Source organism: Dermacentor andersoni, chromosome 10, assembly GCF_023375885.2.
Source record: "Dermacentor andersoni chromosome 10, qqDerAnde1_hic_scaffold, whole genome shotgun sequence".
Lineage (NCBI taxonomy): Eukaryota > Metazoa > Arthropoda > Arachnida > Ixodida > Ixodidae > Dermacentor > Dermacentor andersoni.
Genome location: NC_092823.1, coordinates 123,877,886 through 124,166,243, shown reverse-complemented (window position 1 = coordinate 124,166,243; position 288,358 = coordinate 123,877,886). Strand labels below are relative to the sequence as shown.

The 288,358-nt window shown below is 45.1% G+C and overlaps 7 protein-coding genes, 2 long non-coding RNA genes and 3 pseudogenes across 14 annotated transcripts; 6 read left to right on the top strand and 6 right to left on the bottom strand.

The window, feature by feature from the left end:
• Window positions 1–7: 7 nt before the first annotated feature.
• On the bottom strand, window positions 8–19,547 carry LOC126544930 (ADP-dependent glucokinase). The gene is made up of 5 exons (XM_050192479.2): window positions 19,076–19,547; window positions 14,574–14,861; window positions 12,873–13,009; window positions 9,752–10,022; window positions 8–5,604 (listed from the first exon to the last, which is right to left on the bottom strand). The coding sequence occupies exons 1-5, from the start codon at window positions 19,420–19,422 to the stop codon at window positions 5,184–5,186; spliced, it is 1,464 nt and encodes a 487-aa protein (XP_050048436.1). The 5' UTR covers window positions 19,423–19,547; the 3' UTR covers window positions 8–5,183.
• A 7,210-nt stretch (window positions 19,548–26,757) lies between these two features.
• LOC126544935 (uncharacterized) lies at window positions 26,758–39,410 on the top strand. Its single transcript, XM_050192489.3, has 6 exons — window positions 26,758–26,942; window positions 30,214–30,367; window positions 31,504–31,658; window positions 31,731–31,813; window positions 36,677–36,766; window positions 38,978–39,410. Coding segments are annotated over exons 1-6 (633 nt in total). The 5' UTR covers window positions 26,758–26,940; the 3' UTR covers window positions 39,127–39,410.
• A 1,225-nt stretch (window positions 39,411–40,635) lies between these two features.
• LOC126543679 (uncharacterized) lies at window positions 40,636–57,199 on the bottom strand. The gene is made up of 7 exons (XM_050190787.2): window positions 56,752–57,199; window positions 49,628–49,732; window positions 47,537–47,613; window positions 43,632–43,817; window positions 43,126–43,369; window positions 42,383–42,548; window positions 40,636–41,155 (listed from the first exon to the last, which is right to left on the bottom strand). Exons 1-7 carry the CDS (start codon window positions 57,122–57,124, stop codon window positions 40,636–40,638), a joined length of 1,671 nt encoding a protein of 556 aa, XP_050046744.1. The 5' UTR covers window positions 57,125–57,199.
• Window positions 57,200–60,732: 3,533 nt separating this feature from the next.
• On the bottom strand, window positions 60,733–81,992 carry LOC126544928 (histone-lysine N-methyltransferase PRDM7-like). Its single transcript, XM_050192477.3, has 11 exons — window positions 81,722–81,992; window positions 81,540–81,614; window positions 80,960–81,009; window positions 77,519–77,666; window positions 75,447–75,554; window positions 74,259–74,363; window positions 69,996–70,072; window positions 67,167–67,352; window positions 66,660–66,903; window positions 63,116–63,281; window positions 60,733–61,441 (listed from the first exon to the last, which is right to left on the bottom strand). Exons 1-11 carry the CDS (start codon window positions 81,849–81,851, stop codon window positions 60,877–60,879), a joined length of 1,854 nt encoding a protein of 617 aa, XP_050048434.1. The 5' UTR covers window positions 81,852–81,992; the 3' UTR covers window positions 60,733–60,876.
• A 94-nt stretch (window positions 81,993–82,086) lies between these two features.
• Window positions 82,087–131,342, top strand: LOC129388015 (uncharacterized). The gene is made up of 4 exons (XR_008615121.2): window positions 82,087–82,192; window positions 83,761–83,885; window positions 123,758–125,452; window positions 130,649–131,342. It is a non-coding gene; the product is annotated as an uncharacterized lncRNA (long non-coding RNA).
• Window positions 83,879–88,850, bottom strand: LOC140213742 (piggyBac transposable element-derived protein 3-like; annotated as a pseudogene).
• Window positions 97,308–123,751, bottom strand: LOC126543678 (serine/threonine-protein phosphatase PP1-alpha catalytic subunit-like; annotated as a pseudogene).
• Window positions 131,343–143,635: 12,293 nt separating the features above from the next.
• On the top strand, window positions 143,636–143,814 carry LOC126546379 (U2 spliceosomal RNA; annotated as a pseudogene).
• A 4,035-nt stretch (window positions 143,815–147,849) lies between these two features.
• Window positions 147,850–191,801, top strand: LOC126544927 (serine/threonine-protein phosphatase 4 regulatory subunit 4-like). The gene is made up of 19 exons (XM_050192475.3): window positions 147,850–148,416; window positions 149,088–149,136; window positions 150,084–150,192; window positions 152,260–152,333; window positions 154,254–154,360; window positions 154,774–154,881; window positions 156,215–156,336; window positions 156,558–156,668; window positions 158,806–158,954; window positions 167,224–167,343; window positions 169,438–169,617; window positions 170,160–170,336; window positions 174,453–174,552; window positions 175,514–175,633; window positions 177,975–178,102; window positions 180,673–180,760; window positions 182,767–182,818; window positions 185,637–185,714; window positions 187,270–191,801. The coding sequence occupies exons 1-19, from the start codon at window positions 148,337–148,339 to the stop codon at window positions 187,316–187,318; spliced, it is 2,001 nt and encodes a 666-aa protein (XP_050048432.1). The 5' UTR covers window positions 147,850–148,336; the 3' UTR covers window positions 187,319–191,801.
• Window positions 191,802–197,008: 5,207 nt separating this feature from the next.
• On the bottom strand, window positions 197,009–211,680 carry LOC126544929 (uncharacterized). The gene is made up of 10 exons (XM_050192478.2): window positions 211,567–211,680; window positions 210,663–210,857; window positions 208,992–209,244; window positions 208,335–208,403; window positions 207,417–207,625; window positions 205,248–205,431; window positions 202,813–203,189; window positions 202,335–202,470; window positions 200,980–201,184; window positions 197,009–197,272 (listed from the first exon to the last, which is right to left on the bottom strand). The coding sequence occupies exons 2-10, from the start codon at window positions 210,831–210,833 to the stop codon at window positions 197,155–197,157; spliced, it is 1,722 nt and encodes a 573-aa protein (XP_050048435.1). The 5' UTR covers window positions 210,834–210,857; window positions 211,567–211,680; the 3' UTR covers window positions 197,009–197,154.
• Window positions 211,681–212,174: 494 nt separating this feature from the next.
• Window positions 212,175–287,969, top strand: Ehbp1 (Eps15 homology domain containing protein-binding protein 1). 6 transcript variants are annotated; one of them, XM_055077968.2, is made up of 19 exons: window positions 212,175–212,402; window positions 221,069–221,197; window positions 222,108–222,165; window positions 222,916–223,065; window positions 223,898–224,079; window positions 226,743–226,948; window positions 232,719–232,852; window positions 238,525–238,713; window positions 239,568–239,827; window positions 245,947–246,548; window positions 251,848–251,990; window positions 254,985–255,327; window positions 259,339–259,392; window positions 263,816–263,862; window positions 264,522–264,651; window positions 266,261–266,357; window positions 285,017–285,090; window positions 285,443–285,557; window positions 287,712–287,969. In XM_055077968.2, the coding sequence occupies exons 2-19, from the start codon at window positions 221,094–221,096 to the stop codon at window positions 287,791–287,793; spliced, it is 2,970 nt and encodes a 989-aa protein (XP_054933943.1). In that variant the 5' UTR covers window positions 212,175–212,402; window positions 221,069–221,093; the 3' UTR covers window positions 287,794–287,969. The 6 variants fall into 6 exon arrangements, with proteins under 6 accessions (XP_054933943.1, XP_054933946.1, XP_050048447.1 ...); XM_050192490.3 differs by lacking the exon at window positions 212,175–212,402 and adding an exon at window positions 213,057–213,152 and having other exon boundaries at window positions 251,848–251,978; XM_055077967.2 differs by lacking the exon at window positions 212,175–212,402 and adding an exon at window positions 213,128–213,152.
• LOC129388014 (uncharacterized) lies at window positions 278,494–281,398 on the top strand. Its single transcript, XR_008615120.2, has 2 exons — window positions 278,494–280,494; window positions 281,297–281,398. It is a non-coding gene; the product is annotated as an uncharacterized lncRNA (long non-coding RNA).
• Window positions 287,970–288,358: the final 389 nt, after the last annotated feature.

The following is a 288,358-nucleotide window of genomic DNA, read 5'->3' as shown; positions in this document are numbered from 1 at the left end:
CAATGAATAATTTCAAAGGCGTGTTTATTTCAACCTTCACTCTCATCGTACAAAAAAGAATGTCAAACCAAAACTCAGTTCAAAGCTCTGAAATTGTGCCTTACTTTGGTCACAGCTTTCGGTCCACAAGATGTGGTTTCCCATATAGTACAGCCTCGCGAAATGCCTTTACCATCCCAATAAAGGAGAAAAAGAGAACTGGAGTTGGGACATCTATCACATTTCAAAAGTTTCACAATACAAAATATTTGGGCCCTAAGAGCAAAATGACAGGTAATACAAAGACTCCCATGGTCCCTACACCTCAATTCTAAACACACCTGCCACAACTGAGCCACGTATAAACATAACTACGGTAGCGCATTGGTTTTTCCCAATGCAATCGTTTCTCGTCGCAAGTGCCTACACTAACCATGGCAAAACCTTTGTTTAAAATATGCTGAAGCGGCTTGTCACTTCAGCATAATACACATATTCTAAAATATACCTGTCTGAAAAAAAGAAACGCGCAACATGCAGTGTTCCCATGCGATACATAGTAATTCATGTCGCCTGGATTAACTGTCAACTAAAAACAAGTTTCGATACTCATAACTATAAGTCCTCAAAAAGCAGTACTCACACATTGCAAGATTCAATTGAAAAGTTCTTACTCATATCATAAAAATTACGAAAGCACAATGCTACACACATTGCACTAAGCTATGTGGTAAAAGCCTGCACTTTACAATGCCACATTCAGAATGAAAGTGCTAGAACACTAATAGTCTTTGCCAAGTTAAGCACAATTCATTTAGAAGCTTTTTCTAAGTTTAATGAACACATACTATCTCTTTACCTGATGAACTCGGAGAATTGCTCAGCTCTTATAAAATATTCTGGGAACAGTAAGGGGCCTCCCAATAAATAGCCCAAAGAAACACTTAGCAATGATATGACACTTGGGAATGAATGCCAATGTAAAATGCCCTAAGGTAGTAGAAAAGAAGCCCATTAAGCAGGATCTTCGTAAGTAAGTGCCATAAAAACGTTCCAAGCTGATCCAAAAGACGGAACTGAGCTGAAACATTCGGTATTGGTGCCCTGGTACAGTAGAACCTCATTATAGCAACGGTCAACACAAAAAAAAAATCTGCTATATCCAATATTCATTATAAGCATATGATCATTATACAAACGTCTTGGCGAAAAACATTTGAGATTTGCTTTGGCATATCTGATAATTTGTTATATCAGTGCTATATTGAGATTTGACTGTATTGCTTTCTATTTGACAATTAATGCCAATATTTTCTGTTTGGCTGCATTGCAATCAGAAAAAGTATAATAGACTGTACAGCACTGCAGCATACATATCTGCATACCTTCAAGCACTTAGTACCACTTGAAAAGAAAACTTATAGATTGCAACATGCAAGCAAATACAACAAAGTTAACTTCCAATGCATATTCAGCAATAAAATTAAAAATAAAATGTACACTGATTGACACATTCAAACAAACAGCTCAATCATGTTCCATGTTAACAATCACCTGCAAGAACTAAAATGGTGCAAGTGAAACAAGGTTGCCCAAGATAGCCTAGCAAACTAGTACTTTCGTCTATTGGCATAGCCACAGCATAGCTAATCTTTCGTGTTGGTAACTTAGCTTTCACCTTGAACTACTGCCGATTCTAAAAATTCTGTTCCATGAACTACCTGAAGAACCACGCAAGTATACAAGCCAAGTGCACGGGCACAGTTGGCTTCCATTAATTTGATGTTAGGTTAGCTTTATGTTCTTTTCAATTCAACCCTGTTTCAATGCATCAAAAGGTGCTCATGCTTTTTAAAACACTTCATTTAATTCAAATATTGTTGAACACAAATTTGTGTGTCCCGCTGAGGTAATATTGTTGAAGTTGTCAGTACTACACTCTGAAATTATATCTCCGTGCAGGAAGTGAGCTATTTTGAGCCTAGTCAATAATGAAAGTCGGGCCAGTTATAACATCTCAGATTCCTTAGCAAGTTAAAACTCAGAACTGCTGTTTAGCTGTTTGCTGAAACATGTGGTTCACTATACATACAGAACAGTGAGTGGAGGCTCTGTAGATTTCATAGATGTGCACCTGACCACAAAAAAGTTTTGGAGCGGGCAGTTTATGAAAAATGTTCAATTCTGTTGCTGCTTTAACAGGCGAGGAACTGAAGCTTGGAATTTGACAGCACTATGTGGAATTGCTGGGTTTACAAAAGCAACAGAAAATTTTTAATTAAATTAAATTTGGAAGGTATAAACCATAAGATGATGTGAATTTACAGGAATAAAGAAATGAAGAAAATGTAGAATATTTGTTTTTTCAGTAATAAGAAATCATATAGCCAGAGTTGTTACATTTGCCTGCAAAAGGCGGCGCTGTCGTGGCACAACTGAAGTTGCAACACAAATGAAGCACCACCCGTCAAATGTAACCAACTTTTTTTTGTTACTAAATGTATCGTTTTTGGTACATTCCTGCAAAAAGCACATCTTGCTACAGTCTGTACTATGCAAACTTAGTTAACCTTTTACACTTTCCATCTTTTACTTTTTCTGTTACTTTAGGATCTCCTGCATACAGCACACCTCTCCCTTTCAGGTGTGAACATATTGGCTACGGCCAAATTTTATTCTTTCCCGGATGCCACGCTCCAAGAAGCTTTTATGGTGAGGAGTACATACACATTTGTAAACATTTCCAACAACCGACACTCAGTGATGCACACAAACTCGTCATTACAAAATTCAATGCCCAACTGCTTGGCTACATCCTATCTCTCGCACATAAAGTACACACAATCAATGGAAAAAGAACACATTTTCCCATTTTTCCCCATGAAAGAATCTCACATACTCAACCTCTATCTCAAAAAAGCAATTAGAAAACAATATATTGGAAAAATAAATCGAGTAGAAAGGCTGGCGGCATTTCACAAGAAAGCCCGATCCTGTTCATCACAAAACATGGCATTCAAGCACACCTTCCGACATAAGCACCATTTATGCCATATCTGATGCGCAAAAGAAAACATATGTATTGTTGCTAGAGAAAATTGTTGCTGCCTCCTACCAAGAAAGTAAAGAGCTCTTCGCTTTTAGCTGACTGCCTTGCCATTTGCGTTTTCGACAGTATGTCTGACAACCTTGCAACAACACAAAAACGACACCCCGAGGAAGCAGGTCTAGCATAAACAGCAAATTGCAGCAGAAAATTGTTGATACACTCCTCACTCACTCATTTTCCCAGTTCATGTTTGCAGCAGAGAACAAGGAAAATAACCCATTTGGATCGTAGGTCTGTAGATTGTATCGTAGAAAACATGTGAGGATATCAGAGTGGCATTATACATGCTTGTCAGCGAACGAATTTGCATTCTTGGGAAGGGACTATGGTTCTCTACCTCATCAGATGTACAGTACCTGCTATGTGTAGAAATTATCACTGTATTTCAATATAATGTTTTTTTTTGACACTCAAAAGAAAAAGCGGATCAGTTTAGATTATTAAAATATTTTTTAAGAACTCTAGTTTCGTTGATGTTGAAATAATAGGTTGATTATTAAGAGAAAATGAAGGTGAAAGATTCATTTTCAAATCTTGTGCTGGAAACCACAGGTCGGCACCCCAGAGTGACGTCACAGATGACAAAGTTCTTTTCTATGCATTTATGCCATTGTGGTTCAGTAAATGTTTATGAAACTTCCTAAGGTTCAGTCTTTGGCTCTTTCGGAATACGTCATTCATTTTTACGACTAAAAGCTTAACTAGGTTTTAGGAGGCGGTGTTGACATTCATGACGTCATGGCTAGCTAGCATGGAAATTTTCAGGAGGCTTCGCACCAGTTTTGTGTTTTTGCATTGTTTTGGTAAAAAGAACCATATTCACACAGTAAGAGCAGCTTTTTTGATATTGTTGAAGGGCAATTTACTAACCCATCACAAATATATTTTCCATTTAGTGTCCCTCGTAGACACATCTGCAAAAAATAAGCCTGGCTTAAATGCATCTGGAACATTTTATTATGTTGCATTGTTAGTGCATTCATTTATCGAAGTCTAACAATATGCACTATATTAAAGAAAGCAGGGTTTTACTGACTGATAACACATATATTTTGCTGATAGTATACCGGTTGCAAAAAAAAAATATACATATATTCAGTCGGAATTCATCCTAGACTATACAGTGGCTGCTAACTAAATAAATAATAAAAAAAACTACAGTCTCAAATGTGCCGCTGTGAACTACATAGTCCAGAAAATATGGTAAATGGCAAAGTCTAGCAATATGTTGCTTCTGTTCCTGTGCTTTTGCGTGGCTGTCTAACCTAACCTAACTGCTGCCAACACGTAAATAATGGTAAAAACGTTGATTTGATTTGATGGATCCAGCTTGCAAGAAAAATCTACGGACACTTAAAAATAAATAAGAAAGAACTGGTTATATGTTGGGAGCACTATGCATTCTATAATGAACTGCAATACATGTCACTCAAGCTGAAACCCAACAAGAAAGCAAGAATGATAGAGAAAACCGAATTTAGCCTAAGAAAATGCGACTTACACTGCAGAGGAATGTAGACTTTAACACCCCAATGGTGAAAACGGAATTGGCGCGCAATAGGGCAATATGTAGAGGAAACCAATCAAAACCGTGAACCCAGACAGGATCTAGGTGCGACCGATACAAGAACCAAGTTTTTCTGGAAGTATCTATTAGAACAAATACAATAAGCCTCAATGTACAACTGCCTCTACAATGACCAACTAACAACTGCAGCAATCAGTGCTGCCATTTCACTGTCTCAGATGCCCTCAACACAGCAAGTGGCCAATGCCTGGTACTATTAACGTAACTAGCTCAACTAAAACAATCTTTATCAGCTTTCTTGTGATAGGGATAAAGTTTATAAGCTATATTGGAGTAGTGATATGATAGGCTCCCAATGCTGCCCATCAAGAAACATCTTAAACCTCAGCCGTCACTTCCTCCCAGTTAAGAAACAACCAAAACACGGAGTTGATGAAGCCAATTATTCCACACTGGTGGCAGGGTCCAAAACGCCCTGTGACTTCCAAAAGTTTGCTATTATACAACCACTTGAGAAATGGCTTGCAATTTGGCTGTCGTTGGCTCACGGTCAGCCCGGAGCTGCTGCTAGACTTGGAGTACTATACCAGCAGCTGACACGTTGTCCCCGCCTCCACCAGTATGGAGGACCTTGGTGCACACAAGTACCGGTGCGACGCAGATCTCGAAGTCCCGCTCCTGCCAGCAGGCGACGGGCCGTTCGTTGTTGAATGGTATGCGGCGACCACCATTGCCACGGCTCGTTGTGAACGAGTCATCCATGATTACCCGCGCATGTGTTGTATCAATGTCGTGCGAGCCACAAGTGTAACGGTGGGCAGTGAGCGCTGCCTTCGCGGCTGCGGCGAGCGAGTTCTTCCACGGCGAGTCGTTGGCGACGAGGATAGCCTGGAAGGCAAGCGTGTGGATGTGTAGGCGGGTGAGCGGCCTCCGACCTTCGTCACCTGGATTGGTGCTGCCTTTCTTCGGAGAATTTGCCTTCAGTAACCTGCACATTAACAAAGAGTGCAACTTCGTTAGCATATAATGAGCTTGAACCGAGTCGAAATCAGGAGAGAATGCAAAGCCAGTGCTATAACAACCGTACAGTCAACGACCAATGTTTTGGGCATGCCTGACAATCTGGATGCCTTCCCGGCACCACCACATATCCCCTTCGAGCCAATGTATAAGGACATCTAAAATTTCAGACACTAAAACCTTTTGCCATCCAATTTTTCACTTTTTGCCGTGACTGGAGGTCTCAAATGGCATTGAGACCACCACCGCCACCTTTTTGATTATCTCAATCTTGAACCAGCGCTCTCGTGCACTGATCTGCTATCTGCCATATTACTGTATTTATTTGATTGTAACATGATCTTTTTCCAGATTTTCATGGCTTGAAGTTGACCCTCACACTGCAAATACTGTACCAAAATTCAAGTGGACTAAGATATGCTGCAATGCATGCAATTCGAATAGTTGATGCTAGTTTTGGCTACATCACGATCTATGTTGGCAACTTGTGCCTATAATGAATCCAAATCCAAGTGTAGCACAAGTTGAAATGTTTCTTTGTTTTTATGTGTACTGGCACGACACACTGATTCTTGTCACAATCTTTTGCTGTGTTCTCTATATCTCATCTAGGATGGCATCATGTCGCACTCGGTGTGATGCTTGATTCAAAAGGAAAGCCATTTTGATGTCCGAAGAGATCGGTAACTCAGCTGCTCCTTGTCGCCTCGATCTCAATAACTTGGCCATCTGCAGATTGCATCTCCAGCAGGAGGTGCTCTTCCAGTGCGAGCCTGACCGGAAAGGTTCTTGTGGGCCCTGCCACTGCTGGCACTCCGAGATAGAGCGGAGTGTTGTGGAGTTTGTTAATGAACAGCGCAGCTGCCTGATGGGAGTCAATATTGAGCTGATACACAGGAAGGCAAGCAACTTTGCTCGAGATATGGGAATACCCCGGGAGAAGTTCAAAGCGTCTTGTGGCCAACATCTATATGACAGAAGCCGCTGGAAGGTTTCGAATCAATGAAATTCCATAGTCACATGATTTAACTGTGCTGTTTGCCAAGCATGCAACTGGAGCATATTGGCAATGCAGATCAAAACGGCTGTATACCTCGCCATGCTCATGGCCGGGAATGTGCACAGCATTGGTGCCCCGTAAGTCTGTATTAGGACTACTAGGAATGAAAAGGCAAAGTTGACTGTTATGCTGGTGTGCCTGGAAGATTCCAAAAGAAAACTTCCCCAGGAATGTGGTTGTTTGCTGTCGGAAGGAGGAGTGGATGGACGCATCACTAGTTCTTGATGGGGTTAAGATGGTGTGGTGCCAGCGACCAGGTGCTCTGCTTCACCCTACGTCTATCTTGGTATTGAACTTGTTTCACGGGTACGTGACCACCGAGATGAAGAAGCTGGCAGAGACAAAGGCGCACCTTACCGTCACTCCTTGGGGATGACACCCATTCTCCAACCACTGGATGTGTGCCTAAACAAGCCATTTAAGGACAGGATGAGGAAGACGTATGCTGACTGGATCCGCGAAGGTCAGGCCCTGACACATTTGGGAAAAGTCAAGCACCCGAGCGCATTGCAGATTGCCGAGTGGGTGTCTGCCGCGTGGTACGACTTCCCTCATGATGAGGTTGCTCATGCTTTAAGAAATGCTTCATGTTCGGAGTGTGCGAATATTCAAAATTTTTGAATATTATATTTTTAAATTTGTATTCGATAACTAGGTACTAAACATATTCAAGTAGTCGAAACGAATCGAATATAATGCTGCCTGCGTGAGAGCAAACACGGTTCTTTGCATTTGTTTCCCTGTAATGTAAGAATATGTGTCAGATTTTGGTGCTGAATTTAGTGACAATTTCATGCAGCAAGTGAAATTTCACCTGCAAAACAGGTTTGGCCACTAGACGTCTAAGCTTTGCCGGAAAGCCAGCCTCTCAATAGCAAGGGGCACGGGATTCCGGACAGCAAGGGTGCACTCTTTCGCATGTGCCACCTACAATCCATGCTTATTGCTTGACAGCAAATGCGATGAGTGACAGCTGGCACAGGATCAAGTGCTTCTGAGTTCACGGGCAACTGATGCGGTATAACAAGGCACAAGTTGGCGAGAACAGAAAGCTAGTGGGAATCGCTCAACTTTTCAAGCTAACCCTGATCCAAACACGTACAGTCTTTTAGTATAACAGCTTACTCGTGTATAACTTTTTACCAGTGACAATGTAATTACGATGTTCAAACATGCTAAAATAACTCAACCTACTAATTAAATGCATGTGAATATAGTTATTCAATATGCAATTTGGTTTCAAATTTTTTTTAACTTACCGTCTGAAGACGATGGTGACTAGAAAAGGCACTACTACTTGCTGAAAGTGATAATCACTAGTCACAGTGTTTATTAAATGAATGTTCCTTTGCATTGGCTGGCTTTGCATTATATTGCAGTTTTTTTCACGCTGTGCACATAATAAAAGGTCACCCCTAGCGTAACACACAGTCGCATTACAATCGAGTAAATACGGAAGTAGTTTACAGCTGGTCGTACGGCCTAGCTGCTTCGACATTCCCTATCGAGCTTCCTGCTGTTTGGTGCTGTGTTTTTCCCTTAAAGTGTTCGCTGCTGTCAGCAATGGCGCTGACTCTGCCTTCGCCATCTATGGTGATAGCGTCGAAGCATGGAAAGCATTGCACAGTGCCGGTTCCCGAAAGTCAGCTTGGCCGCAGTACGGCGGTGTTACGCGATCAAACATACGCAATGTATTGCGGTGAAGCATACCAAGACTGCAAAGGGGCCACTGTCAAGGGACATAAAACGTTATAACTTATAAAACTTATACATGTGCGCACCCGTCTCCTTTCACACGAGCACCAAGACACTTGAATGATACTGGCAGGCCTCTAACGCTGTTCCAGACGTGGCTATGACGATTTGAGTCATTGAGGGCAGTTAAAGGCCTGCATTCGTTTCTTTCGAACCGGACTGCCCAATTCATTGAATGTTGCCTGTACAGTTTTTTTTAGGTGCACCAAATTTTAAAAGATTGCCTGTGGCAGACAGCACAAGTCTAACTCTTGATCTTAATTACTCGATGAGGCAGCCATCATTTTTGTGAGAAATCTAATGTTGGTTGAATAATTAGCATAATTATGCTAATTAACATTCTAATTAATTTATGACACATTTTCATCCACAAGTTGTAGCTGGTAAATTTGCAAGGTATATTTAATTGGAACGAATTCTCAGGACTGCACCAGTTTCCAGATACAAATCTTCAAAGTGTCTGATGAATGCACTGGTGTTCCAGTTACTTCTGCGCTTCAATGCATAAAACAGCATTATTCTTAAAAAGGCCACTGCAATGGTTTTCGCAATCCCCGAACCCATTTTCGCTTTTGAACCCAACTGTAATGTGCACATGAATTTGGGGGCCATATTTAAAGGAAAAAAGTGTGCTTCAGAATCGTGCAAATATGGTACCTTTGTTATGTCTGATATTTGTTTTGAGCATATTATACTTGTTATATTATACATATTATACTTTTTAGACTTCGTTATATGCAATAATTCTTTATAGTTATGCTCCTTACATGCTAGTATTGGCGAGAGACATTTTAGACTTACTTTGTTATATCCGATAATTCGCCTTACGTGCATTAGTTAAATATAAAGGTTTGGTTTATTGTACTTGAACAGAATAACAAAGAAAAATACGTAGTCAAGCTAGATCAACAGGTTATCGCATATCTCAGTGTGCCAGTAAATTACTTTGCTGCGTTAGCAACTACCACTGAAAGTTGAGCTGCCACTCCTGAATATGAACCACTCATGCAAAAATGGATGAGTCGACATAACCTCCCTCTATGCTGCTCTCTCTGAATCAGCCAGTGCTGACATCACATAAGAGCTACTACAGTCCACAGCAGGTGGCACCACTATGATCTCCCATTTTCGTCATTTTCTCCCGTATAAAAGATCCTTTATAGCTACGAATCATTAATTATTATGGAAGCCTAATCTCTAGATATAGCTCCATTTAATATTTCCTTTATTAAGTAGCACCAACCGTGAACAAAACTAAGCGCATAGGAACCAGCTTGAACTGAGGTTCTCTGAAACTCACTCGTAGACGTCGCGCATGGCGTCGAGGACGGTGGCGACCCGGGGGTACGAGTCGGAGACGTACGAGACGTTGCCGTACTTGAGGATGCTCAGCAGGTTGGGCAGCTCCTGCTCGTTCATGCCCAGTGAGTCGGCGTACGGCAGCACGTGCTCGACCAGCTCGTGCAGCAGTGACGTGTCCGTGTACGAGGCCATCTCGAAGTGCAGTGGCACGGACTGGTCAGTGCGCTTCATCAGGTTTTGGACTTCACGGACGTGCTTCTCTCTCTGGCCTTTAACAAAATAAAATAAAAAACAAATTGACCATCCAAAACATGCATTGCTGCAAACGTGAAACATAAATTGTCCACCTCCTACATTAAAATAGAATAACGATGATAAATAAAATGTTCGCCAGTATGTTGCGGGTAAAGTATACAGAAACAGCTCAGATCCAACATCTTCAACACCAAACAAAAAAGGTTCATCCTGTCCAGCGCATACTCATTGTAGAAGGCTCATAGAATATGGCATGAGGCAATGTTAATCAATAGGTTAATCAATATAACTTGCCATTTACACAAATAAATGGAATTGTGTGGGCCGTGTAGGACAGATAACGAGTTGTCTATTAGAGCTACAAAATGGGTGCCAATGGCAGGGAAGTGGAAACAAGGATGGCGACAGCAGGAAAATAGGTCAGCCGATTGGAAAATGGCAGGAAATGGAGTCGGCCAATGCAAGGCAGGGGGGAAATTGGAGACCGCAGGGAGAGGCCTTTGTTTTGCAAGTGTTTATGACAATGATAAAAATGATAACAGCCACAATAAATCGCTTGAGGAAGTCTCAGCTTGTTTGAAAAAGCTGGAAAGTGAAATTTATGAAGTGAATATGCAGCTTAATTAGGACTAGAATTATCAGATATAAACACAATTCTGGGCACTAAAATGTTCACGAGAAAAAAGATATATATAGCATAGCAAAATCGTAGCATGAGACTGACAGACACGAGAAGGAGTAACAAGTATAAAGGTAACTGAGCAGCACATAAGAGAATTTAAATTTATATCACTGAATGAATCAGTAATGCTATTTTATTCCACTTCTACAAAAGCACTAAAATGGCCTGAATCTGACAGCCATCAAACATGTGGTAAAAAAACAAAACAAGCTCAAATCAGCCATGATATAACAAACAGCCATAAAGCAGCCCAATATAAGTAAATGGACCCTGATAACCCGACAAAAAATGCCCGTTTTATCCGAAACGCCTTACTTCCAAAAATTTTATCGCGACGTCTAACAACTTTATTGCAAAGAGCGAGTGACGAATGCCCAAAGTTTAAAAAGCAAAAACAAAAAAAGTCGCAGTTTCGCCTGAAAGGTGAAGCATCGATTGCGACAGCAGCAGTGAGCGAATTGACCTCCATGCTGTCTGTCGCTTCAACAGAAACTAAATGTCGAAAGCACAGCGCATACGAAGCTACTGGCACTAAGCGCACTTTGTCCACATCGCAAATCGCTTTTAAGATGGGGCGGCTGCGCCGGAACCAGCAGCCATCAGAGTAGAACCACCCTCTCTTGCCTCCCCCCATCCCCTGTGTCTTGCTCGCGAAAGAAGGCATCGTGTTTCCGCCCCGCCTTCCTCTCAAGTGCAATATTGAGCCACGATCATCGACTGGCCCTTGCAAGTCAGTTGTCAGCCAGTGTCGACAAGGCAAAAGTATGTTTTGCCACTAATTCCAGGAAAAATTGCCGCTAATGTCGTCTGCTGTAGCGCAGTCCACTAAAAGCGAACTTCATTGCGTTAACTAAATGGGTAGAACAAACTAAGGGTGAAATATGATCCGTTATATTCGAAAGTCTGTTGTACGCGTGACTGTTATAACGAGCGTAGACTGTACAGTAACTGAAAAAGTTCAAGGCACACTAAATTGCATGTATTTACACACCAATTATCTTCGACAGCTATGCAAAACCAACTAGCCCAACAGTTAGCACTCCTTAATTGTACATCAAAGACAGATTGCTTCCCAGTGGACCTGCTAAGATATGCTGCTGGGACCACTTGTTGGCTATAGAGTCTCCAAGTGTTATAGTACAGCACCTGGAGGAGATGCAGTGGTGCACAATGGCTATAAAAGCCATTGGTGGGACCCAAATTGATTACTTTATCAGCAAAATATGTACCATTATAATATTGTGAACAGTGAATGAAGGGATGCAAAATGAAATAATATGGATGTGCTCAATCATTCAGACAGCTTTGTGGCACCACCACTGATGCCATAGGCTCCGACTTAATCTCTAAGAACGAAGAAAAGTTTGGACGCCTCACAGCGCGCCTTTTCATAATTCAGACTCTGCCTGCACATCCGTGTGGTAATTTAGCTACCGAGTCGAGCAAAAAGAGCTATATTTTTGTCCTGGTACTTGAAGCTGCTAGCTTGGTGAGAGAATAGATCACGGTAGCTGGATTGTTGTCGGCACCTTCTCGAATCCAAAATTAGAGAAACCTAGTCGATCCAGTAGTCACTGGCTGCACCCAAAACACAGGGCAAATCGAGCCAGGCCGCTAAGTTCTAAAAGCTGCATCTGCAGTTTGCCGTGCAAGTTCCATGCGTCCAGATCGATCACGGGCAACTTTGATTGACATTGTAAATTTTTGTCTGTCAGTATTACCAAGCACCTACAAGTGGCACCAACTTCAGCCTTGATGTTCGCGCCGAGGGCAGCGCCGGACAATAACTGTTGCGAAGAAACAAGCAATCATGCAGCTATCACAGTGTGCTTGACTTCTGTTATGCACCAGGGGTTGGAGATTGCATTGATCGTACTTTCATCTATCTGTAGCAACAGCATGACAACAGTGGAACTACTACAGACTGACCGGGTAGTGGGCAAGTGTAATACACATAGCAACACATTGACACACTTTGTTTTGGCCCCTTACAAAATAAAGTTACTTATTTTTCTGATATTTTCAACTCCGAAGGTTCGGACTTTCTGGTGGTGCCCGTCGAGTTCGAATTATCGATTGGCTACTTTAAGCGAACAAACAATTTTGCAGTAATATACCAACACTGTCAGCTCCATAATGCTGCCCATGGAGAAAACCATAAAGATACCTACACCATGCCTACCTTTTTCAAATGGGAAGTTGTCCATCATCTGAAGTGCAGACACAACCAACAGCTTCGGCTTGAATTTTTCCAGCTCCGGCACAAAGCTTTCGATGGAGGCCAACTTGGGATTGGTGTGGTCATTGTGGATTATGAACCTGGGGCAGAGTTAGCAGCAAACAAGTCAATGCCAAAGGGAAAAGCAAAAAATGCACGTCATGTGATTTGGACCATTTCTTTATTATTTTTTTTATTAAGATAGTCCCACAGCACAATTACTGCTGGAGTCCCAAAGCTGAAAAATGAATCCTGTGCAGGACACGCGAATACCAAGGGGCTCAATTTTTTAAAATGCGGTAAGCATTCTTAGCATACCCAAACCAGTTTTCTTTCCGGCTCTGCAGCTATCCACCTATCTCACCATAAATATGGGCTGATCCAAAAGATAGCGCTGTCTAAAAATGTGGACCATTTGTATATTGGCAATGGGCATGTGCTACTCTTCAATGAACCTCTTTGATGCAAACATGGGCCACTGGGTATTTGCCATGGGATGTGTGCAACCCTTCAAAGACAAAAAAATAAAAATCATACAATTTTCCGGCACTGTGCGCAATCGAACCTGCATCATATATATTCAAACAATCTTGTCCAAACATATATTCACACACATGCCAAGCGCAGACTTCGTTTGTGGTGATGCCAGTAGATGGCGCAGCCTGTCCAGAGGGAAGTGCAAGGGCAGAATCCGGCCACAATACAATCCTAGTACATGACATGTTTTGGCGGTGGAAATACATTTCTCGCTACATTGTGTCTCGCTACATTGCTTCAATCCTAATCACCTTAAAGTCGGCAGTCATCTTGAGATGGTTTGTGCCGGAATAGTTTTTAGACTTTCAGTTCCCTTTTCTGCATTACTTCCACAGTTCGACTGAAAACAGAGTTGATTTCCTCAATTCACTTTTTGTCTTTGTTGCCTGTTCGCCTTATGTAGTAGTAACTAAAGATGGTACCTGTCACAAGTTATCTTTTCATTCACTATCATTTCCCTTTTGCTAATAATTTATACTGTTCGAATTTTCCCTACGCCTTCGTGGGCTTCACCGTTTCTTGGCTACATACAAATTACAAGGCAGGAAAGACATAAGCGCTGCATGCATGTCCCTTTAGCTCTTTACTTATCGTCATCATAAAGCTTAATCAACAGTAGGATGAGGACGTCTCCCACTAATCTCCAATTACCCCTGTCTTCCATCCATCCTATGCCAGCGAATTTCCTAATTTCATCACACTCTGTAGTCCTCGACTGTGCTTCCCTTCCCTTGGCGCCCATTGGTTATCTGCCCTTTGCATTGCACAATTTGTAGAAATCCACACCTTAATATTATTTTCAACCAGAATATCAGCTACCTCTGTATGCTCCCTGTTATACCCTGCTCTCTCCCCGTGTTCTAAAGTCATGCTTACAGTTCTTAGTTCTATTGCTTGTTGTGCAGTCTCTAGCTTTTTTCAAACTTTTTTTTTAACCACCTATATTTTGCCCCACATGTTAGCACTAGTTGAATGCAATGATTGTACACTTTTTAAAGACAGTGATAAGCTGTCGGACATGCCTTAGATGCATCGGCTGTATACATCAACATGAAATTTGACAACCTTTTTCCTCGGATATATTAAATTGCCCAGTAAGAAACTGAGATTCAGGCATCTGTTGCTCACCTGTTGGCACGTGGAGAGTGAAGATGACCCCACCGTTCGCCAGCCGGGTACTCGATGAGCAGGTGAACCTCGTCGTCGCTCACTTCCGGTCCCGCCACAGTGATGCCCTCCGGCAGCTCAGCGCGCAGCTTGGGTGACATGTGAGCCCCAAGGAGCACTTCGCAGCCCTCGTAGGCAAAGCGCCGCGCCATCAAGGGCGCATTGCCCCCAATGTGGAACTCGGCACTGTCGGCGCTCTTTGCCGCCTTCACGAGCTCGGCAAATAGCGTCGTGTTGGAAACAAATCGCCTGCAAGGAAGAAACAAAAAGCAGCATGTTCTTTCATGCGAAAGCCCCATTGTACACACATATACAAAAGCAACAGACTCCCCAGAAGTTTCCAAACTGATGTTGGACGTCACTTGATGCCACAGGCACTGCTAGTTTTTTTTTTCTTCTTAACCCTTCAACGCCCAAAATCTGTGTTCACTGTTGTAAAAAAGATGTGTCAAACATACTCTATTACATGAACTTAATGGAAACATTAAATGCCAAATCGCACTTTGAGAAAGACAGTTGTTCTCACAATAAAAGGCTTCAACAATATTCTTTCACCACATGGCAACAAAACAAATGGAAAAAAAGGAAGTTGCAGTGATTTTTGGTGCCTTGTAGCAATTTTTCAATTTTCACTTCTGTTCTCATTATTGCTGTTCATTTTTGTATCTTGCATTGTGCTCTGTATTTCCCCTCCTGATTAGGCCCTGTGGCCTGCAGTATTTTTGGCACTATAAAGGGACAATAAGTACAGTTGATCAGTTTAGAGTGACAAAGTATTGCTTCATAACCCTACCATTATCAGTTTTGCAGTGAGAGTTTGACATTCTTTTTCTATTGCAGTGATTGAAGTTTTTTGAACATCACACCATAGCCCCAGCACATCAGTGTGACATATTTGTTTTCAAAGTATGTTTTCCTATTTGAACCGCTGCAGCTCATGAAAGCTCCTGAAGCTTGCTAAGTTCACTCTTTGGTTTCTTTAGAGTACAGTGTAGTCAATTCTTAGGAATCAAATATTAACTAGCTATGAGGGCTGAATGCAAAAACGCCTGTGCACATTGCATTGAATGCAAGTTAAGTAACCCAGGCAGTTAAATGTAATCCGGAGTTTCTCTCTAGGGCGTGCTTCATAATTGTATCATAGTTTTGGCACGTAAATTCCCAAAATTTATTCACCTTAAAATTAACTTGGCTCAAGTAAACATCGTCAAAATCGACAAGATAACAGCGAGCCGGTGCGGAAACTTCAAGGTGGCGTCATTGCATGTCTTTCGTTTTTGCATTTATTCTGGCCATTTAAGCTTCCCCTTACAGCAAGTGGCATTTTCAGTATTGTAGAAGCACAATTCACTAATACAATTCACATTACTATATTTAAAAGGAAGGCCTAAGGGCAACACAAAACAATTTTAGGCTAGTAATGGATTCTCCCGAGACTTTTACAGTCAAACCTTGTTATAAAGAAACGGGATATAACAAAATGATGGATTTAATGAAGTGAAATTCCCAGTGAAATCCCCCAGAGATTCACAGTGCAGTAAGTGCAATAGTGGATATAACAAATTAATGGATATAACAAAGTACCTAATTCTGGCTCCCCCTTCAACTTTGACTTAATGAGGTTTTGCTCTATTCATTTGCTTTAAGAAAGGTTGATGGGACAGCGATGGCTACCTTTCGTGAATTTCACGTAAAACTTCAGCACCGGTGCACCACTGCAACCTCAGATTTCAAAGCTTTTCTTCCTTTTTTTCTTCTTTTATTTGGACGATTTTGTCATTGGAAAAGCTCTCAAAACATGCAAAGTTGAGTTTGCAGTTCCTTTTAGAGTGCAATGTAGTGCTTCTCTACCGATGAACAGTAGACACGTGTAGACATTGTCAAAATCCATATAACTTCAGGCACCTGGTAGCATAAACGTGTGATTGTCAACACTACCTCCAGATTACGTTCATATGCATCGCCCAATATTTTATATTTCCATCGAGTCATACTATGTTACACCAGTTTTGCAATCTACTACTGTATGATTTACTGTCAGCAGCAGCCCATTTTTATGTCCACTGCAGTATGAAGACCTCTACTAGCAATCTCCAATTGCCCCAGTCTTGTACTAGCCAATTCCAGCTTGTGCCTGAAAATTTCCCAATTTCCTCACCCCACCTAATTTTCACCGTCCCCTACTGTGCCTCCCCTTCCCGTGGCAATCATTTGTTTGCAATTCATTCTGTAACTCTAGTGGTCAACTGGTTACCTACAATACGCGTTACATGGCCTGCCCAGCTTCCCTTTCTTTATAGATGTCATCTAGAATATTGGATATCCCCGTTAGCTCTCCGATTCACACCGATCTCTTCCTGTCTCTCAACGTTACGCCAAACATTTTTTGTTCCATCACTCTTTGAGCGGTCCTTCAGTTGTTCTGTAGCTTCTTTGACAATCTCCAAGTTTCTGCCCTATATGTTAGTACCGGCAAAATGCGTTGATTGTACACCTTTCTTTTCAATGATGGTGGTAAGCTTCCAGTCAGGACCTGACAGTGTCTGCCGTATGCATTCCAATCCATTTTTATTCTGTAAATTTCCTTCTCATGATTAGGGTCCCCTGCAAGTAATTGACCTAGATAGACATACTCCTGTACCAACTCTAGAGGTTGCCTGGCAATCATGAATTCTTGTTCCCTGGCCAGGCTATTGAACATTACCTTTGTCTTCTGCATATTAATCTTCAACCCTACTCTTGCACTTTCTTAATTAAGGTCCTCAATCATTTGTTTGCAATTTATCCCCAGTGTTGCTGAACAGGACAATGTCATCTGCAAACTGAAAGTTAAGATGCTCGCTGTTGATCCTCACTCCTAAGCCTTCCCAGTAATAGCTTTAATACTTCTAAGCATGCAGTGAATAGCATTGCAGATTGTGTGTTCTTGATAGGCAACTTTCTACTTTTATTGCAGAGGAACAAGGCAGTTGTGGAATCTATGTATATATTTCCTAAGATATTACATTGGCAGGAAATAACAAGCGGCATTTACTGCATTTTCTATATGTGTAATTATTTACAAAGCATGCAAAAAATAAAGATTTGTGATCCATATAGTTAAAAGATGCACATGCGCCCTTTGAGGAGCTCACACTCATTGTACTCATTCTATAATTGACCGTTATTTATTCTTGGACTTACAGGTGCACATATACCGTGACGTTTTTAAACAAAAGTGGTGACCACTTTTCAAAAGTGCAAAGGATTTGTCATGCAATGCACAGACACACAAAAGTGCCGAAGCTTTTCAACACATAAGGATTCACGTAAACGATAGGTGTCAGCTTATATTTTAGTCAATGACAATGTTATGTCGGCGACAAAGAGTGTCAGTGCCGCCCGTTATCTTGCAGCCTTGGACAGCGAAGTGAAGGCAAATATTTCTACCATTTAGGATCGGTGTTATAGTGATGGGTTAACGCAGCAGCAAAAAAATAGGGTCTTGTACAACTTAGACAGTGACACGGTAACTGAAGGTTTTCAAAGAACTTCGTCAACGTTGCTTGACTGTCAGTGAGAGAGAAAAGAAGACACCGCTCACAGCCAGAACAGGTCAGCTGCACACGTGTACACCTTGGACCTTTATCACCAGGCGGATAACCTCAACGGCCACACGAATGATAGGCGACATGACACACCGAGCGCCGACAACGTGCCAACCCCCCCCGATAACGCTCAGTTGAAGTGCGTCAAAACCAAACCCAAAGCAAAACCACTATCAACCTTTGGGCTGCATAGATAACGGAAAAAGACAAAAGACCTGTAAGTCACCTTGTCGGCAGTGGGTGTTTCGACACGCCTCTCTTTCATTTGGGCTTGAACAGTTGGCTTCGTCGAACAAGTTCATCGAACAAGTAGAACAAGTTAGCAAAAGTTGCACACGTAGAGTATGCAACAATCGCGGCAAACTGGCGTCTGAGCAGACGGCTAGAAAAATGCAGGAGACTATCCTGACAAATATCACAGTGGCATTTCAACTTAAACGTACGCGCACGTCGCTGCTAAGTCGGTCATGGCCGCAAGCGCTGATCAGAGCAATAAAACAACTACTGATGCCATCGAAGCTCACTTGAACCTGCTAGGAAAGCACGATCGTGCAGAAAAAATAAGGGGCTAAACGAAACGGCAGCAAGCTAACGCACAGTCGGCACTAATCCGCGGGCGCTTCGCCAAGCGGAAATGTCGGTAGATAGCGTCAGCTGCGCGCGTGCTTGCAGAAAAAAAAAAACAAAAAAACAAGGCAGTAAAAACGATTTGTTTTGAATAAACGCCACGCAGGCAAAAAGGCGTAGTCATGACGCAGTGGGACGCTTCCAAACGATTTAACCAATTCAACCCAAAGGCATAGAAACACCAGGAAACAAAACGCAAAGAACGGTGTTTTCCTGTAACGGAATGTTTATCCTGCATAAACAACTTACTCGGCCGCTGCCCCGTGACGGAAGTAGTAGGCGAAGACGCGCTGAAGATCGCGCTCGCTGTCGATGACATCGATGTGTTCCGGATCGTCGGGCGGCTCGATGTGCGCGAACAGTTCGGAACTCTGCACTATCAGGTCCTGACAGGAGCCGAAGCCGATGGCTATGCGGGTCTTGGGCGCCACGGAGACCTGACTCTCGGCTTTGAGCAGCCCGTCGAGTATTAGCTGCAGCCTCTCACGTAGAACGTCGTCGGCCTGTCTCTTGTAGTATATGGCGTAGAAAATGACTAGCACGGATATGAGGGTGGTCGCGGTCACGGTCCACTTGGACGTCGTGGTGCCTGCCATGGTGACGGCGGAGAATGCGGGCGATGACGGGGAATTTTCTTTAGAAGCGAAGGCTGAGAATTTTCGAACGACCGACGGAGGCTAGCAGCCTCAGGCCGCCATGACGAATCACGTGATGCCTACAAGCCGGTGAACTCCGTGACGTTTGTATAAACGCATGCTGAGTTCCTTCCGCGAGCAAAAAATAGTGCGGCGGATGCTTCTAGTGTAGTTTTGGTTTCGTTTTCCTGGCGCGGCTAGTCGCGAATTTGCGCCGCTGCCTTTGTGACCACGTAAAAGCGTTCGCACGAGCCCAATTTTATACAACATGCTTGCCATTGACGCGTGACTTTGTTATACCACTGTACTAAAATCTCCTTTGATGACTGCAGTATTTAAATAAATAAATAAATATTAGTGCAACCACTGGGTAGGCGCTTTAGTTGTAGTTTCAGCGGACTTCATTATGAATGTGTGCAACAGCTCAGACAAAACGCAAGAGGGGAAAGCTTACAGCAGCATATAAAAATGCGTTTATTTCAAAACGTACTGTGAACATATTTGAGCGCATATTTGAAGGGGGAGTGTGCCATTGAGGCTATCCTCTTTTCCATGCACAGAACATTGCGGCCCTGCTTATGGCGCGCCTCTACCTCAGTCCGGATCGTGTTAACCATAACTGATGATGAGGGGATCAGTTCATAAAAAAAGTCGCAGTTCCGCCCGAAAGGCGAAGCACCGACTGTGATAGCAAATTAGTAGGTAGCTGTACGAAGTAACGATAGTTTTATCGGCCGTATAAACTTGTAAATATTCGCTTACTAACTAAATTAACAATGACAGAATGTGTAAGCGGGACTCAACGAGGACGTAGAAACAGACAAACAGAGGCAGCGCTGTCTTTGTGTGCTTGCTTCTTTCTACGTCCTTGTCCAGTCGCGCTTACACATTCTATCATGGATTCAAACCGACTAGCCCGTCAACGTGTTTTAACTAAATTAACCAGCACAGTTTCACGCGCGCACAAGTAAACATGAACACATCTCGCTCGATGAGACCTTTGAGACTCGAATAATCTTTTTCTTCAGTTGTGAGGCTTTTCTTTCGAGGAACCCGTATGGGTTTCCTTTGTAGCAATCGCTACGAACGGGTGGATGTCTGATTTTCCCTTTATTAATTACTCCTCTCCACCTTGCGGGTGTCAAACTCGTGACGTTGCTTCGTGCTGTCGACAAATTCGACTTCGCCCTGCCGTCTGCTCGCCGCCTGGTTACCTCAGATGGTAGAGCGGCTACCCCGGAAAGGCGGTGGTCCCGGGTTCGAGTCCCGGGCCAGGACGAACTTTTCTTCAGCTGTGAGGCTTTTCTTTCGAGGAACCCGTATGGGTTTCCTTTGTAGCAATCGCTACGAACGGGTGGATGTCTGATTTTCCCTTTATTAATTACTCCTCTCCACCTTGCGGGTGTCAAACTCGTGACGTTGCTTCGTGCTGTCGACAAATTCGACTTCGCCCTGCCGTCTGCTCGCCGCCTGGTTAGCTCAGATGGTAGAGCGGCTACCCCGGAAAGGCGGTGGTCCCGGGTTCGAGTCCCGGGCCAGGACGAACTTCAGCTGTGAGGCTTTTCTTTCGAGGAACCCGTATGGGTTTCCTTTGTAGCAATCGCTACGAACGGGTGGATGTCTGATTTTCCCTTTATTAATTACTCTTCTCCACCTTGCGGGTTTCCGCAGAACTATTACGCCAAAGCCAGGCTACTTGTAGCACAACCTCCACCTGGAGGTCGTAGCAGCAATGAAAACACTTTCTACAGCACGTGCCTCCCAGCCCTTGCCTTCAAGGCCTTGCTGAGGCACTAGTGCTAGAGACGCTACATATTTTACTTATCATCCCTTATCTCGAAAAGCATCTATTGTCATCGCAGAAACGATCAATCACAGTAATTTTTTTATACTTGTATTTTACGCACTTCAGAGCGAATAAATTTTAGGCCCTTTTGCAGCCACATTGCACCATATGTATATTTTGCACTTTTTAGCGAATATTTTTAGGCCACTATGCAGCCGTGTATCATATACTCCCCGCAATTAACACTCACATATCACAGAGAAGCACGGATCATCGACTTGGCGCTCTTTGGCCACATCTGGCCCTTGCGCCAATAAACTCTACAAATCGATCAATCAGTAATCGGACATAGTGCCAAATCTCCGGAGTCTCCGCCATTTTCTCACGAAGTATTGAAGCAATTAGGTGAGCTCATTGAGCGAGCTCCCTGCGCACGCACTGAATAACACTAAATCCTTACGAGAGTGCAAGCTAAAATACGTTTTTCAGGTTCGTGCGTGTCTTTCGGCTTAGCAAGTCTTAGGTGACGCTAAGGCTTAGGTCACGGTAAGCGTTGCTTTAGACGTACTCACGATATACACGGTTCATGTCGACGACGCATGCGGGACCGAGCTTAGAGGGTTTGGAGCACGACCTCCTCTATAAGGCTCCTCTATGGACCTCCTTTATAAGGCTACTGACCTCCTCTATAAGGCTCCTTTATAGACCTCCTTTATAAGGCTCTTCTATAGACCAATCTATGAGGCTCCTCTATAGACATCCTCTATAAGGCTCCTCTATAGACCTCCTTTATAAGGCTACTGACCTCCTCTATAAGGCTCCTCTATAGACCTCCTGTATAAAAGTTTATAGAGGATGCAATGTTTGTATAAAAGTTTATAGAGGAGGTCGTGGTTTGGAGGTCTCCGCAGACGCGCACGGTACAGCCAAGGGGGCAAAGTTCTGGCTTCCCCTGCTGGCATAAGCGTTTTCCGAGCACACGCGACCTTTCCTGCTGAACAGCTGTTCGTATACGTCCCGCCGTTGTGATAATGCTGGTTTTCTCTTTTAAGATAGCATCTAAGATACATTGACTCGCGCACTTGTTTTTCTTTCTCCGGTGGCCGCTTTTCACGGGCTAATAAACGTTAAGCGTTATCGCTTGGCGCAGGACACACGCCTGCGTGTATCAGAAGATTCTCGACTCTTGTAGCCGACTCCATTTGTTGTGTGCGTTGTCGCCGAGCCTTGCCTGTAATCAGATCGCGTGCTCGACGATAATAGTGGCGTACCTTCTAGAACTTGCGCGAGCACCAGCCATTACGCTGGAAGGTTCAACGGCCGAGTCACAGGTAAATTTCCGAAGCGTCTGAACCGCAGATCAGATTGTCGATGATCGCCGACTGTGCTCGACCGATATCGTTGTGCTTTGAATGTCTCTTGCAAATTCGGGGCTCAAGTTCACCCGGTAAAGAGGTATAGCCTTTCGATACAGACTTCTTGCTACTGTGTTCTTCGCCGTCACTACAACGTGACAATGTGAATCGTCGAATGCTGCCCAGTCCTGGGCCATGGTCCGTCTCCAAACCAAAAAAATTTTCCTGAACTCCACGCGAGCTGTTTCTTTCGTCTGTATCTCAGCGCTACGTGGACGACCATATTCAATTTGAACACGTGTGCTTGCATTTGGATTGCGGCCTTGCTACAGCCTTGCTTCATTTGGATCCACACACACACACAAACTCACACACACACACACACACACACACACACACACACACACACACACACACACACACACACACACACACACACACACACACACACACACACACACTCACACGTGGGTGCGTGCATGCACAAACCTATGATTAAAAAAATTAAATTATGGGGTTTAACGTGCCAAAACCACTTTCTGATTATGAGGCACGCCGTAGTGGGGGACTCCGGAAATTTCAACCACCTGGGGTTCTTTAACGTGCACCTAAATCTAAGTTCACGGGTGTTTTCGCATTTCGCCCCCATCGAAATGCGGCCGCCGTGGCCGGGATTCAATCCCGCGACCTCGTGCTCAGCAGCCTAACACCATAGCCACTGAGCAACCACGGCGGGTTCAGACCTATGAAGGTACAGGTAAAAAAAAACGCTCTATTCGAGAACATGGTGCGGGTGCACTGCTCCTCTTTGTTGAGCTATCGTTTGAATTTCTCGAACCTGGAGGCTTTCCGTTTTTATACGTATTTTATACGTTTATTACACGTATTGTCGTGTGTTCTGTAGTAATGTGCGTTCGCTAATTCTGCCTGGTTTCAGCGGATGTGGGTGTAGCAAAGCTGCTGCTTCGCATCTTCTTTTCGGACCGTTCCTACGACTCCTGTGCTTAACGATACTCGCGTGATGAATAAATGCTCTAACGGCAACCTTTCTTTTTTTTGTGTGGGGGGGGGGGGGGGGAGGAGCTGACCTTCTCCAAGGGACTCGCATAATTCGTACAACCCTGTGCTGCAGCCAGGAGACGCTGGTTTTCGGCCGCAATTATGAGGGATAGACGCGGGCAGGTTTTGGTAGGCCGCGTTGATCTACCCCGCCACGTGGTTGTATGTCCCGTACTGTTTCTCCAACGCTCTTTCACTGAAATGTGACATGCCACAGCTCAGCCGCATGCTGCTAAGCAAGCAGTGCTTCTATACTTGTACAATTCCTGTAGTAGTAAGACATGCATAAGTGCCAAAAAATCAATATGGAGTTCAGTGCACCGACGTAGGCTTTTCTGCATCCAAAGTTAGAATCCACAGACTTCCGGGCGTATAAAAAAAAGCGAAAAGAAAGACGTCCAGGAAAATTAATAAATAAAGGCAAGGAGTACAAAATAAGATGAGCAGGCCTATGGTTTAAATACGCAGAGAAGCGCTATTTCTTAAACGGCCTATTGTTACCTACCCTTTTGCGGGGAAGCTGCGCCCGTCTGCGGAGCCATATTATGCTGCCAAAACGCTGAGTGCGTGCCTGAACAACGCAGCAGGCTCAATAACACCTGTAGCAGAGTGCGCGTCGCTCACAAACTTGCGCGGGTCCCGAGCTCAAGGACGCGCTTTCACGATTGTGGTAGTAACTCATTGTGCGCACAAGGTTGTCGACATTATGCAAGAAGGTCTATACAAGTGTGAAAAATACGTTGTTTTCGCGGAGCTCTATTTCCTTAGTCTATGCGCATCTGTTCGGACCGCGGAGGGTACACTCTCTGTATGGCCATTGTTATTGCAGATAACGTTGTTTTTTTTAGGCAACGCATCATTATATGTCAGTGGAGGACATTTACAATTGAGCGAAACTCGCAGATTAACTAATTATTTTTTCAATATTTCTGAAAATTGATATTATGATGAAATGTCGGTCAAATGAAAGTGAGTCATTGCGAATATATGATAAACGGGGTACTTTATTTAAACGTAGGCTCCACGAGCACTTAGACATTTGTCTCCCTGAATAACGAGTCGCGTGATTCCCGTCTCATAAAACTCCTTGGGTTGCTGCTTCAAAAAGTCTGTAACTGACTCTTTCACGTCATCGTCCGACACGAATCTGGTTCCCGTGAGCTGTTTTTCCAAATGCCCCAAGATGTGGAAGTCGCAAGGCGACAGGTCTGGGCTGTATGGCGGATGCTGCAGAGTTTCCCACTTGAATTTTGCCAGTTTTGTGTTAACCACATCAGCGACGTGGCGACGTGCATTGTCGTGGAGCGAGATGACCTCATTCGTCAATTTTTCACGTCGTTTGTTCTTCATTGCGACACGCAGCCGATCCGGCGTTTCACAACATCGGAAATGATTTATAGCCTCTCCAGGTTTAGCAAATTCTATCAGTAATGGCCCCTGACGATTGAAAAAAAAAGTCAACAGTACCTTTCCGGCAGAAATGACGGCCTTTGCTTTCTTTGGGGGTGGTGAATTCGAATGTTTCCACTGTAAGCTTGGAACAGAGATCAGAGATCCGATGGTTTCCTGCGCATACGGGGAAAGTGGACGAGACTCGGGTAAACCTCAATGAGGTTGCTCATGACTTGGCACGAGGACTTGCTAACCGTGACAGTCACAACCGAGCCGTTCACCATCAAGCCAGGGACTACTATTTAGGACGCAGGCAATTCCCATTGCCACAATCAAAACTGAACAGGGCTCAGGCAGCCTCACTGCGCCTATTGGAAACAGGCACGTATCCCACACCGCACACCATTATTAAGATATATCCAGAGAGGGAGATCAAGATGGACTGCAACGATTGTAATGGCATCATTGGAATCAGACATATGCTGGCGGGGTGTCCCGCGACTCTCCCCAACCTCGTTGAAAAATGGACACAGTGGGAGAAAAGGATTCAAAGCCCATTGTTTTAGGACCAACTAAGGGCTGTCCAGAGGGCCCATGATGTCGCTGAAAGGCTTGGCCTGACAGTGCCAACGTGGGAGCGGCCCGCCTTGGCTTAAGAAGTCGAGCCTCCGGACCTCATTACAATAAAAGTTTTCACACACACACACACGCACGCACGCACGCACACACACACACACACACACACACACACACACACACACACACACACACACACACACACACACACACACACACACACACACACACACACACACGCACACGCACACACACACACACACTGTAAGCTTTACATGCGTGTTTCAAGCTCGTAGTGTCGTGGCACCATGATTACTCCGCGGTCACAATTGCAGACAAGAAGTCGTCACCCTCATTGTGATACCGAATCAGATGAGTCAAGGCAGCGCCGAACTTCAATGGTCAATGTATCTTTTGCATCAAAAGTTTATTACAACTTTATACCCATAAAGTTTAGAAATCGAAATCCATGTACTCTGTAGATTCCGCGGCCTCCGCGATATGCCGCGACGAGCCCGTTCGCCATCAAAACGCCCTTGAAACTTTGTGCTCGGATGGGGCTGCTTGCGTTATGTGACTCCGGGTGCATGGGTGTTGCCGCGAAATCCCGTCCGAGTTCGCAATGTTCGTGCCGAAATGTATTTCGAGCGTGAAAAAAATGTTCTAGACAAAATTCAGAATGATTTCCAGCCCCGGTGATTGTTTTGGTCGGTGGTGCATGACAGCATAAATTAATTTTGGGAAGGGGGGGGGGCTGAAGCCCTATAAGCACCCCCCCACCCTGGCTACGCCCCTGGAGGTAAATAAAAGTGTTTTTCCAAGCATGAGAGAAGCTCGCGAATAGACGCAAAGTGCCTCGAGCGGCCAGTCGCACGGCAGTTTGCACTTTTCCTCTAAGTATAACATTTGGGACGTTGATTAACGAATTCAGACTAATTATGTAATTAGGCGGAATACAGAAAATACTCTGAGTATCTTCAAGCGACGGCAAATAACATTTCGTTGTTTCTATACAGCCACGTGGCAATTCCGCATTTGTAAAATTTGCTTCAAGTTGCCTGGGACACCAGGCATACGCTGTGAGATATTAAATATCATAAGTTCATTGTTCATTATGCTAACCGACAAAGTTGTATGGAAGTTGGCGCTGCGATGTATTTCTAAATTTGGGAGCATCATTGTGTGATGATCTCCCTAGAACGACAATGGTCATTGTAGTGTGTGCAACTCGTTAAATGGGAGGCCGTCCTGTAAAGTATTTTTTTGCATGTGTGACCCGGAGCAAGGTTTGCCGCCTGCGTTTCTGTCCCAATGTGAGTGCATCTTCAACTTTTGGTCGCACAGTTTCAGAATTTTGTGTGTATATACCAAACAGTTTTCAAATGTACGTGTTCAGACTCTAGCAGTTGCATGTGCAATGGTATAATCTAAAATATACGAAAGGGTGAAATAACATTTGAAGAATTTACGAAGCAGTTACTACAATAGAATGCATGAAGTTAGCAAGTAGACTTGGCTTTCGCAGGGACAATGCGCACATATGCAAAGTAACAAAGAACAAACGAAAACAGAAATTTTGATGCCGTAACAAAGAGAGCAGATGAATTCCATGGTGAACTGTAGATAACTCGCAACAGCCACATAAACACGATTAAGCGGGATAGCAAAGAAGAAATATAAGTTCACCTTGTGATCAGGGAGGAGGGTAGAACGGCTTTGCAAGGTATTCCCTGGAGAGAAGATGCAACAACTGCAGCTGACGTGGCAAGGGATGACGGAAGTGCCCTACTCTGAACGCTTGCTATACTTTGTAAGCAATGCCTCGTGACTTAAACTCTACCAGAGATTTGCCATGACGGCAACTAAATATGAATTCATTAAAAAAAAAAGTCATTAAAAAATTGTAGGCCCATGAGCTTGTTTTTCGTGCTATACAAAATGTACGCTAAGGTAGTTTCGAATAGTAACAGGTTGACACTTAACGTTCCATATCAACCCAGAAAACAAGGTGATTTTAGAGAAGGATATTCAGTAAAAGATTACATGTCGGTATGTCAACATTAGGAAAAAGGTTTGTTTTGCGTGAGTACATTGGGAAAGAAAGAAAGAGTACACAAGACGGAGCACTGACTTCCAACATCTCTTTATTCCTGAAAACAGCGATTTATGAAATTTGGCGACAACATGTGACATGTATGCTTGCATCGCCTTCTGAGAAATTCAACCGCTTCATCGCTCAGATTTATAGAAGGGGTGTTTACACAAACTGACCCAAGTCTTAAAATTATTTCGGCTTCAACAAAGTCGCGCGTCAGCTTGTCGTGACCCTTGCAATGGTACATGCGTTAAAGGAATAAGGGTTTTTTTTGCAAGCAATAAAATGTGTTTCCAGGCCTAAGGAAAAAAACATTCTGTCGTGTATTCCGTCTTATTTTCCGTGTACTTGCACTAAACAAACTGTTTCTTAGTATAACCAATAATTGAAGACTTCAGTGGGCCAGGAATTCGTTTAAGAAATAATGTGCATCATGTAGACAGAGGCAATTTTGGATAGCGCGGATAATTCGGTGTTTGCAGTCAACCCTTTAAAGATGTGCTAAAGTACATTTATCTAGGCGATGTAGCCATAGGGAGACCCAGGTCACAAGGGAAAAAATATGCTCAGACGATAAAAATTACGTTGGAGCCCGTATGGCAGCCTTTCCCGAGCGGTGATCTTCACCTTAAAGATATCCGTGAAAATAATAGTTTATAATCGGCGCATCGTACGAGTGCCAACATAGTGGGCCGAAACTTGGAGGACAATTAACGCTTGAGCAGACACTGTCACTCTAAAAAAAATTTTACACCCTTGCGGGTGATCGCTCGTCCCAAGGATAACAACCCTACCATTAGGACATTATTATTTTTATAGCGAACGACAACAGGTTGAAACTAGACGTTCGATGAGAAAAGGCGTGGCTCAAGATAGTGTCATAATTCTGACAGCCTTGGACGAGCAGAGATATCTGACAGGAAAATTTGACAGCGATAGCTTTGAAAATTTATTTAATGCACTTTTCGTTTCTTACGTTGCATGTGTCATTACTTTCCAGAAAAAGCAGGCGGACAAGGTACCTTCATTGGTCTCCACCAACTATTCGATCTTACCTTGTAAACGCGAGGGTGTTCGCCATATCGGACAATCGAACATCCTTTATACACCTGCAAAAGTGTAAAACTCCACGAGTGATGCAAGGAAATCTGTGATAGGCTTAGCGTTAAGAGGCATGGGAAAAGACAGTCAGGATTAGAGATCTAACGGTGGTAGCCGATGTTCTAGCTGAGGTTTAGGAGGAACGAAGCGTATAGTTTGGTACAGCCATGTAATGCGCAGAGTATAGGAAACCGGCAGTGTGTTACCTTAATAGCCAAAATTCTTCCGATTCTGATACCTTAAATCCCCAAACTGACTTTAATACCCTCGTGAGATGGTGTAAAATGTGGAATATGGGATTGAGCGTAGCCAGAAGTAAATTAATGAGAATTTGTCGCAGTCGATCCCCTTCCTACGTGTTCTCTTAACGGTATTTCAATAAAATTTGTAGCTGGTTATTATTACTACATCGACGTTCTGCCACGTTCACATCGCCGATAATACATTTACAAATCTGTTCACTCAGTCATACCTTAAGTCAATCGTATGCTTGGTTTTCTAAAAGGATTTTTTATCTTGCTCCTGCAGCGCTTAAAGCACACTTATACATCACTTATGTTTGCCCTAACCTACACGGATCACCAGGCCCCGGTCACGTTACAATAATCAATAAGATGTGCAGAATAGCTCCGCTCATTTAATTATGTCACTGTCATCGCACAGTCGGCGTAACCAGCTCGAAATCCAGTCATAACCTTCCTTTACCTGACGAAGACAATGTATCACAATCATTGCCTCATTAAATGCGCATTGCATCAAACCAGCTTCCGTAATTTCCCCACGTCTAGAACGCGGGCTCAAAGTTAGCCGCTCCGCGTCACAACACTGTCCTTTATTCCCAGTGCTTCGCTCCTGAAGCATACCCCGACGGGAACCCCCCTCCTGGTCGTTAGCCGGCATTACAGACACTGATCGTCTCCGCCGATGACTTGCTAGCATAATCTGAACAACCACTATTCTTGTTTTTTGTGTGTGCGCTTATCTGCTCAGTTTACGCATTTTTGCTTTATTTTGCCTTGTTTGCATATGTAATACCTGATTTTATTGGCGCGAGGAATTCATTTGATGACATTATTGCTTGCTGGTTGCGTTCTATGTTATTCGGTATTCTTTCGGTTCTTTCTTTTTGCTTGTATGTTTGATTGTAACCCCTCTCCTCTTTAATGTTTATACGACTTCAGGGCACAATAGGTAAATAAATAAAGAACTAATTAAATATATAAATTCTGAAGTACGTCGTCAAATTCTGTGTTAGATGTAAAAATCATCTCGTAATATGCGTTGTGCAGTGTCTGTTAATTGCTAAAAAATTTCAATGAAAAAACCTGATATACAGTAAATATGTACGTTCAATGCGTATTAAATGTTTACAACAAATGGTTCTGCAGGGTAATGCATCCCCAAAGATGCCTTCAATTGAAGGAAATGTTCTGGACAATATTCGTGGTTGCACAATGTCTCGGTGCGGTGGCTGACGACAAGGTTTTGAAAGTTCCCTACGAAGAGGACCCTGCGCACTACGATGAACAGCATATTCGCGACGTAAGTAAAGCATATATTCTTATTTTGTCCAGTTTAACTGCTTTCTTCTGACAAACGTACACCCGTGAGCAAATGTATACGGACCAGGGACTCCGCGATAAAACTGATTTTCTCTTCGGCCTGCGGGTGTAACATGAAATTAAGACTGCAGTCCAAACTTGGCGTTGCGAATATTTTAGTGCACTTGTCAGTTTCCGTTTATGCCTCTTAATTACTAAGTCATTCTGTATTTTTTCGGCGACCCTGTGGTCCGTATACTTCTGCTTACGGGTGCACACTCAGATAGTCATAAGCTTACGCGTTTTATATGTAAAATAGTCCAGAACTACATCTCACTAACTTGTTCCTCTGACTAGGAACACTACACAACATCCAAACACTGCGAAATCGGCTGGTTACTCCGTTCATGGCGTGGAAAGTACGGCTAACGCAACACACAAATTGCTCGCTACCTTTTGCAGTTTACTCCCAATCTATGCTCGCCAGTTTTCAGAACAAAAAGACTGCAACAGTTCTTACCAGTGATGCTATTATGTGTATCTATTTAACAAGGCACGTGAGAACTTATACAGGGTGTCCCAGCTATCATGCACCAAGATTTAAATAATATGCAAATACCATGTATAGTCGGACAGAACCAAGGTAATGCTGTTTGCCGTCGCTTGGAGATGCTCAGATTATATTTTTTGCATTGCGCCTAATGACATAATGACTGTTACTTATAATTAATCAACTTCTCAGATATTATAGTTAGAAAGTGTCTATGAGAAAATTGCGGAGCAACGTAAAAAACTTCTTCCTGTCGCTCAATACGCGCTACATAGAAGTGTTTTGGCGAGCGTCAAAGAAGCCCGCGAACACACACAATATTGCCGTGCGACTGGCCGCTCGAGGCACTTTCCATGTATTCGCGGGCTTCTTTCACGCTTAAAAAAACACTTTCATGTAGCACGCTGTCCTAGGGCTACCTAATAAAGTCAAGCCTGTTCCGTAGCATACGCCAGGCTACGGCTCTTTCCATAATTGAATGACTTCTCAGTCATTCCAAGGATGTTTGTGAGTTTCCTCAGGCTTCAAGCAATAAAACTTCAGGGCTGCTTAAACACATACTTTACACGCCGTATTTTTAATTTCAGGTGGTCAACATCAACGGCAGAATTTGGGTTAAGAGCCGTAGTTACAACATAATGACCAAAAGACGGTGCTACTCAATAGAGAGACAATACGACTATGGCTATCGAGAGTGGGTGTACACATTTCGTTATAGGGATCCGTACCGACCAGACGTACTGTGAGTAATATCTTAGTATCTGTGGAATACTGCAGGAACGGTTGCTCTTATCTCACCTTTCGATTTGTACAGCACGGCGTTCAATGCGACCTTACGTATACGAAGAACGGGGAACCACTCCGTGGAAAATGCAGCACTCTACACGTTTAATAAAGGTGAGCTAGTGTTCATCACCCCCAATACCAAGACCGGTTATTCTGTCCCTACAGAACTATGCATGCAGAGTCAAATATGAAACGATAATTAAATTATGAACATACGTGTATCTTGTCTACCTAACTAAAGAACCATGGCTGCAGGTCTGTAGGACGACGGTAAGTGGTTGTTGACCGTCGACACCACGATTTTGCTGGAGCTGTGCGCTTTCCTTTACCTTCGAAGTGAGTTATAGCGTAAATGATGATCATGACCTTGGTGCCAGTCGCGCGTATCCACTAAGGGTGATTGGCCAAGAATAGTGTGGCGGTCGTAAATGCGTCGGAGGTAATAACTTTAGATGTAAATAAAAGCAGGATTCGTAAAGCTATCGTGTGGTTCAGCACTCAGGTGGGCATCGCGTAAGTTTGTTCGAATGTACACGCACACACAGGAAAAAACGAATAAACAAAACACTAAGTTGAAGTCTGTGAGATTCACAAATCAAATTCGGCATGACGATGCATGTATTCCCGCGGGTGTGACTGTGCACGTCGTGCGACCCTCTACAATAAAAACAAAGTCCTGGTCGACCCGTGTGATGGAGCGGCTATAGGAAGAGAAGACGCGACACTGATGTTCAAGCTGCGATCAAAGACCAACGAAAAGTGAATCGCCGCTACTGTCGCGCAAAGGTAACAATCAGCTCTGAGGAAACGTCCGCGAGAAAGACGACTTTGACGCCTTCGCACAGTTTGCTATAGCAGAGGTGGAAGAAAAAGAAGCACCTTAGTGAATTATGGTGGGCAAGGGATCGTCAGAGCATTCTGGTCCTTTATTTGTCTGATTCATAGCAGCAAGAACAGCACGACATCCGCGTGACGAAGGCATGGGCAATGGTGACAACCCGTTCATCCTGCTCAATAGACCGCTCGCGACAGCTGCGTGCGAAGTTTGTGCTCAACAACCTCGAGAAGACAACACTCGAGCAAATGAACAAATGCAGGACCTTCGATCAGTACTTGTCTAGTTCCACTCCGGTCCTTTCGAGGCTCTTGCGTAGAAGTTCTCAAAGTAGATGTTCAACAAGCTAGCCCGCTGTCGAACTTCCTTAAATTCTGGGGCTTTACGTGCCAAGAGCACGGCGTGATTAGGAGACACCCCGTAGTTGGAGGGCTCCGGAATAATTTGGACCACCTGGGGTTCTCTAACGTGCACCGCATGCACGGTATACCACGGGCGTTTTTGCATTTCGCCCCCATCGAAAATTCGGCCGCCGCGGCCGAGATCTTATTCTGCGCTTTTGGGCGTAGTAGCGCAACGCCAATGCCACTACGCCATCATGGCGGGCCGAACTTTCCTGAGTAGTGCGCGAAGGTAGATGGCAGAGGCAGACATGGGGCTTACGTTACCGGACAACATGGTGCGAAGAAAACATTTACAAGCCTCGACAGCACAAAATGGAAAGCGTCGCGAGAAGCACATAAACAAAGTAATGGTAAAAAAACATAAATATAATATTCTCGGTGCCTACTGCAGTTGAGAACCTTCGAATCCATCATCATAAATCTTTGCTAATTCCTTTTTTTTAGTCCATCAGAAGTTTCAATCAAACATGCCCTTGTGACAGCTGCACAAACAATGACATTCAATGCGAACATAATCTACGCGAACATTGACTACGCAAATTTGACGTTCGTAAACTCGGTGAACCCTAAAGTGACTCTGAAAAAGAGTGATATACAAGGTCGACAACGTCGGCTGGTTATTACTTATTTTGATGCGAAAGCGTCAAATGGCCCATTGAGCGAAAAAGTCGGCGTCTGTCATATGTAGCAGCGAAACGGCAGGTAAATTCCCCCTATAGGCTATGATGCCACCTCACGAGCGCTGCTCGACGGAGCAAAAGCGGGCGAAAGGGAACACCTGTTGTTTCGCTAGCGCGCCAAGTGTTGCTTGAGGGGAGAGGACATCGCTTCGACGGCTGGTCACCCTCGCTCTCACTCTCGGAAGCCTGTGTTATGCGCGAGTTCCTTGTCCATGCAGGCTCTCGGCTACATTCTAACCATGCCTCGGAAAGGCCTAATCACAACGCGCCAACAGTCTCAATACGCTCAATTGACCGCGAGGAGTCGAAAACTCGAAGGACCGCAAAGCGGCATTCAAGTGGACATAAACGCTTTCGCATCCACAACTCATAAGCAGTGGAACTTTTTGTTGGGCTAGTTGGTGCATGTTACTGAAGTACTAAAGCGCCAAACAGACGACACAGCGCTCGTCCGTGCCCCTTCTTGTGTCGTCTGTTTGGCGCGTTAGTACTTCACTATCATAAGCAGGGCTTAGGTGCCCTGGGATTTTTTTAACGCGAAGCTTTCTTTGAGAACCATTCCGGACTTTTCTGACCGTGGCTGCTCCATGCTGTTGCTGTCCTGTCGAAGAGCTGATACACAAAAAAGTAAAATAAAATTACGTGCCCGATGATTGAAATTCCCTCCCCCTACACAGCAGTCCGATGCTCTACCAATTCGGCAACTATAGCAATTTCTTTGTTTTCTTTATTTACTGCATGGAAATAAGGCCAGAAATGCACGGCGCGCATTATTTAAATTACGTTTTAAACACTCGCGAACGTATGCTTCTATCGTACCAACGCTTAAGCTCTTTGAGGTGGTCACCGCGTGTCACATCACGTAACACGGGTGCTCGAGAGCACATGCGCACGCGCCAGTCCCTTTTACGTCCCCCCCCTAAAAAAATATAACACGTGGGATCACGGCCTCCGAGATTTGTGCGCGTCGGTCGTGCGCAAATCTCGAAGGCCGTTGTTGAATCCGCATAAACTTTTCTTAGGCGGCAAACGGCATAGAGTTTTGGCGACAGCCGTAAGCTTGCTGCGGGGCACACTGTAAATTAATTTACGCCTCTAAAAGTGAATACGGGTGCAAATCTTTCCATAACTCACACCCTTGCAGTGAAAGAAGGGTGTAAGAATGCCAGTTAATTGTAGACCGATTTGCACCCTTATTTAGTTTTAAGGGTGTTAATTATTGTACGGTGAAGGGACACGATCGAGACGGAAGACTGGCACAGATATACCAGGCCAGCGGCTTCAAGACATTACGATTTCGCCGAAAACGGAACTATACAGAGGGCGATCCCCATGCAACCGCTAAAAGGGCCGTGGCTTTGACGACTGTGTCAACTTGGTGCCCGCGCGACGAAATGGTGGTACTGACGTCAGAAGCACTCTTTTTACGTGTCAGTTTCGCTTCGACGAGCCTTCGAATGCGACATCTTTGCCCGGAAGCGCTTACGATAGCTTGTTTAGAGAAGAGCTATTTGCTCATTAAGATAATGTCGAGAACTACCTCATCAAAAATATTCGTTTGCATGACACGCTTATGATCATTAGACTAAAGAATTGACGTTACCTTGGTAATGACCCACAAAACTAACAAATAAATTCTTTTATTAAGGCTGCTAATCTGTGCAGTCGAACGGTGCACGTAATTTCAGCGGGATTCATACTGCTCTAATTTTAAAAACTCCTAGTAGATAAAAAACACGTGGTTTATAATATTAAGCAGGGTGCTATTCTTTTTTTAGCTGCACCAAACTTTAAAAAATCGCCTATGGCAGATATCGCAGGTCTAACTTTTAAACTAAATTACTCTTTGAGGCGGGCATTACTTCTACGTGAAATCAAAGTGCTTTTTAATAATTAACCTAATAACACTATTTAACTCCTTTATTAATTACTTTACGCCCCATATTACCATTTACGAAATGTAGTCGTTGAGTTAGCAAGGTATACTATACTCACTTAGCACGAATTCTCAGGATGACGCCAGTTTGCAGATATACGAGATACATTGGTATGCCAGTTACTTTTGTGCTGGCTTCAATGCATAAAACATTTTCTTAAAAAAGTAAGTGGGACAACAGTACATTGAAAGTTTGATGACCCATATCTCGAAACCGGTGTCATTCTCCGAATTCATTGCAAGCCGATAGGCCTTGCAAGTTCCTGGTTAAAGTTTGTAAATTGCAATATGTGGGGTAAATTAATTAGTAAAAAGCGTATTTAGTTATATGTCATTCATTAGTCAATTACACATTTGATTGCTCGTGAAAGTAATGTGCACCTCATCGAGTAATTTTGTTCGAGGCTTATAATTGTGCTTTCTGCCATAGGTGATATTTAAAAATTTGGTGCAGCTAAAAAGAAAACACCCTTTATATGTGGACGAGTGCCGGCTCCCGACATTATTCAAGAAAGCCAGCCAAGCATAACTAAGTACTAAACCCATCGCTACAGAGCGTTTTCATAATTCGCGGCTGTAAATTAAACTCAGAAACGAACCAAACAAAACGATAACTAGGCACAACGCCAGGACACAAGTTCTGAAGTTCTGGTTTGTCGCTTTGCAGACTGGTCAGCTACCAAAAATAATGCATGGTGGTTTCAGACAATGTAGTAGAAAATGTCACTTTTGTATGTGCAATAAAGTGACCTATTCTAATAATATTTTAAAGATTTTAAGTTTTCATTCACCAGCTCATGCTTCAGTGAACATAGACCAATAAAGAGCAAGAACACGTAACCAAATTATCAGTGAATTTAGGCATCATGATTTATCCTTTCCACAAATCATGCGCCCCGAAACCTTATTTGTTACCGACCAATAACAAAGCTCGGAAAAGACCCAACTGATTTGCGTTAATGGAAGAACCATGTAAGATCAGTGTGTTGCATAAACTAACAATTGACTAGTTGTGATGATAAACAGCCGTTACTTACTTCCAATATGCAGAAGTTGCTTAACAATCTATGCTACTAACTGTCATTAATGTTGCGCGAAATATCTGTTTTACCTTGGCAGGATATCCCGGATTTACCCACAAGCTTATGAGTTATGCGTTTTACTACGGCTGTATGATCCTAGTCATGCCTCTTAAGGATGGCAGGAGAGGTATGTACCTTCTGATGTATTCACCACTGATATATCCTAAAATAGGCGTTTAATCGCAACCTTGGGATCAAACAAACATTTAGCCATAGATTAACAATGACGTGAATTTACTTTAACATTATGCGCAGGCTTAGAGACAAACCAAGTTTTATATAACCTCCTTTGATGAACCATATTGCGGTGGAGGTAGTTTAAACGGAACTCTAAGAAACAGAAAACAGAGTCTTGTTCATCCGAAGTTTAATTCATGCGAGGGACACAACGATTACGAAAATTTGTTTTATTTCGAAAGCATGAAGTGCTTTAATTTCACTGCGGCGACAAAAAAAAAATTTCATTCGTGTTACTCTGCCTGGAGTATTCTTTCGCACAATGTATTTGTTCAGAAACACTCGGTTTTTTTACTGTCGTCCATCACGATACACAGAGAAACGTGAAAACTAGGCAACATGAACGCTTCATAGCAGCCGCTGATGCCACGAAAGCGCAAATGACTGATACGCTGGATCTTCTTAGCTATTGACAACACCATTTGAATTCCTCGTCAACCTCATCCTATTTCGTATCAAGTATTGCAATTGATGAGGTAGGCACAGCTTCGGTGCCAGTTTTGTCTAACCGGTGTTCACAAAAAAGAAGCGTTCCGTTTAAACGATGTTTGTCAACATTGTTCATACGGATGGCCAACCAAGGGCACTATGACGTAAAGCTATTCTAATTTGTAGTTGTTACAATGCCCTGACATCAAATTTAAGTAACCGCTAGCGCAAGCTTCGGGCGGCGCCCCGGGCCCGCACAATTGTTTGAATAGCCAAATCTAATACTTTGCTCGTTTATAGGAGATCATTTTTGTTTGCCTTCAAAGCGACTAGTACTGCCTGCTTTGATGTTTTTTTCTTATTTAATTTGTTGGCAAGAGCGAGGAGCACACACAAGTGGAGATGGTTTCGGTGGGGCAGAGCTAGCACATTGAAAGTAGATGGGCTTCCCCTTGCCCAGCTTGCGATGGCTGGTCGAAAACTGCGCCGACGTGCAAGGGAAGGTGAAAAATGTCGCTGAAACGAATCCTCAGCGAAGAAGAGTGGGCAGACCAATGCGTATACGTGCCGAAAAGGCTCAGCAACATTATACTGCGACACAAAAACACGTGTCAATATAGGCCAATACATTCTACCGGGCAGGTCCGAGTAGCCAGTGCCATAGCAATCGGCTGGCAACCATTCTCTGTTCCCTTGGGAACGGGGCTAGCCTCCGACTATCCCACAAAGAGTTCAGTGCTGTTCGGCATAGTAATGCATCTTTATTGTGTACACGTCACTTTCTTGGACGCTTTGCGTTCTCGCGTTTTTTTTTTTTTACGCTGAAGAAAGACAGATTATCCTTTCTTTAAATTTTGCGCCGGAACAAAACTGAAAAAGAAATGACTGGTAGTACGTTGATGCAATATTATGCATGTGTATGTTTGCAAGTTATATCGAGACCTTTCTATATTTATAGAGTGTACTTAGGGAGTCTCACTCTGTACGATTGTGAAATCTTTTGATTATTTCTTCTGATTTTTCTGTTTATGCTGTTCTTTGGTGGTGTTTTTAATATATGTGTGTATTAGCTACAATATTGGTGCAGCGGGCTCGTCGGTAGCCAAACTTTGATTAACTAACAACAACACCAGCAGAAGTACATAGAAGTGAACGCCGAGAATTTCACAGAATCACACGGTATTTAATTGGGCCTTTCAGCACACTAGAAGTACGCAGGACTGGCCACATTTACACTTTTGTTTCTTTAGAATGCAGTGTATTCCTTGCCGGTCCATAATAAAGAAAAAGGGGGCTGACAGATGGAGTAACACAAGGGGTATAAAGATCACAGGTTAGGTTTGGTTAGGTTAGGTTAGGGTGCCTTTCTGAGGCATGTTATACCTTCTTTTAAGCTTTATACCCCGTTTGCTGGTCCATAGGTAATTGCTAGATTCAAAAATGCCAAAGGTTGAGGAACTTCCGAACGGGGCCGGCCTCTGTATTTTGTTTTTTGTACCCTTTCTGACTTGTCCAGCATTCTCGTACCTTAATAACGCCTCTTTTATCATTGCAGACGCACTATTTGTCAATATAACGTAACCAAATTAATGCGCCCTTCAGTTCGTGTACAATTCATTTTCAAGAGTTCAGGATGACTTTTCTCTCTATATAATTTTTTTTTCACTTGCAGCTTGCGAACTGTTGCAAACGGATGAAACTGTGGGCACAGGTGTCCCAACGGTCTGCAAGAGTCTTTACGACCGTGAATGCTGGGGTGATAAGACACGACTTTATATGGCACACTGTAAAAGACTGCCAGATTATATCATACCACGATAATTACTTTTTTACGCGAACATTCTAATGCGAACCATTCAGGAAAAAAGAACAGTTGCAGATAGAATGTGATATTGTATTTTGTAAGGACGGTATTCCTCCTGTCTTATTAATTTCACGTTGTCCGAGCGGCTCACCATTTCCAGTAATAACGGAGCCAAGTCTACGGGCGATGTAACAAAAAATGACCGAAAGAATGAAAAAGCAAACGGAAAATGTAGTGATTTCGAAACATACCACTGTTCACATAATACGAACTAGCAAATAAAAACGTCATTCAATGAGTACATATGTAAACTTCTACACGTAGCGCGTGGCACAAACTCAACTCTTTTGCTGCAGTTAGCAAATAAAAACAGGAAATAATGATAATGATGTGGCCCTACTTAGTGAAAGCAAGTATTAAATGTGCAGCCATACTAAGGATGGAAACAGTGCTGAACGACTATACAAGAGGTGTTGTGAATAACTGACATTTTAAATCCACGTTTTAGGTACTCTCAATTTGGATTGAAGTATTTGACTTGCGAACCTGATGTTCAATCTCTTTGAACATTTGGTAAAGATTGCACAATGTTCACGCTAAATACTGAAGTGGGACTGCTTAAGAAAAAGAAGTATGCATGCTGTCGCCATCTACTGGCTTTGTCTAGTGCATAAAGTCGAGGCAGAAATATTTCTTTTTCTTTTAGTAAACTCTCATCAAATACTATACCATTAGGGAGTGGCATGAAGTGGCATTGAGGCGAAAGCCCTCGAAGCTACAGCCACCTTCTCGCCAAATGACTCGCCACCTTGTTAGGCATGCTGATACGAAATAACAGGCGGCACATTTTTTATTTCGTGCCATCCCTTTCTCTCTCTCTCACACACACACAAAAACCAGTGGAGTTGCAAAGACTTAATACTTTATTGCAGCTGTGTGCATGATTTTCGAAACTTTTAAAGTTGGCGAAGAGTCCTTGGGGCAAGAACATTTTAGAGACATGGCTGAATTGAATTTAGATCTTTTTGGTATATTTTATTGTTTTAGGAGTTTCTTTGCAACATAAACAGTAATTTCCGACAACACAATCAGTACAGATACTCTGTAATGATTTCTTATTTTCAAGCTTGTTTTCATTCAAACACATTTCACGATTCCCTTATGCAGTCACATTTCGATCACAATCCTCGCGAAGCCGCTTGAATGATATGTGCGTCCGTAACATATATAGTATATGCCACTTCGCGCGTCAGTGCACTTACCCGATCCACGCTGGTTGGTATTCTCATACGTTTTTAAGTAACAGAGCCCGAAGTCCAAAGTATCGTCGCCCAGCTTTTCTTCCCTGTATGATTTTCCCTTCACTGCTCGTCGTCGGTCTATTTTGTCATCGTCGGTCTGTTTGACGTCATCGTTTCATTTTTTTTATCGTTGGTTCATTTGTCGTCGTCGGTTCGTTTGTCGTAGTCGGTCTATTTCTCGTTGTCGGTCTAATTGTCGTCGTCGTTTTATTTCTCGTTGTCGGTTCATTTGGTCGTCGTTTTATTTCTCGTCGTCGCTCCATTGTCGTCCTCATCGTCTCGGTGACGAGCGCGCACGTGGCCTCTAAGGGCGTTCATGTTCACACACCCCTTGCCGCAGTGCGGGCAGTGCAACGGGTACTGACGGCCGTGGACGACCAACTCGTGTCGTCTGACAAGGCCGCGCTGCGCGAACCTCACTCCGCACTCGGTGCAGGCGTGCGGCTTCTCGCCCGTGTGGGTGAGCAGGTGAGCGGCGAGGGCAGCCTTCTGCGCGAATCGCTTCGCGCACTCCGGACACACGTGACAGCGCGCGCTCTCTCCCGAGTGCAGCTTCCGGTGCCGCGCCATGTTTGACGCCTGGCCGAAGCGCTGGCCACAGTCCGGGCACTCGTGGCGTCGCTCCTCCGTGTGGACCAGCAGGTGCCTGTCGACATGTGCCCGCCGGCTGAAGCCCCGGCGGCAGATGTGGCACGCGAACGGCCTCTCGCCCGTGTGGATCCTCTCGTGATTGGTTACGTTGTGACTGCGAAGGTGTGCGACAGAAGGCAAACGGAACGGGATACGTTTTCGATGCTGGAATTGCGCTTATTCCGCCGTATTTGCACGAAATTATACAAAAGGTTTAACAGGACATGAACGAGACATAAACTAAATTATTTCCTGACCATCTCGCAAGCCTTCGAGGCATTCCAAGATTATGAGGGGCGATTTAGCTTTAAATGCGAGATAAATGCATTACGTCGCACCTCTTTGAGGTCCCGGATACGCGATTAAAACCTGTTATGCAAAAAAGAGGTGAGGCGTGCAGACAAGACACAAGAGTGGAGAAGTGGACAACACGAACGCCGACTATCAACTGATGGGAGCACTGAGGCGAAAAAAGAAGAAAGACTCAAAACTCACCTGCGCTCACTTGCGCTCACCCATCTGCGCTCACACGACTGACACGTAATGATACCATTCCAGAGCTTGCGCAGATGAGTTTAGTGTCTTTCTTTTTTCACCTCAGTGCTCCCTTCAGTTGATAGTCGGCGTTCGTGTTGTCCACTTCTCTACTCTTGTGTCCTGTCTGCACGCCTCACCTCTCTTTGCATAATGAATCCTTACCAACTAGCTCAGTTTTCTGTTGTTCTAAAACCTGTTCAGGAGCTCACTCAACACATAACTTGCCTTTTCAAGGAGCAAAGGGTAACTGACGGTAGTCCCGGGCAGACCACTGCCAGTTGCATTATGTATGTTTGTGTGTTGTAGAAGCGTTATGGTCTTGACCAACACATTCCTACAGGACAACAGCAAAGTTAGGATGAGCGCCGTAAATACACCTATTATTAGAAGGAAGTACTCTCTAGGCCTTGCTAATTGAAACTTGTTTAAGCTAGGTCAATCTTGCGAAATATGCCGCTCATTTAGTGACGCTGGTGTGCTGCAGTGAAGTTGAACGCTGTTTTCAAAGGGGCTATGGTCAACATTTCTGCACATGAATGTGCAGGTTACCTACACTTCCGCGGTAATTACACCCGTATGCGTGCATATATATATATATATATATATATATATATATATATTTCTTTTCGCGTTCATATGCCACAATACTTGGTGAGGTGTACCTACAATCCCAACCTGTGTCATTAGCGCATATTAAACATGCTAGAGTGAAAACGAAGGCATACTTATTTCACATCAGCCAGCAGATAACCGCGTTTACTACCACATATTTCAAGATGTGAGCAAACGCTACATTTTCGCTCACCTTTTGTTGCTGGAGTAGGGGCAGCGGGGACATTTGTGTTTTCCTTGGGGCTTCTGCCTGTGCTCGCGTCGCCGGTGGTTGTCCAATGATTCTTTCACGGAGAACAGGTCACCGCATTCCTCGCACGAAAAGACCTCACGTGGCGGAGCAACATCCTCCTCGGCCGCTTAAGACAGACGCACAACGATAACAAACGCGGTAAGTCATCACAACTGAGTTACATTTCAAAAGTCATGTATTTTTTCCCTATAGTTCTTTCGAACAAGTCTAAGTAAGTCTTAAAATTTTAACCTTGCAGCACATCATCAGGTGGCTTGTCAGCTAAAGGTGATTCCGCCGCTCACCTGACTTGGCCCTTCGAGCCACCACATAGGCAACACAACAGTGTCGGTTTCTGGACAGCATATTGTTTACTACCAAGTACAGATGTAGCAGAGCAAAAAAAATATATGCAATGCACTGTGCTGAAACCATCGATGATAACTAAATGATGACTGGGGCGCGAGGGCGTGTTGCGGCGTGCTATTTATTTTTTTAAAATCTTTTGGCCTTTTATTTCTTGTCCAAAGACCACGCAAGACCTAGGCTAGTTGCTTTCAACGCTGCTTCAGCCCTTTCTCGACGTACTCTACAACATTTGTAGCGGCAACTTGTCGATTAGTAAAGTTAATCAGAAGAAGATTACCCTTAAAATGTTATTAGGTTTTGTGAAACAACCGGTACACAAAGGAACGAATACGCACCTTTGTTCTGTGTCCCCGAGTTGCCGATGAGGCCCAGCTGCTTGGCGAAGTCGTCCCCGTACCACACGAACAGCTCCTCTGCGGCGTTCACAACCTTGCAGGTGCGGTAGTAGACGGCACCCTGGCGCACGAACGCCACCAGGTTCTGCTGGCTCTGCTCGGGAGCGCAGTTGACGTAGCGCATCCAGTTGGAACGGTCCAACGGGCGGCCGTCCACCAGGAATACTCGGCCGCTGTGGCGGATCTGCAACGGGCAGCAACGCACGAATGGTCTAAACCTGGGCCACTTGTTAACTACAGTTCTCTTCAGCTGTCAACTGACTCGCTGAAGAAGAGACAGCACAAAGGGACCAGACACTCCACTGTATGATCTAGTCCATTCGTGCTGTCTTGCTGAGTGATACGAAAGAGCCAACCGTTAATCGTTACACTCGCTGCACTAGCATCAATCGGGTGCCTGCGATTGGCTGTGTACGCTGACACGTGAGATCACACATAACACGCACCTGCCAGGTGTACCCGTTTGCGGCGCTGCTGTCCACTTGGACGCCCTCGTACGGTCCAAAGCACAGCCTCTTGGGCAGCCGCTTCATGGTAAACACGCCGTACTGGGCCCCTTTGATCGTCGAACGGCGCACACACAACCCCTCGGGCACTGTCTTGTTTGCGCGCTGGGGGTCACCCAAGGGAACCTGCAATGAATGTATATAGACACTATATTTCCTTAAACAGTGGCTGCACTTTACAATGAGTATTTCTTCCGGGCACAGCTGTTTTCTGGCAGCGATTTGTTCGTTCTGCTTCACAGCGCCAATAGAGTCGGCAGATCAAAGTCATATCCTTGGCAGGCACCTTTCAGGTGCTTATTAACCTTTCAGGTTAATAAGCAAGTTCGCCAAAACTCAATTTGACGAGATACAGCGGTGTAGCTCGACAACTTAGGGGCCTACAGAGGCCATTACAATAAACGTCGCCCCGTCGAGTCACGATAGCCACTCGTCGTGCACGGGATGATTTGCAAAGACCTGCAACGGTGAGAACAAAATGTACCTCTTCCAGAAACCGGACTTTCGCAGTTGGCTGCCCGAATAGTAAGAGAAATTGAAGGCAAAATGAAATAAAGGCAACACGAAGCTCTCACGATATCCTTGTAGTTCGTCGTTAAGACAGCAGTTTACTAAATGTTTACACGTCTCTCTCAGTGAACACATGTGAACAGCAGTGTCAACAGTTACAGCGAAATGTGCACAGGTGCGTAAGAGGTATTTCCATAATCACTGCGAAAAACGACCACGTTGCCTCAAATTAGTCACACGGTATATTCGGTGGAAATAAAAAAAAAGAAATTCCTGTAATTTGCGCGGCGTGTTATCAAGGAGTGTTTGCTTTACGACACAGTCCCAATCCTGTTATGTATAGAACAGTTACGCACTAGACGAAGGTGTTTCTTTTTTTTTTAATAATGGTGTTTTACGTGCCAAAACCACTTTCTGATTATGAGGCACGCCGTAGTGGAGGACTCCGGAAATTTCGACCTCCTGGGGTTCTTTAACGTGCACCTAAATCTAAGTACACGGGTGTTTTCGCATTTCGCCCCCATCGAAATGCGGCCGCCGTGGCCGGGATTCGATCCCGCGACCTCGTGCTCAGCAGCCCAACACCATAGCCACTGAGCAACCACGGCGGGTACGCGAAGGTGTTTCTGTGTCTAAAAGGAATCTGTCGCTGAAGCTATAAGCTCGACTTGAGTTTTAAAGGATGATGTGCGCAAAACAATAAGGATGAAGAAATTATACCGCTCTCTTCATAGCATCACGGCAACGAAAGACTTCCGACATCAACAAGTGTGAGTGACGTCAGTGGTTGTGTCAGCAGCAGTCAACCGCGGAAGAACCGTGTCGCAGAATATTGAATTATCGCATCGTACGCTGCTTGCACCAACTTCCATGACAAGGGGAGCGGTCGTTGAAGGGAAGCTTTACGTGACAAGGGCAAGGTATTAAGTTTTACTATAAGCTTTCTCTTTTAGAGGCAACATGAGTGTCTGAAGTGTAAGAACTCGAGCACACGTGATTGCCGAAACAGTTGCAGTGCCACTAATCATCAGCGCGAGCTGTAACTTGTGTGCTTGGAGCCTTTACAGGACTTCAGCACTAGCAAAAAGCTATAACGCGCTTTCTTGCAGTCCTGGTGATTGCTATAATAATCTGGAAAAGAAAAGATAAGTCAACAATACCTTCAACGCAGCAGCATCCAGCGTGTAACAAAGATGCGTCAGCTTGTCAGGTTGAGTGAAGTATCAAAATAAATGTAAGTATCCTCTCTCAAACATTGCCTGCCTTTACAACAGCAGTGGCTTCGCATTTGAAAGCCCGCCTCCTCTTCTACACGAGGGGTCGTGAGTTGTAAACTATATAGCCGCATGTCAGCGGTTATCCACAGGTATAAATTTGGGTACGAACGCATACCCATCACGGGACTCGCCTTGAAACTCCAGACGAAACTCGTCAGCCACAAGGGCTCACGCATCGAGGAAAATGGTACCGCGAGTATGGACACACAGGCGCCCAACTCTAGTGTTAAGCAACAAGCCAAGATAAAAAAAGTTGGCAGAGATACTTAAAGCTGCTTAAGTCCTTAAATGGACTATAATGCGAAAGCATTACAGACCATTTGGTGAAATGCTTTTATTTTATACACTCATTTCATACGCTCGTGACATGGCGCCGCCACCTCGTTCCCATTGATTGCACAGTCACGTGATCGATGACGCACGCACTATGTCACACCTCTAGTCAACCAAATCGCTGCGACGTGACTTGTGCCCTGACGCACGCACTAGGTACACGTTTAGTCTGCCAGAACCGTGGATCCGCCGTGGCGACGGGGAAGCGTGCTCGTCTCGATCCACGGAGGCCCGGATTCGATTCCCTCCCAGACCAAAATGTACCAAATTTTCATTTCAAAGTCATTACTTTCCTTTCTTTACAGGAACCTCCGTGAGAAATTCGACGTCAATGCGAGCATATTTTGACGTCTTTTTACTGTTTGCGCCGTCGGCCATATTTGGTACCATCGCTCAGTCACACCGCCGACGACGACTACGCCGGATTTTCGCATAATGGGGCATGCAATGCTTTTGCATTAAGAAGCGGCAGAACCCATCTCATGATGACTGCAGATGAATCAATACAGCCTCACAACGTATTGCCACCGTCGAAATGAATCATGCATGAGGCGCATATACTGCAGCGGGACTCCTATTTCGCGCTTCCCTAAGAACACTCGGCGCCATCTAGCGCCGCCGCCACGAAGCCTAGGGTGGCATCCGAAATGCATGGCACGCCGGGGCGGGCGAATGCTGAGAAACGCGTCATGCGGTTTTCGGGCTCCCCTCTCGGGCTCTTTTCTGGACATTGTGGCACGGCCGTAAATTCGGAGCGTGGCCTCCAGAGGCTTTGCGCGCCGGCACGTGCGAACGCTGAACATTGTTCCCTAGCTTGTTTCCTCGCCAAGTGGCCCAACTTGGCGAAAGATTAATTGAACAGCGGCATATACCCAGTGCATTCATGGCGCAGCTCGCTAAAGCGTTGGCATGAAAGATGTTAATTGAAAAGTGCCACATACCCAATTCATTTTTGGAGACGCCTGCTAAAGCATCGGGTTGCTGTCCTTGAGGAATCCTTGTGACGCCGGTTCTATTCCACCAATCCTTCGGAAAAATCCAAGGGATCTCTTTTGTCATTGCAGAGCTGCCCATTCCCCGGTCGCAGTTATCTAGTTAGCCAAGTTGGCGTCAAATGCGTTCATTGAAGAGCGGAACACACCTACGGGCCAGTGACACAAGTTTGCGTAAAGGAGATTGACTGAAGACCAACAAACACCGAGTGTCACATACCCAGTGCTGCAAGTCGGCGTCAAAGATTTTCTTCGAACAGTGGTGCCTAGCCAGCACCGCATCTACAGTGACCCATGTCGGTGTGAAAGAGTTTTGTTAAAGAGGCACGTATGTACACGGTGACACATACTCAGTGACCCAAGTCGGTCCGATTGTTGGCTTCAAAACCTGTACTTCAGCATAGCTGCCCGATGTGCTTCCCATCCGACTACGAACTACCCAGTAACACCGGTAGGCGGGAAAACGGTTAGATGCAAAGTTTAGATAGATAGATAGATAGATAGATAGATAGATAGATAGATAGATAGATAGATAGATAGATAGATAGATAGATAGATAGATAGATAGATAGATAGATAGATAGATAGATAGATAGATAGATAGATAGATAGATAGATAGATAGATAGATAGATAGATAGATAGATAGATAGATAGATAGATAGATAGATAGATAGATAGATAGATAGAAATACGGGACGTATCCAAAGTTAATATAAGTGCGCTTCACTTACCGCAGTGTCCTTGACTGGCGTTAAAGGTCCATGGACGGGACAGTCTCCGGGGTAGTCCATCTTGCAGTCATCGCAAACTGGGAGCGGAATAATTCAGAAACATGTTGAGATACCGCTGAGGCTAAGAAATTATGACATTTGTGTTAGCTAAATTGTTTTGTATTTGTAATGATGCTTCCACAGTTTATAAGCAATAATTACCGCCCAGTAGCAGGCGACGGTCAAGTAATGTAATACAAGTCTCTCGTGTGAGAGCGTGAGCCGATCGAAGAACGTTGCTTGTCTACTTGCCTGCGATGGCACCTTATGCAAAAATTCATTCACTCTGTGAAGGTAGATGACCAGCGAAGCTGTTCAGCGCACAACACAGTGGTGACACAGAATTTTGAACAAAAGATACGAACATATATATTGTCCTGATCGGGGGTCATCATGACGATATAGGCACGCACACACACACGCATATTGCCTCTGTTATTAAATCTGCCTGCCACGTAGACAATGAATGGTTCATATCCCCGTGAACGTGGCCTCCCCATTACGACAACAGAAGTCAAATTCTACGTTGCGGACAGCGAGCAACGCTGCGACACATGCTCTGGGAATATGCCGGCAACCACGGTAATGGGACCACATCCGTTCGCGACGCGTCCGTAATCGCGGCCGCTACCACAGTACGGGAAGCCTCGAGCTCGCTTCTTCCCGACGCCGCCCCGGGTCCTCCTCCTCCCCGGATCTGAGCCATATACAGCTTTGCGGTAAAAGAATGAACGTTAGGTAGAGGCATATGTTCTCATGTCTCTTCCTTAACCCATCACTGTCAGTATAGTTCTAAAGAGATAGGATTAAAGTAACCTAATGCTTGTTTGCTAAAAACTAAAACCACATTGGCAGAGAAAATTACCTTCATAGCCGAAGGAATGAAAGCCAAGCTTTGCCTTTCCTAATTTCGTTTCCAGCCCGGGCACCGATGAAGCCATGCTGACTCCATGATGCATTCTCCTTCGCGCCTTTACGCGCCTTGTCCGCGCCTTGTCCTGTCTTTTGTTCCTTCTTTGTGTGCCGTTACCGTTGGCGCTTCATTTTTTGAAAGTTCTTCAAGGATAACAGCCCGATGATTTAGCAAGCCGCTCCACAAATGCACTGGGCATGGGCCGCTTTTCAGTGAACCGCTTATCAAGTTTAGTCACTGTGTATGTGCCACCGAATGTGCGGCCTGAGAGCGAACAATTTGTTAGCGTTCGCTCGCAGTGACGCGCTATGCCTCTAATCTCGGAGGCCACGCGCGGACTTCGCGGCAGCACCACTAGAAGGCGCGGCATGTCCAGAAAAATGCGCGATAGAGGAGACCGGCAGCCGCACGGTGCGTGCGCTTCTCAGCGCACGCACCGCAGCACCACGCATTTCGGAGCTCATGCTCACGCTTCGCGAAGTAGACACTAGTGGGTGCAGCGTGTCCATAGGGAAGCGCGAGACAGGAGTCCTGCTGCAGCACACGCCTCATACATAAGGCGTTTCGACGGTAGCAATACGGTGTGCCCCTGTGTCGTTGCAATGCTAAAAGCATTACCGTCGACAGTCATCGGGAAATGGCTTCTCTCTAATTGTTGCTTATCGTTCGTACGCAACTACCACCGAGCAGACGCTGTGAAAAACCTGTGACGTAATGATGAGATGGTGCGCTGCATGCAGGGCGGTGTCACCACCTCTTCCTTATTTTTGCGTTCTACTTCCATTGCGACCATGAACGGAAGAAAACTTCCATACATATTGAAACTTGTAAAACTTATATATGTTTAACGTTAGCCTGAAGTTAAACCTAGGCGTTGCAGCGATTAGTTTCTAAGCCTGTAAGAGCAACTCTCAGCTTCAATACAGCCTTCATTTCTGTCGTGTCTTTCATTTCAAATAATTAACGGCTAGCTGCAGAGAATTGCATGCTGAGAAATCACGTGCGTTTCCGTCATTATGCAACCTGGCTACGTACAAAAAGCACATTCCCGCATGCGTGAAATGCAGACAGAATATATGTGTGTGAGTGTGTGTTTGTGTATAGGCGTGTGCCCAAAAAACTCGAAATTATTTGCTTACACAGGTACTCTTGGTCCGGTCCCTCTTCGCATTCTACGAAGTTAACCTCTTTCCGTTGCCGTCTAGGGTAGCGAAACTCTCTGGAAGTCTCGTTGCTTGTAGAGGCTGAAATGCATCGAATATTAGGCGAGTGCAAGAAGGCTTTTTGTTTTCGGTGTGACACCCGCCAAAATTTTTGGTGCCTTCAGAAATCCAAAGAGGTTACGAGATCCCTATCCGCCTCGTGCGCTAGTACTACTAAAACCCCTTAAACTTCGTAAAGTAGTGCCACGCTTTGAAGAATACCGCCTCCTCCTCACGCGCTCTGGCCAAGGCCGACGCCGCGTCGCTATTGGCCAATAGCATCACGTGGGCCCTCGCGCCATGCATCAGCGCCATTTTTGCTCGAGAAGCGTCTACGGAATGGCGAGGAGCGCATGTTGACGCCATTGCTACGCTCGAGCAGTGTAGGCGGCGCCACAGTCGAGGAGTGAGCGTGAAATAGAGGAGAAACGAGGAGGAGTGAAGGCGGAGCAGGAGAGTGTCGCTACTTTACGAAGTTTAAGGGGTTTTAAGTACTACTAGCGCCTTCACGAGGCCTAGCAGAGTAGCAGGCGTTACCAATGCGTTAACATAGGGGAGACACCATTTCAGTCACTCCGACGCTTTCTCGGCAACGAAAACTAGCGCCGTCGCTTAACTATGCGCGACAATAACTTCCCTTTCTGACAACGCACATGACGGTCTCGCAGCCTTCTTAGACACGCTCTCTCTACGCTTTTGAATTTTTTAGGGTACAGCGAAGAGCAATAACGACACAACCGGCGGCAGCCTCTGCGTCGTGCGTGGCTTCTTTCGATTGCATCAGAAGCTCGGACGTTCTGGCGATAATTTGGTGCGTATACGCACACCAGCTAATTTGCTATCGCAACCGACTCTTCGCCTTCCGTGCGAAACTGCAACTTTATAGAAAGGCTGCGTTCCCGCCAAGAAACAGTTCGGTGTTTCCGCCAACCATTACGCGAAACCAGAAAGTTTCATGCAATCATTAATAGAGAGAATTTCGGCGCTAGTGTGTACGGGAGCTTCGAGGAAGTTATCCCGAGTGAAAGATCTGTTTGGCTTGGTTTTGCAAAGACTGTGCACACAGTGTTTCATTGGAGTTAGGCCATAGTCTTCCACAAACGTTACACACGCTGCCGAACGGTTTGTCCGTGAAGTCGCGATGAAACCTAGCCGTCGCAATCGAGCTTGGCGCCAGCCGAAGGGTGTGGTTCGTCAAGTGTTCGCTGCGGGTGCCGTTGCTTGTATCGAAGGCTTGGTCTCCTTGTTATTCGTGTTGCTGAACGACGGCGCGGTTGCTGTAGCTTCGATCTTGGCGCGCTTCCGCGCTTCGTAAGCTTCTCTGTAACGTGCTAGTCTGGCCTGCCTTCGCTCCAGTGTTTCAGCAGGCAACCTTGCCCTTGCTTGAGATTTCGCAGCCTACCATCTAGCTACATCTACTGGATGATTGTATTCAGTCTGCCGCTTGCGCTGAAGCGCACGCACAGACGACCCATCCGGCACGCCATCCATGGCGAGACTGAGAGACCAAGCGCCGGCGAAGCAGCCGTTAAAAGGCATCGACGTTATCGGCGCGCGGTTGAGCGTCGCTCGACGCCGGGCGCGTCGGAGCGCGTTGGTCGCGTCCGGTTACATTGGCTGCGCCAGTGGGTTGAACCATCGGTCGAACTATGGATACTGTCGTTCTTGCCAACGTGATGTAACGTGTACGCGCGCTCACGCTACGTCGGGCTATATTAAGGCGGAAGCCATTAATGGCTCATACTCGCGGCGTCCGACCGTCCGTCCGTCCGTGCCCTAGAACGGTGCCAGCTGTGGCCTCTGCACCTCACATTCTTTCAGCAAGCAAGTAATGGCACAGCGGCGCATAGCAACAGTTGCGTCGCCACAGATGTCGCCTCTCTTCCTTACGCTCTCTCAGCAATCACGTGATGGCACAGCGGCGCGCGCGCCAACGCTTCTTCAGACGTCTCGTTGCAGCGGTCGAGTTAGTCGGATGGCGCCCAAGCGGCCCAGTGATGATTCCACGGCAAGCGGTTCGGAGAAGTGTCCCAAGAATGTGGATTCCCCCGATGCCAAACGCCAGAAGAAGAATGAGCGAATGCGCATACGGCGGGCTAACATGTCATAGGGCACCGAGGTCAGGGAAGCGGAAACAAAGCTTATAGTTGGTCACACCGACGACAACAGCCACCACGCAGCGTGGCAGTTGTCTTGATCTCGTGTTCCAGACATATCCACCCACCAAAGATCTCGAGTACATATTACATTTCAGTGTTCACAAGGCAGCTATTGTAGACGTCGACCCAGCCAAGCATAAGGAATTCATGGGGCATAAAAGCAAAGACACAATTCATGAATAAACAGTCCATCGTTTACTTCAAAGCGCACTTCGTCAATCTTTGTCAAAGAAAATGGAAGGACACTTTATAAATTCTAAAGTGTGACATGGCATAGTCAGTCGAATGAGCACAGGCTTTCGCCGAACACACTTTGGAATTTGCAAAGTGTCCTTAGCTCTTGAATGCTCTCCTAGTCACCTGGTACCGCAGCGGCGAGGCTCCAAAGGAGCGCAGCTGCGACACCTCTCCGCAGCGGATCACGCGGCCTGACGTCACACCTACCACACTTGCGCTCCGGCGGCTCGAAATGACCTTGGGAGACGCGGCGTAGTAGAGCTTTCGCTCTAACAACGCCTCCTTTACTAGATGCCTGCCGCGTGAGCCGAGAAGCTGGTTCCTGCCACTCTCCTCTTTACTCTTCCCGACCCGGGTTAACCCGGGTCGGCTGCGAGCGCTAGCTGCGGTGGCCGCCGCAAACCTAAATCACGTAGCCCTGCCTCCAAGATTTTAACAGCGTCTGTTTTTAATCTCGGAGGCAGGACCCGCGGTCTCTCGTCAAGCCATTGGTCAAGCGCGCGCCAGCGTAGTAATCGTCACTTCCTCCGCAACAGGAAGTGGGTCGGCTGCGAGCGCCGTCTCTCCGGGACTACCCTGAACTACGGGAACCTCCGCTCCAATGGGAAGACTAGCGACGCGGCAGGCATCTAGTAAAGGAGGCATTGGCTCTAATATAGGAGGTAGCATTACGTCATGCAGCCAGCTTTGGCAGGCGAACGCTCCGTGAAGCCACAGTGGTCAACGTTAGTTCCATTAAGGTTGACAGTGGTGGCCCAACGCGTGACCTCTTGCGTCGAGATGACGGAGCAAGAACCGAGACTTAGGAGGCCAGCTCCACCACTGGGAAAGCTGGCGCCGCCTTCGCGTGACGTGATTTGAGGCATCACGTGGACACAGGGTCGGCGTCGGCTGCTACGAAAACGCCAAAGCATGCTGAAAACGAAATAGAGTCCCTCCTTCGCTGCGGTGCTGATTAAGTGGGGAGCTTTTCCCGCGTCGGGTGTCCGCTTGACGACACTTGAAAGCACTATAATAGGTAGCGGCTGCCTTTGAAGGCATCCAAGATGGTAAGCTATACGGCTCGGTGCCGCAGTACCGGACGTACGCAACGGAGCCCGGTGTCAGCCTTCACACGTACTCATAGGACCAGAAGGAGCGTGCATATCGAAACTTAGAATGGGCAAGCAGCCATCGGCTACAACTCGGGTGTGCAGCAAGCACTTCCTCAAGGAAGATTTCTGCTACGGCGTCTGGCCGGCGATGGTCGGTGAATAGCACAAAGCGCGCAGTGAGACGCTCGCCCACGCGCTGCCTGTCAAATGTTATGAAGATTTAATTTATGACGTTGTCGATGCTGTTTTTCATTTCAGTGAACTCGCACGTTCACTGGAATGGAAAGGTAACGGTAAGTAGCACATTAAGAATCGGTGCCGCAGTACCACTAAAGGCGCAAGCTGGGTCTTTAGGGTAAATAAATGAAAAAAAAGAAAAAGGTGTGTGTGTGTGTCTGTGTTGGGGGGGGGGGGGGGGTAAGGCATACACTCTAAGAAAAGTTTACAGCCTTTGGAGTGCCCCTTCTGCCACACAACGATAATCGTCATCTGCCTTGATGCGTTTCCTTTCTTGAAAACGCCGCGCCCGCTACTTTCCGGTCGGGAACGCTATCATGCTGATAACGCGCGGGCCGCTCGTTATTGGAAGTACCGGGCTCCCATTCAAAACAGCAACGGAGACAATCTACGTAGACAGTTATGGCATATGGGGTGCTGGGTAAAAAAAGATGGCTGTGGCTTAGCTAAGGTTAAGCCCCGGATGCGAAGCATACTAGCCTTTATTTTAGTTGTTGAACCACTGTTTAGCCTGGTGAACTGCTGTAGCTTGGCTATATTTGGTTCGGCGAGACGAAGAAACAACTCATGCAGGCGAGCGCACGACCTGAGACCCGGCTATGTAGCCAAGGCCGATTCAAATAGGTCGCGAACCTTCGGGCGGAAAGCGGTTCAGTACAGATTGTCACCGACATCAGCATGGGGGATTATGGGAGCAGCGATTGAAGCGCGACTAGGTTTGGAGGGAACAAACATTGGGAAAGAAAAACGCGTTTTTTAATTCAAACGAGACACAGTTAGATTCATTCAACGAAAATAAAATTCCTAGTCAATTTTATATATTCGTGACGAGTTAAGAAAATACAAGTTTAATTTTATTATTACTAATAAATGCATTTCTTTTCAGCCCCCATCGCTACAGGGGGCGTTGACGCCACTATCACTCGCAATGCAATGCAGGTCTTGAAATGGGCAGAAAGGCGCACTCGTACCACCTGTTGAAATACGCCCCCCTCACAGTTTGTGCTTTCTTGCTTGTCGAAGTTTTCTGAATTTGGTGACACGGGTAGCTTCATTGCTTCTTAATCTGTTCAGTCAAAAGTAGTGAGTTACAACCGCCAGATAATTGTGTAGTTCTCGTGCGACTGCGCTGGCCGAGGGGCTTGGCATCCAACAATAGGATCAGCACTATACACCTAAAGCTTTCGTCGGCCTCGAAAGAAAGTATGTTCTGTGCAGGGATGCGATTTCGACAACCGTACGGCTGGCCTTTTCCTGCATCGCTTTCCACGCTGAAAGCTCAAAACGCCCATCAAGTCGAATGGCGGGGCATTTGAATATATAGCTCCAAAGGAATAACAACAAAACAAATTTCGCGCCTTCGAAAACAAAATGACGTCACTTCTGCTTTTAACGGACATGGCGTCACATTATTTTTTCTGCCGCCGGAAGTGTTCCCACCACATACAGATGGCGCTAAGCCCCATGGACCGCCATGTTTTGAACGTATGGGCTCCTATGGAAGCTTCGCTACCAGGTATATTTACCTTGATGTAGCTACGCGGCCGCAAGCGAGCGCACGAGTTGAGCCTCCGCTTTTGCAGCTGTTATGACGTCATATGGTAGCTACGCGGCCGCGCGCGGCGCAGCAAGGAAGAGCGTGGTTGTGCGGCTAGTATGCTTCGCATAAAAAATTGTTGATCCAGCGGCCGTGGCTACGGAGACAGCCGAGACAGCTTCGAGCCCAAGTAAGGGGAACGCGTCTCAAACCGTCTGGAAGACGCATGAAAGACTCCTCGGCGACGTCGAGAAAAATCTAAGGAAAGCACGCACTATATATCTCTAAATTTTAACTCCGCGTCTGTGAACCGACGAAATACGTCGTGACCCACATTAAGCGCACAGGAACGCGTGTCAACGTTTTTTTGCGCGCAGTCGACCTTCTTGTCGGGATCGAGTTTTCAAGCGTCCTGCTGAGCCGCCACTTCGGTTGGAGAGAAAAATATATAACCTGCATCTTTTTTGACTTCGGTGCTGTCTTCGCGGAGCTGTCTTCTTTGCCATCTTCTTGTGAATTGGAAATTAAGATGGTCGCTGTCTGCTTAGCCGTCTACTCTGCCGCCTACGGGCTATATTAAACAAATTCTGAGACTGAAACTGAACTAAGAGACGGCAGAGACCAGAAAGGGATTGCGCCTTCGAATCAGAAACCCTCGGTCGGACGCTCGACCCCTGTTCTGCGGAGACGAAACAGACTTGTTGTCACGTGATTTGAGGGAGCACATCCTTGTCTCACCTATACCAAGAAATATGAGTGCCAGGTACCACGCAGGCCGCAGATAGGCCAGGACGAGGACTCTGCAGAAGCGATTCGGCAAGGATCCGGCTGTATACTACACGGACGCGAGTAAAACCACTCGCAGGGACTTCTACGCCATCGCCGCAACCAATAGAGTCACCACGATAACCGCTACGGTTAAGACTACCTCGTATGCACAGCAGAGGCAGCGGCAATAGCGCTGGCGATACGAGACGCCGACTTTAAGGGTCAGTCGGCCCATGTGCTTACAGACTCGCAGGCAGCTTGTCTCTTCATGCGGGGAATGCTACCGCGCGGCGCCAAAAGAATACTCGGCTCACGACTGGACCTGGACAAGGACCACGGCATTACGTGGTGCCCCGCGCACAACGGACTCGACGGGAACGAAAGGGCAGACCGCATAGCTCGAGGAAGCAACGACCGAGCAGCGGCCAGAACCCTAGAGGAACCACTGTCCGCAGTGCGCGACATATTAGAGAATCAGAGGAGGGAGAGACGGACCCACGGCCCTCCACACTGCAAACAGAAGACAAGCCCAAGACTGGCGTCGCATACAAACTAATTCATACCCACACCTAAACCTCTTACACAAGAAGCACCCGACATATTACACCGACACCTGCCCGTGGTGCGGCGCAAAAACCACGTTGGCCCACATAACGTGGGAATGTACGGCTCGGCCAAGCAACGTCAATTCAACTTTTATAAGCGTCACAGACTTCGTACGGCAGTGGGAGGCACTACTCGCAAGCGAGGATCAGGGGAGCCAATTGGCCCTCCTGGACCAAGCTCAGCGAGCCGCAAGAGCCAGTGGAGCCCTGGACTGAGGGCCCCACCCAGACCTGCCATAACTCCGATTATCTGAGCAATAAAGTTTTTTCTCTCTCTCTCTCCTCGGTCGGACCTGCGGAGTCGCTGTGTTGACGTCGTTGCCATCATAATTTCTCGCTATGTTATAGTGAAAAACACCATGATTACTATGACTCGAACTCAAGGCGGCGTGCAATTTCTTTTGGTATGGGTCCAGGGGCTTACCGTTGCTCCTCATCCCTGCCGTCTTTCCTCTGCAGGGTCTCTGCCAACCAGGAGACGACGGCAAGCAACTCCAGGAGAAGGCCACATCACCGTCGGTAGTGGCATCGCCGACTAGGTAGAGGTCTCGCAGTCTCTGGGCCATGTGTCCCGTCTTTGACCCGCAACTCTTGAGCTCCGGCCAGCTGCCTTGACTACTGCGAGCCACGATCCACTTGTCACCCACCACCTGTTTTACCATTCTCCTCCCCTTCTTTCGTCCTCGAATGTCAGCGTGCTTTCCTATCATTGGTCGATGGGTGTTGTTTTGATTGTGTTTTTTCTTGCGAAGTCGCGCGTGTTCGGCCCGAGAAATACAGCTCGTCTTTGTCGTCATCTAACACAACGGCTGCCGGCTGCACCACAACATAGGCGCACTTTAGAGATTGCAGTACCATCCCTAAACCTGAACTCCAACAGCCCCCCCCCCCTTCTCAAATAAAAGAAACGGGAAGCGGGGCCCGCTTGGTTCCTTGGAACAACACCATCCAGATGACGCTTGCCTCCGCGCATTCACAAGAAAGCTACGGTTGCCTGGAAGCTCTACAATCAGTCAGGAATCTTTGAATGCTGTTGCGCTCCAGTCTTAAAGGGCCCCTCAGCAGGTCATATAGGGCAAATTTCGGTTATACGCTGGAATATTGTTACGTGTCCTCTAGGGGGCGTTCTGCCGCAGAAGTTTTTGAAATCGCTTCATTAATAGCCGAGATAGAAATATTTGAGTGCCGTGAACCCATAATTTCAGGACGGGAGCGCCACTGCCAAGGGAGACACTCTCTCCACTCGTCCCGTCTAGCCTCCGCAAGCGAAACTCTTTCCCTGCGTTCTCCCATATCGGAGCTAGAGGATCGCGTGACGCATATACGTCACGGGCTCCGCTTTCATTTTTTTTTCTCCTCGCTTTCTTGCGGCGTGACGCACTTCCGCTGACGGCGTCGCGCGCGAACTGTTGCGATTGCCTCGCGCAGCGCACGATTTTGCGCGCTGTGCACGAGGACTCCTGACTTGCGCTATAAGAAGGGTTGAAATCTGGGCCAGTTGGTACATACTTGAACGAGAAAACCTATAATCGAGCGCTATAATCCTGTGTTACGTGAATACTAAGGCAGGCACAAACGGATTACAGAGCATGATTGCGCGCTGGAACACGGTAGAAAATGACATAGTTTCGGTGTCTGCGCGCGCGACTGCACGATGTGGGAACAAGCAGACGAAGCGGAAGTACATCTCTCTTGCTACGGTGCGAAGTAATACAAAAACGCGCAAACATTCTGTTTGTGTGTTTTATTGTTTCTCTACACTTTAATTCTTCTATTGAACCAACAGATTACAAAAATGAAAGACATTGCCTTGAATAATTCCCCAAGTCACGTGTCACTATGAGCGACGTGACAGCACAAACACATCAAGGGTGTGTTCCAATTCTGGCCAGCATCGAAGACAGGCTACGCAGACAGCTAATGAGACAGTCGAGACAGCTTCGAGGCTAAGTACAGGAACACATTTCGAGCCGTCTAAAAAAACGTATGGAAGACGCTTCTGGAACGTGAGGTCACTTCGCGGCGACAAGAAAAAGTTGAGAAAAGCACACATTGTTTCTGCATTTTAAGTATTTGCGCCTGCGAACCTATGAAAAACAAGATGGGACTTACATTAAGGCCATGGGAAACCTTACTACGTTTTCTTGTGGTCAGACTACCTTCCTGTCGAGTTTCCAAGCGCCCTGCTCAGCCGCCATCTTGTTTGGACAGGAAATTAGCCTGCATCGTTCTTCACTTCGAGGCTGTTTTCGCTCTACATTAACGTCTTCATGAGAATTGGAACTAGTCTTAAGGTGGCTGCTGCACGCGTAGCCATCTACAGCGAGTGTTGGAACACAGCCCAATTGGCGTTCGGTTTTAAATATGGCGGAAGGAAAATCTGAGGAGGGGCCCTGACGTCACTCTTTGCGAAGCTAAAGTGACGCCGGAAGTCGGCGTTACACCGCCATCGTGTCGGGCTAGATTCTCCTCTCTTGTTTACATTTCTCGCCTTCGGCGCAGTACCATAGGCACAACCACGCCTGGCTGCGCTCCGTAGATCGGACCAACGGTCCAATCGCGGTGCATTCCATCGCGATATAACCTATGGCAAGTCCATGTGTAGTTTATAAGAAGCACGCATCCTGCTCGTGACATCATTGAAATCGTTTTGCTTTACTGAACACGTTTCGGGCGGCCACTCAGAGCTGTGGTGTGAATACACCACCGCTGTGGTTTAAGTACACCGAGGTATATTGCTCTCACGATAAGTGGAGCTTCACGGAAACAAAGTTCTGCGGTTCGGAACAGTAAGCGCGTATAAGTTCTGCTAGCGCCTTCACCAGGCCTACGTACGTGCAGGCGTACGTTCTTCTGTCGAGCCTTGTTCAATCTTGCACCGAATCCGCCAACCTTCGCTTCCCTGCGCGTCTGGAACACACAGGTAAGATCACTGCAGTAAAGGGGGTTTGTCCCTGTGTTACTCACAGCAGCCGCTTCAGTCCCATACTTCCACACGGCTGCCTTACGTGCCACGATTTCATCGTCCGCTGCCAAAAGCAAGAACGCTGCACGGCTGTCACTGACGTGCAGGGCATTTATCGCACGTAATATGAAGCACAGCGGTTTCACCATGTGACGACACGTTAGCCTGAATCCACCGATGACGGGAAAACATATCTCCCCGTCGTCCTTCGTCCGTGGAGTGGTATACGGCGTTACTTTTTACTTCTTCCAGTCCCACCTGGCCACAACAACGGATGGGAGAGCACAATCCAGATAACGCAGCGGTACAAAACACGATTACTAACGCAGTCCTGCCACGGTACTATATATTACGGTATATACTATATATTACGGTATATTGCCACGGTACTAGACCCACGGAGCCACGCGTGTGAGCGCTCGCAACCATTACACAGCCGCCATTGTGACCCGAGAACATGGCCGTTACAGCAAAAAGAAATAAAAGGAGAAACTAGAACGACTCTTCCTCCGGACTTTTCTCCTAGCGCGCGAAGGGGGTAGGGCCCCTCCCTGAGCTTTGTTTCCTTTCATCTTTTCAAATTTCATGGCGTAGCGATGTAATACTTTGCAGACATGATCGTTATCGCGCAATGTATGCTCTGCGCTTGTCAGCTCAAAATGGCCAGACTTGGTGAGGGGCCCTCTAAGGGCGAAGGTTAAGCGTCCTCCAATACTATTCGTTTTCAATCCAGTTGTTCCAAGCACTGCGCCATGGTAGCTCTAAGTCGGGGATATTACAGCTCATCCTAAAATAAAGAATTGTACGCTGCGAGGTTGGACATTTTGCTGATTTGTTCAACAACGTCGCTGAATCTCTGCCTTTTCTGTCGACAGTAAGGTTAAGATGTCTCATTGTACATGCTTTTAACGCGTATACAGGAAAACATTTTATCCTCTGTCCATTATACAAACTTAATTCGCGCTTTCTTTAACTTTGACTTCTTCGCGCAGTCAGGTTTCGAGTTATTCGCGAAGTTGTGCATACCTACATCTATATATGCCTCTTCGCGTGTCAGCGCATGCACCCCATACGCCATATTACATCTCATTCACGCAGGATTTGGTTGTTCCTGCGTTTGCGACATCGGGGGGTGCTACAGGGTAAACATACGCGTCGATATATTATATCGCTTTTCTCCCTCAAAGAAACTCAGGCCGAGGCAGCGGGAGGATTCTATTTCAATAGTAGAACGGAACTCGTTCCGGGAACGAGAGTTCTTGGTGGCTGTAGAGCTTGGTAGGCCAGCGAACTTGCAGAGCTGCCGATTCGGAAGACAGAAGTTGTCCTCTACACAAGAGTGTAGCGCGGAGCTACAAGAAAATCCTCCGTCGATTTTCTAGGAAGTGAAGGCTGTTAAAGAAAAAGAAACATCGCCAAGGTGCACTGGTGCGATTTCTTTGATAGACGCAAGGCTTGGATTTATTCAATTATTTTCATCGCGAAATTTGGAGGCGTATTCGCACAGTTCTTATATTAGAGTAACACTGCCGAAAAAATGGTCGACCGGGTTTTATTGTTCATTTCCCTGTGGCTAGGCGTTACTTAAATATCTCGTCCGAAGGGTCCAGCTTCTTTCTCTCCGGGTGCTTTTTCCTTCGCATGGTCCTCGTCGTTTTCCTTGTCGTCCTCTTCGTCTCGGTGACGAGCGCGCACGTGTCTTCTCAGGTCGTATATGTTCACACACCCCTTGCCGCAGTGCGGGCAGTGCAGCGGGTACTGACGGCCGTGGACGATCAGCTCGTGCATCCTGGCTACGCTGCGCCGTGCGAACCTCACTCCGCACTCCGAGCAGGCGTGCGGCTTCTCGCCCGTGTGGGTGAGCAGGTGTCTATCTAGGCTACTCCGCCGCGTGAACCCTTTTCCGCACTCGGAGCACACGTGATGACGGCGAGCGCTTTCGGAAGAGTGCCGAATCCTCCGGTGAGTCGCCATGGTTGACGCTTGGCGAAAGCGCTGGCCGCAGTCTGCGCACTCGTACGGCTTCTCCTTCGTGTGGATCAGCAGGTGGCTGCTGAGATGGCTTCGCTCGTTGAAGCCCCGGTGGCAGATGTCGCACACGAACGGCCGCTCGCCCGTGTGGATCCTTTCGTGCCTGGTGACATCGCACCTGCGAAGGTGGGTATGAAAAAAATAGTGATCAGAGCAGCGTTTCTATTCTTTCAGTAGAGTTATCGTGCCACCTTCGCACCCAATGTGATACTGTTGTTTAAGATGACACGTATTAAACAAATTGCAACCGTTGCTCCGGGTTTCCTACATTCAGAAGAAAGCGAGGAAACAAGAAGCTAGAGGAGTTATTGCGGATGGTATCTAGACAACGAATTTATATTAAACCCAACAGTTTTCTTTCGTATACATGAAGTTGTGTTACCCGCCGCGGTGGCTTAGCGGCTGTGGTGTTGCGATGCTAAGCACGACGTCGCGCGGATCAATTCCAGACTGCGGCGGCCACATTCCGATGGGGGCTAAATGCAAAAGCGTCCAGGTCCCGTGCATTGGGGGCACGTTATACATCCCCTGGTGGTCAAAATTACTCCTGAGTCCACCACTACGGCGTGCCCCATAATGAAGACGTGGTTTTTGGCACGTAAAACTCCAGAACTCTGTTCTTCTATTGTATGAAGTTGTCTCAATTCGCGTAGATGGAAAATAGCAACACGCATAAATTCTATTTCAAGTGCACTCGAGATGTATTGCATACCGTTTAGGAAAATTCAAACTTTCACATTTACATAAATTAGTATTCCAAGTTAAGACGTAAAGCGTGCATCCCTTGGAGCAAAATTTACAGAGCCAACAACAAGTCTGTGGTGCTTTGTGTCACCGTAAATCGTGCACGTGCCTATAGTGCTCAATTTGTGTGTTTGCTTCTGAAGTTTTAATAGCACTGATGGCACCTGTAGAGCTTAGGAAAAAAATAATCAGAACCTCCAAGCGTGCGAGTTTCTTGCCATTTATTTCGGCGATCAGAGCCGCTTAGCGATAAATAAATTTAACAAATAACAATAAAAAAGCTTTTTTAATAGTTAACGTACGCTTCGATTTGTCTATTTAAGTTCGAACTCGCAAACTCGGAAATATCTCCTCTATACAATCGCACTAGTCGACTCCCACAAAACTTGCTGCAACTGAATGCACAAATAACGATGTGTCTGATAATGTGGAACAGAAATTTTATGCCTGTTTCGTGCGTGAAATCCACAGAATGTTGCAGCATGCCGTGTGAACTTGTAAACTGCCCTGTTTACTTTTTTTTCCTTTGTTTAGAGGGAACAAAACGTGTTTTCTTAAGTTCTAGTAGAAGTGTAACGACAGCTAAACTAATATACAAAGCAACCGGCTTTCATACTAAAGATATGACCCCGCGGTGTTAAATTTGGCAGTACAGATGGAAATTCTTGATTTGTGGAACGCTCTGAAAGTTAGTGCATGCTGGACTATCGCAGGTAGCTTTCTGTGTTCATGTTCAAGCCATAAGGTCACCACTGCTCAATATCTGTGCGCGTTGTTTCCAAGCTCGCTCGTGTGTAGGCTGCAACGACCGCGCGCGTTGACCAAACTTCAGGACTGATTTCACCCGGAAGCGTTTTTCTATGGTTTTAATTGCGAGAATACTTCGTCAAGTTTGCCTACAACCCAAGCATATATGTGAATCCTAAACATTAGAGTGAAAACAAATGAATACTTATTTTTCATCATCCCGCGAACAACCGCACCGACGCCGAACACAAGAAGCACCACATCATATATCTTCAGCTACAAGTGCCACATCTTCGCTCACTTGTAATTGCTGGAGTAAGGGCAGTGGGCGCATCGGTGCTTTCCTTGGGGCCTTTGCATGTGTTTGCGTCGCCGGTGGTTCTCCAGCAGCTGCTTAACGGTGAATTGATCGCCGCATTCGTCGCAGGAGAATATCTCACGTGGTACAGCGACGTCAGCCTCGGCCGCTTAACAGAGACAAACGAAGAAACAAACATGTTAAATCACCATAACCGACGTTCATTTTCGAAAGTAATGTATTTCATTTTTTTTTCATTGCTTTCTTAGAACAGCTCTCTGAAGAAAGTAAAAAAACTCAACCGCACAGTACGCAATCAGGTGGCTCCGGGGATAAAGGTGACGCTATAGTGGTCACGTGTCTGGGCCCCTCGGAGCCACCACATAGGCAACCTGACTACAACGTCAGTTTCTGGGCAGCGTGCTGTTTACTAATAAATAAAAACGTTGCAGATAAATAATTACTGCAGAACTGCAGAACTCATGTCACGATGACTGTCAACGGTAATTCGATTAGCATTCGAGCGAGGTAGTGACGCACCGTATTTCTGCAGTCATGTTTATTTAACCTCTCTAGTTGTCCTTCTGGGACTTCCTTTGTTTCGGCTGTGTGCGAAATTCACCGGTATCGGCCCACTTTGCTGTGGCACTCGCTTGCCAAGGTCGTACATGAGCGGAATGGTACGAGGACGCCTGTATGGCGACACCGCAGTGACCACAATGGAACGACGTAGAATGAATGACGTTGATGAAACGACAAAGGACGGTTCGACGGGAATCGGATTATTGCCTATTGACACCGATGTTATAACGATGTCAGCTTAACGACGATGTCATTAGGAGAATGGGATGACAACGAGTGTATGACCAAGACGGCTTACCTATGGCGGTACGAAGACAACGGAATGATGAAGCTGGAATTATAAAGACGGCCTGACCATGATGGCACGGCGACGACGGTGTGTCAATGGATGCATTACAGCTGCTGTCTGGCGACTATGGCGTGGCAACAGCGGCCTGATCCCGACTGAATGATGACAGCATGGCTACGATATAATGAAGAAGAAGGAAGGACGTCGATGTACTACGGAGGCGTTGTGATGACGACGGCTTGAAAGCAATGGCCTAACGATGACTGTGTGATGCCGTGGCGACGACGGTATGACGAGAGTCGGATGACAAAGCTGGAATGACGACGATGCAACAACCACTACCACTTCACAACCACGAAACTAGTGGCCCCAGCTGGTAGGCAAATGGCGCCACCGGATCGGCGTTACTGAGGTCGATGCTGCGACGCCGGCGACGTGCTTTCTGTTGAACGAGTTGTCAGCTCGAAACCATTGAGGTGTGAATTGCTGACACCTTCACGCTGAACGCGCAGGAAAAACGTGTTGCGTTTGCAGTATTTCACTGCGGCAAAACACGTACTTGCGGGTGCCGCGTCTCAAGGAACAACCATCGAGTGAGGAAGCGACCGGCGCAGAAGGCGGCTACTACCCTCCTCTCCCGCCGGGGCCCTCTCCCGAAGCCTCCACGAGAGAGGACGGCGCGGGAAATAGGGCCTGCCCTTCCCAGGCTCTCAACCACAGCAGCTAAACCAGGCTTCAGACGCCACAACGCCTTCGCACAACTCCTCGTGTGTCTCAAAGAGATGTATAATTGCTCTTGGCGACGAGCACGTCTTGCTGCTAGTTTGTGCGACAGCACGCTCCCTTTGCATCGGTTTCTTTGTATTGGCGGTGAAAGGCCAACCACGAAAAGTGACGAGAGGATCAAGGAAAGCTATTTGCTCTAAAAATGTATGCGGCAATTTGTTTACATTGCAAAGTCAAGGACCCAAAAAGCAGTGCATACCGTAACACCGGCTGTCCTAACTTTGTTCCCAAGAATTAAAAGATAACGGATGAATATTGTACGAACGGCACTCACGTTTTGTTAAAGGGCGTGGTTCGTGCTATACACAGGGGTATTCCTCGTGTTTTTTCCAAAAATATTCATTTATCAGCTTTACATCGAAAGTTTACTTGCATAATTGATAAGGCGTAAATTCAAACTTTGAAGAAAATTTCGAGAAACAGTACAAATCACAAATGCACTAAAGCCAAACGAGGTCTCGTATCGTCTTTTTTTTTTCCTACGAGAAGTTTCCTACGAAAGTTACCAGACGAAATAGCTCTGGTGCTTCGATTGTTCCGCTGTCATGGGATTACGTATAGTTATCGCATGTGTCTAATGTTCGGGCTGATGCAAACGTTCTTGTGAAGTTATTTGTAACGCTTTTTATTTCTATATTTCGAAACACCCGTAGGTAAATATAAGTACAGCAAGGCAATTAGTCTCTTTGGGCTTATGAGTAATAGTTGGGAATTGTGGCATTTCTGCTGTGGCATTTCTGTTGTTGCAGTGATCAATTTGCGAAGTTACAACAAAGTCGTTTGAAGCCAGGAAAACATCATTCGCATGATGTCTGAGGTGTAGCATCACAATGAATCATTGGTAGCATGCTTCAGGGCACTAATGTCGCCATGGGGAAATGACTGTTCACGTGGTAGCTTTTCAAATCTCGCACACTATCTTTGCAGCCCGAAAAAATAAAACCGCAGCAGCTATCACTGCAGAAAAAATTATTCGGATATTTCTTAATAAGCTCTTGAAATTGTACATGGGAGACTTTGCGTTTAAAGCAACACTTGAAAAGTTAGTTAAATAATTATCGATTATTCACCTACGGTTGCCGTACAAATACAAGTACTCTAAGTTGATCACCAGTCATTGAACAATATTAAGTGGGTTGCATTCTCGTAAGGCACACGTAGATCTTGTAAGTTTTGGCATGAATCAACGGAAACACCATGCGTATAGCTGATGTTTAGCGTAACTTAAACCAAGCATGTTAAAAAGTGTTACGTATATGCTTTTTTGGTAAATGAGATCGATAACATTCTGTTTGTAGTCGTCCAGCATCACTACGCCTGGTTTTTAAATGCGATTAGCAATCTTTTCGGCATTCGATTTGAGGCATAAGTCTGGGTGGAAAAGCGTTACAACATGCTCACAAATACGCACTGAATCTAATTTCTCGGGTTTATGTCTTACGTGGCATGTTTATTTCTTGGCTCGATTTTACTTACTTCTTGTCATTTACCGTTCACGCCTAGCCAATCAGTGCATTAACATTGAGCATAGTGCTGCTCGGATACCTTACGAATCGCCTAAAGAAATAGCAAGTCGTTGCGTTATCCCGGCTGAGGTCTTAGAAAAAACTTTGTTGTATGCTATGTTAGCTTCACTCAAACGTTAACAATTAAGCCTTGTGTCCGAAAATGTATCTTTGTGAACTTCCTTTTTTCAAGTAACCTAATTAGCTAAAGGAAGGCATCTTTGAAAAGCCTGAGTAGCCCTCCTCCAAAAAAAAAAGTAATAATCTCAGAACGACCAAGAACACAATTCCGTTGGTCTCATTTGCTTAAAAACAAATCAAGTTTCTGTGAAGGCTTAGTTCAAGTTATGTGAAACAACCGGTACACAAAGGAACGAATACGCACCTTTGCTCTGTGTCCCTGAATTGCCGATGAGACCCAGCTGCTTGGCGAAGTCGTCCCCGTACCACACGAACAGCTCCTCTGCGGCGTTCACCACCTTGCAGGTGCGGTAGTAGACGGCACCCTGGCGCACGAACGCCACCAGGTTCTGCTGGCTCTGCTCGGGAGCGCAGTTCACGTAGCGCATCCAGTTGGAACGGTCCAACGGGCGGCCGTCCACCAGGAATTCTCGGCCGCTGTGGCGGATCTGCAACGGGAAACAACGCACGAATGGTCTAAACCTGAGCCACTTGTTAACTATAGTTCTCTTCAGCATTCAACTGACTCGCTGAAGAAGAGACAGCACAAAGGGACAAGACACTCCACTGAATGAGCTTAGTCCCTTCGTGCTGTCTTGCGGAGTGATACGAAAGAGCCAACCGTTAATCGTTACACTCGCTGCACTAGCATCTATCGGGTGCCTGTCATTGGCCGGGTGCGCTGACACGTGAGATCACACATAACACGCACCTGCCAGGTGTACCCGTTAGCGGCGCTGCTGTCCACTTTGACGCCCTCGTAGGGTCCAAAGCACAGCCTCTTGGGCAGCCGCTTCATGGTAAACACGCCGTACTGGGCCCCTTTGATCGTCGAACGGCGCACACACAACCCGTCGGGCACTGTCTTGTTTGCGCGCTGGGGGTCACCCAAAGGAACCTGCAATGGATATGCACAGACAATATCTCCTAGGTCGTGGCTATAGTATATACAATAAGTATCTCGTCTGGGCACAGCTGTCTTCTCACAGTGCTTTGTTGGTTCTTCTTCACAGTGCCGATGGAGCCGCATATTCCAGCCATATAGTCTTGACAAACGTCATTCAGGTAGCGTTTCCAACTACTTCCTCCGAGCGAGCCGTGTTGATTACAAGCAATCTCTCCCGTTTTGCAAAAATGTTCAGCAAGGAGACTTTGCCTCATTACGTCTACATCTACGGTGGTGCATTCTTTACAGGGGTATAGTACGATGGAGTTATTTTCGACTGTATTGGCGCTAATTACACCAGCATCATTAATTTACCTACTTGGCGACTAATTCACGCTTCATGTGGGTACCACAGAAGCTCCCTCCCTGACACCATTCCATTGCGCGAGCCCTGTTTATTTCAAGAAATTCATTTTCCAAAAATGTGCCGCAAAGCGACTTTGCCACGTCATGTCTTTATCTACGGTGGTGCATTCTTTACAGGGGTATAGTACGATGGGGTTGTTTTCGAATATATGGGATGCTAATTACGCCCGTACCATTATTCTTACCTATGCTACGACTACTTCTCGCTTCTAGGCTCGCTAAATCCTACACTTCTGATATCCATTTTAACTGGCTCCCACGCTATAAAGTCACAGAACGGCCATTTTTCCTGGAAGGGGTTACAAGATAACCAGATGCCAGATATGTCAACAACTTGTGAAGTCAACTAAGACAACATTATTTTCAATAAGGTGCACAGTACATCGGCAAGTGGTTCCACAGTGACTGCAAAACATGGCGACGTTGCCTTCAATAAAATTATAGTTATAAGAGGCAGTGAAAGCAAAAAAAAAATAACAATTTTATCCCTTGACCTTTATTCCATGTCCCGTCGCGGGGGGAGATCTTAGCCTGGGTCGCCAAAAACCTGCCGGACAATTCAATAAAGTTATTGCCAACCAATCCCATGACTTGCGCAGAGTGATGTCCAGGAGTGTTCGCGACATGCTCGTAAGCAAGTTACTAACATGCATGGAATGCCAAGGTCTTGTCGCGGGTGAATTCGTGTCTAAAACCAAATTTCCGGCGAAGCTAAAGTTCGCGCCTGACCTTATTTGTTTGATGACTTGTATAAAATAATTTGTACGAAATAGCTAAACCACGCTCCCCACCGTGTCCCGTCAGAGCAAAGTAAAACGCAGTAAATCTACACACTTCAGGTAGGTGGTTGTTTGAATGGCTGCAACACAGCAGCCAGCAGTGAGTAACAATGATGCGTCAGGTTGTCGGGTTGAGGGAAGCAGCAAAATATATCGAGCAACATCCCTAAAACATTGCGTGCCTTTACAGCAGCAGTGGTTCCGTGTTTGAAAGCCCGTCTCTTCTATGGGGAAAGTCGTGAGTTAAAATATATAGCTGCAGGCCGCCGGTTATACACCGGCAAAAAAACTGGGTATGAGCGCATACACAGCACGGTACTCGCCTTGAAACTCCCGACGAAACTGGTGACGTGTCGAAGAAAATGATATCGCGATGATATGATACCCTCAATGTCAGTAAGCGTTCTCACGTGTGCTTTCATCGACGTCGTAATTATGTAGTACGTTCCTACTCCCTTAACAACGGCACTTTAACATAATGTGAGACCTTTAAATGCCTAAGAGTGCATACATAGAGTGACTTATGTTGGACCCATCATATCAATCAGTTAACTAATTCTTGCAACCGATTACTAGGTTATCTACGCCGTAACTTGTCTTCAGAATCTCCCTCAAACTACTTGCATATAAATTCTTAATCCGGTCAAAACTAGAATGAACTTATGCTATTTATGGCAACCATCAAGTTAATATTATAACGGTATCATCGAGCGATGCTCAAGAGACGAGCCGCCGCGAGAACAACGATAAAGTTGGTCGGTGCCCTTGGCGCGAGCGAGTGTCAGCCTGGCTGCCTGGCTCCAGTGTAAATAGCCTGTAAATAGCCTCTTTCGTCTGTGTCTTTCCACACGTAACATTCTGGTGGAGGTGCGGCGTATCGATCCACGTACCTCTCGGGGATCAACACCACTGAATCGGTTCAGAACTGAGCTGCCAGATTCATTCTTTTTGACTACTGCTATAACACAAATGTTTCATCCTTAAAATCCCAGTTGTCTTCTATCGCTCACCTCTCGACGCAAAAGTGCTCGTCTTTCTTTAATTTTTTTAAGTTCTTTCATTCACAATTGACAGCTAACCAAATCATCAGTCCAGCCCGTCGTTTCTCCCTCCCCACGCATCCTAATGCTGTGTATCTACCACGCACCCATTCCACTACGCATCAACATTTTTTTATACACACAGTCCGATCATGGAATATCCTCCCCTCTGACATCGCCCTCATCACTGACATTTCTCATTTCAAAGCTGCCATCGAAGACCGTCTTTCAAGTCACACCGCCTAACCTGACACGTCATTTTTCAATATGTGCCCAACCTTCATGTAATGTCCCCTTTTGGGACCTTTGAGGTATAATAAATAAGTAAATAAATAAATAAATAACCATACAGGTGCCCAACTCTTGCGTCAAGTAACAAGATTACAATGACAGAAAGTCGTTTCACTTACCGGAGTGTCCTTCACGTGCGTTAGTGGTCCATGGACCGGACAGTCTCCCGGGTAGTCCATCTTGCAGTCATCACAAACTGGGAACGGAAGAGTTCGCAGCTTTGTTCGGTTACAGCTATGGCTAAGAAATCATGATATCCTTGCTGGCTATAAATTGTTCTATATTAGCAAAAAATGCTTCCAGTTTATAAACATTAATTGCGGCCCAATAGGAAGCGTTGTTCAAATTATGTGACACAGCTGAAACTCGATTTAACGAAGTGATGACCTCGCTCGAATTTTTGCGTTAAATCTGGAACTTCGTAAAATTGAGAAAAGAATTTTTCCTTCAAAATCTTCGAGTGTTTGGTCCTTCGAAATCTAACATTGTAACGTGGCGACACGCAAAAGCTACCACGGCATTCTATTTGCCGCTAATCCAGCCATCTGTCTCATAAACCATGAAATAACGAAAGCAACCACCAGCCGGCTAAAGCGTCGTGCTGCTGACTTCGGGGAACCCGCATAACATGGTTTGAATTTCGCCCAGAAACCAGTGGGGCCAGCTTGGACCGCAGATCTTTTTTTTTTTGTCATTGTAGAGCGGGACACAACCTATCGGCACATATCCCGTGATCCAAGATGGCGTCAAAGGGTTTCATTAAAGAACGGTACATACCCAGTTCCGCATCCACAGTAACCCATGTCGGCGAGAAAGAGGTTCACTGAAGACCGCCTCCTATCTAGACATTGCCACGTACTCAGTGACTCAAGTTGGTTTGACTGTTGGCTTCGGACCATGTTCCCTCAGCACAGCAGTCCGATTCTCTAAGCATTCGACCATGCATTGCACATGGAGCCAGGTTGGAGATTAGATAGATAGATAGATAGATAGATAGATAGATAGATAGATAGATAGATAGATAGATAGATAGATAGATAGATAGATAGATAGATAGATAGATAGATAGATAGATAGATAGATAGATAGATAGATAGATCATCATCATCATCAGCCTGATTACGCCCACTGCAGGGCAAAGGCCTCTCCCATACTTCTCCAACTACCCCGGTCATGTACTAATTGTGGCCATGTTGACCCTCCAAACTTCCTAATCTCATCTGCCCACCTAACTTTCTGTCGCCCCCTGCTACGCTTTCCTTCCCTCGGAATCCAGTCCGTAACCCTTAATGACCATCGGTTATCTTCCCTCCTCATTACATGTCCTGCCCATGCCCATTTCTTTTTCTTGATTTCAACTAAGATGTCATTAACGCGCGTTTGTTCCCTCACCCAATCTGCTCTTTTCTTATCCCTTAACGTTACACCTATCATTTTTCTTTCCATAGCTCGTTGCGTCGTCCTCAATTTAAGTAGAACCCTTTTCGTAAGCCTCCAGGTTTCTGCCCCGTACGTGAGCACTGGTAAGACACAGCTGTTATACACTTTTCTCTTGAGGGATAATGGCAACCTGCTGTTCATGATCTGCGAATGCCTGCCAAACGCACCCCAGCCCATTCTTATTCTTCTGATTATTTCACTCTCATGATCTGGATCAGCAGTCACTACCTGTCCTAAGTAGATGTATTCTCTTACCACTTCCAGTGCCTCGCTACCTATCGTAAACTGCTGTTCCCTTCCGAGACTGTTAAACATTACTTTAGTTTTCTGCAGATTCATTTTTAGTCCCACCCTTCTGCTCTGCCTCTCCAGATCAGTGAGCATGCATTGCAGTTGGTCCCCTGAGTTACTAAGCAAGGCAATATCATCAGCGAAGCGCAAGTTACTAAGGTATTCTCCATTTACTCTTATCCCCAATTCTTCCCAATCCAGGTCTCTGAATACCTCCTGTAAACACGCTGTGAATAGCATTGGAGAGATCGTATCTCCCTGCCTGACGCCTTTCTTTATTGGGATTTTGTTGCTTTCTTTATGGAGGAGTACAGTGGCTGTGGAGCCGCTATAGATATCTTTCAGTATTTTTACATACGGCTCGTCTACACCCTGATTCCGCAATGCCTCCATGACTGCTGAGGTTTCGACTGAATCAAATGCTTTCTCATAATCAATGAAAGCTACATATAATGGTTGGTTATATTCCGCACATTTCTCTATCACCTGATTGATAGTGTGAATATGATCTATTGTTGAGTAGCCTTTACGGAATCCTGCCTGGTCCTTTGGTTGACGGAAGTCTAAGGTGTTCCGGATTCTATTTGCAATTACCTTAGTAAATACTTTGTAGGCAACGGACAGTAAGCTGATCGGTCTATAATTTTTCAAGTCTTTGGCGTCGCCTTTCTTATGGATTAGGATTATGTTAGCGTTCTTCCAAGATTCCGGTACGCTCGAGGTCTTGAGGCATTGCGTATAGAGGCTGGCCAGTTTTTCTAGAACAATCTGCCCACCATCCTTCAGCAAATCTGCTGTTACCTGATCCTCCCCAGCTGCCTTCCCCCTTTGTATAGCTCCCAAGGCGTTCTTTACTTCTTCCGGCGTTACTTCTGGGATATCGAATTCCTCTAGATTATTCTCTCTTCCATTATCATCGTGGGTGCCACTCGTACTGTATAAATCTCTATAGAACTCCTCAGCCACTTGAACTATCTCATCCATATTAGTAATGATATTGCCGGCTTTGTCTCTTAAGGCATACATCTGATTCTTGCCAATTCCTAGTTTCTTCTTCACTGCTTTTAGGCTTCCTCCGTTCCTGAGAGCTTGTTCAATTCTATCCATGTTATGCTTCCTTATGTCAGCTGTCTTACGCTTGTTGATTAACTTCGAAAGTTCTGCCAGTTCTATTCTAGCTGTAGGGTTAGAGGCTTTCATACATTGGCGTTTCTTGATCAGATCTTTCGTCTCCTGCGATAGCTTACTGGTATCCTGTCTAACGGAGTTACCACCGACTTCTATTGCACACTCCTTAATGATGCCCACAAGATTGTCGTTCATTGCTTCAACACTAAGATCCTCTTCGTGACTTAAAGCCGAATACCTGTTCTGTAGCTTGATCTGGAATTCTTCTATTTTCCCTCTTAGCGCTAACTCATTGATCGGCTTCTTATGTACCAGTTTCCTCCGTTCCCTCCTCAGGTCTAGGCTAATTCGAGTTCTTACCATCCTGTGGTCACTGCAGCGCACCTTACCGAGCACGTCCACATCTTGTATGATGCCAGGGTTAGCGCAGAGTATGAAATCTATTTCATTTCTAGTCTCGCCGTTCGGGCTCCTCCATGTCCACTTTCGGTTTTTCCGCTTGCGGAAGAAGGTATTCATTATCCTCATATTATTCTGTTCTGCAAACTCTACTAATACCTCCCCCCTGCTATTCCTAGTGCCTATGCCATATTCCCCCACTGCCTTGTCTCCAGCATGCTTCTTGCCTACCTTGGCATTGAAATCGCCCATCAGTATAGTGTATTTTGTTTTCACTCTACCCATCGCCGATTCCACGTCTTCGTAGAAGCTTTCGACTTCCTGGTCATCATGACTGGATGTAGGGGCGTAGACCTGTACAACCTTCATTTTGTACCTCTTATTAAGTTTCACAACAAGACATGCCACCCTCTCGTTAATGCTATAGAATTCCTGTATGTTACCAGCTATATTCTTATTAATCAGGAATCCGACTCCTAGTTCTCGTCTCTCCGCTAAGCCCCGGTAGCACAGGACGTGCCCGCTCCTTAACACTGTATATGCTTCTTTTGGCCTCCTAACTTCACTGAGCCCTATTATATCCCATTTACTGCCCTCTAATTCTTCCAATAGCACTGCTAGACTCGCCTCACTAGATAATGTTCTTGCGTTAAACGTTGCCAGGTTCATATTCCAATGGCGGCCTGTCCGGAGCCAGGGATTCTTAGCACCCTCTGCAGCGTCGCAGGTCTGACCGCCGCCGTGGTCAGTTGCTTCGCAGCTGCTGGGGACTGAGGGCCGGGGTTTGATTGTTGTGTTCATATAGGAGGTTGTGGCCAAGTACTGCACCAGGGTGGCCAATCCTGCTCTGGTGAGGGAGTGTGTTACCGGTTCTGGTCACCGGCATCAGGCCACACTCCAGGCCTGTTTATGCAATTTTATCAACACGCGGATTTTTTTTTTTTTTAATCCGGTGGAAAATTGCGCGGCACCGGGATTCGAACCACGGACCTCTTGCACGCGAGGCGGGTGTTCTACCTCTACGCCACCGCTGCACTATAGATAGATAGATAGATATCCAAAAAGAAATCCGTGGAGTACCTGAAGAACGCCAACGCATTAGAAAATGCGATAGGCTTGCTTACACAGGTAGTCTTCGTCCGGTCCCTCTTCGCATTCCATATAGTTAACCTCCTTCCGCTGCCGTCTAGGGTAGCGGAAATCTCCGGAAGAGTCGTTGTCTGCAGAGGCTGCAAGTGATCGAATATTAGAAGGGTGCAAAAAGACTCCTTATTTTTTGGTGTCGTGACATCCATAAAATACAAACAAGTTGCGAACTCCTTATGAAGCATTATATGGCGCATGCGTGAATGATCCTATCTGGAAGCATACATACAATTCAAAGATAAGCTCTTTGTTTTTGTCGTACGTTGCCTGCATGACAAACAACCAGGTTTAGTTCCATAATTATTATAAGTTAACGAAATGCTGCAACTTTATTGCCTTAGGGCGTGTGTTGTACTCGCGCAGTTCAAACCAGTAAGTCTCGAGGCCGGTTAATATTAGTATATAGTCGCCAATAGTGCACGATTCGATGCTTCCGTCACCGCGATACATCATAGATTATATTGGTGCTCCGCGTACTTTTGTCTCTCAATGAGCAAAAAAGGGCATTCCGGAAAGTAATGCATAAAATGACAATGTGTTTTGAAAAAATATCACATGTAAGGCTTTTCTCCGGTTTTAATGACATTGAATAGGCCTTAGAGCTGACTGAGTTCAGCCGCGAACTTGTAGTGTCTATCCTAAAGTAAATATTTGAAGGTGACTTATAGCGAATTTCTTGTTGCATAACTGCTCGTTTTTTTTATATTTGTTAGGCACCTGGTATTTGGTTCATGTTGTTCTTCCGGATTGACTAAATTCCCGCAGTGCCACGTACGAAACGTGGATAACATGTACAACTTAAGATATCAAAATCAGGCAGCTGGTATAACAGCTATAGCTGTGTGGTGCACTCTTCTGCGCTTTTCTTTTTCTTTTTTTTATCCAGCACAGAATACATCAATAGGAGTTTGCGATCTCGGATCCCGGCTGAAGCCGCTTCATTCCGATTTGTCCAGGTGAGCCACTGCGCCATAAATAACTTTAGGCGCTCTCTAAAAAAGAATGCAGGTGGTCAAAATTAAATTGCCCGACTTCACAATGGCGTCCCACAGGCGTAGATCGATTCGAAGCTCTGTGATACGTAAAGCCCAATCAATGAGTCACCCGATCAAATGAACAATTTTATGGCGTCGAAGTGGCGCCGTGACTTAACGGCACACACTCACGGAATGGCCTGTCAGTCGGTTCTCCGTCGCTGTCATCGCACTCGGCGTAGTTTACCTTCTTCTGAGCACGGCTGGGACGCTTGGAGCCCGCGTGGCTTGCGTCGACGCCTGCAACGAAGCACACGCACACATAGCATTATTACCGCGCATGTAAACTCAAAGTGTTTTATCACGACGATATACCATTACTACGATACAGCCACCGTCTACACCACGGCCGCGCGCCAGTTTTGAGCGTGTCAACTTAGTTGTGCCGTGACAGTATACCTGTCGCAGTTCTCGCTGTGCACAAACCTGATATGTGACAGAGGCTGTGTCGGTATGCTAAAACACATTTAGATGACGTTAGTTCAGCGTGAAGTATCGCACACTATGACGTACGATGATGCAGCCGCAGATTTGATAATTTGAGGAACCTGGAGATTTGAAGCAAACGAAAACGGTCGAGCAAGCGTTGGCTCAAGCTGGATCCAACGCCTCGACAAAAGGACTCGTATTGGTTGCGAAACAAAGGGACTTAATATTCGACAAAGGGATTTGTATTCGTCAAGGCAGTCGTACGTGAGTGTCGGGAAAGGATTAACTTGAAATTTGAAAGCGATAAAAGCTTTCGTTAATTGGCTTTTTCCGCCATTATCGTGGTCGGCCAAAATTTCTCCGCCGATATAACGAGGAGACCCTAGCCTTGCAGGGAATTATGTGGTACTGGCACGGAGGTGCGGACAGCGGACCGGTAGTTGGTCAACGGGTCATAGGAACAGGCGTCCCTGTCTCTGCACCTGTCTGGGTGGTCTGGCGTTCCGCGCCGAACTACAGCCTACTATGATTCAATAAGACGCATACAGCTTCTGTCGCTGGAGAGCTTCGATGTCTCCGAAGGTCTACATCGTCTATACGCTGTGGTTGATGGTTGCGCCTTGTCCCGTTTCCTCGCGGTCTGTAGTGACGGTGGCAGAGATCGTCTTTTGCAGAAGGTCTCGGCGCATCGTTTGTCAAGGGGTGCCGTTTCGTCTTGCTGGTTCATCTCAGCTTTGGTTGGGCGTTTTCATGCCATCGCCGCCACGGTATACCATGCCATGTACCCCAAAAAAACATGTCGGGAATAATTGATCCCGACATCATAGAACACCGCCATCACCATCAGCAATATGGTCAATCATTGCCAATGTGTCCAGAAAATTTTTCGTTTACGTTTGTTCTCCCGCTACGAACACTGCACGAAGGAAACTCGCTAGGCATCTGCTCATATCTCTGCCATAGACAAAATGCAGCTGCATTCACGTGAACCCGGCAGGCTTGCGGGTAGATTGAGAGGTCGAATATATTTGCCGCGAGATCGCATCATAATAAAACATTTTAATCAACTATGTTTCACACTGCAGCTTCACGTCATACCTTCAGCTCACTGAGGACGTATTCTGCGACGATAGCTTCGGCAATACGATCACCTTCACGTGACGTAGTCCTGAACCAGCCAATCAGCGCGCGCCTGACGGCGATACTGTCGCCCGAAGTGATCGCCGCTCGCGGTGATGTTGATTCCTTTTCAACCCACAGTTTCATTTCGTGCTGTTCGTCTTCCTCTCTTGCCACCTCTGCGAACATCCTTCAGTAAATCTAGCCTAACATAACGGATCCATCGCGATAACAATATGAGTTGTGTGGAAATCGTGTTTAAAGCATGAAATGTCGACCCTGTTGGCATGCGGGTTGACCGAACCAGACCGAACTGGTCAGTCTACATATTAACCATTGAAGGTGCTTCGCGCATAGGGTTTGTGAAACGGCTTGTGAAAGGGCTTGCGAAACAAATTCCCGTCTCTCAGAAACGCGGTGTTGCTGGCATACGTGGTCTTCCTCGTCAATCGCCTGGTTGTTCTGTAGTTTGTGATCACCTTGTACATTACATAGGCTCACAGACGCGCGCAGACGCACTATATATTTGCAAAGTTTTGTTGAGGCCTGTAGACCTTATAAAAAAGAAACAGAAGCCTTTTCACAACAAGCAATGCGCCACAAAAAGCCGTTCAGAAGTGCCGATCTGTAAGCGCGTTGCTAAGGGGAATACTTACTCGTGTTGTCGGTTGCCGCGCCAGCCGCGAGCTGTTGCTTGTCCGCTAGGACGGTGCGGTCTTTGACGGGAGCCGTCCACCTCTCCTTGCGTGGAGCGAGCTTCACTCCGCCTCTGTTTTCTTTGCCCTTGGCGACAGTTTTGGGAGCCTATTGTCGAGCACAAAGAATAACTATTGTTAATAACTGGAAGGATAAACACCTGCGTTAACGCAAGTATTGCATATCAACAGAAGAAGACGCGCGATGTCTTCCGGGAAATTAACGTTAAGAATACAGGCCAGTAGGAGCGTAGTGCGGCGATATCCGAAGGGGCAGATCAGAGTTGCAACGTGTTCTACTGTAGCTGCGATAAAGAAAAAAAATTGGAGGACGCTTAAGCTTCGCCCTTAAGAGTTGAACGCAGTAGCATTCAAAGACCCCTGACTGCTTTTCATGCTTACCGGTAACTGCAGCTTACGTAACCTTAGCGTTTCCCGTGAAACGCTGGCGGCGAGCGCTATGCACGAAGGCAGGCCTTCAGGTAGAAACGCGGCCTCTTGCGTGGGTCGAGCTCCTGTTATTGTTTCGCACGTTTAATATTTTAGTCTAAGAAGAGCTAACGTAAAGGGTATGCACTGTCGCTGTTATTCTTTATTTTATTACATTTGTTTGTGGGCTGCCGTTCATAAACTTCCGAGGAATAACTTTATAAGGAATGAAAGACAAGGTATGAGCAACGTTGTGGTAGAAGAGCGGTTGGGTATGAGTGGTTCGGAATTTGGCAATTTTTTTTTTTTTTTTTGCCGAAGCGAGGTCTAACGCCGACGCAGGACGCCGACGCCGCTTTTCTGCGACATGGGCTCCTTTACGCTGTCGCGTTAACACGGCAGTTTGAAATCCATATTCGCGGAATAAAGCTCGAGGTGGCACTGCGCGCCGCAAATAACAGTGTTCTCGACATGTCCGGACGAGGGCGTGACACCTCGACAGCTGCTTCTGTATACGCACTGCTTTTCGCACTGTTTCGATCGGACGTGGGAGGAAGATCTTGTGCGACGTACAGTCGCGGACAGAATAAAATGGACCACGGGATCTCCGAAAACGTTCAATTCCCGAGCAGCCTGTAGCAGTAACCAGTAAAACTGCCCACGACAACGTTGTTAGCATATTCTAGTCGAGGTCCAAAATGCAAATACCAGATTGCGTTGTGAGGTTGCGGAGATATTCAGCTTTTTCTTAGATTTCATGGTCCGTAATATTCTGTCCGCGACTGTACATCACGCGCTGACCGGCGTGGTTTACGGCGACGTCCAAGTACGGAAGCTCTGGTTATAAAGACGGTTGCCAGGCGCGCATGCGCACGTTGGTAAAGCGCAGGACGTGTGTGAGCGTCATACGTGGTGGGTATAGACTCACTGGGCTGCAGCCTGTATTACATTGTCTGACGAGCATTGAACCCACAGAACGTATTCATTCTTCGTGAGTTCATTGAATTGTATTTGTCAGATGATCTAGTCTGCTTTCCCTGTGTTGTGTGTGCTCAAACCGTTGCGCATTGCACGCATTTTTCGTTCTCCCTCTTGCCTGGGTGACTGACACCTGCAGTATTGAATGAATGAGTGAATGAATGAATGAATGAATGAATGAATGAATGAAGGAAGGAAGGAAGGAATGAATTAGCGAGTTCAGCGGTGCTTCGAGTTAGGAACTCCTGGCGGACAAGCGAGCGCGTTCAGACGCTTTGCGCGTTTTAATTTGGCCTTATACCGAGGTGCAGTTACAACGCAAGCGAGAGCTCGCGCGCACGAGGAACGCGGGGACGACAGCCCTCCGAGAGCGAGGGTGACGTGGCGTCGCGGCGATGCCCTCTCCCGTGACGGCACACCTGGCGCACTAGCGCGGCAACAGAACGTTCCCACTCAACCCGTCTGCTCCGTCTAGGCGCGCTCGTGACGTGGCGCCGCAGCCAATGGGAATTTAGGTGCCGCATCGCTGCTACAGACACCGGCTTCTTTTTTTTTCGGCGAATGAGCCATTTAATGCTTTCGCATCGGTAAATCGCAGTTTCGCCCAAAAGGCGAAGCACGGATGGTGATAGCAAAGCGTTCTATAACTACACAAGATATGGTTCGCAGCTCTGTCGGCCGTACAAATTGCAGTAAACCTTCGCTCACTAATTAAATTAAACAAGCACGACGCCAAGCGCACTCAGGGAAACATGAACAGATCTCACTTGACGACCGCTAACAATGGCTGTGACAACGCTGACACAATGAAGTAAACCAGCAGCGAACGATTCGGGTTGTCTACTGCTCTCCCTTCGACGCGTCTTCAAAATATGAGATTACGCGGCCTCCAACCATGGGCTCGCTGGAAGGGAGCTGGCGCACGTGAAACCACCAGCCATCTCTGCAGCCACCTCTGCACCTGCCACTGCGATTTCTCCAACATATGCGGGCCACGACGAGCTCAGCCACGCGGACAGCCATGCACAGCCACGTCAGCGCTAAAGGAGTAGACGCACGCTCGCTGCCTCCCCCCCCCCTCGCCTTCGCGAGCTTCACCACGTTGCCGCGTGTGCAACTCCTCCCCCCCCCCCCCGCCGCCCTCCTATTCAACGCGTGTTTAATGATGCGACATCCAACATTGCACAGGCGGATGGACGTCGCGCATCGAGGCGCTGTACTTCTCATGCTCACCCTCTCCCGCTTTCTCTCGCAGACTATGCGCACACGGCGTGGGACGCCGTCTTACCGCACTTCGAGTTTATGCGGAACCTCACGGCGACGCCAACGGCGAGAATTCACCTCGAGTGTTCATAAATTGCTATCGCAATAATAATTTTTAAAAGAAACATATATCAGTTTTCTTCTTAATTGCCCACATAACGGTATATCTAGCGCACCCCCAGAACCAAAGCTCCTGTTCTTCGAACCTCTCCGTGCCTTTCTTTCAATACGGTTTGCAGTTTGGTGAGTTTCGGTTGTTGACGTTATTCGAATAAATTTGAAAAAGAATTCTGAAACTGCAGGAAATTTTATGCAGACAATTGCCATTCACTTAATAGCAGTACTTTTTTGTCTTTAATATTAAGTGATCTTGAAGTGATGGGGAAAAAAACGGAGTTTGCGCCCACGTCTGCACATCGAGCCTGAGACCACCGCCTTTCCGGGGCCGGCGCGCTGTAATCTGAGTTACCCAGGGATTCTCGTAAATAGCACGTTGACCGAAAAGAAATACGCATTTCATTATCCCTCGAGCAAGTTTCTTTTTTTTTCGAGGAAATCGACTAACTCGTTGCTTCAAGCTTGCAGTGGATTCGCTTGTCACAAATTTGAAACATCATCACTTTGCAAAAGAGACGTGGTTAACCGCGTGGCTGACCTTCCAAATTTTTTGCTAACAGTTCTTCTCCAAATCGCCGAGGGGGAAAAAAATGCGCTTAAGAACCGTGTCCCTACCTGTGCGGTGTTGGTTGCCTTCTTGAGCCGTTGCTCTTCACTGTGCGATTCTGGAACAAAACAACCGTTTCACGATACGACAAAAGCACATGCGGTATTTGCGTTGCGTTTAGCACTGCAAATTGTTCCTTTTGTTAATTATATTGGTATTCACGCGCGGGAACCTGTGCATATGCCTGATTATGACAGGTGTAGACGCAGTGTAAAGGAAACAAGGTTAACTCTACAATGAATGTCCAAGTGAATGTCCAAATGTCAAGTGAATGTCCAAAGGATATCCAGTGGATGTCATTTCGGTCAGTTAGAAATAGATTTAATCAGGAGAGGAAAGACTGCCACCGTCGTGACTACACGAAGCGCGTACAGGTTAAGCCAAAATAAATAAGTCTATAAAATCGCCGCAGTAGAAGAAAAAATTTGCAGCCCTAATATGAGTGTGGACAAATTTCCTAAGAACCCGCAGACATTTTTGGGGCGTCACGCTGGAAACGCATCAGTTGCAAGCGGTCATCATTCATGCGAAAGTTAACGTTGCACATTCTCATTTTAGAAGTACAGGAACATGTGAGAGAATACTCACTAGCGCTGTTCTTGGCCACGGGTTTTGGAGCCACCGGCTTGGCCTTCATAAATTCCGGCATGGCCGGTTTAAGATCTGAAATGTTCAACGTTACGAGTAAAAAAAAAGAAAAGACAAATGGAAAAGAACAGATATATAAACATGGCATTCCGTGGGGAGGAAGCTCGTTACAGTTGGCTTACCCAACGCGACCATGGCATCGTAGTTTCGTTTGATGTTCCCGTATCGCTCCTTCGTCAAATCGGGCATCTCTTCCCACTCTTGGTCAGTGAAGTAGCAGCGAACTTTGGCCAAATATTCATTTTCGGACATCTTAATTGGCAGATCTGTATCAACGCACGGAACAAGAAATCCGACCACCGACGGGAAGCTTCTTGAAGGTGTCGTCTGCTCGCATGTTTGTCCACTCGCGCTAAAAACACAACCGCGTAATCACATTTGCACTAAAAAAAATTTTGTTGTTATATTAATCACAGCTACCTTTTAATAATTAAATGTTTTAATGCTATAGGATTGTTAGCGCGAAGTGCTTCTCGTTGCAGCCGCTAGGGCAGGTAGCAGCGTTCGGAAGATTCGGAAGCTGAAGATACAAAACGCGGCGGTTCCACGTTCCATGCTACCGCGTTCGCCTGAACGTTGCAGGGTTGCACATGGTAAGAGCATTGGGAAACGAGCTGTACTGTAAAGTGTTTAAACGTTATTCACTGAAAATATTTCCAGGATCTAGACAATCGCGATGTGCTAGACTAAGTGCTGGCCCAGCGCTGCATCTCATGGCAACATTTAGGAACGCGCTCGCGTAGAATGCGTCGGTCCGGGGTTCTCATTTTGAAGTGCACTGTGATCGCTGTGTATTTCGCGTTTTGCTTCGTGGAATAATGTTCTTTAGTATTTGCCGCAAACAAGAATAGACGTACTGAGTCGTGGCCTAGCTACTGCGAAAGTAAAGGTGCCGATGCACCATTTCGCCTTCGCGGTTCCTCGGTCATTTATATGAATAGTCATTTATTACAGTGCCTCGTAATTAAATTATGGCTTTGGCACGTAAAGCGCGAGAATTCGATTCAGCCGCTTATTGCGAAAATCTGCGAACCGCTGAACATATACATAATGTCACAAAGTTGGGATAGCGCGTTGTTTGGACACTGCCTCGCGAAATGTGGCCGTCGAGTTCCGTTGGGGGTAGGTTTCTGCGTTCCCAGCTTGTTTCTGAACTGTGCAGGCGCCATGCGACAGCAATGCAAGAGCCATCTTGCAGAGGTGTTGCAGTGTCTTCTGGCAAGCTTTATTGTTGCAGAAAGCAGCGCTTTTTTGTGATGTCAACATTTCTTACCTTAAGGGCACAGGTGAACAACACATCACATTGGATACAAACTCTGAGGGCGACAGGCGGAGTTAGTTGCCATGGTGACACATATGCAATATCCAAGATGCTATCGTGTTATCGCAAATGCTGATAAGCAAGCTCATGCTCTTGTATGGTATTAGGTGCCCATAGCAAAGTGTTTCAGTAAAGAAATTGGCAAGTAGCAAGCATATAAAAAACAGAACTAACTAGAGTAAGCTAATAAGGTTATGTCATTACCTTCTGCTGTTTAAATTAACTTGGAGCTGCGCCTTTGACTGCTAACAACATAGTGTGGAATAGCATTGCGATACAAGTTAATTATGCCACATCTTGCTCCCCAGCCCTGCAGACTGACATCCTCTTTAGCACTTGGGGCATGGTGACTGTACATGGAATTCCAAGAGTGCACATGTGTATTAAAATTGAGTACACATTAAGAACCATGAGCAGTCAAAATCAAAATGGAATCCATTATAATGGCATTGGACATGTACACTTTCGTCTACTTTGCAACTTTCATAATGGAACCTGTTGAGCACACATGAAAGAATGTAGACTAGACATAATGGTGTGTTCTGTTGCATCTGTCTTTGGACTCAATGTGTCCAAATATTCATCATTGCCAACTGTACACTTTACATGGTCACATGGCAGTAAGCAGATATGATTCAGAACGCAGAAGCACACACATGCACTGTTCTCATGTGCACACCTGGTGTTAAGGTGGAAGCTGGTTCTGAATCTTGTGTTCTTCGTCACATTCTGTCACTGGCGTGGCCAGAAATTTACTTTCAGGGCGAGGGGAGCACCTGCTTGATTTGGAACAAGGAGGGTGAGGATGGGGCAAATTACATTTCTTGTCGATTGTTGCAGGGGCGTAGCCAGGAGGATGGAGGGCACACTGGAAACGAGGCCTGTTCCCAAATTTCTGTGTACTGGGGACACCTGGCACGAAACGATGCACGACTACACCCGCCTGCCTCGTGCCCCACCTCCGGGCAAGTTTAGAAAATAATTTTGGCTGAGCCACTGTATTGTTGCATGGTTGCTGTGTTGCACTCGCTCATATTTCAGACATAAAACTTGTCATCGTGGCGGCCTTGTATCTGCTCCATCACAAGTTAGGATTTTTTACTCGATCCGGAATTTTTGTTGCCCGCTAAGATATATGCAATGTGTTTTAAACATCACAATTCTCACTGGTCTTTTGCGATTATCACGTCTTATCTCAATTGACATGTGAGGCGAAGTGGCACTACATGGCCAAGCATTGCCTTTGCCTGCTATCATGATTTTCTTTTAAACATAACCTCCTGAGTTCCGAGGTGTATTAAAGTTCACAGATTATTGTGAGCTTTTCAGAAATTTAGGTTTACATTACAGAGATGAAAAGTGAATTTTAGTATTTCACAATTATCGGCTGTTTTAGCACAGCATGATGTCCAATATATTGGACACTGGAACTCTACCCGGTCATTTTTGGGGTAGCGGGTACGCTGTAGCAAAGAGCAAATTTAATATTAAAAATGGCTTTAGAAGTGCGAAATCTGTTTATTAATCAAAATTTCATCACAGAAAAAGAAAGGTAAGGTTTCACTCCGTTCTGAAACAATATTGTCCACTCTTGTGGTCACTTGTGAGCCATTTCAAAGCATTGCCTGTCCTTTGTTACACAGAACATGTTGCATCTTGTGCAAAAGAACTTAGTCTTCGTGCTGCACCCTTGTAACCTGCAGCGGGCGGCATTCACAGCATCAGTAATTTTGGGGAAGGAACGACTGGTGTTACCTTTGGTAGCACCTGTTGAATGATTGGGACGCTTAGCTGGCGGAGCCCACTCATCATCACTGTCGCTGTCAGTGCCGTCATGTTTCCGGCCTTCATTGACAAAACATTCAGCTACTGAAAGCCGAAACTCCAAGAATTTCATGATTTCCTTTTGCTGTTTTTTCTGTGTGCGCGTGTCCTCACTGTACTGGACCCATGAGTTGCTCAGTGCAATGTAAAACAAATGAAATATGCTTCAAATGGTCCATTTGTTGACCCGGGCCTTCATTCTGTAATAGCTAATCATCCAATCGGCTATGTCAACCCCACCCATTTTGAGATTATACATTTTGACGACGTGTCTGGGGCACATCAAGGTACTTCTTGTACTTTCTTGACCATCTGCGGCAGCTGTCTTCCGGGTCTTGGCCATGAACTGATGAGAGCAGAGTTATAGGCTTATTATCATACCACCGTACAACAATCTGGCGATGGTCTTTCCTTATCTGTACTTCTGAAGTTCCTCGTCCTAAGTTCTTAAGTTCTTTTTCACTGGATAGCTTTACTCCTTTTGGCAGTCCGTTGTTCATCACTGGTCCAGTTGCAGCAATGCCCTTTTGTAGAAGTTTGTCTAGGAGTGGACCTGATGTGAAATACCTATCAAAATACAACTTCGTCCCCGGGATGAGTGTCTCTGTCAGACGCAGCACCGCAGATTCTGCTATTCCTGAGCTTTCTGGAGACAACTTTGATTTTTCACCTTGGTAAATCTCAAAGTCAAGAATGAGTCTATTTGGTGTTGCAAGGACAAAATTCTTCAATCCCTCAGGGTTCGGCTTGCGCAATACAAACTGCTTGAGCTGCGTTCGCTCGGTAAATGGTATCATCTGCTCATCAATGCAAACATGCTCGGGGCGAGGGAGTTTGCGACAGCCTTGTAGAAGGAAAGAAACAAGGGGCACTGTTCTCCAGAGCAGATCCTCTTTCTTCTCTTCATCTGTGACATCAAGCTCACTAACAATCTGAAGATGGTGTCGTAGTTTAAAATATCTGTTCCGAGTCATGTTATCGGCTACCAGAGGAACTTTTGTCTTCCTGCTCCAATACATCTGAATCTGCGGGTAGCCCAAAAGTCCCAAAATGAAGTCCCAAAAAATGTCTTCTGTTCCTCAGCTGATACATTTAAAGAACGTCTAGTATTTTCCACATGGCTCCTGTTCATTGCGTATGCCATTTTTTGATAGAGCTCTTTAGGTACATACTGACCGAAATAGTCGTAGGCAGTACAAGAGATCCGCCGTCCACTGTCATCTGCATTGCTGGGGAGGAAAGCTGGAAACCACGTTGAAATGGGCCTGCATACAAACGAAAAACCAATGTGAAAAAAAAAACATATTTGCCTCCTCGCAGGTTTATCACAACAATCGCAGCGAAGCCATACGTGCCACGTTGCTTACCCTTGGTGGCGTTTCCAGCGTGCCCCAGGCATTTTGCTGTCAGAAGTGGACGGGCCATCGCCATCACTGCTGTCCTCTTCAGAGCTGATACCTCCCAGAGGTGCAGAAAAGCTCGGATCAACTGTGGTGGGCTCATCACTATCGGCGAGGTTGATGTCCGATGAGTTTCCTGCAGCTATTTGTTGTAGAATCTTGTCCGCCGTATCATCTGAAATACGAGGCCTGTCCCCAGGGCGAAAAAGAATTCAAGGCTGCTGGTTATATTCGTGACCCAATCTTCCTTTTCTCCTCTCTCCTTTTTTCAAACAATGCTCGACTTCCAGTAATTTCGCACACCGGCTTATCTCTTCTCCCTCTCTCACTAGGTGTGGGAGAGAGTGAGCTATGCATGCATAAAAACACTGCTAAGGAAAGTGGTTTCTGCCCCAATAAAGGCAGGCCGACTTGTCAAAATGTTGACTGCAGCAGCATTCCTTGTTCAACCAGCTGTTCACCACTGCAAGGCTCCATCCTCCTGTGAACTGGTCTCTTTCTCAGGGCCAACCGTTGCTTGAAGCTGGCTACAGTGGGAGGTGTGTGTTTGGCACAACGTGACAAAATGTAGACAGTAGCCTACTTTCTTAAAATCCAATGCCTAAAGAATCTTGGAAGTAGTAAGTGTAATCTTGAGCCAACTAAAAATTTGAGGTTTTTACGTGCAAAAACCACAATCTGTTTAGCTGCCACAGGAAACTGACAACAGACCCGCTTCTAAGTAGGCACACAAAGGAAGGGGGCACTCACACTCGTCGTAGAACCCATATTTTTGGTTTATCCTTGTGCACTCATGGTTGCCCCGAAGTAAGTAGACATGCTTGGGATATTTAATCTTTAGTGCCAGCAGCAAGCAAAATGTTTCTGTCGAGCGATGGCCGTGGTCTACGTAGTCTCCGAGAAAAAGGTATCTGGTAGATGGAGGCATCCCAAATTTCCTTAAAATTCTGATCAAGTCTTCTTGCTGGCCATGTAAGTCTCCCACCACATTGACTGGTGGGGACACGTTCAGTAGGCTGTTTTCGTTGAGGAAAATCTTTTTTGCGGAGCGACATAAGCTCCTTATTTCCTCTTTCTCCACACATCTTGGTGGTGGCGTTTTCATTCCTGCACATAGACAAAAAGAAAGCTTTGAAGCAGGGAGGGATCACTTGTGTCACTGCTGCCTGTGACAGGCAGCTGCAGAGGTCTTATGCAGTGACACTTTCAATTCAAAGTTGAGCTGATATTCGTGTGTCACTCACTGCACCTTTTGCATTGGTTCTTCATGTACTGCTCCACAGTACTGAAAACTCGTATGCAAAAGTGCGTCCCTTACCACAATCAGTGTTTGATAAGAATGATGACCTAGGCAAGCTAGATGGTGTCCGTAAGAGACAGAAAGAGAGAAAAAACATTTATTCGGACCATCGAGGTGGTTGCTCTTGAGGTCGAGTGGGTGGTGTCCTCATTCCAGGACTCCACTGGCCATGGCTGCTTGACGTACTTGCTGTAAAAGTCGCGCTGCACGAAAGAGACAGCACAGAGAAGGCACAAGATATGTTGGGTGGTGGCTCGCACTAATTATAGACTGTATGCAGTAACACACATACCCCCTTTAGGCAGCACAGAAACCAAGGACCCAAGCCAGCATCTCTTGTCTTTTCTGCCTTCTGCATCGTTCGTTCCCCGTTCCATTGTGTTGGTGCCACTGAGCAACATGCAGTTATAGACATCTAGTAATAATGGAGCACCTGCTTTGACGGTGCCATTCTTATACAACTGTGCATATTAGAGCAAAACTGCCTCTGCCTCGAGAAACTGTACACATTTAACACAAAAAAATTTTTATCCTTCCGCTTTCAAAGGGCTAGCTCGATCAGTACATAATCCAGCTGCACTGACACGGTCTCCTGCTGCAACACTGTGACATTCCGTTTAACCAGAGTGACGACCAGTGTATTGTCCCCTCATCCCGCATACAATGTATAGCTAGAAGCTTCGCGTTTGTTCCACTCACCTGTAACGCTATGACTTCCAGCTTATCCCTGTTAGTCAGGAACGACTGAAGAATGGCTCGTTTGTGCGAGAAACCCCTGCAGTTCCACTGCCAGATTGCATTATTGTGCTGGGCCATCTTTAAACTTCTGAATTTCCTGGCACAGCCATTGCCATTGTGTGTCTCTGTTCACGGCCTCGGCCCCCATTTGCTCATCCATCTGCTGAATCATAGTCATTTGTTAAAGGCATGCGGCACAAAAAGAAAGAAAGAGGACGATGTGTGCAGATCGATTCGAACGGCATAAGCCCTCGAGGCGTGTGACCTGAGCTGTGATGGGGAGAGAAGCGGCACTGAGCTGGCATTATCGATCTGGCTCTGGGCCAAGAAGGTTGGTGCATCAGAATCGTACTGGCGACGGGAGCTATGTACAAGCCCGTCAAGCCCGTGACGCTAGCGATTCAGGGTGTGGCCGTTGACCTCGGCGTCATTCAAGCGAGGCTCCTTGGACCTGCTGCAGCCTCTCACGGTGCTGCCGGGCACTCCAGGAAGGATCCTTCTTCAGAGGCAGACCAGCAACAGCCGATAGTCCCTGGGACGTCTCGTCGGCACTCGAAGAAGTAGCGGCAGAACCCGGCGTTAGGCCTAGCCAGGGAGGCCGGAGTGCCACGTCACCGACAGAGTTCGAGACACCGACATCCGAGACGAATGAGCTGGCCGGCTGATACCAAGGCTTGCGGAGTCGGCGGGAGTACAGACTATGACGAAGAGCTGACACGCATGGGAGATACGTGCGACGACAGAACTTTGTAAGAGCATTTCTTTTTGTCAGCATCGCAGCCATAATCTAGGGTTGCCGGACCTTCGCCTAGAAGGCACTAGGGACTGACACGGCCGGCAATTAGGACATATTTAGTCACCGTTAAGTAGGCGACAAAGGTGCCAATGTCACTTTATGGTGTTTCATTTCTTAGGAATGTTATTTGGAGTTAACTGAGTTTTGAATGTGTTTTGGGTTTGTTCTGAGTAAAATCTGTTTGCTGTGCTCACCTGCGTCTCCCGACTCCATCTCTTCCGTCTGCACGCCCCCAAGATCAGTGACACGCTATACCAAAAGTGTTTGCGACAATCATGCCATGAAGCAGCTTCGTTTCGTGTTCAATTTTGTCAAAACGTTGCTCATAAGTTGAGCCCGCTTATAACAAACCCGAGCGTCGCGCAGAATTCGTTCATTGTATCAAGAAGTTCGTGATTTGTGGGCCACGCACGAAAATTGACATCAATCAAAACAAAAATTTATTGAGAAAAAAAATTGGGGATCGTTGTCTGCCTCTTGAGAGCACATTCAATGACGGCAGTTTCAAGCTTGTTGAAAGCTGCAATGTGTTCGTCACCCGAGGCCTTAAAATACACAAGATTTCTAAGTGCCTCAATATGGCTCACTGCTGTGGTCGCGCTTATGGGTGCTGGCTCCGATGGATCGCTGTCGTCGTCCGATGCTTCGGCGTCGCTTGATGCCCGTCGCAAAACGACTCCGCAACTTCAGCAGCGTCGTCTGCATCAACAAAATCTTGCCAATCAAGATCGCAGCCGGCCAGGTTAGCATCAACAAAGCGTCGCCACAAGTCGTCGTCAGGCTCACTTTGTTGAGTGTCTTCAATGTTTGCTTCAGGTGCGTCAGTGAAGCCGGCTTTGCGAAAACAATTCCAGATGCATTTGGATGTCACTTCCATCCATGCCGCTTTATTTCAACCGCTGAGTACAGCGAGACCTGCAGAGGTACATTAGCAGCAGGACGGTCAACTGCAATCAGTATCCGCTGCACAGCACGGTGCCTGTAGGCCGCTTTAAACGACCATATTACGCCCATGTCCAGCGCTAGCACTTTTGAGGTTACATTTGGCGGCAGAAAAAGCAGCTGAACTACCGTTAAGACAGCTTGGACATAGTGGGCGGTGCAGTTGTTGAGAATCAGAAGAACTTTGCACCCTTTCTTCGCCATGCTGCTGTCAAAATCAACTAGCCATTCCGCAAACAACTCGTGTGTCATCCACGACTTATGCCTGTACCGCACTGATACATATGTGCGGAAGCAACGTGGCCTCCTTTATTTGCCGATAACATATTGCAAGCATTGATCGCTTCCATGCATGTTGGTGCACAAAAGCACAGTTATGTGAACTTTGCTGTGCTTGCCGCCAGCACATGTGCCATGCTTCATAGCGTGCGTTTTGCCAGTCAGCATTTGATAGAATAGGGCTGTTTCGTCGGCGTTATATACATCCCTTTCAGCATAACTTGATACACAGGCCAAGTTTTTAGACATCCACGTGTTGATGTCTTCATCGCTTAGTGATGCCGATTTGCTATTGATGGACTTGAAAATAATTCCGTGGTGGAGCTTGAAGCGATGGAGCCAGCCATTGCCAGGGGAAAAATCTGAGAAGTCCAAGAGGAACGCCAAGTCCTTTGCTTTAGACAACATCAGCGGCCCGCTGATAGGAACATTGCGTGCTCGAGCATCAAGGAACCACTTTAGAAGTGCATCTTCAGCATCTGCATATGTGGCTTTCCGTAAGCGCTTCCTCATCGCGGAGTCCGTGGCGGCACTCTTGTAGATTTTGTCCTCATTCAGTATTGTGGATATTGTCCATTTTGACAAACCATACTTTTTCACCAGTTCGTGGTTTTTCGCACCTTGGGAAAGGTCTTTCAAAATCAAGTTTCGTGTCCAAATCCAAAGCTTTTCGCTTCACTGTCGAAGTAGACGCTGGCAAATCCACCATCTCGGGTAGCCACGGGAGCACACCAGTAGGAAACAACGCCGAGAACGCTAGCACAACCACAAGCCAACTTCCAAAAGCACAACCACAAGCACAACTTCGCCACTGCCTTGACGTCTATGATGGCGAGTGGGGTCCCGTGGCGAATAAGCTGTCACTTTAGGGCTTCCCTTCGACTTGCGTGTCCACGTGGCTCATGTGTGCTGGGCCAGCATTTTTTTTTTTTTTCCGTTGCAATCCCCTTGCCGCATCACCGCTCCTCCGTGCCTCCGGTGAGACGCTGCGGGAAAGCCGATTCTCGGAGCATGCACAGCACAGGGTCGGCGGCTTTCACCACATGGAAAGCTGTCCGCGACACCAAGGCGTTCGCTGTAGCCGATCGGCTAGGCTCACGGGCGTTCGTTGTAGCTGAGACCGAGCGCCATAGCCCTAATATACATTTTGACGGTCACGCCGGACTTGTTAGCGATAAGCGAGCGTTCGTCTTAAGTGGGGCCGCTATAAGTGGGCTTGACTGTAGTTGTTTCCCGCTTCCAAATCCTTCACCCGCTTCTTTTTCAGAGAAGGATCTGCATGTGATGTTTCCAACACCGATTGGAATACCTCTTTATCACCCTTCTGTTCTCCTTAATCTTTGCGTTTGTTTAGCAATGTTATCTGCTCTCAGAGCTCTGTTTTGCTCCTGGTATGTTGTTGTATTGCGCCTGCATGGTTCTTATCTGTTCCTGCCTGAGCCTGTTCTGTTCTTTAAGAGGCTTTACCACTTCGGAATCCTGAGAGCTCATGTCCACCCAACCCACCTTTGAGTTCAGCGGTGCACTCTTTTGCGAGTTCTTGGTCTTGCTTGGGACGAGAAGCTTCTTCTCACGTCAGCGGTGTAAGATTGGGGAATGGCGCCAAGTGGTCCCTTAGGGGGGGGTAGTGCTCTTGGATCTCTTGCGAGCACCGTCGTGACGGCTCAATCTTTTTCCTTTTTCCTTCCTCCATGGCTGCTGAGCTGCTCTGCCTGCAGCTCTGCGCACATTTTTCTCTTAATGCTTGTTCCACTGCGATCATTTCCTGCAAAGGATATGTTCTGCACTTTGGGTGAGTTGTGAGAAGTTCACAATCCAATGTTAGCACACTTAGGCTACAGGTATACTTTGGCCAAAGTAAACAGACCATTGTGAGCTATATGTATTCATCACATTTTGTACCAAGGCCTTGCCTGTATGTACTTTTCCCTGTTATGCAAGCATTATTGATTTGCACTGTCACTGGATCATTGGCGTCTTTCACACGAGGGTTTCAATTGCATTGCGGGAGTGGAGTCATCTTTACAGGCCGAACGTGGTGGGGCCTATTGCCTCAGGTGACGCTGACTCCCGCAAGAAGCACTGGGATGCTGCGCAGAGCAACACTACTAGACTAGGTTTGGTTTTCAACGACTCTGCCTGCTTCATTGTCACTGGTGTCTCCAGTTCTGAGGTTGCCGCCAGGTGGCACCACCACTCTATCTTGCTCCTTGCTGCGACTTTGCCCCCTTTGCTTCCTACGCTGCTTGCATGACTTGAACGTGCGCTCAAATCATGCTATGTCTGCCCTGCCTTTTATTTGCCAACAAAGTTTTGTAACAAGCATGATTGGGACTCGCCTGCATACTGTCAAGCGACAGTTGCAACAAAACAATACGCAACTGTAGGCTCAGGCCTTTGCTGACCAGCCTCCGCTGAAGCTCACGTTCTGTGCTGTACCTGAGATTGTGGCGCACCCGAGTTTTGTCGACCGAGTTGTGTGCTTTCTTTATATATATATTGCATTCCAGCGTGCTGAATACAACAATGTTATTGGCATCAAGTAGTGCCAACAGCAACACTGTTCTCAGATTAGTTGGTATAAGTTAGAACCTTGCATTGCTTCCTATGTCAAGAAAAGGTAGTACAATTGTGATATATATATGGCCACTCCCTCACACGATAGTAGGTAGCCAATATATTGGGTTGACACTAAAAGTACACTAAACTGTTAGGAAGTTTATTTATTACGTTACGTCTATTATATATTAATATTAGTGCAATCTGATTGTACCTGTACTCACAGGGGAGCGCACAAGTGCGAACTTGATTCAGACGGCTGCAGGTTGGGAGAGGAAGCAACTCCATGTTGCGCAGAACATTGTATGACTTCGGGCTGGCAATGCAGAGACGCAGGCAATTCATAACCCACATTCTGGCGTACCTGATGCCTTGAGGGCCTTTCGCTTTCACTTGCTGCAAGTACGTTTCAAATGCCAGCTGTTGAACTTGTGGAAGTGCACTTGGTGCTTGTTTAATGCGAGGGTTCGCTCTTTTGTGAGTTGCTATTTTAGGCTCTCAATGTTTGCCATAAAGGAAACCCTTGCAGCTGCAGCTGATTACCTTATTTTGCAAAGCTTTGAGTTTCTTTACATTGATTTGCATCATGTTATACCTGTGAGTGGTTTGTGCCAGCTGCTTTTTCTTTTGAGTGTGTTACAGCAGACATGTTAGCTCTCTACATAGCAGTTTACACTTGTCGGGGAAATTTGGTTCGTTTTCCTCCATAATTTCTAATCCTTGACAAACGTGAAGCATGTCTACAGCATTTATCAGCCATGCTAGGCAGCCATACCCGCCACTTGTTCGTGTGGCGTGGATATTACAATGTTCGATCCTGGGTGGACCCGCAGTAAAAAGCTGTCGCCTCTATCACTGCCACAGAAAGCTCTGATCCGAGCACATTCTTGACTATAAGGCCTTTGTGTGGTCTCAGAATAGCCTTTATATCCTCCTTTGTGAGGGGTGGCGGACCGCGGCGTTTTCTACAGTGGAAACCCCGCTTAATTTGGTTCTCTCCTCCTGCGGCAGCAGAAGAGTTGCCTGGTGTTCTTTCGTTTTTCTTTTTGGTCCCCTTCTCGGGTTCTTTTTCGCTTGTTTGATTTTTCTTTTTTTGTCTGCGTGAAAGAACGGTGTGCCAGGCATCGTCCGTCCACGCACAAGGGAGACTCACGTCAGCATTCTCGTTGTCGAGACTTGCGGCAGCATTCCTCTTGTTGTCGAGATGCGTCGCCCAACGTTCGCGTTTCCTTATTTAATTCCACTCATTGCGCGATGCTACTCGCTTGATTTGCGTGGTTCTCTGACGCCCGAGAGGGGCCGCGAAGCTCCTCGTCGACTTCCATATAGTTGAAAAGTCGTTAGGCCACTTTAGGCATGCTGTCGACCGCCGCTTTCTGCTGCGCAATGTCTACAGTTACGCTCACTCGTTTCTTGCCAAGTACGTGGGTTTTCGCACTCAAAAGTCCAAATGTGAGGTAAATATCACTCACCTTTGGCTTCTTTACTCGGTGAGAGAATGTCCAAAAAAGCCCGTTTTTATGGTTAAAAAGTCCACGCGCACACACTCGTCGCGCACCCCGCACATGCGAGTGTCCGCGCGCTGCGCCGCTGACTGAAGCCGTTCTTAGGGTTAGCTCCGTCTGTGCAACTCGTTTCTTCTTATCTTGATAGGTCCTTGTGAAGCGGGTCCTGGTGCCAGATTTTGGTGTCCATCAAATCCTCTCAACTTCCCGAAAAAGAATATATACTTCTTAGGTGGGTTTCGGTGAAATTTCCGCATGATATCGTTTCAAGAAGCGGAGCACAATGTGATCCAATCGTCACTGCTCTGTGCCACCTGGTACTTCCCAATATTGGGAAAAAACTTTATTAAAGTGTCCTGTATGTTTTTTTGCATAGTTCCAGTAAGTGTATGTACTGTTTGGATAGATATCGGGACTTTACGGTCTATGGCGGGCTAAATAAGCTACAGCACGATGCTTTTTGTGAAAATTTTATACGCAAGGAAGTGCCTCCAAAGATTACTAAATTACGCAGTTGTGTAGAACGTAACTAAGGGTAGAACGTAACTAAGGAAATATAGCAGCTATACAAAAACTAATGATATATTTGAAACCTGCATAAAACTCCGCTTTGATGGCCATAGTGGAAGAACCCTTACTCTAGCCAGTGCATCAGAATGGGGATGCACCAGCAGAGTTGCTTCAGCAGCAGCTTGCTTAGCAGGCAAAAAGGCAGCCTGATCCCGAGGTGACCATGGTATTGTTGAAGACGGGCTTCGTGGTCTTTCAATAGGTTGGTGATAGGCTGCAGTAAAGCTGTACAGTGTGGAATAAAACGGCGTGAAAAATCGACACGGCCCAAGAACTCGCAAAGCTAGTGAAGAGTTCTTCTTGTGCAAGTTGGTGCTTAGATTTCCTAGGTATATGTATTTGTGCCACAAGAAATGTATTTTGCGCCTCAAGGTATACCTAGGAAATCTAGTGAAGAGTGTTGGGCGCCAGCAAACTCTTGACTAGCCTCGATGTGGGATGCAGAGTGCCGAAACACGATCGTTGATGAAATCTAGCTTGGAGCTTCCAAAAACACATTTCTGTGGGTTCACGACGAGGCCATACTGTTGCAGACGTAAAAGCTTACTGAAGTGACGCTTGTGGTCTTCCGGAGTGGCGCTAGTAGTATGTCATCGATGTACGCAAAGACTGCAAGCAAACCTCGTGTCAGCTCAGTGATAAAGTGCTGGAAAGTTTGTCCAGCATTGCGCAGTCCAAAAGGCATACACACGTTCGAATAAATCGAAGGGCGTCGTGATGGCAGTTTTGGGAATGTCGTTGGGTTCAACTGGTATCTGGCGTTACGCCTTAACCAGATTCACTTTGCTGAAGATGTTGCACTCATTCAGATTAGATGTGAAATCTTGAATATGGGGAAGTGGGTATCTGCCATGTACGGTTTGAGCATTGAGAGCATGGTAGTTTCCACATGGACACCAATAATTCGGATCCTTCTTTGGTACCAAATGCAGTGACGAAGCCCAAGCACTGGGTGTAGGACAATGCCGAGTTCCAGCATATGCTCAAAGTCACATTTAGCGACGGCGAGCCGCTTGCCGAACAAGCAGCGAGGACAGAAAGAAACTGGGGGACCACATGTGATGGTGCAGTGAGTAACCGTGTGGTTAGGAGGTTTGTTCAAATTGCAATGTTCACTGCACAAGTGTGTGAATGCCACTGGGGCAATCAACTCTTGATAGAAGTCCAACTATCAACAGACGAGTAGTGCAATCGATCAGCCATTGGTGCCGCATGCTTACGTCAGGGTTGTAGAAAGACAGGAAATCTGAACCGATGGTGGAATGAACAACGTCAGCAATTATGAAAATCCAGAGAAACGTGTTGTAATACGAGGTCAGTGTTAAGTGAACGAAGCCCATATGTCGCTATGGTACAGGTGTTAGCGCCGCTAAGAGGGTGTCCATGAGGCTTTGAATGATGATCATTCCTGGATGGGGACACCACACTGACTTAGGTGCCTGTGTTGATAAGGAAACACATGCCTACAACCCTTTCCGTAAATGTGAGCAGATGGCCAGCTTGGTGGGAAGGGTCACGTGCAGCCGTCAGTGATCCCTCCTGTTTCCCGACCAGATACACGGTGGCATCCACTTGCTAGCACGATGTGTAAAATGCAGGTGATACCAGCAAGTTCTGTAGAACTGAGGTGTTCTTGCCCACGTCACAAGAAGACTGCGAAGCACGCGCAGCACGCAGAGTTGAAGAGCGCTGGCGTTGTCTGGGCTCATGAAGTGAAGCTACTGCCGCTTCGCGGTAATCGACCACTGAGAGCTCAGGCATAGTCGCGGCAACAGAAACCGAAGGAGCAGCACCCTCGTAAATCTTATCGGCGAGCTCAGCTGGGTGGTTTAGCATCGTGTCACCACCAGCAGTGAGGCTGAGGCTAACAAGTTGGGGAAGGCACTGCAGGAAAATTTTCTTGAGCAGAGCGCTGTGGTTCTTGACATTACCTTTGGCCAAGAGCCGCCACATGCTGTACAGCATTTGGAAGGGGGGTCTATCGCCAAGTTCTTCGCTGGTCAAGATTTTTTTGCAGGTGAGTGTGTTTCGAAGACACTGTAAGCGTCAGGTTCCTTGCCTTGAGGCGCTCATATAGGTTTTCACCCAAAGGCTGGGAGAGGACATTGGCGAAGTCGTTGAGTACTTTAGGTGAAAGGCACAAGATCACTTTGTGTACTGCGTCATTTGCGAAGTGATCCATTGCAGGTGGAATTGTGCCTTGGCCTGTAGAAACCACACCTGGGGATTCTGTGTCCCAAAGGGTGGCAACTGAAATCGCTACTTTTTGATATTGGGGAGGCGAGGGCTTGACACAGCGAGGGCTTGATGTGCAGCATTGTTGCTAGGTTCAGTCATGTTTTAGTCCTAGGTCATCACTGTAGAGCACAAGAGGAAAAACAACCGACACATAAGCTGCAGAGCTGGTACTGGAGCCTATGCCCCTCTACCATCTTTATTTTCTGCATTCTTCTTGCTGTGAGCACCCTCTGACATTGTAGCCAATGCAGGCGCTACAATGGCGATGCCTGAATGGGCCAGTGCTTTCCACGGGCAGTGCTGCCAGCCGCGATCCATTAGTCATGCCACTGTTTGCCGTGATATGGCAATTTATGGGCCAGCTTTGCCGCGCTGCCTGGGTGGTGCTTCCGAAGTTTCTGGCCAGTTTTGCTGATGTTGCGCCATGGTTCATCTGGGTAGTGTCTGCACGGCAGCTGCAAGCAGGGTAGTTCAGCCAAGATGAGAACAACAAATGTGGGTTTGACTGAACTTTGTTGTTGCTTTGCAAATTGACAATTTTCATCAAATTATTGCATTATGATGGCAACAATATGCATGAGCAGTGATGTTTGCAGAGACTTTATTGCCTTCATGCATTTAGTAAAATATGATTTACTGAGATTTCAGAAGAACACAATGTAATAGATAACGCAACAAGGACGTTTCAAACAGACGTTTTAGTGCTGGGCACAAGTGCTCGTTCACATATACTGGAACATGAGAATCAAACATGACATCAGCTGAAGGAACCATTTGTTTTCTTGCTTTCTGGAGGAAACTTGAATTTTTCATGAGACGTAAACTGTATGATTATATTCGATGCTTGATTTCCACCCTACGATCGAACATGCTGACACACTTCAATGTCACTTTTCACAAGGGGTGCTGCAATGGCTATTGCAAGTTTATTATTTGTTTCTAGCACATTGTCATTCGGTGAGTGCGGAACGCCCTTTACATCAGGTCACTTTCAACGAGTCTGCTCTTGTGTTTGTTAACACCAGCGCAAAGAACATCACTTTCACCACTGCTTTAAATTGAGTTCTAATATCTTCATAACATTTATTTAGGAGGGAAAGACTAGATTTGATATCTCTGATACCCTTCCTGAGGTCTCGTTCCAAACTTTGATGCATTTCTCAGGTCTTCTGTTTTATGTTGTTTGAATTCCTCTAGGAGTTTATTTACTCAAATCCTTATACATAGCTAAAGTAACAGTCATACAAGATACGATTAACTGTCAACATTTCAGTGGTTGACAGTTCCAAACTGGCAATACACTTGCAGCTCAACAAATTTCGTGGCCCAGTGGCACTCTTGACAGCAACAACAGCAGCTATTAAAATAATGGCACTTCCTGTGCTTAAGATAATGTGAAAAGATCAACCCACCTGCGAAAATTCCACATATGCTTGATTAGAAGTTGTGCTTATGCTGCTGCTGCCTGAGTCAACGGCAGTTGCTTGTGGAACAGTAATCTTTACCAGGAAACATGCGGGGGAGCGCCACGTGCTTCGCATTGCATGGGGGTGCAGGAGTGCTTTATCATCAACCATGTGGTTTGGATGCTTGTCTTGAGCTTCTTCTTTATTGAACCGGATGTTCTGTATGTTGTCTGTGTGATTCTAGAGATTGTATTCACTGTTTGCTTCACTTTGCCGAGTGCTTGTAGCCTCTGTCTTACGGGGGTATGAGCCATTGCATTTGGGGGTATGAGCCATAGGTGGTGATAGCTTTCTGTAGACATTACACCATAAAGAAACACCAGGATCCTAGATATAGACAGCTTCGCTGTAATAAGGGCAAGAAGATTTCTCTCACCTGAAATGAACAGCACAGGTCTTTGTCGACCGACATTATTCCCCCATTATTCTCATATTCCCCACAGTAATTTGGCGCTGAAAAGATGGTCGCCAGCCTCTTCTCGAAAGAAAATTCATAACCTTCCACAACCTAGGCAGTAAAAAACACAAGAAAAATAACTCCATCTTAGTTTCGCTTAGAAACTCCAACTATGATGGGCTGTGCCTCATGCATGGAAACATTTAGTTATGGCTGGTGAATGTGTTCACCAGTGTAACAGTGTTACTATTCTAACATAAAAAGCACACCCTAATAGGATTGAATGCATATTGCAAGCTATCAAGCACGTTCCTGAGTGGAAGTCCCAGAAACTGTTCTGGACTTAATTATAATGTGTTATATAGGTAGCGCCTTGGCTGAAGTAATGGCATTTGTTTTAGCTATTGCCAACTGCTCGCCACTATTGTCCCCGCTGTTCCTTTGCACATTGGCACTGTGTTCATGCGGAGCAATGTATGATAATGATTCTCAGATCCCCAGTGGTGGCATTCGAAGCACCCAGCAGCTGTTGCTCACTTCCCGGAGAAGAGATCACATACATGGTCTTGAAATGTTTCACAGGAGATTACGCAAAAGTGGTCCTGCACGATCATGACGTCACACAAGACACGCCAAAATGGCACTTGCTATTCATGGAATGGGCGTGGGGGCAGCGAGATCAATTTGAAAGTGAGCTAAAATGTATGCTGATAGCCGTTTTACTGCATGTTTAACCATACTGGCAACTCTCAGTTGCAATGATAAACTGAGAAGTTGGACAACCATGCCATGGCCTATTTAATCAGGAAGTTTCCGCATGGTGCACTTAGCAGTTGGCCATGTCAACTCTCGATGCCCGAACCCCATTATGCCTAGTAGACCGATGAACCATCCAAACATTAAAGTTTTATCATCATCATTTGCTTCACATGTCATCAACATAAACATATTTTTGCAATGTACTGCTTCCAAAAGTAGGCAATTATACTAGAAAAGCTGGCAAATCCCATGCCCTGTGGCAATCGATGTTATGCGAAGGGAGCCTACCGACTTAACAAAACGACCATGAGAGCACCAAGATGTAAGCGACTGTGTCATGACCTACTTGATACACAAGTCATGAGATTCATGTCATGACTTATCATTTATGTTTGCCCTACACTCTTGTCATACTACGTCAATTTTGGTACATACCAAGTTAACGAAATGACCATAAGAGCACCAGACATAGGCGGCTAGATAGATAGATACTGTCGAAGTGCCAAATGTTCGTGAAGAAATGCTTCGCATTTAAAACAGCACATGAAATGGAACAAGGAAGGTAAACAAATGCAACCTTTGAGCTGTTTTTAATCTTAGCATTATGAATCAAGTAGCCCAACAGCAAACTCTTGTAGGCAGCAATACTTTTTTTAGCAGCAATTTGTCAGTTTTTACGGTAATGGTAATTTGACAAAAAATTGGCAGCCTTAAAATTCTTTATTTACACATTTTAGGCACCTGTACAATTTGTACCTGTTTATTATGTCTTATGCCAGCCTACAAATGCTACATTAGGCCGTGCAACTTCCTTATCACATCAGCCATTTCGAGTGGGCATTCTAGGCTACTTCTTTCCACTAGGGCTTGTGCAAATAAGCGATATCTAAAACAATCACTTCTGGCGCACATAATTTGTAAAAGCATAACCTTCGAAATTGGTTTCTGTCGCTGGGAGGAAACCGTTGTTGGGATAGCAGTGCCGAAAACATGCGTAGCGTAAGACTGCAACTCCAGCTTAAAACAGAAAGTGGCCAGGGCTTTGTCTGGAGTGGTTCGTACTGTGCCGGGAGCCACGTAGTTACCACCTTTCATTAGTGGCTAGCAAATTTAATGAGAAACACTGGCATTACTATGGCTGATACTTAAAAAACATCACAGTGCTGACAAAAGTCTTCTTGCAACGTCGGCCTTCCTCACTTGCTGGTTGTGGCAATGCATGCCTGAATTCTTATACTCATTTAAGGCGCGGTAACACTGGGTCGAAATGATATCATAAGACACCAACTAACACTGACACCAAGGACAACATAGGGGAAATATTACTACTTGTGCGTAATAAATGATAAATTAACAGAAATGAAAGGGGATGAAAAACAACTTGCCGCAGGTGGGGAACGATCCCACAACCTTCGCTTTTCGCGTGCGATGCTCTACCAATTGAGCTACCGTGGTGCCGTTTCCCCATCCACTTTCTTGGGTATTTATGTTTCCTAGGAGAGCCCTGGGAGTGTTAGCCAGCGCCACCACTCACAAACCTTGGCGGCGGATGTGGAACATCCTTTCTGCCGCAGGCGTCACGTGTATGTGATCTTTTGGGTGAAGGCAACCGGTCAATAAACCCACACATGCTACCTGAAGGAATCAATGTTGCCGGATTCGAGACCTTCATTATGTAATACACGAGAAGAAAGGGGGTTAACTGAGGGGCCCGATTTTTATTAATCATATCATAAGAAGCCAACAAACACTGACACCAAGGACAGCATAGGGGAAATTACCTGTGCTTATTAAATAAAATAAATAAACAATAAATTAATGAAAAAATGAAAATGGATGAAAAAACTTGTCACATGTGGCCCCACATTTGTGTTTTCATCCTCTTTCATTTTTTCATTAATTTATCGTTTCTTTATTTTATTTATTAAGCACAGGTTGCCCTTGTGTTTTCCTTGGTGTCAGTGTTTGTTGGCTTCTTATGATATGATCAATAAAAATCGGGCCCCTCGGTTAACCGCCTTTCTTCTATGTCAATACGAGACCGACAAGACGCTCACACCGAGTGGTCGACTATTCAGCACAGTGTGTCACTGAGACCATTTGGTCATGCCAGGCTGACATAAACAAACGACGAGTGCGAATTGTCGTACGGCAACAAGTTTTCTTGTTGACGGCACTGATAAAATCAGCGTTCCGACCATCGTTCTACCGAACCCCGTGCAACCGGCCATTTAACGAACAACGCGATAGCCGTGGCGTCTTCCCTTGTATATATAATTAATCATGCTCAAAATGACCCAACACGTGCCTACGAAATTCAAATGCATAAGCTCCACAAGCCGTGCACATGAAGTTCGGTCCCAACATTAATGCTGTTTAGCGAAAGTTAGGCATGGCGCAGTCGCGTTTGTGCGCCCGCTATCGGCAGACCTGAACAGCAAAAGGAAGCGATTAGAACAAGGGAAACAGCTTTTATACTTCAGTTCTGGCCTTATGTGAAATGAACTGCTCTTCACTTTGCACGGTGCGGACACAATAAGCGGCAAGCGGCAACACAGCGCATTGCCAACATCTGTACGTCACCATTCCTGCATAAGCTGCCGGTCACATTCGCTACGTAGCTATGTGGGTCTGTACTCATGCTGAAACATTTCTCAATTACAGAGATGCATTGCTTACCTCTGCGTCAAATCTGAAGCAAGAGACGGCGCATTTGGTAGAGCAGCAAAAAAGATTGCCTCGCTCAGTTATAAACAAACGGTGTTAGCGATGGCATCCGCGTTTTCGCGAAACTACAACACGACCTATCAGTGAGCACTTCTGCAAGCACAGTTTTCTCTAATGATGATTTATCATATGTGCAAACTAAGTATGGCGAAGTAAAGCGAGAATCAGTAATAAATTAACAGCCGGTATTATATGTATCTGGATCACAGATTCCGTTGAGTGGCTCAGCCGCTAATATTGATTCGTCTCAGGGTGGAACAACACGATTCAGGTGCACAGATATGAATCTTTTGCTACTACGTTTTGACATTATTTCATATGAGCAATGCAGATTTTCTCCAATTTTGACTCTAACAACGATCTGCAGCTGTAGTCGATGCAAGCAAGTGTACCGATTTGATAAATTCGACAATGAAGGGTGCGCTTGAAAAAGTCTTGAATATGCAAAATGTCTAAATACTTTGCAATGAATACAAAAAAGTGAGGTGAAAGCGCCGAAATAAGTGACAATAGACTTCAAAACAGCCGCGTAGGCACACGGAGCTCTGCGTACCTTTATCCGCCACACTGTTAGCACAACAATGCACTCAGGTCTGCTCACAGAGTAGTCGATGAATGTTACAAGGCTTCCAGGTATGGTATACTGCCCTGGAGAAGCCACTAATAATTATTCGTGATAGACGAAACGCACAACGGATGCGCACTCAACGTGGGCACAGGTACACAAAGCAACCCCCCCCCCCCCCCCGGAAGCGGCCAGCACCCCTCCAATACATTTCCAGCGGTGTGCAGCAGAGGGGAGCACAGCAAAATGGAAAAGGCAGATTATTCAGTCCTATTGCCAGAGTTCTTCAACACTTACTTTCATTTTGGTCATGAAACTCCTACATAACGCTATGAAAGCGCTTCATATATTGACTGCAGTGGACGGTCCACTGCGCTGGCAAAAATACTAGAAGGGCACTGGAGCAGACGCTGAACGGACGACACGGGTGTTCTGCGCACACATCCGCTTTTGCGCAACAGTTGACTGCCTACGAGCAATACAAACAGCGCTAAACGAAAGGACGAGTGAAGGGACACAGACAACAGCGCTGACTAACAACCAAAGTGTCTTTATTCTTTCAGTCAGCTGCTCCGCCGCTATCTGAAACCACAGAATCAACAGAATTGGGCATGCGCAGGGGGATTGCAATTAATGCGATAGGAAGGCAATCTCCTTCGGAAGGAGAGAAATTGAGGGAAGGCTTACACATGCTTCGCCACTAACGTGAATGTGGAAAGCTTCGAAAAAAAGGCGTGCGCGGTCATCGCGGTATTTTGACAGGTAGGTCACACACCGCCGAAAGGTGGCTTGCAGCCGCATTCATTGCAATGCAGTGACAATTGAGTGCTCGCGCATGCGGTCATTGATGCACCGCCCCGTTTGGCCGATATAACAACGCTTGCATGAAAGGGGGATCTTATACACCACACAGTCACGACAGTCACCAACAAACCTCTGTCTGTGCTGTTTTTTACAACTTTTTTGTTGTTGTTAACTAACGTAAGTGTGCTAATTGAATGCCCAAACTTATTAACTCCATAACTGATGATGAACTAACCTAAGGTAGCTAATGAACTAATTAAGCTTACTAATAACGAACTCAACCAACTTATTTGAATATTAACTAAGTTATCTAACTAAACCAACTAACAAAAACAACTGAACGAATAATTGATTACCCAAGTAATACCTAAGCTAAGCAGTTATCTACTTAATAACTTTAATAACCAAACTTGCTATTTAAAGTAATAACTAAACCAACTCGGTATTTTATTTTGCATCATGTTGTACGCAAACCTGCATAGACCTCGGACTGCAGTATATCTGAGAAAGATCAACTACAGCAATTAACTTACAAAATATAACAAACTAACCAATCGACTAATTGATTACGCTAACTTGGCTAAAGCTAAAATTGACTAAGCTAACAAATATAAATATAAACATAAACTAACTAAACACATCAATTGAATAAATTGTTTTCGAAGCTTATAACTGAGCTGAGTGAAACAGCTAGTTACCTAACTAAACTTAACTATAACTAACGAAACTAGTCCAACGAGATTCACTGAGCCTACACACTACGTAACCAAAACCTAAAGAACTGAAGCTGAGTTAATGAACTTATTAAAGCAACTAATAATTAAGCTGATCAATTAACTAATCCATTTAGCAAACGTAACGAAATAAACGATTCGGTAACTGAACTCACTAGTCACTAACTTAACTAGCCTAAGTAAACAAAATAGCCTGACTAATCATAACTATAGATAACAAACCAATGAAACTATATATTAACTAACAAATTATATAGCAGGAACCATTACACCTAAACCAACAAGACGAATTAACTAATCTAACTAGCTAACAAAGCAATTCAATTTATTGATGCTAACTATTGATGCAAATAATAACTATTTAAACTAACTAAATCATTCACTAACCAAACTAATACATAATATAACTAAGCGCATGGCTGATTTACTAAAATACGCGTAGCTAATACCAACTCACTCACGGCAGAAACAAAATAAAGCGCACTTATCTAACTAACTAGAGTATCGTATAAATAGAGACAGCTGACCGAAACTTTTGTTTTAGGAATGCCACTAAGAGTGGGGGTGGGGGGTACGCGAATCACACCATGTTGCCATGTATCATGACAAGCCAAAAACAAAGACACCAAGGACAGCATAGGGTAAATTACTTGTACTTATTAATTGAATTAAAGATATAATAATTATAATAGAATTGAAAGTGATGCGAAGACGTGGGATCATTCCCCACCTGCGGCAAGTTGTTTCTTCATCCGCTTTCACTGCCATTCATTTATCATTTCTTTAAGTCAATTAGCAAGTACAAGTAATTTCCTCTATATTGTCCTTGGTGTTCGATTGTTCGCTTCTCATGATGCCATTAATAAAAAACGGGCCCCTCGGTGAACCCCCTTTCTTCTAATGGTGCTATGTATAACTTAAGCACAAACATATTGCACGTTTGAATACTTCGATGCAGAAGTAAATGTGGGAGAGGCGCCTTTCCTGGTGAAAAATTTGCGTGATTGTGAAGCCTGGCAATCTGGTCCAGAAGATTGATACCCTCTATACTTAGGCCCGTGCCTCTTGTGTCCCCTTCTGTCCCTATATGAAACTTTTGGGGCGTGACCAGAAGAAAAGTACAGAAGGTCCCTGCTGTTAATACTCACTGTGAACGAGAAAATAGATTTTCGCATCCAACCTACTTTTCACATAATGCACGTTACTGCCCACAACATAGTTTCCTAATGCCCTTAAGCAAAATGTAGATAAGGAATAAATATAATCACCTGGTGAGCCCGGCAGACAAGCTGCAATTTGTTTTTCCTGAGAAATTTCTCCACCACGTCGCTGCCAAAACAGAAACCTTTCTTTCTTCATTGCTCTCCCATCCTTCAAGGCCCTCTTTGGAGTCTGACCAAAGAAGGTCACAAAGGAGGCCCCCCTTCGGCACATCGCATGGTCTTTCAATATTTTTAATGTCTTTTACTGACCGAAGGTCCGGGCTTAGACCTGCACAAGTAGACAATGCAAACAACTGCTCTTAGTAAACTACAACTCCTGCTCATATAAGCTAGTACGGCGTGGTTAAAGGTGCAGCCTGTTTGATCGCGTCGAGCACATCTCACAATACAGGGCCAGGAAAAAATGACGGATACAGCTAGAGCAGATAGTCTAAACAATGATACCCTCTCGTATTCTTCTGTGCATCTTTTTTTTTTCGTCCAGATATTTCGCAGCATGTCACAGGCGAAGAAGTAGCAAACAATGGTTTTTGCAGCAGCACAGTTACATAATAAAACTTGTTTGCTTCGATTCATTGAACATTGGCTCATTTCACCTTAATCTAATCTGATTCAACCATGGGCAGAACACCTGAAAGGTACCTCGATGTTCTAAATACTTTGGTTAAACAAAACTCCAAAAACTATGAAACCAATGTTGCACAATTCAAAAAGTCTAATTTTTTAAAGTTAAAGCACAGTTCCTTAAGCCTCGCAGTCATTGCTGCACCTCAACAGTTGTACAAATCATTGCAGGGAAGCATTGATGGGAAATTTTAATGCTTCAAAATGTCAATTTGCGACTGTTCTGCCGCTGGGAAAAATTTAATATTTAAGACAATGAAATCAAATCATACTTTAAGTTTATTCGCTTTAACAACCACGAATGTCATAGTTGTTTAACAATAAACATACCACGAACATCCACAACTAATGAATATTAAAGAGCGCAAAGAAAAACTAGTTTTCGTTCTTCTTGAGTAGGGCCGATCGACAAGTGTCTTGGTAACTACTTTTGCCATTCAGTGTTGTCGTCAACTACACGATAAGGGGTGACATTTCTACTGGTCCTTTGAATGTGACCTGCTACTGTACGCTGTTTCACACCACAGGTTCCCACCACAGACATGATTAGTACATTAGTACATCTGTCCATCCACAAGTGGACGTGCTTGCAAGCAAGAATGGTGAGAGGCAGCGCGCATTCAAGCTGCAGGCCATGATATCAGATAGCATAAGAAATAAATCACCACTCGGACCTAGTATCTTCCCATGACAGAGAGAGGTTACAGTAAAATTCCGCTATAATCAAATTGAAGATGGAGACGAGATAACTTCGTTAAGCCAGCGTCGGCAGCTGCTTCGACTGGGTCATTCTGGCGGGAAGTCTTTATGTGCCCACTCAGCGAGAATCATTGCGGCACGAGATGCTGATGGCGTCAAGCTGGTGGGGCCCAAGTGACCCAATACACGCTTTGCTTGTTTGTGTAATGGTTTAAGATCGTGGCAATAGACAGTTTTAGTTACACGTACGCTGGGATTTCACGCACACAAACGTGAAAGCTCTACGTACCATACGCGCACTGCACCTGAAACGCTTTTAGCTACACTTACGCGACGCATGCTAAAAGCGACCATGTATCGCCATCGATTGCCAGGTGCAACCCCTGCTGTAGCCATTGACATCCAAGACAAATCAAAGCCAAGCCAGTCTAGTTGGATTGGCGCGCAAAACACGTAAAAGTATGCTCTTGTGCTGATCGGAGCTTCGCAATGCCTAGAAGTGCTATACCATATGTTGTCCTCGAAAGTCGCTTTTAGAAAAACGAAGGCGCGGAGCTACCATCTCGGTGTGTTTGGCTGCCATCTTGCAATGATGCTCTCGCTTGTTCGAGATCTCGCGAGACCGCCGCGCGGAGCTCTCTACGTGCGCAAGGAAAGCACGCAAACTTTTGAGTCTCATGTACGTCCGTGAGACTCACGCAAACCCTTTGCGTTCTGCGCAGGCGCACTGCTCACACGTAAGAGCTCTACGTACGCAAAACCTTTACATACGTGAAACTAAAACTGTCTAATGAGAAACAGAAATGAAATCAAGCTGGTGGGCGACACCAGAAGACAATGCCGCCACATCGAAACGTGACATTAATATGGGTGAAGCAGCGCACTTGCAACAGACACGCACATATAAGAAAAGGTGAGCAACTGCGAGTGAAAAAAGACGAGCGGGGTCGTTTGCAGTAGCAAGGACTGTCAGAACAAGGTGGTCATATCCTATGCACAAACAATTTCCCACTATCTCTCAAACACACGGCAGCCGCATTTCAATGGAGGTGAAATGCGGAAACACCCGTGTATTTAGATTTAGGTGCTTGTTAAAGAACCCCAGGTGGTCGAAATTTCCAGTCCTCTAATACGGCGTGCCTTATAATCAGAAAGTGGCTTTGGCACGTAGAACCCCACAATTTAATTTTTTTTATCTCTCAAACATAGGCCAAAAGGGCATTGAGGTGGTGCTTTCGGCACCTGTGCGATTATTGGGCCTGTGAAAGAAGGTGAATGGCTCAGAAATGGAAACGTGTCCCTGCGCAATCAAGCACTAAAATCCTTCGTCGCTTGTACAGAACGAGGATGAGCAAAACAAGAACAAGGGGAAAGCCACAACCGTTTCCACAAAAGGACTTGTCTTTTTCAAGATGACATATGCTTTCCACAGTGCAGTATGTATAGGTGCAGTTCTTCTAAAGGGGAGAGGGGGTAAGGTGGATGGGCGAGGCAACGACCGAGGGTATTTTTAAAGAAAGGTGGGGCTATTCAACGTCGGTGGAGGAATGTGAGAAAGCGCCATGTGTCAGATGGCTGTGTGCTTTTCGTGGAAGGGGCCTGTTCACGTTTGCTCATCGTCTTGAATTTTCATCTCCCGCCTTCCCCGTGCACAGCTTGAGTTGTTTATAAGGTCCCCCTATACTGTAACAACGTATACATTGGGCAGACGGGCAGGTGCCTGAATACGGGGCTAACTGAACTATCACTGCACCACCAAAGATTCGGGTCACTTAGCTTTCACTGCAGGGATTGTGACGGCGCGCCTGTGCTGATAGGAACGGAAATTGTGCACAGCATATACAAAAACAAGGGAAGTTCTTAAAGCATTGAAAATTTACAAATTTCAGGTGTATTGACCGGTGTATCATTTGCCCCGCGGTATCATTTTCTTGAAAAGTGCGCCGCTATGTTTCACTTTGATTATATCCAGAGTGGGAATCTAAAAATAACAGTAATAAATGATTTCATATTTGCTTATTTGTTTTTCTGGGTCTTGTTCACGCTTCACTGCAGCCAGATCGCGCGCGCTGCTCAAGCAACACAACAGAAAGGCGGGTCTTTCAGCATTAAAACAGCAGTCGCAGTGCAGTGCCTGTGTATGTCCTCTTTATGTGGGAGTGAACTTGTCTGTTGGAAGCAGGCTGCTTCATCAATATCATGGCTCACCAACTAGCTCATCAGTACCTATCAACGAAACATGATGCAAGTTTGCGCCGCCTGCAGCAGGGAACATTGGCGCATTTGGGTTGTTGCATGTTAAGTACTTGTCAGCGAAACTTACAACAGCTTACGTGGAGGAATGTGAAAGCATTACGGTCCCGTGGCTGAAATGGTTTCGAGTAAAGTTTTTACATGTATTAAAGTTGATTCTGCCGGTATTGTATTCGGTGTGTGTGTTTGCGTATTCGTTGGCCACTAGACCGCAAACATTGGGACGCCCGCTGCCAATGCCGAGGCCGCATATGTAGTTGCGGTAACCTCACAGTTCATAGCACGAAGCATACAAGCAGCACAAATGAAATCCTCCGCACGACGGAGGCGCCGAGCCAGTGCACCTAAAGCCTGTTAAACTTCGTAAAGGAGCGCCATGCTTTGAAGAATGCCGTCTCCTCCTCGCGCGCTCTGGCCGAGCCCGACGGCGCGGCGCTATTGGCTTAATAGCATCACGTGGGCCCTCGCGCCGTGCTTCAGCCTCATTTTCGCTTGAGAAGCGTCTACGGAGTGGCGAGGAGCACGTGTTGGCGCCGTTCCAACGCTCAAGCGGTGTAGGCGTCACCACGGTCGAGGAGGGAGCGTGAAAGAAAGGAGAAGCAACGGGGAATGAAGACGGATGAGGAGAGTGTCGCTACTTTATGAAGTTTAAGGGGCTTTAAGAGCCCCACGTATGAGTCCGGTGCCAGGATGAACTCTCTCACACGCCTTCCACTTTCCCTCAATCACGCGCTCACACGGGAGGGCGTATTTTTATAGCACAGCTCCTTGACGCCGCTTCCCGCGTTTCGCATCGCCGTCGGTCTCGCCTCATCATCTGCGCGTTGCCCTAGCTGCGCGCGCTCCTGCTGGCTCCTGCTGCCATCCCTCGCGCACGGCGCGATTCTCACTCTCCCCCTTGTCCTCCAAAGCCGAATCACGTGTTCTCCCCCGCTTCGCACAGCGCCGTTGCGGTGATTCGCCGCTACCGTCCACTCCACCTTCGGCGTCCCTTCTCCCGCTGTCGCGGCACTGCCGCGGTGCCGGCGGCGCGCGTTCCTAGCCGCCTCGCGCATGATCCATGGCTCTCCACTCCAACGTCTCCGCGTCGCGTGGCTCTACGGCTCTCAGCCGCGTCTCTCGCTTGCCTGTTTGCGGGGCGCATTCCTACGTGGCATTTGTCGATTCTGGCAATGCTTGCACCTGGCTGTCCTTGTCCCGCCTCCACTCTTGCCATTTACTTCCCTTACCCGGTGCAGTGCCGTTGCGGTGACTCAGAAGACAGTTATAGCGTTTCGTTCTCTTACTTCTACTTCCCACCCCAACTTTGTGCGACCACATTGAGGCCTGTCTGTGAGCGAATGAGTGTGTGACCTCTATTCAATACCCCTGTTCTCCACCCGCTTCCTCATTCTTCCTCAGAAGAAACATTAAATAAGAATTGCTAATACCCTCCCCCCCACGTCTCCGCGGCGGTGGCCCACTATAATGGCGCGTCGCCGGAGCGCCGGCTCGATACCGGCGGATCGCGGTAGGCGGCTCAATCTGAAACGCAGAACCGCCTCGGTACGGCATTGCGTGTTTTGTATGCGCTTGCCTGTTGTTGCAATAAGGCAGCAATAAGGCAGCAGCTGTGCTCAAAGTTCGCATGACCATGAAACGTAATCGTCGGCCGCTTTTAGTTTGTTGTAGGCTTGTTGTGGTTTCCACAGCAGCACATACACAGCTGGTTGAAAAGATCCTTCGAAAAGTTTGGAAGACGCTTAAGCTTCGTCTTGAAGTGTACAACACTATAGCATTCAAATATCCTTGACTGACTCTCAAGCTTTCCGGCAACTGCAGCTTTTGTAACCGTAATCTTTACCAGGAAACGGTAGCGACGAACGTTATGCACGAAGGCGAGCTTTCAGGAAGAAACACTGTCTCTGGCGTGGGCAGCGATGGATCGATGGATGAGCGGATGCTATGAGCGTCTCCTTTGGAACGAGGGGGGGTTCCACCGCCAAGCTTTTGTTATTATATTGCCTAATGCCCTACGTATTAAATAAAGAGAAAAAAGAAAAAACAACGAATTCCTTTCACTAAACTTTCTTAACTCCTATTGGGAACTTTGTTTTTGCAAGCATTTGTTGTTTGTCGTTTCCCTACTTCCATCAATCTTCCAGTCGCCTCTTACAAACCTCTATTGCCGACATGCTTACTTTACCACTGCTATCGCTGAACCCAAGGGCTTCAAGGAGGCCTGTAGTGCTTAAATCAACTGCTGGGCAGATATCTTCATATTATAATAAAACATGCTCCATCGTTTCCCTAGCTTTATTGCAGCAAGCACATGCCTCTTCTTTCTTCTTATATCTCGCTTTATAGGTGCGTGTTCTAAGGCTTCCCGATCTCGCTTCGAAAAGTAATGAACTTCCCTTTGAGTTATCATAAACTGTTTCTTTCCTGATTTCGTTTCTTTTTCTTAAGTAGTTATTCATGGCAGGTTTCTTTTCCATTGCCCCCAGCTATGAGATTATCTCAGCCTCTCTGACTTTGCGCTTGACATTCTTTGTTTCCACGTTACTTAGTATATCGATCGTGTACTTCCTAGTAAGCTTCCTAGTTCTTTTCCTCCACGGTGAATCAATGTTTTACCGGCACAAATACCTGAACACTCTCTCAGCCCATTTCTTCCGTATTCATCAGTCGTTCATCATAATTAATGTTACTGTGAGCTTCCCTCACTTCAAAACTTGTTCAGCCCATATCACTTTGCACAGCTCCATTTCTAGTGTTCTTGTGAGCACCCAATGTGAGGCGTCCCACTGAACTTTGGTTGCCATTGAGTCCTGATTGTACCCCCTGATTTCATGCAAGCAACCGCATTTCCAGATGTAAGTCCTGGAACCATTACGCCCTTCCACATACCCAAGAGCACCTCGTACCTATTATATCCCCATAGCGCTCTCTGTTTCATTACGACCACATTTCTCTTCCCCTTTACTGTTATTGCTTTTTCCTGTGTTTCCATATATCTATCACCTTCGTTTATCCATATACCAAGGTATTTATATTCTGTTACGCGAGGTATTTCCTGGCCCTGTATAGACAATGTGTGATCACTATTTTCATTGAATATCATAACACCTGATTTCTTAACGCTAAATTTCACACCTAACTTATCGCCCTTCTGTCCGCAGACATTACCCGGACGTTGCATATCACTTTGCTTCTTAGCTAGCAACACAATGTCGTCCGCACAAAACAAACCTCGAAGCTGCTGCTCTAGTACTGTACCCCCGCCTGTTAGTATGAGAGATTGAACCCGATATTACTTCCCCCTAGCACCCTTTCCATCCTCACCATGTACAATATAAACAGCAGTGGGGATATGGGGCACCTCTGCCTCAGTCCCTTGTAGATATCAACTTTCTCCTCGCTCCTTATCCCTTCCCATTCAACGGAGATGGTATCGTCTAGGTATATCTCTCTCCAAAGCTGTATACAATCGTCGCCTAAGCCTTCCCCTTCCAGAATAACCCAGGACACGTTGCCGTCTACGTTGTCATACGCTTCTGTAATGCCTGAAATGGCCACAAGTAAGTCGCCTTTCTACTGTGCATATTTCAATGCACTGAGTAAGAATAAATAAGTTATCATCCAGACACCTACCTATTCTGAAGCCATTCTGAAGTTCTCCCAAAATGCCATTATTCTCTGCCCATGCTTGCAGCTTTTAATTGCCTACATCGTTAACTTGTATATTACCGATATAATGGTCAATGGTTCACATGAGTAGAATCCATTTTGCTCTCCCTTACCTTTATAAATAAAATTCATGTTACTTTGTCGTCAACTCTGTATTCGTCTATCTCTTAACCTTTTTTCCTACTGCTTTCAACAGAGTTTCCTTACTTTTCGGATCTAATTAATTATTCAGCCTAACGGGTGTCTCGTCTAGCCCTGTGGCTGTGCACTTAGGAATTTTCTCTTCGGCTTTCTCCCAGTTGAACTTTCTCAGCACAAGCTGCTCTTCCATCTGGCTCTCTTTCATGCTTTTTCTCCCATCAAATACAGCCTCGTCATTGTCTTGAAAAGATTCGGCTGCTATTTCTTGGACGTAAATCAATGCCACGTCCCCTTTTAGTTTGTTTCCATCTTCGTCTAGGATATGTTGTTGTATTGCGTCAGACTTCCTAGCTAATAAGTTTACGCGGTTCCAAAATATTCTAGGTGCAGTGGAGGGGAGCGCCATCCGGAGCTATTGCAAGGAGCCGGGCACGCCGCTTTATGGCCTTTGATATTTGCGAAAGGGGTTTGTGCTTTGAGTTTCCGTATAACGGAATTATGTTTTCGCGCATGTTCAAATTACAATTTGACGCTATCATATCTGTAGGTTATGTGTCAGTCGTACTATACGATTTTTCTGACATATTTTACCTCGAGGAATTCAGTAAATTCCTTGCGCTACAAGGAGGGCCCGTGTGGTTGGTTATACGTAGTTCAAGATTATTTTTACCGAAATGACAGTAGACGCTGGATGCCGACGCTGGAAATCAAACGAAACGGTATCGCTTAAGCAAGGTTATACTATGCTTTTTCTGATGCAGGTGTCAACGTTACTCCAACTTCAGAGGTACAATGCATGCAGAAGGATTGGCACGGCTATATTTATCTGAATTTCGTGAGTGGGGTGGCAGAGTGCTTTAGTCCTCTGATACTGCAAGATGTTTGTTATTGAACATGACCAAAAGCTTGTATGATGAAGTTAACTTTCCTGTGTAGCGTGGATGCCAGGATTTGAACGAACATGTTTGCAGGAGGAAACAATGCATGCTTCGAAAGCGTCTAAGCACGAGCTAGCCAGTGTTGCTTAAGCAAACTAGAGGATGCCATGGCAGCAGAGGCAAAGGAAGAGCAAAAAAAAAAAGAAAGCAACATTGATGATGTGTTGGCGTGGTCGAGCATCTAAGTTTGCGAGCGAGTCTGACCAGCACCAACGCAGTACTATGCATTATAAGAACACAAAGGAAGCATAGACATCGAGAAAAGATAGAGTACATACCACCGTGGACGCAAAAAATTTTTTTTCCAACAACGGCGGCCACTGGCAGCCAATCAAAGACATTGGTTACACGAATCCATGTCTTTATGTCGTATTTCTTGACACCTGCAGCAAGAAATATGTGTGCAGATGCAGATTTTGTAACCAGCTGGGAAATAAAAGAGCCCTGAGCAATCAAACACAAATTAATACAGCCTGTATTAGCAATCAACAACCAAGTTTGCCAATTACCACTCATTTTAGCACACTTCAACCAAGACTTCATACGTTGGCACTAGTTTTATGTCTTTTTTAGATGCTTTAATGTTCTCTGGACACTGTTTTGTTCAGCAGTCTCATTATCCGATTTTCACGCAGCCCTTACAATATTTTTTTTTTTTTGCTTCAGTAAAGTCCAAATCCTTCTATAAATCTTTGGCCACGTTGGCCTCGCTAGTGAAGAAGCTAGTATTTTCTCTGTGTGTCGCTAGGCGTTTTCCTTAGCCCGATGCAAGTGCTAGTGCTCAACCTCCATTTCACCTCCATTAGCTGTCCTCACCAAGGCTAAGAGCCTCCGTGATGAAACAGAAAACACCATAGTACAACATTCGCAGTCAACTATTCCTGTAAGGTGCAGCCTCTTAGGTAGCGGTGTGTGAATATTGGAAACTTTCAAATAAAGAACCACAGCTGGATTTGGTCTTGAATCACTCATTGACTGTCCAACTAGAGTAACCTCTCGTGGGAGCAGTACGCTCATTGATCACGCGTTATCTGAGATATCATCATCGCCTTGCTCCGGGGTTATTGATAGTGATATAACCAATCGTTTTCCTGTTTTTCTTACATTTAACAATGAAATACATGAGAGCGATAATAGCTACTTTACTTCCGTATTTAGTGCAGATACCTTTACTGAAGCCATCAGTGAAACTGATTGTTCGCCAATTAATTTTATGTCTGATCCCGAGGCAGCACTAAACAAATTCTGCGCTTTATTTTTATTGGCCGTTTCTACTAACACACGCACTGTAATGTGGGAAAAGTATAAATATCCGCGCAACCCATGGATGACGGATGGTCTTCTAGAAAGTTTAAGAAAGAAGGACATGTACAAGAAAACTAAACGTCAGCCCTTTAATAGTGGACTAGCTAGACGCTATAGTAGGTACTGTAAATTACTGAACGTTTTACTTATACAGGCGAAAAAAAGGTACTACGAAAATAAATTTGATCAGAATAAAAATAACCCCAAAAAACAATGGCAGTTATTGAGCTCTTTTCTTAACAAGTCATCTGTTGATGCCTCTATAACAAAAATAAATTACAATGGTCTCACTCTTTCTAAGCCCAAAGAAATTGCTAATGTTTTTTCGGACTACTTTTCTTCCGTTTACACTATAACAACCTACATGCGCAGTTGCCTAATACTTTGAGCCGTACGACACAATCATTCTTCTTGTTACCAGCTACACCAAATGAAGTGTGCTCGACGATTGCTAACCTTAAAAATACAGGGCCTGGCTTAGACATAAATTTGTGTCAGGCATTTAAAACTGGCTGCGCATTTAGTTTGCGACAAGCTCTGTAATATTATCAAACTCATGCTTAAAGAAGGTGCATTCCCTTCATTTCAAAAAATGCCAAGATTATTCCTGTTTTTAAAAAAAAAGGCGACACACACACATTTAATAATTACCGACCAATTGCAATTCTTTCCTGCCTTAGTAAACTCATTGTTAAGTAGTTATTATGACGTTTAACAAATAATTTCTCAAAGTTTAAACTGCTAAAGAACAATCAATTTGGTTTCCGCCCTGGAAGTTCCACGAATCTAGCCGTTCTATTTCTGACTACTTAAAAAAATGTATTGATTCGGGAAACTTAGTCGGATCTGTACTTTTAGACTTCAGTGAAGCTTATGACACGGTTAACCACCAAGTCCTGTTTAATAAACTTGACTCTTATGATATGACCAGTCCTGCGCTAACATTCTAAAAAATTACTTACTTTACCGGCCATACACAGTATATGCAGCAAATACTTTCTCAATAACAAAATGTATTAACCAAAGCGTACCACAGGCATCAGTTCCGGGCCGTTTACTTTTCCTTCTATATATTAATGATCTTCCGGATTCTCTTAATTCCACCAACTACGTTCATTGCATTTTATACGCAGATGACACAACCATATCTTCATCTGACAAATCTGTTGCTACTCTTACTTCTAAGTTAAATATTGCGTTAAGTAACATTATAAAATGGTGTATAGCAACAATCACTTAGTTCTTAATGCTCTAAAAACTAAATTTATGTTATTCATAAGTGGCTCAAGGGGCCTTAACTTCTATTCCTGAAGTAAAGCTTGGAATTCATTCAATTCCCGTTAGCACCTATGTCACTTTTCTTGGCATACATCTTGACCCTAACCTCACATTTCGCTCTCATTTCCAACATCTCAAGCACAAGACTGCGTTTGGTATGCGTACATTAATCAAAGCTCGCCCTTTTATTCTCGTGAGCCTCTGCTAGCGTTGTATTAGGTGTTCATTCATAGCCACATTAATTACGGCATTGTTTCATGGGGCAACACCTACGCTTGTCACTTATCATCACTTCAACATATCCAAAATCAGTCAATACGCATTATCACTTCTAGCTCCATGCAATCCAATGTCTCTTTGTTACTTCGCGCATATAATATCTTGCCTATTAATAATTTGTTCCAGTTTAACATACTCGTCTTACTCCACAAGTTGCTTCCCAATAACCTTATGTTTCCGTTCATTGCAGTTGACTTTTTGTAGAATTAAAATATAACCAGACTTGCGGCTAACAACAATTTCTTGTTAACCATGGTTCACACCAATTACGGCAAAAAATATCTTCCTTCGCTGCAATTTCTCTTTGGAATGAATTACCATCAACTATAAAATCCTGTACTTCTCTTGAAATCTTTAAAAAACAGCTTAAGCATCATTTCCTGCGATAACTTAACTACGATCTGGCGGTGTACCTTTGACTTTTCTCTCACATGTCATTTCTTGTATTTCAACCACGCTTTTTTCCGACTTTCTTTTATAACGTGCTTTTTCGTGTTTGATTTTAAATGACATGTCTAATGATGTATTTGATCTTTAAATGTTGTTTATAATAACGATAATTTGTTGACTATTGGTATCACTATCAATGTTGTTATTATTAACCGAGGGTCCCACTACAGTTCTTTCACTTTGGGACCCTCGTCTGTATATTTGTCATGTTATAATTACTTCTTTTGGAACCAATAAATCTTAATCGGAATCTGAATACTGTCTCCTTCAATTTGGTCTTGAAATCGAAGAGTAACTATTCATAAATGTCAATATTTTTTCCAGTACCTTTGCGAATGTTTCAAAACGTCAACTACGTCCAAATAAAATTGAAATTGGAGCAAAAGTACGGTATCTTTTCACCCTCGCAGGCATAGTACTGACATAAAGCATGAAAACTTGTATGTGGAGCAGGATACGTTACATAGATAGCCATGTTTTACAAGTTTTAGAGCGACCATTCGCATTTTCTGAAGTGCCCTCTGCATGCGACGAAACCACTTGTTTGCTCCGAATGCTTCGTTTGTGCTTTTATAACCCTTCATAACGTGCTACGTGATGACATCCACTTGCTAAATTTAAGAATACTGGGACGTAAGCACCGTTTTATATGAATTGTCATAACAGCTGTTTGTTATAAAAAACTATTCGAAAAGTATTCAATCTGTTTCTGGCACTATTCTATTCGTATTTTGTTCAATCTCAAAAAAACCCAATTCACACACCCCTTCTGGTAGAAGAAACCTGGTCTTGCAGAACTCGAAATACAGACTTTTGCAAAGTAAAAGCCAGCCTGTCATGCTAGCAACAATCAACTGGCCTAAATTTGCTTTATTTTATAGACTGTACGTTCACATCAGGAGCTACAGCTTTCATGGCATTACCATATGCTCCTCGCAATTAGTTTTATTAGGAGGAAGAGCATTCAGTCTTAAGAGGAAGCTTTAACTCGGGGCCAATTCCAATGTCGTCTATTCAGTGGTGTAAGCATGCAGAAATGCTTTTGCAAGACAACCTCTGGACCGATTTGAACGAAATTTATTTTTCTTTCAAAAAAAATGTATAGTGTCACTAGGAACCAGTATCTTAATTTAGGGCTTGGAATATGTTTCCTCACATTATCGAAAATTTATTTAAAAGAAACAGAAGCATGAAGTTTGCAAATCCATTCACTGCACCTAAAGCGTATCACAGTTCTATATAATTTATGAACTATGTGTTTGCGACGTCGGTTCCAGGAGGGACACATTGTCAAGGCCGACGAGCACTTCCTCAATGAGCAGCGGGGAAAATTTATACCGTTGATATTCTGGCAGCATGCAGTAAAGTGTGCTGCAGTAGAGAATATGGAAGCCCGAAGCGCTTATATGTTATGGTAGCTTGTTAAGTACACGTGAGATGGCCCAATGTTAAAATTTTTCGACAGTGCCAACGCGAAACAAAGTGACAACACACTTGCGCTGTAATTTAAAATAGTATTTAAAATATCTACACTTTGAAGTACAGTGCACGGCGCCGTGGTAGCTCAAATGGTACAGCATCGCCCGCGTAACTCGAATGCTGTGGGATCGTTCCCCACCTTCGGCAAGTTGTTTTAAAGCGAAAGCTTTACTGGCCGCGAACTTGCGATTTCGCCATGGCGGTGCTCCGAGGAGGCACATTACGTCACAACGCGCGCCTCACCGCGGATATTTCTCTCTCTCCCACTCCCTAGTCACTACTGCGCATGCACCACTAGTAGCACCGAGTCACAGGTGTTCCGCCGCTGCGCAGCGCCATGCCTTTCTGCTGCCGCCATTTGATATGACGTAACACCGCGTTTCTCGTCGTTGCGCTCGCCTCCGCTCGCTTCGCCAGCTGCGTCGCATGCCTGGTAACATGTCGGAGGATTGAAAAGGAGAGCTCGCGTGCGCCGCAACCACAGTTGAGGCGGCAGTATGGACGCCGACAATTCTGATATGCAGGAAGAGGCCTGGAATCGACATGTGAACGAGATGAAGAGGAAACGAATTGCCCAGGAAAGAGACGAACAGCGCGCCGAACGACTGGCTAAACGCCGCAACATAGCTAGACAAACAGACTAACCTGGACTTGCAATCAAGATTAACCAAGGCTAACCATACTATGCCTTAGCTTTCGCTACGTATATCCTGGCATAGCCGAGCTAAACCACTGCCAATTATTTTCATCCATTTTCATTCCCATTAATTTATCGTTTCTTAATTTTAGTTATTAAGCACGAGTAATTTCCCGTGTTTTCCTTTGTGTCTGTTTCTTGGCTTCTCATGAAACGATTAATAAAAAGCGGGTCCCTCGGTTAACACCCTTTCTTCTCGTTACCACCAAAACTGATCAGTCGAGAAGAAAGGTGTTTTTTGCACCAACAACAAAAAAGTCCATGCCAGAATGACATGATAATGTTGGATAACGTCACCAAAGCAGCAGCTTTGGTCAACAGAACGCGTACCTAACAATAAATTGATTTTGTAATGTTCTAAAGCTGTGCCTCAACTACAGGAACGATAGTAGCATAGTTCATTGGTTTACCCTAGGTTCCTGGAGCTCTCAAACTTGTGCTAATATTCATGTATACATGGATACTTTGTCAAACGAACAATGCTGCCCCTGCCGGGAATTGAACTCATGAAATTCTCTACAGCAAAATGCTACCAAAATACTGAGGCATCCAGCACACAAGACAATTACCCAGGAGAATTTTTTAGGGCCAAGAAGTTAACAGTGGTAGAAGAAGGAACGTCGCTGAGACCAAATTTCAGCAGGGGACTTGCTCTTTTCAGGGCGGCAACTGCTCTCTTTAGCTGCGATTTCATGTACATATAGCTCAGTTGTCCTCACCATCAATATTAGAGGGATGGGGTATAAGAGTAAGCCGTTGCATCGAGTGAGATGAAGCTAAAGAAATTGGAAAGTGTGTCACATACAGGCAACAGGTATGGCGACTGCTGCTGGTTAAGAAGCAGGGCTGACAACAGGATAAACGAATCCAGCAGGTGCTGACAATTCGTCTGCACATCTTACCCTAAACAGGAAACAAGAAAATCTGCTGCTCGAACATGCCAAGATAAAGAAAAATAAGAAAATGAAAACCGATCGATGAGCCAGCTTTATTAAGACGTGTTCAGTTGGGAGTAAAAGTACGAATAAGAGCTTTTCGAGAGCCGAGTGAGAGAAACAAGATTGGCCAATTAATAAATGAATCATTAAACTTATAGTGCATAACATAACAAATTAGCAAAGCTCGGTTTGCAATACATATGAAAAACAAATCTAATCCTGTAATAAATTGACACGGGATATGATTGGCTGTGGTGCAACCGGGTATAACACAACAAGGAAATTCAAAGCTGCTGGTTATATTCGTGTCCCAAATCTTCTTTTTCTTCTCTCTCCTTTTTTCAAACAATGCTTGACTTCCAGTAATTTTGCACACCGGCTTATCTCTTCCCGCTCTCTCATTAGGTGTGGGAGAGAGCGAGCTACGCATGCATAAGAACACTGCTAAGAAAAGCAGTTTCTGCCCCGTTAAACATGGGCCCACTTGTCGAAACGTTGGCTGCAGTGGCATTCCTTGTTCAACCACTGTTCACCGCTGCAAGCCTCTATCCTCCTGTGAACTGGTCTCTTTCTCAGGGCCAACCGTTGCTGGAAGCTTGCTACAGCGGCAGTTGTGTGTTTGGCAGAAAGTGACAAGATGAAAACAGCAGCCTACTTTCTTAAAATCCAATGCCTAAAGAATTTTGGAAGAAGCAGCAGTAAGTGTAATCTCGAGGCAACTAAGAGTTAAATTCGAGGTTTTTACATGCCAAAACCACAATCTGTTTAGGTGCCACTGGGAAACTGACAACAGACCCGCTTCTAAGTAGGCACACAAAGGAAGGGGGCACTCACACTCATCGTAGAACCCATATTTTTGGTTTATCCTTGCGCACTCATGGTTGCCCCGAAGTAAGTAGACATGCTTGGGATATTTAATCTTGAGTGCCAGCAGCAAGCAAAATGTTTCTGTCGAGCGATGGCCGCGGTCTACGTAGTCGCCGAGAAAAAGGTATCTGGTAGATGAAGGCATCCCAAATTTCCTTAAAATTCTGATCAAGTCTTCTTGCTGGCCATGTAAGTCTTGCACCACATTGACTGGTGGGGACACGTTCAGTAGGCTGTTTTCGTTGAGGAAAATCTTTTTTGCGGAGCGACATAAGCTCCTTATTTCCTCTTTCTCCGCACATCTTGGTGGTGGCGTTTTCGTTCCTGCACATAGACAAAAAGAAAACATTGAAGCAGGGAGGGATCACTTGTGTCACTGCTGCCTGTGACAGGCAGCTGCAGAGATCTTATGCAGTGACACTTTCAATTCAAAGTTGAGTTGATATTCGTGTGTCACTCACTGCACCTTTTGCATTGGTTCTTCATGTACTGCTCCACAGTGCCTAAAACTTTATGCAAAAGTGCGTCCCTTACCACTATCTGTATTTGATAAGAATGATCACCTAGGCAAGCTAGATTGTGTTCGTAAAACTCGCGTTGCACGAAAGACACAGCACAGAGAACGCACAAGACATGTTGGATGGTGGCTTGTACTAATTATAGGCTGTATGCAGTAACACACATATCCCCCTTTAGACAGGACAGAAACCAAGGACCGAAGCCAGCATCTCTTGTCTTTTCTGCCTTCTGCATCGTTCATTCCCCGTTCCATTGTGTTGGTGCCAGTGAGCAACATGCAGTTATAGATTTCTAGTAATAATGGAGCACCTGCTTTGAAGGTGCCATTCTTATACAACTGTGCATATTAGAGCAAAATCCGAAATCAGTTTTGTTCACCTTAAGTGGAAGATTTAGCTCAAATGAACTGCAATTTTTCTTGTCAACACTATATGTAAAACACAGAAATGCTTTTATGAGACAGCTGCTTGAAAGATTTAAATGAAATATATATTGCATTTGAGAAAGCACATGTCTAGCAAACGTAGCAAGCACAATTTTTATTATTGCCATAGCAGTTATATGGACGCTCCAGGCGCATTTTAGCCGTCGGCGTCGCCACGATGTTCGTTAGAAAGTCTAAGGACGATAAAATTGCCACTGCGCGCAGTATGTTGTATGTGCGAGTGAAACCATGCGAAGGGGAGCTGATGGTGGCTCAATCTCATGCCCGCAAAGGCGGAAATTTGCCGCGTTTCATCAAGAGGGAAATGGACGAGAGGGAGACGTTCTATTCCCACGGCTCTTGCATATGGCGTGGTCACATGGCTCTTATCTTGAAAGCAATCTGCTATGAGGACAAAGTTCAGGTGTGCCAACAGCCGCATTTACACGAATCAATAACTGGCGCATCGCATCACATCAACTTTTTAGCACATGGCACCCATGTAAACAGGGCTAATGCCCTAGGAAAGTGTGTCACATTACGAGACAGAGGTGGATTGAGATGAGTAGTCAACTTTCGGAGTGCATGTGAAGGCAATTGCATCACATTAGGAATTATGGGAAGGGAATTTGCTGCGGATCTGCTGCACTTGGCGAGCTCTGAAAAAGCAAGATCGGCGAGAAAGAGGCGACCTTGAAGGCGACGGCGGAAGCGCCCCTTTGGCTACAATGTGCAACATCATGTGCTGCTACCGTCGCACCAGGGGTAATGCACTACATGTAAACGCTGGCGCATCGCATTAGTCGTGATGCGCTAGGAAATGTGGTGCGCTGCTGTCGCATTCTGTCGCATTCATGCGAGGACTTATGGAGTCACCATCTGTCGGAAGCGCCTTGCTTGTGTATAGTATGAGGAATAACGTGGCACGCTCCTGATAAGAGTGCCCTTCTGGCCATTTCTGTAAGTCTTTTTTACTGTCAAAATAATAAGTAATCTTGTGTAAACAGAAAGCACATAATGGTTTAGAGACGCTATCTCTTTACCGAACATGTGCAGTGAATGGCCACTGTACGACAGCGTTTTCGCACTGTGCCGCAAGCTTTAGCCCGTAGCATATAAGCATTTGACAGTACACAAGCACCCTTTGTCACGTGGACGCTATCAGAATTGTTCACAAATTTCATTATAACTAGGGGCTTCGATGCATGCGGCAGCTTGTTTTGTGCCTTTGCGACGATTCAATTTTTTTTTTCCTTCCAGATTCTTGGACGTTTTAATATCATTATCTCTTAAGCTGCATTGCACTGTATGTTTGTCGGTCTTCTGAGCGAGCAATTTCCCTCTGCTTCTTTTTCTTAATCCTGTACATGCATTGTTTGGTGCTAACAAAAACATGAGCATATACCATGCCTTTTTTTAATGTGCTTCGTATTGTTCCCTTTCCATTCCAGTGTACTTGCCAGTATGTCGCATCAACAAGTTCGTAGATAGAAGCTTCAGGACTTTAGCCAGGCAGCACACACAGGCGAGTTTCTCAGTGTGTGCTTTATGTTACTCCCTCAATATTGCATCCCCGATACCGTAGCAGAAATCTTCCTCATGGAAGTGCTTGCTACATACACAAGTTGTAGCCAATGGCTGTTTGCCACTTCTAAGTTTTGTGATCCAAGCTTCGGGCAGCTTCTTCTGCTGCGGGTGCTGTGAAGGCTGACACCTTGCTCTGTTGCGTACGTCCGGCACTGTGGCACAGAGCAGCAGCCTACCATGCTGAACGCCTTCAAACACAGCCACTACCTATTATAGTCCTTTCAATTTTTGTCAAGCAATGCCTGAAGCAGGAAAACCTCCTCACTTAACCAGAACCGCAGCACAGGTGGGACTTTAATGTTTCGTTTTCAGCTTGCTTTGGTTCTTCCAAAGCAGCCAACGCGGCTGCTGTGTTCACGTGATCCCTCATACTGCGTCATGCCAATGGTGGCGCCAGCTTTTCCAGTGATGGAGCTCGCCCCCAGTACTGTACTATTGGCAGGGTTCTGCCGTACTAGTGTGGGTTAATTTTTCACATCTTTATTTGCAAGTCTGTACAACAAGACCATGCATAGGTTTCACTGTTGATCGGCTAATGAGAAGATGGCGAAAAGGAGCGAGAAAACATTCAGGCACCTCAATAATGTTTGCAGTCGCGCCGCAATGTAAAGGCTGGTAGCTGAAAATGCAATTCCAGCTGAGATGCGATTCTTCGGAAGCCACACCAACTTTCCAGAGTGAAGATTACTGTCATACTGCCGACTTCATACTGTCACCGACAGTATGATGTTGGTGACAGTAGCGGCGACACTGCTGATGCTATAACAGATTGCATCACACCGATTTTTGAGCCGAGCATAATGTGATCCCGCGCTCCCTATCCAGAATGTGATGGTGCCGTGACTGGCGAAAGTTGCAGAGAGTCCCTACGGTGCTGAGTGGTAGACAGTTGTTTTAATAGGAGGCCACTCACTGAACAGTTAGAATTGTTAGAACAGCATGAGGGCTTCTAGGGTCTTTCGCATGATGTGAATTAGGGAGCGGCCTCCTTACAGCTTTCGCCAAAACCTGCAGCAACAAGTTTCCAAGTGTTGTCATGAGTACAAACTAGCACATTCATACATGCTGAGGCACCTAGAAAACCACCTGTCATCCTTCTCACATTGAATGTGGATGGGATTCCACTGGCCAAAAGCTCTAAAAAGACAACTCTGTTCAATTCATTGTGCCATTCATTACTAGTGAGCTTGCACCATTTGTAGTAGGGACATACGCACATCTCACGCAGCCAACTTTTGTGAATGAATTCCTGCTCCTAGGCACATTCAACAACATAGTGAAAAATACTTTTGGGGAGATGCTGTTTTATGCCAATGAGTGAAAACTGATAATTAACTGTGTATTGCATTTGAACCTGTTATATTAATAATTGTTGACCGTGTTCACATGCCTCCATCTGCCGGGTACTGCAACCTAAAGTACTGTATTGTTTTACACTCTGCCCAATTCCAGCTGCAGTGAGTTGGCTGCCGAATGGAACGACTGCTACTGTTGAGGCATGTCATGGTTGTGGCATGCACCCAAGTGTCTCACAGCAAGACTTGAAAAAGCCTCATAAGGTCTGTACAGAACATTTTGAAATCTAGAATGCCTTTAGAGCTTTGTATTAATCTTTTACATCTTACACAAGTAAAAAAAAAATTACTACACATAGCTCTAAAGACATATCAGAGAAAAAAATTACTGTACAGACTTTATGAGGAACTCAAGGAGGTGTCGCTAGTTGAGTGCCAAGTGATTCTCTTTTTTCTTTTTCTGCGTCAACATTAAAGTGGTACTGACATATATATCAGCTATCCTTCTTTTGTGTTAAGGGAAGGACCTAGACCTCTAAACTAGAGAATATTGAGAAGCCTCAGAGTGCTCTTAATATTTTAGTATAATAATTTTTCTTTAGCCAGTTTCGGTGCCTTTCCTGGAGGATACTGTGTTTGACATCATGACACGGTATGGGGTCACGTCAGCGCAGGACATTGTGACATTTTGACACTCGCTCTGGCTTGCTTGGTCGCTTCGCATGCTGTTGCTCATTCTGAGAACTGGTGCAGCAGCATAGTGGATGGCAGAGTGAGCCAAAGCAAGTGTTGACACATCACAATGTCCTCCTTTGGTGTGACCACATACTATGTAATGGTGTCACAACACAGAAGAAATGAAAGCGAGACTAGCATAGAAAAGCTATTATAATAAATTATTTAAGGTGCTATGAGGTATTGCAGTATTTCTTCATGTGGGTTAGAGGTACCGCATCTTAATTTAAAGAAAGACGACTTGACATTATTGGGTCATTGCCTTCTCAATTGTTCTGATACATGGACCCTATGCTGCTTGATATCTTCTTGTCTCTCATATTTTAGTTCGACAACGAGCTAATGAGAATCTACTGCTCCCTTTTTATACCCAATGAGATATATGCCATGTTAAAGCACGACAGTTACATTTACTTTGTAACAGTAACAGCACCCAGTTGACAACTTCTTATATTTCTCATTTTGCCAACACATATTAGTGTCTTTAGCCAAAGTGTCTGCAATACATTATACCTCTCAAATTTTTTCTGTGACTTGTGGCTTCCTTCGCAGCCTAGTGATTCTCTTCACGTTAGCTTATATGCCAAGTCATAAACCATCCGTGCTAGCATCATGCTGTTTTTATTTCACTTATGCTAAATATAATACGCAACAACTGCAAAATGGAGCTAGTTGTGTTCACAAGGGCCCTCTCATAATTTTCCAATTGGGCTCGATCCAAGTTGCAAGATCTGTGTGACTCGTGTAGTTCACCAGTTGCACTGGTCAGTCACTGAGGCAAACTTGACGTTGATGCTAAAATTTCTCGATGTACCTGTCCTAACAATGTCATGTAACAAATGTGACTTATGTGTTTTATCAATTTATGTGTACCACCATGCATGCCTTAGAAGCTGTTGCCAGAGATAAATTATTTTAGTTTAAGTTGCATAGCTGCAGCAAGATATTTGTGCGTAATGCGCACTTAAGTGCTTAGCTGCGAGGTCAGTCACTGAGTAGCAGGATAATTTTTATACTTTTTGCTCAGGCATATGGCATACATGAAAATATTTGTGATTGTTCTTTACCCCAAGGAAATTAACAGTTCCGGTTTTCTGAATTTATGCTGCATGGTATCTTGTATATCTTGCATTTTGCCAGCAGTTAGCTGTATGTCAAACTATGTCATCTGTAATGACATTTAAGCTTACTTTATATTTTTCGGTTGACAATATTTTGTGATAACCTGCTTTGGTGGTGTGTAGTGTGGTGTGTAGTGGTGGTAGTGTGTTGTGTTGCTAAGCCCGAGGGTGGGGGAATCGCATCCCAGCCACGGCAGCCACATTCCTGATAGGGGTGAAATGCAAAAACGCGTACCTTGCATTGGGTGCATGTTAAAGAACCTCAGGTGGCCAAAAATTATTCTGGAGTCCCCCCACTACTGTGTGCATCATAATCATATCGTGGTTCTGGCTCATGAAAACCTCAGAATATTTGTCATTTTCATATATTCGTGTTGTTTAGTCAAGGTGTCTAAAATATAATGTCACTTGTGTTTATTATCTGATTTATGGTGTCTTTGCTGTCCAGTGATCCTCCTCGAGTAAGATATTATGCCATGTCATACCAGTCATGTTGGTATCATATTTTGTTCTCTTAATTCACTACTTGCTATGAGTTCATTTATACATGTTTATTTCTGTGATTTGTGCGTGATGCGTACTTCAGTGCTTAGCTGTGAGGAAAGTCACGGAATAGCAGGATGATTTTTATACTTTTTGCTCAAGCATATGGTGTACATGCAACGTTTGTGGAGTATTGTTTTTTGCTCCGAGGAAACAAGTTTTTCAACATTTGCATTTTTTTTTCTGAAACTGTGCCATGTGTTCAGTAACCCGTTCGTAGTTTCTGTGTAGTTAAAAGTTGAACTACTGCCCATCTAGTCGCAATACACCATGTATTGAATATTTTTTGTGTTTATGAAGTTAGGCTTTATTCGGTCATTCCAGCGACTATAGGCGGCGCCACGGTAGGTCAAGGTGGCTGCCGAGAAGGTGATAAGTTGATCTCGCAAGCATGTGCATCTCGAGCAGCAAAGCATGTCAGGCCCTCTAGTTTCACAGCAAACATACTTTCTCTCTCGCTAAAGAAACGCAAAGGTGTGTAAATGAAGGCGAAGCTACGTTCAACGCCTGCGGCATCAAGTCCATTAGAGAGAATTTTTGGAAAGGGGAGATCAGAAGTGTTGCGGAAAAAGGAGACGTGGACAGGAAAGAACGCTCACTTGCAACTAAACATATTTTCCGAGACAAACCACCAGGAACATTATTGCGCATGTGCCGTCATCAAAAATTGTAAAAAAATGGTTATATATCTTATATACTTAAAATTCGCCTAACAACTGGGCATGTGTCACTACATCAATAATGACAACCATATTCTAGGTGATAACAACAATGGCACGTGCAAGTGACCTGACAAAATCCATCCCAAAAAAAAACTTCGAAGGGAGGGGGCATGGAACGTATATTCCTTATCCATCAGATTCACTGACGAGGCACTAATACAAAGGTTAGCATGAGCGTGAATGTGACCAGCCTCGAGGATTTCCCTTTCGAGTCTGCCTTTGGATCTGCTTATAATTTCGGTTTTATCGAAAAGGGGTTTACAGCCACAATCCCTGCAGGGCGCAGGAAAGTGCGCGGAGTTGCTCAGGGCCTTTTAAGGTCAAGAATGTTCTCTTAGCCTGTCATTTAGACAGCGCCTCGTTTGCCCAATGTAAACTTTTCCACAGTCGAGTGGTATATTATATACCACTTTGGTGGCACAGGAGGCGAGGGGTTTTATGTGTTTCTTTTCACACGTCTTGTTCTTCTTGTGGCCGTTTTGCAAGGGCACACAACCGAGAAAGCTTGAGAGGAGCTGTGAATACAATGTCAGTGCCGTCTTTTCCCAATCCTTTTTAGGTAGTGTGAAATCAAAATTTTTGTCTCTGAAGATATACTTAGTTGCAAGTGAGCGTCTTTCCTCTCCACGGCTCCTTTTCTGCAGCGCTTCTGTGCTCCCCTTTGCAAAAGTAATGTCAAACCAACTAGCCCAACAGCTTACTATTCCATTAGAGACACCGAGGTCAGCATTGAATCGCTCTGCCTGCAGACAAGTGCAATCAAGGGCCTGCCGCACTGCGTTAACGCTGCAGCACGTGAAGGTACAGGCTCTGTAAAGGTCAGTATGTCATTACTAGCCTTCAATATGCTCACGGGCATGAAGCCATATATTTGTGTTTTCACAAACACTTAGTAAACGCATGCTCATACTGCTAACAGACATTAGTTGTTTTTCAAGCACTCTTGTTCCCAACAAATTCATCCTGTGCGAAAGAAACAAGCTTTCGCGTTTCGAAATATAAACTAAAAGAAAACGGCTGTAAAATACAACAATTTACGAAACTCGTAATGCACAGGGATGATAACGCTTGTCTAGAGCCTCGACCAGCGTACAGCGGAGCAAATGAACTAAAAGTTAGCGTAGCTGTTTGACTAAGGACAAAGTACTTGTGCCTGACCGGGTTTCACGTTTTTCCACTTGCATTTCGAGTTGTTTCTTCGTAACTTGGTACCTCCCTTAAAATTTGTTTCTTCCTTTCACAGAGCTCGGCTCGATCGCTGTAGACAAGTGGGATCACCTCTGTACGTGATTCAGTGTGTCATGCAAATGTAGTACGAGCTTCGTAACTGGATCCAGTGCCTCAGATCATTACGCCTGTCTTGAAGTACATTTCAAAGATATGTTAGCAGTGAACACTGCTATGGCAAGGTTTGAGCACTTCGGCACGCTGCACATGCAATTACTATTCCCTTTTTCCTCATCGGCGTGTCCATGACCACTGCGAGACCGAACCGCCGAAGTGCATCGCAGATTTCCATCACCGGGCGACTGCTTCGGAGGAGGGCCGTGTGGCGCTGCCCGAGTCGCTCGAATGACCAAACTGTGTGACAATTCACCATTTGCTGTTGTTGCTTTTACTAATAAGAAGATGTGTACCTGTTTTAGCGTGCTAATGCCTTAATTCACTATCTAAATGGTTGTTGACATGTGCACGTACTCTTAATGGCACATGCGGAACTAAAGTTTGCACAAGCCAACGGTGCCCACATATATACCTGAAATGGGACAAGAGCTCTAGTGATAGGGTAAACTGCACTACATGTAGTAAGTGCTCAGTAAATATTGAAGATAACTGCTGCCAAATGGGAAATTATTTTTGTTGTCGAAATGCAAATGTATGCCCTAGAAGAATACCAGTATACAGAACAGTACGTGTATCACTCTTTTCATGTGAATTCTTGCCCTGGTGCACTGTCTTTTTCTGTTTATGTGTATGTAGTAATGAGCCAGTGCCTGTTCCGTACTTCATTTGCACTTTGTGTGGAGGCATCTAATTTGCAAGAGTGCATCAAAACACTACAACGATGTCAAGTAAATGTTACACAATCTATTCATGAATGCAAATTCCAGCAACACTGAAATTTTGCCTGTCACATAGTTACTTGTTCAAATGTTCACGATAAAAAAATCTGCTTTTCTAGTGGACAAATTTGCATAAAAATTCAAGAAGATAGTGACCACTATTTACATTACTGCCACTGTTTTGGTGTATATTTGTACTTAGGAAAATCAATTTCCCAGTTGGCATCTTTCCTGTCAATTTGTTGCTGACCATACAGGATGCCATTTCTTTAACAGCGGAGCTGTTTATTACCAGAAAACTCAGCCCAGCTGTGCACCACCTCGTGTTGCCTAGCAACCACCTGCGAGAGCACCGAGCCACGTAAGCTTCTCGCAGCCCACGCGCGTAGGGCGGAGTCGTGCGTCACAGGCGAGTAAAAGCTGGGAACAGCCCGCGCCTCTTCTACTCCGTGCGTACGTGCTGCTGCTATGGGAAGACCGAGGAAAGTCCGGACGCCCGAAGAAGCGGCTTACCAGGAAGAGCGCCGAGCTGATCCGGAACACCGCGCCGTAGCTGCGGCTAGGAAGAGGCGACGCCGAGTCGAGGATCCCGAGTTTCAGTCCAGGGAACGCGAGAGTCGGTGCCTGAACGCACGACGTCGCCGAGAAAGCGATCCCGGCCTGCAACTGCTCGAAAACTTCCAGCGTCAAGCCCAGACACGGGGGATATGCAAACGGCCGCTTCCAGCGCGAATTCCTGAGGCGTCGAGTTCGGGCACAGCTGCAGCGTCTCTGACCGGCTCTGGTTCGACGTGAGTCTCTACACGGTGAGCTCAGTGCGTAACTTTGAACAGAATAGCTCTGCCATGCAAGTGCTTCGCGAAGCCTTCCCCGACCATGACGACGGTCGGACGTCGAGGACGAGGACCGGATCGACGATGACGACGACTGGTACTGAAGCACTGTACATAATAAATTGTGATGCACGTACTGTGTCTTTTATGCGTGTGACTTGCTGGAGCTTGTGTGGCTTACCGGCCTGGCCGTGTATGACCCCGCAAAATCTTGCCGAAACTTATGAGCATAGCTAAGCCATGCGCATAACCTCGTAAGACTTGGCAAAACCTAGCAACGCTTGGTATGAGCCTAACCAAGCCATGCATATCCTTGAAAAACTTAGCAACACTTAGTATGAAAAACATACCCGAGCCATGTATAACCTCGCAAAACCTAGCAGTGCTTAGCAAAAGCCGGAAAGCTCCCAGCTTTGCACCACTAGTGCAAACCGCCCCCATTTTAGCGCACAGATTTTTTTTTTTTAATAAAAAGCTCTGAGTGGCGAACTTGGCATATCTGTAGAGTTTCCTAGGCGAGGCAGACGTACTCTGCCGCTAATAGCACGTGTTTCAGAACAATTAACAAATTCGTTCTAACTTAATATTTTATTAGAGCTTTGGGGGTAGTTTAAATGCCACACTTAAGGAGCCAGTCAAATTTGAATGCACCCGATTTCCAGTCAATGTCGAAAATAGCCCACGGGGAGCCACAGCAAAGGGAGCCCCGCTCTCATATCAGATAGAAACGCTCCGTAACGAAAATTGCGACGAAGTTTGAAATTGAACGTAACGGCAAATACTGATACAGCACGTTTTGCTTGGCAAACCTATGCCGCAACGTGCTGCATCATTTGCCTCGATGCCACCATTCAAACTTAGTTACAGGACGTTTCCGTGTGGCATAGCGGCGAGGCGTCCCCGGTTTCGATTTTACTTGGATTGAGCGTAACATTCGATGACATTCTTGACACAAGTTTCAAGATTTAAAAAAAAAAATGGGAGGGAATTAAAATTGGACTGCCTCCAAGTTTTCTATTTAGAGAACTGTCCCCGCAGGCACTAACAAAATAATTATTACTAATTTCGGTTTATTGTTCTGATATTTACATTATTGGCGGCGAAGTACGTCCCTCTAGCGTAGAACACCTCTACAAGTGTCCGCTGAAGATCTGCTGCTCTGACGTCCCGGCCGTGACGTGCACTGGACATTCGGACAAAGCAGCCGCACTGTCTAGGCACCCTTTCAGGGAAGAACCCGGCCGAACTGTCATACCGTGCGTAGCATTCTTTGTAATCATTACTTATGTAGCCTTCCCTTGAAACTAAGACTATTTTAGGGGATGAACAACTCCAAAGAATACCACACACACGATGACGATCTCCCAATAAGTTCTTTTCTTTAACGCCAACCTTGTGTTTGAGAAATTGGAAGAAATGTTTTTCTCGCCTACTTTGCCTGCCGATGCGCTCACCTGCGTTCGATAGCGTCCTCTTCAGAAGCTTCTCCCGGTTGCAGACGCAATCATCTATACTCCGTACCATACATAGCAGTCAATGCTGTGGAAGCTACACAAGAAGTTCAGTCAAGAAAAGTTATCGCTCCGCGCGTTCCGTCCGCAGCGCGCCAACATATGTCGTTCGCTCGCGCGAGCATGCCTGCGAGGCTCCTCGCGACGGGTTGCAAATAAAAATTCAGTGGCATTCCACTCTGTGAAGGTGGATGACCGGCGAAGCTGTGTATGTGGGCCCCTTAATGGCGAATTGTCCATTGCCGTGCGTCAAACGCCATATCCACATAAGTGGAAGGCCGAGACGCAGTGGCGTAGCTAGGTCGTCTGGCGCCTTGGATACCGCGCACGTCCCCCTGGTCCCCATCTCCTTAATCGCTTTAAGAGAAATCCTCGAATTACAATGGCTAAGTAGGCGAACCAAAGCCCTTCCTCACCCAGACCTAGACAGGAGGCAAGCACGGGACTGGCGCCGCCTGCAAACAAACACTTTCCCACATTTATACAGGCTACACAAAATGTACCCAGACAAATACAGCAACAAATGCCCGCGGTGCGAAGGAACACCGACATTGGAACACACAACATTCCAGTGCGCGTTACGTCCGGCGGCTGCCACCTCGCCGCTGCTAGACAACACTCTCCATAACTGGTCGTGGGAGGCGCGACTCGCGGAAGTGGAATTGGGAAGCCAACTGGCGACCCTTGACCAGGCCCGGTGAGCCGCTGTAACCAGCGGGGCCCTGGAGAAGGGGCTCCACCCACCATAACCAAACAACCTATACCTACAATAAACGTTTACTCTATATACCTGGAATCAGTGCGAAAAAGAAAATGCCTCAAGCAGCAACTTATCAGATAGCTTTAGAATATATGCACAAAGAATACACAGCCGCAACGCACATTTTCACAGATGGCTCTACAACTCCACATCGTTCATCATGCGGACTTTTTGTTCCCTCTACAGGACAACGATTCTCGTTTCGTCTTGAGCGAGCGACATCATCTACTTCAGCGGAGCTATATGGCATTAAGGAGGCCCTTGTGCATGTACTTCGACAGCAACCGCCAAAGACATGGGTGATTTTCACAGACTCAAAAGCAGCCCTACAAAGTATGTGGAACAGGCACAAGCGTTGCAATAATCAACCATCAGCATTTGACATTGCTTATCTTCACCACAGGGCTAAGATTGCTGGGCATTGCATAAAGTTCCAGTGGATACCTGGCCATGCCGGCATTTCGGGAAATGAAAGAGCGGACGAAGCTGCCAGAAATGGACTCCAATACCGCAAGTTCAAAAGAACATATTTTACAAAAGCCGACGCTTCAAACATGGCAAAAAAATATGCCTATCAAGAAAAAGACCGCATCTTGAATCTGCCGCTTCACCAAGATAACTTCCTACGTTACACTGACCCAGATATGAGACCAAAAATTCCACGACCACTTCCTCGACACTTAGTGACATTGTACCATCGTCTTCGACTGAACGTGGCATACACGAACAATTATCTGTACCGCATAGGATTAACCACTAACCCATACTGTGATAACTGTCGCAACTTAGAGACAATTGAGCACATATTACTAGAATGCCCCGCGTACCGCGACGAGAGACAATTTTTTGAGCACCAAATGGACATGATTTGCCACGAACCGTTAACGTTACCGAGCATCTTAGGTCCAATGCCCGGCCCTTCAAAACAGCGACGGGTTTTGGATTTATTGTTCAAATACCTGACAGAAATTGGTCAAATTGCATCCTTCCTATACAAAAGCCTAAATTTACCCGCCATGTCACCTGTATATATTAGTATCAGGTCCACTCGGACATTTCATATTTACTTTTATCCTTTTTTTCTCCCACTCTTTTCTGGAATCTTTTCATCCCATTCCCCATCCCTATACAGAGTAGCATGCCAGCGGTTATATACGCGCCGGCAAAATTCTCTGTTTTTCCAATAAAGAGCCCTCTCTCTCTCTCTCTACTCTCTGTCTTCTTTCGCAGAGATTGCGAATGCAGCAGGTATACACGCTGTTTTTTCTGCGCCAAATAACGCAGGGTGCTGCACTGATAACTTGTGACAAGCGCATGTGCACATCTTCTGTCAGACTGTAAGGCTTGGCAGCCAATACAAATGCTGCATCGTAGAAAATATGGCTCATACCACAAGTAACAAAAAATATCTCTATATAGTTTTAATTACCAACTTTAGCGGCAATATTGCATTTGCGAAATTGAAGCCCGACATTCATATCTTGCACAACAACTTCACAAGAATCGTCGTAGGTACTATGGCGCGCAGTATTTTGGCTGTGGGCAGCCCGAAGAAAAACGAAAATTTTGTGTCAGTGACGCTGATCCCCCCAGCCTATTAGAAAAACGGAAAACGCCACCTGCCTCCCTGCTGCGCGGGCGCCAAAATGTTATGACAATTACAAGTTCTCTTCATTCTGATCAATAAAGCCTTGTTTTTATTTGCTGCTATACGGACAAACGTGATTATCCGAGCTGCGGTACCACCACAAGATTGGGAACAGAATAGAGCACGCTTCGCGTCGATTCTTGGCGTCACCATAAAAAAAGGCCGCGATGAAGCCCATGCCAGCGAAAGCTTGCACGGGCTTCGCTCTGCACTGCGAGCACTCTGCAAGCAGTGCAGAGTGTTTGGTCTGCACTCTGCACTGCTGTCTTTGAAGTTTGTTCGTCTTCGCTGCGCGTTCTGAACGGAAGAGGGACCGAAGAGCCTCCACGCCTTACAACGCCTGACTGTATGGTTAGTTATCGACGCCTGCTCCCGGCATGAACGCACGGCACGAGCGCTAGCTCCCCCACATGAAACGTTCCGCTAAGGCGAGTAGTTTAGCGACCACTCTGCGAATTAAATTTTTTAGCCCACACATTCGTGCAATTATTTCGTGAGGTGTTGATAGAGCTGCAGCCGACAATTCTGCGCCGTAACGCATCGGGTACATGAGGTCAGGCTACTGGATACCGGAGCATTCTTTGCCATTTGCGCCCACTCAAGCCGGCGGAAAGAGGGGTGTCTTTAGACGTATATGACACCCCCCCCCCCCCTCTGGCCCCTCGCACCCGGGGCTATGCACCCCCCCCCCCCCCCCCCCCGTCGCTACGCCACTGCCGAGGCGCGACTACACTCGCGGACAACTTTATGTGGCAATGAAGGGTAAGCTACGGGGGCGGAGCTTCTGCACATGTGTTACTGCGCCAAGTAGTCCGCCAGCGTTTGACAGTGCTTTTGGTTGCTCGGAACAGACGCTGAATCGACGCAGCTTCCACGTGCGACGGTTTCGCGTTTGCCCAGACGCGGAAGGGAAAAGCCGCAAAATACGTAAACTTTTACATTCAGCGGTGTGTTTTCTCCTATTTAACTGCTGCTAATAGGGTGTTTGTTTTCTCTTCCCGCGCTCAAACTAACGTGGATGAAAAAACGGAACTCTTTTCAGAAGCGCTCTCTCTTGTGTGCGCTTTGCCTCCGTGTAGCTTTCCTTTCATTGCCACAGAAAGTTATCTGCTCCTCCACAATGTTGAGACTCGGAAGATGATGATGCACCGGGGGGTATACATACCCATGTACTGTTGCAAAACGCGACACGACACCCGTTACTAACGAATCCCGGCACGTAGAACTATGTAGAACAGACGCGCCTCGCCGCACTCCGAGGGCGCACACTGCTTCAGGCGATGGTGCGTTGGACGACGTCCCGCAGTGCAGCAATGGTTGTGAGGTAACTCGAGAACCACAAGCGCTCACACACAAAAATTGATTACCCATAAGCTCCCTCTGAAAACTGGCCGTTGTTCGGGTGAAACGTTCCAAATTTGCGGGATCGGGGCCACATGGGCGGTTCGCGTTTCATTCCGCCTCGCGGTTGTTGTGTCGGCAGCGGCAGGCAAGCGGGGGGCCCCGACGGGCGAACGCGCGGCTAGCGCCGGCGCAGTGAAGGAGACACGGAGCTAACTGCTCCCGATGAAAACCGGAACGAAGACTCCGCCGACCTGCGGCTGTTTATTGCTTATAAAGGCTTCACCTGCTAGATGGCACCTCCCGATTGGTCCAAGCTTGTCACATGACAGAAGGGGGGTGCGCCATCTAGCTAAGCAATTACAAAACATACATGTGCGATGACACAGAGATCTGACAGGGGGCGACACTATACTACATCATCCCCCCCTGGAAACAAAGCGAGCATACATTGAAACGCGCACACAAGACGCGCACTTAAGTCCAAAACAATTTCAGTTCATTCCCCCCCCATGTTTCAGTTCATTCCCCCCTCCTGCACTACGTCGGCCATCTTGGCGGCTTCCCAGAAGAAGTCGGCCATCGTCATGGCCTCCCGGACTACGTCGGCCATCTTGGCTCGTCGATGGAGCGCCAAGTTGAGCTGCCTCAATTCTTTGTATTTCCTCCGAGCCGAACGCGCGGTTCGCTCGATGTAGGGCTTCTAACGAGCGTCCAATTTCCTCTGCCTTGTCCAAGGTCAGGGTTTCGCCGTGAGCCAACAACTTTTCGCGAACGCTGACGTTCGCTACCCCATGTATGATTTGGTCTCGGACGCGCTCGCCATAGGTTGTGCCGAAGTTGTATTGTACCGCCTTCTCCTTCAATGCGGTCACGAATTCCAGGAATCCTTCTCCGTCGAACTGCTTCCGACTGGTGAATTCGTGCCGTTCCGCCAGGACATTTGTTGACGCGGCGAACAGCCGGTCAAGCCGCTCCAAGAGTCTCGGAAACTCTGACGCTGGCGGGACCGCATCACTTGACGTTGACGCTGCGCCGGTCGACTGCCTTGCTGCTTCACTTGACGGTGACGCTGCGCCGGTTAACTGCCTTGCTGCTTCCTGCTCCTCGTCTGCGAAGTACTTCCGTTGTCCCTCACGCCCGAGAGCGCTGACGAGCGCGGACGCTCGTCGCGCGTCCGTCCAGTCGCCACCGCCGGCCGCTTCGAGGTGGGCCTGAAAAATTTTTTTCCAGCGATACCAAGGGATTAACGGTGGGCCGGGCACTTCAAGAAAAACGGGAAGGTTCGCAGTAAAAGCCATGCCGGGTAGCGTGCAGGAGGCAAGCCGGAGCTCGCCGCAGGAATGGGGCAAGGAAGAACAAGGGGGCGAGTAGGCCTAGGCTCGGAAGCCTCGCGACGCCAAGTGCGTCGGCGGCGTTTGCCTGCCGTGCGGACACGGGAAGGGTCGCTTCACTTACGAAGCTCGTTGGTGTCCCGGGGCTTCGGTCGGAACCGCTGCGGGAATCCCATCCTCGTCGCCAAAAAGATGTTGTGTCGGCAGCGGCAGGCAAGCGGGGGGCCCCGACGGGCGAACGCGCGGCTAGCGCCGGCGCAGTGAAGGAGACACGGAGCTAACTGCTCCCGATGAAAACCGGAACGAAGACTCCGCCGACCTGCGGCTGTTTATTGCTTATAAAGGCTTCACCTGCTAGATGGCACCTCCCGATTGGTCCAAGCTTGTCACATGACAGAAGGGGGGTGCGCCATCTAGCTAAGCAATTACAAAACATACATGTGCGATGACACAGAGATCTGACAGGGGGCGACACTATACTACAGCGGTCCTGGCGGGCAGCACGTATAGCCCCTCAATAGGGGTGTTGGAATCGTACCGCTGGCACGAGTTGATGGGGTCTCGGTGCTGACGCCCGTTATTGCCAATGGGTCGCAAGCCCCAAGGGTAGCGTTGGCCTGGCGGCCTGGGGCACTGGAAGCATCCGAAGGTCCCGGCAAAGCATGAGAAGACTGGTAACAGAACAACTTGTTTATTCTAACATAGCAAAAGAGCGGCCGGTCAGGTCGGCCGAATTGGAGAGACGGGAGAGCACGTAACTCAACAGTACAAATCGGAGCCTCTCCCCTGGCGTCCGGGGGCAGCTGCTCTTATACTCTCGGCGTCGCGGTCCAAAAGGGAAGGAGGGAAGGTCACGGGATGAAGGTCACGGGACGGCGCAGCAGGGGCCCACGACGGCGCGAGCGGTTGAGCCGAGAGACCTCCAGGCCCCTCATTCGGGGAACTCCGCTCCCCGGCTGCCGCGCTTTGACAAGCGAGGGCACACACACACACACGCACACACGAAGACACGTGGCACTGAAACACGCCTGGACACGCTTGGCGGGTAGGCGTTGCGGCGTCGTTGAACGGGCCAAAATGTCCGCCGCTTTGAACAAAGCCCCGGCGTCCGTTGCATCCGCGCCGGCATTACCGCGCGTTGTAGGCGAAACGTAACAGACCGCCCCGCCGGGGGAAGGAGATCCCGATGGTCAGGGGACTGCATCCGCTGTCCGGAGGGATGTCGCTCGATGATGCCCATAACCGAAGTCGGGCGTCCTTTGGCGTTTCTTGAGCGCAGTGCACAGAGAAGGCCTCGTTCTCACGTTCAGGTGCACACAGGACACTGCAAAGTGACTTCGGGAGAGTTGACATTTTGTTCTCGTTTCCGGCATGCGTTAGAACTACGCCGAAAGTCAACCGCTCAGTCAGCAAGCACGGCACAACCCTCACTAAGCCCTGCCAGGCTCTTTCCCCTTTTATACTGCTGCCTAGTTCCTTACAGTAGTTTAGCAGCACTCAGAACGCGTCCACAAATCGGAAAATTGCACTAGAAAGCACATCATCACTTTGAAACACTATACAAAAGCAATAAGTTAAAAATCCTGCCTCAGGAAGAAAAACATCAGTAACAAGCAATTTTGAGGCTGATTCTCACGTTAGGGGCTTCGACTTAAGCCATCGGCGTTACCGTTGAGACTCCCCTTTTTGTAACGCACCTCAAAGGAATATTGTTGCAAAGCGAGGCTCCAGCGCAGGAGGCGGCCATTTTTGGGAGAGATGGTCTGCAGCCATTGGAGAGGGCAGTGATCCGTTTCAATGATAAACCTCGAGCCGGCTAGGTAACATGACAATTTCTGAACGGCCCACACGATACACGCACACTCTTTCTCGGTGGCGCTATACGCCTGCTCACGACTGGTCAGCTTACGACTAGCATACAGGACGGGGTGTTCTACTTCTCCATTTTCCCGTTGGCACAGTACAACGCCCATGCCTCGCTCACTAGCATCACACTGAACAACGAACCCTTTTGTGTAGTCGGGCGATCGTAGCACAGGCTGGCTTGTTAGGGCGCTCTTTAGGGCGCTAAAAGCTCTTTCCTTCGTCTCATCCCAGACGACTGTTTGCGGCTCTGTCTTTCTTAGAGCATCCGTTAGGGATGCCGCGATATCAGAGTACCTGGGGATGTACCTCTGATAGTAGCCGGCGACACCTAAGAACGACCGAATATCGGTCTTCGTACGCGGTTGCGGGAAGTCTCGCACAGCGGCCACCTTTATTTCAGAGGGGCGGCGACGACCTCGACCAATCACGTGTCCGAGGTAGACAACCTCGGCCTGTGCTAACTGGCACTTGGGAGCCTTGACTGTCAAGCCCGCATCGCGCAGGCGGGTTAGCACTGCCCGCAAGTGCGCCATATGTTCCGGCCAGGATGCGGAGAATATCGCTACGTCGTCTAGATACGGTAAAGCGAATTCTTGCTGTCCCCGCAACACTTTATCCATGAGGCTTGAAAAGCAGTATGGCGCGTTCTTCAAACCAAAACTCAAAACTTTAGGACGGAATGTCCCCATTGGTGAAATGAACGCCGCATACCTACTAGCCTCTTCTGTAAGTGGAACCTGCCAATAACCCCTGACAAGATCTAGGGTGGAAATAAACTGAGCGCTACTCACTCTCTCAAGGCGCTCCTCGATGTTAGGGATCGGATAAATTTGATCCTTAGTGATGGAATTAAGCCTGCGGTAGTCGACGCAAGGACGAGGTTCCTTGCCCGGTACCTCAACTAAAATCAAAGGGGAGGTATAATCACTCTCACCCGCTTCAATAACACCGAGCTGTAGCATTTTCTTTACCTCAGCCTCCATAATATCGCTCTGGCGGGGTGACACCCGGTACGCCTTGGATCGTACTGGCTCTGGGGAGGTAAGTTCTATGTCATGAGTAAGGACAGAAGTCCTACCAGGCCTCTCAGAGAACAGACCTTGAAACTCTTGTAAGAGCTGGTGTAGTTCTGTTTTCTGCTCAGGCGACAGCGATGCTTTACTTATTAAGTCACTAATGACTTGATCGGCGTCTTTCCTGTTCGTCACTGAGCCTAGTCCCGGAAGCTCGACCGGAAGCTCTTCTAACTTTCCCGCATCGGGAATTTCCTCTCCAGTATCTGGTGCCTTTAACGCTACAGGCTCAATTTTATCCCGTTCGGGCGTGCCCTGAATACCAGCTTGCTGCGCCTCTGACCCTTTCTCATCGTTCATCAACGTTGGCCCCGCAACTACCGCCTTTGCAGCGAGCTCCCGAACCTTCGATCTGGTTAAGGCCTGAACGCTAGCCTCACCAAACAAAAGCCCCTTCTCGCGCAGGAGGTGATCGGACCTGTTCGAAAATAGGTACGGGTACTGGGGGGGCAGCATAGATGACACTGCGGCCTCCGTCTCAAGTGCTCCGAAAGGTCCTTCAATAAGCACTTTTGCTACCGGCAGACACACGCTATGAGCTTCCACTGCTTGCTTGATCCATGCGCACTCGCCCGTGAACATATCGGGTTCTACGTAAGAGGGGTGAACGACATCCATCGTAGCTGCGGTATCGCGAAGCACTCGGCACTCTTTCCCGTTCACGAGGAGGTCTCGCATGTAAGGCTCGAGAAGCTTGATGTTCTCGTCAGTGCTGCCTAATGAAAAAAACACGACTTTTGGTTTTGTTTCTGGGCACTGCGCCGAAAAGTGACCCGGCTTCTGGCACGTATAACAAACGCGCGCTTGCCTCATCTCGAACCGCTTTCTGCGTTCGGCTTCGGTTGCCGCCGTCTCCTTACGTTCGGTCGGACTGCTTTCACTTGCATCCGAACTACGTGTGTCCCCCTTTGCTCTCATGGGTGTGAACTTCGGCCTCTCAAACTTGGAGCCAAATTCACCCTTTTGACCGTCCTTAGCTCCGCGAGCCCGACGCGTCACAAACTCCTCGGCTAACTCAGCGGCTCTAGCCACCGTACTAACGTCTGGCCTATCCAAGACCCAGTACCGCACGTTCTCAGGTAACCGACTATAAAACTGTTCTAGCCCGAAACACTGCAGAACTTTCTCGTGGTCACCAAACGCTTTCTCTTCTTTGAGCCACTCCTGCATGTTTGACATAAGCCTGTACGCAAACTCTGTATATGACTCACTCTTGCCTTTCTCATTTTCCCGAAACTTCCGACGGAACGCCTCCGCTGACAGCCGGTACTTTTTTAGCAGACTCGATTTCACTTTGTCGAAATCCTCTGCCTCCTCTCTCTCCAAGCGAGCGACTACGTCGGCCGCCTCGCCGGGTAGCAAAGTGAGCAAGCGCTGTGGCCACGTTTCCCGAGAGAACCCCTGCTTCTCGCACGTTCGCTCAAAGTTAACCAGGAACAAACCAATGTCCTCTCCAAGCTTAAACGGCCGCATCAGGTCAGTCATTTTGAACAATACTCGTTCTCCTGCACCGTGTGCCTGACTTCCATTACGAGCGCGTTCCATCTCTACCTCGAGACGCTTCATTTCCAAAGCGTGTTCGCGCTCTTCTTTTTCTTTCTGTTCTTTTCGTTCACGCTCATCTTTCTCTTTCTGTTCTTTAAGTTCATGCTCATCTTTCTCTTTCTGTTCTTTAAGTTCACGCTCCCTCTCCTCAATGGTCTCAAGGCATTCCGACAGCTCGTCATCCTCAGCTTCTAACTCAAGAATAGCCCTTAGCAGTTCTGGTTTTCTGAGTTTGTCTGAGACATCCAGACCCAACTCTCTTGCAAGCTCCAGCAATATCGGTTTGCGCAACGACTTCAAATCCATGGCTGCTCTGAATGCTGCTTTCTCTACTGTCTACTATTGTCTTGCCGCAAACTAACCCGGCAGCAACGACAACCCCAATTACCAGCTCTGTTTCTAACACTAACAAAAGCCTGGCAAAACTCAGAAGAAGAAAGTCCCGCACTCACCAAACCTCGCAGCCAAGACTTCAGCGCAGTCGTTCCGCTGCAGGCAACCAGTCATCACACAGGGCTCGTTGCGCTGCTCCCGGATGGTCGTTGTGCTGCTCAGCATACAGTCAACCGCATCTCTTCGCTGCTGGCCTCCGTTGTCGCGATCTCACCGCTGGCAACCAGATGTTGGAATCGTACCGCTGGCACGAGTTGATGGGGTCTCGGTGCTGACGCCCGTTATTGCCAATGGGTCGCAAGCCCCAAGGGTAGCGTTGGCCTGGCGGCCTGGGGCACTGGAAGCATCCGAAGGTCCCGGCAAAGCATGAGAAGACTGGTAACAGAACAACTTGTTTATTCTAACATAGCAAAAGAGCGGCCGGTCAGGTCGACCGAATTGGAGAGACGGGAGAGTACGTAACTCAACAGTACAAATCGGAGCCTCTCCCCTGGCGTCCGGGGGCAGCTGCTCTTATACTCTCGGCGTCGCGGTCCAAAAGGGAAGGAGGGAAGGTCACGGGATGAAGGTCACGGGACGGCGCAGCAGGGGCCCACGACGGCGCGAGCGGTTGAGCCGAGAGACCTCCAGGCCCCTCATTCGGGGAACTCCGCTCCCCGGCTGCCGCGCTTTGACAAGCGAGGGCACACACACACACACGCACACACGAAGACACGTGGCACTGAAACACGCCTGGACACGCTTGGCGGGTAGGCGTTGCGGCGTCGTTGAACGGGCCAAAATGTCCGCCGCTTTGAACAAAGCCCCGGCGTCCGTTGCATCCGCGCCGGCATTACCGCGCGTTGTAGGCGAAACGTAACAGGGGCTTTAGCAGCACGCTTACGGGACCGCCACCACGGGAGAGCGGAAGGAGCAAGCGCTTGGAACGCCGACAAAGAGAGGGCGGAACGAAAGTAGACATGGCCGATGCGGGTCAAAGTGCAGTATCTGTTCTTATCAGCTTAATATCCGATACAGGTTGTATTTGGACCGAAGATATTAAATTTTTTTTGCTAGTTGGCGGAGTGCTTAAAGCCTGTTTCACCTCGGCTGCGGGTCGGCTCGGTATTTTACTACCTTCGGGGTCGGCCCCCGCATGGGGAGAAATTCTCGATATACACGGCTCGACAGACGCAAGCAATAGAGCTTTTCTGTAAAAACCCAAAAATAAAAACAAATAAAAATGATTTAAACAACGCATTAGCAGCCGTACATACCGCAGTGCGTTTGTTTTGAAGGATTAAAAATTTGTTTAATTCAATACTGAGCCCTACATAAAGAACAGTTGCGCACAATTGCGGTCTAAAGACATCGAACTATATCGAAGTGCGAACGAAGCCACTGCAAAAAGTCTAGCCGCGACAGCGTTGTCTGCTATGTATGGAACGGAGTCGCTTGCGTTTTCAGCGCGTTCCCTCCCGCGCAAGCTCTCGCCTGCGTTCGAACTGCGCCTCGGCAAGGACAAGTCGAGCGAAATGCGGCAAGCGTTAATTTACGTCCCGACACGCGAGCTGAGCATGGTAGTGACGATTTTTAGGCCCACCCTGTATACAGCGGCGGGCAAGGAGGCCATCGAGGCACCCTGCTAAGCTCCTGAAAATTACTATAGTATGGCTACGCGGTCCCTTGCGCGAGCGGGAGGCGACTCTCAAAACGCGCGAGTTTCAACATCATCACCAACATCGCCATGTTAAACTCGCCCAACTAGGCATACTGAGCGACTCGAGAGTTTAAGGTTACCGGACACAAGCCGCCGAGCGTACAAAAGAACCTAAAGCGAGTACAAAATGAGTACGAAGTGCCCGCAGTGGAGTTGCGTCTCCCAACGCTTGGGCGCTGCTTTCGCCCGCTAACTTAAAACTCTCCAATAATACGCGGAAGGGCAAAGGAAAACAGCTCCACGAGTTTTTTCTCGACTCATCCTCCATCAGACTCGCTGATCGAGCATGCCTGGTACTAACCGGTGTGATTTGATCGGAAATGAAACGGCGCGCTAGGGCGCCTGAAAGCGGCGTTTGCTTTCGCCACCAAGCGAACTGCTGACACTCACGCTTCGTCAGCCTGTTGAGAAGATCGTCCAGGTCAAGCGCGTCTTCTGCCGCTTTGTCAGTGCTGTCGCAACGTGGGGTACACGTTATGAAGATTTAACGAGGCGCCAGACGGGAGCGAGAAAACAGGCGGCCAGCCACTCGGGGGCAACTTTCTGTAATGAAGGGAAAGCTACGGGCGCGTGGCTGCTGCACATGTGTTACGGCGCCAAGTAGTCCGGCAGCGTTGGCAGTGCCTTTAGTTGCTCGGAACAGACGCTGAATCGACGCAGCTTCCACGTGCAATGGTTTCGCGTTTGGCCAAACGCGGAAGGAAAAGCCGCAGAATAAGTAAACTTACTTTCGGAGGTGTGTTCTGTCTTATTTAACTCTTACTACAGGTGTTTATGTTTTCTCTTCCCCAGCCTAAACTAACGTGTATTAAAACGCCGGACTCTTTTCAGAAGCGCTCTCACTTGTGCGCGCTTTGCCTCCGTAGCTTTATTTATTTATTTGTGATACCCTCAAGCTACATAATTGTACATTGTAGAGGGGAGGGGCGAGAATACATTCCAAGAGTAAAAAACACAGGATTAGTTCAAGGAATTCACATGCCGAGGAACGAACCAATATGAAAAAACTAGTAATGCATTCAAACAAAACAGAGACTTGCACAATGTGAAAATACAGAAAGAGTACATTTTAGCAAGCGGACAATGTTTTCACGAATAAGTACATAATTATGCCATTTGCCACCATACATTATTTTATGTTGATTAGTGCATTCTTAAAGAAGAGTGGGGTCTGATTCTTACTAATGATGTAGGTAGATTATACCAGTCGACTGAAGTCCTAGGAAGAAATGATTGTGAGCACGCGACGCTGTTATGACGGGGTGCGTTAACTTTATGTACGTGGTCACGACGAGCCGAATAATAAGGCGCAGGTTGGATCCAAAGTGGAGCGAAGGGATGCTTTCTCTTCATTGTCACCGAAAGTTGACCGCAAGTATAGTCGAGAACGAAAACTGTCTCTTTATTAACCTATGCGAGTGTCAGTAAGGAAGGTGGCACCACCAGTAAGTCACGTACTCTCGCACTTTCGCCATACCCTCCCCGCTTTCCTCCTCGCGCTCTTTTCGCTATCACTGTCTTTCATCTCCCGCTGCGCTCCGCGTTCGTTCTTTCAACCTTCGCTGTGCTCGTTCGCTCGGTTACGCCAAGAGACAACGCCGAGGACAACGTCCACGCGATATGCAGGAACGGACGTTCCTAAAAGTGAGCTGTTCCTAAAACAGTGATACTTGTGTGAGTTCACCTTTGATATCATTGTTAAGAGTGTGAAATTTGATTTCTGGACGGCACGTGTCTTAGAGCGCAGCTCTAAAGGCCACCACACATTCAGCGTTTTCCATTGTCACCCGGTGTCGCTCGGCGTCGACGCTGAGGGTGGCGCGCTCAAGAGAAACAAAGATCTCGCCGCCGCCGCCGGAAGCACTCCATAAGCGCAGACCAATCAGCGCTCGTCCGCGTGTCGCCCGTGTGGCTTGAAGATCTCTCTGGCGGCATTCATGTGATCACGGCGGGAGACACAACGCCAGGAAAGGCCTATAATAACGCTGAATGGGGTGGGGGGGGGGGGGGGCGGCCTTTTGGCGCCCGTTCCTGCGTTGAGCGGCGTAACCGAGCGAACGAGCAGAGCGAAGGATGAAAGAGCGAGCGCGCGGAGCACAGCGAGGGATGAAAGACGGCGAGAGCGAGGAGGAAAGCGGAGGAGAAGGGTGCAGCGGAACCACGAGGCTGAAAAAGGAGGAGTATGGTGAAAGCGTGTGAAGAAAAGCGTAGTATCGCGCAAGACATGTTCTGCGGCAACGATCGCTACGAGATGGCACCAGTGTAGCGTGTGATGTGTTCACGAATGACGCCATCGATAAAGCCGGCGGCGAGCGCGTTCACCGATATACCATGTACGGAAACAAAGCGCCGCATGAGCGGAGGTCTGTCTGCGGCGGCTTCTGTGAATCGCGCCCACGCGTCACCCACGCGTTGCCTCTCGCTATCTCCCGATTAGCGAGGCAGTCGCGTCACTATTCGCTCCGTTTGCAATGTGTCGCACAAAACAAATTGTCCGCGCCAGCCAATATATCGCGAAATGAAAACGCGTATAAAGCTGCGGTCCAATTTCGCATTCGTAATCATGGGTGAATTTTTTCCCTTCCATTTTGTTTCCTCTTGAGTAAAAACATGCTATTGGTTATTTTCAATACCATTAAAAAAAGTTTCGTTTTTATTGTTTTTGTCTGCCTATTTAGAATTTACGTAGCGAAAGAACTGAAACCAAAGCTGCTCGTCGCTTCTCGCATAAATCGGCAAGTGGGAAGCATGTATGCAGGGTCTGTCAGACGGACGGTTTCAGTACCCCATAACTTTATTTACATTGGACTTTTTTTGTGCGCTATCAAAGCTCTAAGTACGTTGAACCAGTCCAGTGTGCAAGGCTGCTGTATATAAATCTCGGAAACGACTGGCGTAGCACATCGCGCGACTTTTAATTGTTACACGCATTGCGCAGTAGGTAAGGCCCGCACAGCAGGAGGATTCCATTACAAAATTATAGCAAATAAACTATAGTAAATTCCCTCGCCCCCATTCTGTGAGCCCTTTTCTGTAAGGCCTGTAATTTATGCAGCGTTACACAAGTTTAGCGTGATCGCTCATAAAATATTCGTTTTAAACAATGATGTTCAAAATAGCGCGTCATTTATGAAAGAGAACTGAAATACCCACGTACATGTTTATATTACATGGAGGGGCCCATTCAGGTACCAATCAGGGACTTCTATTGGACATAAGTTCACTGAAGCCCATGCGGCATCCCCATGACTTCCTTTTTTGGACGTTGGACGTTAGCACTTGCTTGAGATGTTCGTAGGCCATTTGGTGTTGTCTGGGACACTTCATCATTGTGCTGTGTAATCAGAAATAACGTTGGAAATTGCTCGATCTTACGCATTCTGGCTTGGAGGAGGACGGTATTACTTACTCCCACTTTGGCATCGCTACTGGCGGCAGCGCCACCGTAAAATATCGCACGCGCAACCCATAGAGTTAGTACACATGCAACCATGCATGATGGCCAGTGATGTCCTATCATCATCGTCGTCTTGTTTCTTGTTTGGCTTCTTGTTTTTGCACGTGTCGCCTGTGGTGTCGCGCTCGCAGATGTTTTGATTTTGTAGTTGCGAGCAGGGAGCACCGACGAATCGCGACTTTGCGCCTTCGTCCTTGAGAGTTTCACTTTTTTGTTTTTTTCCCGTAGTGCTACTAGGTGAAGCGGAAGAAAGAACGTTTGCGATTCTCCGTTCCTGTGAATATTGTGTGGTGCTAACGACGAGGCTCGGAACACGGGGAAATGCCTACTCCGTCGCGTAGCGCGCTGACTGTGCGGCGGTCGCGCGTTCAAATCTTTCCCGACGTCGCCTCGGGATGCTCTTGACAACTCGCGCAGCTGACGCGGGCGATAGAGTGTTGTGTTGTTGATGAAATCGTCGCCCGAGCCGCTCTATGAGCGAGCAGAAGAGCGCTAATTTGGGCCATGGTGCCAGCGAACGTCTCGGAGCCTCGCGAGATGTCTTGCTCGTCGCCGCCTTTGATGCCGGCTGAAGACGGTTGCAGGTATATCAACTTCCTCATCTCCGATCTGTATGAATAGTCAAGACCCGTCGATTGCGGTCCAGTGCCCTACAAGTGCGACGAACTTTGTAGACGCTCTTGTGTCGATCGTTCGTTAGCATAAAACGCATGAGCGCTGCAACTCGGGTCTCGAAAGCTCCTTGCATAGTTCGACGTTCAAGAGGACAAGCTGAGCGGTCGAAGGGGCGAGAAAGTCGTAAATTTTTTTTCCGATTTTCTCTGCAAATTACCCGACGCGCTGTTAATTAAAGGTGCGACAGTTATGCGTGCGCAAATTGTTATGCACGCGCAGTTGAACGAGTTTTAAAATTTGCAATGCAATGGGCATGCGCAAAAAGACTTTACTACGTAACGCTTGACGTTTGAACCTGGGTTGACGTTTGAACCTGGCATGTTCTGTAGCTTTGTCTCACGTTAGTGTCAGTGTTCGAAAATCTCTTGCATTGTCGTTCGTGACCAAGAAATTGTCTCTTTCTTGCGTAATTTGCGTAATTCCGTTTGCGTTTCGTTTAATGAACGGCTTATTTTTTTAAGGCTATCTGCGCGTTTATGCAACATATTAAAAATGGTGCCAAAGTGCCACAGATAAGCAGTGTGTGTGCTGCTGATAATTTGAAGCTGTAGCATGGAGTTGTTATTTATTGATTTGACAGATCCCCTGACGAGCATGGAGCACAGCCAACATTGCAACCAGCACAACAGGTAAGAGTGCATTGCACGGGCAACTGCGTGTGCCTTAAAACGTGTGCCTTAATGCGTGCTCATGCAGTTGAAGAAGACAAGACAGAATCAGCATTAAGGGGGTTGGGAGACAGAAGAGAATAAAGAAGTTACAATTGGCAACATGAGTACACTGTCTGTTTATTATGCGGGCTTGTTACATGCCTTCGTTCATATATATATATATATATATATATATATATATATATATATATATACATACATATATATATACATACATATATATCTGTACGAATGAGTTCACATTCTACACTTTCTTTTTGGAAGTGGGAAGTGTCTAAATGGAAACACGTATTGTGTGTTCACTGCGTACAGCAGTAAGCAATGAACAGGGGCCACGAGAGTGACAGTCACAAGATGCAATCTCTTTGTACATAATGATGAGGAAATGACTGCCTATGTTTGCTACTTAATTGTAATACAGGTATGTGTATTGAAAGATGTTTGTACGTTAAGGGGAACACATTCATGTGCCTAAACATACCGATTCTCACAAGAATTCAACTGCAAGAAGTTTTTATTTTGCCTATTCAGAAAGAAGTCTGGGCATTACACAAGTAATTACAGTTATTGGTGTCTGAAGGAGTTATTCAGATAGGGACAGCTTATTAGATGCACCTACACTCAAGGACTATGAGAAATTGATTCCAATCAGTGGCTCAACACTAGTCCGCACTTGACTTCCTCCGAGTGTTTGCCAGGTAAAGTGGTCTTGTTCACTGACTCTAACCCTGCAGCTGTGGTCCTCGTCGTTTCCCTCTCCCCAACCCCTTCCCTAAAACTTATCTGCTTCCTGTACTATTCAATCCAATTCAGTACTATTCAATACTATTCAGGAATGTCACTACTTGCCAACGAACTGACTGTGTGATTGGCCCGTTGTGAGCGCTTACAAAATTGACGTGCAGGATGGCAAGTCACTGGTTCACCTCTTCGATGGTGGCACGTTGGTATCCCAGTCCTTCGCACAGTCACTTCTACAGAGCATCCTATCCAGCGTAGAGAGCAGAGACCCTGGTACGTATGTAGCGTGTTAGATAATTCGTTTTAGCTGGTGATATTACATTAAGGCAATGGCAGGCCTTTTGCTTAACAAGTTTCTCCATCTGGTCAACCCTTTATGGATGAGTGCTACCAACAGACAGAAAAAAAAACATTGCTTTCTTGATGAGTTCTGGTTTCGAATATGAAGCTTTTTGGCTAAATGTGTTTGCTGTTTGTTGGACTAAACCTCCAAAAACAGAGGACGAAGAAGTTTGGCATGTTGAAAGCATGGTCAGAGACAAAAAATCAGTGCACCATCCTCAGCTTCAGTGACATCAGAAACGTAGAGGAAATGTGGTGTACACCTCTGTTTCACATATGACAAGAATTGAAGGTGGCACACCGAGTACGTCCACCCCCACCACCCTCAATCTATGGCTGCGCCCCTGGCTTGGGGTAAAACTTTTTTTGGTGTTCTACCTGGTGTTTGCCCACGGGAAACAAACCTACCGTTGAAAAAGATTCCATCAAATATTTTTCTGCTTTTTGACTATCTTTATTAATGAACAGCATTATATGCCCCATTTTGCTAAAATTTGGCAGCGGCATGACCGAAACACGGTACCAATAATGGCTGGTGGCGCAAAAAGTAAAAACACATTAAGGAATTCTCGGATTGATGTCAAATTTTTCAGTGCCTTACACAACCCGGTATCGTGTCTTCCCTATATGCAAAAGCTCATGCAACACTTTTGGTGGTGTGTGGGTCCCTGTTGTCATCTTCTATCACACGCTAACAATCTTTCAATATGAAATAGCACCACTGCACTCTGCGCATACATTTCTTGGCTAAACCCCCATAGTGGGCAAGAACCACATACGTGACAAGAAACAACAACACGCTTGACAACAAATCATTAGTGTATAAAATGAGGCATACCACCATCATCGTGTCTCAAATGGAGCTGTTGCATCGGCGCGACCGTCATGGACGCCAGTGCTGTGGACGCCGGGACTGTGGCCGGAAGGAAAGGCTAGGACGCAAATGGGTACCGAGACATAGAACGCCTTTATTGTTCGGGCTGCCAGTTAAATAGGCACGGCTGCTTATGGCAGCGCGGTGCACGGTGACATGCGGATAAATACCTAAGCGAAAACATTTCACCAAAGTCACTACAATGCTTTCACATTCCCACATGTAAGCAGTATTATGCTTCTCTCACACGAGCACACAGTAACTTCTTACGTAAGCGGTTGTTTACCAAGTTTTTATTGAAGAGGTGTTGCGCAGCAGACACACTGCACCGACAATCTCTTTTTCGTGTTTCCTTCTGGACACGCCACTGCGAAAATGAGCGTGTCACATGAGATGATCGCCAGCTTAGTTCTCCTGAAAGTCATGCATCATGCATGCCTGCCAGCTTTCCTGAATCATTTGAGAAATTTACGAATTTAGGCTCATATTAGGAATGTCTCGTCACGTTTAATGAATAAATTATATCTGTTCACAAAATGGTTTTCCTGATTAGTCAGAAAACTTTCCATTGAAAGTATTCTGATTGTGAAAGAATGCAAAAGAGGTGCTTACTTTGAGCAAGTTTGCGCAGAGAAGTTCCTGAAGCTGTCGCTGGAAAAAACGTGCTCTAATGGCAATGTGCTCCTTGTCACTATTTGCTATCCAAGTTTGTGGTTGCTTATGTGCTGCGTCTAAAATTAAATCGTCTTTAATAAAAGACGTATGCATCCCTGACGAGAGCGAGCTTTTAATAAAATGTTTGCTACCCCCTCTCTCCCCCTTCTGTTTTTCAATATCATGTCAATGGAATTTTATGAATATTAAAAATTTCGAGATTGGAAGGTATGCTCATGATGCACGACATGTGCTCCTCGGACTTCTTCTTGCTTTGTATCTTTTTCACCTTTACCTGCAACAGATGACATCAAAAATGTGTTTTTAGTCGACTTTTCATTGTGCGAGTCCTTTGTAAAGAAAGCCCTTCTGTACACTTCTTATTTATTCTTTTGCTGGTTGACAAAAACTCAAAACAGGGCAAGTATTCTTTCTGTTCACACTTCTTTATTTACTTTTATTTTGATTAGTGGTGGCAACTGCCTGGGCTGACACGCTGCTGGATGTTCTCGAGCTTCTACCAAGGGCCACGATATCGCAGCAGGTGTGTCGTGCATTTCTGACTGTGATTCGGTTTCAGAGTAGGACAACCTCAGAACTTAGGACAACTGAGAGTTGAGCAACTTAGTGAGGATTCATGGTAGTGAAAGGCAGGGGGCAGGCATGGACTTAAGGAAACATACGTTGCATTCTCATCATGCCCATGTTTGCACGGCCGCCTTGAGAACTTCTGCGATACGGACATAAGTAAACATCAATTCCATTCTCATCCTTCTCGTCATCTGTGCGTTTGCATAGCAGCCTTTCGGTACCAAGAACCTCTGCGATAAGGTGTGAAATGGAATCAGTTTGGTTCAAGTTCATCATGAAAGCAGCGTAAAAGGGCAGTGCTCATAGAGAAAAAGAGTAAGCAGTTGTTAGCACTTGTCCTGTGTGCTTCTTTTATCTGTGTAGCCACCCTTTTTGCACCACCTTCCCTAATAAACATGAACTTGAGCACTAGTGTTACAGCCACCACATTACAGCAAGTTTTCATTCAGTGGTATTGCTAAATGCTATATATGCTATTGCTCTGCTATATGCCAAGGCACATTTCAGGCAGATGGGATGATGGGTAAGCGATGAGGCATGATGGGTCTGTTACCTTTCAATTGGGAATATAAGAAGACACTTGCCCTTTTTATTGAAGCAATGTACTCGGTGTTTGCGAATGTAGATCTTTTTAACGAGACTAAAATACTAACCGAGAATATGGGCATGAAGTCGTGAGAACAGCTTGTGGTGTCTCATATTTGAAGAAATGGTTTGCAGCTTATCACTGAAGCAACTGTTAATTTTGGAGAGAGTGAATCCAACTTAATTAGCAGACTTCTGTAAATTCGTGTATGTTGTCTGGGGATCAGCATATAGCATCGAGGTGTCTAGCGACCTGGAAAAGTCGTAGAATTGTCAGCAAACTTCTTGTTTTACTAACATTGAAAAAAAAGGGTTATGGCTTCTAAACACCTCTATAGAGAAACCCATGTGGAAATGCATACAGGTTTCATAGCTGCGAGCTACTCTTATATGAATGACCATATGGTGGACTCTTGATGAACAAAACTTGCTTAAATGGAAATGCGTGATAAATGGAACAGTAGTATTAACATTGGTTGGCTGCCCACGGACTCGGTGTTTGCAAACTTTGGTGAAATTGAACCCACATTTTTTTAACTTTGGGTAAATGAAACGTTAACCTGAACCACCACTTACCTCATCGATGTGTGGAACAGCAAAGGTCTGCCAAACATGCCAAATGGTGATGCTGTAAATGACAAAATACAATCCATCAGGCACTTGAGGCAGAGATTATGCAAATTAAAGATGGCAAAGTTGCAGTGGTGTTTCCACCATGAGGACTTCGTAATGATCTGTTAGCAGGAACAGATCGCTAAGGAGTAGGTAGGATCTTGCAGTTTGGCTGCAACTACTGCTTTGTTCACACTGCTAGGTTCACCTTTGACGATGCCCTTGTTACTGCTTTGAAGACACAGCTGAAAGTATAATCAGTGAAGTTCTTAGCAAAGACGGTGATTTTACTGACGAAGGTGTAAACATTACTGTTCCAGTGTGTGTTACCGTTTCGGATCTTATGATAAAACATGTAGTTGAAAGTCCGCAGTGCCATTTAGAGTGCAAGGACTGCACAGAATTATCGGGAATCTTATCGCATGTGACCACAACCTTGTGCAAAGAAGCTACAATATTACAAGCAGAGTGCAGTGAAGTCTTTTTTTTTTCACCACAGTAATCAAAAAACACTCGGATGCTTTTAAAGTAAAATAATTCTTGGCGATTCTTGTGCCCTTTGTTTAATTGAAACTTTAGGTAAACAGAACTTCTGTCCCTTCAAGTTCCCTTTAATCGTAGTCTACCGTATTTTCATTTTGTGAAACTGCATGTCTACAACTAAAAACATTTGCAGGTATTGCCAGTCGCAGTGCAGAAGGGCCAGGTGTCCCAGTCACCCCTGTCCCGCCTAGTGTCTTGCCGTCTGTTAGGTGCAGTGGCCGCATTGCTGGAAACAGTTGTGTAAGTCCTCTTTCTGTCTTCCATTTTGCATGTAAAGGCCAACCAAATACAAGTTTCAGTTTGGCTAAATTGGTTATAAATGAGTAGTTGTACGCTAGCAAAGGCAATTTTGGCAAACCTGCAGGTGAAAGGTGTAAGGATGCACTCACTTATATTGAGGCAAGAGTTCTCCAAATGCATCGTTTTGTATCTCAGCACTGCTCATGTCCATGGTTCTGTTCACTGTCGCCTACTGTATATTTGTTAGTGCTGAGTTTTTGTTTCTTTTGTGATGATAACTGGATGCTACAAATAAAATAATGTTCCTAATGTGACATTGTTATGTCAAGACTAACACGTAGTCCTTCATCTGTGCTTTTGAGGGGTGATGAAATGTTTGCTTGCAGCCAAATTTTTCTGGTTGTGTTAAAAAGGGTGCAGAAGGAGCTGCTACCGCTGGCAGAGTCCCTCTGCCGGGATCCTGATCCAGACGTTCGGGCCAGCATGTGTTGTCAGCTGGGCACTCTCACTCGGTCCATCGGGTGAGTGCCTGTCGCTTACCATTATGATGGAGTTCAAGGGATGCAGATGATAAAAATTATTTCGCCTGTATTTACAAATTAAGGTATGCTACCAAATTACCCTTTGTGAATTACCCTTGATTTACCATCGAGGGAAAAAAAAAACGCCACCCTTATTGTAAGAGGAGGCCTGGCATGCCAGAAAAGGTGCGAAATCAAAACATGGGTAGCCGTGCTACCTTAAAGCTTCTGCACCAGCTTACCATGATATCTTAGATTTTGATGGCATCCTCTCCGGCCATCATTTACATTGAATAAAATTTTACTCTCTCTCTCTCTTCTCTGGCCTAGTTAATACTTTACTGGTAAAGATAGACACTGTATTCTAAATGACTCAAGCACCGAACTTTGGAAAAACACTGAAGCACCAAGTTTACAAATGCGTAACTTGGTAGTATTAAAAACGGATATGGCTTTTCTGTAGATTGGATCTGTCAGAGCAATCTGAAGTGGACAAATGCCATGTATGAGTTTGCAGCTTAGACGAAATTGTTGCAGAATTAATGACGATCTGTGAGAATTCTACTTGCAACTCAGTGGTAAATTACAGATTTGTGTGTAGTACTACAGCAGTTTTGTCTGTTTATAAGTCTAAAAGGGTGCACTTTACGGAAATGACATACACGTCACTTTTTATTGCCGAGTTACAGAGTTATAAACGTGATGCGTCAGTTTTCTCAAAATTTGCAATCTGCAAGAATTTTTAGAAAGAGATTATATGAATCAATCACTTTTATTTCTCATTTAGGAATGGAGGAGGGTGAGGAGAAAGCTGCAAAGGGAAAACTTGAAAAGCACTGAACCTGCAACAATATATGACAGCGAAGCAGGGCAAGAAACATACACACACAATAAAATAAAAAGTGATAAATGAAGGTGCCGCATGTCATCATGCATAAGATAAACTTCATAGACACATATATTTAATGAATGCTTAGACTTATACTGTGCAATAAAAATGTACTGTGCATACTTATCACTGAGAACCGAGCAATGGCAACAATGGCAAGATAAGGTTAGTACAAATTCCACAAGTGCTATAACACATAAAAGTAAAGAATTAATGGTATGTCAACAAAAGGAACTCGATTTATTACTCATATAAACGTGAAAGAATTACCATATTTCTACGATTCTAGCACGCCGCCGAATACAATTTGCACCCAATTCCCAGCGCAAAACAGGAGTAAATGGAGATCGCTGAAAGAAGTCATTCTTGCTCAGTGGACATAATGTAGTGCAATCATAAGGATGAAGCGATGAAGCGATGTTCAGTGCTTTATTGTGGTTGCAGGCTGGGAATGACAAAGCAGTACCTGCTGCCTTGTCTGGTAGAGCTGTCCAGTGATGCAGACAGCGCAGTTCGGCGTGCAGCCCTGGAGGCTACCGTTACTATGCTGGGACTGCTGGATGACGGTACGTTTTTCTTACAGCAGTCACTGTCACAAACGCTTTTAGCTAATAAAGGGGGGGGAGGGGAATGCCCTGTTGCGTCAAACACTTTTAGCTTTCAGCACGTCAATGAGTCCATAATACCCAAGTGTGTGTCATTATTCATTTCGTTCTGTCTTTTGTACTTTTTCACTCCTTGTTGAGAGTGCTTCAATCAGCCAGCTTTGGTGCTTTTCTGCTTGTAGTGCCGTGCCGGGACAACCTGGTGTCGCTGGTTCTCCGGTGGAGGCAGCGTTCTGCTGGTGAACTAGCTTTCCTGGCTACGCAGTTTGGACCCCTCTGCCGCCTGCCTACAGGTGAGAAAGCACGTGGCTTTAATGCTGTGAGGTGTGCAGAGGTGAGCCCAGGCCCCAAACAAGGCAGAACAGTCTCAGTGAATGGATGCTGAATGCTCTGTATTGGGGCAGGTGTTTAGAGTTGTGGGATCTGGTGCTCTTTGGCCATATTTGGCCCTTGTGCCACAAAACGCCACATTCATCAGAGTTATGGGACATTACAATTACACATAAGCAATGATTACGAAGAACTCTAAGCTTAAGGCACGTGTCACGACTAGAGTTCACGCCTGGTGAAGCTCTTGTGTCGAGGTGAACTAGTGGCTTGAGATAATCACAGTTAGCTTTTTGAAGCGGCCCTTAGCTGAAGACCAAGCCTTGGACACGCACAGCACTGGTGGTCACGAACTCGCCTAGCCGAGCCTGGCACTGCAATCCTGTGACTGGTTCAGGAAGGCATCCAGGGCTGCAAGCTCCAGGTTAGGACTGGGAGAAGATGGGGAACCTTAGTCCAGGAAATGCAGGCTCGAGACAAAACCGGTCCAATGAGACACAGCTAAAGAAGAGTTGCAAAGACCACAGGCTCCACTCTTACTGGAGGTGGCTTCCTGGACTCAGTCCATGGTGCAAGAGGCTGCTGTCATGCAAGCTGGCCATGACTCTCCAGATTTTAGAATCATTGGACAGGTGGCTAATCAACCTGACAATGAAACGGCCCAGACGGCGTCTGCTCTTTATCGACAGCGCTGACGACAGTCCACCCACACTGTGCCAACGATGGTTACGCACGGAGCGGTGATCGAGTCATGTGATGCATTGTCCTGTCGTCTGTCGCACAAATTAGCCTTGCGGTTACCCACTTGCCTTAAAGTTAGAATAGCCTTTCTGTATATTGGAGAAAAATTGGATAACAAAACTTTTTATGCAGTAAGCGATTACCATAAAATACTGGCCAGCTATTAAACTGAGAACTTCATTTGTGTTCAGTACAACATAACTTCACCATTTCATTAGTTTCAGAGGGAAAAAAGCACTTGATTGTATTCATCAGATATTGTATTGATAAAAAGATATTTTCCAGACCTTCATATACCAGAACTGAGCTGTAGTCAGCACTTGCATAAGAATTTGCAGTTCCCTTTAATAACAGTAGACTGTACTGTACATATATCTTGATTTCTATGTACCTAAGTGACTGACAGCATGCTACGTTCTTGTTATGCAATACTAAGAGACCCTCAGCATGTGCGGTGGTGCATTTTCTTGCCCAAAATATGTAAGCATTAAATTTTGTGAAAGATGTTTTGATATACAATATATGGCACTTTTTCTTGAATCGATTCTATGTTCGATTTGACCTATTCAGTATTCGCACACCTCTAGTATAATGACCATGTGTCACTTGCTGTCACAATGTTCAATAATTTTGGGGATATTGTTATTGCCTTCGACAGCTATTTTTGTTGCAGTGGCCATTTTGTCCCACGTACACAGCCTCGTGTAAGCACAATGCTTTCTTTATTGCATTATATTGCAGACACCACGTCTGAAATGCATGGCATTTTGTCGCTCATGCTTCAGGAGCCCGCTGTCTCGCATCAGTGCTCTGTTAATTAAACCGCTGCCAGTGGAGGCTTTGGAGTTGGCTTTTGGCTTTGGATGTCACTGAAACTTCAAATTAAGTTCACTGGAAGGAACTCAGCATTTTCAGTGGATTTAAGCATGTGTGCAGTACATTTTGTTTGCCCGAGGACAAGCTTGCGGCATCGCTGAGCGCCAAAGACATGGCCTTAGAGATTATGGGGCACTGCCCTGTGGCAACCTATCAGTTTCCTACAACAATTACTAGAGGGAACCGCAAGTATGACAATTCGGCCAGCATGGGAAGGATAGGCAGCACGTGGATTTTAATGAACTTCATCATTTGTGGATTCCAATGACACAGTGGGTTTGCAAGCCGACCATTTTCGAGGCCATCGTGAGGATGAAAAATGCCAGGAGATGCGAGAGTCGAGCATCCATAAAACCCTTTGCTTTGTGCTTTGCTTAGTAGTACAGGGATTAAAGCATTAAGTCTGAAAGGAGTAGTGTAGTTTCTTACGAGCCTTCTTGTCTGTGGCATTTGGCAGGTGCCGTCTCACTTAAGGCTGTCTTGCAGGAATTGTCGAGAAGGATGGCTGGCTGGTGGAGCTCTACCAACAGTTGTCGACCGCCGGATTGTGTGTCTCCAAGAACAGTCCAGACAGAATGCCCACTTCACAAGCCGCCGGCAGCCGGTGTCGTCGGACTTGTGCCCACTTCTTTCCTGTAAGCCTGATCTGGACATTGTATTCCACTTCGTCACCACATGCACTGTTGAGTGTGCATCTTGATTTGGTGCAAGGGGAACTAATAGTAAAGGGCATGTCTGCCTAACATTCGAGAGCGTCTGTTGTTCCTTTTGAATTAAAAGACCCCTTGAGTGTGTATATTAAATTGGCGCACATCATGCCAATATTCTCTCATAATGATAGGAAGAAGGAAACACTGCCAACCTGTTGGTTAAGAATCTAGCTTTATGTTGAGTGTATTTTTGTCCAGAGGAAGAAGCAGCGCTCAAAAGCACAAGGATGGCAGCAAGCACAGTCATCAGTTGTCGAAGTCCAATTTGTGGATCGAGTGCATTAGCTAGTTATTCATGACTCATCGTACATTCCTGTGTAATCGCTGGTGGTTGCATATGTTCGAGAGTTTATTCCACTCTTTGCGACATGCAGGCAGTTGAATTAGTGAAGACTTCTCTGTTATGGAATCCACAACAACATTCAAGAAATTTGAGATACATGTAGCCACATCTTGTGCCAAGCGATAACTTTGTAAGAGTAGTTAGCCAGTGAAAAACAGTCACAGAAAGAAGGATAAACAATTTACATCTGTCAATATGAAAAAAAATATGTGCTTTGCACTTGAAATGATTTGTTGTACACTTTCGATGAAAAAAAATGTGGTAGACTTGTGTAACTTGGCAGTATCTCAACCCAAATTTCAGCAAAGCAGACTTCCAAGTTATAAAACTGGTAAAGCACAACATAGAACGGAAAAACAAACCAAGCCAGCCAGATGAAAGAACAGAGCGCTGAATTCACTTAGAACGCACTTAGAATGCAATACCAACTCGCTCAAACCTCAACCCTAGAGACCTCCAAGTGTCATCTGTGTCCTCAAGCTGTGTGTCTTGTCCTTGTCCTGTTGCTTTGGGCCATAATTAGTCACCAGCTAGTTCGTGTGTGCACCTCGTTGCAGTTTAACCACATCGGACTCTTGTACTTGGTTTGTGTTGGCTAATGTAAACACTTGAAGGGTCTGCGTTAGTCCTTTTCTCATCTGTTAACCTTTCAAGGCACACAATTCATTGCTTACACCGCCAGCAGTGAGATGGAAGATGATAACCTTAGTAAGATGAAAGGCCAATTGCAATGAAATCTTGGTTTGGCTAAATTCATTAGAGAGTTTTAGAACAGGGACTCCGAAAGTTTGGGCTCCACAGAGCTTTGTGGGCGTTAGCGTTGGGGCATGCAGGAGTGAAGAATTTTAGAGGAGGGCTTTGTGTTTGCAGATAGCATCTTGCGCTCGCAGTGCCACTACGGCGTCAAAAAAAAGCTTTTATGAATAACAAAATAAAATAAACCATATTATGATAAGAAGAGTAATTTTGACATTTGTGTTTCCATGTTTCATTACAATTTAGAGGTTATTATATTAGCAGCAAGCAATAAATTGCGTTTAGTTTTAAGTAACCAACTTTACGTTCCTTCATCAGCGAAGTTAAGTTGTGTTAGGCCTACAAGCCATGAAATCGACAATCGAATTGGGAATCAGCGGTGTCTAGTGAATCAATCTTTATAGCACACATTAGTTGAGAGAAAGCGATAGCCGCAGTCACTTCTCCTAGCGTTACCATGAATCAAGCCCAGTTTGGTGCTAAGTTAGAGTAATTGTTTCGATGGGTTCCGGCATGTTTTTGATGAAAAGCTTTTGGGGCAGCTTCTGAGGCTCCCACTAAATCAGTGAAATAATGTGATTGACGTAAAACCTAAATGCAAAAAGGGGGTACCAGCGAAATTCAAAGGACGTGCGCACTAGGAAAAGGCGTTAGACACAGACGGATGTGTCTTTTCATGTCTAATGCCTTTTTCTTGTGTGCGCGTCTTTTGTATTTCACTGGGATCCCCTTTTTCAAATTCATCATGCGCCAACTGGCCAAAGAGCTTGCACTAATGCACCCAAATGCAGTTGGCATCTCGCGCATGCACAATGGCTTCGACGCTATTTCTTTGGGGCCTCAAATGTTTGGGGCCTCTATTCTAAAACTCTCTATTATAAATTGGGAGTATATAGTACAGGAGCTTGTTCAAACGTTTACAAAAAGTGTCATAATGACATACTAACTGGGAAAGCGTACATTCCGAAGTCTCTGTATGTACTTGACATCTATGTAACACAGTGTGTGGCACAAATCACTGCAGTGCAGAAAAAGACATACATGATCGTTTTTGCAAGATGGGGACAGGAAACCGAAACGAAATTGAGCTGGTTTGTAATGCGGAAGTACAATGTTGCTAGAGCAAAACGTGGTGCTCACTTCACGCCGCCTGTAGTAGGGAACGGCAGCTCGTTTGGGGTATCGACTATTAAAAGTGTGCAGTACATTTCCAATGGCTCTATGCCTCACACGCTGTGAAACAGATAGGTGAAGATGCTTATCGCAGTATGTCGGCAGTGATAGCTGTGAATGCGGTGTGCAACACCTCTGGAGGAGATTTGCTGGTACCGGAATAAGAAACTGAGTACGCGCTGGCGTTGTCACGTGAGACAGGCGGGCAAGTATTGTGGTAAATCTGCTATGGCACACAGCTACTTTTCTTGATTGCACACTCCTCACACTTTTTCTTATTTAGACGGGATCTAGCAGCCAGAAAACGTATCATGCAGTTGCACTTTGGCAATGTACTGAATGTTGGTGCCGAAAGATAGTGCTTTCATGTAACGTATAAACTGGTGAAATAGAGTTGTAACTCCATTGGGTCATTTTGTTGTGTTCTCGATCGCAAACTATGGCACCGGGAAGCCGTACGTAATGGGATCATATCAGCAAGGTTCTACCGTACCATTGAAGCCGTCTTGGCAACGCTGTAGTGCTGGTGAATGCTTAATTTTCTTATTGACATTTATGTATCACCTAAGCAGACAATTCATACACCTAGTGGTTAGTGGATATGATACGAATCAAAGACAATGGCCTTTGAAATTTTCAGCGGGCAGTGGGCACTGCCTAATCCTAAAGTCGTGTTGAGTTTTGCTGGTTCTCAATGTTTTGGGCTCTGTGTCACTTTCGGAGAGCTTTAATGGCAGCATTTCTTTCCAGTTTCGATGTCAAAAAAACATGTATTTTTGCAAGCTTTTCAGGACTCATTCACTTGTGTTTCAAGTGAAAAATTTGGCACAGAGACTGCTCTAGATCCAAGGCCTCTGAAACCATGCCTTTTACGCTGTCCATAATTTTGTTGCAGCTGGCTTTTAAGGAACAGGAGGAAGATGATATTGATTCAACAGTGCATTGGTGTACAACATTCTAGTTGAGCTTAAGGTGATGGAGGTACATTGTATTTTAGGTAGGTTTTTATATTTATGAGCACAGATATCTGGTAGTTTGTTAGATTAACAAAATGGATGGCACTACATTGATGCTTCTTGTCACAATGGTGCCGTTTTAGCCTCTGTTGTTTGTGCAGTAAATCGTTGCATATTTTCGGTACATAGCCTTCACGAGAATCCAAACAGAAATGGTGGCCCTTGCGGTTTCAAATAATTCATTTATACTGTGTACGTTTCCTGTTTTTTTTTCTCTTGTCTTGCTGCTTTCCAAATGATCAGCGCTGCCGATGAAAACAAGCTGAAAAGGTAATCCCAAATTTGCTTACCTTTCTTTAAAATTATTTTTGAAGCTCTAAAGAAGTACTGATAGAACATTTTTATCTCATTTTTATTTAGCTTTTGGGCAGCTGTCAACCCAGTAATTGCCCGGTAGAGCCTCAATTCTCCTAGAGCACAACAAGTCATTAATCACATTGCATTGCCTTTTGGTGCAGTGTTTCTGGGCGCTGTGCCCAGCTCACTATCTTAGCACAGTGCTAGGAACACTTTCAGACATCTGTTGAGTCACTTGAAATCTTGTGGAGGGAATAGTATCACTGATAGCAGACAGTTTTTAGTTTAGCGTACACTAAACCATTGCACGCTATAATATAGCAGGTTGTTACTGCGCATGCACAGAACGCTAAACAACCCATAGCATATAGCGTACGCACGCTATTTCTCAAATTTAATCTTAGTGTCTTTGCGTGGTTTTGCGTAGTTTGCGCAAAACATGGCGGCAGTCCCAGCTGCCTGCTTTTAATTTAATTTGGCGTTGTTCTTGTAAAAGGAACTTCGTTCGTAGCAAATGTCTGTGTAAATGGCTTTTGCTTAGACTCGGGCTGCTTCGACGACAGAGTATTGTGGATAACCTTGCATAGTTTTCGAGATCGCTTCTCGTTTCGAACGAATCAAAGCCTAATGAAAGAAACATTTGAGATGTCAGCACCACCTATCGCTCCAGTTGGGAGATAGCTGCAACGATGGCATATGGCCTCTGAGATCCGAACATCTCGCAGGGCAGCTAAAACTGTAACAAATGTGTGCTGCTTAGCGTACGCTATACTATAGCGTATATCGTACGCTATATTTGCGTATGCTAAACTAAAACTATCTAGTGGTCGTTTGAGCATATCGCCCCTGAATTAATGTTTCATTGTCTTTATTTGTTTGTCTTGAAAACAGAGGGCCATTGGACCTCACAAAGGGGTGGATGAATAAAACATTGTTGCCATAATTTATGTCACAATAAGGAGTTTTAGCTTGCCTAGTATTCCGACAAATGCGGGTGATTTGGGCAGATTGCCTGATGAGCGTAAAGATGAGCGGATGGAGTGGTGCAGCCACCTGATGGCACAGAGCTCAACCGGACAAACGCAGTGCTAATATTGCAGTAACGAAATATATATTATACTTTGCTACTGGTACAAATTTGTGACAGCAATGTAGTCATGGAGATGATTATGTCACTTTTTAAAAGATTACACCAGCAGAGAAGAAGAATAGACGTGGCTCTGTGTTTGATAATGATGATGCTGTTTTTTTTGCATCCCCTTTGAAATGGGGTGGTGACAAATAGTAACATACGCTGCATCAGTTAATCAGGTAAGCTGTACATGTTTACATTCTGTCATATTTGTATACATCTCCTTAATCCTTTTTCTCATCCTCAAAACTTTCTCTTCCTCAAAGCTTGCCTGGTTAATTAAGCTTTGCATCATCAGACGGTGCCACTGACCAGATGCTTATGTTTGCGCCCCCGCTCATCCAGCAAACAGCCAGCACTTGCCGGAATACCAAGCGCACTAAATCTTTCTCTTGGCAATGTTATCAATAGCACATGGTTACACATTGGTTAGTAGTAAAAGGCACTACAGTGAAAAATAAAGATGGGGTGCAAACTTCGTCACTATCTGGCCCAGCGAGAAAGGCAAACAAATGAATCCATAATACACAGTGTAATACACATTAAAATATTTCGCAACAGAATACTACGAAATAGCTAACTAGAAAAACTCATTGCATAAATAACTAACATACAAAGTAGATAAAAACATTATAGTGTAGATAGAAGTTACCCTTTCTCTGCAAAGTACCCTACCATAGTCGATGATAGTTACACGATATGTTTGTTGCCGATATATTCTGCACATTTCTCAGCATGGTACACCGTTTTGTCTTGCCAGCTCATCGAAGCTTTGCTTACACCAATTCCCAAAGTAGGTGGAATCTACATGATTTTGATGCGATAGCATCAAATGGCCCATTGAGTGAAAAAGCCGGTGTCTGTAGCAGTGAAACAGCACACAAATTCCCACTGGCTGTCACACCACGTCACAAGCACACCGTGTCACGAGTGCGCCTCGATGGAGCAAAGTGGGAGAAATGGAACACCTGCTGCCGTGTTAGTGCGCCATATATTGCGTGGGGGGTGGGGGTGTATTGCTGCAATGCCACGTCAGCGGTGTGCTTCTTGCCCTCAACGTCTTGCTCTCGCAAGCCGGCTTGCAATCCGTATCAATCCGCTCTTTCTCATGTCTGCTGGGCTTAGCTGCTGCATGCGCCTGCCGGCCTTGGTGGCCACTGTTGGTGCCTAGGTCTCTCGTCATGCAGATTGGTGGCACCACAGGCTGCTGCTTGCGGGCTCAGGCAGCACTTACTGCTATGATACATTACCCGCAGCGCATAACTTGAAAGAACACTCAGCGGCGTTCAATTGGACATTAGTGCTTCCGCATTCACAGCTCATATGAAGTGCTTAGGTGTCCTCTGTTTCTTTTTTTCTACTTTGAAAGCAATTATATGGCGACAGTGGTGTTGTCTACTGCTTACTTTTTGCAGGGGTGTGCGAATATAAAAATTTCGCGTACAAATTGAATACGAATGCATATTCGAGTATCAAATGTAATATCGGATAATGACATGCACATATTGACAAGTTGAATTAATTTGCTATTTTGTAACATTGCAATTACATTGTCAATGTTAAAAAACTACACTAGTAAGCCATTATACTAAAACATGTATTCGGCCCATATTAACTTGGAGAATTTAGTAATTCCCACTAGCTGTCCTCGCCAGCCTGTGCCTTAATAAATGGCACCAAATGACCGTAAGATCGGAGGCATTTGACCCTGTACCAGTCATCACTCATAGCACTTGCTGTTAAGCAGTAAGCTCAATATTGGGGATGGCACTGCAAAAAAAAAATAGATTGAAACAAATGCACTGAACCGTGTTTTCTCCAGCACAGCCAGCAATATATTCGATTTGATTTGAATATTTTTATCTCCAACTGGATATTCGAACGTTGTCAGATGTCTGTTTTTCAAATCGAATATGAATATAAAAATATAATATTCAATAATACTTGAACTTTTAAAATATTCGCACACCCCTACTTCTCTGTCTGTCTTGCATTTTTCAGCAATGAGGCTGTAATTCCAGTTATAAAGCTTGTTTTAAGTTAAAGGCCATTTTCTATGCACTGGCGCATGGGGATTGTGCTGCTGGAAGGCATTTCGGTGTTGATGAAGTTTGCGTGCATTACTGGCAGAAGCAGTACGACAAGCTGCTCGCTTGGAATCACACCTGTCACACCTTTTGTGAGCCAAGGACCAGAAAGCTGTAACTGTTTGCAAATGGTAGACGTGCATATTTAGTGGAAAGCTAAGTTATCCGGCATTTTTTTTTTTGCCTTTGCCATTTCACTTTTCAACTTTTGCTCTTTCAAGAAAGTTCCTATAACATTTACCCCGCAAATTAAGCCCCCTCCCCCGACTTTGCATAATTTTTTTAAAGGGTTTTCATCATGCGAGAAAAGGCAGTTTCTTTTTTCACATCCGACGCAGTGCTCCATTTGGCACGCATTTAGAACTCGTCATGTAAAAGGTGCCGTAGTTCATTATTTGGGATGCTCTTGAGGAATCGAAGCTTTCTGCCATAATTATAGAGTCGATAGCTACCCCCCAAAAAAGCAAGAAGTGCTGTACCCAAAATTTTCATGTTGCTGCTCCTCTAAACCCCACAGGCTTGTTTCACTCAAAAGGACTTTCAGAGGGCCTAGTTCATGCGTATATGACATTATTTAGGAGGAAAAAGAAACGTTAAAAAAAACGCACACAGACACGGCATGAAAGAAATTGGTAGGCAAAGGTCAAGTGCTTGTCCCATGTCTATCTTCTTTTCTGCCATGTCTGTATTTTTTCACGCTGTTATATCTTGTTTTACTCGTTATAGAAAAATTGGGAAGCTTTGTATGCCTCATATTACAGCACCTCTAAAAATGTCTTACTCCTCTGCCGTGGTTGCTCAGTGGCTATGGTGTTAGGCTGCTGAGCATGAGGTTGCGGGATCAAATGCTAGCCACGGCAGCCGCATTTCGATGGGGGTGAAATGCGAAAACACCAGTGTACCTAGATTTAGGTGCACGTTAGAGAAGCCCAGGTGGTCTAAATCTCCGGAGTCCTCCACTACGACATGCCTCATAATCAGAAAGTGGTTTTGGCATGTAAAACCCCATAATTTAATATGTCTTGCTCCATGCTGAAGACCCACTTTTGGCCACAAGATTTGTGTCTGAGTTAACCTGCTGCAGTGGCTATGGCGTTACGTTATGAATCACAAGGCCACAAGATCAATTCCTGGCCACACCATATATCGTTGGGGACAAATTGCAAGAATGTTCGTTTACAGATTTCAGTGCTCGTTAGAGAACCTCTGTTCGTCAAAATTAAATCAGAGCCCACCCAGTGCGTCATCCTTCATAATGCACACTGTGCTGTCGTAGGGGGACAAATGCAGCACTCTAATTAAATAATTTTAAATAAACAATGAATGAGAATGTGCAGCATATAGCATTTTGACTTATCAGCAGGCCACTGCATTCTTTTTGTGTTTTTAGGACCTGGTGCAGTTCGTTACTGCAGAATCATTCGAGGCCAAGCTTCTACCCGTGTGGAAGAGGTTGTGTGCCGACCCAGACCCATCAGTGCGCTCTGTCATAGCTGGTGCAGTCATTCAGGTATGGTCTGTGTGATTGACTCACCTGCGCCATTTTGGACTATTAGCTTCTACCTGCTGTTAGTGACTGCAGTGCATTAAAAATAAAAAACATCCACTTATCAGAACATCCCGCTTACACAGCTTTAGAAGTCGGTTAGCATGGCTTTGGTTACAGCCTTAAAGCTCAGTTGGTATTTTTTTGGTTACAGCCTTAAAGCTCAGTTGGTATTTTTTTGGTTACAGCCTTAGAGCTCAGTTGGCATGGCTTTGGTTATAGCCTTAAAGCTCAGTTGGCATGACTTTGGTTACAGCCTTAGGGTTCAGCTGGCATGGCTTTAGTTACAGCCTTAAAGCTCCATTGGCATGGCTTTGGTTAAAGCTTTAGAGGTCAGTTGGGTTGGCTTGATTATAGCCTTAGAGCTCAGTTGGCATGGCTTTGGTTCCAGCATTAGGGTTACAGCCTTGGAATTCAGTTGTCGTGGATTTGGTTACAGCCTTAGAGTTCAGTGAGCATCACTTTGTTTACAGCCTTCGGGTTACAGTTTTAGAGCTCAGTTGGCATGGCTTTGGTTGCAGCCTTGATTTTTGCAACAGAAATGTTAAGGGGAGTTACACAACGGTTGCTGTGTGGCTGCATTGCCGTGCGGCAGTATGATTTGGGTCGAATGTCAGCCAGAGAACAGCCAGTAACACAGCCTGCATCCAGCCCCAAAATGACCACATGACCAGGTCATCGGAATGTGCAATGGGGCGCAGGTGTCAGCTGATCCAGCACAGTAAACAGGAGCGCACATCAGAAAAGCGCAGATATATGGCATCTTGGGCTGAGTCGCTCTGGCGCTGTGGCAGTGGAGTACGAATTACGTAATGCACTTCTCAAGTTTCACATTCGCTAAGTGCCAGATGAATGTACGCACCTGCCCTCTGCGAGAGACATGCCAAATTTGCAGTTCAGTAGATCACAATTTGCAGGAGCCAGTCACTTGCACATGCCATGATTCACATCAAGATTAATAAGTTCAAGTTTTGATGCCCAGTGCTTGAAATGCGAACCGGCAAATGATTCCTGTCATTTGAATGGTTCTTGGGGAACTGCAATGAGGTTTGAACTGTGCATTCAGCACCTTGCATGTTCTAAAGTGCCGTCGAAACTGAAAACAAACAATAAAAATCAGTGTTGCAGTATCATACACACAACCTGATGCGTTCCTTGTTCCTACTCATCATTGTAAAGCACCACATTTGTGACAAAATTGTCCATCTTTGTTGGCTGCTCTTGTTGGTGCTCCTGGTTAGCGGTGATGATCAGTTGCATCAACTTTGCTGTCTGATGAGCTGCTGGATTCTGGCAGGAAAAGCAACTTTGTGCAAGACACAGCTTCCGTGGTAACCTTGCCTGCTACAAAGTCATGTCAGAACGGAACAGCCCGCTATTTTTGTCTTCGGCTGGCGCGTGCTACATGATAGGATTGTACGGCACTCCACCGTTGATCTCCAAGGTGCCATACACTCATGTTGTGCTCACCCCAGCCGAATATTTGACACCACACACATGGAGCCCAAACAAACATGTGCCACCATGTGAGTTTATGAAAATGCCACAAGTGCCATCGGCCGAAGATGCCAATAGTGAGGCATTTGAAAAAAAGCTCACGACTGCAAAAGAAATGTAGCAGATATTGTGAAGCATTTCCTAAGTTTTGGGTAGACTTTGGGCAGTGACAAAATAGACCCCTGACTTTCAAAGGGTGCGAGAACTCTCTTGTACAGCTTTGCTGTCTTTGATGTATAAGTTGCCTGCATTTACGTACATCTGCGAAGGTTTAAGATTTCTTTTTTCCTGCCCTCCTTCTTTTAGGTTCTTCCTGTCCCTCATTCCTCATTGCATTTGCGTATGATGCCTTGCATATGTAGCTGCATTTGTGCGTCTTCACACCCAATATCAGGGTGAGAACAACCAAATCAAACTGCTGAAGTACAGCTTTGCATTCTTGCCCTGTCATTTCCTTTCGTGAACAAACATCAAATGACTTTTACAATGCTCAGGAGCCTCTGCCTGTTATTTGCTTTTGGATGAAGCGAAACACAATTGGCAACCAACGGAGGCACGCAGGTGGTGAACGCAATAAGGGGCCACGGCATCGTAGGATGGCCACACCTCTTGCTGCCTGAGACTTGCAAGCTACTCACGGAGGGTCTCCTGGCGGAGAGTCTGTCGGGTCTGGTGCAGGCCTTGCTGGAATCTCGTGACCACTGTTGTCCTGGTTGTCGGGGCTGTGACAGGTGCTGCACGGTAAGTGTCCGTGTTGTCCATAAAATCCGGCCACAATAGCCCGTTGGCTATGGTGTTGTGCCGTTGAGCTCAAGGTCGCAGGTTCGATCCCGGCTGCGGCAGCTGCATTTTCACGGGGACAGAATGCAAAAGCGATTGTGTACTTACTAGATTTAGGGTGCACGGTTGCAGAACCCCAGGTAGTGAAAATTCAGAGCCTCCCCACTACAGTGTGCCTCATAATGAGATCGTGGTTTTGGCATGTAAAATTGTGAACATTCTTTTTACCTGTGGTTTCTCTTTTTTTTTTTTTTTGTAGAATGTCTGTTGCACCTGACCGCTGTCCGATGTATAGGTGGTGAGAACCTGGATTGGCGGATTGTCACTTTTACTTCTCACGTTCAATGCTCTGCACTAATGAAAACAAATTATTGCATTATTGTTGTCTTTGTATGATGAGTACTGAATGTAACTAAGTTATTTTCGTGTTTATTGTGACAAGGTGTCATTGTAGTAGCAGTGTTGTCGAATAAAGTCATTCTTTATTCCATGTGATATCGCAGGAAGAACAGCTTGTGGAGCTGGTCTCTGCTGCCGAGGCATGCATTGCACGAGTGGGCCTCAAGTGGCGTCGTGAGGTGGCTATTTGGAGCGCTCTCGGTTGCTTCACTGGCTCGCTGCTTCAGACTTCTCTGGAAGAACGTATCACTCAGCGCCTGCTCCGGCGGACTCAGGCTTCCGTGAGTGTTTTTTCGGTTCTGCAGCATCTTTTCTTTTTATTGTGGACAGCAGTTATTGAGTGCTGACTGTACGATCACGTTTGTTTGTTTGTCATGGTTTAGGTTCAGGAACAATGGAGGTAACATGAAACAAAGGAACGACAGCAGACTTCAACGACTCAGTCAGCTGGGAACTCATTTACTGTGATGCTACTTATCCCTCTGACTCTTGCTGACAGGGATTCTCGTGCAAGATCTCTGCAATCCTGTGTTAGCTCCCCCAGCTGTATATGCAAATTAAACCTTGATATAGTAAAGGCAGTAAAATCAGCACTTCGTTATATGAAAACTTTGTTATGTTGTAATTCGACCTTTTTGTGCAGATGAGTATAGTTGCCCATGGGTTGATAGGAAAAAATTCCTTCTTTAAATTTGAGTGTCGGTGACCAAAGATATAGTTTCAAGCCATGTCGACGATATCTTCACATCAGCAGTGTGAAGTGAAGCCTGCAATGCATTTGTGTCCACTCCATCATTACGACTGATAGTGGTGTCCGCAGTGGGATGACGATGTCATAAAAAGCATGGACAGGACTGAACGCTTTGTCTCCCTCTCTCTTCAACAAGTCTGCAAAACTTCATATTAAGCAACCTCCAGCACTAAGCATGCGGGAAGGCACTGCACATGAAGCCACGGCCATCTTGACTTATTGCAGCCATTGCACCCATTGCATTACCTTTGCACCCATTGCAGATTACCTTCTAAGATAGGGCATGTGGGCCGCATATGCACTGAGCTGTACTGACAGCCATGAACAGCCACGCTAGAAGAGGAGATGTGCGCTTACTTGCCCCCCTCCACTCCCCGCGCCCCTCTAGCACGCGCTTAATCACGTTACTGTGAGCTCCTCCCCCCTCTCCCCCCTTTTGCATGGGAAAATGGCCTGCATCAAGCCACCATTCTCGGCGCGCTCTTTCACTCCTTCCCTCACGCCAAGATCACTAGCCAATGGAGTGCTATAGGATCTTATCGCACTTGGACTTTATATACAGAACATGACGACGAGAGGGGCTTCGTTCTCTGCTTTTGTGGCTGCTCTCAGTCACAGAGCACGTGATTTGAGAGGTCTGTTTGCAAGCTCAAATTACATATGGCTACAACTGCGAATGCGGCAGGTATATTCGCGGTGGCAATGAAATATGTAGCTATATATTGAAATTGTGTACATATGAACACAGTTTCTTATATTAAGGTTCTTACATGATGTTCCCTGGTGTTGGAATCTCAGCGCTGAAGCCCGTTGTTGCAAATGGGTCGCAAGCCCCAAGGGTAGCGTTGGCCTGGCGGCCTGGGGCACAACTGGAAGCATCCGAAGGTCCTGGCAAAGCATGAGTCGACTGGTAACAGAACAACTTGTTTATTCTAGCATCGCAAAAGAGCGGGCGGTCAGGTCGACCGAAGTGGAGAGACGGGAGAGCACGTTACTCAACAGCAGAAATCGGAGCCTCTCTCGGCGTCCGGGGGCAGCTGCTTTTATACTGTCGCAGTTGAGGGGAAGGAGGAACGTCTTGGGAAGAGGCCACGTGACTGCGGGGCACGGACACGCTGAGAGACACGTTGGGACGAGTGTAGTGACGCATCCGCCGGGCCGGTGCCGGTCAGACCTCCTCGCTTCACACTTGGGGAGCTCCCCTCCCCGGCTGCCGCGCTTTGACAAGCGTGGGCACCAACATGCACACACACACACACGCACACACGAAGACACGTGGCATTGAAACACGCCTGGACGCGCTTGGCAGGGAGGCGTTGCGGCGGCGTCGAACGGGCCAAAATGTCCGCCACTTTGAACGAAGCCCCGGCGTCCGTTGCATCCGCGCCGGCTATACCGCGCGTCGTAGGCGAAACGTAACACTGGACAAGAAGTTATGAAAAGTTGTACTTCAGTATATCAAGAATTTCGTTATATTGAAATTCGTTATATCAAGATTTAACTGTACGACGACAAGGCAACAACAACAGCAGTGGCCTCATGATGATGGTGACAACAACAGTGTGATGATGGCGCATTGATTCAGTGACAACAGTGGCATGAAGTCGTCTGTGATGCTGAGAACAACGATGATGTGGGGCAATGACGTAGGTGCCGTTGCAGTAAAATGTTGCATGTGGTATTTGTATCGTATAGTAAACAATAAATGGATGAGGGCAAAAGTGCAAATGTTGCGATGAAACAGAACCGGGTGGATGGACACAGCTAACTCTGTTCCGGGCTTTCAACTGCTTTCACAGAAAAAAAATTCAGAAATTTCAACTGAAAGGCAGTACTGAAATGTCTGACTTTTTATTTTCCTTTTTTGTATTAGTACTATTATTTTTTGCACTGCAGCAGCGCTGCTGTCTCCTGCTTATGCATTTTCTTGCTTGCAAGGACCCTGTTCTTATTTAAAAAAAAAATCATTTGAAACTTTGAAGCAGTTGTCTATAACTATGGCTTGACATGTGGCTGACTAAATGCAAGCATTTAGACAGAAAAGAAAAATGAAGCCCCGCAAATTAACCACGTGAAAAGTGCTGCAGCTTGTTCCTCTTTCTGTGCCCTTCTTGCTTTTGTTGTGTAATACCAGTATGCTGTTGAGGCCATTGCTCATTGTCATTTGCTTGACTTCTTCCTTTTCTTGGTTGGGCTTTTTCTTAGATGTGTGACTTGTAAGGTAGGCATCTGTTTGCTTGCCTGCTTGTTTTTCTTCACCCTGTTGTGATATAGTAGCGATGGCAAAGAGCGAGACATACTGTTCATGGTATGTGCTAAAAATCTAACTCTTTATTGGGCAGACTTGTGTCGAGAAGGACAAGCAATGCTGGGATCATGATAGCGGCAAGCGTTGTTATAAGTTGACGAATCTGAATTTGCAGGTCAAGTCCGTCTGTCAGTTTTACATGTCTCACCGTGCCTTCTAGAGTAATCATTGTGCTCATGTACAGCCTCTGTGATAAATGCGCAGGCTACTACACGGCCACTCCTGGAAGGGGTGCACCCTAATTGCCAGCGTGTGCTTAGGCCGAGGTTTCTTTAGGGTAAGGCCATCGAAAACCCATAGATGAATGAGTTGTGCCATACTCTGAATAGTAAGCACACCATTCGCTTTTACCACTTGTCCTGCACATCTCTGCTCACCGGTGGCGTTTGTCTTGGCGCCTGATCGAAAGGCTGTCGCTCCAGCGGTGCTGGCATTTGAGCTCCACAAACGTTTAACGTCTGGACTGCCAGACGACCAGAGTTCCACATTTCTACGACTACCAACCGCAGTGCGCGGGTGCGGCCGTAACATAGTAGTACATCACGTACTGGAAGCACAAAGGTGCGCATATAATGTGTGATTTGATTTGACACAACTTTTCGTTCTCAAGTTGTAGGTGTAATATGCGAAGTAGTGTATTTATTAGAATACAAGGTGAGGCTTTTTTCCCAGAACCCTCGGGCTCGAATTCACCCCTTGCCTTATATGTGGGGCTTGCAAGATTCACTTACCGTTTCAACATGGTGGCTGCTGAGCCACATTTCCACCAATGCAGACTTGAGACGGCCGTGCGAATTCTAGCAACTAATAAACCATAGCAGGCCAGGCAGTATCGTGCTTTGGTGCATATAACCCGCCCTAGAATTCGAAAAGTTTATCAGTAAAGGTAGAGTGCGGGTTATTGGAAGTTTTGCATTGAGGTGTGGCTTCACGGCATAGCGGCGACTTCTGCCATAAAGTCACACCGTAAGGTGAAATTTGCACCGCGGTGAAGTCACACCTCAAGGTGGAATTCGCATATGACCCACGCCAGTATCTCGGGCAATCCCCACTTAGTCTGAATAATTAATTGGCTATTCTATATCGCCTTATATTAGTGTGCATACTTGAGTTCTTCTCGAGTGCCCCAATTGCACTCTCACCTTATAATCGTGACTGCCTTATGATCGAATGAGTGCAGTAGCAATTCCATAGAAAGTGTCGCAGACCAACAACAACTGCTTTTCAAAATGTGACGAGCGAGACTCCTATGAGCAGACTACTTGCGTAGCTTCCACATCATTGCTTGTTACCTGCAAGATGGAGTATAGTGGGCATGACTCGGCTGGAACTACACAGGGACCGCTACCATGTCGACTGGCTGCTGTCCAGAGTCTAGTGGCTTTCCTGCGGCGCGGCACCAGCGGTCAAGAGCAACTCCTCGCAGACATCACTCGAGGTACGGCGTTCACTCCTTAACCCCTTAACTGCCAGTTATGAGTTAACTCGTTGACACAACCAAAGTCCTTTGGGGCCGATAACGAGTTAATCCCTCGTGAATAATCTGCAGTTTTTGCACATGTGTATAGTGTGTGCAGTTTCTTGTAATGTTGACAGATAAATAAGACACAATGACATTTGATATATTTCTTTTTCAGCAAGACCACTAAATGCAATGGTCATTCCTACTATCATACTCTCTTTAAAAAGAATCAGCATGAAATATGCAGGTCTAAAAACACTCCACTCTTCTAAAATTTTTTTTCAAAATTTTTCACAGCAGTTAAGGGTTTAATGACCAACTGCAATGAAATCTTGGGCCATGTAGAACACCTAGTTTCATTGAGAATAAAGCAGCCTGCACGCAAGTTTCATTATTTGAAATACAAATGCATGCGTGATGAAAAGCTCATAAAAGTCATTGCTGGTAATCCAGAAAAAAAAAAAAAACAGTGTATTTTCTAGGACATTTTATTGATGGATATTTCGAAAGTGATATGATACTAATCTTAGGACTTCAGTTAAGTGTACCTAACTTTGCTACAACCTGACTTCCAATTTCATAGCTGTAAAATGTGCTGTAACATGAATAATTAGAAAGTTAGTGAATCTTTTGATCAGATTCCTGGACATTGCGATTTGTCATGCGAGTAATGGGCACCTCTTCTGGACACCTGAACAGGCCGAATTGTTGTGTACGCTTCATGCGATTTTGAAGTATCTGTTCGAACTAAAGAATAAGGCAGGTGTTATATCTGTTTTGTGCAGTATGAAACAGGAATGAAATCCTGTAACCCGATGAAAAAAATAAAAGTATTCTTGTTCTAAGAGAGAGCTATTCATCAAGCGTGCCTTAGGTTTTTCTCACAACCTACCCTTTGACAATGACGTCTCATTGTCATTGTCGTGTCTGTGTGCAGACTTGGCAGAGGGGCGGAGCTGTCGCAGTCGACTCATGTTCGTGCACCTCTGTGCCCACGTCCAGGACAGTCGACTACTAACGCAGTGGCAGCTGTTGCAACACCTCCACCGACTGGCCGGTGAGGAAGAGTGTGTGTCCATGTGGCGTGGGACAACACCGCACTTAAGGTCCAAGTGCCATGAAATATTATACCACGTAAAAAGCCTGGTTTTAGATAATCTCGATGCAGAACAACGTCCATGCAAAACTTTACATTTGAAGCATGAGTAGATACTTCACAGAAAGCTTAATAAATATATATTTTTCATACCGGAACTGAAAGAAAACAGAGCCGTTACTGATTGCCGGAACTGGCGCATGACCCATAATGCGTAAACTCCGCGTGATCGCTAAATTAGGCGGTGCACATGGTACGCCAAAGAATCTTGGAGGCAACGGGCTGGGATTTGTCATATCCACTAATTACCAGTTGCACTCGTTATCGGCTTCGGGGCTAATTAAAGGTTGGTAATGTATGAAAATTAGACAATTGCCAGCTCTGCAGCTTTGCCAAGATTGCTTTAATAGTATACGCTGCTTGGTTATATCGAATTTAGGCTAAGTGAAATTTCTTTGCTTTTGGCTTTTAGCTCAAATGTGGATGAACTCTTCCTGTTCTATATTTCTTATCTCTTATTGTTGCAGAGCGCTATCGAATTGGTGCAGTTATGTGTGCCGTATGTGTTGCACTTCTCTGTGTCATAAGCCTGTCATCAACATTTTTCCCTCGGCAAGCACAACATCATACATCACTTTTGTCCTCAGGGTGCAGGCAAGTAACACCTACAGGGAATGTGACTCCACTTGTATATGTGCAGTATTTTCTTCCTATATTCAAAAGTGTTTTAAGGCCCCTTTAAATATATTTATGTATGTGTCGCACTTCTCTGTGCCATGCACCTCTGGCCAACATTCTTCTCTTGGCAAGAGCAGAATCATACATTGCCTTTGTCCTCGGGAGTGTAGGCAGCTAAAAGCTGCATGGAATAAGACTCCACTTCTGTATGTGCACCATTTGCTTACTATATTCTAAAAGTGTTTCAAGGCCCCTTTAAATGTATTTAGATATGTGTCACACTTCTCTGTGTTGTACATCTCTGGCCAGCATTCTTCTCTTGGCAAGAGCAGAATCATACATTGCCTTTCTCCTCTGGAATTAAGCAGCTAAAAGCTACAGGGAATGACTCCACTTCTATATGTGCACCATTTGCTTACTATGTTCGAAAAGTGTTTCAAGACCCCTTTAAATGTATTTAGAGATGTGTCATACTTCTCTGTGTTGTACACCTCTGGCCAACATTCTTCTCTTGGCAAGAGCAGAATCATACATTGCCTTTGTCCTCGGGAGTGTAGGCAGCTAAAAGCTACAGGGAATAAGACTCCACTTCTGTATGTGCACCATTTGCTTATTATGTTCGAAAAGTCTTTCAAGGCCACTTTAAATGTATTTAGATATGTGTCACACTTCTCAGTGTTGTACACCTCTGGCCAACATTCTTCTCTTGGCAAGAGCAGAATCATACATTGCCTTTGTCCTCGGGAGTGTAGGCAGCTAAAAGCCACAGGGAATAAGACTCCACTTCTGTATGTGCACCATTTGCTTACTATGTTCGAAGTGTTTCAAGGCCCCTTTAAATGTATTTAGATATGTGCCACACTTCTCTGTGTTGTGCACCTCTGGCCAACATTCTTCTCTTGGCAAGAGCAGAATCATACATTGCCTTTGTCCTCGGGAGTGTAGGCAGCTTAAAGCTACAGGGAATGACTCCACTTCTGTATGTGCACCATTTGCTTACTATGTTCGAAAAGTGTTTCAAAGCCCCTTTAAATGTATTTAGATATGTGTCACACTTCTCTGTGTTGTGCACCTCTGGCCAACATTCTTCTCTTGGCAAGAGCAGAATCATACATTGCCGTTGTTCTCGAGAGTGTGGGCAGCTAAAAGCTACAGGGAATAAGACTCCACTTCTGTATGTGCATCATTTGCTTACTATGTTGAAAAAGTGTTTCAAGGCCCCTTTAAATGTATTTAGATATGTGTCGTACTTTGTGCCATACTCCTTTTGTCAACATTCTTCCCTCAGCAAGCATAGCATCATACATCACCTTCGTCCTCGTGGTTCAGGCAGGTGACAGTTACTGAGGATGAGGCTTTGTTCGTGTATTTGCTGCTGCTGCTACCTTGCCAACTTAAGCAAGTTTTACATCATTTAGATTCTAATGTTAATCTTTGTTTTTTTTCTTGTTCACTGTAAGCTCAGTACTAATGAAATACGAGCTACATCCCGACTTTACACATTGTTTAGTGAGTTTTCTGATTCTGAAGTTTGCTGGATGAACAGCAAGCTCTTGCAGGGACACCTTTGCGACCACTTTCTGATCCTTTCGCGATGCTACATTGCCGTTTTTGTAAACTGCAGCTGAGGATTCGGTGGAGAGCATACGACGTCAGGCAGGCCGCTGCCTCGAGCAACTGGAACCTCAATCGAAGGCCGAGCAGCAGTCAACGACCTCGAGGACTCGCCCGGCCACTACTAGGAGGCTCAAGGTGAGAGGAGCTATGCTGTGCTCTGAAAGTGCGCGCAGTAGAACCTTTCATTGATATGCTTTAAAGGTACACTGAAGAAGAAACACTAAATCTGTTTTGATCGACAAAGTAATCTTTGAAAACTGGTTTCTGTTAATTTCCCAACAATAGGTACATTATCAGAAGATAAAATGGAGGTCAAATTGCAGTGTTCTTTTAATTTTGGGCTGAAACTTCAGCGCCGCTACGTCAGTGTGACGTCACAAATTTCAAAGTATTTTTTCCTATGTGAGCATCATTGGCTCAGCAAAAGTTTGCGAAACTTGCCAAGTACAATCATTATCTTGTTTAGAATACAGTGCAGCCCATTTTTACCGTTAAACAATCAACTAGGCCTTAACAGATGAAATCAAAATCCGGGACGTGACGGCAAGCTGGCGCGGGAACATAAAGGTGGTGTCACTACTTGTTTTAAAGCAAATATCTTTACAGCATTTTTGGCCATTGTCATGGCTGGTTGAAAGTCAGACTCCAAGGAAAACACTCATTTGCTTGCTTGCTCGTTCTTTCTTTCTTTCAATCGCTCACTCATTTGTTTGGGCTATTCACTTACATTTACAATCATGATCACTGATTTCTACACAGTTTCTTGTTTACGCTGCTTGCTCTCAGTAAGAGTGGCCTGTTTGGTATTGTAGAAGGGTAACTTGCTAATACAGCTGAAATTTTATTGGTAGTGTACCTTTACTGTAATGCCATGTCATTAAACAGGACAGTCACTGGTATTCGATGGTGTCGTTGACCTGAAGTTCGCTGAGCCCCCCCCCGTTGGTTTCCCACTAACATTTTACATCGCCACATACCCTACCGTTGTTGCGCTACCAGTCAGAGGCAGTTTTAAAGTTTTGTGATGAAATCTTAGTGCTGGTGCATCAGTCTTATGCGACAAATTTTTAAGTACTTTCACATGTTCTGCTCTTTTCAGCACAGGAAAAGTGCTCGAAACTTCCTAGGTTGGGCCTTTGATTTCTTTATACTAGCACAATGCAGTCCTTCTTTACTAATAAGAAATTAAGTAAAGCTGAGTAAATTCTGTTTGCATCACTGACATCACATTACATTGTTGAGCATACTTAGGGGGGGGGGGGGGGTGTCACCACCAAGCTTTTGTTTTTGTGTTTTTTTCCCCTCTTGCTTGGCAATCCTCCTCCTTTCATTGTAAGACTGGCCGTTTCCCTATTGCAGATTTCTCTATAGTGCTACTTTAAGAGGAAGCTTTACATTAGGAGCTCCTGTCTAAATGCTTGGGATCGGAGAAACCCTTTTGCTCAGTATCTACTATGCCGAATTTGATGAGGTGTGTTACATAAAAAAAAATTCAACCTACCAACTGTAGGTAGTGAATACAGTAGACTTTCGTTAATTCAGCTCCGGTTAATTCGATTTTTCGGCTAATTCGATCCCGACCAGCGGTCCTGTTCGGCACCCATACATTTATATGGGCCCGAACGTCTGTTATTTCTATCTCAAAATTGGCCTTCGCTGGATTATTCAAACTTGATTGGTCAGTTTCGGATGTGTTGTAAGACTTAATTGCATGCGCAGTATATACGTTACATACGTTTCTTAATTATGCGTGCATAGACGTGCTGTGTACAGAGAAGTGGAGAAAAACCATCTCTGTTTTTGATAAGCTGAAAAAAAAACTCAGAAAGTCAGGGGGACGTTTAAAGTGATCAAAAGAGCAGGGGGTCTGTCTAAAGCCAAGAACTGCCGATCACTAAACATATTAGGCGTCTCAATGCTTGTACTTTCACTAAAGACAGCACGTGCTTGTGTAAACTAGGCGACACGTACCATATCCTGTAACATTGACACCTGTCTCTACTTTGTATGCTTCACCGCGCGACATGGATGTATTGCGGTGAAGTTACCTTTAACGGAAAGGACTGCCAAGTGAATTAATGGCTTGTTTCGACGTATTTTTCTGCCTTTTTTGTTTAATTCAACCCACCAGATAATTCTAGCAGTTTTTTCAGTCCCGTCAGGGTGGAAGTAATTCTATAACGCACTTATTGAGACATCTGAAGCTGACAAAATTACTGTACTATTTGTTGATGTGTATGTAGGGGTGGCCATTGCCTAATCTTCGTATTAGCAGTCTTTAAATAGTGCCTAAACAGATGACGCGTTAACCTGGTGGTTAGTAGATATGGTGAAAGTCTCAGCACGTCGCCTGTGAGATCTTTCAATGCTCTGCGAACAGCCGTGGATGCCTTTTAATCTCAAGGGTCATGCCGAGAAGCTGCGTTTTCTCAGTCATGTATCGCTTCCGCTGAGTGCAACAGCGGTGTTTTCTTTCCTTTTTTTTCAGTTTCAGTATGGAAAACGTCTACTTTTCCAACCTTTTCCTGGTGCATCCACTCGTATTTTAAATGTAAAATTTAGTCTAATTTGGCACTGAGATTGCTCTTCACCTGCATATCTGAAGCTAGGCTTTTTGTGTGGCCTAAAATCTTGTTCACTTGGCTTAATACAGTGGTTTTGTTGGTGCTCTTCAGTGCTTTTTATGTAACATCCTGTGTTCACAGGCCATGGCTCTCTGCGTTCTCAAGGGTTCGTCATTGGAGCATCATTCCTCTTCAAAAGTACCAGTTAGCGCACGCCATTGGCCAATGGGTGAGTTAGACATGAAGCTCCATGTTTTCTTTAAATGGAGATAAAGTGTTGAATGAGCGTGAAAAGATGCACTGACCAAAAAAAAACTACAAATTTAATCACGTTTCAGCTCCCAATACGGGAGCCTTGTTCACAATAGAACCCATAACAGAGATACAACATATTTAAGTACATTTCAGTATGTGACACAAGTAGTGAGTGTGCGCCTTGTACCAGTCATGCCAGATTCTCTTCCTTTCTTATATATTTTTTTATTTCACTATGGGTGTACTAATAGTATGTCATGAATGAAGGCAGAGGAAGCACTTGAACACAACTTGGACGAAAAACACTTGATTTATTCTGGAAAAAGCACAAAATATATGCACCCTGTAATATCAGAACAGCAAAGTAAAATGGGGCAAGAAAGTTGAAAATTCAAAGTTATGTAAAATTGCTTATGCCACCATCAACTCAAAGGGCCGTAATCCCTTATGCAACTTGACAACTGACGTCATGCTAGCTCATGTTGGAAGTTAGCACAGTGCTCAAAATAAATGTTTGAAATGCCTGCAAGAAGTTGAGCTTCATGATAGATTTAGGTTTGGCAGGGTTCTCTCCATAAATTTTTGAGGGGTGGACATTTTTGAGAGGGTACACACACAAATAAGCTTTTTTTTTTATTTTTCAGTATGGCCACTCTACCATTTTAATTGGTGCATTGAACAATTTTGCATTGTAAAGGTATTAGTGAAAGGAATGCCTTCCTGTGAGGCAGCTTGCCATGATCGCTAAACGTTGCCGGGATAAAGAAACGCACAGTCACCTCTGTCAATATGTGGGAAACGTATGCAGCAATTTGAATCTGTGTGAGCCAGCAGGAGCATTTCCTGTGTTCATGTGGCAACAGTAACGAATCACAGGGCCAATTTTTCATCTCACTTGCTTCTTTTGCTTTCAATGTTGCAAGGCGAAATGCGGTGCTTCATTCATCTGGAGCTCTGATCTCTTCTCCTTATGATGGTGTAAAGATAGCTGCATTGCATCAATGGAAATCTGCGCGATCCGCGGTGTGATGGCTCATTCCGAAGGGTGATTTTCTACCCAATTTTTGTTGACAGCACACTCGGAAAGTGCGATCTTTTTCAATTTATAATTCAGATTTCTGTCTGATATTTTCCTACAAAATTTTTAAAAAACTGGAAATTGCAAAAAACATTAAAAAAAAGTGTACCGGGAGTTTTGACTAAATCAACCATTCTAACTGCTGCAATCTGAAAGATCGCGATTTTGGGGAAACTGTGAACTGCAGCTTATCAAGGAAATTTGATCGTATCAGTGAGGCTCTACTGCATATACTGAATCATGCACCTCACAACTTAAAATTCTTGGGCCTCAGTATTTCTCCCATAATTAATATAGACCTGCGGCATAAGTTTGGCATTATATCTTGTACGAGTTAGTCCTTTTACTAATCCTTGCCTCGTACATGCCTAGGTTGGAACAATCTTCACGAAAACATAGTAACTATTAATGCTAACAAACTCTTTTGTCAGACATTAGCTGTAATTGCGTAACGTCGAAAAATTTCGGGTTACAAGTGCTTACAAGAGCCCCTCAATATCAATAAGGGGGCTGACAGTTGGAGTGGCACACTGTGGTTAAACACTGTGGTTAAAGTTAGTTAAAGTTAAGTTACCTGCTTAAAGTTATCAGCAGGTATCCTTTATTCCTGTTTATAATTTTTGTACCACAGTGTACATATGAAATTGTAATCTGTTATACATGCATTTTAATCGCAGCTTAAATATACTAAAAGTTGGGAGCCCTTTTATGAAGCACTGAAATCTTGCTGTAATTGTTCCTTTTGCTTTGTGCGCTAACTGCTCCCTTCTTTAGTATCTTATGGCTCTGAGGGTGACATAGATTGATTAAATTACTTTATGTTAATTAGCATGACATTGATCTTGCCACTGACCTTTAGGGACTAACACACTCACCAAGAATTCATTCTCTTTTTGTTACAGGCTTAACCGGAAAACAAGAAAATCACTCGTCATCACATGTGCACAAAGCAAGGTAAGATCGATGAGACAGACAGCATTCTCTTAAACAGCAGTTATTTATGCTAAAAATTTGCAAGACATGAAATTAGTGCTTTGGTGCTTTTAAGTGATGCAGGTCCTCATTAGCACAAGGTTCTCTGGTAACAAAGAGTTTTAACCTATGCACAGACGTATTACAGTTCATAGAAGACTAAAATAGCAGTGATACTGACAGCAGCAGCTGTGGTGGTGGTGCAATCTTGCGGGACTTTTTTCGACCTTGTCTTAGAAACGCTATTGTGTTTATTATTTTTCTTGTAGACAGGAAAAAAAATAAAACTAAACGAATGGTGTGCTAATGATATTTGCTTCCAGTGACTTTGCAGAAGCAGATAAGTAGAACTCTGTCGTTGTAGTTATACTTCTGCATGCCATAGTTGAAGTCACTGCCACAAGATGGTGCTGCACTTGTAGTCGGAGTCTGAATCATCACACGATGTGCTGTAAGCGTCCAAAATTTTCAGTGGTCCTTGTACTATAATTCTATGGCACCGCAGAGCTGTCCAAGTATTCAAGCAGGTCCAAATTATCGGTTGGCGACTGTGCAATGCACGAATATCTGCTGGCAAGCCGCACTTCCGGGTTAAACGGTGCACTGGTGGGTGCCTTAATCCCAGTACTGAAAATGAGGGTTCACCTGCTCGCGCATCGCTCATTGCTCCTTGATGCGTACTCTCACAGTCTTTTCCGGTCTTGAGCATGAAGCCTCAGTCTCACGAAAATGCTAAGTACTGAAGGCTTTTTTGTGTGAGCTATGCACAGCAGGTGGCCACACACATAGCAACACAGAAAGTTGATTGCGAAGTTAATCTCGCGGTTGCCCACAAAACGAGAGAAAGTTCAAAAGTAGGCTTTGAGAAGCGATGTGACACACAGGAACAGCTCAACGCTATCCCTTTGAGTCGAAATCATGGGGCCGATCGGCACCTCTACCCAAGCTTCGAGCATGCTTTGCCATGTTTTTGCATTCCGTAGCTCAAGTTGAGTGCAATAGTACAAGTGTTCGAATTTAACACAGCTCTGAGCATAAGGCAGTTTGCTACTGCTTGTTGTGCTTCGCAGTTCGAGTTGGTTGTGAGGTCGATTGGTTGGTTGATTGAATTTGACGTCTGAAAGCAGCATCCGAGTGTTCAGAAACGCTCAGAGGTTTCTACATGCTCAAAAGTTCATGTAGAAAGGGTGCAGCGAGCAAAGGTTGCAGTTTTCAGCCAGTCAGTAAATTAATTGAAATATCTGTCAATTAGATAATCAAATAATCAACCTTGATATTATGCTTATCAATGCAAATGAAGAAAGAGCTCTACAGGTGTTTGCAGTAAGGTCGAGAATAGTATCAAGCTGGGCAAGTTAGCTTTACTTCATTTGGAAAAAACGCATAGAATGAGGACAGTGTGAAGACGGAAGATAAGGACATGTGCATCCCGCTTCCATCATCCCGTTGTCCTTGGTTTTACAGTTGAATCTCGATAATTCAAACTCAAAGGGGCCCGTAAATTTGTTTGAATTAGAAGCAGCTAATTGAAGGAGGGACTTACCGGCAGTAGCACATGTACATTAAGGCAAAACATGAGTGGGAAGTTCCAGAAGATTTATTCACGCGTATTTACAAATTACAGTCAAAGTCTGATTTTCTGGACTCCCTAGGAGATGCATGCCTTTTACTTCCCCCAAGGGCTCAAATCGCCACAGACACATCCGAAATAGCTCTGAAGGCCTGCCACTGCACTTATTAGGCGTATCAGTGCTTGTGCTGTGATTGGAGACGGTGCGTGCATGCGTGTATAATTAAAGGAAACATACCATCTCCCGGGACAATTGCCCCTTCTAACTTTTGGATGCTTCACCGCCTAACATTGCTCTATTGGGGCGAAGCTGGCTTTCGGGAGCCGGCATTATGCAATGTGCCATGCTTTCCACGCTCCGAAGCCATTGGCGAGGATTGCAAAGGCGGAGTCAGCGCCACTGCTAACAGTAGCAAATTGGTTCTGTGAAACAGACGGCACAGAACAACAAAAAGCTTCGTAGCGAAGGTAGAAATAGCTAGGCCTAGCTGATCTGCATGCGAGAGCACCGGCTCAGGGTGGCGAGATAATCAAAATGGCGGTGGTGGTGGCTTCGATTATTGCCATTTCAGACCTGCGGTCATGGCAAGAAGTTAGGAAAATCTGACAGCGAAGGTGTTTTGTGTTTGAAATTTCAGGCATTCTTATACATTGACTCAGTGGGGTACATGACGGTGCCACAAAGGCACCCGAATTATTGGGCATGTTCAAAAAATTGGGGTCCAGAAAATCTGTTGTTGACTGTACAGGACATCTGCCACGAATAGAAGTAATTGGTGATTCACGCCTGCGCACGCCTGTGCACAAATTTGTGCCACATCTTTTTTTTTTTTTTTCATGTATGACCTTGAGGGGTCTCTCCTAAGCTCTTCCTGTATGGCGGGGTCAGAGGAATGCTGGTCGGAGGCGCGCCGCCGTATGATTCGGTGCGCTGCTGAAAGCATTGTCGAAGCGCGGTACGTTCGAATTAACCGCCACAAATGCTTCCGTATTCGAATTGCCAGGTGTTTTCACCCATTGGAGTACACATAACTTTGACGGCACCACAGCATCAGTTCGAATAAACCAAAAGTTGGAATTGTGCCTGTTTGAATTAACGAGATTCGACTATGTGCCTTTTCTACAATGAAGCTTGCCAAAACAATGTACAACACGGAATGTAAATAATGTCACCTATTGATTTTTTTTCTGTCTCCCATTCTCTTTGCAAACCTGTGCATGGCTGAACAGTGCGATGCAGTCTCAAGGGAGACTGGCTGAGAGAAGTCCAACTCCTAGCCGTATTCCAGTTTTGGAATCTGCTTACAGGTGAGTCGAGAGAATTCTGACTTGTCTACAGATCAGTTGCCCACTTTGAAATCCGGCAGTGAGAGAGACATTCTTTAATAAATGCTGCAGATGTGGTTTCCCTGGACATATGCTTAAGCATGTTACATCGGATGGCAGGGGCAACACATGGATTGATCCATTCATACATAGTACACAAGTACATATCATATACAAATACAAAACTGTTACAGGTAACTAAAATATGGTGATGGTTTGGATTAGTCAGGAGGTAACTAAAGTTGCCTACAGTTACGTAACTAGTTGCCTTGTTACCAGGGTTTCAGCGAGGTAGCCGGGATAACTAGAGTTTCCGGTTGAGGCCTGTATGTGTGGTAGCTATGCCAAGAGCAAGTAACATAGGGTGCTGGATGCAAGAAAAAAAAAAAAAGCTTTTCTTTATTTCTTACATTTTGCACGCATGCATTACTTGTTCACTATGAACCAATTAGTCCACAACAGAGTACTTGTGAATATTAAGAGCACCTTTGTTGCATGTGAGGCACTACCAGCACTGCCGACACGAAGCGTACCGGCTCGAGAGACCTGTCATGTAAATTTCAAGCAGCGAGGCGTGTCAGTACCTGCATAGTTGGAGTGCTCTTGACAGTAAAGCAAACAATGACCAGCTTCTGCCATCACATCGGCATTGTGAGGGAAAGCTGGACGTTGGGAGACATGGGAACCGCATGAGGAAGCAAACACCAGGGTACGCAAGTGAGCTGAGCGTTCCGACAAATCTTCTATTAAACATATTCCTTTAAAGATCGCAGTGTGAAGGGACTGAAAGGGAGCCTTCTGTAATTTTTTTCCTCTACCCCTCGTGACATAGTCCTCTCACACCATAATCCTTAAAAGAATAACAGGCATGCTTGTTCATTCCGTTTATTGCTATCATTGTGACATTGAGCTTTGATAAATCTATGACCGGCCGAGAACCTCAAGTGTAGTACCAGAAGTCATAATGTGTTCAGAATCAGAAGGGGTATGGGGAAGCGATGGGAGCAATGTGTGGCCAAAGTCACTAGTTTTGGCATTAATTAGGTGTACTGCAGTAAAGTAGTAGTAGTAGTAAACTTTATTTTGTCCGAGATGGGGTTTAGGGAGGGCTTCTCCTCTGCCTCCTCAGGCGGTGGCCAGGCCTTGCGCTTTGCCAGTGTCTTCGTCCATCCGGACGACCTGGAGTTGGCATAATTCTTTTTTACTTCTTGTATATGCCAGTGCTCAGCATTTAAAGGGGCTTGGTGTTGGCTAGTCACACTAACAGCTTTACTAAAAATTCTGTTGATACATAGAAAGGTCACACAAGTCTGCTGTTTATTTTTTTGTGCGTGTGTGTGTGTTTTCGTGTCTGCACACAAGTTGTGGGTTACAAGTTTGGAATGAGTTCCTGTTTTTTGCTCAAGCATGCAACCGTAAAAAAAAAGGAGCAGCACTTATTGGTCAACTTTTTCTTCAGAATTTTGATCAGAATGTAATGTATTTAAGCTGTCTTAGGATGAAAATGTTGCAGTGTGCTCGTTGGATGCAATCACAGGTGCAGGAGACAGCCTACGGAGACCGTTGGCAAACAACTTCCAGACTGAACCCAGAAACTCGGGCCAGAAGTTGTCCGTCGTGTGTTTTTGCAGCCTGTTCCAGGTGGCTACATATTTTGCCATGTTTGGATTTGCCGAGTGTGGCTGAAGTGGACGCAACGAAAAAGACTTCTCATAAGTGCTACTGGCCCGTCGTATTGTCACGTTTCATAGGGCAGTTCATGGATAATGGTTGTAGACAGGTTGGCAGGTAGCGATGGGGACACAAAACGGATCCTTATCGAGCAAGCTTGCATCACCATTGTCACCTGTCATCTTGGCTACAACCCAGCAGACTTGTGCCATTTTTGTCACCTGTTGCCTTGTCTACAATCGTCACGTCCAGTGAGGGAACCAAGTTTGCTCCTTGTTAAGCAAACTTGTTTCACGGTCATCACCTTTTGGCCTGTCTGCAACTGTCACGTTCAGCAGTCATCTTGTTCAAGGTGGCACTACGACAATAGTGAACTTGTGTTTGCTGAAGAAACAGCATAACTCGGTGACAGCATGGTGAGTGGCTGTAAATTTAAACGGCCCAACGCACATTCAGCCCCTTTTGACACAGCATCACAGAGCGTCCCCATTCAATCATTGGTGACCGCAAGAAACTTCGAAGTGACCACATACGTCACATACAATAGGATAAGGCAGTTGTTTCCTTGCAGTGTTGCCCAGAATAATTGTGACTTAGGAATGATGAATTCGCTGAGTGAATATCACAGAAGAGCAATACTAATAGTACTGCAAGGGAAGAAAATTACAAAGAATATGCACGTAGTGTTATCGTCACCAACTGTGTTGATGGAAGTCGTGGAACAATGTGTCATGCACAGCTCGGAAGAAGTGGACAACACTGCCTGTTCATAATATTTTATTCTGCTGTACACTCAGTCGTGCTGTTGTGCCATTGTTATAATTGCAGGCTACTGCAATCATGACCTGTGGCATTATTCTTGACCTGAGCAACACATTTAATTGATAGCAACTGCAAACAAGATTGTTGGTCGTCGAATCCCATTGCCAAAATCTGTCTATTTATGTGTGTCATAGTACATTCCGCAGCAGTCAGCAGTGCTCACATAGACGTGAAAATGTGCAAAAGTGCTTGTGTCACACATACAATCTGGTTAGACAGATCTCTCTTGCTGCCATATTGGCAACCACACTCACGAGGTTTTGGATACTGCAGACATGTCACGCGTGACAGTGACATTCACAACAATGATAGTACCGTCAAAATGATCACTGGCAAAAAGTAAAGCAGCACATGCATGGCAGTATCGCTCTTTGCTGACACCTAGGGAATACCTGGCAATGCTGAATGTATTGTTGTGCAATATCAGTGCCTATAGTGTTCAATCAAAAGTGCAGCCTCAAGTGACCAGTTTTGGTGCACTAAAGCTTGACCTCGGCGTTCGTGTTTATAAAGAAATCTGCTTACAAGCATGTACACAAGTGCCGCCTGCGTTAGAGAGGACATTTTGAAGTTCCTGTGTCGCTTATCTGTGCAACAGAGCGACGCAGAAGTGATCTTGTAAACACATTGCTGCAATCTGTTGGGTCATACTTGCATTGTCTCGAGAAAGCCCAGTTGTGCTTACGGAAGAGACTGCAGTTTTAACCAGAGCAGTGTGTGTGCTTGCAAAAATTTGCGAAGTCTTGTCTAGTTGCTTAGACCAATGCAAGCAGTGGTGTGCTTGGAGATGTTTAATTGCACTGTTCGCATGTTCTGGCATACTTTTATGAGAGATAGTATGGTGAAGTACAATACTAAATTTCGCAGTTTTGATAGGAAGAGTCCTAACTTTTTTTAGTACTTCACTCGCTATCTCAATTTCATCAGTCGCTAAAGTATCAATTCATGTTAAGAAAGCCCTGCGACATATTTAAAATTTAATAAAGTATAGGGCACGAAGGAACATCATCAATAGTCCCCTTCTTCTGGAATATTAAAGCTAGAATGAGCAAATGTCTTCGAAATTTGCTTTCTTACCGCATTTTTCCTAGCTCAGGATTTTCGAAGATGAGTTGTCCGCACACTAGTAATCTACAGAATGGTCCTCTAGTTTCTTGGCTGCATTCGTAGAAACAATATTTAGGTCAAGTGCTCAAAAAATCATTATCTAGCATATGGCAAGGCTTCATTGCCATGCTCAAAAAAGTGTGGTAGGGCTTTTGATGAATAATACACTACACATCATCAGTTGGTTGCCAGACATTGATTGTATCACTGATATCACTGGAACTGCAATTTGTTGCTTACAGTGTTAAGCTACGAACACCACGAGCCTACATCTCAGTGTAAGCAAATGAAAGTATTATTGCTGCGACTTCAATTGTGATTAGACTATGCATGCATCACATAGGATCATCCACTGAATACTCAACCTATGAAGCCCGGGTGTACACTCACAAATTAGCATTTAATGTTCTGTATTTTTACATGCATAACCCCACTCCTACAAATGATACAGTGCCCTCCCTATTACAGTCCTAGAAAGAGGAAGAGGATTGATGTGTGTAATATGTTTTCCCTTTTTTTTTTTTATTAACGATCCAGCACAGTTTCAGGCAAGAATCGAAGTTCCCGAAAATGTGTTGCCTTATGTGCTTAGTCATTGGTGCTTTCACTGTTACTTCTCATCGAAGCATAGCACAGGGTTATCATGACAGTGCAAAGCATGTTGTTGCAAAGCTGCACCTGAAGGAAAAGTTCTCATATTAGCTGCACTTTGTACTTAGAAGTATAGTAAAAGCAAACGCTGAGTCCGTCTTTAGATCGTTGGAAAGTTTGAGCCTTGTTATACTGAAGTCTTGTACGATACGAAAATGCCTTCATTGTATCCAATATTCATTGTAAGCATATATGCTTTTGCATGGTATTATAATATCTTTGAGAAACAGGTTAAACTTGGTTTGTTGTATCTGGTAATCTGTAGTTGTGTTTGTTGTATCGAGGTTAAATGTACCTTTCTAGGAATCTTGCAGCATTTGTTTCGCACCAACACATTATTTCAGTAGGGAGGAAAATCACAGCTGAATGCATTCTCAAATTGTGTGTGTGAACAGCTGTTATGTAGGTATCCAATCCATGCTGGCAATCTTGGAAGCCATGCTCTAGAGAGCCTCCTTTGAGCCATAGGCCTGCACACAGACAATGCCATGCTTGCACAAATAGAGCTAACAGAGTAGTACAGTTGGTGCAGTCCTAAAACCGACATCTGTGATGTATTTCTGGCTCTCGCAATCACTTCTGCCACGTGCATCCAGCAAAAGCATAGACTTCTATATCTGCATTTCTTAAACAGAGGGCGCCACCATTGGGGCGTGGATTTGGACGCTACCTGTGGGCTATGTAGCAGCTGCAAATCCTTCAGTAGAATTATCAGAAAAAATTTTCAAATTGCATTGTTCAGGGCCCCATGTCGCAGAAAATCCGGTGTCAGCGGCGTTGTTTGGCAGAGAAAATCATCCCGAATCGCGCGTCCTGAAACACGCAGGCCCTCCACGAGGTGCGTAGGCGTTAATGAATTGAATTTCTCAAAGTAAAATGCATCAGAAAATTCGTAAAGTACAACTTGCACACAACCTACAGACACTATGCCATTGGATTGTAATTTGAATATACGAGAAAACATAATTCTGTTGCGGAGAAACTCAAACAAAAAACCGCTTCTCCAGCTGCATTTTGAGGTCTGTCTCGGTAGGAGTGGCGAGACCTGCTCGCTTCGTTGTGACACCAGCCAGATGGCACTCGCCTCAGCACATCCGTGGCAGCGGCGCGGCATCCGCCATGGGGGGGGGCAGAAAAAAAGGAACCAGAAAGCTCGCCTTAGTGCATAGCTTTCGCTGCCAGCGTTTCCAGGAAAACATTACGGTTACATAAGCTGCAGTTGCCAGGAAGCGTGAGAAGCAGTCAGGGATCTTTGAATGCTATCGCATTCTAATCTTAAACGCAAAGCTTAAGCATCCTCCAAGTTCTCATGTTAATGTCATTTTGTCGCTTACATGATTTCAGTCTTTATAAAAAGACAGGATTTGGACTCCTTTGCACAGTACTTATAAGTTTAGCTTAATATGAGCCTGCAGTTTTCCTTTATAGTTATCGGATTCTTTCATGTGGGATGTGCATGCAAAAATACAGTGCACCCGGGCGCATTTTCTCAGTGAAGCATTTAATGCTTTACGCCATGTTGGAGTGTTACTGCAGTCATGTAGCAATTCTCAGGAACTCCTCCTATTCTTGTGTGTGTGTGTGTTAGTGTATGTGCAAAAAAGGTGTAGTGCAATAGCTGTTGGTGCTTGAAAGTAGCAGTCCTTAGGAAGTGCCTTATTTTGTAAAAAAAAAATAATGATACGACCATTGTTGACCCTGGCCCTATATGATTGTGGGCATCCTTTACTTGTTGATACTATACACTTTTTAGGAAACAAGGGTATGTTAGACTCTGTAAGCATTCCTTACGTGAAATAAAACATTTCCTGCCTTTTACCCTGTTGCTTGTTTTACTGTCTTGGTAGTATCCGTCTTGGTAGGCAATGAGGCTATCATAACTGGGTGGATAAAAAGAACGAAGAATAGATTTTTGGTTAAGGCTTGCTTGTAACAGAGGCCAAATGGCTGTGGCACTTTGCTATGAGATCAACGGTTCGGTTTGCAGTGCATTGCAATCGGGCAGAAATACAAAAATGCTCGCCTACTTAGATTTAGGTGCATGCATAACTGCCAACTTCAATGGTTTTTTCAAAAGGTGCTATATTTTGAGAGCTTGTTTACTATTGTTGTATCAATAATTTTACTATTTTTAATTCGCATCCGGTTTAACGCAGAGCCCATTTTGAAAAAAATATAAAGTGTGTCGCTGACCAGTTTATCAGAGCACGATTTTACAGATCCATCAAAGGTATTCGAACCTACCTGCAGCAGCACCAACTCCTAGTACAAATATATAGTGGAAGCCGATACTTCGGCCACCTTTTTGAATATTTTGTGAATAAACTTTATAAACGTTTCTGTTTGTGGTGCTGTTATTTCTTGCTGCAACTATATAAACCATAGTGCCCGTTCACATTGTCCCTACAGAACAAAGTCGGTGAACCCGTAACAACAGTCAGCATGTTGAGTAATGAACAATTTTTATCAAATTTTAGCATTTTTTGTCAGAGTGTTGCTTTGGGATGTTAAACCTAATAATTTAATTTTGGTGAAGGTGTGACTAAAGACTGCAGAGAGTGCCTCATTAGCACATTTGTCTTTCGTTCACTGCGAGTGGCATTAAGAGGAAGCTTCAGCTCAAGAGCTCCAATCTAATAGATGGGAACGAAGAAATCTTATTTTTTGTCAACCACTGCGCTGAATTTGATGAAATTCATTGCATTTAAAAGCAAACATTAAAAATCCAGACTGTTGGAAACAGATTTTTTTTTATTTAGGCCATCAATTTTGTTATACAAGTTGTTGAAATTGCAAAATTTCTGAATATGAGACTGTGATGTTTACAACTGTGTAGCTCAGCAATGAAAAAGGATATTGCAATTTTGTAAACTGTACCTAATAATACCTAACAAAATTGATATATTATACACCGCTTTGAAAATTGCTGCTAGTTTACGAGTAGGACTTTTCTGCAAAACTGTTCTAAATATTGTAGCAGTTTCACATAGGTTGTAAATTCATATAATCAAATTTGTCTGCCTTGGATGCTCTCGGCAGGTACAGTTAACAAAGCTGGGTGTCTTTTTTTTTTGGTGCCGAGTTACGGATTTGTAAACTTTCTGCTTAAATTTAAAACTGCCTATTTTCGTAAACAATTCCAGGCCCCAAATCAAGATTCTGGTTCCTAGAGTTACTAGGACTTAACTCGTTCTCTCAAACTAAACAAATTCTGTTCAGATCAGTTAGGCGTTTGTGTCGGAAAAGCATTTATGCGTTTTACATGTATTCAAACAGGAAAATTGGAGTTGGGGCCGAGCTAAAGCTTCCTCTGAAGAGAAAGCCTTAGTTCAAATGAGTGGGCTCCATTATGCAACTGCTGAGCTTGCCTAAACGAAGTATATTGAAAGCAATAGAATTGTGGGCTTGTTAGTAACATGATTTAAACACAGTAACAGCTCAAATAGTGAAAGATGCTGGAACTAACAGCGGGCTCCACTTAAACGGAATTTGAAGGAACAGGAACCAAAGTTCCGTTTGTGCGAAAAACATAAGAACTATGAAAAATCATTTTGTTTCAAAAGCGTCCAGTGTTTTAATTCCACTGCAGTGAAAAAAAAAAAGACGTTATTGTACTCTACTTTAGAATATCGCAGCTTCTTTCACAAGAGTTATCATATGCTGGCAGTTCATACACTCTGCTTGTTGACTGTCGGCATCACAATGAGCAAAGGAACATGAAAACGAGGCAGCATGAACAGCATAGCAGCTGCTAATGCCACCACAGTGCAACTGGTTGATGGGTTGGATATTTTTTTAACAATTTTGCATCGCCGTTTGACAAGATTTTTGGCTTATTTCGGTTCCATGTGAAGTATGACAGCCAATCAGGTAGGTGTGTGGTTTCGGTTACAGTTCCATTTAATGAGATTTCACAAAACGAAGCATTCCATTTAAACGACGTTTGTTAACATTGTTCCCAATGGTGGCTAACCAAAGTTAGTTTGCTTGTCCTGTTTATTGGCATTTCCGTTTAAGAGGAAGCTTTAGCTCGGGTGCTCCTATCTAAATACATGTAAAAGGACAATTAGTTTTTCTTGGCAACTACTGCACCAAATTTTACAAAGTTTGTTGCATTCAAAAGAAAAACTTAAAGTCTAGTGACTGTTGGTTTCGAATTTTTTAGTTAGATCATCAATTTTTTATTAAAAATTGGCAACAATCGAAAATGTTCAAAAAACGAAAGTATCAAGTTTCCAACTCTGTAACTCAACAACGAAAAATGTTAATACAATTCTGTGAATTGTATCTAATAATACATATAAAGCACACAAAATTGATATGTTACACATGAATATAAAAACAATTAGTAATATGGAAATACAGGTTTTTCAGAACCCTTGTACACGACGTAACAAATTCACGTAAGATGTAAAATGACATACCGAATTTGCCCACTTTGAATCATCTAATGGATGCCGTTTACAAAACCGCGATATCTGTCCTTGATGCAGAGCTATGAATTCGTAAACTTCGTGCTTCTATGTTTTTTTCAAACAGTAGAATATTTGAAAATCTTTTTCACCAAATTCAAGCCCTAAATAAAAATTCCGCTTCCAACAGTCACTAGAACTTAACTTTATCTCTCAAATGCAACAAATTTCACTAAAATCAGTCCAGGGGTTATGTCAGAAAAACATTTTTGTGTTTTACATGTATTTGAATAGGCCGTGTCGGAGTTGGGCTCGAGCTAAAGCTTCCTCTTAAGGAAGTTTCATTTATTCATAGTCCCGGTACATACCAGGTGGTTCTTTCTTTAGTTTATTCGAGATCGCTTACAAAAAGTGTTCAGCTGTGCATCACTTGTCCGACAAATCTCAAATTCCAGGTAGCTAACTACAAAAGCTTGTTGTGTCAGACACGAGCTTTCTTCAGGAAAACCTTGCAGTTTTATAATAACAGGACATGTACAGCCGCCTTGAACTCTAAAGCCTCTGCCATCTCTCAGTCCTTGGGCAACTTATTTTCTCATCAAGCAAATTGGAATAACTAATAGTGCCGTACTTTCATTGACCACTTCTGTAATGCCGTGCAGGGTAAGGCGATTTCAATCTGAGTCATCATTTCTGACAACAAAGTGATAAGCTCTTTTTGCAGGACAGCTAAATTCTGACGACGTTCCGTAGAAGGGTTTAAGGTTCAACGTCATTAGGACGACGTTGATGAGTTATAGTTGTTATAAACAATCGGCGTCCTTCACCATTCCATGAAGTCGAAACTTTGAGTGAAGACAATTTTGAGGAAACACGAAAGGCTGTCTTTTACCAGGAGTTTCCAACCGGATTTTCATCATTCTTTTTAGATGTTAATTCCGTGTTTTCAGGCGACCACGTTCGCTGTGCATACTTCTTTTCATGGAAAAACAAGAGCCCTTGCCCCATGACTTGGCCCACTCAAAGGCTGCTAAGCGAAGTATTGCTTTCTTTTGCCTGCAACCGGCCCTGCACAACTGATGCATGCATATGATACAGGCAAATTTTGAGTCGGATCACCAGGCTTTCAAATGCTGGCTTCCCTCAGACGTTCTTGAATGCAATGTTTGGGTCCCTGCTACAGAAGCTGAAAACCAGCATTGCGTGTGGAAACTCTAGGGAAAAAGAGGCTGAAAAACCAGAAGTGGTGCCCTATGTGCACTGAGAGAGGCCTAAGCTATGTCATTTGCTTTGTCATCTTAGCTCTCAATAAGTCAGCATTCATCACTCGCACTTTGCAGCTGCAAAATCACTCGGGGGCAGTGCGCTAAAGGGGCAAGATACCAGGCCTCTCCACTCTTGCGGATATTTTCTTTTAAAAAAAACTGTCATACTTAGGCCCCTGCCATTCTTGCAGTTGGGCTACAAGGCTGGGCGGACGTTAGCGGCAAGAAAAAAGTTCAGTAATAATTTTGTTAATTACCTGAAAGGTGCTAAATAACTCTTCCGTTATTCCCCCATAGGGCACATATGTTATTGCAAATTAAAGCGGAGGAGCAGTAGAGTCATATTTGCTTAGCAGAAATGCTACGACCTGGGCAAAAATGACGGTGTGCATTTTTGTGTGTTCCGTAAAACTCGCTTGTGGAAGCTTTGCTTAGCACAAGATTCTTGGCAAAAGCATGGAAGCGTTTCATGCAAGAAATGTTCCGATTGCATTAGCTATATTTTCATCACATTGTATTATTCAGAAACTTCCTTTTTCAAAGATAGCTTTCATGGCAAAGTTGCACTTACGTTGTTACCAAGGTCTGTGTTGTTTAAAACTTTTGATACAGTTAACCATTATCTCCTATTGCATAAATTAAATGTGTTTAGCATTGCCCATGCAATAATTAAATGGCTTCAAGATTTCCTTAACCATGTTCAAATTATCGCCCACTATGAGGCGTCGCCTATGACGAATGTCCAATCTGGAGTTCCGCAGAGATCTGTGCTCCAGCCATTGCTGTTTCTAATACTAGTAGTATGTACATAAATCACCTGCCTCCAAAAATCTCCTCTAAATATTAAGCACCCTACATATCGCATAGTTATTCCCGAGAATTGCTGACATCATAAGAGTACCTCAGCGTCTACTTAAGCAACAACTTCACTTGGGAAAACACACAATAAATATCCAAACCCAACACCAAGCACTTTAGGTTACCTGTGTCAAAACAGTAGAGCGAGGCTTGTTCTCCTAGATGCTACAAGTTTCGTTTGAATCAATCCAGTGGTTGTTTAATAATAGCACATTGTGTTTTACATGTATACTTGAATGAGAAAATTGGAGTTAGCCCCAAGCTAAGGCTTCTTTTAGTCTCTTAGAAGGTAGACTGGTCACACCAAGGGATGTACTCTCGGACGATCACTTTCTGTGCTACTATCACTCGTGTGACGTGGTGCTCAACCTGCCAATCGGCTCATCCGGACCAGTCAATAAGTGCGCACTAAGAGTGATTATTCCCGAAAGTGACCGTCTGAAATACGTTCCCAACTTGATGTTATAAAAAAGAAGGCCTGGACAAGGAGCAGTGTTTGTATAGACATATCAGTGTTTCTTTTTATTTTACAAAGGAGCGGCTGTACAAAAGTGTGGATGCAAGGGAAGCAGGTTGAGTGGGTTTTGGTGGCACGAGGGGTGGAAGATTGTCTGTACAAAGGAGCGGCTGCCCGTTTCACGTTGGTGCCGGGCTCGTGGGCCGAGACTCCCCGAGAGAGAGGATCCCCTGTGCCGTCAGGATCTTCCCGTGCCGGGTCTTCAAATGCCTCTTGTACGTGTTACGTGTCTTGAACCTGCAACAACGAAGGCACATGTTTGTCATTGCAGTGTACGCTTACCATCTTCGCATGACATCGATAACGTTGTATAGGCCGTACAAGTTGACAGGCCTGGTGACGAGTCAGGTGAAATCTCACGAAAGTGACTAAGTCTGCATATTAAACGTACTGTAATCTTTCTAACCATAACAATAAAACTGATTCTGATTTTGATATGGTAGCTAGAAAATCCCATCCCTGCTAATGAGCACAATGTTGTGGGTTCAATTCCCAGTTGCGGCAGCACCATTCCAATAGGGACAACATTAAGAAATGCTCATGTAAAATGCCTTCGGTAAACATTTAAAAAGTAACTAAAAGGAAAAAAAAAACACCGAGTGGTAAAAAGTAATCCAGAGCTCTCCATTACACCATCCCTCATAGTCCCATTGTGCAAACTTGAGACATTAAAATCCATCATTGACATTTTTGTCCAATTTGAGCAATAGGTTTTAGTAGCATACACTCAAACGTTAATATAATGAACACAGATATCAGATATAACAAACTAAATCTAAAATGTTTACTACCAATGTCAGCACGTAATAGATGCATGCTTATAACAAATATTGGATATAACAGAGGTACTTTTGTGTCGTATGTAATTTCCTTATTATTATGAGTTTTGACCATGCTTGCAGAATGCAGTGATTAAGCACATAGCACTTTGAAGTAGCAGCTTGAACCAGTTCAAGTGCTTTCATGTACAGGCCTGAGCCGAGGATGGCTGCTTACATAAAAAGGCAGCAACCTGCTCTACAACTTGTCAAACAGGTAGGAGTGGGCTTGTGTGTCGATTCCGGTCAGGGGTGGCCAAACTCCATGAGCACCAAAGAAGGAATCGTACTAATGAAGAGCTGCGCCAAGCTTTAGTGTTGGAGACTTGAGCATCACTGACTCTATTGTCAGTGTCTTCACACAGCCGCTCTAACTTGCTAAAAAACATCAGCTTCCTAAAACGACCAATATCAAAGTCAGCCAATATGTCCATCTCCAGTCAGGAAGAAAGGAGGGAGGCGGGGCAGTGCAATAACGAGTGCACAAAACGGAGGAAGCCACCTTGCGATGTGCCGTCACTGGCTGTAATGGTGGCAGCCCCTCTTCCACGTTAAGAAACACTAGCTGCCAACAACGGCCGATACAAAAGCTATAGCCAAGCTTGTCCGTCTCCAGCTACGAAAAAAAAAGTGCGAGGGAGGGGGGGGATGATGACGAGATACTAATGTCAAATCGTCAAGAGGACCAAGCTTTAGGAGAATTCGACCAAGTTGGTATTTACTGCGTTATACTTTTAGAGGTAAACAGAAACAAGGACAGCAAAATAAACGCGAAAAACGACACGGGCCTAATCTTTTAACTTTTTATTGATTTTTTCCTTTAAAATTATATACGACCCATGTTTGCTCGTGTTTCTTTCATTGTCCTTGTCTTCACACGTCGAAAGAACTGCCTGGCAAGGTGAAGTCCCTGGTTGTGACGCAACAGTGCCGTGACATGGCCAGGCATAAATTTTGGCCAGGAGTTTGTCACGTCCTGTTCAGTTGTGACGTGACCAGGCGTACTACTACCTGGTCAGGCATTCGTCACGGACTGTCCAGTTGTAACATGAACAGACATTTACCACTGCCTTTCCAGGTGTGACGAGACAAACTACCTGGTCATGCGATCCTCATGGCCTGACCAGGCATCCAGCCGCAAGCCACATGTGGACCAACACAGATTTTCACAGGCTCGCAAGCTGCGAGTGGGGCCACCCCCAATTTATACAGTGAAACCTTGTTAATGTATAAACCCGGCAGGAACGTGGCATAACTACGCACCATAGGCCAAGTAGAAATTTGCATCTTCTGACGCGCGTTGCCAAAACAGACTTCTAGTGCAATTCTAATACACCATTACCACCCTTTACTGCCTTCGCTGAGTAAAACTGCGCCCAACAGCCAGCGCTACGGTTTCTTGCAGAAATCGTGCATAAGTGCAACCAGAAACGGAGACAGAGAGCTGACAGTGCAAAAAAAGGAAAGGAAAGCGTGTGCTGAATCATAAACACTACCTTCAACACTCTTTGCCATGGGCCTCGTTCTCTGCTACTTGCAGTTTGTGTGAGTTTCGTGAGCCAGCAACACTAGCACAGCACTATGCGATAACGAAACTACTGAAATGCGAAGGGGCGGTTAGCACAGAGTAGAGTGAAAACAAAACCTTTGAACTGCCCACGTTGTTGTCAAGGGTAACGTCAAAAAGTTATTTTCATTTGAGAATATAATAGAAGTTGACAAGTGCCATTTTCTTTTGTCTTGCAATGCAATGTTGTTTTTATTATTAGTGGTTGAGTACTAGTGACAGGATCACGAGAAGTCGCCGCGCCATCAGGCTAGCACTTGAATGTCCCGGTGGAGTCTCTCGAAGTGTGTCCCACACTTACCTCAAGTTCGCGATTAGTACTAAAGCTCTGTTCTTGATAATATTGATGCCCGAGATGTTCTCGAGCATTAATCTATCATTTTAGCTTGACATAATATTTGCCTATCGTGTCGCTTTAAGCAGTCAGCCAATACATAAGGCTTCATGAAGGGTGGGTTGGGGATTCGTCGAATCTACATTTTAACCGTTCGATTCTCTTAAGCGGGTACATATTAACAAGGCTTTACAGTACTCCGTTTCATACACAGCAGGCAATGCTATAAAGGCTAGAGAGATTGCTCATGCTGCTTGCATCTGTGACGAAAAAATAGTGCATCAGATATGAAAGATATAGATACGCTTCATGCAATTCGGTGTAAAAATAGGTGTCTTACTTTTATACAGTAAAATAAATAGTTATTACATGGAAGACATTGGAAATATGAACTTATTTACCACCAAACATGACAACATGAATTGTTGTCTTTGGCAGTAAACACGAGTGACACGCTTTTGCGACTAGTGGCCACAGTGCATCACTTGCTCTGACGACTAAAACCTAGTAAGCCGCGTGCTGGAAGCACAAAGGCACAGAAATAATGCGTCATTTAATGCAAACTTGCATCCAGAAGTTGCAGCTGCGACATATGAAGTACTTATTTCGTAAAAAGCATTGATCAAAAACAACTGCACACTGAAACGCATGGAGTGAGCATTCTGTGACCGAATACTTGCGTAGCTTCCAGAGCACTGTCTGCCATGTATGAAATTAAGTATAGACACCAACGAAGGCCCAAAATGCTCCCCGCAGGTCCATCATGATTCCATGCAATTTTAAAGCGAAAGCTTTACTACGCCAGCCAGCGAGCCATTTCGGCTCGTTGCGCCGTAAGCCGTATGCAGGCAGCCGTATGCCATATGCCGTAGGCGACGAACGACCTTGAGCCACCGTTGCCTAGCAATGCCGCAGCTGCGCTCCACCAGATGTGCTCCGCTGGGGTAGAGGGAGAGGAGGTGTCACCTCACGGGGGGTATATATATATATATATATATATATATATATGTGTGCTTCGCCTCAGTGTATTTAGTCGTTATGGAGAGCGCGAAAGACACGCAACAACGACAGAATGAAGTGAGGAAGAGACAACGCGCTCAAGAGACGCCAGAAGAAGCATAGCCACGCAGCTCTTGCTTTTGTAATTCAACTAGGGTTAACCAGAGCTAAACCACAGGCAATTTTTTTTCTAGGAACTTTGCTAGACTTTCTAGAAAGCACCCACCTCTGGTTGCAGTCGGTGCACTGGTAGGGAGTCTCGCCCGTGTGCCGGCGCAGGTGCTCCTTGAAGTGACTCGGGTGCCGAAAGTGGCGGCCGCAGTCCTCGCATGCAAAGCGGCTCTTGTTGTTGTGGATCAGCATGTGGTAGTTGAGGCTGTGCTGTCGCGTGAAGGTTGCCTCGCAGATCTTGCAGTTGAACGGCTTGATGCCTGCCAAGGAGAAGCAGCCAAAGAGAGTGGACTTGTTGATGCTGAGAATGCGCTGAAGTGACCCAATCACCTGACCAGGTCACTTGATAAGTTCAACACATAAAGGGCGCTCTACAATCTAATGCAATTGTGAACAAACCACCATATCAACGTGTGTGTGTATCAAGCCCTTTTTTCAAAGTCAGGAACTGGAAAGTGAGGGTGGCTGACCCATATTTGACGGGTTGAGTGGAAATAAAGTGTGCTTTCCGAAATGTGAAAAACACATGCTTTTACTTTTAACATTCACGAAGATCTAGTATATAGGTAGTGTAAAAAATGGTGGCCGTGATGTCACCGGTCTTTTCTAACGCCTGCAGTATGACAAAAGCATGGCCTTTGAGATTACTTTTGAGGATGCCATCACTAGGAAAGTGAAATGGGGACGGCACCTATTTCCTCACTGACTGCAACAAAACATTCCTTAAAGGGCAAGTCCCAGCAAAGTACACATTTTACACTTAATTTTTTTTTCTTTACTCATGTTGGCGACATAACACTCAATACCATGAAATTACCATTTTCTTGTATTTTAGCACCACCAGAAAAGTGCCTTGGCTGTGCTGTTGAATGCCACTACAGTCACACTACAGTCAGACCAATTGCACTGGTGCAAAACTGCCTCAAATCAGTTTGTCTCTAAGCAGCCCAGCTTCCACAGCCAAGTACACTGCTTCAAATAATGCTGCCTGTACTCTGAATGCTTGCTGTATAAGCTGTACAATTAACTGACTGTCTATGCTTTTCTTCCCCACTAGATGCTCTTGTGGCATAGCTTGCACCACGCGAGCTGGCACTAGACCTCAGAGATTTTCATTATTGCTGCATCCATAATCTTGGAGGGTGTGGTCGGCGTACAAAGCGTACAATTGCTGCTGGTAGTGACAATATCATTGAACCCCCACTTTTTGGCACCAACCTGCTTCCACCTCCTCCTTCCCCAATTCAAGTCAGGCCACTTCAGTTCAGAGCACGAGCCCCTTAGCAGACATCTAGTAAAGGAGGCGCTGGCAACAGAGTGCGGTGGCGTTAATAGCTTAGCACAAAACTGAATCCAATATGCTGGTAACGGTCACTTGTACCAATAAAAAAGAAAGGACAGAGCCCTGACCTGCATGGCTGCGATAGTGGTACATGAGGGTGGCCTGGGCCGTGAACACCTTGGTCTTGCAGATCTTGCACACCAGGGGGCCTCGCTCGTCACGTCGCTTGTTCCGTAACGCCTTGATGTGCTTTAGTGCAAGTTTCTGTGAGGAGAAAATAATGTAGGCAAGACCGTCAGCAGCTGTACAAGGGACACATTTCGTTATTAGCAGACTGTGAATCTCTTGTCGCACCAAAAACAATGGAGATTTCACACTTGGGCCATAAAAGCAGTGCCTTAGTTACAGTTTACTCGCTGAGATGGCTTGCAAGACTGCTGAGTCACAGTCCGACTATTTTAGACAGGCAACTGGCACCTGAATTCGTATAAAAATAAGCAAGGCTATTTTCAACGAGCCAGCATTGGAATGTTACTACTGCATAATTAGTGCAGTGCTGTCCCATAAAAGTGATTACTCGTGCGTAAATTTAGAAATTGAACTCACCCTTTCAAAGGTGGTTTCGGCGGCCTGTGCAGCAGTGCCCCTCCGGCCCGGCAGGCGTGCCCTGCCCTTGGCCGCGGGTTGCTGCTGTTGCTGCTTACTCCTCTGCTCTTCCTCTTCCTCATCTTCGTCCTCGTCTTCATCCTCGTCCTCGTCTTCGGAGGACTGGAGCATTGGGCTTGGCGTGCGTCGCCTCGCTTGGCTGCCGCCGATGCCACCTCCAGGGGTGGTCACCTCGACCACGGACGAGGTGTTGGGCAGCAGCGGCACATAAACGTAGGGGAAGGCAGGCGTGGCAATGACCGACTGGCAAGGGACGGTAGGACGGTGCTCCACACAGTCGCTACACAACTCTTCCATGTCGCTGTCTCCGGAGTCGTCTGCGGCGGTGCAAGCAAGGGACATACAGCATTCTCATGAGACGATGATGTTGCGGGCCACGACAATAACAAAGCGTGAGCCATCGAGCTTCGTACTAAAATTACTACAGATTCCGGAACCCTGGCGCTAGTGCTTATGGGAGCTACAAACAGGAATTTTTAGGTTTTGCGCGTTCAACATTATGGAATGTAAACTGCCAGGCGTACAAGAAGGAAGTACAAAGAATGCAAGCAGAGCATGGTGCTTTGGGTACACAAAGACGCTTGGGTGTGCCATTTCTAACCTAATGATGGTTAGTAGAGTGGAATCTCATTTATTAGACCTTTCGGTTTATTCGAACTGACGCCGTGGTACTGGCAAAATTAGGTGTATGCAAAAGCACTTGATAATTCAAACGTGTAACAGTTTGTGACGGTTAATTCGAACATAATTCGTGTCACCGAGCATGCTCTTGGCAGTGTGCTAACTCACGCAGCGGTGCCCCGATCTCCCGTTGCAAGTACCATATTCTGGTGTGTATAACGCGCCCCCAAAATTAAAAAAATGTTGGTTTTCAATAAAGTCAGGAAGTGAGTTATATATAAAAATTTGGCTAATTGTCTATCAGTAACGATGGACTACACTGCATTTAGAAAGTGCCTAAGACTGAGCTTAGCACGTTACGAGACCTTTTACTGAGCCACGCTGGTCCAAATACGAGAAGATACACTGAAATTAAGGACACCTTAGTGACGTACTGGCACAGGAGTTTCAGCAGGAAATTAGAGAAGCTGAAGTTTTGACTAATCAATTAACAAGAAATTAACAAAGATAGAATTCTGGAATAACATTTTTATGCTGATGCAGTGTTTCTCTTTAGTGTCCCTTTAAATCTGCCCTTGTGACAGCAGTACAGTTGTACCCAGTTATAACCAAGAGGCTCGTGAAAAAAAAAAAAAATAGTGTGAAACATCATGAAATTCAGTATAGTCTAACTGGGACCGGCCGTCATTGCTTTGTGGCTATGGTGTCGGGCTGCAAAACACGAGGTCGCGGGATTGAATTCCAGCCTCGGCGGCCGCATTTTGATAGGGGCGAAATGCGAAAACACCCACGTACTTAGATTTAGGTGCACGTTAAAGAACCCCAGGTGGTCCAAGTTTCTGGAGTCCCCCACTATGGCGTGCCTCATTATCAGATCGTGGTTTTGGCACATAAAACCCCATAATTTAATTTTTTAATACTCTAACTCGGCCATGGTGAACTTAGATGAACTTTTGTGATGAGTTCATCCTACATGGAGTTCTTATTTTCAATAGACATTAAAAAAGCTAGAGAAGAATCTGTTTATTGAAGACAAAGCTATGTGTAAGTGGACAGAATCCATTGAACTTTATGGTTTTATTGTGCTGGCAGCAAATGCGACAAGTTAGATACAGCCAATGTCCGGTTCATTATGAGAGAGTTACCATACTTACTTGAGTAGGGCCCGCACTTTCCTTTTCTCTTTTCTTATATTTTACAGGGTGCAGGTGCTACAAGAGGTCAGCTTATGGCTATTCACTGAAGCGTTGAGCTGTGCTCTTAATGTCTTCTTAATGCACCCCAAAAGAATGGCACAGCACCTCAGCAAAGGTGACACCAATGAAGCATGATAGATTTGCGCCACGTGATCACAATCTGGCGGGATATGGTGACGATGACTGTCAGGACCGTAACTAGTGCCATCTAGTGGAAGCCTGAAGAAATTAATTAGCACACAGGCATAGCCTCCGAGATTGCGGGCATGCCAGTATGCATGTGACGCTAAGTGAAAATTCTTGGTCCAAATTTTTTTTCGCTCCAAGTGAGGGTACAGGCTTTACACAAGTAAATATGGTATTTTACATGAATATCCATCAGTAAGTTTCATGCGTTCAATATACAGAATGATTTGCTTTATCTGGGTTCGACTGTACCAGCACTGTTACTCGAGGTACATAAATAAAGTTGGCTCCAATCCAATCCAATTCAAGAATACAGCCAAAGTACCTAAAACAGGCTCTGCGCAACACAACCAGGCTGCCAGCACCACTCACCCACTGCGAGCGGACAGCCGGGCCCCCAGTAGCAGTGGTCCCGCTTGACCAGTTGTGCTTCCCAGCTTTCGCTGGTGGTATTCGGTGGCTTCTCCTCTTTGGGCGGCGCGTTGTTCTGCAGCTTGCTGGTCGTGGGGGGGATCTTCATCTTATTGCTGGGCGCCGTCAAGGATTTCACAGCCACCTAAATAAAGGCTACGGTGAGCTTTCTTGCGGAAACGGAACAGCGGTGCCACAAATCACTGCAACGGTCAAATGGGCCATGCACTATGCTTCACTTGGCAATGACAGTGTTCTGGTGCAGCAAAGTAAAACTGTTTTTTTGCCTAACATCAGTGCAGGTAATAGGTACTATAGCTTAATTTTCAACAAAACAGGCAAATGGTGCACCAAGGCTTGAGAGCTATGTAAATCATCCTTAATGTGGTAGACGGCGCCACTGCTACGAAATTAGAAGCTTTTTTTTGCACTGTCGTACCTGACGTGTCCTTCCAATTGATTCTAGACTTGCAGGCAAACTATGCGTGCAAATCTTTATAACTACTCACATATTTGTGGGCAAAATTTTTGCAAGAACAAAATAGAGGCACCATTTTTCGTTGCATTGATGAAATGTGGTGCAAACCACATTTCATCGAGCAATGACAGATTGCATGCCACTGTTCCACTGAAGCGACATCAACATTATTTTTTGTCTGGCATTGTTTCAGATAACATCTGCTTCTGGTTTCATTCCTGATGAAACAAGCAAGTAATGCACTCTAATGCGGTACTAAAGTGCGTGCACCATAATTAGCTACCTCGATGCGAAATGTGAACACAAATGAGTCGGCAATTTAGCTGCAACTATCCTTACATGATTGATGCTCCTATTCAAGCACCATTCGTTATAATAATACTGGTATGGCAAAAAACACTGTCTTATGTGTTGTTTTAGTAGAGACAGCCGTTGTGACGGACGGAAGATTGGTCACTAGGTGTGCCTTCAGATTACTCAAGTGTGATGTCAATCCAAAGCCCATACCTGCCAACTTGTCAACTCCCATAGACATGGCACAGGAGGAAGGGAGGGATAGCATGCTCATTTTTTTTTATAAGCTTGCCCTGAACACACGCCTTTTGCGGGGCCTATAAATACTTAATTAACAATGACTGACCTTTAAATGCACCACACAAGCAGCCCGTAACAGTAGAGCCTGGCAAGCGACACAGTGTTCTTATAGATCACAGTGACTTTCTGAGGGACGCTGCTGTTGCCGATTCCGCACCTGCTTCAGGAACCTGTCTGTGCAAACTTGCTCAAAGCAAGTATGCCTCTGGCATTATTTTACTATCGGAAGACTCCCAACGGAAGGGTCAGAGATTGACAAGCTTTTCATGAACAGAATTTAACTTTTTGTAAAACTTGCTACAACATTCACAGAATTGTGCAACAAGCCTTAACATCGCAGAACCTTACGAAAAATTCTGGAGAGTTGGTAGCTGTGAAAGCCTACACTTTTGGACATTCACGTGCACATGACAGAACAGCAATGCGACTTCTCCCTAGAAGGCTACGTTCACACATCGGTAGCAGCAAAAGAGCAAAACGGCCAAAGCGGTCGAAAATTCTTCGCCAAGTACGTCCCAGATGTTCACGTTTGATTACCTACTGTGCACACAACAGTTTGCAGGGTGGTGCCAGCGCCGTCACCACACCATTTCAAGCAGTGCATTCCTTCACTGATCCATCTATCACCAAAGGCAGTAACTGCAGCACACTTTGCGTTTCATCTGCGCGTTTCTTAAGCACCGAATTTTAACGACAAATACTGAAAAGAAGGAATAGTTTTAAATCTTTTTGGCCAGTTGTTTCCTGCACACGGTAGCTTTTGATCCCATGCGAGCACAGCCGATTACACTTTGGAAGCCACCTTCAATTTACGACTGGGTGTTTGTATGCAACTGCAGCTTCCAGTAAACTGGAACGACTTTTTGCACTCTCCGTGGCAAAAAAGTCAGTTGAGACCGACTGCAGTCACCACTTAATTTTCCACCTGCTTGAATTTTCACCGTGCAGCGAGCAGACTTCTTTTGCCCTTTGCCACTTCTGGCCGCTTAAACTCAAGATGTGAAAGTAATTTAAAGGTGAATGCTTGAAGCTCTAGGTAGTGTGGGAACACTACTGACCTTGAGCGTGGGCCGCCCGTTCTTGCCCTCTGTCTTCGTCACGACTGGCTTGGCTTGACTCTTCGGTCGTGCTTGACTTTTTTTGATGGCGGTTCCAGTGGTGGGAGCGTGCATGGTGGAAGAGCAGTTGGCTCGCCGCTCATTCTTGCTGACCCCCGACGGCTGCTTGGTCTGCGGTCGTCTACGCTTTCGGCCAGTTCCCTCGGATTCTGAATATACAAAAAAAGAGCAACGAGCATTTTGTGAGACACACTAATTGCCAGAGTGGGCAACTGAACTTATCGTGAAGGCCAACCGCAACAAAATTTCAATTTGAATAAACTGGTGAAATATTCAGTAGTATATGCCACTGAAGCAATCTTGGCAAAGCTGGTAATTGTCTAATTTTCTTTTTGACAGCCTTTAAATGAACTCTCCCAGTGGCTAGCAGTTACTGCACAGGCCCCAGAACACAGCCTCTGAGATCTTCAGTGTGTTGGTAATCTTGGAGGCCAACCACAAGAGTACTGCTAGGTTCTTAGCATTCTGGGTTCTGCGTGACTTCTAACAAGTGGCATTGGTGGCATTTTGTTTTTGTTGTTCTTGCCTAAAAAAAATGCATATTTTCGCTGGCTTTTTGTGATGTGTCCACTCGTATTTCTGTTAGCTATATACCGACACCACATGAAACTATGCTTTTCACCCAGTGCAAAAACTTTCTTGCAGTTGGCTTCTAAATCAAGAATTGGAATAAGATGTCTTTAGTGATTTGTCAAAAGAGCACTGGCTATGCAATACCCCCCCCCCCCTCCCCCTCAGAATGCATCCAGAACAGAATGTAGGCCTCACAGTTGGGAATTGGAGAGAGATAGAGAGAGAGCAGAAAATGAACTTGCTAAGTTTCGATCCCCGCCCCAGGTTTCAAGGAGGTCAGCTCACCTTGTAGACGTCGTTTTCGGGCCTGGAGAGGTTCCGCCGTAAACGGTGGCTTGCCTTGCCTACCAGGTGCTGTAAGAGAATTTTTTCCGTGAGCGTTAGAGCAGCAAGAACTTGCAGCAGGCGTGTCAGCACTAGGTAATAGAACACATTCAAGAACCTCAATTTCAGTTGTTTTTGGCACACTATTTCTTGTGTATACATAAAAAAAATGCAGTGAGAAAAAAACAAAACAATAAAGCTGACTCCGCTTACTGTTTCTGTGCTGCAGCAGTGGTGCTCTAAGACATGGTGCAAATGAACTAAATGCACCGTGTGCCTAACCAGGCAGTTGCATTACTTCGATATGACGTTTATGTTGGTATGGGCGTGAAGTTGCTGCAAGCAGCAAGCCACACATTTAAGTACACTAGCTTTTGTGACAGCGGTAAGCAGACTGCCAAGTAATCAATAACCAAGTATAATCATTGGAACGTTAAGTAAGTAATAATTACAAATTAAATAATTAAATACTATATGAAAATTCTGGACGTTTCTTCAGGTTGCTATTAGAACAACATACAGTTGTTTCATTTACAAAGAAGGCTTTGCTTTCTTTTTATTTAGTGGATGACGGCTGGGGCACCCTATACATTGACTGAATGTGGCAAGTTTTCTCACCATTGGCTTCGGCCAGGAGCTTGGCTATGTGCGCCAGGAGGTGAGATTTCATTTGGAGGCGGGCCTTGTTCTCGTTACCAAAGCTGGAGAATGTTTCCGCGCAGACGCTGGGCATGAGATAGCAGCGGTAGCTGAAGGTTCGGCGCATCTCGTTGCTTGTGAATTCCGAGAACATGTCCAGGAGCATACGGTCCGAGAGAATGCGGATTTGGTCCAGCACCAGGGCATCCGCTTGAAGCGCCGACTTGCGTGCCTGGAAAAGATGGCCACAGCTGACATTCACCGCCAAAGGCACATCCTCTATCATAAACATAAAATAGTGTTTGTTACGGAACAATAATGATAATGTGTGCCAGCATGTCCAATACATGACCAAAATTATGTGATAGTTTCCGACGCTAGATGTTTCCTAGCACTGCCATAACATAGTAGGTGTTTTTCCAAGTCAGCTCCTGACCATCCCTCGCTTTGGTGCATTTGCAGCCTGCCCATAACTGTGGCCTCCAAGATTATGGCACCACACATTCTATTAATCATAAAGTTTCCTATTAGGACGTCTAGACGAAAATCTGTCATTTCAGTCGCTCAACCAAAAGGGAAAGGATGGCCTGCACAGGTTTTTCAATAATTTGGCAAGCCATTCTGTGTGAAAGCCGAAGCTTTCACACAGAAGTGTTTTTAGTGCTTTTTGTTGGTTCATGAGTATTGCATGCTATTAGTGCTTTTCTTTAGAACAGTTTTAAATGGATAATTACTTCATCTGGATATGTAACTTCAACAGCACGAGTCTCAATGCTTGCGAGTATACATGCTGGTAGGCTTTAGGGCAACAAGAGTTGCCAAGGGTGACTACATTTTAGAGAGCTTTCATTATTTCTAATATGGTGAAAACAATATGATGACAGAAATTAGTGGTTAAGTGAAGCTAACCATTCCCTTACAGCAAATTCGAGATCACAATATTTAATAGGTTAGAACAAGAAACCAGAATGTTGTTCCAAGGCAAAAGGGATTAAATTCACACAAATAAATTTACGTGCTACCATTATCCCCGTGATATTTTTTTAACGATTACCGGTGTCACACAACCACTTTCGCTGGTGAGTGAGCCCGATCCGGTTCGCAATTCTCGACCGCGGTTGGCTCCCTCCCGCAGCTTGGGCAAAGGAGCCAATCGCGACCGAGAAATTCGATCCCGATCAAAAGTGCGCCAACTATATAGTGAACCAATGAAAAGGTGTGGAACTTGGAAATCACCGCGACCAACAACCTTGACAAGTGCGCGTTGTAATTAATAGTGGAATAACACTATTTCCCTGTTTGAAATCACGAATTTCAGTGAAACAAAATAAGAACTGAAAAGAAAATAAGTACCCGAGTAAATCCGACAAGCGCAACTAAAGTCGGAAGGCGGCGCCACTTGCCTCCGCGGACGCCATATTGGCCCGTTAGAATTCATTTTTCATGGCGCTGCGTTGTCGCGCTCGCTGCAGCTGATATCGCGCCCACTGACGCGAGAACTACGACTCTCCCGCGAGAAAAACACACTCCGACGTTCACACTTTAGCGAATTAAGCGGCAAACCGCGCGCGGCCAGTAGAGGAGGCAAAAAGCGCACGCTTCCTTTCACTTTCGTCTGCAAGGCCGCGCGGCTCGGAAAAATGTACTTACCTTATGAGTGGAATCTTTCAGCAGCACCGGGTCGCTTTTGAGCGTGGCCGAGGCTACCTCGGCGAGCATGTCCAAGAGCGGCACGGAGCCGAAGTTCTTTTTTGAGTTTTCTTCGTCCATCTCGGCGTCACCGGCTCCGTTCACCGCTTTCCGCGCAGTGCTCGGAATCATAGCGCACACCGCCTTGTGTACGTCCTGCGATAATAAAACGGAGACGCGCAAAACGCTCACGGGACGGCGAAATCGTGTCACTTTTAACAAATTTACTTGTCACGAGTCGAGACGCGACAGTGTTTCTTCGTATTGACGTCAAGTGGGAACGCACGCGACAGCGACACAAGCATCGCTTGCAAGCAGCAACTGCGCGAAGATGCGCGGTGCAGACGCGCCATGTCTTCTGCATGAAATTTTAGGCCTAGAAGTCCAGAAGCAAAATTAGGCCTAACATTATTTCGGGCCTCTGACTAAGCTGACGATCTGCATGGAAGTAATCGCGATCGCCGATTTTTCCAAGTCCTCGCAAACGGGGAGCGACTCTACATTCGGTCACGCCGCTTTCGCGACGGTCGCCAATGCGGACGAAGCGAACAATGAGGCGCTATTTTGCCCGAGCAGCCCTAGCAGTCGACGCACCAAAACATTCTACGCCAGGACCGTTGCACCAAAGTACAGCAAAGGTGTACGAGCGCAATATAAAGTTGGCCCGCAAACATCTTCGCTGCGTCGAGCTAACGCATCGTCACACATCGAGTGTGTGTACACTTAAGGAACATTTTTGCAAACGGTTAGCAATACAAAACGACGCCATCGTCTGTCATGCTCGTCTGCTATCTTGGCGCGCGTCATTGCTGTCCAAATTACGCACACTGAAGTACCTCACCGACAAGTATTGAAAGCCGCTCACCTTCACGAAATCCTTCCCGTTAGCGGAATCGCATATTCCAAATCAGATAGTTACAACGACGTTATATTGCGTTTAAAATGAACGATTCCACCACACTTGTTTCTTTCCGGCGTAGTGAATTATGGGAAGGCCTTTGACAGAAGACGCTAGTCACTACAAGTACGGATTCAAGACGAGTGAAAGTCGCAACAAATAAACAAAAATGCTGAATTAAACGTAAAATAATAATAGGCTACGTTTAAAAAGTATTTAATATTCATGTTCTTACATGAGAAAAATATAAATACCACAGTTTTAGAGCAGTTTCTTTTTTTTTTCAAGACAAGGTATCAAACACGTATGTTGAAGCATTGCCTTCAAGATATGTATTTTAATGTTCTACATTAAACCAACAAAAATAGATTTATGAAGTAACATACTTTTACTTTACATTATACTGCTTAAACTGTACAAGATATGATGTTTCTAGTTCTGCAATCATAATCAGTGCATAAAGCTGTTATGAGTATAGCCTTTAAGATTGGTAACTTGTTCAAAAGCGTGATGATAGTTTCAATAAGTGCCTAGTACTAAATGTTACCTAAGTGGCGCTGTCGCGCATCGCTGCCAGTTCTCAAAATAGCCGTAATGTGACGACACTGTGCAGAGCGCAGCGGTGCGAAGTGTGTGTGTTTGTTGTTCGAGTTTTCTTGCGGTGTATATGCTTCTTCTCAAGGTGTTGCCGTCTCGACGCTAGCTAGCGGACGACAGGAGAGGAACCCCAGTGCGGTGGCGAACATTCCGACGTCCCGTCGACGCCCAAGAGGATGGCGATCTGTTGACGATCGGTGATGCGAGTAAGCATGATCGAAACTGCTCGGGGTGTCCCGTCTCACGGATTCGCCCATTCAGCGCTGTTTCCTGCCCGTTTAGACAGAACGCGCCGATAGCCCACCCACACACACACCGCGACGGCGACAAAAGTGCGTTGTCTTTTTCGCTTAGCGTCGATTTGCACGCCGTGTCGCTGAACGGACTGGGGAAGAAGAGAGAGAGAGAGATAGAGAAAAAGAAAACGCCGAGACAGACTCTTCTGAGTCGGGACCGCGATATGATGGTTTCGCCTACCGATGCCTTTCTATCAAAACCGTCTGATGAAACGCACCCCGCGGCTATCTTGAGCGGTCTGCTGTAGTCGACGAACGAAACCTTGACACACGAAGGATAGAAAAAATAAAACAAAATAACGCCCGTTCCGCGTCCAGTAAAGATTACCGAGTATTTTTCTCGTGTTCCTGTTATTCACGATAAGCGACTCGGTGTATGCATCGTTCGTAGGGAGGAAACGGATGGCATACTCGTCGTTTTGCTAAGGAGCGACAAGCGCCCAAACGTCATTTTTCTTTTTCTCTGCGCTTCTCCCTGCTGCGACAGTACGAACTGTCGAGTAAGCACCGCGTGACTGGTCTTCAGCGCTAGAGCAGCTGCAATCAATAACTCTTGACAAAGCATCGATGCAGACGGTCACGATTTGACACCCATCCCCATCGAAGTCGACTTGTATCGAACGTTTCGTGCATGATCGAAGCGTGCTTGAAAATGATCAAGTAGGTAGTAATCGATCTGTATTAAGTCGCTGAGCGAACGGAAAAGAGCCTGTGTGACTAGGGTCATAACTCATGAAAATCCACTTAAACAGACCTACCGCGTAGGGCGCAAGGAGCTTTGTATACAGCCGGCCTGAGTTTGCTCTGATCAAAATCGGCATTGTCTTGCAACAGGTGTTGCATGACATAAATAGATATTATTTTGTCTATATGACAGATTGTGACCATATGTAGACGCCAAAGCGTATTGGCACATGGGACCGTCATGCTGTTGTGTGTAGTGGGACATGGCTAAAGTGAGCACCTGATATGTGCATTCCAGAATTCCTATTTTTTTTTTCCCTTACGATTTAAGAAAAATAGTAGGAATAATTTCTGTTAGTTGGGCATGCAGACACGAACACAAGGAGGAGGAGACGGACAACACAACCTGATCTCGTGTCCGTGTCTGCACGCCTAACATTTTTTCTTACATGAAATCCTACCAACTAGCTCAACTTTCTGGTCTAAGATTAAGTTTTATTGGCAATGGCAGTGGGATGTCATATGGGTATTATGTTGTGTTATGACACAATTCATATGTTTGTTATGACTATAGGTGTCATATTCTTGGATGGACACTTTCAGAAATATCACTTCCAGTGCTCGCCGCATGGCTGGTTGGGCAAAGCTGCTCGAATCATTCAATGTGTCATGTACTACATGTTGCGAAAATGATTGATAGTCCATGAACTGATCGTCCCCAGATCTGCAATGTTTGGTGGGATTCTGGTGGTGCATAGGTACGTTACTGCTCGTGACAGCGAGTAGGGGAAGGTGTAAGCTAAGGCAATACTGACCTTCCCAATCTTAAATTTTCTATAGCTGTTGTGAATATGTGATCATCCACACCTCCAGTCCCTGCACTAGTTATTTATGTCTAAGGTGTAATTTACGTTGTGAAAGAAAGGATCTCATTTATAATGCGATGTCTAATGTGACCCACTAAAGCCATTTTGGGAACTAGGAGGGTAAGCTTTCAACATTTTTTTTTTGCAGGCAATGCATTAAGGTAGTGTAGTAGTGGTGGAGTGCCTATATCTCAGCCATTGGTCTGTTTCTTGGTTCAACCCCAACGATAGATGCCATTTTATTTAAATTTTGTCTTATGTTTGTACATCTTTGAACAAATAGCTAGTCAGATAAAACTGGTTGTCTTTGCATTTTTCGCACATAAATGCAACCAGAAACGCACACAGAACATTTGTTAATTTCTTTCATTAGCAGTACATATCTAGCCTTATTGATACACAATGTCAGCAAATGCTGCATCGTGCCATCAGAACAACGTCAATGGTGCAGGTCTATTGCTTTTCGAAAACAGCTTTAGTATCTAATTAGGATGACTTCAGCAAATGTTGTTGCGTTAGGATGTCACAATGTCGTTGAGGACAGGTCTGTTGTTTTGAAACCAACCTAAGTATGAAATTTAGATGACATCAGCAAGCTTTCTTGCGTCGTAAATGATGTCACAACAGTGTTGATCATGCTAGGTCTGTTGTTTCGAAACCAACATTAGTATTCAATTAAGACGACGTCAGCAATTTTTTTTTGTCATTATCACTACAATGTTAATAACGCTAGGCCTGTAATTTCGAAACTAACTTTAGTGTCAAATTAAGATGACGTAAGCAAATTTTGTTGTTCCATAACGTCACAACAGTGTCAGTGATGCCTGATCTATTGTTTCAAATCCAAATTTAGTTTCAAATTAAGATGACATCAGCAAATTTTGCACAGTCATGACATCACAATGATGTTGATAACGCGAAGTCCTTCATATTAGTATTAAATTAAGATTATGCCAGCAATCTTTTTTTGTCAAAACATCACAACATTGTTGATAATGTAAACTCCTTTGTTTTAGTATCAAATTAAGATGAGCTCGTAAAATTTTGTTGTGTCGTAAAGTCACAACAATGTTGGTGACACCAAGTGTGGCACTTGGAAACCACTTTAGTATCAAAATAAGATATCTTATGTTTCTCTACCTTTATACTTGCTAAATTGTCATCCTTTTATGTGTGAGAAATGTAGTTTCCATGACTGCGAAAGCATATGTCACTGCTACTTTAATTGACCAGAGTGAGTACTTTTGAGGTCTGCTGAGACCCACAGTACAACAATTATTTGCTGGTAGCAAACACTAACAAGTATGAAAAGAATGCATACAGCGTTGAATTCATAAAGCAACATGCTTAAGTACCGAATGACAAAGGAAATCTACGTAGTAGGGATAGAAACCTGAATTCTTCTTCTCTTTACTGTCAGAATTGTACATCTTTAATATGTGGTCTGTAGGGCTGCGGGGTGAAAAACAAACTACTCTGACCACATTGAGCTGCCATCTGGAATGCATCGCGCAGGTCACATACTTGGTGGGGGCAGTGATAAGGAATGCATCAGAAAGTAAACAATTGAACTGAGAGAAGTAGAAAAGAAATTGGAACGTAGAGGTACAAGTTTGTGTGCATTTGCTGGCATGTGTCTATATTTTTCTTGTTTATTTTATGACAGAATGTCAAATAGCAAAATCTGCCATAAAAAAACAAAAGAAGGACTAGGTCTAAAAGACAAATGTCTTGTCTTCTTGACCTTGTCTCCAGTGGCGTTGTAGGGTCAGCGGCACTCGGGGCAGCAGCCTGCCACGACATCCCCTACTCCCGCTTGTTTCAATCAACAAAGCACAATTTTATCCTCGTGGCTAGCTTCATCATGGAGCTTTATTTATTTATTTATTTATTTCAGTACTGCCAGTCTAGGTTCAGACCTTAGGCAGGAGTGGGCTACAATTGTTTTCATACATACAACAGATATACAGTAGAAGGACTTGTTGGGCTAGTGGGTGTTTGCTTAGCAACATAATGCAACACGAAAGAACAATTACAAAGAGACACTTTGTGTCTCTTCTTTGTAATTGTGCCTTTGCACTACATCATGTTGGTAAACAGATATACTGTAAACACATATGAAGAGATACAGCAAGAAATGTAAAGAAGTGGAAGACTTCAACAAGAAGCTTAGCTAGTGACACCACTGTAAAGCAAAGTTAATAAAAACAATATATACACAAAAAGCAGCAAAGAAATTGACATCGAGGTTCATGTACATCAGAGTTATGTGTTATGGAATCGAAAGCATGTAAATAAGATGACACTGTCGGGCATTCGACCACAGCTACTGGATGCAAATTCCAATTGGTTATAGTTCTCGGGAAATAGGAATTTCATAACAAGTTGGTGTTGCGTGAAAGCTCAACTACTTTTTTAGCGTGATAGAAGTGAGTGGTCCGTTGGTTTGCATCGTTTAAAATATGTACCCTTCCTAATACCTAATATTTCATGGTAAAGGAGATAAAAAGGTTTTCTTCTCTCACGGTGCCGCCTAGTTTATAGTTTTTCAAGTTTAGCGTTTTATAATACAGCTGTAGGTGACGTTACGCCTGCCAACTGCATTTGTTATGAAGAAACCTAACTGATTTCCTCCGTATTTTTTCCACTATTGAAATGTTTCTTTTTGTGTATAGATTCCATACAGCTGCAAAACATTCTAGCAATGGCCGAATAAAGGTATGTATGCTAGGAGCTTAATTTCTTGTGTAGACTTACCGAAACGCCTCCTTAAGTAAAAAAATGTAGCTTTCTTTCTTTTTGAAATGTCCAAAGTAACGAGTGCACCACACAGCTTCCAATTCGGCACGACATCACATTAAAAGTGCATATTTACGTGTTGATTTTGTATTGACAGGCAGAAAAGTGTGTGTGCAAATTTTGTATTTCAAGAAAGAACACATCCCAAAAGATAAACAAAATAGATAGTCTTTGTCTGATGAATGTCTAGATTAACATTATAAAATAAATGTGCACATAGAACACAAGAAATGCAAACATTGAAAGAGACAGAGACAGAGAAGCTATTTATTCGGAAACAGATTTTTGCTGGCGTGTATCTTACTTCAGGGTCATTCAGTCGCAGAAAGTTATCTTGGTGAAGCTGCAGATTCGAAAGGGGATCTTTTTCTTCATAGGCACATTTCTTGCCATGTTTGAAACATCAGCTTTTGTAAGAAAATATACTATAATTTCGGTATTCAAGTCCATTACAGGCAACTTCATTCACTTTTTAATTTCCTGAAATACCATCATGGCAAAGTACCCACTGGAAGGTGGTGCAATGCCCAGCAATATTGGCCTTGTGGTGAAAATAGGCAATGTCACTGGGCTGCAGTTTGGTTGTTACATGATTTATGCCTGTTCCACATTCTTTGTGGGTCTGCTTTCAAATCTGTGAATATCGTGCAGCTCATTCGTGGCTGCTGTCAGAAGCACATGCATAAGGCCCTCCTTAAAGGGAAGCTGAAGAGTCTGTCGAATTCAATAAGACGCTCATATACGGATGCGGGAACCTTATAAACCATGTAGGTAAAATTTGGGGTTTTTTTTTCAATTAGGAGCGACGTAATCGTCGGTTGAAATTGCGCTGTAGCTCCGCCCCTCGTCGAATGCCGCGCGCTGCTGCTGACGCTGACGATGCGAGCGGAGACCGGAAACCGCGGTGTTGTGACGTCAACACTAGTGTTTCGTTCCTTCGCAGCGTCCGCGACCGTGCCTGACCGCGCTTGTTTCTGCATGCGTGCCATCGTAATCTGCTTCGATCGACCCTGCATTCCTTTGTTGGTGCGTCTGCGTGTATGTAGAGTGGTAGTCAACGTGCGTGGTAGTCAACGTGAGTGGTAATCAATGTGAGTGGTAGGCAGCGTGGTAGTCAACAGATGAAGGTCACTACACGTACTGCATGAACCGGGAAGCTTTTCACGCGTTTAAACCATCTTTGTAGATTGCCGACAGCTTTGGACAGCACACAAATGCCGACGATCGCATCCCCGCTTACGTTCCACGAGGAGGCATGCAGGAACACTACACTACAGTTGTTTGACCGGAAACAAGCTCACTAGATTGGCGAGATCACTAGATCGCTTTGCAAAAAACATACTCACCAAAGAGCATTTCCAACACGAGGAGATCCCAAGACTTTGCTTTCGTTCGCGTCGAAAGCACTGCTCGCACCAGCATCGTTTGCTTCTTCGAGAGGCCGGCTCTTCGCAATCGGCTCGTACATGTAGGGAGTAACGCCGAACTCCTCAGAAAAACGCAGTCTCTCTAAATTTTCCATTACCGTCTCAGAAAAACAGCACCAAACTACCTGGCACCGCGCTTCATGTGTAGCGGCAGCGGTCGGTTACTAGTGTTGACGTCGCGAGGCGCCCGGCCAATCACAGGCGGAAATGAGACGCACGAGCTGGGCGTGTCCGCTGCTGCACTTTTCGTCGAAATAAAAGATATTTGCGCTTTCTTTCGCTCAATTTCGATACGATATTCGAATTCGGAGGGTTGAAAACCATTATGTACAGATGTTCACTCATTTTTTCTGGAAAACCTTTCAGCTTCCCTTTAATGCCATATAGCTCCGCTAATGCAGATAGTGGTGTTCGCTGAAGATGAAACGAGAATCGCTGTCCCGTAGAGGGCACAAAAAGTCCACACGATGAGCAACGTTGAGCTGTAGAGGCATCCGTAAAAGTTATGTGTTGCAGCTGCGTATTCTTTACGCATATATTCTAGAGCAGCCTGATGAGTCTCTGCTGGAGGCATTTTATTTTTTGCACTAATTCAAGCGATATACGACATGATTTCTAGTGGTAATAGTGTCCAGGGTGGTATGTCTTGTGACATAATAGGTGACACCTGAGCAGGAATCGAGATAGATATGCTTCTGATGGCCAGCCGAAAGCTAGATGTAGCACTGGTTCTAGACATATTCTTGCATAAATTGTCTCCCACAAGCAAGAGAAAACTTGAGGCAGCATGAAACGACTGTCTTCGAGTACGTCTTGGCCTTCCGAAGGGGTCGTCCCACTTAAGAACAGTAGCAGAAGCTGGATGCTTGCCTCTTGACATGCTGTCTTCACACGCACTTCACAGGAGACACTTCAGATTCATCTCTGACATGCAAATTTTTAATATATAGAAAGACCTGTCGTGATATGTGTATGGACAATGTTTGCACGGTGTATGCTAGTCATGTGGGGTGCACACTGCATGCAAAGTTACGTAGGTATATTCAAAAATAAATTATCCACATTTTTTAAGTGTAAAAAAGAAAGCACCTTGGAAGGAGGAAATCTGAAAGGAGAGCAATATGAAGATTAACCACAATATGTAGACAACTGTGTGAAGAAGAATACAGTCTCAGTAGAACGTCTGTTATTACAGTGGAGGTTTCATAAGAAAATTAAAGCACAAAATTATGCTAATCTCGCACTGTCCGCTAGCGCAGTTGGCCACGGTGGGGAAGTATTTCTACAGCAGTTACGATGAGCACTATGTGGGTGTATTGGTGAAACATTTTGTGTACCTCTTCAGTGCAATCTCTCTGATTTATATTTCAACTCCACATTCTAAAGCTCTCAAAGTACCAGACTTGTGCTAAGCACTCTGGGAAAGTGTTCAAGCCAGGCTTTTATGCCCTTGACATTGAAGAGAATTTGAGTGTTTTACTATATACGAAGTGACCTAATAAAGAACCTGAAGATGAGAGGTTCGACTTCTGTGGAGCTGTCAGTGAAGCCAGGCAAAGCGTAGGTAGACTAAAACGGCAAAGTATTGAGATATGAATGCATATGTAATATACAAAGTTACTTCTTATAAGTTAAAACATGGCACCTTATGTAGAACATTCAAAGTAATGTCTAAAGAGTGTGCAACAATGTACAACAGTCATGAGAGAGGTGTTTATGGTTTGCATACTGCGTGCACAAAGCGTAGAGGTTAATCCTAAGTGTGTCAGGTTGGCTTTGGGAGCTTGCAGCAATGCTCTTCGTTTTAGGGTGCAAGTTGTGACAGGCAATGTGTATATACCTGTGAAGGTCAGACTGCATCGAGCTTTTAAATACAAATATCTATTTTTGGGTCACTTTACCTGGCAGCCAAGCCTGTCGCTTTATTGTTATAGCATTGTGTGCGTTATACAGAGTTGTTTCAATTTTTACTCACTGTACCTTCTCCTGTGTACTTTCTTTGTTCACTTTATCTTTGTTCATAAATAAGCCAAGTAACATGGCTACCCATATGTAAGAAGCATTACTGATGGCTCAATTTGAGGCACTGACCAACCATAATATCCAGCAGCATAATGGCCAAAGGATCTGTCTGCTTTGGAACTGTCCTTTAGAGGGGATAGCTTTTTGCACATACTCATGTCCCCTTTTGATGGAAGATGCTGCAGTTAAATGTGCCCAGAGTGCTTCCCACTAGAAAAACGCCTCAAAAGCTTGAAATTTTTAGGGAATTTGTCAGTCCGGGAAAATTCAAGGAATTTTTTTTCCCAGTTGCTTTGAATTAGGGAAATTGATAGCTACATTTGTTTTGGTGAAGCTATCAGTATGCCAGAAGAGATTGAAGTTTGTTAACAGGACCTATGCAATAAGCATATAGTAGCATCTTTTGTTGATGATGTAAGTGTGCGCATGGCCAAGCGGTTGGGGTATCATGAAACGCTTCATTCAGTCAAATCTGACAGCGCTTCCACCTGGATTACACTTAACTGGTAATACTTGTTGAAAATTACAGGCTGACATAGCATAATTTGGCAAGCTAGAAACCATAATTTCTATCTTGCATGTGTACATTCACTGTCATAGACTGCCAGCAAAGGAAACATGAAAAAATCAGGGAATTTCAAAATTCCATGTAGTAGACACCCTGGTGCCTCTGTTTGCCTCAATGTCTGTTGGGATTCTTACACACATTTGCTTGGCAGGTCTATCACTTTCTTATTTCTTCATATCTGATTGGCCTCTTCTCCTCTGTGGCATGCAGGTTTCGGCAAACAGCCAGGCGCGGCATGAGTTCGGTCTGGAAGCGCCTGCAGAGGGTCAACAAGCATGCGGCCAAGTTCCAGCTGGTGGCCTCCTACCGGGAGCTGATGGTTACCGGTAGCAAAAAGTGGTGCGTGTGCAAGCCATTTCGAGTACATTGCACGAGAAGCATCCGAGAATGTTGCAAACCTTTTTCATTCAGCCAAACAGCGTCACAGAGGCTCCAGGCATGGATCAAGGAAAGACAGGACTTCTGATTAGTGCCAGCACAGCATGAACAAGATGACAGCAAGATCATGTAACATTGGTGCTGTTGTCTTCAGATGGCAGCAACATGCAAGCGCTTCTGACACCGTGAGCATTTGTCACGTTGCCACAGAATACAGTTTCTCCTCCTGTCATTATTATTTTTGTTTTGTTCTGTGGCTCCACACAGCCCCCTTGCATGCTGGCGTCACCTGGTGGCCAAAAATGGCAACAGAATCATCACTGCCCTGTTGCCATTGTTGTCGTGCCAACCGAGTGTGGATTTGTTCTGTGACCCTGTACTAGTTCTCCCCTCTCCATGGCTTTCTCTATGCTGTTTTCTGTCACGTGATGTTATTGTCCGGTACTGCTAGTGATCTGCTTGTGCTGGTTGTATACTTGTGCTGCCACCGATCTGACACTTCTCCTCAGTGCCACTTCATGCCCCGGCTAGGACACCATGTTCAGGTCTATATCAGAAGCTTGCATATTGTCCTAATGAAATGCAGGAAGCATGTCAAAGAATTGCAAGAATTATTTACACTACTAATTTTCAATTTTTCATCTCTGGCTTTCAAGCTCACGTGTATGTACCCATGTGATGACCTAGAAACACAGGTACTTAGCAGCTGAAGCAATAGTCTCGCACGAGTTCTTTAAAGAGTGACAGCTCTTTGTACTGATTTGTAATGATTCTACCTTAAATAACTCTTGGGAAAAAATTATTTCGTTCATGTGCAGACTGCTCAATGTGTCCTGGGCTAGCGCTGATGTGGTTGTTTCACTTTCTGCAGGCAACCGCACAAGTTGCTGGTCATATGGACTCGGAGGGGACGCCGGGTTGCCTCCCAGGTATGAGTCAGCGGAAACATCTGTTGCTAGAGTTTTCACGAAATGTTGTGCCAGTGAAGTGATAAGCAGGTGTTCCATAGTATCTTAACGGCCCACTTTTGCCAGGTACACTGCTTCTGTGAGCCAGAGAATGTCTAAGCCCTGGACAGAATTGGCAGCCCCACTGCAAAAATGCAGTGCCAGCTCCCATGACGTGTCCCATTTATAATTAGGAGTGAATTTCACACAACCGCTGGGGAAAACACAGCTAATTTGTTGCATTCTAGCTTGAAATAAAATGCATTTTATCTAGCTTTATGAGATTTCTATGCAGGACGACCCACAGGCGGCAAATGCTTCTTCACAACGTTCATTTGTCACAGTCTAGAGAAGTGTGGTGCCCTTTCTGAGTGGGCTTCTTTCCTAAAGCAGGCATTGTCTCTCAGCAGATAGGATGCCCGAGATTGTTAGTTTGCGATGGGAGAGGCAGCAAACGTGCAAGAAAGACTGGCCTCACAATCTGATTATTGTTTTGTTTGTTTTCCTCACATAACGTGCATGCGTGATTTCTTGATGCCACATGGTCACAGTTCTTTCTAAACAAAATTTAACTGCGAGACCACGTCTGTTTGCTTCTTCTTGCGCTGTTTGTTTTTTGGCAAGCATGTACCAGTTTTCTTCGCTTGTGATATCTCTGTTGCCGCTGCCTCCAACACGTGCACAGACAAGGAGAGCAGTAATGAACTGTTGCTTGCATGACCTCCAATGCAGGCCAGGTCATGGGAGCCTACTATTCGCGATCCGTACCGGGGACGCGTTGTCTGGCCTGTGCCGGAGAACGTGGAGGTGGCCGTCACGCTGTTTCGCGATGCAAACAGCAACGTCTTCGAGGACAAGGATTGGAGCTTCGTCGTCGAAGATGTACGTGGCGCCGGGATTCATTCCTCCTGGCACGCTCTTAAGTTGTGCTGGATCACGAATGGAAAGCTGAGGCTGGATCGTGTTAAAAGTTTCCTAAACCACCTCTGACATTTTGAACACTTTTTAAGTAGAATACTGCTACAATGATATCTGTCGAGCTTGGCAGCTCTGCCCACTTTGGGGAAGCCACGAAGCCACAAATTTAAGAAACAATCCTGCACTCCTCTCTAGGATTTCCCTCTCCCTCCTTTGCACACTGTGATGCCGACAGGGTCCTGCGCGTGACGTCAGTTTCAGTTTCAGTTTATTATTCTTAAGATACAATAAATGGGTAAAAGACAATATGCAGAGGTCACTGGGGTTAAAGCTGTCGGTTGTTCATTCGCCATTGTGGCAACAAATGGCTATGTGTTCTGAGAAGGAAGCGGGGCCCGCTCATTGTGCGTCACTGAACTTCTGTGAAGCTTCCAATAATTCAGCATCCTGCAAGGGTGTAGGGGAGGACAGTAGAAGAGCTTTTTTCTGGTGTGTTGGTGTGACCCTTAACTTTAGCTGTACTGCTCCGTCTTGGTTAGAGCATGCAGCGACGATGAAAGAGTGCGTGGGTGGAGGGGAAGGCATATGAAAGTGCACTGAAAATTGAAGTGTCTGGTAAATAAAGGAGTCAGTTTCTTCGAAGACAGATTTAAAGCACGCAGGATTAGTCGAAGCATTGTGGTCGGGAAGGCTATTCCCGACCAGCTTTCTTTATACTGTACCTCGTTTGTAGCTCTAATTTCGGACGCTCTCATTTTTGACTGTGAACCACTTGTAAACTTTCCCGTTGCTGCAGATTTCAGCCCAAGGCAAGCGGCGGCACGTAGCTGTTGGCGTGGTGAACGTGGCCAAGTTTGCGCGGCCCGAGCCGACGCAGACGGAGGTGGTCTTGCACATGCGACCGCTGACACCCAAGTGCACTGAGGCACAGCTGCTGCTCACTCTCTCATGCAGCCTGCTGCGGGAGGGAAAGGCCACGTACGTTTCCATTGCTTGCTCTTCTGCTCATCCGAAAGTAATGCAGGAAGCAGGCTGTGCTGGTAGCACAACTTCTGGGCCACTATTTTGTAGCGATGCCTTTTTCGATCCTAGTGCTCTTTCACACTTATCGCATTCGGGAGTGGCCGCGTTCGATGCTCCGCATGGGGTGTAGCGTTGCTCTTACCACTCACGAACGCGAAAAAAAAGTGAAAAAACATTAGCATCAAAAATGGCATCACTATAAAATTGTGGCCTTGCTTGCCTGGGATTACAACAGAAAGCTGGCTGGATTGATAGCAAAATTCTCATCTCATTAATGCATTATGCGAAATCAATTTACAACACTTTTGCTAGTTTGACAGGAATGGAGAAAGCTAAATGAATTGATGGCTTAGATCAGCTTGTTTGAGAGTAATTAGGAAGGCTGGGTGGGATTGTAAAATTTGTGTCACTTCTGATGGTTTAGCAGCATCGCATTGTTGCCTGCCACAATATCCATATGTTTTTGCATGCCTCTATGCTCTCTTATCATCCAAACACCTCACATGCATGCTTGGTGTACGTGCCAGTATCGTAGTAATCGACGCATGTCAAATTGGTGCAGAATTAATAATTATTTTCCTCCATGTGTGTCTATACAGACGATCTCGGATATATCAAACTCTAATATATAGAATTATTGCCTAAATCGAACAGTTATAAAATCTTGAAAATTCTACTCACAAGTATAGCGATGTACTACATGTACATCGAACTCTCATTCACTGCCACATTCAATATATAGAACGCTGTGTAGCGCTTCTCCTAATGGCGATGGTGTCATCGGAAGATTTTAATGGTGACAAATTTGAAATGGCACTGCTTTGGCAGGCGCTGTCAAAGAGATTGAATTTGAAGGGCAGTACATGTCATGGAGAAAAAAGGTGCAGGGTGCTTTCAGTTTTTCTGGATGCGCATATGGAAGGCTGATGAAATCTGTGGCCGTTCGTCATCGGCAAGAGCAGAGCACCACTCTGCTTCAAGAATGCGAGATTCTTCCGGGTCAGATATGCATTCCACAAAAAAGCTTTGGATCTTTTCACTGAGTGGCGCCGGCATGGGATGCCAAACTGGAGATGCTGCACTGCCAAGTTTGTTTTCTTGTAGACAAGGGTTTTCCGCGAACGTCATTTTAGGATTCCTGTGAGCGGCCAAAACGAAAACCCCAGCCTCCATTTGGACAGATCTTTACATTACATGAGGGTTGCAATGTGGGTTTGTTGGTAATGCATCTTGAAGGGGTGCACGGTAGCGCGATTAAAAGTGATTGTCCTGTCTTTTAATTGCGCTACCGTACACCCCTTCAAGGTGCATTATCAGCAAGCCCACATTGCAACCCTCGTGAAGTTTACTTCTAGTACATAGGGCTCTTTTATTGATGTGCTTTAGCGCTGTGTGTGTCCCTGTGTGTCGTCTTTTGTCCCGTCTTTTAATCGCGCTACCGTACACCCCTTCAATTTGCATTACAGTTTGAATTTAACAAAACCACTGCACTCCGCATCCGCACTTCACGGAAAGACCCCAATTGCTACAACCGCATGCAAGACTCATTGCTGTGCAATTTGTGGGTCTGTTCTGAATGCATTTTATTCTTGCTCGCACGGTTACGTGCAAGTGGGAGTGGACTTGGGACATTCTGCAAGCTGATAACCACTTTCAAAAATAACAGTGTGTGCGTAGTGACGACAGACGCAAGGGCCGGAGGGGAAGAGCCGACAATGAAGGGATGTATTGACTGTGAGATATCAGAGTGCTGAGCAGTGCGCAAGAAAAGACAAACAAGCTTCTTAGGGCCTTCGAGAAGAGGACAAGTGATTCCAACAGGAAGTTGGTTTTGAAACCCAACATAACAGTTCGCCTAGCTCTTTGCCCACTTACAACGATCATCCGTTTAAATTTTGTTTGTATTGTACGGACACGCCACCAAGCACAATGACGTGCGATTTGCAGTACAAGTGCACTGCTGGTGGCATGGCGCATATTCATGCAGGCTAGTTTGCTATAGCGGCATGTTCATTTTTACTTTATCTGGAATAAAAATGCACAATGATTGCTTTGACGTGTGTGAGGCATACCACAGTCTCTGAATACGGGTGACGCACGCAGGCTTTTATAGTTAGCATTGTGATCAATATATCAACAATCATTTTGCAGCACGAGTGACTTGCAATGTTTAGAGCAAAAGATAGGTCAACTTTTGAGTGTTCGACACAGCCTTGGAGAAGCAAATTGGTAAGTACCCGCTTGTCACTTTCTTGGGAAGCTGTCCGAGATGTGCATAGATCTCATATCTTCAGGTAGACACATCTCATATTTCGAATTATCGATATACCAAACTATTTTGAGATTCCCTTTGAGTTCGATATATCCGGTATCGACTGTAATCGTTTAGCACAATCATTCCATGTGTATTAGTTATGCACATTGTCATACTAATAAGTACCAAATTAACCAAGCCTCACTGTGCTTTTCTTGATGTCGGAGGTTCATGCACTTTCCCTGCATTTTTGTTTCCCAGCCCACATGTGAGATTTTGTTGATGTTTCCCGCTATCCATTTCTCGGGTGTCGCATTCAGGTCGGAAGCTAGCATAGACTCAAGCGGCGCGCATGCTTGTGCAGGGATGAGGATATGCAGAGCATAGCGAGCCTGCTGAGTGCGGCTCCCCTGGCGGCACCGGACTACGCCAACCTTGAGGACTTTGAGGAGGAAGCGTCCCCGCAGGCCTCAGCACAGCTCTCGAGGCTGGCAGCCGACTGCTCGAGTCTTGTGAGCGGCGGTGACAGTAGTCCTACGCCGTCCCCAGTCATCGCCGACAACGACCTCGGTGAGTTGTGACACTGTATTGACTGGTTGGTTGGTTGGTTAAATGGGGTTCAATGTTCAAGACAGTGTTGCTGTTCTTTATTATGAAACCAGTCAAACTCATTCAGCTGGTTGTCGCCATCTCGCGATGTACTGAACCTGAGCCCGTAAATCCGAACAGAATGCTCAAAGGCCAACTGCAACAAAACTTCACTTTAGCTGAATAGGTAATAAATGAGTTGCGTATACTACAGAAGCAACCTTGATAAAGCTGCAGGGCTGGTAATTCTCAAATTTTTTTTTAATAGGCACCTTTAGACAGCACCTAAGCAGAAAATGCATGCACGTGGTGGCTGACGCATATGATGCAAGTCCTGGCCCATCGTCGCCTTCTCAGTACGTCGTGGGCAGCCGCAAGCATTGCCTGATCTTAGAGGTCATGCCGAGGCACTGTGTGGTCTTAGACATGCATCACTTTTGATGAGTAGTAATTGCGGCGATTCTTCTAGTTCTGTAATAAAAGAACGCCTACTTTTGCACGCCTTGTGTGATGCATCCCCTCATTTCATAAACGTAGAATGTTGTGCTTAGGCTGTTCTGTATCTGCACTACCTAAATCTAGTCGTTTTAAGTAAAATTTTGCTGCTGTTGGCCTTTCAAGGGGCCCTGAAACACTTTTGGAACATAGTAAGAAAATGTTGCTGATCTGTGGAAGAGGCTCCTGTGAACATGTGAGCCAAATAATATTGCACTGCGTGCAGCAGGGATTATGCAATCTCGTGTCAACAGCAGTGAAAAAATTGCTTGCTCTCTCCGTCGCAATGTCATCATGCAGCATCATTGCAAGCAGCTGGGCCCACCGACAGCTACTGGCTGATTTCATGATGGCTGGAACATTTTGAATAATACAATAATTACTCACTTGAGGTAAATAAATAAATATATATATATATATATATATATATATATATATTATATATATATATATATGTGTGTGTGTGTGTGTGTGTGTGTGTGTGTGTGTGTCTGATCTCAAAATGACAGAAAATGTTTCATTTTTGCGTTGCCGGTCTACACATGACAGTTGTGCGTTGCCGCATCTGCTTACATGGCCCCGAGATGAAAAGCATAGTGCAAATACTGTGCCTGCCATGGGGAGCCACCATGGCAGGCACACCAGGCACGCCATGGAACGAACGTCTTGGCGGTGAGCTGCCTCACCGCCAAGACGTTCAACCTTTGGACAGGGCCAGTAGGCCATGGCTCCCTTTCACTTCCTTACCGTCTCCCCTGTGTAGATTCCAGCACGCTAGTGGAAATGAAAGGAGAAAGGAAGCTGCTCATTGGTCTGATAACTACGTTTAACTTCACTTGTGCTTGAAGGGCCTGAAAAATTTTTGCAGCAGGAGATTCGTGAGGTGACGTAATTTACTACTGATGTCATTCTACAATTAGTTATAAAACTGTTTCAGGGCTCCTTTAAGTGAGAGAAATCTGGATTTTGATGACGTGTGTAGTTGTTGGAGAAAAGCAGGTCAACATGTCACCGTCTGTGATTGGGAAAATGATGCTCGGCACGTAGAGTCTCCATTGAGAGTGCACACTCTAATGAAATTGCGCAGTTGCATCCATTCATTTGCACAAATTGCAGTCGTAATCTCTGCAATATGTGCCATTTTAAAGGCTGTTATGAGATGCGAGGCACTTTGCCTGCCAGTTCACAATTAATACAGTGTGAATATGTACGAATATAAAGCTATTCTTTCGTGCTATATGCATATTTCAGATGAGCCTACAAATTTTACCCACGTGTAATAAGTAGTAGGAAACTAACTTGGTATGCAGACTGGAAAACCATTGGTACTTTCTTTGCTGTTGCATTTTACTGGCTGCCACGTTGCACTTTCGCAGTCCTAATCTCAAGCCTATTGACTCCTATGTATTATCTTCCCATTTTATACATGACCATTCTGTAATGTTCCCGTATCTTATGTTGCTTTTGAATGAGGTGGTCATGTAAATTTGCCAGTGCAGATGCAAATTCACTCTCGCATATTGCTACAAAAACTATAAATGTATACCTGTCAAGTTCCACCCGTGGCCTCATCCGAAAATGCCTGAAATATGCTATCATCAGTCTCAGTAAACTTGTCTCGGCACATTTGTGGTTTTTGCAGGTTTTTTGAAGTCAGCTTCGCCGTAATAGAGTTGTATTATGCAGTGAAGCGTATTAAGGGTGGAAAGGGGCCCCTCTCATGGAACACAGCACATGTCCTGTAATTACGCATTGCACGCATGCAGGCATGCATCAACTCCAGTAGCAGTACGAGCACCAAGATCCTAATAGCTGTACTGGCAGCCTTTCTAATTGTTACCTTTTCCCAGCATGTATTATGAGAAAGCTTTAGTTTAGCGTATGCTATACGCTATAGTATAGCGTATGCTAAGCAGCGTACATTTTTTACAGTTTTAGTTGGCCTGCGAGATCTTTGGATCTCAGAGGCCATATGGCGCCATTGCAGCTATCTCCCGACTGTAGTTATAGGTGGCGCTGACATCTCGAACGTTTCCTTCATTAGGCTTCGACTTGTTCGAAACGAAAAGCGATCACGAAAGCACCACAAGGTTATCCATAATACTCTGTCGTCGAAGCGGCCTGAGACTAAGCAAAAGCCGTTTATAGTCATTTGCTACGAACGAAGTGCATTTTACAAAAGCAACGCCAAATTCAATTTGAAGCGGGCAGCCGGGACAGCAGCCATGTTTCACGCAAACTCCACAAACCACGCAAGGACGCTAACGCTGAATCTGAGAAATAGCCTGCATACGCTATACGCTATGGGTCATTTAGCCTTTTGCACATACACAGTGACGACCTGCAATTTTATAGCATACGCAATGGTATAGCGTATGCTAAACTAAAACTGTCTACTTTTTCCTAGAGTCCCTTAAAAAATGTATCACTGTATCACTGTATCACCGCAGTTTTACTGTATTAATTTCACATGAATGCACTTCTAAGTGGAGTTCAAATGTTTTTCTGCAGGGAAAAAAATATTTGACTATAAGTTAAAGACGTACTGGCACATACTTTCATAGTTGTACCAACTCTATCATCCGCCTCTTGTACCTAAAACAATGGTATTTAGCAAGTGTGAAGGTTGGGGAACACAAGATGCTTCAATTTGATACTAAAGTTGATCTTAAAATGCTGGACCATGATTAACATGGTCCAGCACAATGTTACTCATGGTGTCATGCTGGACCATGACACCATGAGTAATGTCATTGATGTTACTCACGGTGTCATGCCACAGAGCAAGATTTGCTGACCTTGTCTAACAGTTAAGGCTAGGTGTGTTAGTGTTTCTTACAAAAGTAAGCAAGAAGGCTGTGTGTTCCTCCCAGCTGTGCTCACGTGATAGCTGCATCCATTGCATGAATGGAGGGATTCAGTGTATCACAACATCATGGTGCACCCACCCTTATCAGTGCCGAAACCAAAGCCATTTCATAGAGACAATGTTAAGTAGGCAAACAGAGGGTCTCGATTTTTGTTAATCACAACCATATAAAGCCAACAGGCAATGAAGCCAAGGAAAGCATGGGCTGATTAGCTGTGGTTGAAATTGAAATGTAAAAAATAATGAAGATAAGGAAAGTTGACAAAAAGATAACTTGTTGCTGGTGTGGAACGAACCTACGACCTTCGCATTATGCATACGATGCGCTGCCAATTATGCTACAGCAACAGCCATCAATCCATCCACTAACTTGGACGTTTATGTGTACTAGATCTAGCCCTGGGTGCTTCGGCCAGCCTAACTCAGAGCAATGGCAGGTAGATGTAGAACACCGTTTTTCGCCTGATGGCGTCACTTGACACAAGAACTTGGGAGAGGAGGCACATGACTAATAAACCCTCATATGCTACTAATGGCATCAAGGCTGCCGGATTCGAGACTCTTGCTATGAATGAATGAGAAGAAGGGAAACAAAAGGGCTCGATTTGGTTAATTGCAACCATATAAAACCAACAAACAATGAAGCCAAGGAAAACATGGGGGTAATTAGCTATAGTTGAAATTGAATTGTAGAAATAATTAAGGGGGGAAGCAAGTGTTATAACTAATTGCTTGTGGACTCTGACAGTATTTAAAAAATCTATGGGCACTTTGCTGAGCTAAACTGCGATAGGCGAAGGCCTATCTATGACTGCCTCTGTTGCTGTTGTCTGGACTGTTCTGCGAACGGACGCCGCTGTGGCTGTGAGCATGTGATGCAATCACAGCCATATGGCTGCAAGGTTTGTCGCTGGTGTGCGCGCACCCCCACGTGCATGTCCGCGCTCTCCCACGCACCCACTCTCACAGCGCTACTGGCATGGCACTTCCCCTCCTTGCTCCCCTAACCAGTGATCACCGCTTTCCTGCGTGCACCATGGACTGCGCCCGGACGCTCATGAGCCACTAAAGGCTTACGCCTTAATACAGTCGAACCTTGATACAGTAGACTTCCATTAATTTCATCCCAGAATTTGATTTTTCGGTTAATTCGATCTTCACTGAAGTAACAAAGTAACGATCTCCACTTATCTAGTTAACAAAATAATGGTACTGGCCCGGACCGGGCCAGTGCCATTATTTTGTTAACTGGATCAGTGGAGATCGGCCTTCGCTGTGTAGTTCGAACTTGGCCGGTCAGCACGCATGTGCCTGACCCCTATAGCGACCCCAATAGCGACTCCTTTAGTGGCAATGTCTGTCTCGGTTTAGCTTAGGGGACAGTGAATGCACTGAACGCACGTTATGACTCATTGAAAAAGCCTATTTTTGGCATCTATAACTTCCTCCCTAGGACGCTTTCAAGCAATAACCATAGCTGATAATGTCCGGTTACGGTATTTACCTGATTCCAATGCATGTCCTTGTTTTTTCAAGAAAATTGGACCGATAATTTCCTGTACTCCAATCAAATACAAGAACGAAACCGTAGGACACAGGTGTACTGCGGTGAAGCTGACTATAAAAAGAAAGTTGTGCGGCGAAGCTGGATTTAGAAAACCGACCACCATTGTGCAACACATATTTTTCATGCTAAAAAGTCGGTTGCATGTTACATTGCTACTTTGTTTAGGGGCTTTAATGTAATTTCTACACTCGTTTTCAACTTTGGACACATAAAAAATTGGTGCACGTTTGACTTGGGGAGATCGGCAAATACTGCCAAATCAATTGGCCCTGTGTTTTGGCATTGTTTATGCACCTTGCTCATCAAATTGGATCGATGTTGTTGGTTCCGTCAGGGTCGAATTAACGGAAGTTGACTTCACAACTAACACAAATATTACGAATTGTAGGATATAACAAAGTAAATAAAAAATGTCTCACCGTTATTACACTGTTCTCATGTTTGCATAATTCCCATGCTTGTTGAACCACCCTGCTTGCAGCTCCTGTAGACATTAGCGCTACAGTGCCCTCTAGTAATTGCAAGAAACATTATGGTGACAGCAAACTCTTGAGCACAAGCAGCAGCTGGTTTTCTTGTGCATGATTTGTAATTGTCAAAGGTTGGGTCAGATTTTGTGGTATTTTATTTGATTCAATTTGATGTGAAAGCTACCTTACCTCAAAAATGTATTCCAGTAAGCTGCTATCTTTCCAAAAGCTAGCCTTTGAGAATGTAATTAGACGTGTAGTGTACATATGCAGCATTTCTGTTACATGACAGAGTGCGTGAATGAATCATTTTTAAAACATGAAATACGAGCCACTTCTCTCTCCTTGTAGACTTGTCGCTGCGGAGCCCGTCTGCAGCAGTGATGGTTGTCCAACCACCGCCTCCGCCACCAGAGCCACCAGAACCGGGCGTACAGCTGAGCGAACCCATCGAGGCTCTAGGAGAGAACCGGGAACCTCCGACGGTGAGTTACCTCACCTTTCGGCTGCGCCAGAAATGGTAGGAGCATCGCTTTGGAGGAAGTGTGAACAGAAAATCTGCATCTGCAAATATTAAACAGGAAGGCAGCATTTCGTCCTTTAATGCTCAAGAGAGGGTCTCATGTATATACTGCAGAACAAACTGGATTCGCTCTTTGAGGCGCATGCTCTGTGGTACGTTGTTTTTTAGGAGCAGGCTGCTACAGTTGCCTACTGATAATTCGGACTCGACAGGGACCGCCAAAAGATCCGAATAACCGGGAGTCCATAATACTGAATTTGCCAGAAATAAATAAATTATTCCACAGGTGGTCACAAAAGGTGTGCCATATTCTTGGACTGTCACTTTTGGTGATACCATCAATTTTGTGTGACTAGCACAAGACGCATCGGTGCCTACGAGCAACAGAATTCTTGGTATAGCGCCAAGCATGCTGTCTTATGACAGTGCAAAAACACTGCAGCCTGTTGACGCGTCTGTTGCTAGCCACATGAAATATTGCAAAAGTGAAGGTATCTTCAAAAAGTAATTGTCCAAGAATCAGCCCAAGTTTGTCAACACGTTGCTATGCATGCGTACACGTTATCAATGAGATCAGCTGGCCATGAACTGTGGATGATAAGAGTGGAATTAAACTCCTACTAATAATCTCGCCAGTCACAAATGCAGCCTTTATGACTTAGTGGCTTAGCTTGTCCTGTGGTTTGGATGCTGTCGGCGACTACCAGGCTATGCTAGTTTCAGTTTCGAGGCACCAGTGACGTACACATTGAAATGAAAATATTGCTATTACTGCTCAACTCAATGGCCAATTAGCCCACGGCGATGCAGTCTGAGTCTGAATTTCTGCACAGTGCACTGTAAGGCATCTGAAATTTCTGTCGTCCTTATACATTAAGTCTATGGGGCTAGTGGTAGTGCCGTGGAATTTTCGGAATAGTCAAGCGTGTCCAAATTTTGGGTGCCTGATTTCTAAGTCCGTGAGTGTAATTGGCAGGCTGAGTGGTGAGTGTAACTGGCAGAGAAGGGAGACTATTTATTTGCACTAGCATTTACGCAGGGTGTCTACCAATCAGGAAAACAGGGAAAACCAAGAATTCTCAGAGATTTTAAATAGTGTGGAAATACTCAGGGAAAACTCAGGTAATTTGTGCTTCCTTCAGGAAAAATTATCTGTTATTTTATCGAAAGGGAATGAAAGACGCGGTAATGCTGGCTCGAGTAACAGAGAGGAATCATAACGAATCGTCTTAGATGCTGTGTCATCGGCTGGAGTTGCCAGTGTACAGTCAATTGCCGACTTTCCAGACGCCCGATAATTAAGACTGCGCTCGTATTGTGTACTTCCTCTCGTCCTTCGTCTGGGTTGTGCTGCCCACCCATAGAAACATGTTCAATCACCAACTCGCCCAGCTTGCCATGTTAATTCAATTAAGACAGCTTCACGGCACCAACACATACCCCATAGAGTCTATATATAAGAGCGTCTGAAATTTCAGGCACAAGAACCCTTCGTAGTACGATTTTCCAGACTATTTGCCGTGACCGCAGGTCCAAAATGGCATTAATCAAAGCCAACACCGTCGCCATTTCGATTACCTCGCCGCCTCAAACCCGCGCTATCGCAGGCAGTTCCACTGGCAGCCGCAGCCAACACCGCGGCAACGCTAGGCCTAGCTGCTTCAACGTTCGCTATTAAGCTTCTTGCCATTCGGTGCCGTGTTTTTCATTGAAAGAATTCGCCACTGTCAGCTGGCACAGACTCCGCCTTTGTGGTCCTCGCGATTGGCTTTGTAGCTTGGAAAGCACGGTGCATTGCATAATGCCAGTTCCCAAAAGTCAGCAGTCAGCAGTGCTGCGCGGTGAAGCATAACAAGCATGGGATGGGGCCATTGTTACGGGACGCAGTATGTATTCCTTAATTATATGCGCGTGCACTCGCCATCTCTTGTAGTACGAGCACTGATATGCCTAATAAGTGTACTGGCAAGCCTTCAGAGCTTTTTCAGATGTGCCTGTGGTGATTTGAGCCCTTAAGGGCAGTAAAAGGCATGCATTCATTTTTTTCAAACTGACCGATTTTTTGGACGTTTTCGTGGCCTCTAGGAAGTCCGAAAAATCGAACATTGGCTGTACAGCTGACCAAAAGGATACTTCAGATGGTTGGTGTGGCGAATGTGCGGCGGAAAGATGACGAGAACAGAAGGGACCCACGCATTGAGGAATGAACAGGATAGGAAGTGTGCTGCCGCTTCTTTGAAGGGGCTTGACCTCAAAAACAAGGTGTTGGCTGATGTCGACATGCAGGTTTCCCTCATCCAAACCGAAATAAACTCTCTAAAGCAGTGAAATGCAACACTGAGGCATTGTGCGGGAGCTGAGAGTATGTCAGGACAGTTGAGGTTGACTTACCAGCTGTTGAGAGAGAATCTCACTTGTGACAAAGTTCGGGCTTCATACCAATGAGCTTGCTGTTAGTTGATAGAAACAGCTCATATTCTAAAACATTTGCTTCTGTATGCATCCCCTTTTTATTCATATTTGAGAATGTTCAACTCTATTTGCAATGGGTATTACCATTGCTTTTCAAAGATATTTTATTCACTGTGCATTTTACTAACCCCTCACTTCTGTTTTCTTTTTGAATAATATAAACACTACTCCTTACTATTAAAACTATATTAAGTCACTATTCGAATTGGATTAAGTCGTTTTTCTTATTTTTTAACCTGCTTACTAAGGAGTAACAACATCAGGCAAGATGGTGTCAGCCCCTTATGACATAAAACAAAGTTCTGTGTCACTCAGGAAATTTTGCAGCTGCACTCAGGGAGAACCTGGAAAAATCAGGGAATTTGGAAATGTCAACGTGGTAGGCACCCTGTTTACACCTATCTGCGCATTTACAAGTGCTTCTTGATTCAGTTTGAGTTAGTCTTCCTCAACTAGATGAAGCGGAATACATTTTTGTGCAAGCTTGTGTGAATATCCTACATTTTTAAATATTTCATTGAATATTATGCAATCACATATTTGCTACAGCTCGAATTTTAGTATTCAAAGTTTTTAAAGTGTTTGAGACCATTGAATATGTGTATTTTTCCGTGTATAAGCCACCTCTGCGTAAAAATCACATCCCCAAAAACACCATCTCAGAATAAAAACCATCTAGGCATGTAATCTGCGGAAATAACCATTTTTGTAAATAGAGCCTGCCTTTGACGGCAGCATTGCCTGCACTGGATTAAGTGGAATTGGATTAAGCTTAACCAAGCTTGATCTAGGTACTCACCAAAAGTGATATTGACACTTTTGGTGAGAAAGTCCCATCACATAGCTCATAGCCAAGAGAAGTCAAAGATGAATTTGTTTACAGTCACCTACTGGTTTCTGCATCAGGGGTGCTATTCTGGACACTTTAAAATTCCGCCATATTGTCGAATTCTGTAGTCGTGGCATTTTCAGCCAATCAGAGAAGTCCTAGAAGCCATCAGGCCAATCAAAGCTGATCAGGTCACAAATTCGAAAATATGGCGATATTTGACAGGAATAGCATCCTGGTTCAATTATTCAAACATTGATACTGTGGCACTGCCACCACCTTCTCTGCTAAACCATTGTATAATAGCAACCAAAGTTTCAGTTGCTGACTCTATTTTTCAGACATGTGTGCACATTATCATTAAAAATGGCCGCCATGAATGTAGCGCTATTTAGGTTGTGACCTGTACTTTCACTTTTGCTGATGGTGGTTTTTCAGTGTCTTGAGAGTTGTGCCGCCTTTGCGAATAGTTTTTGTTGACATGGCACTAAACCGTAACTTTTGTGGCTGATACCTTGCGAAACAGCGCTGATTAGATCTTATAGCCAAGGCAGGTACGGCTGTACACAGAAAGCCCTCGCGGGAGGCTCACGGGTGTGGCTTGAAATGATGCGCAGGAGCTAAACTGAGGATCGCAAAAGTGACAAGCATGCCTGTTGAGCTCATCTGTGTGCTTACACAATGGAACGGGTTAAGCTTGTGTGTAGGCAGAAAGCATCAAGCTGAATTTGCGCAACGCAACATAAACTGCTGGCGTCGTGCAGTCAAGGTCACGCTTCACAGCATTGCGACGACGCACAGCGGGCGAGCGCGAAACACTTCCACGACAAGAAACCATGAGGAAATTTTTAGCACAATGAAGCACAACAGTGAGCAAGAGCATGCAAACAAATTTTCTGTGCTGCTGGAGCAATAAGGAATGTTGAACTTCACATTCTTGCATGAAAATATCTGAATAACAGCACTTAGAAAATTAACTGACTTAGAGAATAACCTTTTTCTCTTTTCGCAAGTAAAGAACAAACGTTTTTTAACAACTTGTCAAAGGGGCCTTGAATCTCTTTTTGAACACAGTAGGAAAACGTTGCCGATCTGTCATAGAGACTGCTGTGAGCATGTGAGCTAGATATTACTGGCACTGCATGCATCAGGGAATATACAGTGTCGTGTCAAAAACGTCAAAAAATCAGTTGCTCTCGCTTCTGCAGTATCTTCGGGCAGCACCATCGCAAGAAGCTGAACCTACCAATGCTATTGGCTGATCTCTTGATTGCGAGAGCATTCTCAGTAATACAGTAATACACTTTTTTGATATGGGTCCGAGAATTGCCTGCGCGTTACAGTTGGTTACGAAACGAAAACCATGTTTGTGGCGTTGGCAAGAGCTTACCATCAGAGCCATCAGATGTAGTGTTTATTACCATCCCGAGATGGCAGCAGAGCATGTTTTCGTGAAGGTTGCTGTCGGTTCGTTTTGTGCACGACTACGATCGCCTTCAGAAATACTATTGCTTTCGTGACATGTTGCATAAGTCGTGAACGGCCGCCAGCGTTTCCGGCATTGTGCCAAGCTTGCTATCTGTGCAGAATGCCAGGAGCACTCTGTTGCATATTTCAACAAGTTTGATGCAGAGTCACGTAAGATCTTGCAAAAGTGATAGTAGTATCTCAAACTGATCGCTCGAGAAAACTGCCTCATTTGCTTGGTGCCTGTGGCCAATGAAGCGCAAATAGTGACCATGATGCGCCGCTTTTATTATGAAAGTTTCCTTTCTGTGAAGTTAAATTCTACACATCTTCTCTTTCCTAATCACGAAAGTGGGGTCATGCTATATTTTTCTAGTTGGGCGCCTGTTACGCCTAGGTGCAATTTTATTTGCACGCTAGATTCGAGGCCACGTTGAAATCGTGTAAACACGGCATGTCTGCAATTTCAAAAAGACAGAAAAATTATTTGATCTTTGCATTGCCGGTCTACATGCGACAATTGTACGTAGCTGCGTCTGCTGCATGTGGGACTGCCAATGGGACTGGTGTTTCAGAGCATACGAGCTGGAACAGGAACATATCACTGATATTCCATTAAGGTATCATTATCAGCCTCTGCATGGTAACAACCATTAACGGAAACATAAGAAATGGGGGGGCTCTGTGGCAGCTAAGTGGGACTGGTGTTTTAGAGCATAAGAGCGGAGAAAACGTAACAGGAACGTATCGCTGAGGTTTTATTATGGCATCGTTATCAGCCTACGCATGCATGCCTGACACTTGGTCCTCGAGGCAAAGCTTTCTCAAGCAGTCCATCCAGCATGCTTCTGTACCCTGTCTGACAGGAACCCGGCAAGGACCTACTGTCCTGGAGCCAGCAGATGACCAGTGGCTACGCGGGGCTCAAGGTGACCAACCTGACCACCTCGTGGCGTAATGGCATGGCCTTCTGTGCCCTCATACACCGCTTCCACCCCGAGCTCATCGACATGGACTCGCTGTCACCTCATGATATCGCAGGCAACTGCAAAAAGGCAAGTTCCCCTTTTCGTTGTCGCTACTTCTCATCTTGGTCTGTGTTGCATCAGTGCAGTGTTCCTTTTGTGGATCACTTCTGGGGACAGCTTCATTTTGGCATGATGTAACGTCTGTTGCTACACCTCATTGAAGCAATGGACGTATGGTTTGCTCTGGCTTGGGCTCAATCCCCAAAAGTTATTGGCCTAAAATGTGGCTCATGTTCTATAATAGAAATCACCTACAGCTAAGCTGCCCTTGAATGAGAAAGCAGGAAAGGAAAGGTTTATCGAAACCATACAGTTGTGCGATTCGGGATAGGTGTATGCAGAGTTTTGCAGCATGAGCATATAATGTGCGAAGTCTTGTGAATCAGGAATGTGTTGCTGAATAAGACAACTGTAAAATTAGTTTTTTTTTTTTTCAAGGTAGTTCGGCAGCCCAGTAGCAGTTGGTAATTGGCACACTCTTTTTTATGTGTTATTCCACATTTCAACAGTATTGTTTCCTCGTAACCTGCATACCGCAGCCTTCGCTTGTACATTGAAAATCAACTACCTCCTCTGCAAGCCTTATTAGTCCAATGGCATCTTGCTCGATTTTCGGATCGGCAGATACTAGCAAAGCCAATGGGTTTAACGAGACAGACAATGTCAGCATGATTCCAGCAACATTGTTATGTGCAGCTGTGAAGGACTAGCATCAATACCTTAGACTTCATCGTGAGTGATGGTTAGGGCTGCCATTAGTCGGGAAAATGTCTGATTGGGCGAAGCTGGCCTTACAATAAGTGTAAGGTGTGTGATGGGGGTGAAACTAGCTTTACAGCAACAACATGAAAAAATTGTGTGCATCTCGTGCTTGCACACAGGCATTTGAAGCGGCGGCGTCCCTGGGCGTTTCCCGGCTCCTGGACCCGGCTGACATGGTCCTCCTGACGGTGCCGGACAAACTTGTAGTGGCCACGTACTTGCATCAGCTGCGGCAGCAGCTGACTGCGCCCCCCGAGATGCGGCGGCCCCTGCCTGAGACGGCACGCCCGTCTCCGATCTCCTCCTCGGGCAACGACAAGGTGGCGACGGCCACGTCAACGCCTGCAGAAGCAATAGCAAGCCTCGACTCCACCCCAATGTATGTGCACCAATCTGGCTATGTACTTAGTCAGATTCATAATGACTGAAAAAGAGGCGAATTGCGAAGCGGTACGAAAAGCCTTGAGTGATAATTTCAATGATAAAAGTAATGAATGTAATTGTGTTCATAATACAAATAATAAGCCAACGTAAGGTGGCAGATTTATAGCACGCTGGATTTAACGTGCAGAGGTTGTGGTTTGGTTTGCTGAAACTCCATGTTGCATTCCCGTTCCTGTTTCTTTGCCACAAATATAAACAAAAGTGTACATTCACTGCTGCTTGCAGTTAGCTGAAAACATACTTTCCTTTGCATCAGGAAAATTTGGTTTCTTGTGTAGTTTCTGCATTTAACTAAACCTTGGCTTACAACGTTCTTGTTAAGTAGATCTGAACAAGCAGAGACCACTTACAGTGAACTGTTTCATGGCAAAGTACACTCGAAACCTGGAATAATGAAATTCCACGGCTTAAATTGTCGGGACAATGAAATATTTTTGTATCCCCAGCGAATGCCCATAGGATTCATTGTGTTTCGTACCTCTCGAAAACGAAATGTTGCTGTACTACAATCTTGCAATAACAAAATTTTCTGGAACGTAATCCTGCCTATTATCTACTCGCACAAGGCTAGCAGGCTCCAAAATGTACGTAAATGCAATTGCTTTGCACTAAAATTTTGTAAAATACCACCACTTTACACTTGTGTTGGTGCCACCATTTTCGTTTACAAGAACAACTGAGCTCCGGAAGCAATCACGTGTGCTGGAAACACGTCATGGCCGCCATCTTGTTTGTTAATTGCACGTTTCAAGCGGCATGCAAGTGGCTACTGATATGTGACGATGGTTTTCGCACACCTAGGGCAGTGCGTAATGTGTGCTTCGGCGAGAAAAATGCAGCAAAAACAAGGAAATCCACGACCCACAGACGTGAAATTGTTTATAGCACTTGAGATGGCGGTCGCAGCTGAGGTGCTAAGTATCGGGTCATGATTGAACGATCGTTCCAGAATATGCATTCCTGGATTCAAGAACGCTGGTTTTAGTGCCACCCAATAGGCATCGTGTGCGGATTCAGCACTGGACTTCGATTTGCACGAAGAGGCCATAACCTCGATAAACGGCCTTCAGGTATACGAGATACAATCACTTTCGCGCTCGGCATCGGACGCGTTGGTGCCTGCGGGCGACAGTGTGCTCTGCAGAAATGCTGCTGCATGCATGGAGCGCTGTTGCTCTGCATTTGGTGCCGAATTACACAGTCTCGCAAAAGTGATTGTATCTTGAAAAGCAGTTGACCGAGAATACTGCTCCATGGCAGTACTGCCACTGCTGATGGAAGCATGCGGTGTATTTTGTACTGTCGGCAGTGTGGCTCTATATCCTCGAGCAAGCTTGCCAAAATAGGCTAACGGAATTTGGCAGTAAAGTTTCGTTTTGCAACGCATTACCTATCTGTGCTGCCTCATTTCACAACAACGAAATTCTAGTAAAAGCGAATTTTTTTTCCTTCCCCGCCGATTTCGTTATTGCAAGGTTCAACTATATTCAACTGCACGCCTATGAAACACTGTCAAGGGGGATCAGCTGGATTTAGGGTCAGTGTTTCATATGCGAGAATAATGCAGGCAGCAATGTTTTGCCTAAAGCAAGTTATCAGCATCTGCTTAGTTGGCACCCGTTCAAAGACAACCCTCTCACAGTAGACTATTGCTACACTCGCCACATGTTGCATAATGCCAAGAACACGCGGCGTCATCATGCACTTTTGTCACCAGAACATTGTTTCAAAAGCTTGCTGCATTTCATGCTTGATTGATCACTTGTCCAATGTCGAGGGTGCATTTGACAGTTGGATGTAGGTGGTTTGCACCATCGATCGCCTGCATGTCTTACACAAAGCCTACAGGTATTTGAGCTATTCGCTTCGAAATTATTTGGCGCTAATTACTATTTGCTTCAACTTCACTTCAAACCAAAATATTTATATTCACACAAGGCTAGATGCTTTCTTTGAGCAAGTTTTTTGAGACTAGTTCCAGAAGCAGGCGAAATTAGTAACAGCAAAGTCGCTGAAAAAGTCACTGTTATCCAAAAAATGTGCTGCTTGGAAGTCTCTGCTGCTCCAAGTTTGCTGCTGTTTGTGTGCTGCATGCTGCACGTCTATCCTGCAAAACGTTTCATCACTGCAAATTAAAAAAAAAAAATGCGAGCTGTTCAAACTCAAGGATGGATTTTTACACATTTCTAAGTTTATGGGTAGGCGGTTACGTATAAATGTACTTAATTTATGGAAAATTAACGATGAAGCAGATGCGAAAAGTTTTTGCTGTAAGTATATAACAGGCATCATAACAGTTACTTATGCAATGACCTAAAAGCTACATAGATGCAGTAGACTTTCAATAATTTGATTATGTTTAACCCTTTGAGGGTCAGCTTCTTTGAAAAAATGCTGCCCCTCAAGGTCGAATTTTTTAATTGCAGATTTAAAATGTTCTGGCTGACCTATTTAGAAAAAAATGTACCGCAATTTTTTCAGATTGGCTGTAAACTTCATGGTCACTAAAAAAATGCGGTAAAATTTTGTCACCTCATTAAAGTGACAAACAAATGTTTTCTATACTAAACATGCATTGTTTATTCATGAATACAGATGGGCTTCCATAAATGCTTATAATAAATAGAAAATGTAGATACACTGAGATAGATATATTCCGATTCTTCACATGGGTAGTAATCCGCATTGGAGGAATCGCCACTCGACTCGCTTGTAGCAGAGCAGCCAGCGCGCATGCTCATAACGTAATCGAACCGTGTATGTGAGCGCACGCAAGAAAACTCGATGGTTGTGCGCCCGTCAGAAAAACCAAAGGGGTCGGAGACAAAGTAATCCTTCATTCCGTCACCAATGAGGGTCAGTCAGCTTTCGCGAGCCTAGCCTCGAGAAAAGAAACACAGGCACTGCGGCATCATTTGCATATACCAGCACCCGCCTGTGAACAGATGTAACGGGGCCCTGTGAGCAACATACGAATGAGCATCTTGCAGTGACCCTTTGAGAGATCAGAAACCAGATAGACATCAGTTTTTACAAGCGCAACGAACGGACACAAGCTGCAAGACAAAACCAAAACTAACTGCCGCGTGCCCTCGCTCACGTTAATGCGTGAGCGGTTGCTGAAACGCCAGCGTAATGAAGCCATGGAATGGAAACCAAGAAACAACAGAGCAACAGAAAGATTCCTTGTATCCACACAGGTTGGTGGCACTTGCTGGGCAACAAAGAGTTGAAAAATTGGCACGTTTTTCTAGCATACAGACGGTACCTTAAATATACGGCATTAACCATTTAGGACTTGTTTGCGACGCTGTATGCCTGTTTATGACATTGACCTTCGTGGGTATAATTCTTTTTTCTGGTTAATTCGATCACAACCAAAGGTTTCAGCCAGCATCCATACATTTCTATGGGTCCAGACATTCATTGTTTTGATCCGAAAATTGGGTATTTCAAGATAATTAAAGCTTGACCGGTCAGCACACATGTGCATGACCCTATGGTGACCCTTATAGCGACCCACTTAGAGGCAGCGTCTGTCACGCCGCAGCTTAGTGTTGAACATACGTCATGTCTCGTCAAAAACGCCTATTTTCAGTCTGCTCTAGGAAAGTGGTAACAGAAGTGCGCAACGAACAATTACATTTTTTTACCAAATCCTAATGCATGGATTTTTTTTTTCTGGAAAAATTGGTTAGAAATTTACCTGTGGAGTACAGTCCGATATGAAACCAAAAGTGCGTTCGCAACAGTCTACTTACTGTCAGAGCCGGGCTAACCTGCATCATCTCCATTACCATCTCAAGATGGCAACAGTAGTAGTGCTCACATAGCATGACGACGACGACGCACCGCTTTCAGTTTTCAGTTACGAATGCTCATTCAAAAGATGAGTTATCTTACATTTTAAGCTAGCAGCAACCATTCCCGTCACATGTTCTTGGTGTTCTGGAGAATTGCACACATCGCAGGATGAACTAGAAAAGTCGTTAGTCTATGTGTGGCACACTATCTCGTTTGCGATTGTTGTAGAGTTGTTTGATAAATCTAGAATATCAAACACACAATGGACCGTATGAAGGACATGCTGTGGTTCATAGACAGCGTTGAAGTCCTGTCTGAGGTAGGCAATGGTGGACATTAGGAGGAGATAAATTTTTATTCTGCAAAAGTATACTTTGTTGCTTTCATTTTTTTCTTATTGCTAGAATCGGAGGCATGCTCCATTTTCTTTGCTAAACAATCTGGTGTGTGTTAGATTTATACTTTATTAGCTTTAATGTCATTTCTATGATGGTTTTCTGCTTGAACACATAGAAAGTGGGTACGTGCTTGATTAGGGAATGTGTTAGAATTGGGCAATACTCTGAAAGGAATGAGTGGGGTGTTTTGAAGTTTCTTCTTGCTCTTGTGTAATTCGACCCGCCAGATAATTTGATCAATTTTCTTGGTCCCATCAGGGTCAACTAGACCAAGTCGACTGTAGTATAGTCTATGTACAATATCCATCAGGCAATGCCAGAAGAGAGTTACAACACTGATGAGTTTGTTTTGAATGTGCAGATGATGAATGGGACTTTGTAAATAGCACTGCATGTCAAGGTAGGAGGATAAAATGACTTCATATTTGCTGTTTCCTCTGCACATCATTGAGCATTCCACATACAGTAATGGATCTATGACCACAGAGTTATTGCACTTTGCACAGTGATACTAGGGTCACCTAGCAGTTTGCTTAACAACCACAGAGCACAAGTGTGTGTGAAGAAACTTGAAGTTTAACAAACAAGCTTGAGACAATAGTTGAGGACTGCACCGAGAACGATAAAATGAAAAATGTTAGGTGTAACCTTAAAAAACAGGAAGACATTGGTGCAGGTTACCGGGCATATGCGGGTATCCAATATCCTAGTTGACATCAAAAAGTATAAATGGAGTCGTACAGGACATATAATGTATGTGTAGGGCAGGTAACCCTTGGTCTATTAAGCTACAGAATGGGTGTCAAGAGAAGGGAAGCGTAGTAGGGGACGGTGGCAGAAAACTAGGCGGTGTGATGAAGTTAGAAATTTGCAGGCATAAGATAGTGTTAACTGGCACAGGACAGGGGTAATAGGAGATCAGTGGGCATACTGATATGATAATGAGGTGCAGCAGTACCTCATCCTTGCAGCGGACATAAATTAGGCTGCTGCTGATGATGATGACAGGTGTGCGTAACATTGTAGATACGTAACCTTTGAGTAGCTTCTCACTGATGGTGCCGTATGCAACTGGTGAGCACCACAGATATACCCAAAAGGCTACTCAGAGTACGCTAGTTGCAGTTTGTGGTCGTTCTGCATGCTTGCTTTCTCAAATTGCACGTGTCTGATGTGTTCCTGTCAGAAACACCGTGTGCATCCACAGCATTCCTGACAAGAGAGCACGGAGCACACGACTTTGGAGAAAGAAAATGAATCTAGGAAGGGACAAATTTGCATTACACCCTAAGGCCCTAAGGCATAACACCTTTAAGGGTGTGCTAGGCGGACAGCAGATGGACATTACACCCCGAAGGGCGTAACACTGTTGAGTGTATGGGCACAGCAATTGAGAAAGCAGGTCTTCATACAGATGATGGCAGTTGTGAGACAAAATTACGATCTAAATCGTGTAACACATTTAAACGTGTAGGAAGCACAGTTATGGTGAAGCATTATTACACTATAAAGGTTGTACTAGACACATTTATAGTGAGATAAAATTGCACTCTAAATGGTGTAACACTATTATGTGCATACTGAGTGGAGTGATTAGGGGGAACATAAGGTGTATATATATATATGAGTGGTGGCTGTTGTGGGACAAAATCACACTGTAAAGTATGTTTTAGGAATCTACTAAGATGATGACTCAAGAAATGCTGATACATATATGTTTGTGAAATGGTGGTTGCAGTTATTATTGTGTGACAGAGTATAACTCCTTTAAAGGCATAACTCTTTTAAAATAGCACTTGGGTGGTTACAAGCACCAAGGGTCAACTAAAGCGCCTCTTCTGTTTCCTTGCAGGCCTGTAAGTAATGCCAGCAATGTGCCTTCCACTCCGCCGGTAGAAGCCCTCCCCACCGAAGAATACCCAAACAAACAAGGCTCAAGTGAAAGAATCCCAAATAAACAGCGGTCGACAGAAGGAAGTCCAAGCAAAGAAGGATCTACGGAACAAAGTTTGAACAGACAAACATCGACGGAGGAGAGCTCAAGGCGAGAGTCAGTGGAGAGAAGCCTAATAAAAAAGCAAGGGTCAGTGGAAAGGATCCTAAGTAGGCAGGAGTCGGCGGAGAGGAACTTGAAAAAGCAAGACTCCACGGAAAAGACTGCAAGTAGACAAGGTTCAACAGAGAAAAGCCTAAGCAAGCGAGGCTCGTCGGAAAGGAGCCTTAGTAGACAGAGTTCGACGGAGAAGAGCCCAATGGAACAGCCGTGGACTGAGAGAATCCTAAAAATAAAAATCCCGGTGGGCGACAAGCCAGCCATCAAGGATTCACCCAAGGATACGAGTGCCAAGTTGAGTCCGGTTCAGAAGGAAGACACGCAGGCGGGCCAGCCGCTCATGACGCGGCAACAGCTGATGAACCCTTTCGACTCGGATGAAGAAGACACCGAAAAGACAGGTAAGAGCTAAGAAGAAACAGTCGATCAGTCTTTATTTTTTCTTACATGTTTGTAGCAACTTAGTTTTATTCAGGCAGGAACCCAGAACCATTGTGTAAGGATTGTAGCAGAAGTTAGTTAACATATGGGACTGTCAAGGAACTGCAAGACAAATACGGATACTATTACAATAATTTTTGTTAAGCATAGAATAGATTAACAAATGCATGCCAAAGGGAAGTCTTCTCTAACATAGAAGCATTTTGTTTGTAAGTTAAATGGGTGAAAGTGAAGAAACTTCTTTACAAATGAAATGAAGCTGCTGATGCGATGCTATGTACTAGAGTGTTCTAAAGTGTTGTTGCAACGTACGGAGATAAAAACACATTTAATTTAAAGAAGTAGTTTGGATTATGAAACTTGCATCATTAATAAAAGTTCTATTTGCTGCTTATGAAAATGCTGCTTGCTTAACATGGCTCCTGTACTATTTGTTATGCGTGCAATGAATAATTGAAATATTATGACACCTCCAAAACAAATGTTTTCTAATAGTATGTGTGGGGTCATGAAACTGCATCAATAACTGAGTGTTGTTCAGGCTTTATGGTGGTGTCTTCTGTTTGTACACAGCACCTGTCTTTTTCTTTTATGTCGCTCAAGATGCTATAAATATACATTGTTCATGGTAACAAAGCTAGGAGTTGTGGGAAAATGTACCTAGCAAAATTATGCTCGTACTGAGCAGCCATACTTTTTTTATAATGTCGTCTAGAATGGTTGAAATACCTTCAGAACACTCTTTTCCTAGTAAGAAAGCTGCGGCTATGAAAGGTGTAGCAAAGATTGCCCCATCCAAATCTTGCATTGGTGGCCGGTAACGTCTATGTTTTATCATGTGGCACAATATAGTTGGAATACTGTCTCCCTTGTGACCCATTTGTCTTAATAATACAGCTTGGATTATGAGACTCGAGACAATTATACAGTTTGTTTTCTCTTTTCAAAACCAACATTTGCATTATTATTAGTTTATTATTATTAGTGTATTATTAGTTTATTATTAGTTTATGGCGCCAGGTCTACAATGGCCAAAGAGCGCCACCAACATTTGTATTGCTTCCATACTCTCTATTATGTTGTGCAGAATGGTAGTGATACCAGTTTGTCGTGAAGGCTTTTTCATATAGTAACATTTTTAAATGCTTGCCATGCAGTAGCCTCGCTTGCTCTTTATTTTATGTTTACTGCAATTTAGTCCTTAGAATCAGCCTCAGCTTGCACAGAGTTATGATACATGAAACGAAAATCTATGGTTACTAGAAGCAGGGTCCTTCAATACTTTTGTTATGGCCTGGAAACTTCCCAGAAAGTTTCATATAGGGCCAGAAAGGAGCGCTAGAGGCGCTGGCATAAGTAGCAGGGTGCCAATATACTGCGCCTAACAGCCGGGCTGCATGATCACCTGAATTCTTCACCAGTAAAGGTGCCTCTTCTAAATATATTTCAGCATGTTTGCAGAGTGGACACGCAGTGGGAACTTGTGGCAGAATAATTTACTGTGCAATGTGTTTGTGATTCAATTATACACGCCTGCGTTGTGTGATTGATGTGGGGCCCCCCTTGTAGTAGCATTCCTTGCACAAAAGTTTTGGTCAGCTGTCTCTACCTACACTGTTTTCTAGATAGTTAGATAGCTTAGTTATAGACCGTTTCATCGGGCGAGGAGGATAGGGCGCGCGGAGAGCCTTTCCTCCTCTCTGGCGTGGGCGATCCGGCGCGGCGCTGCTTGAAAGTATTGCTGTCGCGTGCTGCGGAACGATTTCGAGATGTTTTAGATCTTACTTTGTGCAATTTACGCCGTGTTCGTTCATATAAGGTCGTCAGGGAAGCCTTTCGGTGCATCGGTAACTACTGTAGGCAGAAATATGTCTTGGGGGCGCAAAAATGTGACTCGCATAATCAGCCACGGTGTACGCGCATTATCAGTCGCGGTGCGTGTATGTGTTGTTTACTATTTTGCTTATATCGATTTTAATACAACAAAGAAAACCGGCGTCTCTGCATTACCAGCATTAAATAGTAAATCAGCTCACTGTCTCATCGATTGGCGTGGGGAGTAAAACATAAAACATAATAGCGCATGCTCGTGCACGACCAACCTAAGGCAACCACGAAAAATCTGAGCGGCAGGCGCTATCAAATATTTGGGATACACTGGCATCGTTCTCACGCATTTCAAGTCTAGTATGCTTGAAATTACCATATGTCTACGCTAGCCTTGCTGCATGAGGCCCATGGCGCTGCTCAACACAGCGATCACCGCGGTTGGTGAGCCAGCACGATACATATATAAGCTGTGCGCTTCGGCATTGCCTTTTTGACCTGTATACAGCCATAATATATGAGAGGGTTCGCATAAAAAGAATGCGATGGCTATTTTTGAGCGCCAAATTTCCGTAATACGTGTGAGTGCGTCGTAGAGAACTGAACGAACACAACGAAAAAAAAATTTTGGTTATCATCCTCTTTCTCTAAAAAGCAAAAGAAAATGGGCTAACGCCACACAACCTTTTTAAATATATAATCGCCGATGCCGCATGCTTGGACCATGCGCTGTATAGAACAAAGATATCTGCAATCCAGCACCTACTACTGCTTAGGACGCTCGCGCAGTTCGTAAATGGTCGCTTTGCTGGACAAGCTTAATTCAGAATGTAAGGTATGCTGCTATTACTAGCCAAAACTATTTTATTCATGGGTGGAAACTTCATCCATCCAACCATGTAGTCACACAATGTAACCTGCAGCGAACAGTTTGAACGCTTGTCAAAGTATAACAGCACAGCTCCTATCGTAGCAGAACGGTACCCACGCTGTTACGATCGTCGCGTATGTTTCGTGGCTCCTAAACCGCAGCTTAGAAATAGAGGATAATACTGCAATAGGTCACATTAGTGATTGGAACATTCGGAAATACACAATTGATCTCCGAGGCTGATTATAGGCTCAAATATGCGCGCACACATCGCGCTGCGTGTTCCGTCCACTTCAACGCCAGCAGAATTCCGGCCATGACGCCTTAAACCACTTCGGCACGTCTCACAGAACCGTTTACCACGTAGAAGACACACGTCGTACTAAACAGACCGCACGACCGCGAAAACAAATGCCAGAACCTACCGCCGAGCGTATACCTGCCATGCCAAAGACCGCTTTCACCCAAGCCAGTATGGGGCTGCTCATAGGCAGCGCCACTGCGTTCACAATATGGCGGCGCCTACGAAAAAGCGGTCTATACTTGGTTAATAAGTTTACTGAGTTAGTTTAGTTATTCATTGGTTGATCAGTTTAGTTAGATTTTGTTAGCTATTTGATTAAGGTAGGTGAGTTATTAGTTTAGTTAATAATTTGTTAGCATTGTTAGCTAGTTTTATTAGTTAATTAGGCCTGTCAGTAGTTTAGCTAAGTAATTAATTATAGTTATATCTTGCTTGTTGTTAATTTAGTTCTATCATTTAGATTAGTTAGTTTGTTATTTGTAGTTGCATTTGACTAGTAGGTTAGTTATTATTTTGTTCATTTAGGTTACTTAATTTAGTTGCTTAGTTTAGTTAGTTCAGTTATTAGTTTATTAGTTTTGTTTGTTAGTTTAGTTATTGGCGAGTTTAGTTGGTTAATTAACTCGTTTATTTAAGTCTGGTGCATTTCGTTAGATATGTTAGTTATAACAAATTTAGTTGGTTAATTTAGCTAGTTAGCTTAGTTATAGTTTAGTTAGCCAAGGTAGTTATTTTAGCTAGTTAATTTTGGTTGTTTATGTAGGGTTTGATGGTGCAAGAGCAACGGAAGTTATGATGCGTCAAATTTGATATTGGCGAGTTTAGTTAGTAAATTAGCTAGTTTTTATTTATTTTACTTTATTAGTTATGGAATAAGTTTAGTTGATTAATAACTTTAGCTTTAAAATTGGTATTGTTAGTTTAGGTAGGGATTAATTTAGTTAGGTTAGTTACCCTTGCATTTAGGGGCCCTAGCAACTATCGGCACGCAGGCACTCAACAAATGTTAAGCTGTCACTATCACAAAGCATGCTGTCATGACATGGAGAGAGTTGTACAGTGCAAAAACTGAAGCGCGAGCAGCTAAAAACAGCAACACAGGCCTTTCATATGTAATTACATAAAGTATGACATGCAATCAATCTGTAGCTGGTTTCGAACAATAGAGTTGTTCCAAAAGTGTACCTTTTGAATTATGAATTAGCCTCCTGTTACAAATGCAGGTAAACCTGGAAATGGAAGAACACATTGTAGTTGTTTTGAAACTGTTCGCATGAAAATTTTTCAACACTGTACAAAATCTGGGTGCAGATTTGCAGGTTGTGCGAACAGTGTTCACAGGTTTTGTGCAGTCGACCCATGCACAAAAGTCTGTACACACAAAACGCTTGTGGTGACCGTCCAGTGTCTGCTCCGATGCCCTTCTATTTGGACCAGTTAGCCGGCAACGGTGAGCGGAGGCCCGTGCCAAATAACAGCAACCTCGAGGATGACGTAGGCCCTCGTTGGGGTGCGCGAGCGCCCAACTGCAGGCACAAATAAAGTTTGCTCCAATCCAATCCAATCCAACTTTCACGAGCGTTACAGTATGTCTACTGTGGGTGCTGTATGAAACACTCCCATAGCATTGAGTGAGATTTTTGTGACCGGATGCGAAGTATTGAAGGGTCCTGCTAGAATCTCGAATTTGAGAGGGCATATTGAAAGCAGGTAGCCTGTTAACTCATTGACAGAGTAAGCACTGGTATAGAACAGTGTCGGGGCTCATTGAGTTAGTAGCCTGCGAGTCAATGGAGTTGTGCCGAACTTCAATAAAACCTTAAATGCTTTTAAGCAATAGGCACAGGCACCCTCATCAACAGCATGTTCACATTAGTGAGCAGTAAACAGTGGGCTGGAAGAAAAAGAATAGCAACACAATTTATCATGTAAAAATAATTATTTTGTTTTGCAGTAACTACAAGTGGCAGTCCTACTGTGAAATGTGCGGACTTTTATGACTTCCATGACTTGACACTTCTATGACAGTACTGCTTGCGTAGAGTCCTTATCGTTGCCCGCCATATATGAAGCAGAGTGTAGTTCGGGTCAATAGCATTTGAGAATTTTGCAGGCCATCGACCTGATAGCTATTGAAAAGTGCCAGTGTAACAAAGGTGTTTTCCAGCGTTTTGCTTTGTTTGCCTTTAATGTGTCCCCTGCCTTTTGACACTGCCTCTCCTATATTAAACAATAAAAACTATACCGTCTTGTGAAGGTGTCGAGACGCAAGACGCTGTACCTGAGGAACCAGAGACCCGTGTGCCATGTCGGGTGCTGGACCTGTCCCCAACCAGGCAGCCCTCACCGCCAGATGCCCTTGTGTCACCGCTTATCGACCCCAAGAAGGCAAGTGTCGCTGTGAGTGGACTTCGCTGATTGCGATTTCTTTATCCTGTCGCGGAGAAGCTTATCTTGTGCAACTCGCTTACCTGCCAACTTTTATAATTTTATTGTAAGATTCTCAATTTTTAGAGCTTCACTGCTGAGCTGGAGGGTGCATGTCCGGTCCCAGCCATCATGGCCGCATTTCGTTGGAGGTGGAATGCAAAAACACTTGTCTGCTTAGATTTAGGTGCCCGTTAAAGAATGCCAGGGGGTCAAAATTAATGGAGTCTCTCTCACTACGTTGTGCATCATACCGTATTTACCCGATTCTAATGCACACACAATTTACGAGGGTTTAAAGAAAAAAAAAAAGCACACCTGAATGTAACATGTCCACAATTTATAAAAGAAAAATATAGTGTGCCCACCACGTTCGCCATTAGAAAAAAATGAGATGTGCTGGATTTACCTTCAGAAAAGGGAACTTTAAATGTGTAAGCATTTCTAGGCTCACCCAACGAGGAAACCCTTCCGTCCGTCCATGTGTCCATCCGTTCATCCGTCACAAAAGACGAATCCCTGTAAAGAAATTAATATATAAAACAATAAATTCGAAAGAAAAAGCGTTGGTGGTAGTGAGTTTCAAACTTTCGACCCCACGCTTGGAAGCTGAGTGTCATACCCACTGGGCTAGTCACCCATGCTTGCGGAACGTGAATATATTTGAACCATATGAATGTGTTCTACCGGCAGCACAAAACAAGTGTCAAAAGAGAATAATTTCTATGGAGGATTTGGTGAATGATTTGGTGATGGTGGAATAAAATCCATCTCTAAGACTATATGTAGAGCCGACTTGGATCATTGTAGACATCAGGAAGCTTCATATTTTTTGAAAATTTAATGCCAAACATGCCACATCCCTGATGCGTTTTGGTGGTTGCAGGATATGCCTCCCATTAGGGCATTCCTTCACCGAGCGAAATAAATACCAGTGATCTCCGAGGGCACATGCACTTCACGTAGCGCTACACAGAGAGATAAGCAGTCAATGATTTGATAAGGAGTGATAACGGGTTTCATGGCTTTCATCACGGTTGATAATGATCCGAGGTGGATGGATAAGGCGATAACAAGCGGTAAGGGCTTATAATGGTTGGAGCAATTCTGATTAGGTTAATAAGCACCGATAAGGGTTGATAAGGGTCGGATCAAGTTCAGTAAGGTTGATAAGCACCGATAAGAGTTGATAAGGGTCGGAGCAATTGCAATAATGTCGATACCAACTGATAAGGATTGATAAGGCTCAGATCTAGTTCGATAAAGTTGATAACAACTGATAAGAGTTGATAAGGATGGGATCTAGTCAGATAAGTTTGATAACAACTGATAAGGGTTCACAAGGGTTTATAATGGTCGGATCAAGTTTCTTAGCATTGACAATGACACCAGGCCGTGTGGAAATGAGCAAGCAGCACAATGCTTACGCATACTTAGGCAACTCCCAGAGGAGTTTCTGCATGAATTTTTTTTAAGTGAGCTTTTATAATGAAAGCAGCACTTCATCTTCCTCATTCGCGAAGCTTCATTGGCCACAAATGCCCAGCACACAAGGGCAGTATTCTCAATCGATCACATTCAGAAATAATACTGTCGCTTTTGAAAGATTTTACGTGACTCTGCAAAGGACTAGTTGAAATATGTGACTGACAGCACTTCTGGTGCGGCACCAGGAACACTGGTGGCTGTATGTGCAGACACATCTGGTGCCAAGTTGCACGAAATCTTGTGAAAGTGACGTGCTCCAAAAATGATTGAAAAAGAATACTTCTCCAGATAGTTATTGAGCACAAAATGAAACTACAGCAACTTTCACGAAAACATGCTCTGTCGCCATTTTGTGATCGCGATGATGTTGCGTCTGACGGCTCTAACGGTAGGCTGTTGCCAACACTCCAAACGCAGTTTTACTTTTGTATCCGTTTGTAACGCACAGCCAATTTTCAGCCCCAATTTCTCAGAAAAAAAAAATGTGCGTTAGATTCGTGTAAATACGGTAATCAGAGCGTGGTTTTGGCAGGTAGAACCCCCAGAATTCTTTATTTTTCCTGCATGTTTACAATTGTCATATTGGCATGAATAATTTCTATATTTTTAATTTCCTCCTAGTTAAGGGCAAAACAAATTTCAAAAGAATGCAAGTACAGGCACAGTGTGATTTCCTGTAGCCTGATGTCATGAACCTGTTGGGTATGCAGGCCTACATCGTAGGACTGTCATCAACATATAAATCAATGCATAATGGCAACAAAATGTTGTTTGCCATTGCCTGAATATTTGATTAATAAATTTCATGAAAATTTCCACTTTGCTGGGGTGCAGCTGTTCACAGTGTCCCTACAAGACAAAGTCTGAAATGTGAATAAACAGTAAATAGCTTGAGTAATCAATCAGTTTTTAGTATTTGTTATAAATTCTTTTGTCGAAAAAGTGTGGAAAGTGACAAAAGATCGGGTGGCCCAAGATTGCAAAAGATTCAGCCAAAAAGAAATTGTGATGGTGCCTGCGCGGGCCCTCTTGAGGCCAGCGGAAAAGTCAATATACCGCAAGATGGTGCAGGGCTGCAGAATGGCCATTCAAACTCTTTCCTTCTCTCCCACTGCCCGACAATGCTCCATAAGGAGCAGAAAAGGTTGATAATATAGTTATTCTTTCTTAATAAAGGGCATCTCACAAAAGGCATGCGCTCAGGGCAAGCAAAAAAATTTGTATTAATCCCCCCCACCACCTCCAATTCGTTTTTGCTCTTTTTACAAATTTTAAGATAATAAAGTTCCCAGGTTGGGAGGTATGACTTTGCCAAATGTGCGGTGTAGAGAAGCGTGCTTGCAAATCAGATATATTATAGTGGCCCCTGCCCACGTGTTCTTGTTCTCTTGAATGCACTTGGTGACCCATGGCCGACAGGTTCGGGAAACACTTGTTTTGCGGAATAATGGCGCCTAAACCACCCCTCTTCTTGCACAGAGGCCGTCGAGTCGGCTGGTCGAGCTTCAGGAGCGAGCGCGGAAGCTGCTGGAAGAAGCCCGCCAGCCGCCGGCCGGCCGCGAGCTCAGCCCGGGGTCGCTGGAGGAGCGCCAGCATCAGGAACAGCTGCGGGAGCGGGCGCGGCGCATCATCGCACAGGCGCGACAGGGGCACCGCGCGCACCACCACAACAACAACAACGTCAGCGAGCCCAGCAGCCCCGACACGCCGGTGCCTGGCACCCAGACCACTAACGGCCACAAGGAATCCTCCGAGGATGCGACTAGTCAGGACGACCTGAAGGCTCGGCAGACCCCTGCGTGGAGCGTACGGCTTTCTGAGGGTGGGTTGTCGCTCACAAGTTGCCGACTTATCTTGCTTCTAACGTCTGTTGATGTTGTTGAGGGAGAAGTTGGAGAAAAAGGTCTAAGAGAAAGCTGGCAGGTTAGAAAGAAGTCAGTATGCACAGCGTTAAAGCATTGAGCCTCCAATGAGCTTTTCTTGGGGCTTTTTGAGGCTGCAACTTTCTTGGTGAGGCTGTAGGTTTCTGATGGCTTATTGACATTAGGTGCTGTACAGGTCACCTAAAGATTGCCTGCTTAACGTGAGCTAACCACTGTGTCACTAATGACAAATTTTGAACGAAAACAGGAAAATGCACCAAGCGTTAGAAAGGAAGACAATATATGGAGCACAGAGAGACTGAATCATCGTGGAGTGTGCAACTTTTTCAGTGGACAGTGCTGCTCACAAATCGTCGGCCTCTGTTGCCACACAATTTCTTAGTAAAATTACTATAGTAGAATCTTGGTGATACACTCGTGCCTGGTACAAACTTCAGGATGATACAAATTTTTCAAGCATCCCAGTCCAGTTTCATTAGCTCACAATGTGCTAAATTTCAAGTGTTGTGAACTGCTTTTCGTGCCGTGGCAGATGATACGAACAATCGAGCCACCGTGCGAACCTAGGCAGAGCCGGCGAGGATGCCCCAGTGCGCCGGTAATGCCAGACGCTGACTGTTGTCAGGCCCTCCCTCCCGCAAAAAAGAACAACTTTGCTTTGTGCAGTACCATGCAACTTGTTGGCTGTACTCAAACACCTTGTAAGTTGTAACTTTATCACGAGCTGGTAATCACAAGCGGCCGTCTTGTTGTGTCAGCAAAATCGACAGCATGCACTTCTACGTGGAGCCTTATCTAAGTATTTCACACCTTCCATTGTCTTTGGTGCCCGATGACAATTCAAAACTTTTCTAGCTTTGCACCCATCATAGAACACGATGCAAAGTAGCTTCGCCACTGCAAGGAAATTGAACATATTCCGTTATCTTGCGCAAATCGTGTTCTTATCGCCATCAGGCTGCTGCTAGGATGCAGCAATGAAAGGAACTCGAGGTAACCAGGCAGATCTTGAACCTCAGAGCATGCGAAATACGCAGCTCGCTGCTGCCAAAATGTGTGGGAAGCATGTCTGCCAGTGATCCAAATTCACTACAGCCAATAGGAGCACTCCCGGCGCACCAAATGACTGCAGTAACAAATTGGGACGTTAGTTATCCCTTTTTGCGGTCGCTTTTATTGTTTTTATTTCTGGATAAAGAAATAAAGCTCTGCGGCTATCTGAATTTTTTATCTCTTGTGTTTAAGGCATTGCCAAGATAGCAGTGCTGCATCAACAGAAAGCTGGTTCATGTGATCAGCAGTGCGAGAACACCTCGCGAAGCCCGATTTTCTTCCTGATTTGGAAGACAGCACACTAAAAAAGCGGAATTTTCTCAAATACTGTGCTGTATTTCTTCCAAATATTTCTCCATAAAATAAAAGGAGGTCTTAGGATCGTGGAAAAAAGGAAATTACAGTGGATTCTCTTTAAACGGAACCTCAAGGGATCAGAGAAATTGGTTCCGTTTATCAGGAGTTCCAGTTACTGAGAGACAAAGCTGAATACAATTGCATGAATACAAAAGCAACCAACCATGATGATGGTGTTCCATATAAGAGGCAGTTCCGTTTAAGCAGTTTCTGTTTATCGAGATTTCACTGTAATTAAGAAATCAGAAAATTTTTAGCATGTCAGCGATTTCATTGTTGCTTCCAACCTTAATTTCCTGATTTTTTTATATTCTTTGGTGATACAAATTTTTTGCACCATCCCAAAAGATTTGCATCATTTCAGGTAAAGCCTCCAAAATTGGCATTTGCAGTTAAGTCTCTGAGGCATAAAGCTCCGACAAAGGCAGGGCCTCAGAGATTACCATTTAGGATGTAATCTCTGACACCATACTTGATACCTTGCCTCTCTGAGGCCATATTTGATGTTTTGTCGAGGTTGCCAGAGAAGATAATGAGAAGATAACTCTGCATACGCTACAGCCACAGACGGAGTCCGGATAATTGAATGTAGCGCTGGCGGCTGTCCGAAATATTGGTCGTCTTTACACATTTAGTCTATGGGAAGTGGCACCGTTAACGGTGCTGCAAAGCTGTCGGAATTACTGAGCATGATCGGATTATTGGTGTCCGGTGTATCGATCGGCGACCGTACTGGACCATTATTCCCATGCTGGCTGCATAGTTGCAGCTTCTGTGAGTATTAGCACCAGATATTAGCACCAGAAACTCTGTGGAGTTTGGGAAAAGGAAGCCATCGATAGGAAAGAAAGAGATGCACGAAGCATCTAGAAATTGATTCTCGAACTAAATTTAGTTTTGATGCTTTCAGTGTTCTTTGTGGATTGCTTGCTTTACCTGAGCTAGTTTCTGATGATGTTGCTAACAAAGAGGGCTCGCAGGAAAACCGAAGAAAACTCGGCGAATGATGGAAAAAGAAATGATGCATGCAGCACAAATGCATCAAATCATCACGTAGCATGCAGCTCTTTCAAGGTTGGATTACACAGACATAGTATCTGCCATGTCTCCCAAAATGTTTGTTAAGTTTACAAAATAGATTTTTGTGAAGAAGTTTAAAGGTGTTGATGGATTTCGTGGTAATATTAGAACGAATGCATACAAGAAGTGTTGAGGTGGTACTGGCTGGGGTTACGGACTGGATTTCAAGGGAAGGGAAGCGTAGCAGGGGGCGGCAGAAAGTTAGGTGGACGGATGAAATTAAGAAGTTTGCAGGGACAACATGGCCACAATTAGTACATGACCAGGGTAGTTGGAGAAGTATGGGAGAGGCCTTTGCCCTGCAGTGAGCGTAACCAGGCTGATGCTGATGATGACTGGCTAGCTGATGGAAGTGGTTGTTGGTGTCATCCTTGGTGGCACCATTAAAAATTTGTCATGCTGCAACGGAACAGTGGCGCCATCTGTGATGGCTGTGGTGAAGACACGGGGTTGACAGTAGCCGTGACACATGGGACCACCGCTTAATTGCAATGTAATCGGCATATTTTGAGTTTCCACAGATGGCTTCCACATTGGAATTTATTGTGAATGAAATTAGTAAGCTGGCAATCTGAAGTTGCCCACTTCCAGGCATCCCGGTGCCTTCAACAATACCCCAGCACCGCTTTTCCTTTTAAGCATAACTGTTAGAAACTCTAGTTCTGAATAAAAGTGGCACTGTAGACACCCTCAAAAACTAACCAGTCACTTTAGCTTGATTTGATATTTGTTCTGTCAGCTGTTGGCTTGGCCTAGTTAGGATGTTCCATACTTATTTATTTTTAACACCCTTAGAGATTTTGGAGCTTGAAAGTAGCCAGAAAAGCATGGATGGGCTGGCAGACAGAACAAGTAGAAAGAACATATGGCACAAGCACTGGGGTCGTCACTAGTGCTGTCACAAGACGACCAGCTGTTGTGTCGTCTGCTAGGAACACTGCTTAAGTAGAGTGAGCAGATGGCACAAGCCCTCATGTTGTTGCTGTCTTCTCAAGACGCCCAGTGCTTTTGTCATCTGCTGACCTGATGGCATAAATAGAGTGAGCAGATGGCTTAAGCAATGGTGGTGTTGCTGGTGTCGTCACAAGACGACTGGCACTTTTGTCTGCTGTGCTGACTGTGAAAGTTAGCAGACGGCAAAAGCACCGATGTCATCGGGGGGTGACCAGCATTTGCGATGTCCACTGTGCAGACAGTGCAAGCACTAATGTTGTTGCTGGTGTTATGAGATGACCAATGTTTGTGTTGTCTGCTGACTTGTCCATGTTTTTCACACTTTTTCAATCTTTGATATTTAGTCTTTAGCATCTGTTTAATATTTTTTTAACACCAGCATGAGACGCATGCCTGCTTGCTGCACATTGCACCCGAAGGAATGTTTGGAGAGGGTCGGTGACGGATTTTGGGGGATTGGTGAAGGGGGTGGCGTGCATGCTGAAAGTGGTGGTGTGGTTCTCTAGGTAGCTCCTTGCGGCCTACCAGGTTTTACCAGTTCCAGAAGAGGCGCATAGGTGGTGAGTAGAGACAGCCCTGCCTGACATGCTTGCATGCACACGTTGACCTCTGCATGTGTCTGGAAAACCCTGCCCCGTATTCTGGAACAGTCGCTCTTGACAGCATAATCTCTCCTGCTAGAGGGAAATATTGCACTATGCTCACAGACAATTTTTCTTCACTATGAAGCGAAGCCTAGAGAACCAAAGCTGCGGAACCGAATTCCTCTAAACAGCTTTCCTGATGAAAGAGTGCAAAGGTGTACCATAAGCAACATTACCATGAACATCTCTGTGAAACGAGCACTACATGTTGTGCCAAAATGAGGCGAACAATTTCTGTTCAGTTTACTTAAAGTACTGAACTTGATGCCATTGTATACGGGTTGTCTGTAAACATGGATTAGCTGCAAAAATTTCGGAAATTAAAGGAGATATGCAAGAATAGAAAAATTGAAACCATGCCAAACTCGCACGGTCTACTTCGCTTAGGAATACATGGGAGAAGTTCCGCCCCCGTAGCTATCGCTTCATTACCAAGAAAAGTTGTTCGCTAGTATAGCGTCCGTGAGAGCTGCATGTATGGCAATTCAGCCATCATGCGAAGGATGGGTTGTGTGGTTGAACTTTGCTCTAACGAAGTCGCATCCTTATATCCAGTATTCTATATGCATATATTCATTATCTGTTGATATTGGCGAGAGACATTTAAAATTGACGTTATATTTTGTGCCAAGCGATAACTCGATAACAGTAATACCCGTGGAAAATCAGTCACCGGTAAAAATGAAAACAATGTGTATGCGACAATATTACAAGATCGAACTCTTAGGCACAAAATTTGTTTAGTCACGAATTTTGACGAAACAGGGTTTCAATGTTTCAGCGGCCCAAAAAACCCCCTAGCCTCCCCAGAGCACTTCTAGTGGGTGAAACACCTTTTAAGATCAGTAAATGTGAAAGTCTGATGCCGATGCAAGCATCCCAGAAACTTACTGTGTCGTTAAATGCTTCCATTGGTCTGGGCAACTAGCAAATCCTTAATTAAAGGTGATATTGGCCTAAGCAGTTGTTCCAGAATGTGGTCCTTATCACTGCATGCCACTGCACCGCACTGATGCACTATTGAAAACAGCATGGTCATGAAACTGGAAGACAAATGTTGACCTCGTGTCTGCTATATTCACTATCAAAACACTGTTATTACTACAGGAGCTGTACTTTTTTTTTTCTTGAGCGGTAATGGAGTCTGTGGCCCGTATGATGATTATTGCTATGTTGAGTGTTCATTGTTGCCATTATTCATGCCATATTCACAACATGGCAGTACCAAACAGTTTTTAGAATATGCGCACCTCAATGCAATGGCTGCTGTAGCTATCTCATTTGCCGTGTTAAAGACATGTGAAAGGCAATTACAGTTGTCAAAAATCTGTCAGCATTCTTTCTGAAGAGGTGACATGATCACTGTAAAAAAATTCATGCTTTTAGATAGCAGGCAACCCAATAAAAGAATGTGTGAGTACATCTTGCACTTGCCAGCTCAGTTGCAGGAGCCGTAGGTTGTAACAATGATCTCTGAAACTGTTTCCCACCGGCTGCCATTCTTGATAAGTAATCAGTCTTCATGGAGAAGGCGGCAGTTACCCACAAATAGAATGAATATTAATGTGAAGAGGTAGTGTTGGTAAGTTCTTTGAGGAAATCTGTTCATACTAGCCAAAATTTTTGCATACTGTAATGCTTAAATGCACTGTAATGACCATTTTATTATTGCTTGTTATCTACTGTCTCCGTGAATTATGGAATAAGGGTACAGTTCATCAGTGCATGTAAAGCTGGCGAAAAGGGAAAAATGCAAAATAAGTTCATACTTTGTTTGAAGGTTATGAGAAAAATAGCCGAGAAATGTAACCGTATGATAACATTGTCTGTTGGCTAAAGGGGGAAGAGTAACAAAGTTCACCCAATTAAATGGCAGTCATTGTCAGTTAAGGGCTAGTTGATTCACAATGTTTGCAGTTTCTGTAGGAGCGAGTGCAGTAATGCACCAGATGTTGAGGGGGCGGAGGGGGAAGAGTTTAGAACCTCCCAATCCTGAATTTTTTTAACAGCTAATTGCTTTTATGACGCAAATTTCAATTCACCAATTTTGGGTAGTGAGTTCTCAAGGCGCATCCACTTGGAACGAATCTTGAAACTAACAGCAGTTCTGAGATAAGCACTGTCAAACTCGCGATAAAGATGCGCTTTTGTTCTACTTACTTATTAATAAAACTCTATTTTCTTCATCGAATTTGAACGATGACAAGAACATCAATGTATTTCGTCATCTAGAGAGTTGGTGTCATCCATAAAATTTCTTCCAAGTAGATATGCCTTGAAAACTCATTCGTTACAATTAGTAAATTGCAATATGTGCCATAAAGTAATTGGCACAATTTTGTTATTAGTGGAGTATAAATTTCAATTTTTCATGCAAGAAATGTCAACCGCTTACAGTAGTCCAGCTAGAGGTGTAGAGTTGTGCTACATGCCACAGCGGATTTTTAAAGGTTTTGTTCACTTCATTAAAAAGAAAGATGCTATGTTCAGTTCAATTTATTTTCCTTTGCATGAGAGGAACGAGCTCTCACTAAAAGCTCTTACATTTTGCTTGACAAGGTGAATGGCCCCTCGACACTACAGAAGTGCATCGTTTACAGTCAGTTATGTACAGGCACAAGGAAGAACTATCAAGGGCAATGGCAAGAGGATAGGTAGAATAAGATAAAAAAAACGAATGCAATAGCATTTACATACTAGAGTAAACAAGGTAAGGTCAATTAAAAGCAAACAAAATTTATGTTACCCATTTGCCTGGGGATACATATAATGAAGCCTTCGTAATAAGGGAAACAAGGGGCAAAGCCACCCTTTGTTACATACTCATCACAAATATGTTTCTTGTAGCTCTTTTATTATTATCATTGTTACATCGATACCTTTATCGTGAGGTTAATTTAGCGAGGAGGTGGCAAGGCAATAGCATAGCACCTGCCTTCCACAATTCATACTCTCTTTCCAAAATGCTATTCTCTTTAGAGCCTCTTAAATACTTTCTTGAATTATGGACAAAATTTCAGCCCCACTACCCCTCTCCAGACAAAAAAATGTCCTGGGTTCGCTAAGGTGCAGGACTGTCAACGTTTTTTTTCCCTCCAGTTCCATTACCATGCTGCTCCTAAGCACAGCCATTGGACAACCTGCCTGATATTGCACCCTGCCTGATTTTTTTCGCCCTTACCGTAGGAACCTGCATAGTCTGTAGTGTCTGCAAAGCATCGTCTAGTAGACACAGAAGGCTTTTCCACTGTAAGTCTGACTGGTAAGGGTACTCTGGTCGTTTCAAAAAGCGAAAGTCCGGGTGGTGATCGATAAGATCTTGTTGAGTGCATTGTGGCTGTCCCTGTATCCTTGCAAAGCAAACGGTTGTGCGATTGCCTCTGATGCATAGAGGTGTACTGCTGAAATGTTGCAGACGTGAAACCAATCGTAAGTAAATTATTTTTACAGATTGTCTAACTGTAGACATTTTTTCTGACGGTGCAGTACTGTGCACTCTTATTAAACGTAACAACTAATTAGTATTGCTGCCGATTGCAGTTTAGTTTTGATAGGACGGCCTGGGGAAATATTTTTTGTCAGTAAGTATCAAGCATGTACTCTCAGTGACGTTAATGAAATATTAAAATTGTATTGGCAAATATACTAACCTTGTTCAACTTAAGGGTGGGCTTCACTGTACCTGCATACTACACTGTACTTCTCTTCAAATGATTCCGTATTGACAGGAGTGATGAGGTGTTCCTTCTTTTCTTATCTATCTTTATTATAGCTGCATTGTACCAGAATACATGTAACAGCTGACGGGGCACAAATGACAGTGAACAACACTGCTGTTGTCGCGGCTGCACTGGAAAAAGAACTGGCACAGCATGTATAAAGTGACTGCTTTTGTGCATTCGTGCAGTAAGTCATGTCAGAGTTAAATTTGCACAAGCTCGATGCCGTAACAGTAATTAATACTAATATTAAGACCAGCATAATTTTAATTTCTTTTAAAACAAATTATTAGAATTGCAAGAAGCTAATCCTCGCAAAATACAGCTCCTGGCTGCACCAGCAGTGTGATGTCAGTAAAGCTCCACTTTGTCATCGCATATTTAGAAACTCGCATTTATGCTTCTATGCTAACCTTTGGACAATATGATTGTGTCACATGCTGCACTTGTCTGGGCAACTAATATTTCAATGCCCTTTCGTTCTTTCTTTAATTGTTATTATTCATAATTGCTGTACATTTACTTTTCATTGTATGATACTGTTTGTTGCATTGTTGTCTAAACGCTGTTCCATTTTCAACCTACAGTTGCCTGATGCGAGTGATGCCTACTTTTTGCAGGCTCCGACGATTCTGAACGGTCTGAGGAGCTAAGTCGAGATAGTGAGGTGAGTGTACGCAGCAATTACAGCATCGGGAATTGTGCTAGGGCTAACAATGTGCAGCAGAATGCTTCAGGAGGGATGAATGTTTAATGGTTCCAGAAGGACGAATGTTTTTGCCCGAGTGTAACGAGACTGTGAATATAGTACAGAGGCAGACTTTTAAAAGTCTCATAGATTTTTTTTTTTTTTTTCACCTGTGCCACACCTAAAGTGCAGCCAAATTCAGTGCATAGCTACCCTAGCAAAGAGCTCGGAAAAGTGGCTATGATTAGTGCAAAAACTGCTAAACGTGCCTTTTGTGCATCCACTTTTCAGGCACGTGAAAGCAATAAATTAGTTCAAACTGGCTTATTGGACTTCCAAAGCTGCCTGTGCATTTTGTTAGCTGGAAAAATTATATCCTGCTAACAAGGAATATTCTGTTGCTGAACCAGCAAGGGTCTTTGCATTATATTAAACTGCTTTTTTTTCTGTTTGCCTGAACAATTACTGATGTATCACAGCTCCAGTTGTACTTTTATACCAGACATACTAATACACCAGCAATAGGCTATAGGTCCAGTTTCTGCACATATGCATTATGAAATTTCGAAGCAAGTTCATGTGAAATGTAACATGCTCTACTGCCTGGCTCCCTTATTTGTGCTCATTCTATGACGCAGCTGTCCAGTGGCTCAAGGCGGCGGCAAACCTACGTAGAGCTGGAGCTGGAGGCCCTGGAGCGCGAGCGGCAACGGGTCGATGCCCAGGCAGAGCGGTTTGAGCCTTACCTGCGACAGGTGATGAAGAGCGGTGAGTGGCAGCCTCTGTGATGTCCTGCATTATTTCGTTTATAATTATTGGCACAATGCGATCACGAACACTTCAATATATAACTTTTAATTCTGAGCTAGCCTCGTCCTCAGCCATGACCTCTTTACCAACCACTATTACCAGCCGACTCAGTGGTCATGGCAATCTGCTGCTGAGCTGGGGATGTGGTTGTTAATTCCCGGCCATTGTGGCTGCATTTTCTGCGGGGGCTGACTGCGAAAACACTTAGGTGCTTAGATTCAGGTCCGACTTCGATTCGCACCAATGGCTATGAGAGGGACACTTGGTTGGGTTTGTGGAAACTGTTGTCATTTCGTCTGTGAGCGATCTCGTCCTTTTGGAAAGTAGCAGCGACGGAAGAGGAAGAGGCAGAAGGCTGGCGCAAGTGGGGCCCGAAACAGACAGCCAGGGTTTGGGCCCCAGATTTCTCCACAAGGTTTGAGCATTGTTATACATATCCCAGATCACGTGAAGTATTGCTTTTAAAGCGAAGCTTTCTTTACCTACCTCTCATTGGTTTGGTGTAGCTGCTACTGGGTGCTGGGTTTCTCGTTTGATAAATTTCACCGTTGTAGCCAGCACCCTGCTAGCTAGCGAGCGTTCTGCTGGCGGACAGTGAAGAAAGAAGTGAAGAAAGAAGAAGCCCATGCAGCCATTCCATTGTCCATTTGCAACCATTATTTTTATATGCCAATTCTACAGTTGGACATAAGTGGCTCTGATTTGGAGGCCATTTTTTAGTGAAGCTCTCTTTGTGGTGCTTAGAAATTAAGATGCTGTGGTCAGTAGTAGAGCTGTGTCGTATTTCTCAGCGAGTGTCTCTCGACTCCGCTGGCGTAGTCGAGAATGGTTTCGGGATGTGCTTGTCACCACAACCTGCTGCATGAAATGTGAGGAAGGACTGAAGTGTGTCTCTTATCGTGTTACACCAATTCCCCACAGTGCATTAAATCTGCATTATTTTTTTTTCAGTCTGGCAACAATGGCTTCTAGTTGCATTGAGCCTCTTGAGACAACATTTCGCTTAGGCAGCTTAACTAAAACCAACTTTGTGTATTTGAACAAGTTAAATAAAATAAAATTATGGGGTTTTTCGTGGCCAAACTACAAGCTGATTATGAGGCACACCCTAGTGGGGGACTCTGGAAATTTGGGCCACCTAGGGTTCTTTAACGTGCACCTAAATCTAAGTACACGGGTGTTTTCGCATTTCGCCCCCATCAAAATGCGGCCACCATGGCCGGGATTTGATCTCGCGACCTCGTGCTTAGCAGCCCAACGCTATTTAAACAAGTAACACAAGTGTATTTCCGTAGTCTCAGGTTAAAAAAGTTATTGTTACCTATTAAGTTCCAATATCAGGTTCAAGTCTCAAACTGCTTATTCTTATTAATAAGCCTCCATCATACTCTTCTGTGTTTGCTTCCTTTTCAATAGCTTTACATGGATCACTATATTAATATCATTATTATATTCATGTGAATTGACATAACAAGTACAGTGATTATACCAAGTACCCACACTGCCGCGAACGTCCAAGCCTGATGCTTGTTCAAAAACAATCATTGTTTCCCATATTTTTGTGCAGGGGACCAGGAGGAGGAAGACCGCTGCATGCAGAAATGGTTTGCCCTGGTCAACGAAAAGAATGCACTAATTCGACGGCAAATGCAACTTAACCTATTGTGAGTACTTTCTACAAATTTTGTGCTACTTATTAGGCATTCTTATGGGCATTGGAATAACGAAATAGCAGCAGCATTGCAAACACTTTACAGCAGTCAGCTGTCTTGGGTGTTTTTAACAAAGGCTTTGGTGTCTGACCCCGAAAACTTGAGGTGTCAGTGTGGGCACGTAGTTGGCTTGAAAACTTTGTTGCCTTGCTCTCATATGGCGTTCTGCTTGCATGCAATGAGGTTTGCTTCAATTTCAGACATAGTCATCACTGTACATTAATGACAGCATCATCAATGCTCGCATAAACTCTTGAGTTGTCACAGTGCAGGCGCTAGGTCTTTATTTTCAGTGCCAGAATTGTCCGAATCCACCATCACTTGATGCACAATTTCATTGTCAGTTAACTCCACACAGAAGTTGAGCTGTGTCTATGTGTCCATGCACAGTGCATTTGTCCACAAACATCAGAACTTTTCTATTCTGCTGTTGAAACCTTTTATCCAACTTGCAGATGTATATTCCGAATGACTGCTGCGTTATCCAGACCTTCTTGTTTGCTTGGTACAGAAACAGTAGGGTTGCCCCCTCAGAATGAATATCTTGGGATATCATTATTTCCCTATGACAAGCATTGGAAGCTTCTCACTGCCCAACATGTTGCTGCTGATGAGGACAGTCAGCTATTTGATGCTGTGTTTGCCACCATGGCAGGGATCACAGCGAACACAAGCATTTTCACTGGGATCATCTTGTTGAGCAACCCAGTTTCATCACAGTTGTAAATGTTTTCATGCACGAACTGTTCCAACAGACTGCTGCAGCTTTCCATTGCGATAGTGCGCGATGGCCGAATCGTTGACAGCGCTACTTTCGCCACATATCCTGAACTTTCAAAAGTTTCATATATTGTTGCACCCCTATCTGTATGCTCCGTCCACTGAGCATGCCCTATTTTAAACCTAAACGTACTGCGCAAAACTGTATCAGCCTGGGTGCACCCGAAATAACTGACCGGGGATGGTTTGTTGAACCCTCCCGAGGGCCTAGTTTCTTTCCACCAAAAGTGGGACCTGCTCACCTCCCACTTCACCATTGCATACGTAACTCGGATGTTTCGCTCATGATAATGGTGCGAGAAGTAGTGGTTGGAGACATTAGAAACTTTTAGCTTGTCTGCACACGTAGTATGATTTGCAGAATATGAGGCTGCTGTAGAGGTGTACGGCAGCAACAGCGCTGGTAGCGACACCTTGTAAGGCGGGGTTTATTTACCGTACAACCTCGTTGATGTGTTCCCGTTACGTACGTTTTCCCGGCGCCAACGTTCGCAATCGAGAACACAAGAAACGACCGCGTAGAGTTACGCTTGTATTTTAACCGCTTCATACGTTCCCGGAAAACACGGTTTTTCGGCACCAACGTTCAGCACGTCACCAAACTGCGATCGTGTGATATGTTTTCCCACCGCTAGATCCCTTGTGAACAAGAAAAGGCGCGAGGCGCACGTGATCGGGAACAGTATATAGCTGCCTGCCGCTGCAGCTTCACCGCAATACTCGCCCGCCCGTCTCGCGTGTAAACGCCGGCCCGCACTCAATTTCTCGGTGCCAGCAAATCTTCTCCGGCGTCGTCGCACGCGGCATTCGCAGCTATCACCGCCAATCTTATTCTGATAAGTATCTTCGCATATCATTTTCACAGCACGTGGTGCCTTCGGAAGCGTAGCGCACGCTTCTAATAGGCGATAGCCGAAACGCGCCGCCGTTCCCTCTGCTGCGCACTGCGATACAAAACGTATCGGCCGGAAAACGTCCACACGTTTTCCGGCCGCTCGAGAGATCCCGTGTGAACAAGAAAAGGCGCGAGGCGCGCGCGATCGAAAACAGTATGCAGCCACCCGTCTCACGTGAAAACTACGGCGCGCACCTTTCTTATTTCGGTAATAGCAAATCTCCACTCGAGTCATCGCACGCCGCAATCACAGCTATCGCCGCCAAACCTATTGCGATAAGCATCTTCACCTATCTGTTTTGCAGAGCGTGGTGCGTAGTGTCGTTGGAAGCGTACTGCACGCTTTTAGTAGGCGATAATCCAAACGCGCCGCCGTTCCCTGCTGCAGGCGACGCGATGTGGGCATCACGTTTCGCTTTGGCGGCATCCGGCGTTGCGCACCAGCTCGATTTCGCTTCGGTTTCCCGTCGTCCTCTTAAAACACCACGCAATAGGAAAACAAAAAAAGAAAAGGTCTCTCGGGCCGCCGCGGGAGCACCACCAGGTCGACGCGCATCGGCGTCTCGTGTTGCAACGATCCGCGTGACGCGTCGCATTACGTAGATGTCAACAACAGTCAGCATTAGTTGCTTCGGATCGTACGTTTTCCCGGTTAGTACGATTTTCTCGCGTTTTTTTTTCCAAAACGTATGAACGAGGTTCTACTGTATTCAGTTTGAAGCATGTGTACAAATTCCGAAATTGAGGCCAAGAAGTAATCAAGTTATTGCATATTTTATTTATTTATTTATTTATTTATTTATTTATTTATTTATGTTGCCCTCAAGGTCCATGGGCCTTACAGAGATGATGAAAGACAACAAATAATAATAATTTATAATTATACATTGTTAGCTAATACTGATGTGTTTGTCACGTGGATCGAGGGCGCATTGAGCACCACGCAGTTGCTTGGAACACAAGCAAAAGCAGCAACCCATGGGCTGTAGTTGCCTTTTGTTCTTTTCTGCTGCCAGCAGAGAGCAGCAACTTTTCTTTGCAGTGTCGGTGCCGTTCTTGCTTTCGTGGGATGCACATGCAGCTGGAGCATGCGAACATGACAAACACCTCGCAGAATTGTTTGCAAATATGGCAAATGTAATAAACAGTGTAACATGCTACAAGTTCCTAATTATGGAATGATAGCTTATGCCTTGCAGAAGGGTTTGTTATCGTAAATCCCAACTTAATGGTGATGATCAGTGTGGCATGGCACATTGAAAAATGAATTCACTATGAAGGGAGGAAGGGGGATAAAATTTTTGAAACAGGCTCAAACCTGCTATTGTTCTATATGTAGCAAGTGATGGAAGAGCTAGATTAACTCTGTCTTCGTTAAAGTTATGGTAGCAGTGCAGTTATAATTCGAAAATATATACCGCACTGAACTAGTATTTTGAATAAGTGCGATCTAGAAAATAAGGTTTACATGGTATGGGTCTGACACAGCTGTGGCATATTCTAATTGGGATGCACTAATGATTTGCAAAGTAATAATATTAAAGAATGGTGCTTGGAAAAATTTTGATGGAAGTAACCAGGCATGTTATTGGCTTGATTCATTATATACTCAAGTTATGCGGACACCTAAGTTAGCAGGTACGAAACAAATTTTATTGATATATTCCTACGGAATAGTATTTCCAATGACGAAGAGGCGAGCAGTAAGAAGACGATGACAACGTTTTGAGGCTAGCGCGGGCTGTTGCTTCTTGGCCAAGTGCGGTGTATTACGTTGTAAATATACTTGTATATAGCTTTTCATCTGTGTGTTCTCGTGTAACATATCTGGTGGAGGTGGACGTTCCCTGTACCTCGTCACGGAGCTTCGCAGTGGACGATACGTCGAGCCTTCCTTCATGGCTCCCGGCAATGACAACTAGACTCAGCCGATCCTCCTCTACCATCGCACTCGGCATCTTGTACCGTTGCCGATTTACAGAAAATGATTGCGCCCGACATGCCGTCTGAGCACGCTCGTGAGCTCTACCACGTTCTGTTTTCCTACCACAATATTTTTTACTTTAACGATCGTCCTTTGGCCCAAACTACAGCTGTTAAACATTACATTAATACCGGCGATGCCCCTCCTATTCATCGCCGCCCGTATCCAGTGTCACCGGCTGAGCGTCAAGTTATTCACGCAGAAGTTCACAAAATGCTTGCCAAGAACATCATAGAACCGTCATGTAGTCCATGGGCGTCACCTGTTGTACTGGTAAAAAAGAAGGATGGCTCACGGCGCTTTTGCGTGGATTATTGGCACCTTAACAGGGTTACCAAAAAGGACGTGTATCCCCTATCTCGGATCGATGACGCCCTTGACTGCCTCCACGGTGCTCGCTACTTCTCCTCTACTGACCTTCGCTCCGGCTACTGTCAGATTGCCGTGAACGATCTCGACTGCGAGAAGACTGCTTTTGTAACACCCGACGGTTTTTATCAATTCAAAGTGATGCCATTTGGTCTATGTAACGCTCCTGCCACTTTTGAACTCATGATGGACTCCCTTCTTCACGGTTTCAAATGGTCCACGTGCCTGTGCAACTTGGACGACGTTATAGTATTCTCCTCAATGTTCGCTCCGCACCTCGAGCGCCTCTTGGCAGTCCTGGACATTTTTCGTCGAGCCGGTCTGCAATTGAACGTATCGAAGTGCCAATTCGGCCGTCACCAGATTACAGTCCTTGGGCATCTCGTTGACGCGAACGGAGTGCAACCGGACCCAGGCACAATCCATGCTGTTGCGCACTTCCCTGTTCCGAAGTGTGTCAAGGATGTGCGCAGCTTCATCGGCCTTTGTTCGTACTTCCGCCATTTCGTGAAAAATTTCGCGGCCATAGCACGACCACTAACCAAGCTTTTGAAAAAACACGCCCCTCTCCAGTGGGGCGATAACGAGGCCTCTGCATTATCGCATCTAACCGACCTTCTCACAACACCTCCCGTTCTGGCCCATTTCGATCCTTCTGCGCCTACCGAAGTCCGTACTGATGCCAGCGGTCACGGAATTGGTGCAGTACTGGCACAATGCCAGTGCAGCAACGACCGTGTTATCGCTTACGCCAGCAGGCTCCTCTCACCCTCTGAGCGCAACTATTCCATCACTGAGCGTGAGTGTCTGGCCCTAGTTTGGGCGGTTGCGAAGTTCCGCCCATACTTATATGGCCGACCCTTTTCTGTTGTCACAGACATCACGCACTTTGCTGGTTATGCTCACTGAAAGATCCTACAGGAAGACTTGGTCGCTGGGCCTTACGCCTCCAAGAATATTTGTATACTGTCACCTACAAATCTGGCTGACTACACAAGGACGCTGACTGCCTGTCTCAATACCCGGTAGACGAGCCTGACGCCGCCGACAGTAGTACCGCCAACGGCATTTTCTCTATGTCTGCCTTCGCTAACATTGCCGATGAGCAGTACCGAGACCTACCGCTGCGAGCACTCATCGAGCGTCTGCGCTCTACACCTACCGCGCATCCATTCGCCGATATGTCTTCCAGGGCGGCATTCTGTACTGAGGGAACTTCCTCCCTGACGGATCTGATCTTCTTCTTGCCGTGCCAAAACATCTACGACAGACTGTGCTCTTTGAGATGCATGACGCACCCACTGCAGGGCATCTTGGGGTAACCCGGACGTACGACCGCGTCCGCCACCGCTTCTACTGGCCTGGTCTCGCTCGCTCTGTCCGACGCTATGTTGCTGCCTGTGATACCTGCCAGCGTCGGAAAACACCTCAGGTGCTACCTGCCGGTCATCTCCAGCCGATCACCGTCCCTGTGGAACCGTTCTTTCGTGTTGGATTAGACCTCCTCAGTCCCTTTCCCAGGTCGTCCTCTGGGAACAAATGGGTAGCCATCGCAACTGATTACGCCACCCAATACGCTATCACGCAGGCTCTCCCTACCAGTTGCGCCACTGACGTCGCGGACTTTCTCTTGCGTGACATTATCTTACTTCATGGCGCCCCACGACAGCTGCTTACTGACCGTGGTCGTAACTTCCTCTCGAAAGTTATCGCCGACATTTTGCTATCCTGTTCCACTCAACACAAGCTGACTACCTCATACCATCCTCAAACCAATGGCCTGACAGAGCGGGTAAACCGTACTCTTACCGATATGCTGTCCAAGTACGCTTCCAAGGACCACCACGACTGGGACACACGTCCTTACGTCACATTTGCTTATAATTCTTCCCGGCACGACACCACCAGATTTTCTCCATTTTATCTACTCTACGGTCACGAACCGACCTTGCCCTTTGACACGGCACTTCCTCCTGCTGTGATCTCAACAAGCGAGTATGTGCATGACGCCATCGCCCTCACTGACCATGCACGCCAGCTTGCCCGTGCTCGACTGACGAACTCTCAAACCACTCAGCAGCGTCGGTTCAACGCTTGCCACCGTGACGTACAGTTTTCGCCTGGTGCGCTCGTGGTCGCCGTCTCTTCACGTCAGACTTTCAGAAAAGCTCCTTTCACGATACACCGGGCCCTACCGCGTGCTGCGCCAGGTTACGCCTGTGACGTACGAAATTGCTCCTGTGAGCTCAATCTCGTCATCTGCTGTCGTGCACGTCAGTAGGCTCAAGGCCAACTACACTGCTTTCGAGTCCGGTCTTTAGTCGCTCCGGGACGGCGCTTTTGCCGCCGGGGGTAGTGCTACGGAATAGTATTTCCAATGACGAAGAGGCGAGCAGTAAGAAGACGGTGACGACGTTTGGAGGCTAGCGCGGGCTGTTGCCTCTTGGCCAAGTGCAGCGTATTACGTTGTAAATATACTTGTATATAGCTTTTCATCTGTGTCTCCTTACGTAACAATATTAAGTGGAAAGAGTACGGGTGTTCCTATTCACACGCATAACTTTGCATTGATTAATATTGAGTTCCATTAGCCAGATGTTACATCAATCAATCATATAGTCCAAATCAGATTGAAGCGAAGTAATGTGGTCGTTAGTAAATATTGAATAACATATCACGCAATCATTGGCAAACAAATGAACTTGAGATGTCAATAAAGAAGGAAGGCCATTAATATAGATTGGGAAGGAGCAATAGTGCTGATCATTGAAGCACATCACAGAAAACCTGTCAGTGCTGGGTCATAATTATTTGCAGTAAGGAAATGCTCAACCTACTTCGGCAGGCTGGTGTTGGGAAAAAAAAAAACTGTTTGTGGCAACCCTTGTTGAACGTTTTGCTGAAATGTAAAAAAAATGTTCGGCAGCACGTTCTACTCCTGTAACACATGAAGGTGAAAGCCTGATGCACCCATGGTAGTGCATTAAGTTATACGATCAGACAGGTCAGACTTCTTGCAAGACTTAACAAGCTGCAGTGTGAATTAAACGAATGGCACTGTAGGTTGACCCTTTCAACGACACCTGCGAGCACCTGGTGCACTACCTAAAGGTTCTTTCATTCTTTCTTTCCTTATTTCTTTGTTCTTTATTGCCTTCATTTCTTTCATTTGTTTCTTCATTCATATTCAGCCATTGCATTTTTGCTTGCTTACGGGGGTGTGAACCATTCTTGTTGATGATACATTTTGCCTTACTGGACTAGAGGCTGCTTTTTTTTGGGTATGAGCCATTGCAACTAGCCACTTAAGGCTTTCGCCTCAAAAACACAGACAAAAGAAGCACCGTCTAAAATGAACCTATGAGTAAAAGGATATTGGTTTTGTTTTGTATGTCCGTTTTGCGAAAACCTTGCCGAGCTGACGTTAAAAAGGAGTTTGAATCAAGAAAATTAATGGTTTGTAAATTATCGCATGTTCGAGAAGTTTGCAACGAATGCAGGTAAGCAGTATCAGACGGTGATTAAGGGGTGAGTTTCTGTTCCCCGATTTACACAACGAAACCATCTCCCCTATTTTTCATTGTGTAGGCATAGTAGACTTGTTTATTTGCTGTCGTAAACTATTAGCCAGTATTACAGAACTATTGGTGCTGGTGCTTTCTAAAATTTGCTTTTTATTGTAACCGGGGCCAAGTTGAAAAGTAAATTGTCTGAGCTTGGCAGCACCATAGAAAAAGATAGTTGTAGAAAAAGTAGTTGTAGTGTTCTGCATGTAGTACATCATTGTTTGATGCAGCAGAAAAATTGTTTACAAATGTTTCATTTAGAGTGATCACACAAGCGTCACTTGTGTTGATGTCACCTGACATGTCTTTTAAGCTGATGGAGCTATCGCAAGATGGGTTAAAAACTTGCCAAAGCTTTTATTCATCTCTTTTAAGACGAAGCTTTAGCTCAGGCCCAACTCCACCAACACCTATTCAGATACATGTAACCTGCAGAAATGCTTTTCTGAAATAACCCCTGGACCGATTTTAATGAAGTTTGTTGATTTAAGAGAGAGAGAGAGTCACATTTTGGTGTCTACAGGAAGCGGAATTTTAATTCAGGATCTGGATTTTTTCCCCATAATTGTTGAAAATTGGCAAGCTCAAAAAAAAAAAAAAAGTTTACAAATTTATAGGTTTAAAGGAAACTAGCTCCGGGGCTCCTATCTAAATACATGGAAACACAGAAATATTTTTTTTCAGTAACCACGGCATCGAATTTGACGTTTGCGAAATTTAAAAGAAATAGTTAAAATCTAATGACAGTACGAAGTAGATTATTTATTTAAGCATTTGATTTATTAACAAAATTGTAGGAAATTGCAACACTTCAAAAACGAAACTATCAGGTTTACAAGTTTGTCACTCAGCAGTGAAAGGAGATATCACAATTCTGTAAACTTTGCCTAATGATACATTTAAAGTGAACAAAATTGTTCTATTATATACAGCTGCAAAATGTATTGCTAATTCTTGAACATGACTTGCAAAGTCCATGTAAATGGTGTAACAAATCCAGCAACAAATCCACTTAAGCTGTAAATTATGAATACCAAATTTGGCCATTTTAGATGCTTTAATGGATTCAGTTTAAAGAACGAAGATATGTATTCTTGGTGCAGAGTTATGGACGTGTAAAAATAATTTCTGCTTTGGGCATGTATTTGAATAGGCGGCATCAGAATTGGGCCAGAGCTAAATCTTCCTCTTAAGGATTTCAGTCAAGGTATCTGGTTTTCTTGTTTTCAACGTGACTATAAATGGCTGGGGCTTTTTCCAGTGGAATTTAGTTGGCAGTCAGCAATGACCCTGTTGTGCATGTTTTTTTTTGTTCCTATTGCGCAGCTTCAATATGCCTTCAAAGTGTAAATTGCAACAGTTTACTCGCCTGCTGTGATATTGTAATATGTGCTAGATGAAAGTATGAGGCTTAATGCTATTTGGAGTTATAATGCATTTGTATATTCCTTAACTTATGATGTACTACTTTTTAATTGCAAATACAAGTAGTGAGAGGAGTCTCTATAGCCTTCATCGCATTTCCTGCTATCTATGAAATGGAGCGTAGAAATCAAGAGGAAACACTGTCCCAGTGCAGCCAGCTGATGACATCAGGGGGCGCTGTGGGTGATTCAGTGTGTGGCAGCATCCTGTGGGCCCATTACGGTGTCATTTGTAACAAGCAGGTTAACAAAGCAACAAGTTGAAGTTCCAAACATGGGAAGGACAGAGTTAGGTGTGGGGAGAACTGCGGAATGGTTTTTTGAATCTCCAGATCCATAGATAACAGGTTTGCACAGGTAAATGAAGACTTGATTAACCTTGCCCTAAGTTGCTTGGGTGTTTAAGATAGTAGGGGAAAGGCAAGTGAACCTTAGGTGAAGAATAACAAAATGTCTGCTGGAGGATTGGTTATGGTAGGCATGGGCAATACCACTTAGTCTGAAAAGAATGGCACATTATTTGGGGCTGTCTTATATTTTAGTATTCAATGGTCGGCTAACACGAACCACAGATCCCCTCTATCCAAAAGGCCAATGTACAAAATCCATCCATCCTTCATCTCTTCTTATCTATCTATCTATCTATCTATCTATCTATCTATCTATCTATCTATCTATCTATCTATCTATCTATCTATCTATCTATCTATCTATCCATCCACCTATCTATCTATCTATCCATCCACCTATCTATCTATCTAGCTAGCTACCTACCTACCTACCTACCTACCTACCTACCTACCCACCCACGTTCCTATCTATCTATCTATCTATCTATCTATCTATCTATCTATCTATCTATCTATCTATCTATCTATCTATCTATCTATCTATCTATCTATCTATCTATCTATTTGTAAGGAGGAGCGAGAGACACGTATTCATTACAGCCATACATTGAATGCTGATTTTATTCCACTATCACCGATTTTGACGTTTTCGCCACCGGGCTCAATCCTGCACCCTTTTAAAGGTCTCGTCCGCAGCGCCACGTGACGGCGAAAATTTCAGCTGCATCTGACGGCTTCACAGCTCTACGAATTCGGCCGAAAGATTAGAAGAGGGGAGGAGGGGCGGGCTGAAGGTGGGGGGGGGGGGGGGGGGGCTCTATTTTGTTTTCGCCGAGACTAATGACCCGTCTCACCGAGACACGCGCGCTCACCGCACAGGCGGGCCGGCAGGCGGCGTGCGAAGCGCGCGCTTTTGACGCTCGAGCGCGAATTCGGGCCCGTGATTATGATCGATGATCGCCGTCGCGGCTGCGCGTTTAACCGGCCGCTCTGCAGAAACGAGGCGGGAAGACGCCGCCGCCGCCGCCGCGCTTGTTCGGACTGAAAGCGCGGCGGTGCCAATGAAGACGGACGAGATTTAAAAACTCGATAGGGCCGGCCGCTTTGTTATTGATATTTGTGTGTGCTTGTGTGCGTGTTTGTGTGGGGGAGAGAGAGAGAGAATTTTGCTACGTGCTTCTCATTGCTAAACATCGGGGTTTAAAAGAAAACGCGATCTCGAAGCATCCAGCCTTCGGTACGAGCCCTTTGGAAACGCTGTTCGTTTTACGTTGAACTATAGCTAGAGGCCACGTGGCTCGTTGCAATCTGCGTCAATACGAAATTATAAAGATTTTAGGCGCGTGGTTAATAAGCGACAGTTCTCGGCGCTTTTAAGTCGTTACCTCAGTCATCGCCATCTTGCCATACTGTGCACGTCTTGGGCAGTATCGCTCGTGTATTTTTTTTTTCTTCACTGCTGGAACGGCGGTGAAATCGCGGGGCTTAATTGCGCTAACTCGGCGTCTCCTTTCCTATTGTATCGTGTACGTCCGGGTCGCAGGTCAAAAAGAAATGGAGGAGGCGGATTCTAAACGGCACTGTAGAGACGTGAAGTACTGACAGTTGTTAACTGGTACACCAACGCACTTCGATCGTCACAGAATTTGAGAACTTACATCACGAAGCACAATATTTCTGCTAAATGCACATTTTTTCATTGCTTCTAGGCTTACCCGCCGTGGTTGCTCAGTGGCTATGGTGTTGGGCTGCTGAGCACGAGGTCGCGGGATCGAATCCCGGCCACGGCGGCCGTATTTTGATGGGGGCGAAATGCGAAAACACCGGTGTACTTAGATTTAGGTGCACGTTAAAGAACCCCAGGTGGTCAAAATTTCCGGAGCCCTCCACTACGGCGTGCCTCATAATCAGAAAGTGGTTTTGGCACGTAAAACCCCATAATTTAATTTAAATTTTTAATTACTGCTAGGCTTCAATTCCACTCTGGGAACATGCACCCTAAAGTGGGCAGACTGCGAAAGTGATGATCGTAAAGTTGTCAGTTATAACTGACATCAAAGGGCGATTTATCGTTCAAGTAACGAGCGCCCCTTCAAGCAGTCCAGCTGATGTGATGGAACTGCGCTGAGGCCACAGTCGAAATAGATCGCCTGGTGTGTAGATGTGAGAATACCAGTTGTCCCAACTGACACGGACTAGGTTTTAAAGAAAAGCGAAACTTTCTGTGCGGGCGAGTGCACGATGTTGGCAACCTTCAGGGGAAGCCTATACCGCATTTTTTTTTGTTCTTATTAAAAAAACTAATTATTGCCAATAATGTACAACATTCTGATTGGTGTATTTACTACCGAAAGCTTTTTTTTTAAGCATTCCGGGAAGTAGGGATGCGCAGCCAGTAAACCTTCTCAAACAACCGATTGATGCTTTCTAATGTACTCTGCGAACCAGATATCGACGTTGTAGTTGTTAAGTGGCTGATTAATAAGTATGGTAATTGTTCGGTTCTAAACTGTCAACAAGAACAAAAAAATTAATGGATGCTTCTCCAGGAAGCGTCTAAGAACATACAGCTGGGTTAATCCGCGCAGAAGGCTTTGTTTCCGTTTAAAAACCTGGTCCACGTTAACTGGGGCACCCTGTACATCAATCAGTCAATCAATCATATTTATTTCTTCTGAAAAGGTGGAGTACGGGACTAAAAGCCCAAACAGCTTGACGAGGTTCCGACCCCTTACTACAAGTTGGAAGAAAAGCAAGGTGACGGCCAGCCACAAATAAGAATTGCTAAGTGGACAAGCATTGTACAGCGACAAATAATGCGGAATGAAGGTAACAAAAGGGCAAACGATCACACAAGCGAAATGGCAGCACAATTAGTCAGCAACATGAACGGCGGCGCTCAACAAGAACAGAAAAAAAGAAAGATGGAAGGCATGTACTAGTACTTCAATTAAATAAGCTGGCAAGACAGCTTTGGTTACACGAAGGTTCAAAATTTTGTCTGTTTAATATGTTAACGCAGCTACTTACGCTCGGCCTTTCTTTTCTCTTTTTTTTTTTTTTTTTTTTTTTTTTTGACCGGGCCCTGCGTGCATGTGCGACGTATTCTCGAGGGCTGACCCTTCGCGATGACTCACCCTCTTTTCGGCGTTTCGACTGTTGAGTTCAAGGTCGCTGGGCGGCGGCTGCCCCCCTGCTGGCAACTGGGCAGCCGCATTCCGACAGAAGCAGGCGTGTAGCAAGGCTGTGGTGACATCCCGGAGGGTGAGGGCGGGAGGGAGAGGGCAGTGCCACCGGTGGTCTGAATCAATTCCTGCCAGGTGTTGCTTTGTCACGTGATGCGCAGTCATGCGTTACGTCGTCAAAGTACTGCCGCATTGCGATACCGGCGTAGAACCATGCCTAAACTACAAACTTGGCGTTCGTCCGGTAGCAGTAGTAGTAATTGTAGTTGCGGCGGCAGCAGTATTCGTAGTGTAGTGGTCGCTGTAGCAGTAAAGTAGCAGCGGTAGTAAGTAGACTTTACAGGTAAACTGAATCTTTTGACGTCGCACCTAATCTTGGAATCATCCCGAAATACTCCTCAACAGTGATCGCTTCATCGAAGCTCTGCTTTTGCAATCTTTCGATAAACTGCACCATACTTCTGCAAGTTTCTGTAAACATGGGTCGTAGTGCGCGGACGTGGAGGTATTCTTGCCTAATGGGTACTCAACAGCGCCTTGTGTGTCTACTCCCCCTTCTTTTTCTGTGTGTCTGTGCCTTCCATAGGGGCACTACTTTTAACTAAGTCATTAAGTAGGTACCTAAGGCCCTGACTGCCATAACCCCTCCCTACCCATTATTTTTTTTTTTGGCTAAATGCCTACCTAACGATACAAACAGTGCAGTACATTGAGAAAAATCACCAAATCACGTCATCGAAACGCAAGTAGCGTTGCCTGATAAGAGTAAAAAGAAAAAGAAGCCTGATGTTTCGACTCCTCACCTCACCCCCCCCTCTTCCCCCCACCCCCGCCTTTTTTTTTTCTTGCATGTTTCGCTGTGTGGCAGAACGCCTTGCGTCATCAGGTTTGGCACGCATTCTCCGGCCTTTTATATAGCCGCTCCGCGTCGAAGTGCGCCTTTACGACTTTCTTTTCCTTTCTTTCTTTCTTTCTTTCTTTTTTTCTTTCTTCGGCTTTCTCTTCTTTCAATTTCCCAGTCCGTGGCGGTGGAACATACATCAACGACGTGTCGAGCTTGGCACAGGTATTATTGAGTGGTTGGCCGCGCTTAGTCTGTATAGGCGAGAGGATGAGGAGGGGGGGGTGGGGGGAGGGTTATATAGTCTACAGGGCGTTGCGTGCTCAGCACGGACGGCATCCACGCGGCGTGACCTATAAAGAAATGAAAACGAGGAAGAAAAAAGAACACCAAAGGCTGAAAAGGACAGGAAGCCGGTACGAGAGGAAGATGAGGCATTCCGTGGCGGGCCATATCTTTGGAACGCCAGACGCTCGTATAGCTAAAGCCAAGACTATCCACTGGACTGCGCCGTGTAGCTATATGTTTAAGGGACGTTAAGTACGAGTACTAACCACCGTATTCACAAACCATCCTCACCCTTATCTTTAGTGTTCCTTACCTTTCCGGCTCCTTAACGCGTTTCAAGGATGGACCTTGCCCTCAGCGGCCCCCTCAAGCCCAACTTAAGTTCGCGACGTGGGAGCCTCCTTATGGTGTATCCACACGACGGACGGCTCCGCGCAAATCTGTGCCGCGGACGCTTATTCCGCCGCCCGTCCGGCTGCGAAGCGCATCCAGACGACGGACGGACTGAGTAGACGACCGCGCCGGAAAAAATAAAGATGGCGGCTACGCCCGAAGCGACTGCCGTCCGCCTCGAACCTGTCAAGTCGTCGTCGTCCACTGTGTGGCCCGTAACTTTCATACTGAGGATTGTATTTGGTTTAAATTTGTGTCCAGAAGCTTCGACAGCAATGTATTCGTGATGAGTGGACACCGTTTCCGAAAGCGATACTCAGATTCTCGGCGTGTAGGCTTAGAGTGGCTGTATTGGCTGAACACGGCCTCGAAGATGTTGCTGCGGCCCGGGCGGATCTCAGTGGCCGTAAGTTAATATAATTGCTTGTTTTTACTCACTCTAGATGGCGCCATCGGTGTAACAAAGAGACTGTCATAGGTGTTTTCACTCTGAATGAAAATGGAGATCGAAAGGAAACGACGGTTGGCCGCAATGGCTGTTGTTTTGTCCGAATTGGACACGAATGGTGTTAGCAGCGATGAAGCTGTTTCAGAAAGATCCCAAAGCCGCGCCTGTTGCCAGACTGCAGAGCATGCTAGGCTAAATCCGCAGCATTCGACCCCCAAAATCCGGATGCGAAAAATAGCTCGGCATTTTCCGTCCGTGGGGGTCGCGGACGACGCGCGGACGGCACAAATCCGTGACGCGTAGTCACGTGATGCGCAGTCCGTCGCGAAAAAGACGGATTTCGTCCGTCGTGTGGATCCACCATTAAGGTAGCATCTCAGGTGCCTTAACGGTGCTTGAAGGGTAAATTGCACTTCTGGTGATATCGAAATGTACAAACTTACCGAGAGATGAGGCATAGTTTAGCCAAAGACGACAAAAAGAAAAAAAAAAAGAAAAGACGGGCTCCAATCCACGCTGTGAAGGTGGTTTATCAGCGAAGCTGTGGTATCACCTGGTCCGATAGACCAATGTGACCAAGACCAATGTGTGACCAATGCGACCACGACACTGTTGTGCATATTGACGTTGCTGTTCCCGTCGCCACTCATCGTTTCGACGCTGCTCTTCGGAAGCCCTAACTATGCTTGGCCTTTCCATAGCGCTATCAGAACACAAATGAAATCAGTTGCTAGGCGGGTTCTTCTTTTACATATGAAAGTGTAGTTACGTCACTCTCTGCTTCGTACGCTGCAGTCGCCGTTTCCCGGCGACTGCAACTTATGCAACCGTAATCTCTACCGGAAAATGCTTCTGGCGAACGCTATGCGCGAAGGCGAGCTTTCTGGTTCTTTTTCTTTCCGCCGCAAGGCCGGCGCTGCCGCGGATGCGCGGAGGCGAGCGCCATCCAGTGGTGCTCGTCAGAACTTCTCCAGGTCCTGACGTCTTTCGCTGAAGTTCTGGGAAACACTCCGCCGTCTCGTTCCCACGCCCAAGTCTACAAATTTGCCGTCATTGGAAGATGCACCTTCTGGCAGGAATGCCGAACCTGTCAGCATGTCAGTATCCACCTTGACTAGGTGGGACGTTGTTTGACGTCGACTCAATAATGACCCCGGTCTCCGCTATTCGGCGAATACTCCAAACGTACAACAGTACGCGTGCCATTAAACCAAGATTATGTTTGGCAACACTCGCCATTCCTAGTTGTAACATGTACTAAATGTCTTAATTTTTTAAATACAATAAAGGCCTAAGAGGGCATTGCGTAGGCTTCTCCCCACAAAAAGTTTGAGATAAAGGGTACGCTTGGAGAAGGCTAATGTAATGTGCCACAAGGGGTGACCGCTCAAAGCCAGATGGACGTAGTTTAGCCAAATCCCTGCACCATCTTTCGCTCGAATGCTGACCAAGCGGTCATATGCAGACGGCGCACGTAAACTGTAGTGCCTGGTTTCCCTGCAATGTAATTATCATGAATCAATATGGGTTACAGCACGGACTCCAAGATAGTAGAAAAAAATTCGTCCACGCCTTTATTGCTTTGGCGTCATCGAAGCAGACCGTGTCGCAACAAAATACTGCTTTCAGAGGCCCACCTCGCCTTTCTTTCCCTCTCTCTTTATTTATTTTTGGTAAGGTCTCCTTTAAATAAAAATCACACGCGTACCCCCCTGCACAGTGGGCTTATAGACAGTGAGCTTAGACACTTTCCCTAAGACACCTCGCTCAGTCGATCCAGGTCCACCTTGAGCCCTTATAGCCGGAAAGGTTCCCAATAAGAAACACGTAAAGATATTCATGTTAGCCTAAGACTTGTTGCAACAGCAACAACAACAAAAAAAGACGGTTTCTCTAATGAGGGCTAGCTGAAATGCGTAGAAAAAAGAAGGTTCCCTAATGACCGAGGCTCGTATTCAGCCCCGTACAGGGAGAGGTCGACGTCTGCATTTTACAAAAATAAAAAAAAAAGGCGCGAGGGAAACATTGGCTTCCTAATGAACGAAAACGTCGCCCGAAGTAACAAGTCGCTGGCAGCTGCGGGCCGAAAAGTGTCAAGCCAAGCCGCCCCCACTTCGCAATCCTGCCCTCTGGTGTTGACCTTCGGCGCGCGTCGACCGGCGGCCCCGTCTGGCGGCACTGCCTGCGTGTGTTGGGCATGGCGTTGTTTGTGTAAGACAGGATGGCAGCGGAGCGGATTTGGATTACAGTCGCAGTAATAGTAGTACTGGGGCTGGTGTGCTGACTGACGAGTGAACGTCGTGTGCGCATGCACTCACACTCTCAGCCTCCCCCCCCCCCTTTACCTCCCACCTTACTCGTGCTCTCCCTAGGGGCTCTACAGGCTGTGCCGTCGTGTAGGGCTGGAGCTGTGCGCTGCGTGCAAGCTGAAACGTCGGCGTTGTGTGAACAAGCGTGATCAATGTGGGTTTGTATGTCTGTGTAGGCATTGTCCTCGTATGGGTTCGCTTACGAGCTCGTGTTTGTGTATCCGGCTGCGTTTGTTTGTGTCTGCTTGTGCTTAAGTTTTTTTTTTCTTCTATCCTGCTTCAGTTCGTTAAAATTAAAGCAGTATGAATCAGTGTGTTGATATAGTTATCGGTAGTGTAATAAACTGTAGGTAGGGAGCGACTTGCGCATCTATATATGTATGTAATTAACGCAGTTTCGTTCTTAAACCTTGTAATTGGTCTCCGGTAGCTGATGCATTAGACAATTTTTAAAGCCTGTTTCCGTTGTTATCCAGCTAAACATTTCATAAACAACTTCTCATGAGAGCTAATTATGAGAATTATTTCACGTTCGGAGCTCCAAAGCGAAACTGGCTCAAAAAAATGCGTAGACCTATTGCGTAGACCTTGCCACCATGTTGCCACGTTCTCCATCTCGTCAACTCTGATAGGTTGAGGGTGGAGTTACGTCCTCTCTGATTGGCTCTAAACCCAAAGATGGCGGAAATTGACAACGTGGCGGAATTCAACAGTGTCCGAAGCAGTACCGCGGGTTTCCTTTTGTGCTTTGTGCTACTTTTTCTTGTGGCTGCCTAATTTTATGTTTTGTGAATGGTGGAACCCGCCGTACGTGTTCACTCAACATACGCGGGTACATCGTGTCAGCGCAGTTCTGTCGACACACACGTACTCGTAAAGCGAACAAGACGAAGGTATGGCTTGCTAGAAAGTGGAGGCTTGGTCGGCAGTGGGCGAACAAGGGCCTAAAGCCAACGTTCCGACCCGGGGACGTTGTCTACGCGAGCAATTGTGATTGTTAGCTCTCAGGGGGGCAAGTCCGCTTCCCGAAACGTGGGCTTCAGGCTGAGGGCAAGTCCACTCGCCCACACGTTGACTCTGGGCTGCAGAGAAAGTCCCTTTGTAAAACATCGGCTCCAGGCTGAGGCTCGGCTTATGCGTCAGCTATGACGAAGGCATGTTCTTTTTGTCGAGACGTAGCTTCCTCAGCCCGGAGCCTACGTTTGAAGGCCTACCTTGACGACACGTTGACTCTGTGCTAAGAAAAGGCAATATCATCTGCAAGCTGAATCTTTGCTTCGTCATCCCTGACGAATACATGTCTCCTTGTCAGAACGTGAGGTCCCGGCGGAGGCTGCGGTCTTCGTTGGGGCGGACGTTCTCACTTTGATGCGTTGGGTCCAGACTCAAGAAGACTAGTCCCTTTGTGGAAACATTGACTCCGTCTCCAGGCTAATTTGAGCGCTGTACATGGGGCCGTGTGGAATAAAGTTTTATATATCTCTCCGGGAAAATTGGCTTACCTTCTTCGAGGCTGATGCAGACAACTTTCCTTTGCCTAACCGTCCCATCCTGCTTGGAGGTTTCCCTTGTTCATCCGCTGCCATTTCAGGACATTCGTATAGTTTTTGTACAGGCAAGTACAGTCCTTTCCGCTGTTCATTTCACGCAATCGGTGCACTTCTAGACTCCATTAACGTGTTGTCACCACCGACCAGCCCCGGTGGGTGAAAAGAAGTAAAAATAACGCGAGCTCCTTTTTTTTTTTTAACCCGCCTCCTATTTTTGCTCTCGTTTCAGGGAGAAAGAGCAGGACTTGGAGCGGCGCTTCGAGATGCTCAACGAGGAACTGCGGGGCGTGCTCCAGCTCCAAGGCGAGTAACTCTTTTTGTGTGTTTGTGTGTCTGCACGTGTGTGCACGGGGCGCCGCTATAAGCCGCTTATGGCCTCTACGGCCGAGACCCACGGTGGAATCAATGGGCCCTAGCGGGGTATTGGAAAAGAGAAGAGCATATACAGGGTGTACCGCTGGAAACGGGAACTAGAAAGAGGGACGTGGGGGGGGGGGGGGAGGTTGGGTGGCCTGACTGCGCGTAGCGAGCGAACGCTCTACCGGAGCTCGCTAATGGAACCTCGTTGCTGGCAGGCCCCCTGAGTGTTTCTTTATTCATTTTCTTCTTGTTTTCTCGGCGATTTCTGCGTGCTGGCTTGCAACGTCGGCTGCAGACTGGCAGAAGACGGACGCCCAACGTAGCCGGGAGGCCCTGCTGCTCGAGGAGCTGGTGGCGCTGGTCGACAAGCGGGACGAGCTGGTGCAGCACTTGGACTCCCAAGAGAAGGCGTACGTATACAGGGAGACGAGACACCGTTGCGTGCTGCTTTCCAACCATCCATTCGTCCGCCCTTAGATAGATAGATAGATAGATAGATAGATAGATAGATAGATAGATAGATAGATAGATAGATAGATAGATAGATAGATAGATTATGTGGAACTTCGCATTCCGTATCAGATAGGCAATAGGGTCCATTGTTAGATCGAAAACAATTTAGTATTTGAGGCAATTCACCCTGTAATGCCTACCATACAATATTTTGCCACGCCGAGTTTGATACCTAAAATTCCTACTTAAGCGCAGGAAACTGAACGCATAATCGGTAGTGTCATTTTCGAAACGCTGGAGCCAATGTTCACAGTTCTGGACAGTTCAGCAAGCCAATTAATTGTTAATTACTATACTAAATAATTTTGCACAAAATAACATTTCATTTTTTTTTTTTTGTCTTGCAAATGTACTCCCCGCATTCAGAAATAAAGGTCTGCAAGTTCTAATTCTCATTGATATGGAACTATGGGATTTACAGGGTTAAAGTAACACTGAAGGGGAATACTAAAGGAAGTGTATTAGTAGATTGCACTCCTGCGATAGCAAAGCGCCCACCCTCGGCACGAACAGTGGCTTGATAAGACAGAAGAATGACGAAAGACTGGCGCCTATGCCTTTCTGAACTTTGGGCACCAGCTCACGGGACCGCCTGCATTTCGAGAGCGTCTGCTCGTGACCTATAAGTTCATTCTTTCTTGTCGGTAAACAAAGAATGCGTTGCATTTCTAAAGGTACTATATACTCAACCCAGCGAATTTGCGCCAAAATTGACCGACATACGGCAAGATACTTCGAAATTCGTGATGTCACAGGGATGTATACCGGCGCGAAATTCATTCAATAAAATTTGGGCATTCATTTTTCTCCGGTAGTAATGGCGTTCTACCTGCAAGAGAGAGTTCCTAATGCAGTGCTGACATGACACTTTCTTCTAAATTTTTTTTTGCGTTAAATTAATATCGTGGACCTTGAATCTGGAATAAGAAAAATGCTGGCAGCCCTCAAAGCTCCTTAAATAGCTTACTATAATATATTTTCTATGAATCAGTATCGGTTTCCCTTCCAAGAAGGTCTATGTGCCGTGACGTCATGATGCAGAAGGTGGTCACGTGCGAGCAGGATATCGCGCCATCTTTGTACTTGGGGTCCGGCACGCTCAGTCGCCTCCTATATAGCGAAATGCGAGAACGTTTAATGCACCAAAACGACCCAAATAAGGCAAGGTTCCTTGAAATCCGTGACGTCATGCTGACGCACGAGAGAATTGAGGTTACGGCGAGAAATTCAAAAGAGGGAAGACCAAGGGCTTCGCTTGCTTCGCTTTTTTTTTCTGTTCTTTTTTTTCTAGTAATTAAACCTTTTCTGCCAGCTGAATGAAAATACAGCTTTGAAGCAATAACTTGCTAAACTATTTTGCGGCTGCTCCTTAATGGCCCTTTACATGGAATAAAGCTCAATTCCTGGTTGTGCTCCCATAGTTAACCGTCATCTTTAGCAGCAGCAGCAGTAGCAGCAACACCGTTTTCTTTCTCATGTCCAGCGCAGGATAAAGGCCGCTCCCATCGATACTCATTTACTCCCTTCTTGCGTCTGCTGACTTTCTACTTATGCTTGCAAGTGACCTAACTTCGTCAAACATCCCGATTCTCTGCCGTCATCGACTGCGTCTCCCTTCCCGTGGTACTTCCTACTTATTCTATAACTCTTAATAGACCACCAGTTGTCTGCTCTGCGCATTACAAGTCTATTTATTTCTCTTAATATCTACGAGCGTATCGGTCAACCCCGTTTCCTCTCTAATCCACACCGTTGCCTCTCTGTCTCTTAGCTTTCGCCTATCATTTTTTTCGTTCCATGGCTTGTTGTACGGTCCTTAGCTTTTTCTCGAGCTTCTTCGTTAACGTCAAAGTTTCTGCCCATACATGTTAGCACCGGTAGAATGCAGTTCTACAGGTGATATATTTATTGGTATCTTGTACAATCTCTGAGTAATAATCTACTTTTCCCTTTTGTGAGTGTGCGTGTTAGAGTGGCGTTTATGACAGGCCTGTGCACGTCATCTCCTTCTCTTTCTGCCCCCTCCCCCTCCTCCTTTCCTACGTGTGCAGTATCGAGGAGGACGAGATGATGGCACTGGCCACCAGGCGGCAGCGGCTTCCACCGGAGCGCAACAACTGCCGACTCCAGTGACCTCCGGTGACGGCGAGAAACGAGAGATGCACGGGGAGAGGACGAGGAGGATTAGAAAGATGGAAGGAAGGAAGAGACGCGAGCAAAGCATGGCTTGCGGCAACGACTTGCTTTTACGTTCTGGCCCCGCCACGCGGCGCGCCAGACAACAATAAACCGTCAGCAGCCAATTAGAAGGGGGCGTGAAACCCGAGCCCTCCGGGCGGGGGCCTTGCGCCGCCTTTCCTTGCCGAGTCGTGGCGTTAATTGGGGAGGCGGCGGCGGCTGAGGGCGTGAGAGGAGGACGAAGAGAGTACACCGTACGCGCCCGCTAGCCGTCGTGGCCTACTCTTCGCGGTGGCAGGCCTCACATCTGTCGGTGGGTGCCTTGTCGAGGCGGCGCTGGAGGACGCTCGCTGTCCGCGTGCGCTGTGGGAACTGGCCGCAGTAAAAACCGTGCAGCGGAGGAGCGGCTGCGCAGTTCGGTGCCAGGTTGTGGCGGAGGCTGTGGGCAGGCCTGTCGGCAGTGCGCGACGAAAAATAGGGCCGACTTGTTTGTGGACACCGGTTGTTAATTGTGGTCCTC

Bases quoted from the DNA above. Each gene is read 5' to 3' on its own strand.
- LOC126544929 (XM_050192478.2), bottom strand. From the start codon at position 210,833: ATGATTCCGAGCACTGCGCGGAAAGCGGTGAACGGAGCCGGTGACGCC. The intron at 201,185-202,334 runs GTCAGGGCTCTG...TCTCCTTGGCAG, and splicing joins CCACTATCGCAGCCATGCAG to GCATCAAGCCGTTCAACTGC. The intron at 197,273-200,979 runs GTGGGTGCTTTC...TCGTTGTTGCAG, and splicing joins TGCACCGACTGCAACCAGAG to GTTCAAGACACGTAACACGT.
- LOC126543679 (XM_050190787.2), bottom strand. From the start codon at position 57,124: ATGACGACAAAGACGAGCTGTATTTCTCGGGCCGAACACGCGCGACTT. The intron at 43,818-47,536 runs GTAAGTGAAGCG...CATTCATTGCAG, and splicing joins CGCCAGTCAAGGACACTGCG to GTTCCCTTGGGTGACCCCCA. The intron at 41,156-42,382 runs GTGAGCGAAAAT...ACACCTTCGCAG, and splicing joins CCCTACTCCAGCAACAAAAG to TCACAACGTAACCAATCACG.
- Ehbp1 (XM_050192490.3), top strand. From the start codon at position 213,124: ATGATCGAAGCGTGCTTGAAAATGATCAA. The intron at 238,714-239,567 runs GCAAGTTCCCCT...GCTTGCACACAG, and splicing joins TCGCAGGCAACTGCAAAAAG to GCATTTGAAGCGGCGGCGTC. The intron at 285,558-287,711 runs GTACGTATACAG...CTACGTGTGCAG, and splicing joins TTGGACTCCCAAGAGAAGGC to TATCGAGGAGGACGAGATGA.
- LOC126544927 (XM_050192475.3), top strand. From the start codon at position 148,337: ATGGTGCCAGCGAACGTCTCGGAGCCTCGCGAGATGTCTTGCTCGTCG. The intron at 149,137-150,083 runs GTAAGAGTGCAT...ATTGACGTGCAG, and splicing joins CATTGCAACCAGCACAACAG to GATGGCAAGTCACTGGTTCA. The intron at 169,618-170,159 runs GTAAGTGTCCGT...GTGATATCGCAG, and splicing joins GCTGTGACAGGTGCTGCACG to GAAGAACAGCTTGTGGAGCT.
- LOC126544930 (XM_050192479.2), bottom strand. From the start codon at position 19,422: ATGGCAGGCACCACGACGTCCAAGTGGACCGTGACCGCGACCACCCTC. The intron at 13,010-14,573 runs GTGAGCAACAGA...ACTCTGCCCCAG, and splicing joins CACTCTCCACGTGCCAACAG to GTTCATAATCCACAATGACC. The intron at 10,023-12,872 runs GTAGGCATGGTG...ATTTTGTTAAAG, and splicing joins CAACTTCCCATTTGAAAAAG to GCCAGAGAGAGAAGCACGTC.
- LOC126544935 (XM_050192489.3), top strand. The intron at 31,659-31,730 runs GTGAGTAATATC...CGATTTGTACAG, and splicing joins CCGTACCGACCAGACGTACT to CACGGCGTTCAATGCGACCT. The intron at 36,767-38,977 runs GTATGTACCTTC...TTTCACTTGCAG, and splicing joins TCTTAAGGATGGCAGGAGAG to CTTGCGAACTGTTGCAAACG.
- LOC126544928 (XM_050192477.3), bottom strand. From the start codon at position 81,851: ATGTCCGAAAATGAATATTTGGCCAAAGTTCGCTGCTACTTCACTGAC. The intron at 81,615-81,721 runs GTAAGCCAACTG...TGAACATTTCAG, and splicing joins CGATGCCATGGTCGCGTTGG to ATCTTAAACCGGCCATGCCG. The intron at 67,353-69,995 runs GTAAGTGAAACG...TATCCATTGCAG, and splicing joins CGCACGTGAAGGACACTCCG to GTTCCTTTGGGTGACCCCCA.